This window comes from Lepidochelys kempii, chromosome 3, assembly GCF_965140265.1.
Source record: "Lepidochelys kempii isolate rLepKem1 chromosome 3, rLepKem1.hap2, whole genome shotgun sequence".
In the NCBI taxonomy this organism is placed as follows: Eukaryota; Metazoa; Chordata; order Testudines; family Cheloniidae; genus Lepidochelys; species Lepidochelys kempii.
Genome location: NC_133258.1, coordinates 17462586 through 17720231, shown reverse-complemented (window position 1 = coordinate 17720231; position 257646 = coordinate 17462586). Strand labels below are relative to the sequence as shown.

Below are 257646 nucleotides of genomic sequence, written 5' to 3'. Positions count from 1 at the left end.
GGACCTCAGGAGGTCATCTAGTCCAGCCCCCTGCTCAAAGCAGGACCAATCCCCAATTAAATCATCGCAGCCAGGGCTTTGTCAAGCTTGACCTTAAACTTCTAAGGAAGGAGATTCCACCACCGCCCTAGGAAACGCATTCCAGTGTTTCACCACCCTCCTAGTGAAAAAGTTTTTCCTAATATCCAACCTAAACCTCCCCCACTGCAACTTGAGACCATTACTCCTTGTCCTGTCATCTGCTACCACTGAGAACAGTCTTTGGAACCCCCTTTCAGGTAGTTGAAAGCAGCTATCAATCCCACCCCCCCCCGCATTCTTCTCTTCCGCAGACTAAACAATCCCAGTTCCCTCAGCCTCTCCTCATAAGTCATGTGTTCCATGACTAATAATTTTTGTTGCCCTCCACTGGATGCATTCCAATTTTCCCACATCCTTCTTGTAGTGTGGGGCCCAAAACTGGACACAGTACTCCAGATGAGGACTCACCAACGTCGAATAGAGGGGAACGATCACATCCCTCGATCTGCTGGCAATGCCCCTACATATACATCCCAAAATGCCATTGGCCGCCTTGGCAACAAGGGCACACTGCTGACTCATATCCAGCTTCTCGTCCACTGTAACCCCTAGGTCCTTTTCTGCAGAACTGCTGCCGAGCCATTCGGTCCCTAGTCTGTAGCGGTGCATGGGATTCTTCCATCCCAAGTGCAGGACTCTGCACTTGTCCTTGTTGAACCTCATAAGATTTCTTTCAGCCCAATCCTCTAATTTGTCTAAGTCCCTCTGTATCCTATCCCTACCCTCCAGCATATCTACCTCTCCTCCCAGTTTAATGTCATCTGCAAACTTGCTGAGGGTGCAATCCACACCATCCTCCAGATCATTAATGAAGATATTGAACAAAACTGGCCTGAGGACTGACCCTTGGGGCACTCCACTTGATACCGACTGCCAACTAGACATGGAGCCATTGATCACTACCTGTTGAGACCGACGATCTACACAGCTTTCTATCCACCTTGTAGTCCATTCATCTAGCCCATACTTCTTTAACTTGCTGGCAAGAATACTGCGGGAGACAGTGTCAAAAGCTTTGTTAAAGTCAAGGAACAACATGTCCATCGCTTTCCCCTCATCCTCAGAGCCAGTTATCTCGTCATAGAAGGCAATTAGATTAGTCAGGCATGACTTGCCCTTGGTGAATCCATGCTGACTGTTCCTGATCACTTTCCTCTCCTTTAAGTGCTTCAGAATTGATTCCTTGAGGACCTGCTCCATGATTTTTCCAGGGACTCAGGTGAGGCTGACTGGCCTGAAATTCCCAGGATCCTCCTCCTTCCCTTTTTTAAAGATGGGCACTACATGAGCCTTTTTCCAGTTGTTCAGGACCTTCCCCGATTGTCATGAGTTTTCAAAGTTAATGGCCAATGGCTCTGCAATCACATCTGCCAACTCCTTTAGCACTCTCGGATGCAGCGCATCCGGCCCCATGGACTTGTGCTCGTCCAGATTTTCTAAAATAGTCCCGAATCACTTCTTTCTTCAGAGGGCTGGCCATCTCCTCCCCATGCTGTGCTGCCCAGTGCAGTAGTCTGGGAGCTGACCTTGTTCGTGAAGACAGAGGCAAAAAAAGCATTGAGTACATTAGCTTTTTCCACATCCTCTGTCACTAGGTTGCCTCCCTCATTCAGGAAGAGGCCCACACTTTCCTTGACTTTCTTCTTGTTGCTAACATACCTGAAGAAACCCTTCTCGTTACTCTTAACATCTCTTGCTAGCTGCAACTCCAGGTGTGATTTGGCCTTCCTGATTTCACTCCTGCATGCCCGAGCAATATTTTTATACTCTTCCCTGGTCATCTGTCCAATCTTCCACTTCTTGGAAGCTTCTTTTTTGTGTTTAAGATCAGCAAGGATTTCACTGTTAAGCCAAGCTGGTCGCCTACCATATTTACTATTCTTTCTACACATTGGGATGGTTTGTCCCTGTAACTTCAATAAGGATTCTTTAAAATACAGCCAGCTCTCCTGGACTCCTTTCCCCCTCATGTTATTCTCCCAGGGGATCTTGCCCATCAGTTCCCTGAGGAAGTCAGAGTCTGCTTTTCTGAAGTCCAGGGTCCGTATTCTGCTGCACTCCTTTCTTCCCTGTGTCAGGATCCTGAACTCGACCGTCTCATGGTCACTGCCTCCCAGGTTCCCATCCACTTTTGCTTCCCCTACTAATTCTTCCCAGTTTGTGAGCAGCAGGTCAAGAAGAGCTCTGCCCCTAGTTGGTTCCTCCAGCACTTGCACCAGGAAATTGTCCCCTACACTTTCCAAAAACTTCCTAAATTGTCTGTGCACCGCTGTATTGCTCTCCCAGCAGATATCAGGGTGATTGAAGTCTCCCATGAGAACCAGGGCCTGCGATCTAGTAACTTCCGTTAGTTGCCGGAAGAAAGCCTCGTCCATCTCATCCCCCTCGTCCATCTCATCCCCCTGGTCCGATGGTCTACAGCAGACTCCCACCATTGGGGGTGTCTCGAATGTTGGACCATACTGCAGTGGTCAGGACTCGGTGTTGCTGTGGATTTTGTATTGTTAACTGTACTTGTGTTACATTGCATATGGAGATTACCTATAAGTAACGTAGTAAGCCCTCCTCACCCTACAGTGTACTAGACAACCTGGACCCAACCTTCTTGGGCCCACTATAATGGGAAGTCTGGAACACTAATTGGAATAGGTGTGGTATGCCCGTACAAGAGAAGGTGCAGGGCACTGTACTACACAAGGGGCAGTGGGACAAATGGAATATCGACACCTTCCACCTTGATGCCTGGACCTATCAGGAAATGTGTCGCCATATGTCCTATGCTTTTCCGGGGATACCTGGGCAGGAGGATCCCAAAAGAAAAAGAGAAAAAAATGGGGTGGAGTGTTAGGATATAGATATTCAGGCCTGTCTGTAAAGGCCTATACTCTAAGAATTTAGGTGTATTCTTATCACTTAGTTAGTTATAGATGTATAAAAGAAAGAATCAAAATCACGGTCTGCCGGTGTAAGGTCCTTCTCTTACTGTGACAGTCTGAGGCCCTGTGCTTAAGCTAAGATCTTTGGCTAAGCAGCAGAGGCAGCCATAAGCTGGGAAGCGAACAGTTACATCCTCATGTTCCAACCTAGTCACATTGAAATAAGGTGCAATTGGGCTGTTAGAAATACAATCCTGTCCTGATAATGCCTATCGCCTCCAGAGAAAGTGAAGTGCCTAGAAGATGTAAAAGGAAACTTAGTTTGATAGCATCCTGTCTGGCAAGAACTCACTTATCAATAGCTGGGATGTGTAGTCCCCATTTCCCTATTATTTGTCTGTATAATCTCTGTCTGGTTCTGTGATTGTTTCTTTCTGCTGTATAATTAATTTTGCTGGGTGTAAACTAATTAAGGTGGTGGGATATAATTGGTTACATAATCATGTTACAATATGTTAGGATTGGTTAGTTAAATTTCAGGAAAATGATTGGTTAAGGTATAGCTAAGCAGAACTCAAGTTTTACTATATAGTCTGCAGTCAATCGGGGGTGGGGGGTGGAAATGGGAACAGGGGTGGGGAAATTGGAATCATGTTTAGCTAAGGGAAGGAAATGGGAACAGGGACACAGGTAAGGCTCTGGGTGTCAGAGCTGGGAAGAGGGACACTAAGGAAGGAAACTGGAATCATGCTTACTGGAAGTTCACCCCAATAAACATGGAATTGTTTGCACCTTTGGACTTCGGGTATTGTTGTTCTCTGTTCATGCGAGAAGGACCAGGGAAGTAAGTGGGTGAAAGAATAAGCCAGTGAGCCCTTTGGTGGCGCTCACCATGTTTTATATTTCAAGAAACACTACCCTATTCCTATACATTACACTATTATTGGCTTCTTCTAGTTTATTATGTGCAGATTGCATTTAAAATCCAAAGCCTGTCAGCATTATTGAGGAGAAGTCTGAAGTGATGGACAGCATAGATGCCCTCAATGAAAATTTAAAAAACTTTTAGCTGAAATACACAAGTTGGAGGAGCATGGAAAACATTGGAAAAGAGGAGACTAAGCGGGGATATGATAGAGGTATATAAAATCATGAGTGGTGTGGAGAAAGTGAATAAGGAAAAGTTATTTACTTGTTCCCATAATATAAGAACTATGGGCCACCAAATGAAATTAATGGGTAGCAGGTTTAAAACAAATAAAAGGAAGTTATTCTTCACTCAGCGCATAGTCAACCTGTGGAACTCCTTGCCTGAGGAGATTGTGAAGGCTAGGACTATAACAGGATTTAAAAGAGAACTGGATAAATTCATGGAGGTTAAGTCTATTAATGGCTATTAGCCAGGATGGGTAAGGAATGGTGTCCCTAGCCTCTGTTTGTCAGAGGGTGGAGATGGATGGCAGGAGAGAGATCACTTGATCATTACCTGTTAGGTTCACTCCCTCTGGGACATCTTGCATTGTCCACTGTCGGTAGACAGGATACTGGGCTGGATGGTCCTTTGGTCTAACCCAGTATGGCCTTTCTTATGTTCTTGTACTTTGTCTCCAGTTTCTGAATCCTTGCTGATCAAGCTTTGTTTTTGTCTACACCTGCAGTTAAACCATGTTCATCACCAATTCAGTTTCAACTGTTGCTGACCAGGGAACTACCATAATATACCCAAGGTTCAGGGTAAAACACTGCAGTGCCTGAGATTAGGAAGCCTGATTGTGTTGTGTTTCCATCATTCTCCAGGGATGGTTGAATGGACTGTTCAGAGGTTCTGCCAAATATAACGGTAGCTGTTTATCCACAGTGATTGCAGTAAATAAGGACTGAGATTACATTAAAATGTTGTACCATCAACTCCAGAGACTTGCAGAGTCCATGCAGACTTTTGTGTGTGTTTTTAAGTCAATGGCTTGTTAACTGTTTCCCTGCCTTCTGGATTTATTTCACTAACTCCAGTATTGGGATTCTTCAGTATGATTGTCTCAACTAAACTCTGAGTGGCACCTTTGTTATCACAGCAGAGTATATTGCAGCTGGATGGTAGTAGCTTAAAATGGGGGTCTGGCATACAAGCCATTATATAACCTTCCTCTGCCTCAACATGGCTGAACTGTTCATTTTCAGACTAAAGGCTACAACAGTCTCTCTAATGGGAAAAACCTGCAGGAGGAACAATGTTGTACAAGAAACTCTAATAGTCAAAACTTACCGAGTATGCAGCTCATCGTCCCATAAGCCATGTAGGGTTTACAGACAGACAAAACAAGTAAGGAATGTACAGCCTTCCAATCATGCAGATATTGATGAGATCCATGGGAAAATCCAGTGGTTCTTAGGCCATTCATGTGGAAGATCAGGCTCTCTCTGCTACTCTTGGGACTTCCTCATCTCCAATGGCATACGTCTTTCAGAAGCCACACTGCCATTGCCTTCTCAACCATGCCTGTGCCACAGCTTCCTTCCCACCCACCCATACCTCCAAGGGGCTATATGGTACGAGGAAAAATTTGTGGGACTGGCTGCTGACAGGCATCCCCACAGGAGATGGTGCTGTGTAAAATGTCTGCAGCTGGCTATGATGACCCCTCCAGCTGGCTTGTTACAGCTTTAGGGACAACAGACTTACTGTGTTTATTTCTCTCTGGTAAGTTAATCAATGTGTTCAACTATTATAATGACAAACTCAATAAAATTTCACTGGGGTGGTAATGAGGTAGCATAACACAATCAACGGTAATTTAACTATAGAGTGTTTCTAGTTCTTCCATTGTTAAGTCCAATTTTTTTTCAAACCACCTAACTTCACCTTAACCAACAAGTGCACCAGATATTTAATATATTAGATCACACTGAAGGATAGAGTTCTGAAGTAAATTAGAAAAGGCATTTAGTGGCTATGAGGTTAACAAATGTGATCTATTAGTTCATTTCAGGAAAATTCAGTCCAAGACAATATTATCTTTTCTGTTTAGGTCTTTTCAAAGGTTTCTGAGCCAGCTGCTATCAAAGAGAACCCTGATACTAGTAGTAAGAGTAGTAGTTGTTTGTTTATTACCACAGCACCTAGCACCCTTGTCATTGCCAGGAGCGCTTTGTGCTAGGAGCTGTACAACCACAGAATAAAAAAGATGGTCCCTGCCACAAAGAGTTTATAAATCTAAGTATGAGACAAGAGACAACAGATGGGTACAGACAGACTGATGGGGGAGCATAAGGAAACAATGAGCCAGTGTTGGTCAGCATGACAGGCAGTGATCTCAGCATACTGGGAGCAGCCTAACCATTGTCACGTTTTTTGTAGATGTCATGGCAAAGAAGAATTTTAGGAAGGGACTTGAAGGAGAATAATGAGCTAGTTTTGAGATGTTTATGGGAAACTCCTCCTAAGAGTGAGGAACAGCATGGGTGAATGTACAAAGGTTTGAAAATTTAACAAGAGGGCGATGGAGTCTGGCATCTTAGGCTACTCGGAGATAGGAGTCAACCTCTCTATAGTGAATGAGAGATGACAAGTACAGCTCCAATGGAAGGGTGGTATGTGTGGAGGGCCAGTTCTCATGGGGAGGCACAGGACTTGCCCTCCTGTGAATCCCTTGAATTCTACACAGATTACTGGGAGTCCGCCAGGTTTTGGGCAGGCCTTGAGACCTTTCCTATAGGGAATGAGGAAACCCCACCACCAACAGGATAATGTATGAGGATCTTTGCAAAGGGATCCTAATTCAGACTTCCTTCTTCTCATACCCCTCTGTAGCGGGGTGGTTACCCACTCCGTCTCTGACAGGGCTGAGGCCAGCCTGGGGAGAGGGCTGGGGCTGTGGGGAAAAGCCTAGACGAATTAAGGGAGCAGCCGCAGCTATGGCCAGCTCAATCAGGCCCAGCTGGCCCCTATAAGAGGCTGTGAGCCAGGAGCCTAGTCAGTCTCCCTCTGCCTGTAGAGGGAGAAGGGCCTGGCTGCAAGGTGCTGAGCAGAACACCTAGATTGGAGCAGGGCTGGGGAAGGGCCTGAGGATATGGGAGCTCCAGCCTGGAAAGCCTCAGGCTGCAGGCCTGACTACAGGCCAAATAGGTGCAGTGTTGCAGAGGGGCAGACCAAAGGTAGGCAGAGGCAGCAGGTCCAAAACCCCCTTGCTGGTGATGAGTGGCGTATATGCTGCAGTCTGCCCTGATACAAGGGGCTAAGTGGGGACTGGCAGTGGCCCAGACTAAGGTGGAGTGGGGTTAAAGGGTGGGGGTTCCCCTGGGTGGGGAGACCCAGAACCTGAGAGTGTGGGGGTACTTCTGGGGGGCATCACCCCAGAGAAAGGGGCACCAGGTCCTGGGAGGGACATGGGGGGCCGGTGGTAAGGTGGATCACTGGCCTGCAGAGGGCGCTCCACTGGCTGGATGAAGTAATTCCTGACAACTACCAGCAGGAGATGCCGCAGAGGTGAGTCTGAACCTTTACACCCTCCCACAGGCTTTTCTGTGTCCATGCCAATTGTATTTACTCTGCAGCATCTTTGACTGCATGAGGTTTGTGTGAGTTTTCAGGGGTTAAATTAGACATTAGGGAGTGCCTGAACAGCTGTAGGTATACAGTAGAAGACTACTGAAAATGATAAAGGAAAAAAATAATTGAAAAGGCTACAGAATTTAAGCCAAGTGCGTTCTCAAGTTCTACATGCATGCAGTATATGAATTAAAGTCTAACACAATGTACTACAACTCATCATATTTTGCTTCTTCAGCCCAGAGAATAAAAAGTAGATGTAAATAGACAATTTCCCCTCATTCAGACTGTGTATATTTCTATAACCAGAACAAGTATTTAATATTTTTTTCATGTGAATTTGGTGTGCACTGATCTCTACAACACAAAACCTGTCATTGGGAATTGTCATGGCAGCACCATAGATTTCCTTTAAAATCTCCTCCCTTACAGCAGTGATGTTAATAATCTGTCAATAACTTAAGACCACTGCAGTGTGATACAAAAAGTGAGGATAGCTGTCAAGCTCCTGCATAGATAGTGAGCCAGATTCAGATCTCATTAGTAGCATTGTAACTTCTGATTCACGTTGGTGATGAGAACATAGTCCCTTGTGTGGAACATTTTATATTCCACCAAGCTGGCAGTTTTATCTCTTACATAACTGTTCTTATTATAAGCCAGATCCTGTGAAATACAGCGCATCTTATCCATTCAATATGAATTGAAGGTGCTCAGGCCAAGGTCCCCAAAGCAATTTAGATGCCTCCACATGAGATTTAGATGCCTTTGGGCCTGGGCCGCAGAGCCCTGTGGGAAGTTCTCAGCATCTCATAGGATCAGAGTTCATTTTTTTTCTTTACTCATGGTAAAACAGAGAATAAAACAATAAATCTTTCTTGGCCAAATCCTGCTCTAAATTAATTAAATCAATGGTAAAACTTCCGTTGACTTCAACAAGAGCAGGAACCGGCCCCATAATGAATAAAAGCTTAACAGTAACAGTTTCTCCAATATTAATCCAAATGTATAAATTGTCTAATACAATGTGATATTTTTAACTTCCAAAAATACTACTCTTGAAAGTTGCCCACTCCATTTTTAATTATTTTAGTTGAGGTATCATTTAATGTAATAAAGTTAAGAATCTTGAGTAACTTTCTTTAATGCTTGCATTTCTATGCCATTCAGAACGCATCTATTTTTAAAAATAGCCTAGCTGTCACAAGCTAACTGAAATAGAGTATGAAAATGTGCACAATTAATAAAGATACATAATAAGTAACCTGTCAGAGCAGATCTACTGGTGACAATATGTAAATCATCTCCTCCTGAGGGTGATATTTCTCTCTGCCATTATTGCTCTCTGAACTAGACTTCACCCACTCTCCTGCCAGGAAGATTTTGTGTGTGGATAGCAAATTAGAGTGAGACCTATTGTCATTTTTTAAATGTAAGTGTTTCTTTTGGCGAGATAGCTTACTTTCCTTTAAAAAATGTTTATATAAATTTAGGACCCTGGGTTTCCCTCTGCAGATTATACCGGAGTCAAGGAGTGGATACTCCACGTTGAAACTCAGTTTCCTTCTAACTCTTCTCTCAGGTAGGAGAGATGGGGGGTGCTTCTTCCTGGAAGTTGCTAGGAGTAGGCACTTGGCCCCATCTCCCAAACTGTAATTCCCTGAGATCCCAGAGGACCTCAGGGAAGCCGCCAGAGGCAAAGAACATCCACATGGAGGAATTTTCCGTCACACAAGACTCTGGCACAAGCTATGCTGTTAGGGGCTCCCTTGACCTTTGGTGCACTTGGCACTCCCTTTGGGTGTGGTTCTGTGCATGGAGGGAAATACTGCACAAGTTATAGTAGGACAGTCCAGCAAGTGTGTAAGGACCTGTGAGTCCCCCAACACTTCCCGTAACCAGCCTGCAGAGCTAGAACATTATGCAATAGCTGAAGAAGGGTCTCTGCAGGATTGGGGAGAAGGGGACCAACCCATGAAGAGGGTACTTCTCCCCCACACCCAGCAGAAAACCATGGACTCGGGCTCTCTGCAGCTTGCTAGAGTGCTGTACCTCATGACACAGTGCATCAGAAAGTAGGAGGAAGGGCAGATGAAGTAAGTTACCTAAATAATGTCACACAGCTACTTGGTTGTTATGCACATGCCATGTTACAAATATGTTTCCTGATATGTACGGAAATCCTTATCGGCACCAGCCCACTAATATCTCTCCAGGGCATGGTTCCCCCTTTACTAATGCCTTCCCAACCAGGGAATGCCCTATTCTCCCTCCCTATCCAACTACCCTCCCAACTATCTAATCCTCCTTCACTTCCTCCCTCATCATATACCATTCCCCAGACCTCTGTATATGGAAGCCACAACCAAATCATCCTATGAGTACTCCATACTTCCCCTTGACAATCAAACTTCTCCACATCACACTCAGAAAGGAACATTTCCTGAGTGTGAACTGTATTCAGGTGTGGAATAGGCTCTTAAGGAAAATGGTGGGAGCCTATTGCTTAGAACTGTTAAAATTGGACTGGGCAGAAGATTACCAGGAAACATAATTTAGAGAAGAATCCTCTCTTGGCAAGGAGAGGGGATTGAATGATCTAATGCAGGGGTTCTCAAACTGGGGGTCATGAGGTTATTACATGGGGGGTCACGAGCTGTCAGTTTCCACCCCCAAATCACGCTTTGCCTCTAGCATTTATAAGTGTTAAGCATAAAAAAATGTGTTTTTAATTTATAAGGGGAGGTTGCACTCGGAGGTTTGCTGTGTGAAAGTGGTCACCACTGATCTAATGGATGTTCTCCATCTCTAACTCATCATTCACCGGCCAAAATATTCCTGGCTTTAGTGACTGCTTTCAGTCTGTCACTTTGGGTTTTTATTAATAAAAGAACATTTTCTAACTTTTTGTTTGCTTTCAGTGAGAACATAAATTTACTTACTGTGAAGTGATATTGCATTGAATACACCACATTATCAAATAATTTAGAGGCATTTTGCTTTGCTACAATTTGCACGCTCAGTAAGATCATTCTCATTTGAGACTTGTAAAAAAGAGAAGAGGATAATGACATTTCTTGCAGAAGAATTATACCATTTTAATGACAAATAGTTTCTGAAACTTCTAAAATGTCACTTAGATGACCTAGTCTTCACTATAACCCTGTTTACTGTAGGAAAATTATTTACTGTTGGCTGGGGTGCACGCAGGAATTTAAATTTTACCGCTTTTGGAGGGGCACTTTTGCAGCCCCAGGCTGAAGGAGCTGTCAGGTCCCACTGTGGCCCTGGGGCCAGAGGAGCTCTGTGCCCTTACTGATTACAGGGGGACCTGTGCCCTTGCTTGCCCCCCTTATGCACACTCCTGATTGTTGGCGAGGAGTGTCAACTCTGGGAGTTGACCAACCAGATGTTGAAAACAGTTGGCTGATAGTGTAGACAGGACCAAACAGGACAACACCCATTACAGAAATTATGCAAGATGACAAGTTCCATCAGGACTTTAGAAGATGATTCGGCCCTGTCTGTTCTAGCAGTTAAACCATGTTCAATGCTGGTTGAGAAGGGTCCTAGGAATCCATCCAACCATCCATTTTCAACCAGTGATTTTCCTAATGTAGAGAGTGCCTGGAAGAGACAGATGTTTAAAATATGCTATGGTTTCTGTAGTTAGTGAAGACCAAACCTGAGACATTGCCTACAATTTTAGGGAAATCTTCCACCATTGCATTTGTATATTTCCCCTGGTGTTAGCAATGGTGGGAGTATGTGTGTAGTTTGGTTGCCAGTGTTTTTGCCAGCATTTCTTCTAGACTAGCTCCATGTATGATGAATATATGGAAGTAAAAATGCTGGTGGCCAATCTACACTAATGCTTCTACCCCAGTTGTCGTTGACAGAGCTGTGCCACTGGTATGACAATGGTGAAAGATTTTCAGATAAATCTCAGTGTAGATGAATTCTAACTATATTAGATACCCTTTACCAACCCATCTTTGTCTACATTAGAACTTACTTACCAGTTATTACCAACAGTAGACAACTGTCCAATGTAGATGCATGCCTCTATGCTTGGTGGTTTATAAAGTGGTTTCAAACAGGGGCATATTAGAACCATTGTATCACCTTGCTGGTAAGAATCTTGTTTTTAAATAGTTCACCTCTAAGCTCTGTCTGCAGTAGGAAACAGAACCATTGTGAACAATGGTTTTAAGCAACTTGTCCCAATGAACTAGTATTGAAAACAATTTATGTGCAGGTGCAGACAAGACTGTTTTGGTGGAACTGTGTCATAATCATGCTTTGTGAAGTGGTATTGAAAATGGTTTTGTCCTTTCTGAAGTATTTCTCAAATTGTTGCTTAAAACTATTGCCTGCAATGATTCTGTCCCTGCAGTAGACTGTGCTGTAGTTTAGAGGGAACCTTAGAACTGTAGAAAATATAGAGTTTGTATTTGTCATACTGCACAATTTAAAAACTTTGTACCAGAGAGGAACTGCTTACTGGTCTAAACATAGCTTTGCAGTAATTTGACTCCTTGAAACCGTAGGATCAAATACAGTACTAGTAAGGCTGATTCAGTCTTTTAGCCTTCTAAGGTAGTTAAAGGCTGAAGGGCTGAGTCAACCTTGATAAAGAACTGAGTGCCATGAAGATAAGTGTGGGTATCTGTTTTCCAGATGAGACTCGTAAACCTGAGTTTCTTGGTGGACATTAATGATCTCTTAAGAACATAAGAATGGCCACACTGGGTCAGACCAAAGGTCCATCTAGCCCAGTATCGGTAATCATCAAGGGATGCATCCCCTATTGCCCATTCCCAGCTTCTGGCAAACAGAGGCTAGGGACACCATCCCTGCCCATCATGGCTAACAGTCACTGATGGAGCTATCCTCCATGAACTTATCTAGTTCTTTTTTGAACCCTGTTATAGTCTTGGCCTTCACAACATCCTCTAGCAAGGAGTTCCACAGGTTGACTATGCGTTGTGTGAAAAAATACTACTTTTTGTTTGTTTTAAACCTGCTGCTTATTAATTTTGTATGCTGACCCCTAGTTCTTGTGTTATGAGAAGGAGTAAATAGCACTTCTTTATTTACTTTCTCCATACCAGTTATGATTGTATAGACCTCTATCATATCCCCCCCTTAATAGTCTGTTTTCCAAGCTGAAAAGTCCCAGTCTTATTAATCTCTCCTCTTATGGAAGCCGCTCCAGACCCATAATAATTTTTGTTGCCCTTTTCTGAACCTTTTTCAATTCCAGTATATCTTTTTTGAGATGGGGTGACCACATATGCACATAGTATTCAAGGTGTGGGCATGCCATGGATTTATAAAGAGGCAATATGATATTTTCTGTCTTATTATCTATCCTTTTCTTCATGATTCCCAAAATTCTGTTCGCTCTTTTGACTCAATATTTTTCACAAGAGTAAAGGTTTGCCCTCGTGTGTTGGACAAAATTTTCCCTCCTTTATCACTACTATGCACCAGTTTGCTTGTTGCTCTCCATGCTACAGGTAGTTGCATTTCACTGATGTTATATATATTATGACTTCAGGTCATTTGGGTTAAAAGGTGAACGTGTAAAATATATTTAGAAAGAACAAAAATAAATGCCACTTTGTATATATGAATCCATGATCTAGTTCCAGTGATTCATTTATTTGCGGGAGTTAGAATATCAGTTGGTTTATCTTCCATAGTTAGACTTTTCCAGGATAATAAAGACTACAACAGAAGCTTGTAGTTAATATTGGTGGTTTCTTGGGATTTTTTGTTTTTGTTTTCTATTATAGTCTGAACTGCTTCCAGTGTGTCTAGCTGTGACATTTCCCGACCAATATAAATAGCAAAAGTATAAATAAAAGAATTTTGACGCAGAGAGTGTCTAATGTATTGCATTGTCAAATGTAACCTTTTAAAGAATGACCCCATTTTAACCCCCAGTTCTGTATCAAGAAAATGACAAAGCTGAACTAAATATTTTGCTTGTTTATAAGTGTGAGTGATTTCTGTTCATTTTTGCTCTCTTTGCAAAATGGATTTGTTTAAAAATTCCTTTTGTCCATTTTCTGCTTTGAAAGACCACATGGCAGAATAATCCTAATTCTTTCTGGGTTAACCCATTAGTTTGTTATTATTATTTATATGACAGTAGCACTTAGGGACTGTAACTTAGATCAGGGCCCCGTTGTGTTAGGTGCTATATAAGAGGCAGTTTCTGCTCCAAAATTTTTTACTAACTAACTAGACAAGGCAGAATTATTATCCACATACAGAGAGATTAAGTGACTTGCCCCAGTTCATAAAGGAATCTGTGTCACAACTGGAGTATGAATCCAGATCTCCTGAGTTCCAGTGCCTTAACTCTAAGCCATTCTTCTACCTCCACCCCTTTCTTACTGCCCATCTTGTAGAAGGATTATGTTTAACATGTTTTGGCTATGTGCGCATGTGTATATGAGTGAAGAAATAACTGTGTTAATGCTAAATAGGAGAAATGAGTTGTTCATTTACTTATGAAAGTGGTTAGTCATTTTTCTCTCTCATGGAAATGAGTTCCATAGTCTAGATCCAGCACTTGTGGAAGTTCTGTCTCTTTTAGTCATGAGCTTTCACATATTGGTCCACAATTTCATGACTCCAGTAGTTGTTGCTGGAGGTTCTGGTTAAATGGAGATCCTGGCTGTGGATCTCTCAGGTAACCAACCCCAGTCCCTTGAAAGGCTTTCAACATCAGGACAAAGACTATGAACTGAACTCTTTATTCAATTACATCCAGATACTATTGTGATGGAGAGCACCTTGCTAGATAAGGACCCACTGCAAAGGACAGAGTCCCAAGATGATGTGTTCTTGTCAATCTGCACTGCTAAGCAAATGGGCCACTGTGTTTTGTAGTAGCTGAGACATTTTCAGGGTGTACTCTGTATTTTAATACAACCCTCAGTCAGTTTAGGCAGTTCTGGAGGTGATGTGAGTGACAGAGTGTCCTCTTCTGCTCTCATGTGAGTAGTTGTCTTTTGAAGCAAGAGCCATTTGGAGAAGGAGATGCCCCCACATGCAGATCCATCTTGGGGGCTATCAGATTCAACTGGGAGCTGATTACCCTGAGCAGCTGCCACTGACATTATGGCAAGTTCTAAGGCAGGTGCAGAAGAGTCCATGACACTAATATTTATAAGCAATATCGGAACCCTACAGAAATAATAACTATAGCCTTATGACTCACATAAAGAAAAGGAGTACTTGTGGCACCTTAGAGACTAACCAATTTATTTGAGCATGAGCTTCATCGGATCCGATGAAGTGAGCTGTAGCTCACGAAAGCTCATGCTCAAATAAATTGGTTAGTCTCTAAGGTGCCACAAGTACTCCTTTTCTTTTTGCGAATACAGACTAACACGGCTGTTACTCTGAAACATGACTCACATAGACATTCAGGGGACTGTTTTTAAGTTACATAAAAATATAGTGATTAAGAGAAAGTACAAATACGGGTGTAAAATGTCAGACCAGTACAGGCTGATGCAGAAGGACATAATTCTTCCAGTTAAAAAACAAAAATGATCAGACCATTTTCCAGAACCAAAGAAAGAGAATTGTCAGCAAATTATTATTTCCTCAGAGTTGATGGGAATAGTGAGATTCATGTACAAATTCTCATGGGGGGGAAACAGTTTTTCAGACACAGGTATCTGAAATACGTGCATCTCTCACGGTTTTTACAATTTTTAATCCAACATGATGGGAACAATTAACAATTAAATACAGGGTTTAAAAATTATTTAAAATATATTTTAGTGTGTATTTCAGACACCCTGCCCCCCCCCCGCCACCTTGAACAAGTAAACATGCACACACATACATCATGCCAGACATGAGCATGAATGGTAAACATCACTGTCATTTCAATCTGTCCTTGGTGCAGTAAGGATTCCATGCCCTGCCCTCACCCCCTCATCCCATCCCCCTCCACATCTGCATGTTTGGCATTTTCATCCCTGGTGACTATCCTTTCCTCGTTTGATTCCTCATGATGTAACCAGCAATGAAACTTGGACTGCTCCAAAAGACACTGGGAACAGCTTGCACATTACACAAGCAAGCTCCACTGCCGGTTAGAGGGCATAGATGTGAATTAGAAGCAGTGGGCATTGGTGACACACTATGACACACCACAGAATCTCATCTTTAGGAAGAGAATGTGAGCCGAGTGCACCAGACATGAAAACGTGTACTGGGGCCATGTACCACTGGATTGGGAACTACATCTGCCTTGAAGGATGCATTTGGCAGAGGAAGTGCATTCTTCTAGGCAGACAGCACTAGCTTATTCCCCAGCACACAGGGGTGCATCTTCTGCAAGGCTATTTAAGGAGTATATGCTGTGTGAGGAAGGAACAAGTACTTGCTGGAAGGGAATAGTATTAAAGTGCCAAGTCCTTAAATGCTTCATGCAGCAGCAAATCCCAGCCAACTACAGCCTGGGAGGCCTGCCCCTCACTCCCATCTCCCAGCCCCTCTGAGGGACCTGCCTTTCCTGTGCAGCTGAGAAGGGGGATTGGGTGACCAAGTAGGCAGCCCCCACCCACCCCAGCTTTTGCATTGGCTGGAAGCGTGTGACGGACAGCTGTGATGCTCCTTGTCAGTCAGCTAGGAAGGGGAATGCATTCAGCGGAGGGTCCAGGCGTGGGGAAGCCAGGGTAGTGCCCCGCTGAACGCCGAGGGTGACCCAGGCAGCAGCCAGAATTGCTCTGTGTTGCCTCAGACCAGCAGTGCAATAATGGGAGTGGAAATTGAGACAATCTCCCCTGGAGACGGTAGGGTCTCTCTCTCTCTCCTGATTTGCTTTTAGGTGGTACTGGGGTGCCTGTGATCGCAAGAGAGGGAGCCCCCTGGCATTGGGCGTGGGGGCGGGATCCGGGATCAAGGGCCAGTGCAGGGGAAGGGTTTCTGGAGGGGGAGTGGGAATCTCGGTTCGGAGGAAGGGGGAGCCCAAGGGTCTCTTGCATCAGGAGAGTAAGAGAAATCTGAGATCAGAGGGAGCCAGGGATTCTCTGGCATCAGAAGAGGAAGGAGTCCAGGGGTCTCTGGCTTCAGGAGTGGGGGTGGGAGGTGGATAAGAGGAAGGATGGATATGTGGTCAGAGGGGGCAGAAGTACAAGGGTGTCTTGCATTGGGGGTGGGGATATGGAATCAGAGGAAGCTCAGGAGTCTCTGGGATTAGGAGCGGGATCTAGTATTAGAGAAGACAGTGAGTCTAGGGTCTCCAGAATCAGGAAGGGTTATCTGGAATCACTGCAGCCTCAGGAGTTCCGGCATCAAAAGATGATATGAGACCAAATGAAGGGAAACCTAGGAGTGCCCAACATCTGAAGAAGAAATAAAAGACTGCAGGGGAGAAAGGGGTGTGGGTGACATCCCTAGTATCAGGGAGGGTAAAAGCCTGAGGGTTCTGGGATCAGAGGTTTGGGGGGAAGGTCTGTGGGATCAGAGGAACAGAAGGAAAGCCGACTAGGTTCTCTGGGATCAGTAGGCTGCAGTGTCTGCGGCTCCCTTGGTGGCAACAGCAGAGGCAGGGAATAGTCTGGGATATTTAAATGGCATTTGCTGACAGCTGCATAAATCCAAGTGCAGTGAAGTAATTTAGTAACGAGAGCAAATTATAGTCCAGTGCACGCCCACTTTAAAATGTGAGCCTTAGCAGTCAGCAGCGAAAGCAGGTTCACTTTTGAATCGCACTCTCGATCAGGCATTATTGGGGCAGCAGCAGCAAGGGTTAAATTCTGTAGAGGGTGGAAAACAACTTAATAAATGATTGCTGATTAGTGTGTGTGGCTGTGGCGAACATTGGCATTTAACGTGCATGGTAACAAAGTTTCCTAAATTTATTTCCAAACCTTTTCATGTACCATAGGCCATTTATGTCGGGATCACTTCAGATGGCACTCGCATTTTGACCGGACCAGATTAGAGTGTATTAATCTTTGTTTTTATGGGATCACTTTTTCAGAGTGGCTGCTCCACTCTGGTGCTAGAACATCATCCTATAACTCTTGAAGACAAATGTCATTACCAGGGACCCTCATTTTCTGTGATAAAAACCCCAAAGTTCTCTAATAAAAAAACATAAAAATCCATGTTTTTCCATGATTAAAATGAAATGCTGAACTTTAGTTTTCCTAGCCACAATATATGTAGGTATCAGTTGAACACAATGTTTTATAAATATATTTACAGTTTTTAAGCTGGCAGCCAGAGCCCTGCCGCCCAGGCCAGACAGCCGGAGCCGCGCCCATTCTCCTGATTATCTGATCTGACCCCAGTCTCAATTAGATCGGATAACCAGGGTTCTACTATAGATGTTTTTATTTTTTCACAAAATGTAAAAACTAAAGATTCTCTTTAAAAATGCAAATTTTGCATTTTTCCATGGCAAACGGATTTCTACAATCTCTGGTCAGTACTTATATAGAGCCATACGTATCTATATAATGGGCCAAATTCATCCTTGGCTTAACTCTGTTGGCCCAACATCATTTCCCCCCTTGCCTATGTCTTTTAACTGTCTTCTCATCTGCTATGGTTTAGCTCTGTGGGCCAGATTCTGCTCCAATTTATAGTGCTGTAAATTCAGAGTAACTCCATTGATATATGTACTGTTCTTCTATTGTAAGTGTAAGTGAGGGCAGAATTTAGCCTTGCCATTTTATTATTCATCTCTAGAGTGTATTGCGATATGGTTTGTATGAAAGATGCTGTTCAAAATAAAGTTATAAATGTGATTTCTCCTGGTTGCCAACCTTAATCCAATCCAAGTGATTTAAACAGTGTCATTAAAACCAAAACCAGTAAGCACTATTGCCCTCAAATCCACTCAAAAGTCAATTTGCTGTAGTGACTAGTTGATGGTCTTAACATCTTCAGGCCTAATTCAGCCTTGGTATAAGAAGATGCATCTCCATTGATTTTGGTGGTATAGTATTACACCAATTTATGCCAGGGTGGAATATGGGCCACCGATCACTTGTATCACACTCTTTCTGCTCTACTTCCACATTGAATGGGGCATTATTTAACTGGATTGTATTGGCATCGTACCTGGCGGTGTTATTAGTTGTGATATTACAGTAGTACCTACTGAGATCAGGGCCCCGTCTGTGCTAGGCTTTGTACAGACAGAGAATGTTTACACTGCAATGTAAGTCCAGGGTTAGTGGGACTCGAATTCACAGACCCTGGCTTTGAAAGCTCAGGGGTTGAGCATTGACACTCATTGATGACTTTAGGTTAAGAGTTTTTGACCCTGGGCCCCACACCGGGGCTCCAATCATATCCCAGATTACCTATATCCCCAAGTCCAACCAATCACATCCCAGACTACCTAGCACACTCCTGAAATGTGACCACTTTCTAGCCCTTTGTGGTGCACCATGGGAAAACTTGACTGTCTACATTGTTGCAGCCCACCAACACATTCTGCTGAGCTGTCCTTTTGATCTACATGCTCCCAGCAGTCAGAACTAGGAGTCATAATTTGAAGAACTTTTCTTGCTTGGGTTTTTGCTCCTGTTTCAGGAAATGAGCAGAGCTTTCATGAGATGCTGGTGGACATTTTGGTGGCGTTTTCTGACCCACTGAAGGCACCTGCCAGAGCTAATGGTGGAAGAGGAGGATAATGATACAGACATGGAAAACTTGAACTGGCTGATGCTCCTCATGACTTTTGGTATAGCTGCTGATGCCCTCTACATAGACCCGTGTTACTGGAGCAGGGCCACAGGCACAGACTGGTAGGATCACATCGTCATTAGTCTACCTTCATGGACAGGCTGGGACACTCTTCCCACCAAATGGCACTGTCATAAATGGAGTTACTGTCCCCACTGCTATTTTGGGGAAATCCTGCATACCCCCTTTTTGCCCTGGCCTATGGAACCATATACTGATCTCAGAGGACCTGGCAAAAGAAAGTTTAATTACACTCTCCAAAGGTGTAGAATGGTGGTTGAATGTGCGTTTGGCAGGTTGAAATCCTGCTGGCATGGTCTACAGACCCACTTGGATTCCAGTGTCGTCAGTGATGTCTGAATTATTGTGCCTTGCTGGGCACAGTCTTTGAGGTCAAAGGGGGGCCATTTGCCCCTGAATGGACCTGTGACAGTAATGGACTGCTGAACAGGTACACTCAACCAGAAAGTGCACTGATCTCACAGCTGGAACAGGCAACGGAAATCAGGGATGCCCTGTGATCCCACATTATGGACTTGCATGGACCAATGGAAGAGGGAGAATAGTACATTTATGAATGTTTTTGTCCAGCAATGTTTACAGTAAATGAGGTACTGTCACATCATGCAATGAAAGGGGGTGCACTGTCACTTTACACAGTGAACGGGGGAGGTATTGATTGTCATGAATTTTGGATGACATGACTCTTAATGTAATGTGTGGGGGGAGCAGTGCATTTACTATTGATTGCTGTACATAGCTGTATGGAGAAATTGTTTGGTTACAACTTTTGCCTTACCTTGTGTTTATCTTTATTATTCAAAATACACATTATAAGATGTGATGTAGTGAGCACAATAAACTTTCCTAATAAAATACAAGCCTTTATTTGCATAATAAAAATAACAATAATGGAGCATTGCGAGGCAGGCCTGCATACCAAACAGTAATAAACCAACACCACAACCAGTAATAAAACAAAGTGCATATACCAAACACTGAATGGTGCAAACAGGACCATCAAAAAATCCCCTAATTTTGTGAGTCAGCTGGCATGTTCTCCTTTCCTTTTCTTGTGCATGTGGCATGCCCTTTTCACCGGTGCATGGCTGTGGAGGCCTCCAGGGTGTGGCAGACTGCAAGGGAAAGGAGGTCACCACAGGGGTGAAAGTATGCTGGGGGGTAGATTTGCCCTGTCCAGCAGCTGTTAAGTCCCAGTTGCATGGGCCACCCAACCATGGAATTGTCCAAAGTGCTCCCGGTATGCAGCTCATGGTACTGTGGACTGGACTCATGCCATGGTGCGGGCACAGCAGGAGCCTGCAATCTTGTGGCCGTTAGTGAAAGCAGCCATTCAAACAGGTTTTTCTGCTGTGCTCTGACATCTTCTTTCAGCCGATGTTCTTGTTCCTGGAACTGAAATGCAAGTGTCTGCTCCCGGGCTGCAATTCTGTCCTCAGTGTATATGCTGCTGAAGTATGCAAACTTATGGTGACTGAACAGCACATCTATGAGGGGAATGGCTGGTCAGCTACCGAGCTGACCCTGGAAAATACATCCTTCCTCAAAATGTGACTACCTTTCTGGAGTTCCTGCTAAGGGAAAAGTTTGCCGACACTCAGATTGCCCCACACCCTGCCCTAAGCAGGACCCTCTCACCCAACACATAGATCCCCCCACACCAAGCCCCTCCACACTTGGATCCTGCTGGGCTGAGCCTGCTTCCCCACACATGGATGAGAAGAGCAGGGCTGGGCATGCGTGTGAGACTGTCCTTCTTGCTCGCTGTGGAGCTGTATAGATGTGCTAATATGCCCAGTAAGGAATCTATTTGTCAAAAAACATTTCCTGAATCTTTTTTGTTGTCTGTATTGTTAGAGACATACTTGCTTACAGGTATTTTGAAATAAATTACCAAAATAATTGCAAATGGTGTGATTATACTATATTTTGACAAATAAAATATTCAGAACTTTGCAGAATTTTAAAATATTGTGCACATAATTTTTAACTTTTTTGATGTAAAATTTTTAATTTTTTTGGCGCAGGATTCCTCCAGGAGTAATCTTCCAATCTAAATAGACCAGACAATAGGTTGTAAAGAGCACCACAGCTACCATTTTGTATTGTGATTCTCTGTTGAACCTACCTGCCTCAGTGCTTGGCCTATCATAGGCTCTGTCCTCCTGCCATTTGCTGTTCATGGTGTTTGGCTTTGGCACACTACCTTGTTATGCATTATTGGGTATCTCAGCTCATAGCCTATATAATGCACAACACATTAGCACACTACATTCAGGCAGAAGAAGCAATAGAAGGCAGGCAGGATCAGCTTATGCTCCTACCTGAATCCCCAATTTCTGGTTTCCTGACCCTGCTGTTCTCTACTGTGGGGCCTTCTGATGGATTGTGGATCAAAGTTCTGTTGAACATGGGGCCTCTGTCTGCCAGTTCAGATACACAAATCAATGGTGTCTGTTTTAACTTGCCATTATTAGGAGGGTTTTGGGTACGTCCTAAAAAATTGTCCTGTAGCTTTATAGATCTGTCCAAGCCTGTTGGCAGGGGTTATTTTAGCAATATATAGAGTGGGAGAATGGCCGGGGTAACTGTTGTCAGTGACAGCGAAATCATTCAGATCTCTTGCCCTTGGTGTCAACATTTTAACAAGCGGCTACCAAGATCTCTCTTCACCCATCAGTGCTTTACTATCTCATGTGACTGCAGATCTGAAAATGCATTTGCACTGTAGGAGATGGGATTTTTTTTTTAAAACGATTGCCACTTGCTAATTATATGTGTTCTTATTAAAGTAGGCTTAAGTAAAAAGTATTGGAATTATGAATACAAACACATTACTTTACCACATCTTCATAGTGTAATGTTATTCATTTGTGAACAATAGCAAAATATAGGTTAAGTGAAGTTAAAAACGATTATAATTAAGGCTAAGATTTATTCATGATATTTATTTTTTTGGTAAAAGTCATGGATAGGTCACGGGCAATAAATTAAAAATTCACAGGCTGGCCTGTCCATGACTTTTACCAAAAATACCCCTGACTAAATCTCTACTTCTGGGGCCCCGCTGCTCCGGGGGGCCCCTGATGTGAGAAGGCCCTACTCCAGTGCTGGGGGTTGACCGTTTCCTGGCCACTGCTCCTGGGGACCGCTTTCTGGACGGCCTCTGGGACCACTGCTGCTCAGGTGGTCCCCAGGGCACCCCCTTCCCGCCCAAGGACTGCTGCTTGGGCATTCCCTGGAGCCAGCCACACCGGCCGCGGTTCCAGTGGTCCCCAGAGCCAGCTCCTCAGGGCCGCCTGAGTAGTGGCCAGTGTGGCTGGCTCCGGGGCGGCCCCCGGGACCGCTGCTTGGGCGCTCCCCGGAGCTGCCCCCAGGACTGCTCCTTGGGTGGTCCGTGGGACTAGCTGCACCGGCCACTGCTTGGGCGGTCCCCGGAGCCAGCTGCCCAGGGTCTCCTGAGTAGTGGCTGGTGTGGCTGGCCCCAGGGACTACTGGAGCAGCTGGTCACAGGTTGCTCCACGAGTGACCGGTGCAGCTGGCCGTGGGGCCCCCGAGAAGCTGTCCCAGGAGCCGGCTGCTCGGGCGGCCCTGAAGTCAGCTGCACTAGCTGCTACGGAACTCAGAGGTTGCGGAAAGTCATGGAATCCGTGACTTCTCTGACCTCCGTGAAAGAATCGCAGCCTTAATTATAATTCATGATGTCTTTCCAGAGGCCATCCCCCTGCAGTTGTAGGAGGACAAATCAGATCTTAAAGCTAGTAAGAAAAGATACTAGATTTGACAGAAAGGAGAAAACCACATTAATATAAGAAAGCATGTCTTCCTAAACTAAATAGGGGACCTTTTATCCTAAACCATTTCACTCCCATCCTGAATATTGGTGACTAAGATAAAATGACACCCAGACTCAAAGCAGTCCTAGAGTCAAACCCCAGTCTAACCTCTTGAGCTCACCGCTACTAAAAGCGAATCTTTCCCACACAGGATGGTTAATCAAAGACTTATTAAAAATATACTTTTCTATTTTTAACAGGACGGACATTTCCAAAGAAGGGTCAGACGTGCGTGGTACACTACACAGGTGAGGCGTGTTCTGAATGTTCTGTGCAGATGGCTTTGCACTTCGGGAGGCATTTGTCATTTCAGATTTCAGGATCATATTTTTTCCCCTTCCTCTGCTCCTTCTTGGTCATTTAATATTTTTCTGATGGGTCTCCTGAAGGCATCACTCTTGACTGGGCAGCTCCAACTACAATACCTATGTGTGAATGCTATTCTTTGTTAAGTGGAATGTGTAATAGCATATGGTTAATAAATGACACTGTGGGCCTGATTCTCTGCTCCATTACACTAGCCATAGAAGGCAAGTGGAAAACACTCTTTATGCAGTGTTGGATCAGGCCCTCTATCTCCATCATCTCGGACCCTGAGGTCATTAATTGAGATGCAATGATATTCCTTCTTTCTTTTGGCTTTATAGAAGATAAAAGCATGTATCCCAGACATTGGGGTAAATTCACCTCTGTGCAGGGGGGGCAGTACAAAGTCTGTGTATCACTTAAGTCCTACGTTACGGGATTAAATGGGTCTCAGTGTTGCCTGTTGATGCTCTTCCATTGTGTATAAATACTTAAAGAGTCATTGGGACAAAGAAAGTGAGCATGACTCTGTAATCTAGTGGTTAGGGCATCCACCTGAGAGATGGAAGACCTGGTGTTTAGTCCCCCTACTCCAAGGACTGTTGTGTCTTGTGTATTTAGATTATATGCCGTTTGAGGCAGGGACTGTCTCTTACTATGTGTATGTAAGTACCTAGCACATTGCCCTGGTCTCAGGTGAGTTTGCTAGGTCATACTGTAATACTGATAATAATAACAATAAGGGAATAACAGTGGCCTTAGTACTGGTGTATCTCAACATTAGGGAGGTATTTTTCTACCGTTTAGTATAGTTTCTTAAGATTAAATTCAGTGAGTTCTTGGTGTGGGGAATCTTTAGTGTCAACTCTTCAAAGCAGGCTGGCTGGAGGTACGGTTGCCAACCCTCCCAGATTGGCCAGGGGGCTCCCGGAATCGGAACCAATCTCACGGTGGCTACTGAAACCAATCCAGGAGATTTTAATAGGCCGCTAAAAGTCCAGTTGGCAGCACAGTGGACATATGGCAGGCTCCCTACCTGCCCTGGCTCCACGTGACTCCCAGAAGCGACTGGCACGTCCCTCTAGCTCCCAGGCGCAGGGGCGCTCAGGGGGTCTCTGTGCGCTTCCCCTTCCCTCTGCGCCGACTCTGCAGCTCCCATTGGCCGGGAACCCAATTCCCTGCCCCAGCTTGGCGAAAGTGAGTGAGGGTGGGGGAAAGCGAGTGACAGAGGGGTGGATGGAGTGAGTGGGGGGTGGGGCCTCAGAGAAGGGCCAGGGCAGGGGAAAGGACGGGGTAGGGGGTGGGGCAAGGGTGTTTGGGTTTGTGCGATTAGACCAGAGGTGGGCAACTACGGCCCACAGGCCACATCCGGCCCGCAGGACCGTCCTGCCTGGCCTTGAGCTCCTGGCTGGGGAGGCTAGCCCCCGGCCCCTCCCTTGCTGTCCCCCCTCCCCTGCAGCTACGCTGCCGTGCGGGCACCACAGCTGGCTCCGTCCGGGCAGCAGGGCTACGAGCTCCTGCTGCTCTGAGCTGCATGATAAGGAGGGTAGGGGTTTGATAAGGGGCACGGGGTCCCGGGGGCGGGGTGGTCAGGGGACAGGGAGCAGGGCGTGGTTGGATGGGGCGGAGATTCTGGTGGGGAGTGGTCAGGGGATGGGGAGCAGGGGGGGTTGGATAGGTGTGGGAGTCCTGGGGGGCCTGTCAGGGTGCAGGGTGTGGATAGGGTTTAGGGGGTTGGGCAGTCAGGGGATGGGGAACGGGGGGGTTAGATGGGAGCTGCGGGGGCGGCGCTTTTAGGAGTGGACAGCACGCAAAGTCCCCTGCCCCCCCCAGGGGCCGCAGGGACGTGCTGACCCGCTTCTGGGAGTGGTAAAGTCCTGGGGGGCAGTTAAGGGTGGGAGGGCCCAGGAGTGGGCGGTCAGGGGACAAGGAGCGGGGGGTTTGGATGAGTCGGGGGTTTTGAGGGGGTGCAGTCAGGGGGCAGGAAGTGGTAGGGGGCAGGGGCCAGGCTGTTTGGGGAGGCACAGCCTTCCCTACCCGGCCCTCCATACAGTTTTGCACCCTGATGTCGCCCTCGGGCCAAAAAGTTTGCCCACCCCTGGATTAGACAGTTGGTAACCCTAGCTGGAGGTGATGGAAAGTGTGGCTTACCATTAAACAAGATCTCTAAAAGTTCTAGTTTTTGTCACATTTGTTATGACTTTGAACACTTTGTCTGGTAGCTAAAGCATAGGATTGGGAGTCAGGAATTCTGGATCCTGTTCCTGGCAGGCACTGCTGCTGAATTGCTGTGTGACTTCAAGCAACCCTTGAATACTTAGGCCCAAATTCAGCCTTTAATTATAGCGGGGCAGCTCTTATTCACAGTCATTGTAACTGAGGGTAGAATTGAGCCCTTAATCTCTCCGTACCTCTGTTTACCCATCTGTAAAATTGCGATAATACTGCAATTACCCACTTCAGAGAAATATTACAAGCCTCAGTTCATTAATGTTTGTGAAGTGCTGTGAGGGTTTTGTTTGAAGCAGTGCACATTATATTATTATTTATTTATGAAATTAAACATGTTTCAGAGCAGCATTTTGCTGATGGTCACAGAACTAATTAATGTCCACTGGGAAATCAATCAGTTTCTTTTTAAAACACTTAAGATCAGATAGATCTTCAGCTGGAGTAAATCAGTACAGCTCCATTGACTATTGACTTCAATGGAGCTACCCAAATTGGACCTGAATTTTAAAGCAGAATTAATAAATGATGCTCTTGTCGTTTTTTTTGTTTTTTTTTTGGCTTGCATTAGTGATCTGGGGGCACATTGTTGTCATTCCTTTTGCCATATGTTACCAAACATTTTGTATTTATGTATACATTACCAAATGCTTTGTAATTTTTGTTTCTGATGGGTGAAAGCCATGGTTGCAATTGTGAACTTGCACAAGTCTACTGTATAGTGTGCAGATTATCGGTAGTTTATGGAATGTGCTTAATTTATCATGATGAAAAAAGAAAAAAATTCCATTTAATACAACACAGATTTCTGTGGAATTTGATTATATGGCTCTGCCAAAAAGAGAATAATTTTCTGTGTATTTTACGAGCCAAAGTCAATACAGCCTTAAAAAAGTATTCTCATTATAATGGTTGGAGATCTATGGGCATAAGGCCAGATTCCCATCTCAGCAAGACTGATGTAAATCAAGAGTAATGCCAGTGAATGGAATGAAGTTACACCAGTCTTTCTAAATGAGAATCTGGCCAATATAGCTTAATGTTTGTATGGCTTGATATACGTTCTTCCAATCTGGAAGTGCTCTGTGTCAGCATAAATGCAAAAATCTGATACTAGCCCAGTCCTGCTCGGGAATAAACACCCATTGACTTCAGTGGGTGTTGTGCTTGTGTATCTGAGAAAAGAATTGGGCACTAAGCAAGGAATTTAATCAAAATTCTTTGTCTTTAATTAGCTGGGTGGTTTTGGAATAGATAGTGAAAACAGAAATTAGAGCTAGCATTAATAAACCCTGTGGTGTAGCAGACAATATAACTGAGCCTTGAATTACAGCCAACCAAAACTTGTCTAGCTATAAGGAACTTAATTGATTATAAACCTTTCCAAGATATCTTGTACCATAGGATATGATGTCTGTTCATATGGTGTGATGCCTGCCAATTCTTTGTATTTTCTAGTAAAAGTCATATGCCTCTTTAAATTGCTATGGCTTGAAAAGATGGATGCTTTTTACATTGTGAAGATCTTAGTGGCAACTGAGACCCAGTGAAAGTGTATCTCAAGTCTTCTCTGCTTTTCTTCTGTGAATCAGAATTGCAAAAGGTGCTTTGGCTATTCAGTGTGAAACATGCTCCTCTGAGACCCCACAGACACAGTTTGCAAATGTTAAGATTCTCTGATAAAGTCCGTCAGATATTCACTTTTGCTCATTTACCGTTGATCAGTTAATATGTGGGAATATTTTAGTGGAGACGTTGTATAGTAACTAGAGCCTGGGACGAGGAGTTAGTGGGGAAGAGGGTTTTGTTCCTTGCTATGCAACCAATTTGTTGTCTGACCTAGGGTAAGTGACTTGCTTCCTCTGCGCCTCAGTTTTGAAATTTGTAAGAAATGGAGATAGTGCCTCACAGGATTGTCATGAAACCTAAATAATGTTCACAAAATGTTTTGAGATGCTCATGTTAAAAGAGACGATAGAAGTGAAAAAAGATTGAGCTGGTAGAGAGCATACACAGATCGTGTGAGTAAAATATAATAGCTTCAACAATTACAGGAATGAGTTTGAGTTGGAAATCTCAGTTCATTTCCTAGTGGAAAAGGGTCCACATCATAAAACTGACCCTCAGATTGCCCAGTTCTTCCACCCTTACTCACATTGAGCGGTACCTTACTATGCAATAGTCCTATTGGTTGAAGTGAAATCACTTGCAGAGTTAGGTACTACTTTACATGAATAGGGTAACAGAATTAGGCATGCAGACTTCTTTATCATTGTATCCCCTTAAAGATGATGTCTGCAGGTCAGAGTTTTCTCACCTGGTCTGCACGGTGAGAAGAAGCTAGCAGTGCTGCTAGAGCTCGTTGGGATTTTTTGACAAAACAGTATTTTGTCAGAAAATGCCAATTTTTCAAAGCCAACATTTTTCACAGGAAAAGGTTGGCTTCTACCATTTTTTGACAGGAAAAGTTTCTCAGGTCCTCAGTGGAAGTTAGAGAGCAAGAAAGAATCTGAGTCAGGGAGAGCAGGGACTTGAATATAGGTCTTCCACCTTCCTGATGAGTACCCTAACCACTGACCTATTGGCTATTTTGGGGGTGGGTTTCTTGGTTTTCTGGGAGAAATTTGAATGGTCTCAGTATAATGCCAACACAGAACAGCAAAACTAGTGAAATCTCAAAAAAACATTGCAGGATGGTAAGACTGTTTCCCATCCAGCTCTAACTGCTGCCTGTTCTATGGATAAATAGAAGACTTCAGTCTCCGGGACTGCTTTGTAAGCCCAACAACCTTAAAACTCATTTGAGAAAAACAAAGGAGTTTCTTTTATGCAGATTTAAGAAGACAAAAGATATTTTTTCAAGACAACAAAAAAGGGGGCTTTCTGCTCTGTGAGTGTCTTTGTTGTCATTGAAAGACTGCTTCCACGGTTTGGAGCCTACCAGTCTTTCTGTGCTGACGGAGCACCCATTGAACTCCATAGGAGTTCCTTTCATGGAGGATTTGCTGCATCAAGCTGCCTCCCTGTGTGCATTGAAATTAAATTGCTAGAAAATAATTAAGCCCCCTGCTGTCTATTCCATGAAAAAGCTATAATAAGTTGATATTAAGTCAAGAAAAGTTGCAAAGGAGCTTATGTAAGGTAACAAAGAAGTAATGGCCTCTGTTCATCAGGCTTTTTGAGCTCAGCACTAATCTGGGGCAACGCATGCTTGCAGAATAATTGACTGCTCTTTCAAACTGAGGGTTGCTGGCTCCCATTTGCACATGTTTACAGTGACCACAATTACGTTCACTCGGCACATTTCTAGCTCATGTAAATTTAATGGCCAGGATCTGAAAGCTTTGTAATAATAGATGCCAATTAGGATTCCAGATTCTGATCTTCACGAAAATGAAATAGATTTCTAATGGGTTTATATACAAAGAGTTCCATAATTGTTTATATTTCTGAGTCAGTACTGAACCAGTGCCAGCATGGCATTAAGGGGCTTTATATTGAAAGTGCCATCTTTCAAAGAAAATTTAAAACTTAGTCCTAGCTATTTGAGGGTATTATAAATCCTACATTACTGTTTCCTAAGAACGTTGGCCTCAAAGTCCGTGTTCCCTGCACATCACATGGCACAGAGAATCCTTATGACACCACATGCATGGGATTGCTCGGCAGAGCCAGGGGACCTATATAATCAGAGGGCCAGTGGATCCACACAGCGGCCAACACCTGTATCCATCACCCAATGCAGAGACTACAGAAGCCTGGAGACCACAGCAGCTGTGAACTATCTCTGATTCCACACTGTGATCTAGGTGGGAGTATTCTATCTCCCCCGATCTGTGCCTACCTTCTTAGTCCAGCTCTTGCTCCCCCTTCCTGACTTGGCTCATTAGTCTTGTAATATATAGGTTCTTTTACTGTCCTCATCACCATGGTATCTGAGCTCCTTCCAGAAGTGCATTTAGTGATGTGACTAACATCTGTCTCATGTGGGTTGTTCTTTCTCTCATCCTCTTTCCAGGGAGAGAGTTGTGTGTGCAGTGTAATGTGTTAGTTCAGTAGCTTTGTTTTGTTTTTTAATATACAATGGAGAAGGCATGTTAGTTTATCCAGTCCATCTGCTAGTCCAGCATTGTTCTCTGCAGTACATTTGCTAGTGCTTTGTACTGTCTAGTTTTAAATCTCCCAAGTGATAGCTACCTATGCTACTTCCAAACCCTTTAACGTTGGTGCTGATGCAGCATGCTTTGGAAATGAGACAAGGACACACCCACAGGACTTGTGACTGAAAGCAGCGGACACTGACCATAGACTCTGGGAAAAATTCAGTCTGACTCCTCCACTGGCATGAAAACTTGACAATGTATCTTGAAGCTAGGGAAGAGCCAAACCCAAAGCTCTGGATCTGAACACCCCTGAACTTCAGGAAGAACGGCTGGTTGAAAATTTTGTGCCAAAACTGTTTTTCAGTGCAACATTCCGTTTTTGACGAAACAAAACTTTTCATGAAAAATACCTGCTTTCTGTGGAAAACTTTCTTTTGGTTGAAAAACTGAAAAGGTTTTAGTTTTTGGCCAAAACCCAAATAATTTTATTGGGAAATGTTATGGCCATGCCTCACAGGAGTTGTAGGTTGAGTGCCTTATGCCTCCATTCTTGGGTCTGGGCTGGATTTCGTAGCCAGATTACATCTCCCATGATGCACCATGGCCAAGGACTCACATAATGTGCCACAGTAGCTCAGAAAGATGAGAGATTGGAACATGATGGTAGATGTAGTCTGGCCAAGTAACTTGGCCCAAGGAGGAGAATGGAGCGCGAGGTACTCAAACATCAATTCCCATGAGACAGCACAGTAGCATTTCCAATTGAAATATTCAGTTTTCAGCTGAAAGTTTATGACCAGTTTTTTGTTTTGTTCGTTTTTTCACTGAAAATGCAACATTTTCTGCAGAAAAACTTCCATTTTCTGACAAACTCTAGGAGGAGGTCCAGAATCCAGGTCTAAAATTTATTAGCTGGCTGCTCTCTCTGCAATGGTCTGAGTTAAAACCTTGTATCTGAACCCCCCACCCCAACTGTCAATTTTTATTTAGAGATTTGGATCTGCATTTTGCAATTTAGCGTAATCTCAAATTGCAACCCAGATTAATCTTGCATTGTTCCTGCTCCAGTGTCTGTTCATCGTAGGGAGAAATGAATTTTTCTTATTCAGTAATGATCCCATCTGTCCCACCAGTTTAATCCTTTCATGTTTGTATTGCTTAAAAGTTATATGAAACGGTGGCAGCCCCATTAGACATTCATTATTTTATCTCCCCATTCACTCTCCCCCTCTCTCATCCCCCCCACAATCACTACATAGATGTATTTTATATATTATTCATTGTGTCCATTTTATAGGTGAATATGATCATACATCCTCTTCAAATCCTAAAAGAAGGTGTATTCTTCAGACTCCTGGTCTTGTAGCTGCAATAGGGAAATCAAGCTATAATGTTTGCAGTACTTCAATACCCTGAGCATTAGTCATTCATGTTTATATATATATATATATATATATATATATATAATTCTACTTTTATGCTCTGATTAGTCTTTTCTCATTCTAAAAGAATTCTCCTTTTTCTTTGGAAGGGATGTAGTGAGTGGCTGGCAACAGCTCTGGAAAGGCTACAGCTGCTTCCTCCCTTTATCTGCCAGGGGAATTTTTGGAGCGGGTAGACAGTGGCATTGATAGCTTGCACCTTCAGGTTTATGCCCTTCCCTGGTTTTTCAGTGGTGTCACTTGCACCGTGTCTCCAATCAAGTGAGCAGCGAGGCAGGTGCACAATTCCTGCCCTACTCCCAGAGCCAGTCAGCAATGCTTCTGCAGCACACAGCTGAGTGCTATCGTCTGTGTTATCTAAGTGATTCCCTTTTTCAGAGTGTCCTATTCGCTTCTTGGCCTGAACCCAAAGACATGATCCTGTTTCTGAACCTTGATTTCCTGAGTCAGTGCTTCTAGCACCTACCAGGAGAGCCAGTTAAAGGGCCACCATGTCAAAATGAAGAGCGCATGTTAAAAAAGATCCTTAGCTGGGTTTTTAATAATACCTTAGATTGTTTGACGTGAAAGCCTTTAAATATCTAATTTCCTTTTCCACATTTGTGCTTAGGATTCAAATTCCTGGATTCAAACAGAAGTTTTAAACATCAGCAGGTCAAATCCAAACACTGGACCAAATTCTCCACTGATGTAAGTGGGCACATTTCCATTGTGGGCGATACAGCTGCTCTCTCTTATGCCAGCCGTGAATTTGGCCATTGCAATAGCAACCTAAAATTTAGATTTGGATTGCAATCCCCCACCCAAATTTAAGAGTATGCAGATCTGGCATCTTGGTTAGTCCCATTACAATACAGGTATCATTTCACCTATGTAGCTAGGTTCTTTTACCATGCCCAACACTGTAGTATCTGAGAACCTGAGATATGATGCTCTCATCCATATCTAAAGTCTGGATCTCTGATTATGTTTTTTGTTTACATTTCACATTTCTTTCATTTCCTGGGTCTTCTCTAATCATAATAATACTTAGCTCTTACACGGTGCTTTTTATCCGTAGATCTCAAAGCACTTTACAAAGAAGTTCAGTATTATGGCCCCCACTTTACAAATGGAGAAACTGAGGCACAGAGAGAGGCAAAGCAGCTTGCCCAAGCTACCCAGCAGGTTAGTGTCAAAGCTGGGAATAGAACCCATGTGTCCCAATGCTGTATTCTACTCACTAGGCTACATTGCCGCTCTCAAGCAATTCCTTTGTGTCTTTCCAGTCCTGCAGTGAAAGTGTAATGCTTCGGAACACATTATTTAAATTGAAATGGGCTGGCAGGAAAATTACATTTTTATTCTTATTAGCTTTTGTGGGGTTTTTTTTTAAACCTAATCTAATTTGGGGGTCAAATTGAAATGGAAATTATTGTTTTTATAAGAGTTGTAAACAGATGAAGGGCCCGATCCTTTCTTGTTAAAAAGAATAATAAAGTCATTGACAATAATTATTCAAAACACTACAAAAGCATAGCTACAGAATACTGTAGTGTTTTTAATAAAGTCACCATTAATGCACACTCAGAGCTCCTATTGATTTTGTGGAAGTTTGGAATTGGAACAAAATTGGAACCTTAGTGAGCTAGAAAATATATCTGCAGAGCCGGGGATAATGGAGAGATGGAAAATAGTTGAAGACATTGGATCTTACAGAGAGCAGAGAAATTATATTTTCTGAGGGACTTCACACAATAGAGGTGTGAGGAGAAATTTTAGATAACTACAAAACTCCACAGTACAGTAAGGGAGATCTTATTGGACTCCTCCTGACTGGGAAACTTCCCTCTGATTAATTCTGCCACTGTTGGGCCGGCCCATTTGTAGACTACAAAGCCTTTAAATATTGCCTGTTGTTAGTGAGTAATGGACATTGCCAGCCCATTGTGTTTAAAGTGGGAAGTCAGATAAGTATAGCAACAGCTCTTCAACACTTGCCAAATTTATTTTAAATTTCAGGCACTTCTGTACGTTTTGCGGACAAGTAGCTGTGTTGAAAGAACAAGGGTCCAGGGACAACAGCTATCTGAGCCTTTCCTTTTCCCCTGAGAAACCAATGTACAATGCAGCCTACCAGGGTGTCAGCTGATAAAAGCCAAGCAGATATTTCTCGTGAAGTGATCTCTGGATTTGGTGTCATGGAGCTGACTGTGCAAGCGAAGCCAGACATTATCCTGAAGCACAGAGAATGAATGAATATCTCTGATGTGGATTCTTCCATTGCACCATCCAGTCTGTCTCTCTAGGTTCTCAGACTGTGCCCAAGAGCACCCTCCCTCGTCCATCCCCATTCCAGGGCATTTAGGTTACTATAAGCTATTTTGGAGAAGTCTGATTATTGAAGTAGATCTGAACACTTCTAAATTTTGGGGTAGTGTGGTTCTGAATTTGACCTCTGGCTATGGCACCAATCCCTATAATGGAACAAAACTCCCCCTCAAACCTGAACACTCCTACATTTTGGAAAAGTTCTCGTCTAGTTATGAATTTTTGTGGGTTGGGCCCATCTATAACTGACTAGAATAGAACAAATGGAGAGGAAAAATAGAGAGGAAAATGAGAGGCAACATAGTCTAGTCAGGGTAGAGTAGTGTTCTGTGAATAAGGACATTTGAGTTCAATACTGCTCTACTACTGATTCACCATGTGCCCTAACCCAGTGGTCTCCAAATTTTTTGATCGCGGACCCCTATCAGTAAAATTTTTTTGAGCATGCACTCCCAATATATGTCTATTTATTTATGTATAAATTATATACACGTACTTCTGTACTCATATATTGTGTAAATTATAAAACATACACAAAAAATAGAAATTAAAAAACGATGAGATAAAGACGAAATAAACAATATTTTTAAAATTTTATTTTATTCATTAACGGTGCAAAAAAACCGTTTTGCTCTCACTAAATTTTTTTTATTATTAATAATAATATTTTTAGTGAGAGCAATGTGATTGAATATGCTTTATTATTTTTGAAAATCTTGGTTTAACACTTTGTGATACAGCGGGTGCTCAGGGTGGGGTCCGGGGTCCGGGAGGGAGTTAGGGTGCGGGAGGGCACTCAGGGTGGGGGTGCGGGAGGAGGCTCAGGGCTGGGGCAGGCAGGAGGTGCAGAGCACTTACCTGGGGCCGCTCCTGTTTGGTGCAGGGGGTGTGCAGATGGCTCTGCGAAGCGCAGCACCACCCCTATGGCCATGATTCTGGGAGCTGCCCCCCCCCCAACAGGCAGGGCCACCCGGAACGCAGGGGCTTTAGGGGCTTCAGGGCCCTGGGCTAAGGGGGCCCTGGGGCCCTGGCCTGCAGCTCTAAAGCCCCTTTCGGAATGCGGCCCTGCGAGCACGGGCCGGAGGACTCGGGAGGAGCAGGGGCAGCCGCACAGCCAGCGGCTGGAGAGAAGTGGCGCTTTCCCCTTCAAAGCGCCACTTCTCTCCGGCCGGCTTTGAAGGGGAAAGTGCTGCTTCTTTCCGGCGGCTGGCTGCCGGCTGACCCTGCTCCTCCACAGGCCGGAGGACTTAGGGCCGCCCCCCCCCTTTTTTCCCCCTCCGGCAGTGCTCCTCCTGCCGTGCCCCCCAATCTATCATCTTGCGCACCCCACTTTGGAGACCACTGTCCTAACCCAGTCACTTAGCTTATCTATTTAAGTCTTCCCATTTGTAAAATGGGTATAATAATCTTCTGAAGCTTCACAGAAAGTGTTTATAAAGCTTCATTAATGTTTGTAATGCTTTTTGAGTGCCTCTGATGGAAGGCATTAAGTACAAAGAATTGCTACATTGTGATATGGGAAAGGATGTGTACTCCTTTAGGATGGGGAAAGAAAAAGCAAAGAGAAATAACATTCTTTGTAAACTTATTTATTTCAGTGAAAAATCATGGACATAAGAGCTGTGACTGTATATGTAAATATTTACAGACATTTTGAGGTGACTGGAGTCACTCAAAATTTAGCTAAACCACAAAAGAATGACTATTAAATGATCAGATTCTAAATTGTATTGAAAGGATAGATTCAACCAGACAGGAGGGAACACTACATTAGAAACCAAAGAGAATATTATTTATATCTGAAGAAAGACATGATGTGCAGGCTGACAGTTGTAGGAAGGTCTGAGATTTTCTTGTTTAAATTGAGTCTGAAAAAGACTTATAACCCTTCACTAATATCCTCCAGCAGACCTGGGAATTGCTGCTGGATGAGAATACAGTTTGAGGAATGTTTATTAGAATTGTCCAAAACTCATCCATTTTAGCTCCCAGTTTGTCAGAGATTTGACTCATGCTTTCGTACAGAAAGAGTGAAATTTCATCTGTCCTCCCCCTCTGAGTTTCATTTTGTATGGATTCAAAACCTCTCTAAGCAACACTTGAGCAAAAATGATGTGGTTTGCCTGGTTCCAAGTAGATTGATCATTAGCAACTGCGTGGAAGGAGAGAGATGGCTTCAAACTTGCCACAGAATTGATCTCAACGATGGGCAAACATTTTAACAAATGGGCTGAATTTTGGCTTGTTAACTCAGGGTTATAATGAAGAACTCATATAGCTCTAATGTTTATGTTAATGTTTTGGTAAAAGAGCGCCTCTAGGAAAAAGTACCAGGACACTAACTGGACCAGGACACAATCTGTGTAGCTCCTACTACCGTTAGTAGTCCTTGCATGAGTTACATGCCTTGAGAATCTTTTGACTTCGGTGCCGAATTGGCCTACTTGACTTCATAGAAACATAAAAGGAAGAGCAACTCTGTCTGCAGGTGGTATCATGGCTCTGGATTCTTATTTTAAGCACTGATGTTTAGTTAATCCAGCAAGTTCCAAGTTCTATTTTAGACTTGCCGTATTCCTAGAAAATGTATTGGACATAGTACATAGGAGATAAGTTGTTGAGTAATTGGTCCTAATGTTGCCATCAGGTTTGGGATATTTGTGAGGCTGTACTGTGAAGCTGATACATATTTCCGCCAACTGCTCCCCCACCCCCATTCCCTTTCCAAAGGGACAGCCCATACATTTCACACTGTGAAGTATTTTCATATATCTGTGCCAGGCCGAAATTAGGTTCCAAAGGTGCTGACATGTAAATAATTACTCATGAGATTAAGTGCCTAGTGGTGCAGGAAGTTGTCCTTTTTCCTGCGTTATTAGAATCATACAGTATTGAACAGGTGCAGCTGTCACACATGTAATCATTGTGACAGTAGAACAATGGAAAGAGGCAAACTTGCCAAAGGGAATGAGGTGGAATATTTCTGATTTGAGATAAATCTCTCCTTCTCACCTTCCTGGCCTCTGAAATCTCATGGGAATGAGCCACCCTCGGGCTCCTGCCACTACAGGTTCTAATCCGTTTGTTGTGGTAAATAATTTGAGAAAAGTGTTTCCTTTGTTAGCTCCTTTTCAGTATTTTAGATTGTTGTGGCAAGAGTCACCAGCTGGTGCTATTACATATAGGCTCTCACAACTTCTTTTTCTAAGTGTTACTCCTGAGGGAATTCTGCACCAAAACATTAAAAATTCTGTGCACAATATTTTAAAATTCTGCAAATTTTATTTGTCAAATAAATGAGGAGGCTCTAGCATGGCAGTAGGGCCAGGCCACTGGCTGCACGGAGGTGGGAGATCATTCTGTAGCCCCCTGATTTCTTCTTGAGTGAGAAACTAACTACAAAGCCCTGAAATCTACTACCACTCAGCAGGATGGACACAATATTTTCCCTCAACAAAACTGTACATTTCCAATAGTATTAAAGTAGCATATTAATATCTTTTGCCATCTATGAAAAATTGCTATGACTATTTAAGATGTTTACAGATAATGTTCTCTAATTATAAAGAATAAACTGTACATTAAAAATCACATCTAGTGCATGAGTTTATTAACTTCCCAACTTCTCATTCATCTTAACAGCTCTTTGACTGACCTTTGTCATAATAGAAAAGAGGAAGGATTTTTTCGTTTAATTTTTTTTTGCAATTAACATATTGTATACCTATGTATTGTTGACTTTGAGTGAGATTTTCAAAAGCATCTACGCCCAGATCCTCCGGTCTAAAATAGAACTTGGATGAATTAATTGCCATTGAGTAAAATAAGTGTCTGAGTACTGGCGTTTACTATTTTATCATAATTAGCTCAATTTATCTTAGTCTATGCCTCTGGTCCACAATAGAAGTTTTACCACTGCCTTCTGTGGAAGCAGGATTTGGGTTTATGGAAAATAGGTCTTGTCAAATTAACTTGGTATCACATCCTCTTTGAATGGCCTTTTCTTCAAGAAAAGCAATCCTAGGTTTTCCAGCTCTTTCATAGATTAAGAGATCTTAAAGCTAGAAGGACCATTAGGTCATCTAGTCTGACCTCCTGTAAATCACAGGCCATAGAATGTGGCCCAGTTAACCCTGGTGCTTCATTCATATAAGTTCATTCCTGTGGGTTACCTTTCCTGTTGTGCTTCTGTAGATCTTTTCTACATCCTTCCTATATAGGCATGGATGAGAACCAAAACCCTAATTCCAAACACCCATGAGAACTCTCTTCTCTTTAGAACTACTTTCTGTCCCTATAATGGGTCAGATCAAACCTCTGGATCTGCACACCCATGCAAAGCTCTGATGCAAATTTTGCAGGTTAGCTCATCTCTGTACCTCATTATGCTACCAGAAATTGGAAACAGAAACCTGTATGGGTCCAACAATCACCTAGTCCTGTGTGGTGCTGAGTGTCCTCAACCCCAGCGGGAGCTGACTTCAGTGGAATCTGAGGGCCCTCAACATTTTGCAGGACGTGAGCCATATGAGGAAGCCATACAGAGTACTAGAAGTATTTATGTTCACTTGCAGTCTGTTGCCCAGCTTGCATCTGAATTGGTCGCCTCTTCTGGTAAGAAGTAATTAGAGCATAATTAAAAATGCAGCTAACAAAGTACTTCTCAGAACGGCCAACTCCGCAAAGCAATATCACATTTTTCATTGAAGTCATTTTCCTTGCTAAGCCCAGGGGTCATAATTGTGTTTCTTACATTGCTTTGGCTGATGTAATTTTATTGAATGATGCTTTTTTTGCATTGTTACATAAAAATAGCTCCTGTTTTTCTTATTGCTTTTACATTTGCTTTGGTTTCCTGGGATTTCCTTCCCTTCTCCCCTGCCTCACCATTGCTTTAGAGATTTATACACAGAGATGTTGGAATTATTATTATTTATGTATGGTATTACCACAATGCTAATGTAACCGTAAACTCCTTTAGCAAATCCAAAGGCCAAATGATATTTATACAATTGCTCTAAAGATGCCTAAAAAGCCTAAATAATAAGCAATTTACTACATCCAAACAGTAACAAAATTTTTATAGGCATTTGATCAAGATATTTACAAACGGCCTAACTCTCTGGGTGTTTAGACCCATCTTGGTTGGCTCCAGTGTGGTCAGGCAGGTACTAGCAATGAATCCTTTAAGAGTTCACTTTTTTATATCCTTTAACAAACAAGTGATGTCATTGCCAATTATCAACTTCAGCTAAACACCAGAGACTGTGCACCCCTTACTTCCAGTCTTAATCCAGCTAAGATTTACAACCTCCTTTCTCCCCAAGGCCTTTCCTCTCTATCTCGTCCCCTCCTTTCTGGCCATCAGTTTTTCTCTTGCACCTGCGTCCACAAAGGCCCTGATTTTTGAGATAACACTGGTATAGGGGGTGGAAAGGTCCATGTTGGTTCCTTCTAAGACAAATTGTCTTTGTCTTATTTAAAACCATCTGCAGTCATCCTATCAGAGGCCTTCTTTTTAAAAACTTCCCCTTTATTTCATTAGTTGTTCTTTGAACCACACATCCTCTCTACTTCATTCTTTCTGGTCTTATAACTCATTTTCATTATTTTATTTGCTAGTTAGGGCCTTTTTTTATAACAGATATTTCTTTAACCAAACTTAGGCTAACTTTAAAATTCTCTAATTTGATATTTATTCTACAAAGAGCCATCCTGAAGTCCTTATTCGCATTGTGTTTACTTAAGCAAACATCCATTGAATGCACTTGAGTAAGGACTGCAGAATTTAGCCCATTGAGCAAAATCCTGCATTTGGATGTCCAGTGAGTCACGCTTGATATCAGTGGGAATTCTGCATACAGAAGGAATGCAGAAGAGAAAACATCGTCTTGTGGTTAAAGTTCGGGCTCAGAAGTTGGGATACCGGAGTTCTAACCCTGGTTCTGCTTCAGATTAATTGTTACTCCTAGAGGAATACTGCACAGCGCCCATGCACAGAATTTATGTCCCCCGCAGATTTCTTTGCTTCCCTGCAAAAAAAATGACTTTCTGATGGGGAAGCAAAGGGAAGCCACAAGAGTTGGTCATGTGACCCCTCTTCCCCCACCCCAGCAGTATGTTTTGGGTCCCCAGGGCAGCAGGCAGAGAGGTAAATCGCTGTGGGGCAGAGAGGTAAATTTACTGGCCTGTTTCTCTGGAAGACATTTTAAAAAAGAAGTTCAAAGGAATTTTCTGAACTGTTCTGCATCATCCGTTTAGTGCAGGCACAGTGAGTTCTAATGTTACTGTAGCAGTTGCTGTTTTCAGTAGCTAATTTTAGCGGAGGGAAGCAGTGTCGTACCTTCAGCCCCGCTTTCCAGCAGTATTGCTTCATGTCCACGATGGTGGGGTGCTTCCAGATGGAGTGTGCTTGTTCGTATGGGCTGCTTACTGCACACACGTCGGTGCCATATCCTGGTATGGGAAAATCATACACTGGTAAACAGCATTAATAGTTTATTCTGGTTCAAGGATAGTTGTGGATGTGAACAATAAAAAAGCCGCTATGGATAGAACACTCAGAAGTTCACCAGAGAGTTATGAAACTAAATGGTCACAACTGAAAAATGTTACAGCCGCTAAAATTGATGATCATTCAGGATTTATATAGCTGGTAATGCAGGACACTACTTGGGGCCAAATCCTCAGGGCAGCTGAGCACTTGTGTATTGACTTCAGTGGGAAATATAGGTACTGAGTACCTCAGCACCTCTGCAGTTTTAATCCCATATATATGAGAACACGTGGAGGTACAGTGTTATAGCCAGTGTCTGGATATTTATGTCAGGAGTTTCCCACACGCTCATTAATATATAAATTGTAAACCACAGCACTGAAGATCATCCGATTTGTACAGTATACACTTATCAGTAGAACCCATGCATAAAAACACAGCTTTATTGTATTGACTGTATGGAGGATTTGTGTATGTTTGTGTTTTTGTATTTTTTTTCATTGTGTATATATATTCTGTAGAAGGATTAGCCTCTGTGTAAGAAAAACTGTATGTTATACACAGGCTTATGAGACACAAGCACATTCTAGCACCTGGAGAAGTACTGTAGTTTCAAAGACAGAATCAGCCCTCAAAACTGTTAGATTAGTTGTCAAGATACAGCCAAGTCATGTGACCAGGGGAATGGAAGGGAAATTCAGTGAGTAAATGATAACAAGTCAAGGGAGTGAGAAAAGCCCCATGACCTCTGCTTGCACCAGCTGTAATCCTGAAATTCTTCGTTGGTGATAATCCCCACTGGCTCATGTCCTGTCTGGGCTCAGGCTGGTCAACCAAAGGCTGAAAATATTTCACTGGGGAACAAAAACATTAAATACAATGAAAGGAATGAAACGCTCACCTTAGAATTAAAATCTGAGAAGGATTCAGTTTGGCTTATCAAGTGTAATGCCCCCACAGATTGGAGCGCAGTTCACAGACTCATCATTTAATGGGAAACAGATCGGCATATTCGAACATACATTAGACAAGTAAAAATAAACACGCATATCTAGAGTCCACCATACACCTTTCCTGGAGTCCACTGATCAGATCGTAGTTCCTCATGCTTAGCCTGAACTTGGGCAGAACGGAGCCCTGATCAGAAGAGTGCCCCTCATATACTGACCGGGACATGTGAATTAGTGTTCAGCAACTACACAGCCAGGATCCCTCTTCTCCCCTCCAGGCAGCCAGAACCGGGTGTGGGGGGAGACAAGGGAGAGAAGACATGGAGTTATACAGGTAAGAAGACACTTGAGGGAACTTTGCAATGCAATGTGTGAGTCACACAAAGCCAACATTGCAGTGGGTGGTCAAGACATTTGCCTGTGTTTGTTTTGCGACCTTCAGCAGGGCCATCCAGTGATAGGGTGACCAGATTTCCCGATTTTATAGTCACAGTCCTGATATTTGGGTCTTTGTCTTATATAGGTGCCTATTACCCTCCACCTGCTGTCCCGATTTTTCACACTTGCTGTCGGGTCACCCAAAGTTTCTCTCTAGCTCTCCAAGGCTGAATGATACTGCTGTACAAAGTAACTTTAAAAAAAAATCAATAAAATGTTTTAGCAAAAAGAAAAGATGAATATAAAATTATTCACTCGTACATAATGAGCTGGATCAGAGTTCAAGGTAACTTTATTAGAGCTCAGGACAACTTTATAAACTTTATATGAGACATTAAAGATTTTCCTTATTTAGCCTCACAGTAACGGACTTTTTATTTTGTCATGATCTCTTATATAAGTGTTTTGCTGAGTATTCCTATAATGTTCTACTTATCTGATCCTATGCCGATCTGTTTTTGTAGGTGTGTTGTGTTGTTTTAAGTGATTCTAAAGCTTCCAGGAAAAATGTTTTGCCTTTGATTTGATGCCACCGAGGGCAGCTATTTGTTTCAGGGTCCTTATTACTAAAGACATGCTACTGCAGTGATCAGACAATGGCAGTCCATGGACTTCAGATGTAAAGTATCTTAACAAAGCCACTGGCTGTGAAGATCCTCCCCAGCACCTCCCCTTCAATTGTCTTTATCGGAATTGGTCCTATCTGGTTTTGTGTATATGGTAACAAAAGTAATTCCTGGTAAGAGTTTAAGAATTAGCAACTTTTAATCACAATAAAACAAAAATTATAAATGATCATTTGCTTGTTTCCATTTCGTGTAGATTTAAGGCAAAATTCTGCTCTCAGACTCATTTGACAGGTAATCCCTAGGCACTATTTCCACACATTATTCTGCTTTCCATCTATTCATAGCACCCTCATTATCTCGTCTGTAGGGAGAGGAGAATATTACTGTTATATTATCACAACAGTATCCCAGGGCCTCATTGTGTGAAATTCTGAACAAATAGATAATAGGAGAAAGTCCTGGTCTCAGAGAGAGGAGAAGAATGGAGGAGACAAGGTTGCAGTTGAATATATACAAATATTAATATACATTTGCTTTTTATTTTTCAAATTATATTCTCATAACTAAATAACATGAGAGCCAACAAGCTCCATCTGCCTCATAGCCTAGTCATCTATTTCTTATAGGTGTCATGGCTGATTTCTGGTAGGTGTTATGGCTGAGATGGGTCTTGGAGAGGGATTTGAAAGAGAGGGTATTGGCCTCACAGACCAGTTCTGAGAGAGAGAGAGAGTATTCAGTGCACCGCACTTTAGAGTGAAGAACTGCTGTGTGTCTGAGAAAATAGTTTTGTCCCGTGTTTGCTTTGAAAACTTTGCTTTCCGCTGGCAGCCCTGCACATTTCCTTGATGTGGAAATGCTGGTACTACAGTATGTACAGCATGAGCATGCAGCAGTTAATACCTCCCTTGGGAAGAGGAGGACTGGGCAGTACAGTATGTGTGAAAAGACATCTTGTCCTGGTGGTATCGTGACTTTGTGACTGAGTCATTCCATCCTGTCTGATGCCACTGCAGACCCCAGTCACTTCAGTGATGTAAGCCAACACGAGCCAGCGTTATATTAAGCACCTAGGGCAGTCGCCCAGCTTTTCCCCTTTTGTCTCTCCCCACTTTAGGTCTGTAAATATTTGTACTGTCTGCATCTATTGTTGGCACAGAGGCACCAGAAGAAAGTTCTCTTAAGCCTTTCTTTCAATCCTTGGCTGTGTGCCAGGGAAAGTTAAACCCAAACATGTCAGCCTCTCACTGTCCCTGGCGGATTCTTTTTTCAGTAATAAATGATGTCTGTCTTCAAGACAGGAATTTCCTGAGGGCAGGTTGGTGCTTCCTGAGGGCAACTTTCTGTCATACTGGTTTAATAGCATGTGCCAGCACAGTAAGCACCAGAACAGATTTTTCCCCCCCATTTGCACATACATCCTGTTTGCATCTTGGTACTTTTCCTCTGTCAAGTAAGGGCCGGAGGGGTGAGAGGGTGCGGGGGGCATATGTTTCTACAGTTAATCCATTTGCTCTGTGAGTCAGAGTCTCCTCATGTGCTGTTTGCTGTTGGTAGCAGACCTGCCAAATTTCCCAATATGAAGGAGTTAATGTGAATGTCACCTACTGGCCAATTGGCACGTAGTCTCATGAAGCTTCCCTGTTGCTGCCCCCCTCAAAATTCACATCTCTGCAGTTATTTACAAGCAACCAAAAATGAAGCTGTATAACATAGATGTGTCAAGGAGGCAGCCCTGCCTCCGATGCTTTATTGTGGCAGTGTCTCAGGACTGTGTATGAGCATTTCTAGCCGTACAGACTCAAACCTGATTGAGTACTCAGACTTGAGTCAAATGGTTTTGGTGAACTAACACAAACACAACAAACCCACGTAAACTAAATCTCCCTGGGGGTTGCTCTGAATTTGGGGTCTGTATGAACGCATAAAATAATTCATTATCATAATGAAACCAGCGAGGTTCATTGCCCTAACTGCCCTCAAAAGACCTCAGCCTCCCTTCCCACCAAATTAATCTTTATTTGCCTACAATGGCATGTCTAGTGTCCTACAAGCCCACTTCCTCCTGAAGTCTGTGAGAGGGGGCCATCTTGCATCTGGGATATGACTTTAGCAATGTCAACTGATGAAACATCACTATTTTAATGCTTCATGTACGGATCTTGTCTCCTTAACAAAAATTCATCTAGATAGATGTGGTATATTGAATAGTCTGTCTTTAAAGTGTTATATGGAAGAGTCTGGAGATGTGTCATGTCATCTCCCTCCCTTTTCAGAAGCCTACTGATGCCAGGACCAATGAAGGAAGAATTTGGATCCAGCTGAACCGCAGCGCGCTCATGTTGTTTGCTTCTGTTATTAATCCAGAGTTATAGTTTAAAACATACACTACTGTGTCCTTCTTTAGTGATCCTTCCAGAGTTCCTGAGCTCTGGGTTCTGCAGAACACTTGCAGACTGCAGCCCGCAGCTAGTCAGCCACATGAGAGAACATGACATGGTATGAGAGGTGGGCTATGTTAATTTGTATGTTGCAAGAAGAGCAGGTTTTCTTTTCATTTGGCAAGTGCAGAAACAAATGGAAATAGCAAGGAATCAGACAGTAGGTGCAGGGAGCCAGGATCTCATGATCTGGGTTCTAGGCAATCAGGCCTGGTGGTTGGAGCAGTGGATGAGAACAGGTGCCAAGGATGGAAGCCAGACACAGAGTCAGGACTTGGTCAAAGGCATCGCTGAAACCGGAATCTGGGGACAGGCCATAGGTCAGAGTCCATACAAGCCAAATCAGGATCATAGAGTCCAAAAGCAGGCCAAAGGTCGAAGCCAGGTTGGAGTCAGTCTAAGGGTCTGGGGGTCAGGAGGTGGGTGCAGGGCTGGAGTGGGTAAGGAACAGGGCTGGAGAAGAGTTGGAATAGGGCATGGAGAAGGCAGGAGTGAGCTGGAACAAGGCTCAGATGAGGCTGGGGCAAGGACAGGTAACACACTGAGGCAGCAGGAGGCTTCCTAGCCGAGTGGTGCTGTTGCACTGACTAACTTGTGGCTCTGGCGGTGAGAGTGACCTGTGCCTGGGGATCATCTCACCTGGGCTCTGCCCCAGGATAGGTTGCTGCGGAATGCCTGAGAGATGAGTCGCTGCAGGCTTGGCTGCAGATATGAGTCATTGTAGCTGAGGGACCAGCCCTGGCCTGGCTATGGGATCGCCTCACACAAGGAGTCTGTGAACATGTATGAGAAGTGAAAGTGGAATGTCAGAATTAAAGGGGAAAATTAGACTACATCCTAAGATTCACAGCTGAGATAGTCACAATTATATGGATCAGTGCAAGTTTCCCCCAGTATTGGGCCAGATTCTTGGCATAGCTCTATTGACTGCGGTAACGCTACACTAGTTTACCTCAGCTGAGAATCTGGCCTGTTCTTTTCAGATAGTAATGTGGGAGACAACTGGAAGAGATTGGAGCAACACTTCCTAATCTTTATGAAGGCTTCTTGAGTAGATAAAAAAGGAGAGGATTTAAAAGGAGCAGTCCTGCTTCAAAGTGTTTAACACATTAGCAGAGCAAGCAGGGGACAATGAACCAATTCTGAATGAGATCTGAACAATGTTTAGGAATTCTTGTAACCCTAAAAATGCAAACAGCATAGATTCTGGCATCATTCCTACCTCGAAGCACTTGGGATTGATAAGAAAGCAACAGAACTGAGAGGGAGAGCTGAAGACCGGGAATTTGTTAGCATTGTAACTGAAAGACGCAAATGAAGATAACGCAAAACATTGAAATGCTTGTATAGGGCTATTAAACAAAATTAGGGCTCAGGATAATATGCCCAGATGAGAATCTGTACAAGCAAACGGAATATGTCTCAGACTCAAAGCCTATGCCGTGGTTAAAAACGCGCTGTGACGTTGTCGCACTTGGAAACACACCTGACTCTCCTCAGATGTCACAGCAACGGATCTACCTCAGAGAAGGGATGCAAATCTGTGGCTGGAATAGACTGTCAGTCTGCACTCTTTCTAGGGACAGTGTTGAGATAACCAAAGTCCCAGAGCTGATCCAGCAGAAGCTTGATATTTGACTCCGTATGTAAGGAGGTTTCCTATAAAATTCAGACTCGTTACTGGGACTGAGGCTAATATTATCCCAGCATGTATTTCAACACAGATTCTGGGTCCAGTCTGCGTATGACAGCCTAATTTTATACTAGTAACGTGGTGTCTCTAGGACAGAATCTAAAAGATAAATCACCTTCATAGCAGCAACAGCCAAGGACAATTTTTTTACTATTAAAATGTCTAACAACTATTGGGTAAAAAAGCTGGCACTGATCTCAACCTAATTCAAAGAACTGGAACTGTACGCATCTATGCGCACACCATCAAAGAAGAACCAGTGTTGCCAAAGTATAAGAAAAGGCAAGACCCCTTATATATGTCAGAGGAAGGTATATCCATCCAGCACGGGGCTGGCTACACACTCACTGTGCTTAGGGTTTGAGCCCCCATGATCATTTGTCATTACTGTCGTTTCTAGCAGAAAGCTCCATAATGCGATGCCCTTTCTCCTGTCTCCCAGGGTTAGGCATGATTTTCTCAATTGCTTTTTGGTTATGTAAACCCCCACAAGATAAAATGGCACTTCAGGGGATTTTAGGGATGGCTGAATTTCTAGTATAATACATCCCAAGTGAAGCAACTTTGATGGATCCCCTGAGAAAGTTGCTACAGGATGACATAATCTGGCAGTGGGCACCATAACAAGACAAGACACTGCAGCAACTGAAAATGACAGCCTGCAATGCACCACTAGTTGGATTCTGTGATCCTAACAAGCAGCTCACTATTCAAACAGATGCATCTAAAGACTGTTTAGGAGCCTGTTCACTGCAAGAGGAAGTTATTGTGCCTATATTATGTAACAGAGGCCGAAAACATTATACCCAAATTGAAAAAGAACTATTGCATTTCCCACCAAAAAATGCCATTCCGTACCTAACAAGGTGCTTGTGACAAGGTCCTCTTCCCCGGCCTCCAAAGGTCCCACTGCACTACCCACAGTCTCTGTTATACAGTTTAATTGTCCAAACTGAGGTTAAATCAATAAAAACACAGTTCCCTGGGCTCCAGCTCTTAGGAGTTTCCCCTCTTTATTTCTTAGGTCCCATCTACTGCTCCTCCCAGGGGACTCAGGCAGACCTTACTCAACTGGGCTACCTATTCCCAGGGAGCAGGTAGTGAGAGCCCCATGTCTACTCTCACTGCCTCTTCCTGATTCACCCAGGCTCCCCCTCACCTGGTCTCTCTGGCTCTAAGCCCAGGTGCCCTATTTTAAAGCTCAACTGGGATCAGCTGATCACTCACAGAGGCACTAACCTTGTTCCTTCTTAAAGGGCCAGTGTCACCCTGTGACAGTGCTGAAATCCAAGTGCAATCTGATCATAGAATCGTAGGACTGGAAGGGACATTGAGAGATCATCTGTCCAGTCCCCTGCACTCATGGCAGGACTAAGTATTATCTAGACCATCTTTGACAGGTGTTTGTCTAACCTGCTCTTAAATTTGATCTCCAATAATGGAGATTCCACAACCTCCCTAGGCAATTTATTCCAGTGCTTACCCACCCTGACAGTTAGGAACCTAACCTAAACTTCTCTTGCTGCAATTTTAGCCCATTGCTTCTTGTTCTACCCACAGAGGTTAAGAAGAACAATTTTTCTCTCTCCTCCTTGTAACAACCTTTTATGTACTTGAAAACTGTTATCATGTCCCCTCTCAGTCCTCTCTTTTCCAGACTAAACAAACCCATTTTTTTCAATCTTCCCTCATAGGTCATGTTTTCTAGACCTTTAATAATTTTTGTTGTTCTTCTCTGGACTTTCTCCAATTTGTCCATTTCCTGAAATACTCCAGTTGAGGCCTAATCTGCGCGGAGTAGAACAGAAGAATTACTTCTTGTGTCTTGCTTAGAACACTCCTGCTAGTACATCCCAGAGTGATGTTTGCTTTTTTTGCAACAGTGTTACACTGTTGACTCATATTTAGCTTGTGGTCCATATAACCTCCAGATCCCTTTCCTCAGCACTCCTTCCTAGGCAGTCATTTCCCATTTTGTATGTGTGCAACTGATTGTTCCTTCCTAAGTGGAGTACTTTGCATTTGTCCTTATTGAATTTAATTTACTTCAGACCATCATAAATCACTTGAGACCATATTCTTTAAACCCCTTGGGAAACCCCTTGAAATTCCTGCAAGGTAATAGCACATGCTACTTCAACTACAGAGAGATGATCTGAAAGTTATACACACGATTGGTAAAGAAATGCTGATTTCAGAACACACAATCTAAGGCTGTAGCCAGCAATCTACAGAATCAGATTCTGAACTCTTTGAAGAGAAAGCTGTTTATGATACTGATGTCACCTTGATATTAAGTATGGGGATGCTACACAGATCACAAGACACATTAAAAGACACTCATCTGCAAGCCTTGGAAAAACGTGTATACAATGGTTGGCCATGGAAGGAGGAGACGAGTCAGTCCTAAACTAAAGCCATATTGGGCTTTGAAACACATGATTGCCTCACAGTCAGGGCTATTAATAACAGGTGACAGAATAAATATTCCTCAAAAACATGAGGCAATAGTTTTTATATGAAGCACAGCAGGGCCGGGCATGCAAGGAACAGATTCACAAGCCAGTCAGATAATGTACTGCCTGAGAGTGGCCCAACACATAATGGTACTTACCGAAGTATGCAATGTATGTTAAGAACACAGGGCAGCCAATCTGAATCATTATGGCCTCACTAGATTCCTAAGACATCAGTGCACAAAATAGTTGCAGGTATCTTTGCCTTCAGCAAACATTTGTGATGACATTAATGATGTAGCACACGCAGCGGTTGTCATATTTATAACTCCAGGTATTCCAAGGAGTTACTGAATGATCACATTCCGTTTGTAAGCAAAGAAATGGGTCATGTTGCAAGATCTTGCCGACTTGCACTCACATTCCAATCCAAGATCTCTGCATGGCCTGGCAGAGAGAACCATTCGAACAAAGAAATCGGTGTTTAACAGAATGACTGCATCAGGTAAAGTCCCACACTCAGCTCTTTTCAAGTGTGTAATGGAGTGCTCCCAAACACAGCCCTGATGCTGAGAACAAATCTTCCCTCATGTATGTCGCTGGACCCTAACACCACAAAGAAAGCTCTTGCCTTACTGAAGCCATTGCAAAACAGGTGGAAAAAACACACTGAGCAGACAACCATACTCCTACCTGTCTTCCAGCTCAGAGATACAGTCTGCCTGGAAACCTCACTAGGCTGGCTACCAGGAAAAATAGTAGATAAATATATTAAGAGCCCCATTCATGCCATGTCAAGCATGCAAGCAGAAAGCAGAAGGCATCTCTGACCCTGGTCAAGCTACATCAGTAAAGGATACAATGCAGACACCTGCAATGGAGGGATGAACTCAACACACTTTCCTAGTATCAGAGACAGCCTCTAAATTCTCAGACCCCATCACCTCAAGGCACAGCACTCATATCACAAGCTGTGATAGGCAAATTTACTAGGAATGGATGGATTACTAGGAGCCTTAGAGACAGGGACTTGTAGGAGAGCTCTTCACAGCAATTGTGTTTGGATACAGAGAGAGCCTATGATAAGGAGTGAGCTCCATTGGGTCACATGTTAACAACCTCGGTCTAAGGCAGATGAAGATAAAGTTGTAAGCAGTTATCGATGCTGCAACAGATGGTATGTGTCAAGTCTGGTGATAACAATATTGTTTGTTATATAGTGGTGCTTATTGCTTTGGGAGGGAGGGGCTTTAAAGTGAGAGAAACAGACAAGACGTTCTTGGACCATGTTCTCTGAAAGAACATGTATGCTGAAATATTCTCTTCATTTACAGTACATAGTGATTTCATGAGAACCAGGCAGACAAGTGTGTTGATTTTTCTCGCGATTTTGCTTTTCTTTACTTTGGAGAGTAACTTCCACAGAAAATACTTTAATTCAGTCTAATCAGTGAACAACAATCATAATGAATCTCTTAACTTCATTTATTGCTCATAAATAGTACTGGCTTGGAGACTGAAGCCCTCTATTTGTCTATAGAATAGGTATAGCACATGCAGTGGCAATGCAAGCTTTCCTGCACAGCATACCTCCCCCCTGTCCCAGAAGACCTCCAGGGATGAAAGGGTAGATCAGACTCAATCCTTAGCTTCTCTAATGAGATGACCGACAAGAGTGCTGACTGTGTGGTGACCTTTATCATGTGGACGCTTGGGAACTGAGATCACCAACTTGCTTCATACAGGACACCAGACAACCTTCAAATGGTAATCACTTTCAGTCTCTACTAATCTGGGGTGATAAAAACCAGTGACCTATCAGTGAAAGACTCTGTGGTCCATAACCAGTCCTGTGAGTGATGCAGAATTTTCCCATCCCTCCATATTTTCATTTAATGTCACCATCCATAAATTGTTTGTTTAGGAGCCTGAAGTCTTCCTAATGCTGTGTTGTTCCGGTTGTTTGTGCAGTGCCTTCCCGTTGTTCCTGTTGAGGTCACTCGCAACATGTGTTTGTTTCTGTTTTCCCCTCTTATGCCACCAAGATATTTGCTGTGATTTTGTCTTTGTTGTTTGTACCTGCTATTACTTCCATTGATAGTGTCTAAATTGAATTCCCATTCAAATGCCCTTTGTTTCAAATGATGCTAAGGATGATAGTATTTAGTTTTGCTTTGAAAGATCGTACAGATTGTTCACGTTTTATTTCTATTGAAGTCAATGGAGCTTTATCTGGCTAAACAATGCAGGGTCACCTCTATGTTATGTCAATCACAGCTCAACTTTGGATTTAAAGAGCTCCTGAAAATAGGTGTTGGGGTCTCTTGTACACATAACACCTATTACTTCCGATCCAGTGTGGGTCACAATGTTTGTCCTTAAATGTGATCAGAGGGATTTTGTAGACTGAGTCTTTACTAATTCACATTACACCTCTGATAATTAAACATGTCTTGCCTTTGATTTTCATAAAAAAGAAGCTTACAAGAAGTGGAAGGTTGGACATATGACCAGGGAAGAGTATAAAAATATTGCTCGGGCATGTAGGAATGTTATCAGGAGGGCCAAATCGCACCTGGAGCTGCAGCTAGCCAGAGATGTCAAGAGTAACAAGAAGGGTTTCTTCAGGTATGTTGGCAACAAGAAGAAAGCCAAGGAATGTGTGGGCCCCTTACTGAATGAGGGAGGCAACCTAGTGACAGAGGATGTGGAAAAAGCTAATGTACTCAATGCTTTTTTTGCCTCTGTTTTCACTAACAAGGTCAGCTCCCAGACTGCTGCGCTGGGCATCACAAAATGTGGAAGAGATGGCCAGCCCTCTGTGGAGATAGAGGCGGTTAGGGACTATTTAGAAAAGCTGGACGTGCACAAGTCCATGGGGCCGGACGAGTTGCATCCGAGAGTGCTGAAGGAATTGGCGGCTGTGATTGCAGAGCCACTGGCCATTATCTTTGAAAACTCGTGGCGAACCGGGGAAGTCCCGGATGACTGGAAAAAGGCTAATGTAGTGCCAATCTTTAAAAAAGGGAAGAAGGAGGATCCTGGGAACTACAGGCCAGTCAGCCTCACCTCAGTCCCTGGAAAAATCATGGAGCAGGTCCTCAAAGAATCAATCCTGAAGCACTTGCATGAGAGGAAAGTGATCAGGAACAGCCAGCATGGATTCACCAAGGGAAGGTCATGCCTGACTAATCTAATCACCTTTTATGATGAGATTACTGGTTCTGTGGATGAAGGGAAAGCAGTGGATGTATTGTTTCTTGACTTTAGCAAAGCTTTTGACACGGTCTCCCATAGTATTCTTGTCAGCAAGTTAAGGAAGTATGGGCTGGATGAATGCACTATAAGGTGGGTAGAAAGCTGGCTAAATTGTCGGGCTCAACGGGTAGTGATCAATGGCTCCATGTCTAGTTGGCAGCCAGTATCAAGTGGAGTGCCCCAAGGGTCGGTCCTGGGGCCGGTTTTATTCAATATCTTCATAAATGATCTGGAGGATGGTGTGGATTGCACTCTCAGCAAATTTGCGGATGATACTAAACTGGGAGGAGTGGTAGATACGCTGGAGGGGAGGGATAGGATACAGAAGGACCTAGACCAATTGGAAGATTGGGCCAAAAGGAATCTGATGAGGTTCAATAAGGATAAGTGCAGGGTCCTGCACTTAGGACGGAAGAACCCAATGCACAGCTACAGACTAGGGACCGAATGGCTAGGCAGGAGTTCTGCAGAAAAGGACCTAGGGGTGACAGTGGACGAGAAGCTGGATATGAGTCAGCAGTGTGCCCTTGTTGCCAAGAAGGCCAATGGCATTTTGGGATGTATAAGTAGGGGCATAGCGAGCAGATCGAGGGACGTGATCATTCCCCTCTATTCGACATTGGTGAGGCCTCATCTGGAGTACTGTGTCCAGTTTTGGGCCCCACACTTCAAGAAGGATGTAGTAAATTGGAGAGAGTCCAGCGAAGGGCAACAAAAATGATTAGGGGACTGGAACACATGAGTTATGAGGAGAGGCTGAGGGAGCTGGGATTGTTTAGCCTGCAGAAGAGAAGAATGAGGGGGGATTTGATAGCTGCTTTCAACTACCTGAAAGGGGGTTCCAAAGAGGATGGCTCTAGACTGTTCTCAATGGTAGCAGATGACAGAACGAGGAGTAATGGTCTCAAGTTGCAGTGGGGGAGGTTTAGATTGGATATTAGGAAAAACTTTTTCACTAAGAGGGTGGTGAAACACTGGAATGCGTTACCTAGGGAGGTGGTAGAATCTCCTTCCTTAGAGGTTTTTAAGGTCAGGCTTGACAAAGCCCTGGCTGGGATGATTTAACTGGGAATTGGTCCTGCTTTGAGCAGGGGGTTGGACTAGATGACCTTCTGGGGTCCCTTCCAACCCTGATATTCTATGATTCTATGATTTTCAGTAACCTGTAGGAAACACTGAAACATGGTAAAGTTATTTATATTATATATTTTGATTATTCTTTAATTTTTTTAAAGATGGTTTTATAGTAAATTTTGTAATTCTCCTTTTTCTTTTGGATTCAAACACTTCCACATTAAAGGGACATGATCAAGATAAAAAAATCAATTTCAAATAAAATGTTCTCAAGCAAACATTTCTATTCATAGTGAGCCAAAGTTTCAAAAATTGTCTCGGTTTGTACCCGTGCAGTTTTGGCCACACGGTCTCTTGCATGTACTATTTTTGAGCACTCTGACATATGTGCACAGATGATATCATTAGAAATATGAGCCCCATTTGTGTGCACAACCGGAGGGCAAATTTCCTAACTGAGATGTAGTCGTATGTGGAAAAGTCCTCCTAGGAAGTGTTGGAAGCTCTGTTGCTTGGGATCTTTAGGCTAGTCAAAACACTGGCGAATGGACTATAGGGAACAGCCCTGTATTATCTGGGACTGGGTGATCCAACAAGTCTTTTCTATCTCTAGATTTTATGAATCTCCAAAGGGAATTACCGAGGCTGGATGGAAGCCCCTTTACAAATTTGTCCCTCCTTAAATTTGGGACCCAAACTACCCAACACTTTGCCCCTAAAATGTTTATTTTTCATTCTCTTTGCTTGTGATCTCATGGTTAGTCTAGAAGAATCTGTGTGGCTTGTTAAGAACGTGAAAACAGAAACAAGCACTTTGAAATTCCTGTTGTTCTTCAGAGAGCCTCCTGTCTAATGTCCTGCAGAGCTGTGCCGGGGTCCCATGTGTCAAGATAGCAGCTGCCACTTTTCCCCGAGTTAGTCTGATAAGATCATAGAATCAAAAGTTACAGCTGGAGAAGACCTATTTATAACAACAATCAGTGCTGCTACAGCCTCTTTCAACTGAAGTTCTGAAGGCACTTTAGAAGCATTACTCAATTAAGCATCCCTGGACCCCTGAGTTAGGGTAAACCTCATAATTAATACTGTTATTCCTGGTCGTGCCACCAATTCACTGTCTGACGTTGGTCAAGTCAGTAATCCCCGTTTTATAGAAGGGTAAACTGAGGTTTGGTTACTTGATCAAGGTCCCACAGGTAGTTGGTGGCAGAACCACATCATTAAGACTCTCAGTCCCCTGCTTTGATCAGAGTCCCACACAATTCCATCTCCTTGCAGGATCGTTCCCTACAGAATACTCTCTAGGGCTTGGTTCACTTTAATTTTAGATGACTTTAAGCCAGTTCCTTAGCTGGTGTAAATCTGCTGAAGTCAGTGGAGCTGAGCCCGTTTACACCAGCTGAAGATCTGGCCGTTTACCAGCAGCAACAGGGATTGAGTTAAACCTGGTCAAAATGGCATAAGGAGATTGTCTCAGCTGGCAGTATTTCAGCACGTAGTCTGAGAGTTTACTGGCAGAGGGATATTTATAACACTGGTGGTGTTTGTACTGGAGCACACAAAGCACCGTTTACATTGAAAACAAGATTGGGAAACACTAGTCTGTATGAAAGCAGACTTGTTCCTAGCTTCTGGGAAGGATAAATTATACACAGTTTAACAGATTTTCACCTTTGATCCGTATAACCCATATTTTTAAAAAAGAGGATAGATTTTGTAACGATCTGGAAAAATAACAGACTCTGACTTAGTCGCACTTGGGGACGTTGGAGCCAATGACAAAGAGAGGGGATGAGGATGTACTTATGTGCAGTCATCCAGCAGGATGACACCTCTGACCATAAAATGCTGATGATATTGTGTATACTTTGTTAATAAACCCTTGGCAGGGTTCACACAAAGGCTGGAGTTAACATTTATCACGTATTATTTATAGAGTGCTGTCAGTATGCACATTACAGTGCAATAAGTGATGTCTGAACAGGTCCCCAAACAGACAGTCTGAAGGACCTGAGGCAGAATGATCTAGAAGAATAAGTTTGGGATGCAAATCAGGAAGTCCTGAGTTTTAAATCACACTCTGCTTGTGACCCACTGGGTAGGCTTAGGGAGGTAACTTAGGTATGTCTGCGCTGCAATAAAAGACCCGCAACATGGTTGCAGCTGGCCCAGGTCAGCTGATTTGGACTCGCAGGGCTTGGGCTCCAGGACTATAAAATTGCAGTGTAGATGTTCGGGCTCAGGCTGGAGCCCAAGTTCTGAAACCCTGCAAGACAGATGGGGTGGGAGAAGAGGAGGTCTCAGAGACCAGGCTCCAGCTTGAACCAGAATGTCTGCACTGCAATTTTATGGTCCCACAGCCCGAGCCCTGCAAGCCCAAGTCAGCTGACCTGGTCTCTGAGACTCGGTGCTCTCTTTTTTTATTGGAGTATAAACATACCCTGAGGGTATGTCTGCACTGTACACTAACCCCTCTGACTCAGGTCTGAGCCCAAGCCTTCCTTCTGTCCACGCACAAATCAGTCTGACTCAGGTCAGCAAGCACTCATGACCTGGGTCCTAGGAACCTGCTAGCAGACTGGGTCAGAGCCTGAGTCCTGCTGTGACTTGGGTCTAGACCCTGTCATTTTACAGTATGGTTGCAGTTACAGTTGGGTCAAGCTGCAGACCCAAGTCATAAGGTCTGCACAGTGCAGTATGGACGTGTTAGCATGGCTGTGAGACCTGGGTCCAGCAATTGTAAGCCCAGGTTTACAAAGAAATGTGGATGCTCAAGTGTGGGTTTGGAAACACTGAGTCCACAAGCCCAAGTCCCACTGACCCGGATTTACAATGCATTGTAGACATACCCTTAATGTCTCTGTCCACCCTTGACCAGGCTATTAGGGCCTTACGTAAAAGCGGTGATCTATTTCACCCTTCTGCACTGGAAACTGTAGGTATTTGTGCTGAAGTGAGGCTAGGGTTGTCAGTTTTGGTTGGATGTATTCCTGGAGATTTCATCACATGACATAATCTTTAATTAAAGATTAATCTTTAATTCCTGGAGACTCCAGGCCAATCCTGGAGAGTTGGCAACCTTAAGTGAGGCACCATGAAGTCCTGTGTGCTCTAATCTCATTGGTGCCAGTGATATCATGTCTTATTTTCCAACATGAAATCTGTGACTGGAGGAGATGGTGTGTTAGTAACTTTCAGGACAGATGTGGCAATTTCCTGCAATATCTTTGTGGAGATCTTGCTGTATTAAGTTTATGTATCATTGTGGGCCAGGGATTGTATGTAATACCATGGGAGAGGATGACCTCAGCTCCTCCAGGAACTAAGAACAATGGGGCAGGGTTGGGGTGTGATTAGGAAAATTCACTCAGGTTGTAGCACTTCCAGAGAAGTACCATCCAATGGAGAGGTACACATATATTAGTTCAAACTGGATTCTCCAGAGGCCAACAGACAAAGAAAGGGCTTTTGGATAAATAGCCTGAGTTTAAACTGACTCAGGGCCTTCTTTCTTATCCAGCAAACAGACAGGACTTTCTGTCAAAGGGGAGCCCTGTTCCTTCCTGGGAAAGATTGGCAGGGCTTTGGCCTAGTGAGGCTCCATAAGACTGGTGGGTGACCTTTGGTAAGCTGTTAGCATGTGCATAGGAACTTGTATTGTTTTTTATATGTTTGTTTTCTCTGTAAGGTTCACCTTAAGAATAAATGGGCTTGCTTAGAAAGAGCTGTATGGTAATTCATAACTGCTGGTGATGGCATGGCTCATAGCCTTAGAAGAGAGAGCAAAGCGTTGAGGCTTGCCTGTTTGGCAGTCTGACTTGCTGGTGTTATTACAGTGTAGGCAGGGAACTGTGCAGCCTGGAAAAGCTCCCAGTCAGGAGGGACAGGTCTCTCCTCCAGACAGTTGACAGCTGAAGAGCTGGGAGCCTAGAGTGGGTGACCTTGAGGGACCACAAAGTGGGAATACAACTGCAGTTACCCTGAACTTGGGTTACCCTTGGTTACCCTGAACCCTGAACTGTGACAGTAAGTGCCTCACATTCAGGTTTAAATCAGACATCTAACATCAACAAGGTACTTTAATGGACAGGCTGTGTGGTTTAGGACAGAAGTTTTCCAGCTATGGGGCGTGCCATAAAGCAGGAAGTGTGAAGTGTGAGTGTGTGCCAGCAGAGGTATCAATTGCCTGTCTTTTGGTCCAGGTGTAGTGCTGCCATAGTGGTCTGGAGTGTCGTTCGAGCACCTGAAATCCAGGATGGCACTCACGCCTGACTGATACCTGCTGCACTATGGGACCCCTGGCTGCCACTTGGAATGTTGTGCTCTAGCCCCCCAACCTCCTGGACTACTGAGCTGCCACTTGTCTCTGGGCAGCAGCGCTGGGCTAATTGAGTGTACCAGAAAGAGAACCTTTCCACCACCGCTGGTCTCAGCTGCTGGCAGTCCCACCTTGGCTCCAGCTCCCCCAGCCCTGGGGACCACCACAGTGGTGGCCAGTCCTAGCTACTGGCTTTGCACCCACATCCTGCTGCACCGGACCTACATGGAGCTCACAGTGCTGGTGAACTGGTGATTGCCATGCTCTGACTCCCCTGCTTTGCCCCCTGCCCTGGAACTCCACTGACCCCACCTGTGGGGCACCTGCACTAAAGAAGGGCCCCACTCCCTGCCTGTGAGCCCGGCACCCATGAGCCCATCTCCTCATCCCAGGGCCTGTGAGAACTGGGGATGGGGACAAGGTGTCGAATGCTACTACTTTGTGGAAACAAGCTCACTCCCTCCACTGATAAGATAGGAGTGGTGGCTACTGACACAACTGGTAATTGTTTGGTGATATGAATTCCCACAACGTCTGGGCAGTGTTATTTAGCTGTGCTATGTGTGGGCTTTGAACAGAACTGTGACCTAATGCAGGAGGTGCTTTATGGCTTTATTATAACTCTATTGCTCAAAGCCCTTCTACTTTATTACTCGTATTCTGTGGAGTGTGGGATGTTCGGTTCCTTGTGTTGCCTTTGGAAGCTATGGGGAGGTGCAATTGCTTTTGTTTCATAGCTTAGGGAGGCTCGCTATGACAACATTTGAAAACCCCCGCGCTAGGGATGAGGTCATTGGACTGGGTGACAGGAGATCTGGGCTCTTATCTTAGATCTGCCACAGATTCACACTCTGACCTTGGGCAAATGGCTTCCCCACTCTGTGCCTCTGTTTCCTGCCCACTCTTTGTCCTTTTGGCTATTTAGCTTGTAAGCAGGTATGTTTGTACAGTGCACAACTGGGGCCCCCGTCTTGGTTGGGGTTTCTACCTGCTACACAATACAAATCATTACAGTATAGTTCTACAATCAGTTACTTCCTGTTAGAACCTGTGATGCCTCTGCATGAGGTTCTCTTGCCTTATAAACCTTGGATTAGCCTTTTTTTTTAAAGGAAATATATGATTGATCTGACCAAGACATCAGTCATCACTCCATCCCCTCAGCACTTACCTTCAAGCTTATTTGGGACTGAAATCATTTGTGTTGTTTTGGCAGGGATGCTACAGAATGGAAAGAAGTTTGATTCCTCCAGAGACCGAAACAAGCCTTTCAGGTTCAAGATCGGCAGACAAGAAGTCATTAAAGGATTTGAGGAAGGAGCTGCACAGGTACAGAAGGATGATGCTGGCTGAATTTCAAATTAGCTGGAGTGCATGCCGGCATGTTCAGTACAATAATGATGGTTTAACATCGGGGTAGGCAAGTCAAAATCACAGTCTATAAGCCTGGGTGGTTTTTCTGATGGTGGGATGCATACTAATATAATATTTCTTAGTCCTCCATTGATTAGCCTAATTGGGATGGCCAGAACTCGGGGGTTGATCATGATGGCGAGGCTTTGCACATGCTTCTCCAGGTGGGCTGTGGAGGATGGAATCCTCTCCTGTCTGTAGATCACTCAGCATCCACAACCACCTGAGCTCCCCCTCTACAAGGTCAGCGGAGGGTTGGCTTATAGATCCACCTCGTCAGTGCAACCCACCCATCCCCTACAATGATCCAGCATGGTAGTGTGTCATGGAGCAGCGTCCGTGCAGTTGCACAGAAGAAGGCCAGTCCTGCTGCATTTGATGCCTCCCACTGAATTTGACCCTCACTGAATAGGATACTGAACTGCACTGTTAAGTCCCTATGACATTCCACTCATGACTGCACAATTTAAAGTTCAATGATGAATGTTAAACCAAGGGCAAGGAAAAGGAGGCTGCCCTCAAATCATTAAGGCTTCAGTGTCTGTAGACTGCATGGTCGTCCCTCTCTGTCAGTCTCTGAGGGAGGCCACGCCTCCTCGATGTTGCATACCTGTAAAGGTGCTCAAAGGGGGTTAGCTTCACCTAGTGCTCCGTCCTCTGGACGGGCAGAACAGTACAGCAGTCTTTGAGCCCCAGGCCCAGTCAGGGTGGGGCAGCAAAGCAATGAGTGGGCTCTTGCCTGCAATCTGCGCAGTCTATGAGACCCAGTAGGGGTGAGCACTGTAAAGTCTAGATGCTCAGGTAAGGGTGAGCACCCAGAGAGTCTAGGGGCTCACTCAAGGCTGAACATCAATAACAGTCTATGGGGCTCAGACAGGGTTGCCTGAGGAGTGCAGGCCTCCTAGTCTAAGGATGGGGAGTAGTGCCACCCCAGGGGTGCGGTGGCAGGGGGGACGCAGGCCCACCCAACTCTACCACACCCCAGCTCAGGGCCCTAATAGTGGCGCAGTGGTCTGCCACTGGGTCAGTGGGGATCCGCCCACAACACACTGACCTTGTATCAGGCCAGCTCCCAACCAGACTGTTGCCTGGTTTCCCTTGGGTGTATCTGCATCTGTCGTCTTGGAGAGCTCTGGCCAGTCCTCAGGAGGCAGCCCTGGCAGCTCCTCTGCAGGCTCCAGCAGCAGGCAGGACGCATCCGAGCCCACTTCCCCTTCTGTCCCGCCCTTCCACTTGCAGCAGGACGGACATGGCTCTCCTGGTTCAGCCCACCATGGGGGTGTGTTGTGGTCTCTCCCTGTCACTCTCTGAGGGAGGCCATGCCTCCTCGCTACAGTGTCATCCCAATAAAACCCCAAATGCCATCTATTTTAATCTAATGCATATTTCCCATAGGCACTTAGCTGTAGTGCTACTCTATGCAAAGAGAGAAGCTGAGCTGTGTTTGATATACAGAGCTAACAAGGCCAGGGTGCAAAGTCACTGCAACTGCACATTTCTGGGTCCCAAAGCTCAGACTGGATGAAGGTTTTGCTCGGAGCTTGTTACTAATGCATAAAACGAGGTGGGGGAAAAGGGCAAATAAGAAACAATCCAGATGCTAGTACAATCCTACTACTGTGCTGTTTCAGATATGAATGGACAAGAATCCGGTTCCTAACCACATTATGCCCAGCTCTTGAATCATAAATGCTTTGAGGGTACGAGTTCATTCTAGGAATCCCAGAGTATTTTTAAGACTGTTCAGTTCCTCCCCACCATTCAAGTTGCATTCCTTATTAATAGTAGTAAAATGTATTATTTGTATTATGGTAGAACCTAGAGATGAGATCAGGATCCCCCTGTACCAGGCTCTGTACAAACATAGAATAAGCAATGGTCCCTGAAGAACTAACTAGACCAGCGGTTCTCAAACTGTGGTTCACAACCCCATGTTAATGGGGTACCCAGGGCTGGCTTACACTTGCTGGGGCCTGGGGCTGAAGCTGAAGCCCGAGCACCACTGCCTGGAGCTGAAGGCTGAGGGTATTAGTCCTGGGCATCAGGACTTAGATTACAGTCTCCTACCTGGGACTGAAGGCCTTGGGCTTTGGCTTTGCCCCTCCTCCCCACTTGGGGCTCGGGCTTGCTCAGGCTTCAGTCCCCCCTCCTGGGATCATGTAGTAGTTTTTATTGTCGAAAGGGGGTCACGACGCAATGAGGTTTGAGAACCCCTGAACTAGACAAATCAGCAAATGGTTGGAGGGGAGGGATATAACACACAGAGTGAATAACGTGGTGGTTTGCAAATGTTCTGTAAGTGCCATGCTTTTTGTTTAGTGATGTAGATGTTGGCACAGAGAGACGAGATGTGTATATGCTTAGTCCTGGGACTAGTATGAAAAATCATGAGGGGTCTCAAAAATAGCATGAATTTGATAGACCATTTAATGTCAAAAAGGGGAACAGATTTATCCCTGTTAGAAGCCGACTCAGCTAAAGCTCTGGCAGTGATTCCACATAAGTCAATTTATAGCCTCCCAGAACACCCCGATTACCTTCCCTAAATTAATTATGTAGCCTAAATCCTTTCCAATAACCTGCCTAGAAACAAATTACACTCTAGCTCCGCCTAGTGGATTGTCACACTAGGACTTAATAATAATTACTGAACACTTTGACAACACCTTCCATCTCATGATCTCAAAGTGCCTTGGGAACATGAACTCATTAACCCTTGGAACACACTTATGAGGGAGGTTGGTAGCATTATCCCCATTGGATAGATGGAGAAACAGGGAGAGAGAGGTTAATGGGCTGAACATTGAAGACAATGATGTCAATGAAAATGGGAGATGCAAAGCACTCTGGAAATCACATGATGGCTTCAGCAAAGCTCTTCTTCACATGCGTCCCAGTCAATTTGAGCACATGCTTACGTGCCTTACTGAGCTGGGGCCTTTCTGAATCCAGAGCCTCTATCCTGTTAGGTGTTGAGAGCCTCTTGTGACTTGTCAGGTGTCCGTAATTCCCATTGCAGTCAGCAGATTTTGTGAGAGCTCTGCAGCTCACAGGAGGCCTTAATAAAGAAACAATGTGGACCTACACTGGTGCAAAAGGGTATTCCGTTGGGTTACAAAACTGGCACTAGAGGATTATTACATGTTGCCAATGAGAGGCCGTTATCCAGTGGTAAAAGAACAGGACTAGGAGCCAGGAGATCTGAGGCTAAATTGTTGGGACCAGATTTACACAGTTATTTGGGGCCTAAAGATGTAAATAGGCACTTAGCGAGATTTACAAAAGCATCAAGTGAGTTAGGGGTCAAACTCTCACTGACTTTGCAAATCTGCCCCTTAGTGACTGGACTATTGTATTTCTCCTAACACATTCTTTCCCCTTCTCCCTCTCCCTCTCCAACACTCAAACGCTAGATGAGCTTAGGACAAAGAGCAAAGCTGACCTGTACGCCCGATATGGCGTATGGAGCCACAGGCCATCCTGGAGTCATCCCTCCCAATGCTACCCTCATCTTCGACGTGGAGCTGCTCAGGTTAGAGTAAAGCCTTTCATGGGAGCCGGGTGAAGACATCTGCTGATAATCATCCATTCTTTTCCCCTTCCCTACGGTAAGAGGAGGCCGCACTGGAGTCGCAATCTTCCCTGCTTCAGCTGCCATGCCAATAGCGCCTGCCCTTAGGTTGTTTATTCCTTTCCCTCTTCTTTAAAGTTGTTGTGTCCATATTTGTCTTCTATTAGAAGCTTCTTTGCTCTGAGAAAAATTTCCCCCGTTGTAACATTTTTGAGTTGTACATTTCATTTAATTTGCATGTGATTAAAATTCACAATGATCATTAAATATATATATATATATATATGTATATATATATATTCCTTATGGAAAAACCACTGCCTTACTGTACACAAACCGAGACAAACAAAAGGTGCTCAGAAATCAAATGTACACCTCGTACATGAAGGGGCATTAGCCAAACGGAGTTACCTGCGTTGCCACTTTTTTCTCAACTCGTGCGTGCTTGCTCGCTGCTGTTTTAAACAAATGTCTCATTTGAAAATTAAAAAAAATATGGAAACAATAAAATCTTGATACTTTACCATTTCTGCCTTGTTTCTTGTCCTTCACTGTTAACGTAGCTGGGCATTTTTTCTAATATAAAAGTTCTTCTAGGAACTACTGATCTTCCGGTTTGTTACTGATTTCTTGAATAAAATATGCCTAGGGCATGTTACAATACTGTTAAAAATTACAAACTGAAATGGTGTCACTGTGGAGACCTGTGGGCTCAAAAAGAAACAGGTCCAGGTTATAATGAATATAAAGTGGGTTCTTTGAGGCTGCTGGACAGTCTTTCTGCTTGCTCTGGCTCTCCAGCTCCCAGACTAATCAAACAGAATCTGTGCTGCTCAGTACCCCTCAGTCCTGGTCATAGAAGAGACCACTGACCATGGGTTGGATTTTTCAAAAGCACTCAGCCCCAGATTTCAGTGGGAGCCAGGCAACTAAATACCTTTGAGAAGCTAATGTGTCAGCCTAATTCTACTCCTATTGAAGTCTGTGGGAGTTTTACTGCCGATTTCAGTAGGGAGCTGAGTTAGGCCAATGCTGAGTGTTTTTGCATGGAGATGCCTGACCACCAAATCCCCAGGGCCTCAGGATTACTGGAAGAACTTGCTGGAAACCTGCATGTCTTTATGAAGCACTCTGTGGTTTAGCCTTTACCACCAGACTTCTCCCCTTGGACTACCTACAGAAAGCTCCAAAATACCACAAAGTAATCAGACTAGCTGCCCGCTCCAGCTCCTAAGTAGTTAACCTAATCCATGTTCAATCCATTCTTCCTTGAGCCCTCCCCCTTCCCCAGTGACATGTTCACCTCCAAACCAGCTAACAGTGACACATACCCCGACCCCATCCCATCGCACAAGTCACTATCCAACAGCTCCATCTACATGCTACTTTTTGTCCCTTTCCTGCCCATCCCCAAGGTGGCACTCTTCAGAAAGAGGTCTTGCTGTTTGGTTTCATCTTGCTAATAATGTAGAACACTACTAAGGCTGAGAAAAGAAATAATACCTTCATCAAAACTAATCCAACTCAATATGACACAATTCCAGGCAAAGGCGACCAGCTGACATGTCTGCCTAAGCCTTCCATACACTGGGGTCACAGCACTTTACTAACAATAATTATATGTCATAACATCCCTGTGCATTTTGCAAGTGGGTTTGGGTAAACTGAGGCATGGAGCACTTGTCACTTGCCCAAATCAGCAATAGCCTCCCCACGCCCCAGGAATTTTAACCCTGTCTAACTGCCTTCCTCATATAATTATTCTGCCTCATCCAGAACTAATTCCTGGTATGCTGGGCTTGATGGGTAATGTCACTAGCGTCTTATTGTTAGTGGCACAAACAGCCATATTTTTTTATGGAACAGCAAAGGGAATGGGCATTGTTAAGGTGTTGGTGTTTAGTCTTATTTTCAAAACATACTCAAAAAAACCTGTACATATTTTCAACTATACTGCCGGATTTTTAACAGAAGAACTTACTACAATGGATAGTGGTGGGGTTTGGTTTTGTGTGCATGCATGTGTGTGGTTCTTTATAAGAAAATTAAAATTAGAATGGAATTTTGAATGTCAAATAACCCAGACTACAAGACTAGAAAGAAAACAACCATGGGCTGATAACGCCAGGTGAATGAATATAAAACCAGCATGAAATATCAAACTTTGCAATCTGTGCCCCAGCCCCTACAAATCTCTTTCTTTTCCTCAGAAGAATGGCCACACTGGGTCAGACCAAAGGTCCATCTAGCCCAATATTTTGTCTTCCAACAGTGGCCAGTGCCAGGTGCCCCGGAGGGAATGAACAGAACAGGTAACCATCAAAAGTGATCCATTCCCTGTCACCGATTCTCAGCTTCTGGCAATCAGAGGCTAGGGACACCATCCCTGCCCATCCTGGCTAATAGCCATTGGTGGACCTAGCCCATGAATTTATGTCGTTCTTCTTTGAACCCAGTTATGGTCTTGGTCCTCACACCATCCTCTGGCAAGGAGTTCCACAGATTGACTGTGTGTTGTGTGAAAAAACACTTCCTTTTGTTTGTTTTAAACCTGCTGCCTATTAATTTCATTTGGTGATCCCTTAGTTCTTCCTTATTTACTTTCTCCACACCAGTCATGATTTTATAGACCTCTATCATATCCCACCTTAGTCATCTCATTTCCAAGATGAAAAGTCCTAGTCATTAATCTCCCTTCATATGGAAGCTGTTCCATATCCCCAGTCATTTTTGTTGCCCTTTTCCGAACCTTTTCCAATTTCAATATATCTTTCTTGAGATGGGGGCGACCCCATCTGCACGCCATATTCAAGATGTGGGTGTGCCATGGATTTATATAGAGACAATATGATCTTTTCTGTCTTATTATCTATCCCTTTCTTTATGAGTCCCAACATTCTGTTCGCTTTTTTGACTGCCACTGCACATTGAGTGGATGTTTTCAGAGAACAATCCACAATGACTCCAAGATCTCTTTCTTGAGTGCTAACAGCTAATTTAGACCCCATCATTTTGTATGTATAGTTGGGATTATGTTTTCCAATGTGCATTACTTTGCATTTATCAACATTGAATTTCATCTGCCATTTTGTTGCCCAGTCACCCCGTTTTGTGAGATCCCTTTGCAATCTGCTTTGGACTTAATTATCTTGAGTAGTTTGCTATCATCTGCAAATTTTGCCACTTCACTGTTTACTCCTTTTTCCAGACCATTTATTAATATGTTGAATAGGACTGGTCCCAGTACAGACCCTTGGGGGACACCACTATTACCTCTCGCCATTCTGAAATCTGACCATTTATTTCCTACCCTTTGTTTCCTATCTTTTAACCAGTTACTGATCCATGAGAGGACCTTCCCTCTTATCCCATGACAGCTTACTTTGCTTAAGAGCCTTTGGTGAGGGATCTTGTCAAAGGCTTTCTGAAAAATCTAAGTACAATATATCCACTGGCTCCCCCTTGTCCACATGCTTGTGGACCCCCTCAAAGAATTCTAGTAGTTTGGTGAGGCATGATTTTCCTTTACAAAAACCATGTTGACTCTTCCCCAACAAATCATGTTCATCTGTGTGTCTGACAAGTCTGTTCTTTACTATCGTTTCAACCAATTATTTACTATCATTGTCCGAGAGACCTTCCGTGGAGCAGCAGCAGTAACGGTACAGGGTGCACCTGGGGATGTCTCAGGAGCAGAGGGAGGATTTTCTTTCTACTATAGTTTCAACCAATTCTGTTCTTTACTAAAGTTTCAACCAGTTTGCCTGATCCTGAAGTCAGGTTTACCAGCCTGTAATTGCCAGGATCACCTCTGGAGACCTTTTTAAAAATTGGCATCACATTAGCTATCCTCCAGTCATTTGGTACAGAAGCTGATTTAAATGGTAGGTTACATACCACAGTTAGGAGTTGCGTACCGCAGTTAGGAGTTCTGCATCAGTATTTGTTTTAGCCACAATGCTATGTTCTTGTTTAAGATTATTTTTAAAAACCAAAACCCACCTTTCTTCCATCACTTAGTGTCCATTGTTATTCTTTAATGTTTGGTATGAATAAAACATTTCACAGCTGACCACCCTGCCCACAGCCCCAAGCTAACTGTGACAATGTTTAAAGACAGCTGTAGATGGAGAAATTCTACTATGATTGGTAATCATGTAATTACAGTGGTGCCTTAGGGCCACCCAAGAATGGAGCCCCATTGTGCAAACACAGAAGAGTAGCTGGGTGCTGCCCCCAAGCAGTTTATGGTCTATATAGCCAAGCCAGACAGAGGGTATGGGAAGACGTCTAACACACAAGCAGCATGAACAATGTGATGGCGGTAAATGTTGTATCAGTTCCGCTTATTTCATTTATTTATTTTTTAGTGGGTTTAGCTAGGAGGGGCTCAGTAAAGTGGAGGAAGGGGGACAGGGCAGGGGAAAAGAGAGTGAGAGGGGCAGGTGTGGAGTGAAGCTGAGATGAAGCGACTGTGAGGGAGGAGGACGCTGGAGCAAACAGCCAATCAGCACAAAGCAGAGAAAGTCCAGTCAAAACTATAGTAAGTTCTCTGAATGTCCAGAGGTGGGGGGGGGGGGGTAGGGGTGTGTGTGTGCGTGAGTGCGCGCGTACGTACACGGGACAGCAGTTCTAGTATCTTCTAATCTCGTTTCTCCGCTTCTGCAGACAGGCTTCTTTTTGTCTGATTCAAAACAAATTCTTTTGCACTAACAGCACCGCTGCAGCTCGATCGGACGTTTATGGCACTGAGAAACATGCAGACAAATTTTTCAGAAGCGTTCACTAACTCTGAGTGCATCCATTTTGAGTGCGTCCATCTTAGGCTTTGGCCACACTACAGAGTTTTGTTGACACAAGTTAAGCCAACATACAGCCACCGCTTTAATTAAACGACCGTTCCATGGCCACACTATGCGCCTTCTGTCAGCAGAGCGCATCCACTCTAGCAATTCTTGCAGCGACACAGAGAGCAGTGCACCGTGGGTAGCTATCCCACTGTGCAACTGGCTACAGGGTGCTTTGGGAAGGGTTTGCAATGCCTCATGGGGCAGGTACAGCGTCACATGATGCAGGTTTCCCAATCCCATTGTTCCATGGGCATCCTACTAGATTGCCAGCCGCTTTTCAACTGAAGTGTGGCGGAGGAGGCTGTCTGACAGGGAGGGTGGGCGGGGGGAGTGGGGAGAGACACAGACAGATTGTGTGTTGCTGTAGTGTGTGAGAGAGTGCGGGGGGAGTACGTATATGAGAGAGACAGAGCGTGTGTCGGCTAGGGTTGCCAACTTTCTAATCACACAAAACCGAACACCCCTGCCCCGCCCCTACCCTGAGGCCCCACCCCTGCTTGCTCCATCCCTCCTCCCTCTGTCGCTCGCTCTCCTCCACGCTCACGCACTTTCACTGAGCTGGGGCAGAGGGTTGGGGTATGGGGGGAGATGAGGCCTCTGGCTGGGGATGCAGGCTTTGGGATAGGGCCAGGGATGAGGGGTTTGGGTGCGGGATAGGGCTCCAGGGTGGAGCAGAGGTGCGGCCGGGGGCGGGGGGGGGGAAAATGGGCTCTGGGTGCAGGCTCTGGGTGAGGCCAAAAATTAGGGGATCAGGGTGCGGGAGAGGGCTTCGGGCTGGGGCTGAGGGGTTTGGAGTGTGGGAGGGGGTGTGGGCTCCAGATGGGGTATGGCCTCTGGGGTGGGGCCAGGGATGAGGGGTTTGGGGTGAAGAAGGGGGCTCTGGGCTAGGGCAGGGGGGGAGGGTTGTGAGCTCTGAGGTGAGGCCGGGGATGAGGGGTTTGGGGTGCAGTAAGGGGCTCTGGCAGGGTGTGGAGGGTGTGCGGGCTCCGGGAGGAAGTTGGGGTGCAGGAGAGGACTCCAGGCTGGGGTAGGTTGTTGGGGTGTGGGAGGGGATTTGGGGTCCCGGCTGCACTTACCACGGCTCCCAGGAAGTGGCCGCCAAGGCCCTGCAGCCCCAAGGCACATGGGCAGCCAGGGAAGCTCTGTGCACTGCCCTCGCACCTGCAGGCATCGCCCCCGCAGCTCCCATTGGTTGCGGTTCCCAGCCAATGGGAGCTGTGGAGCTTGCACTAGGAATGGGGGCAGCACACAGAGCCTCCTTGGCCACCCATGTGCCTTGGGGCTGCAAGGACCTGGCAGCCGCTTCCGGGAGCCACACGGAGCTAAGGTAGGCAGGGAGCCTGCCTTAGCCCTGCTGCGCCACTGACCAGACTTTTAACAGCCTGGTGGGTGGTGCCGACCAGAGCCGCCAGGGTCCCTTTGCGACAGTCGGAAACCGGACACCTGGCACCATAATGTCAGCATGCTGTCTCTTTAAGTACAGACAGCAGCAGGAAGCAACCAGTCCTGAGGCAGGGAGAGGGAGACACCCCCCACACATCACCCCCCGCTTCCCTTCCTGGCGCGGCACAGCACAGCAGTCCCGCACCTCCCACAGCAGCCTGCCTTTCCGCTGTGTTCCTAGCGCCAGAGAGAGCAGGATTCCACATTAATGATTTGCCCTTTGCTGTCAGAGCGGAGTGGCATGCTCAGCTGTCAGAATTTTCCATAGCTTTGAAAGTGGAGGGGCACATGCCCGTGTAGTTGTATGCAGGCAGCAGAGGTCAAAACACTGAGCAGAGCAGTCACAACAGGCATTGTGGGATACTGGGGGAGGCCCGTTATGGTGACATAATGAATGGCAGTTTCTACGCTGTCGCTTTGTCACTTTAACTTTTCCCAAAAAGCTTTATGGCTCTCGTCTGGGTGGTTTTGTTTTGTCGGCAAAACAGGAGAGTTTTGCCAACAGAAGTAACATTGTAGTGTGTATACATCCACTATTTTGTCGGCAAAAGCTGCTTTTGCCATTAAAACTGGGTAGTGTAGACAAGGGCTAAGACACTTTGTCTCTGATTTTCAGAGGTGAAGAAGACCCGTGTAGCAATGCGTTACCTGATGCCATACTTCTAAGGATAATGGTATATTAGTTTAGCACCTCTAGGCTTGGCACTTCATAGCCCTGGCACCTCTGCGCTGCCGGCCAGCAGCTGCCACTCTCCAGACATCCAACCAGTGCTTCATTTGTGCCAGGGCTTCTGGCACCTCTTCCATTACAAATTTAGCACTGAGTCTAGTGAAAGACAGTTAAGCAGAAAAGTATTCCTGAAACAAAAAGAATAAGAAAAATCCTGGGGAGTAAGATCCACTTGTTCCTGATCTCCAGGAACAGGTGGATCTTCAGCAACAAGTAGTACCCCGCAGACAAGCCTGGACACTGATCAGACTAAACCAGCTGGAAAGAAGCAAAACCAACCTAACTTGACCTCAACAGCCAAGACCAGAGAGGAGGATGAGGGGACAAAGGATCCTATTGACAATATAGGCTCCTTGCAGAAGGTGAGACGGCACTGTATATGTTTGTGACATCACTGAGCACATTGAAAGTGCTCAGAAATCTTGATGACAGCCACCATTGACTTCTAAGCTAGGAGAGAACATAACTCAGTATAAACTTCCTTTGGTGTATGCAATGTTGTCATAGCCATGTCGTCCCAGCATATTAGAGAAGCATGGTGAGTGAGGTAATATCTTCTATTGGACCAGCTTCTACTAGTGAGAGAGAGAGAAGCTTTTGAGCTTACACAGAGCTCTAATTCAGGTCTGGGAAACTTACTCAGCCCTGGTGTACACTACAATTACTTCGGTAGAACTACGTTGCTCAGGACTGTGAATAATCCACAACCCTGCACGATGTTATACTGACTTAAGCACTGGTATAGCCAGCACTATGTCAGTGGGGAGCTTCTCCCGCCAACATAGCAACCGTCTCTCAAGGAGGTAGATTAACTAAGACAATGGGAGAGCTCTTCATTATAGTGCTAGAGTGGCTGATGCAGTGTTTTAAGTGTAGACCTGCCCTCAGTGTGTCACTGCTAAATACAAGGTGGAACAGTAAATACGTATTTCCAGGGACCATGCAAGGTGAAGTAGCCCATTAACACCCCTTCAGTCACAGGGAGGAAAGGAGGGGAATGGGGGGGGGAGGTGGGAAAGGCAGCTGGAGGGGGGTGATATTAGTGTCTCTAAAAATCATGGACTAAATAGCGACCCTGGATTTATGGTTTATTACAACCATCTATGACCCACTAACACTCTCCTCTCTGACTGTAGGAGTGTTAATGAGCCAGTTCATCTTGAAATGTGGTGGTAGTACCTGTTAGCCCTGGTATTAGAGCACTCGCGTGGGGTGTTGGAGACCCCGGTTCAAACCCCGTCCCACGCCTGCTGGGGAGAAAGGATTTGAACTGGGCATCTGCCAGGAGAGTGCTGTAACCACTGAGCTATGGAGTATTCTGATGTGGGGATTCTCTCTCTCTCTCCTGCAGAAGCTGGTCCACTGTGGATAAATACTTACCTAGTCTTTGGGCCAGAGAGCGGATGCGAGAATGTCTATGGCCTGGTGGTTAGAACATTCATGGGGGAGTGCCAGTCTAGTCTAGCCCAGCCCCCTGCTCCAAGGCTGTTTTTGTTTGTTAGGATTACTTTACCTGATGCCATACTTCTAAGGAAGTCTGGATACTGGTATAATAGTTTAGTCAGTGCTTAATTTGTGCCAGGGCTGAGCCATGGCACCTCTATGACTATTTCATTACTTTGGAACAGCTTTGACAGGAGAAAGCGAGGGAGCCTCCTCCCACCCCCTCAGAATACATCATGGCCAGGGGTTAGGGCACCTATCCTAAGAGGTAGAAGACCCCATTCAAATCCCTTTTCCCCATCAGGCAGAGAGGGGAAATAGAATCTGGGTCTCCCAGCTGCTGGACTAAACAGTATAAAAGAGGCTCCTCCTCCTTCTCCCCAGGCATTTGTTGCAAGAGCAGCATAGGCCCACCAGAGTAGAAAACATTTCCAATGCCCCTTCCCCCCCACCCTCCCCCAGCCACCCTACATACATATGGCTGAGCCAAAAAACACTCAACTTAGTGGCACAGCAGTGCCCCCTGGAAGTTGGAGCCCAGGCAACCACCCTGCACGCCCACCACTCAGCCACCTTACTCCAGGAGAGGGTTCCCAACTATCGACCACCAATAGAGGTAGGTGCCTCCCTCTGGCCCAGTTTTAGGTGCTTATCTCCATAAGGGGGCAGGGCTTAGCCCCCCCCAGCATCTCCCATTGCTAGAAAGGAAGCTGCCTAAACTAGCCAATCTACCTCTTGTGGATCCCATTCTTGGATGCGTAGCACTCTCCTGTCATTGTATAGGGAGCAAGGCACCTAACTCAGGCTTTGTGGATCCCATTGTTGTTCCAGTGATTTTCCAGGTGTCACAATACCTAAGCCCTTCTGTGAATCCATGACCTAGCACCTTCCAGCTTTTAACAGATAAAAAAAACTAGCAAAACTGCCTGTCAGGCTTTATGACCTGAATATATTCTCTCAACCTCACAAGGCAGCTCCTCAGACCTGCACTTCCTACTGACATCAATAAGAGCGGAGGCGGTTCAGCACCTTCCACTATCAAGTCTTCAAAGAACTTCCTCAGATTGCTCGTTACAGCTGGTTGAGGAAGCTCTCTCACGCACCACCCTTTCTCCCTTTAGTGGAAGCACACTTCTTTTTCCATAACAAATTTGATTAAAAAAGTATCTGAAGGTAAAACTAGCTATACTTTGGGATACTTAGGGAAATTAAGTCTTTAACAAAATGTAATCCAGCATTCTAATCTTTGCCTGGTGGCTCTTTATTCAACTGCAAAATGTGTTAATTTATTTAATTGTGTCATTTATCAACACAGCACACAATTATTACCACTATATAATGGATTGGAAAGACATACCACAGTTGCCTGTGTAATCAGATATGCTCTTATATTACTTATTTCTAATCACTTTATAGATGGAAAAACAACATTGCAGGCATAATTTCATGTCCTACTTCTTGAAAATTAAGCAGAAAGGAAATACACAGATAAAACAACTGTAGACTGCAAGGCTGGTAACACCTGCCTTGAGTTACCCCCTCTGCTATTCCTATAACTGAACTCATTTCCCTGTCCTTTGATATTACATTTCAAACAAAATCTTGAGCAGACCTCATTAAAATAATCCTCCGGGCATTTGATTTCCATTCCCTCTGTCTTGCAAGTACAAATGATTTCATTTTTACATGTACAGGGACATTGAAAAACCCTGAACAGGCACTAGAAGTAGTATGAAATGGAATATTTAATGAAAGGCAGCAGCAAAGCTTTCATAGAAATCAAAAAGCTGCTGGTCTTAAAGTTCACTGAAAGAATTTTTATTCATCTTATTACCCTACAGAATTGCTGTAAATTTCTTCACCACCACCAAGCTTTCATCAAAATCAGACTCTGCAATGCAAGCAAAAGAATTCTTATTGACAGAGGAAATGTGATATTTGCTTACTATTCAAAATAAGCAAAACTGAAAGATGAAGTGGATCTAAATGCCAATACTTCACTAAATTAGTAAGGGCACAATCCAGCACGGTGCTGGGTGCCTTCAGCACCTTACAGCCAAAAAAGGCTGGGGACACTCGGCACCTTATCTAGGTCCTCATTGTGCAATTTTCCTTGAAGCTTGAGGATAGCTAAAGGTGATACATTTGGCTCTACTATCAACCCAATTTCACCCTAAATTACTCCATCTGAAATTTCACCCAGCAACAGCATAGGATTTCCATGGAAAGTTTAAGGTAAATCAGCCAAGATATTGAGGTTGGGGGAAGAAGAGAAACTCACTTCTGAAACATCTTCTAAAAATCGCAAGAGGAGTTGGCCTAAGAACCCAATTTATTTTAATCTGTTGGGCTTGATGAAGACTGCTGGCCTTTGAGTGGATTTAGGACAGAATTAGTTAACACTGAACACATTAAGTGTGCAGAGCTTTGGTGCATGTGGCTGTGATGGGGAGGAAAGAGCAGGAAGCCACAGGGTAGAAAAGACAAGAGCTGGCCAACGCAACAATAAAAATGTATTTGCATACATTGTCACAGCTAATTAGGCTAGTAGCCACCTGTGACTAGTGTGACCACTGAGATCATGCAAACATACCCATCTTTGCTTTTATTTCGTCTCTAACCTTCCTTCTTTTTTTATTTATTCGGCTGGGGTATCTAGTCATAATCCTAGACTGAATTATCTGGGGCAGGGAATGCATCCATTTATTAATTTGTGTCATATCTAGCACAGGGGACCCTTTATTGGAGCCTAAAGGTACCACAGTCATAAATAAATGGCCTAATTTTGAATGGGGAGAGGGCCAGACAGGTGCGGGGGGTGGGAGGGGGGTCCGACTATAAGGAAGAGATCTTTCTGCCAACACATCTATTAACATGTTCCTCACCCTGCTTTAGCTAGAGACAGAGCCACAAAGAAAGTCTAGTCTGAGGCCCCGGAAGTACGGGCAGAGGAGCTGTGTCAGACTCTCCTATAGATCAAGGAATTAGAAATAGGAGACAGTCTTTCAACTCTACACGGGTGGCTCAAATTCTGGCAAGGTATGACAGAAATTACTATCTGATCACTGCTCCAATGGCCTATGTGCAATTCATCTGGTAGTTAAGTTATCACATCAAAGTATCATAACCGGCACCCTTTGCAGTAATCAAAGCAGAAGCATCAAAGACTGAATGGGCCTGGCAAAAAACCTACTCTATGGACGGCTGTTCTGTGACTCAGCAGGTCAACGTTGGAGACCAGTTCTGTCAATCTAGCTCCTTACCTGAGCACTGAAGTAGGTGTATTTATGTGTGTGTATATACATAACATACACAATTACACAAACATGTCAACATTTAAGGTCGTATGGGAGGTAGGCATACAGATACCATCATGATGGGCGCTATGTAAGATCTTACCCAAATCTTAATCATTAGTCTGATTATGTTTATACTCATCATTTAATCTTTTAATTTAACATTTGAAAGAGAAAAGACGTTATCGGTAAATTAACATGGCATATAGCAAGGCTTGCAAAACTTGTACACAAGCAACTTTTGGGTACACAAATGTTAGTTTTATTCCCTCATCAATCAAGCTAAGAGCAAGTAAGCAAATTCTGAGCACTGGCTAGTAAATTTTAAGTTTAAATACTCATTTATGGGCATTCACCATCTTAAAGGATCTTTGTCTATTTTACATTAACATTCACATTTGGCAAAACATGTCTTTAAGCGTATCAGCATCTATAAGCCAAAACAGTCTCAAGTTGTTTATTAACACTCTTCCCCTCCCCCCGCCCCCGCAGACCAGATTGAGTGTAACATTAATCTAAATAATTACAAGAGAAATGAAAAGCTCTCATTACAAGTACTTATAATTGAAATGGTCAACACTATCTCCTAAATTGATTTGTCTTGGGTCTCAGCTGGTTGCTGAAATAGCTAATGCAAATGAGGAAAATTTTGCCTCTGAACTCATGAGTGCTTCTCCCACTTATTTCAATGCAAGCCACAAAGGTGTAACAGAGGCAGAATTTGACCCTTGGGTCTTCACTCAACTAAGCCTGGAGTAACCCTGCAGTCATTCACTGTCACGGCAAAATTGCTGTTTCAATATAGCACATCAGCTTTCCAACCCCCACCCTCTTTTAGCCAGTCACTGGCATCAAGATGACTTCTTAGAAAACCATCTATTAGACAGTTGGATATATTTAGGGGCAATTCACGTTTATGACCATGTAATCCAGACCTCCATTTACTGCCACCAGTCTCAGGGAAGAGCTACACAGGACAGAGAAATTTTTGTTTAATATAAGAAGCAGCCTTATAACAAACAAGTTCCCTGTAACAAAAAGGATAGGTTGATTCAAACATTCCCATAGGGAGAAAAATAGTAACTTAGATACAATAGCACAAATGTTTGATAAGTGTCAAAACATACTAGACCCTTTTCTATACAAAAATTGTGGTTTTCCCCCATTTATTCATGGTGTCTGATTTTTATACATATATGGGATGAAACGCACTCTTATGTAGAGAGTCCACACAAGGCCACTTACCCTAACTAATGGAAGCTAAGTGGTGCAGTCTAGTGCAAGCCATCTAGGGTGAGGAATTTCACCAGGACTGAATCAAAAACTTGGTCATAATACTGGAAACAGACACTACGGTTATGCAGCAATGACGTGGTCTCCTTGATATCCAGGAGAAAGCGTGTTCACTTCGATGGAATTACTAAAATTTAAGTAATTTAGACCAAATCCAAAAGTGAACTACATTTATTTAGTAAATTGCAAACTTAAAATATCAAAGCTTCAAAATGAATGGTCTATGCATGAGGCATAGCAGTAAAAGGGTCAAATGAAAATAATCAAAACTTGATTAACAGTCCTTATGAGGTTTAGTCTGAAAACAGTGTGGCAAGAGTTAAAATAATCGTTCCAAAAGAGCTCATCTTTATTTCGGTGGATCTGTGTTTATTCCATATTTCTCCTTGAGAAGTTTCAGCTGCTCTTCTTTCTTCTTTGTGTCCATCTTTTGGAATGCCTGTAACAAAATCAACAAACTACATTAGAGAAGAATATTCTTTACAATTTATCATCTCTTACTGAGTTTTTAATAAGGCAGGGGTTCTCAAACTGGGGGTCGGGACCCCTCAGGGGGTGGCGAGGTTATTACATGGGGGGATCGCGAGCTGTCAGCCTCCACCCCAAAACCCGCTTTGCATCCAGCATTTATAATGTGTTAAATCTATAAAAAAGTTTTTAATTTATAAGGGGGAGTCACACTCAGAGGCTTGCTATTTGAAAAGGGGTCACCAGTACAAAAGTTTGAGAACTACTGTAATAAGGCACATTAGTTACACTTATTAGGAGATAATACTACAATTAACACAAGTTAACATGTAATTACCATAGTCTTCAATTAAGATATGGAAAAATATCATGATTTTAGGGTAAGTGAAAGTAATTCTTGTCACTACACTGTACAGCATAATTCAATACAGTGCCCCCAAGAAAATGTGGCCTAGAAATCTATATGCTTGTCACTGGGCAGAGAACCAATGTCAAGAGCTCAGAGATCATTTCTTCTAACCAAGATCTTGTCTCCTTTGGCAGGGACCCCAAAACTAAGCCTGTGGGAAGCAATGCTGCAATCTGCTCTTTACAGCCCACCTTGCTTCCCCCAGTTCAGTCCAATAAGAGTGTTCTTTGCACAAAAAAGAATCAAAGAAGTTAAAGTAAAACCCTGTTAGCTCATATAGACCATCCCTCTCCAAGTTCAGCATTGTTCTCTAGAATATTTAAATCAAAAGCTGCAATAAATCCAAATAATTTTCATTTTAGACTAGAATGAAAAATTGATAACTATTAAATATGTGGTATGCTATTTTAGAAAAACAAGTGTACTTGCCCTGTTTGCATTGTAGTACAAGACAACGAGGTATCTGTTGCACACATTGAATCCTGACAGATGATCACAAGCATTCTTGGCATCAAAGATGTCTTCATAAACGACATATGCTGTTCCTCTAGTCTCTGGAGTGTTTCCACTGCAACATAAGATTGTTTTAATATTAAAACAATATGAATATAAAATAATTCCACTAACAATTAGCAGTGACAGCACAGATTATGGTAACTAATACAACTTTAATAAAAACCAAGACTTCTAATGACTTTTTCTAGACTTTGGTATGGAAAGCCAGGGATGTATCGCAATCTTCATTTATGCTTATTTCTGGCTCTAATTTTGTGAAGTGTGACAGCAGTAACTAGCATATATTCCAAGGTCAATTCATCTCCTCTCTAAAAATGATTATGAAAGTGCTTGCTATGCATTATGGCTGTGTCATTCTTGGGAAGCCTGAAAACTGTTACATCAATAAATTGCTTAAGAGCTCAATCTTGTATGTCAAATAAAATGTTTGAAGCTGAAGTATTGTTTGTTATACCACTTCAAGACACCAAGAACCCAAATGGACTGCTATTTCGGCATATCACACACACAGTATGTCTACGCTGCAATTAAAAACCCACAGCTAGCCCGTGTTAGCTGACTCAGGCTAGGGGACTGTTTAATTGTGGTGTAGACGTTCTAGCCCGATCCCAAACGTCTACACCACAATTAAACAGCCTCTTACCCTGAGCCTGAATTATCTGACACAGGGCAGCCATGGGTTTCTAGTTGCATCATAAACATACCCAAAGAAATCTACATTGGAACAATAGGTTTCAGAGTAGCAGCCGTGTTAGTCTGTATTCGTAAAAAGAAAAGGAGTACTTGTGGCACCTTAGAGACTAACCAATTTATTTGAGCTTAAGCTTTCGTGAGCTACAGCTCGCTTGCTCAAATAAATAGGTTAGTCTCTAAGGTGCCACAAGTACTCCTTTTCTTATTGGAACAATAGTGCTTCAACCACAAAAACTGTGCTGACAGTAGATACCAGAGCTTAATGTTCCCTTTCTGTTATCTTATTTGTATTGAATTTAAACAAAACCAGGTCTCAATACACAATGAATCAATTAGTGCTTTGCAGACATTTCTTTCAAGATGAAATCCTTCACTTATAACTAAGCATAAATAAAGGAAAAACCTTCATGTTTTAATCTCAAAAGAATATTCAGTATCCTAATAACTAGCAGCTAGACCAGTTTATGTTGTGACGTGTTGGACCTGATAAATTAAGCAAGGTCTGGGACACTTAGTATTTAAGTGTTCATTGGAGATCTTACATCCATCAGCACAGGAATTTGTGTTGCTGACCAGACACAGGATACTCTTCCCTGATTGAATGATAATGAAGTTTACTCATAACTATATTCACTCTAGCTTTCCTTTGTTCGATTTAATCTCACAGTTCCTACTTATACCCTTTTCGGTTATCTTAAATAACAATTCTCCTTGTCTACAAGTTAGAAGGGTAGGAAATTTTGCTTGTCTAGCCATGCTACTCATTTAATTTTTCTACTCATTCAACTCAGTCCATTTTTGTTAATCTTTCCTAAATTTCTTTTAATATGTCAAGTTTTCTGGTATTGAGATAGCTAGAACTGTATGCTGTTTTCTAGGTATATCAACTCTATTTTCAGCATGTAGTAGGAGGCCTGCCATTTATGCAATCTGACTGTTGAGAATGTTATGCCTAGCTAATTTGCTGTCCAGTATTCAGTGTATCTGTCTAAGTCCTGTTAACATAAGAATGGCCATAGTGGGTCAGACCAATAATCCATCTAGCTCAGTATCCTGTCTTCCAATTGTGGCTGGTGCCAGATGCTTAAGAGGAAGAGAACAGAACAGGGCAATTTATCAAGTGATACGTCCCTTGTCATCCAGTCCCAGCTTCTAACAGTCAGAGGTTTAGGCACACCCAGAGCATGGGGTTGTATCCCTGACCACCTTGGCTAACAGCCATTGATGGACCTATCCTCCATGAACTTATCTAGTTCTTTTTTGAACCCTGTTATATTTTGGCCTTCATAGCATCCCACGGCAATGATTTCCACAGGTTGACTGTGTGTTATGTGAAGAAGTACTTCCTTATATTTGTTTTAAGCCTGCTGCCTATTAATTTCACTGGGTGGCCCCTGGCTCATGTGTTATGTGAACAGGTAAATTAACACTTCCTTATTCACTTTCTCCACACGATTCATGATTTTATGGACCTCTATCATATCCCCCCTTAGTCATTTCTTTTCTAACCTGAACATTTCCAATCTTTTTAATTTCCCCTCATATAGAAGCTGTTCCATATCCCTAATCATTTTGGTTGGTGTTCTCTGCAGCTTTTCCAATTTAATATATATATATTTTTTTTGAGATGGGGCGACCTGCATGCAGCATTCAAGGTCTAGGTGTAGAATGGATTTATATAGTGGCATTATGATATTTACTGTCTTATTATCTATCCTATTTCTAATGGTTCTTAACATTGTTAGCTTTTTTTTGACTACTGCTGTCACACTGAGTGGATGTTTTCAGAGAACTATTCACGATGACTCCAAGATTTCTTTCTTGAATGGTAACTGCTAATTCAGACCCCATCATTTTGTACATATAGTTGGTATGGTTTTCCAATATGTATTACTTTGCATTTATCAACACTGAATTTCATCTGCCATTTTGTTGCCTGATCACCCTGTTTTATGAGATCCCTTTGTAACTCTTTGCAGTCAGTTTATATTATTTAGTCTCCATTGGAATTATCATTCCCAATTCAGTACAGTTTACACTGCATCAATGCATTTCACATCTATTCTCTTCTTTAAGTGATTAGCCTGTGCTATCTTATGGAGAGAACAGACTACAATATTTATATCTCCTCCAGTTTGACTTCAAAGGCAGCTCTGTGATTCACTTAAAGAGAACCTTAAAGTTCCACAAAGCCAAGGCTGTTAGATCAACAGTATTTACTGTAATATTGTAAATTCCCACTAGGTAGAAGGGTCTGTTTTCTCCAAAATAACTCTTTAAATATTTTAAAGTGAAAACTAGCCATGAACTTTGTTCACATTGACCTCTGTCTTTGATACACTTAAACTATGAACCAAATTTGTTCAAAAGCCACTAGGAAAAATGGCAGATCATATTCAGTGAATGTTTTTATTACATGTTTTTACTGAGTACTAACAAAAATGAAATGCACTATATATGAGTTCTTCACTAGATTGCTGGTTTGTCTGGTAGAGAGAAATAGAGTCATATGGTTTATTTCACCTCCCATTGCACAATCCAATATCGTTTTCCCCTACCTTTCAACTTTTATCTGCTATGAGTACACTTGCCAGAGGGTCTAGTATGCTTACAGCTACAGTCAAAACAGAGGAGTTTGGCATCATATTTCTGCAGAAAATGTCCTGCTGCTCACACTGATGGATATTTAGAACACTTCCTACAATTGTACCCAATACTTACTGCTACGTTTTATAAGTAAAAGACTTACACTCTGATTTGCCGAATAGGTCCATATTTTCCAAAAATATCATACATTTCCTCAGCTGTAATTTTGTATGGTAAGTTTCTGATATATAAAATCCGATTGACTTCAGGAGGCAGCCGAATCTAAAATAGAGACCAGTTACATTTAGAATACTCACTTCCAGAATTAATGCATCAAATGTAAACATCTCCCAGTTACCGTACACCTTCGGTCTCACAGACCCTTTTGTGATCACACAACATCCATTAACAACTGCAGCACTTGCTTGCATGGAAAAACATTAGGAAAGAATGTGAGGTATCTGTAGCTCTACTGTAATGCGATTTAGTGGCTGGAAACCAGGAGAGTAGTACCTGGTGACCAGCCATCTCTTTGTGGACCACAGACTAGTTTGAGACCCTATGGTCTCTAAGTAAATGAATAGAGTCTAAGGTCAGAAGGGACCACTAGGATCATCTAGTCTGACCTCCCGGAAAACACAGGTCACAGAACTTCCCCAAGTAATTCCTGTTTGAACTACAGAATATCTTTTAGGAAAACATCCAGTCTTGATCTGAAAATTGCTAGTGATGGAGAAGCCACCACAATCTTTGGTAAACTGTTCCAGTGTTGGAACCCTCTCTGTTAAAAACGTATGCCTTTTTTCAAGTCTGAGGGCAGGTCTACACTACCACTTATGTTTATATAATTGATGTTGCTTGGGGGTGTGAAAAAGTCACCCTCCCCCTACACCCCCGAGTGACGCAAGTTACATCAACCTAAACACCGGTGTGGACAGCACTTTGTCGGTGGGAAACGCTCTCCTGTGGACATAGCTACTGGCTCTTGCAGAGGTGGAGTAATTATGCAGATGGAAAATCTCTCTACTGTTGACATGCAGCGTGTCTGGTGAAGACGCTCTTTTGGTGCAGCTGTGCCAATGTATCACTTCTAATGTAGACTAGCCCTGAATTTGGCTAGCTTAAGAACCAGTGGTTGGAAAGTTGATTTCCCTTTGCTTGTAACACTGAAGAGCCTATTATCAAATATTTGTTCCTCTTATGGGTGTTTACACTCCGTGGCTCAAGTACCCCTTAACCTTGTCTTTGTTATGCTTAACAGATTGTGCTCCTTGAGTTGATCACTATACAGGATATTTTTCAACCCTTTGATCGCTTGCACTGATCTTCCCATATGTACACAATTTCCAGTCTTGACGCTCTGCCTTGGGGCTTTTGATGAGCCACTTAAAGTCTCTGCCAATGCATCAGGGCAATAACGCCTCTCAGCTAGGTAATTATTTGGCTCTCTCAGTGGAGTGTCCCATGACACAATACGGGGGTAACGGGATGAGATACTACGGTCTGTGACAAGCAGGTCGGACTAGATCACCTAAGGGTCCCCTCTGCCCTCAAACCCCAGCACACGGGTGTGAAGTGCGTTGGCGGCACAGGACCAGAGGCTGCGAAGCGCGACACGGGGGAGCCACAGACCTGGTGCACGCAGCTGCCCCACAACGCGCCTCCGGGAGCTCGGCCGGGGCCTGATCCTGGGGGCCTGCTCGGAGCGCGGAACAAGCCGACCCCCAGCCCGGCTCAGCCGGGACGCCCCGCACCCGACCCCCACCGCCGCGTGAGCCCGTGGTCCCTGGGGCTGGCGGTTTGGGCGCCGGACAAGCCAGCGAGACGCTTCCCCGCGCGGAGGGCGCGCCTCAGCCGGGCGCGGGGAGGGGGGCAGGCGGGGCCGGCCGGAGCCGCCCGGGGCTGGGGGCAGCCGCGTTTCCCGCTCGGCGGCGGCACGACTCACGTTGGCTCGCTTGGCCGCTTGCATCGCCATGGTGCCGGGCGGGTCGGGGGCCTTGGCCTCGCAGAGACACAGCGGGAGCGGCTCCGCCTCACTCCGACAGGCAGGCCCGGTGCTATCCCAGCCTGCACCGCGCGCGGGCGCGCCGGAAGTGACGCATCTCAACCAGATGGGGACGAAAGAAGCCGGTCAGGTTCGCGGTGGGGAGGGGCGGGGGGAAATGACGGCGAGGGTCACGTGACTTGGGCCGCCGGTGTGCCAGGCGCGGTCGTTCATTTGCCTCTTACGGGTGCCGCTCCCCGCAGTCCCTCTCGGCTGGTGGTGCCGTTAGAGCCTCTGGCCCCTCTCCCTGCCCCTCCATCCCCCACGGTTGCCCCTCCCCACTCGACCTCCCCCGGCCTCTACCCGCTCCCCCCCCCGTGCCCCCCCCCACCCTTCCGCCCTCCGGCTCCTCCCCCCACCACACCTGACCCACCTGTGCCCCTCCCCTCTCTCTCCACAGTACCCCGCCCCACTGCTGGTCCTCGCCCCGTCTCCCCACCTCACCCGCCTGCCACCCGCCTCCCTCCTCACTTCCCCTCTGTTCCTGCCTGTTGTGTTTGAATGGAATAAGACACGGTGTAAATAACTGCCCCCGCTGAAGCTTTCTGTAAGTAGGACGATCCATCAGGTCTTACCACAGCACTGTACAGCTCAGCGCAAGGAACCGTACCTCTGAGGCTAGAGAATTGAGGCAGCTTACTTCAGTTCGCTTCTAGCTAGCTGCCCAATATTCACCCCTTTCTATACCGCGTTAGAGGGTTTGTCCTGGCTGGTGTTGTTGACCTCAGGGATGCCAAGCTCTTGTTTTGTACATCACTTCCCCTCTCCAAGGGCTTTCCTCCTTGGTGCTGCTGCTGCCATTACTCCCCACAACTTGAGAGCTGGGCTAAAAATTGCAGCATAGATATTTGGGCTCGGGCCTGGGCTCTAAGACCTACTCCCTTGTGAGGTTTCAGAGCCATGACTCCAGCCCAAACCTGAATGTCTGCACTGCAATTTTTAGCCCTGCAGCCTGAACTCGGTGAGCTGAAAACAGCTGACCTGGGCCAGCCATAGCCATACCATGGGTCTTTTACTGCAGTGTGGATGTAGCCTAGTTGAAACACAACAGCAACTTCATAGGAGAAGAATGCAGACTTTTCCTAAATCATGATCATGAATACCAGTGCAATTGTCGGGTTACCCAAACATTCTCACCATTGGTGAACTCCAGTGAGGGCTGCGGGAAGCGGCATGGGCCCAGGGATGTGCTGGCCGCCGTTTCCCGCAGCCCCCATTGCCCAGGGACGGTGAACTGCGGCCAGTGGGAGCTGCGATCGGCCGAAGCTGCGGACGCTGCAGGTAAACAAACCATCCCGTCCCACCAGCGGCTTTCCTTGGTGGCCCATGTGCCAAAGGTTGCTGATCCCTGTTGTAGGGTGCTCTTTGTGGATGTGCCCCTCATGCCTGCATGGAAGTTCATTGACTTCAAAGAACTCCATGTGAGTGAAGAAATCCACCAGCATGGAGCTGATGGCAGGATCAGGGAACAGTGCTCAAGCTGCCAAGGTACATTGGCCTGTAAAATAATTGACAAAGGCAAAGAGTGAAACATAATTTTAAACATCTCAGTAGAGGGAGCAAGAATAATTTATTTAATCTGTATAAAGTTTTATCTAACCTCAGATTTGTGATTCAGCCCTTTAGCTGCCAATGTAAAGATACAGTAAAACAACAGCAGGTTGATTTGAGACAGAAAATTATTATAGGTTTAAAAAACCTCTTGATTCATTCTCCTTAGCAGGGGGATTCCTCTGTGCCTTACTTGCTCTAGGAATCTCATGATTTCTCCTACTAACTGTTGCAGTCCTGTGGGTGCTAAGTGACTTTCTCTCCTCATATGTGCTGTTTCTTGATTCCTCTGCTTTGGCTGTATCTGTCAAGATGTGAAGCGTGCATAAACTGGTACAGAGTCAGCCTGCCTGGCAGCTTTAAGTCAGAAAAGATTCTCCATTGGTGCAATGGGAAGGGCAACAAGAGACGGGAAATCACAGAGGGGCTCATCTTCTGTATTATCTACTGAATGCTAACCGTGTGCCCAGCACTGTACAGAATATGGAGGAGAATGGATCACTGCCCCCAAGGAGCCTACAATCTTAGGCCCTAATCCTGCAAACTCTTAAGCATCTGTATGACTTTACTCACACAGAGTTGTCCCATTGATTTAAAATACAAATGTTACCAATGAATGTCATTTTAACAGAACTATCCACAGGACTAACGTTATGCAGATACTTAAGTGCTTGCAGGATTAGGGCCAGGGATGAGAAAACAATACATAATTGAGACACACAGAACACCGGGAAATTGATTCACCACATGTCACTGCAGGGGTTAGTTTATGATGATTAAACATTTCTCTAAATGATTAATTCTCAGCTGCATTAATCAGGCACAGAAATTGCAAAGAAAGCCAACCCTGAAATAATGGGAGTCTTACAGAGATCCACCAGACACCTTCCCACAAGACAGTTTGCTCCTGCTTTGTGCATTTTCATCTTTATTGTGCATGTTAAAGTGAATGATGAAAATTAGCAAATCAATGCACATCATCAGTGTGAAATTTAAACAATAAACAAATTAAAATTAAAGATGTTATACTCATTCCTTAATCCCTCTACTTTTATTCATGATTTTTCAAAACACATTTTTACACGTACTTTTTTCTCTTCATTCCCTAGGCAAAATGTTTGATTGTTGACCTGGCTTTTGGACTCTGAATTCTGCAAGATGGGTTTATTTAACAAATTATTTTTAACTGTTGAGCTTGTTGAGAGTATAAGGTAGGAAACTGAATCACAAGTCCACCCAATTTAGGCGTAATCAATTTGCACCTTTATTTATAAATTTTCAGACAGAATTATTGTCACGTATAGTGTCAGAACATATATTTATGCCTGACGATAAATAGATGAGATCAGGGCCATAACTAAGACGGAGCAAATGGGGCAGTCACCCGGGCAAAAAGCCATTGGGGTGGGAAAACGGGCTGGCGGGGAGGGGCATGCAGGGTCACGTGTTCCGCCCCATCTCCGCAATTTCTGCCTTCCATTTAGCACAGGGGTTTACAAACTATGGGGCATGCCCCCCACAATTTAAAAACTGTTGCCTCCTGCCAGGAGCTAGCGTATTGGAAGATGGTGGGAGCCGCCAGGTCTGCTCTTTATGGCTGGGCGGCACAGCCAGTGGTGGATTAGCCACTGGGCCAACGGGGCCTGTTCCCAGAGTCCCTGGCCAATTGGGGAGCCCTGGAAAAATGGGCACCCCTGCGCCCTGATCCACTCCACCTGCACAGCGCTCCTTCCTGGGAGCGGGGTTGGGGCACACGGGCTTGACCCGCTCTGTCCAGCCCCGCGCCCCAACCCTGCTCCCCCCGGCAGGAGCACCAAGCGGGGGGGTGGAGCAAGGTAAGCCCCCGTGTGCCAACCCCACTCCCCTCCCAGCAGGAGCGCTGAGGGGCGGGGCAGGAGGGACTGCAGGTGGAAGTCTTGCTGCTCTTTCCACACTTATTAACTCAGGATCATGGCTGTCTCCAACACCCGAACCTTGAGTTGCTGCACCTCACTGTGTGGAAGCTCCATGGCTGAACCTGATGGAGCTTTCTTGCTCAGATCAGGTTAGACATGCACTTGGTGAACACTCGAAGTGCTGCCGACAGGCCGAACGGGAGGACTGTGAACTGGTAGTGGGTGCTGTTCACCACAAACCTGAGGTACTTTCTGTGGGACGGAGTTATTGCTATGTGAAAGTACATGTACTTCAAGTCAAGGGTGGCATACCAGTCTCCTGGATCCAATGAAGGGATGATGGAGGCCAAAGAGACGGTGAGGAACTTGAGTTTCTTCACGAACTTGTTGAGTTCTCGCAGGTCTAGGATGGGCCTGAGCCCGCCTTTGGCTTTCGCTATTAGGAAATACTGGGAATAGAAGCCCTTGCCGTTCAGCTCCTGAGGAACCTCTTCCATTACTCCTAGCAATAGGAGCGAGTGCACTTCCTGTATGAGGAGTTGCTGGTAAGGGTCCCTGAAGAGGGACGTGGAAAGGGGGATGGAAGGGCAGGAGGGCATAGAATTGGATGGAGTATTCCCTCTCTACCGTGCACAGCACCCAGCGGTCCGAAGTGATACGGAACCATGCACAGTAGAAAGGGGATAATCGAGACAAAAAGGTAAGGCGGGGTGGAACCAGTTCTTGCTCTGGTGCGCCTTCCTCGACCACATCTTCAAAAGGCCTGTTTCGGGCCTGAAGGTGCCTTGGATTGGCCAGAGCCATGGCCTGAGGCAGGTGTGGCCTCTTTCTACCACTTCAGTTTCTCCTCTGGGAACTATCCTGTAGATTCAGTTGTTGATAGAACCATGGAGGAGGTTTCAGCCTGAAATGCTTCCACTGCATGGTGGGAGTGTGGAGGCCCAGCGATTTGAGGGTGGCTCTTGAGTCTTTAGACTATGACGCCGTTTAGGAAAACAGCATCACACCCTCAAAGGGGAGGTCCTGAATGGTCTGTTGGACCTTGTATGGCAGACCAGAAACCTGGAGCCAGGAGCCCCTTCTCATGGCCACCCTTGTAGCCATGACTCTCGTGGCGGCATCAGCACTGTCCAGTGCAGCCTGGAGGGAAGCTCGGGAGATTAGCTTGCCCTCTTCAACCAAGGCCAAAAACTCGACACAGGAGCCTTGGGGGAGCAGCTCTGCAAATTTTTCCATGGCCTGCTGGTTCGAAATTCTGAGCTGCAATCCATCCGTAGAATAGGGCCCCAAGGACTGCCCGAGCAGCAGCCAGTGTGGCTGACCCCAGGGTCCGCCTTAGCAGCAGTCCCAGGGGCAACCAGAGCAGCAGCAGGTCGGCAGCTCCCAGCAGTGGTCCCAGGGGCGACTGGAGCAGCTGCTGCTCGGTGGCCCTGGCAGTTGGTGGCGCTGGCCCTGGGTCCCGCCCCCAAGATTTAGTCGGGGGTATTTATAGTACAAGTCATGGACAGGTCTATGACTTTTACTAAAAATACCCATGACTAAATGGTAGCCTTAAATATCAATAAAGCTCATGTTAGATGGATTAATAACTGACTGACACATCTCAAAAAAGTAGAGAGACTCATCACTGAATGGGAGTTTCTGATGGAGTTCTGCAGGGTTTGGTTCTGGGCCTGTTGCTATTCAACATTTTCATCAACAATCTGGAAATAGATAAAATCACAGCTGATAAAATTTGCAAATGACAGAAAGATTGTCAGAATGGTAAATAAAGATGAGGATGGGGCAGTCATACAGACTAATCTGGGTTGCTTGGTAAACTGTGCTCTGTCAAACAACATGCATTTTAACTCAATCAAATGCAAACATACATCTAGGAACAAGGAATGCAGGCCATACCTACAGAATGGGGGACTGTATTTTGGAAAGAAAGGACTCTGAAAAGGATTTGGGGGTTATAGTAGACAAGCAACTCAACATCTGCTCCCAGTGTAATGCTGTGGCAAAAAGAGCTAATGTAATTCTTATGGTAGTGGTGAGACTTATACTGGAATTCTGCATACAGTTCGGCTATGTATATTTTAAAAAGGATGCTGGAAAACTCTGACGGGGTGCAGAAAAGAGCCACAAAAATAATTTGAAGGCTGGAGAAAATGCTGTACAGTGAGAGACTTAAAGAGATCAATCTGTTTATCTCATCAGAAAGAAGATTGAGAGGCAACTTGATTACAGGTGAATGCTACTTTGTTACGTGAGCTGTAGCTCACGAAAGCTTATGCTCAAATATATGTGTTGGTCTCTAAGGTGCCACAAGTACTCCTTTTCTTTTTGTTACGTGAGTAACTTAACTGGGAGAAAATACGGGTACTAAAAAGGTCTTGAATCTAGGGGAGAAAAGCATAACAAGAACCCGTGGCTGGCTGGAACAGGAAATCAGACAAAATCAAAGTAGAAATTACGCACAATTTTTTAAAAATGAGGATGATTAACCATTGGAACAAACTACCCAGAGCAGTGGGAAGGGGGTTCTCCTTCTCTGGATGACTTCCAATCCAGACAGTAGGCCTTTCTGGAAATTATGCTTTAGGCAAACAAAAGTTATTGGGCTCAATGCAGAGATAATTGTGTGGAATGTAATGGCCTGTGCTACGCAAGAGGTCAGACTAGATGATCTAATGGTCCTTTCTGGCCTTAAACACTATGAATATATCTTTCAATGGCAGTGCAAATAGATGGGTATAAACATGGCATTTTATTCAAGACATTCCAAGGCATCCAATGCAATTTTGAGCTTACATTGAACTACATGTTCATGCAACACATTTCATTAATCTACTCCGTTTTGATGCTGTGTATATGGTGCATGTCCTGTGAGAGATGCCCCACAGCTCAGAGAAATTAGCTGCTTTCTTACTAGGAGATTGGGTAAAACAAAAAAAAAGATAGTGTTAAAATGAAGAAAAACACCTTAACTCAGTCTCTTGAGAGCATCACCCAACTGTACTTTTGATTATATGAAGTTATAGTTTTCGGGCCTGATCCTATGATGTGCTGGGCACCATCAACTCCTACTGGAGACATGGAGAAAGGGCTCAACTTCCAGGGAAGTCACTGTGTGTAGAGGGTACTCAGCACCTTGTAGGAGACGCTCTGCATCTTGCAATATTAGACTCTTGGAACCCATCCAAACTAGAGCCCAAATGCCACCACACATGCATGGATTTATGAGCTGTAATTTTTCTACATGAAGATGGTGGAGCTGACAATTCAGGGGGCTGTTAGGCTGCACTGGTGGGATTCACATGCTGTGGATTATCCTTCTCTTTCAGAGCCTTCACTATGGATTTAGAATATTGAAGAATAATGGATATTGTATTGCTTGCTTGGATGTGCTTCAGTACAAACTTCCATCCATGGTTTTCTAACAAACCAGTCTTCATAAGCTTGATCAAGTTTAAGTTGTTTGAAGATTCAGTTTTCTTTATCTCTGAAATAGTCCGCTAAGGGGAAAAAACAAATAGAAGACATTTTCTTTTTTAATATTTGCCATAATGGAAATGCTCCACTTTAAATCAACACTGGAATGTACTGTAATTGAATGAAAGGGATCATAATCTAACTTGCATCAGTATTTGTTTGTGAACACTTAAAATATATGAATACCTACATTTACTATTAGTAATTCCAAATATATCTTCAGTGTGTCATTTGAAATAAACAGAATATTTCTTATTGTAAGATTGTGAGATTAAGAAATTCTTGTCTAAACACCCCTCCTTCAGATCAGCATGCACTTTACAAACCAATCATATGCAGAAATCTCCCCTTGAACTACCAAAGTTAGAATACATAAAGCTACTTTGTTTTCTCTGGAGGAAAAGATTAAACTGAGTAACAAAAGGCTGTGCCAAAATAAACCTCTCCAAACCTCTGTCTGACCGAGCAAACACAAGCTAAGTTTATACTGCAATCACAGGTGTGACTGCGGGGATACACCTGAGTGCGTGAGCTTTAGCTAGCTCAGGTACTGTAGCAGTGAAGTGGCAGTGCAGGTTTCAGTACAGACTAGCCCTGGGAGTAATTATCCAGGGTTCTGGGTGAGCTTGCACAGCCCAGGCTGAAGCACGCACTGTCTCAGCTTTGTATGTCTACTCCAGCTGCGATCACACCCCATGATTGAAGAATAAACATACCCTGAGGGTTTGTCTACACTTAAAACACTACAGCGGCACAGCTGGGCCACTGTAGCACTTCCGTGTAGACATTACCTACGCCGACGGGAGGGATTCTCCCATTGCATCGGTAATCCATACCCTTGAAAGATGGTAGCTAGACTGATGGAAGAATTCTTCTGTCAACATAGCGCTGTGTACATAGAGACTTAGGATGGCTTAACTATGCCACTCGGGAGTGTGGATTTTTCACAGCCCTTAGTGATATAGTTATGTTGACCTAATTTTAAACTACTTTTGCTCTCCACTCCAAGCACAGGAACAGAGTAGCTCAGAATCAGGCCAATAATATTAACTATAATGTTTTCAAGCGGGTTTTCTTAAATCAAATCCATAGTATCCCTATTAAAAATTAACTATAATTATAGGATTGTGAACAGTAAAAGCTTTTCTTTTTAAAATTTGATACAGATACCGTTATGTGTTTATTCTGTGGAAATTGAAGGAGATTGATAGCATGTTTCTGACTAAACAACATAAGGTCCATTTTAATTTTCCTTTTCATGGGCTTTCAAGATTTTCTGAAGTCCCAAATGTTCCAGGCAGTTTGCTGGAATGAAATGCTGCCCCCCACTAGTAACATCTCTCTACAAGTTACATTCAGACATATATGCACATGAAGTAATTACCCAGTTTCTCTATAGCTTCCACACACACACTGGGATACATGCCCTCAGAGTAAGTAGCAACCAAGATGTATGAATCTGTTTTCACAGCTATCAGACCTCTGTTCTCCTAGATAAAAAAGAAAACTGGTTAAAAGTTGCAGGGTTCTTCTAAATATATATACTGTTTATCAGTGTATGCTAGACAAGGATGTTTTCTATCTTTAAGTTGTGTGTCATTTTGAGGAAGAAAATGTTTTAGGGCCTAAATCAAGACTGATATTGATAGCAGATATAAATTCATTTAAGATGATGGGTTTTATATATATATATTTTAATCAAGCCAAGCAATAGCTGTTCTGGTTTTTTATTATACTGCATGTTCCCACCTTTATTCATAAATAATGTTTTTATAAAGCACTTTGAAGAGATAAAGTGCAATCCAGGTGCTAAGTATAACCCACAAAAATGTTATTAAAATATTAATAAAATAGATGTGTGTGCTCTGTATAATTTGAAAGACTCCAAAAAGGCTTTACAAACTAATCATATCTGAATCTCATTAATTTGAAATAATGAATGGAAGTCCCATTGGGAATTACTGAATTAGGATGCAAATGTGTGGGGTTGCCCAGCATCTTCTGGGAGTTGCTGAGCACACTCAACTCCCATATTTGAATTACATGATGTCAATTACTGAGTTAAGCATCTGAGTCATGGGATGTGAGGATTAGCAAGTGTGTATGCACATGTGCACAGGAATCACTACCCACCACCACTCAGCTACCTTTGGGGTGGAACATGTGTGCAGTTTCACAGCTCAAAAGAACAGTGTACAGCTGCCTGCAGTGACTCAAGAGCATAAGCACCAACCTCAGGGCAGACTGTTAGGAAGCAGGGCACTAACCCCAAATTGGCTGTGAGTTCTACACTTAGATTGCACCAACCAAATATCAAAGATAAACTCCTCAGGAACTATACCAGCTTTCACATGGAGTCATAGTCCCCTTGGGTACTCTGATCTATCTCGCCACCCAGGTGAGCGTACCTTTGTGACAGATGGTCCCTTACACCAAAAATCACATCAATACTCCGGTACTCAGGTTACTCCCAGTCCCAAAGGACCTGTCGCTTACCAGGCCAATTGCATCTTAGAGCTCACACCAAAGACAACGTTTGTAGCAAATCCTACGATAGGCTCTATAAACATTTATTCAGCAGGAAATGGAAAAGAGAATTATTTACAAAGTTAAAGCAGCTAAACATATATACACAGATGAGTGAAGCCTTCTTGCCCCTTTGCTGTAGGGAATTAAGGAACTTGCAGTAGCTGTTTTCAGGGCCCTCTACACTCCCAAAGGTGTGATCAAGGACAAAAGATAGCAGACCTCTTTGAGCCTGAGTCGATTGTAAAACCCCAGTATGAAACTCAAGTTCCAGCAACAGACCCAGCAAAGTTTGACTTTGGAGATTCACCATTGTCTGAGGAGTGGACAGATCGCCCGAGGAAGAAACTTTGTGAAAGATCCAAAGTGTTCACACTGCATGAGTGGGATGTGGGATGTTCAAAAGGAGTAGAGCACGACATCAGACTACATGACTCTCAACCTTTTAGGGAGAGATCTAGGAGGATTGCCCTCTCTGAGGTGGAAGATGTGTGACGTCATCTTCAAGAGCTGACTGCGAATGGCATCATTACAGAGTCCCGCAGCCCATAGGCCTCACCCCTTGTGGTAGTCCAGAAAAAGAACGGGAAAATCCAGATGTGTATTGACTACCGCACCCTAAACAGCCATACTGTGATTGACCAGTACACTATGCCTTGAGTTCAAGATGCCTTAGATTGCTTGCTGGGAAGCCAGTGGTTCTCTGTGTTGGATCTCCGGAGTGGATACTACCAGATCCCCCTGGGAGAAGAAGATAAGGAGAAGACAGCCTTCATTTGCCCATTAGGGTTTTATCAGTTCTAACGCATGCCCCAGGGGATTTCGGGAGTGCCTGCCACATTTCAATGTCTTATGGAGGAAGTCGTGGGAAACATGAATTTACTGCAAATGTTAGTTTATTTGGATGACCTGATTGTGTTTGGAAGAATCTTGGAGGAGCATGAAGAAAGACCTCTTAAAGTGCTTGATAGGTTGGAGGACTATGGTTTGAAGCTCTCAGTAGACAAATGCCAGTTCTCAGTGAAGTATGTGGATCACATCGTGTCCCAAAAGGGCGTGAGTACTGATCCTGATAAAATAGAAGCACTCACTACCTGGCCACATCCAAGTAACTACAGAGAACTCAAGACCTTTCTTGGATTTAGTGGCTACTACTGCAGATTTGTGAAGAACTATACTACGATTGTAAAGCCTCTGAATGATCTTACCAGGGGATAACAGCCCGGAAAAAAACAAATCTAAGACCAAGAACAAGGGGAGGTCCCCAAAACCTCCTGTGCAGAGACACTATGGCCCCTTCGAACCGTTTGGGCCACGGTGGGATGAGAGATGTGAGAGGACATTTCAAGAAATCATTACTTGCCTAACTCATGCTCCAGTCCTAGTCTTTGCTGACCCCAGCGAACTGTTTATCCTGCATACTGATGCCATTTTGGAGGGTCTGGGAGCAGTCCTGTATCAGGAAGTGGAAGACAAACGTAACCTGTAGCCTTTGCCAGCCGAGGATTGTCTGATAGTGAAACTCGCTATCCTACCCACAAGCTGGAGCTCTTGGCCTTGAAATGGGCCATCACTGAGAAATTCTGAGACTACCTGTATGGTGCTCAGTTCCAGGTTTGGACAGACAACAATCCACTGACTTATGTGTTAACAAGTGCTAAGCTGGATGCTACAGGGCAAAGATGAGTGGCTGCTTTGGCTAGCTATGACTTCAGCATTCAATATCGATCAGGGAGATGCAGTGTAGATACGGATGCACTGTCCAGGCGTCCTCAGGCACCAGAAATCTGTGTGATACCCATGGATGGAGTGAGAGCTATTTGCAGTGTGAGTTGTCGAGAGCCGGAGGCCCACTGGAGCCTTCAGGGATGTGTTAAAGAAGCTCTGGGCCTGCCCCCTGAAAGCATGCCTTCTGCCTCGGTGAACTAAATAGCATTGGACCAATCTCCATTGCCCATGCTCAATGCGGCTGATTGGCAAGAAGCCCAGCTGCAAGATGTTGACATTTGTGATACACTGCTTGCCAAAAGGGAGGGGCGAAGCCCAGCTGCGGTTGTCCCACCTAACCCAGAGGGTAAACTACTATTGAGAGAATGGACCAAACTAAAACTGATTCAGGGAGTGCTACACCGAGTGACCATGGACCCGTTACAAAAGCAGCGAGCACAGCTAGTGCTGCCAAAACAGTACAGAGCCCTGGCCATGAGGGCCCTGCATGATGACTTTGGACATCTAGGGATGGAGAGGACCCTGGAACTTATTTGTAGTAGGTTCTGTTGGCCCTGGATGGCTGAAGATGTTCGCAGGAAATGTGAGACCTGCGCTCAATGTGTTCAAAGGAAAACTCTGCCCACGAGAGCTGCATATCTCAAGAACGTCACCAGTAACAAAGCTTTGGAACTGGTATGCATTGTTTTCTTGTCTCTAGAAGTAGACAAGAGGAATGTTGGAAACATGCTCGTAGTGACTGACCATTTTATGCGGTATGCACAGGCATATCCCACACGTGATCAGAGGGCCACCACCGTCGCTCGAATATTGTGGTAGAAATATTTCTCAGTTTATGGATTCCCGGCCTGGATACACTCTGATCAGAGGTGGGATTTTGAGAGTCGCCTTCTGAAGGAGGTGCTGAGGATAGCAGGAATTAAAAAGTCTAGGACAACACCTTATCACCCGGGGTCAGAAGATAGAGAAAGCTATGAAACTCACCAGCAGTATGTGTCTCGACTAACAGAAAAGCTGCGGGGTGCTTATCACTTAGGTATGTCTGCAGCTGGGAAGAACTCAGACCGCAACAAACATCGATATGATGCTAGGGTGCATTCGCAAACACAAGATAGCTGACAGATGGAAGGCAGTACTTTACCTGGTGATGGAAAAGCTGGGAGATCTTCTGGTCTACAAGATCAAACCTGAGGAGGGTCCAGGGCAAATAAAGATGGTGCATAGAAACCTTTTGTTCCCTGTGCGGGAATTGGTAGGCACCCCTTATGAGATGGGCCATGACAGGGCAGCCAGGCAGAACAGAAGTGATGGACCAAAGCCGCCATCCAATACGGACAGCGGGCCCTCTGAAGCTAACCTACCCCTATTCAGCACATTGGAAAGTGAGGCTGAAGAGGAAGAAACGACCATGGTATATCCTGGAATGGAGACAAGATTTTGGTCTCGACCAGCTGAGCCAATAGACAGCTCCCCCTCTTCAGCTCTAAACCCCACGGCGGAGGTATTTAGGCCCATTACTGGCACCCCTGTGCCGCCGATGGGACCCCCTGTGATGATGCACACAGGTTATTGGACAGTGGAGACATCCAGGTGGAGGGGGCCCTAGGCACGCTGGACCTTCCACAGTCAGAACTAGAGATGCAGGGGCCTATGGCAGTAGCCGAGGGATCCTCAAAGGAAACCTCTCCATCCGTCACTCAAGAAGATATCCCTGCTACCTCTGCAACAGAGATTCTCAACAGACGGGACAGGGTAATAAGACCTGTAAAACGGTTAACTTATGATGCACCTGGGGTGACTAGTGAGGCACCAATACACTTAGCACACAGGCTTGTGGAAGCTGTAGTGGGCTTCCTGAGGCCCTTCAGAGGAAACCAATGAGTTGGTATAATAGGAAGTGTGATTTCTTGGGATGCCAAATTCTTGGCTGTGGGGAGGATGTAAGCAGAGTCAGGATGAGCTCTACCCTGACATCTGGTGGTGAGTTGTGGCAGGTTGTGGAAAAGAACTTCAGGGGCTGATCTCATTTGCATAGGCACACCTACCCAGCCTAGATGGTCACTTTGGCTGCTGAGGGATCCCCAATTTCTCTGTTATTGGGGCAAGAAGAATAAAGTGTTGTTATCCTGATGATGTGAATCAAGGACAGTGGAACTGTACTTGGCTTTTTGTTATGATGGAGGGACTCGCAATCAACTAAGTAGCACTCGCTAGGCAAGAGACAGGGTTCCAAAACTCAGTGAATGGAGGGAGGCTGGGGACAGACATTTACACCTTGTGGTATGGGACCTTTCTGAGGGCTCTAAATGCCACCTGCACTTCCTCTTCTCTCCACTGTGTAATAACAGAGCTAATTTTGATTCCATAAGGAGTCTGGTTACAGATTGTAGAGCTGACTTCACGTTGGGCCAATGGTGAACCAGCACTGGGGCTCCCATACTATGAGCTGAAATCATTGAGTACTGTGTTAAGTAGTAGGGAACCTGAAGATATATTGTTGAGCGGCTCACAGGATGGCTACTGGAGAGGAGCAGCTGGCGGAGTGGCTAGCAGGATGGCTACTGGAGAGGAGCAGCTGGTGGTGAAGGCTGCAGCAGAAACCCATGGAGAGGCGGGGCAGTCAGCCACTGAAAAATGTAAGGTGCCTCTTTACTCCCCCCACCCCATTTCCACACAGGCTGGGGGGTTAAAACTCTGCAGATAAACTTTTGAACTCTGGACTCACCAAGGACAGAGACAGAGACTTTTGGGTTGCTGAACTTCAGGATTGCTGGACTTTTGGGTGACTTTTTGGGTTGCTGGACTCAAGAACCAAAGGGAAAAGACACGGCCCAATTTGCTTGGGGTGGGTTTTTGCTCATGGTTTGTGTAATGAATCCTGTTGGTGGTGTTTTCCCAACATAATGCCACATTGTTTCTCTCTGTTATTAAAAGGCTTTGCTACACAGAGACTCTGTGCTTGCAAGAGGGAAAGTATTGCTTCTTAGAGGTGCCCGGGGGTGGTGGTATATATTTGTCCCAGGTCACTGGGTGGGGGCTTGAGCCAGTTTTGCAATGTGTTATTGGAACGGAACCCCTAGATACAGAACCTGGCCCTTGTTGCTGCCAACTCTGACAGGCAGAAGGGTTACACATCTTAAGTTTCAAACAGGTTTCAGAGTAACAGCCGTGTTAGTCTGTATTCGCAAAAAGAAAAGGAGTACTTGTGGCACCTTAGAGACTAACCAATTTATTTGAGCATGAGCTTTCGTGAGCTACAGCTCACTTCATCGGATGCATACCGTGGAAACTGCAGCAGACTTTATATACATACAGAGATCATAAAACAATACCTCCTCCCACCCCACTGTCCTGCTGGTAATAGCTTATCTAAAGTGATCATCAAGTTGGGCCATTTCCAGCACAAATCCAGGTTTTCTCACCCTTCACCCCCGCACACACAAACTCACTCTCCTGCTGGTAATAGCCCATCCAAAGTGACAACTCTCTACACAATGTGCATGATAATCAAGGTGGGCCATTTCCTGCACAAATCCAGGTTCTCTCACTCCCTCACCCCCCTCCAAAAAACATGTGTATGTGTGTGTTTTTGGAGGGGGGTGAGGGAGTGAGAGAACCTGGATTTGTGCAGGAAATGGCCCACCTTGATTATCATGCACATTGTGTAGAGAGTTGTCACTTTGGATGGGCTATTACCAGCAGGAGAGTGAGTTTGTGTGTGGGGGGGTGGAGGGTGAGAAAACCTGGATTTGTGCTGGAAATGGCCCAACTTGATGATCACTTTAGATAAGCTATTATCAGCAGGACAGTGGGGTGGGAGGAGGTATTGTTTTATGATCTCTGTATGTATATAAAGTCTGCTGCAGTTTCCACGGTATGCATCCGATGAAGTGAGCTGTAGCTCACGAAAGCTCATGCTCAAATAAATTGGTTAGTCTCTAAGGTGCCACAAGTACTCCTCTTCAAGTTTCAAACAGTTATAAAGGCTTCTATAATAAGCAAGCTCTATATATCCTTTAAGGCTAACCGAGGCTAAGCCCTAGGGTTCTCTTGCTTATGCCTAATAAACCTTGCCCTCCAGAGTCAAAACAGCATAGAGATAATCAGTTTCTTCTGTCTGGGGTTTTTTATTTCCCTCTGCCATGTGCTCTGAGCTGTGAACTCGGATGATGGGAGGAATCCGCTTGCATGACTCATTTTCATGGGTGGGAAGGGGCGGGAGGGAAGTAGAGCAAAACAGTCTTTTGTCCCCTGTAACATTCCATAATAATCCATCTGCTGTCAATGGATTGTTCCTGTTGGGCAAGACATAACACTTTCTGTTACAGATTGGCACTTTGTACTAGTTAATGAATAATGTTTCTCTCCTGTCTGGTGATTTACAGAGTCACAGAGGCTTATAATACTACCACTCAAATATTACGTTATAACAGGGGTTGGCAACCTTTTGCACCCAGCCCGTCAGGGTAAAGCCGCTGGCGGGCCGGGCCAGTTTGTTTATCTGGAGCATCCGCAGGCACAGAGCCCTGCAGCTCCCACTGGCCGCGGTTCGCCATTCCCAACCAATGAGAGCTGCGGGAAGCGGTGTGGGCCGAGGGACATGCTAGCCACTGCTTCCCACAGCTCCCATTAGCCAGGAATGGCAAACCGCTGCGGGGCTCCATGCCTGTGGACGCACCAGATAAACAAACTGGCCCAGCCTGCCAGCAGCTTTACCCTGATGGGCTGGTTGCCAAAGGTTGCCAACCCCTGCCTTATAATATGGAATACAGAAGTGAGAATGCAGGCAGCAACTCAAAAGCATTCAGTAAAGTCTAAACACTAAACACATTCTTATAATTCTAAAACCTATTTTAACAATACTAACACACAGGTGAGCCAGACTCATTCCAGCTATTTATCAGTGTTCCACTGCAGCCTGGGGACCTTAGCATGAGGTGGCACCTGGTTTACCAGCATCACAAATGCTACATAACATTAAAAAGGAAGAGAAGCATACCACATGTAACTGCAAAGTGGCTAGAAGTTTATGCTGTCATAATGTAGTTAATCAACATGGAACTGGGCCAGATCCCTGGGGTTAGCACTTCTACTTTTGTTTGAAAAAAAAAGAGAGAGAAAGGGTTGAGCTCTTCAGTGACAAGTCAAGATGCTGATACTGATTCTCAGTTGGTGTCATTGGCCAGTGAAGTTACTCAGAAAACCTGGCCACCTCGTTTTACATCTACATTTCCACACAGCTGGAAATGAGACCGCCCATAATGAGAAATCTCAGACCTGGTTTATCCTAAAAGCCAGAAATAGTGATTGTGCCCCAAATAGTTGGAGTAAAATATTTGGGATAACAGTAACTTCACTGACCAGTTTCCCTTCTCAGTGTTAGTAAAGAAATAAAATTGTCGGATACTTTGAGATGGATGGTAGAATATATTTCTGTTTTAATCTATGTTATATGCTTGTCATTTTCCTTGTAGAGATGCTCTGCTGTGCATTTATTTGTTTGCCCCATATATGTAAAGGTGCTGTGGATAGAAAGGAGGCAGCATTTTGTTTAACCTCTAATCGACTCTGGGTGTTAACATAAACAGGAGATGTGGGAAGGAAAGAGGAAAACTATCAAATACTTTTTTCAGTGCTTGGACCTACTTGCCATACATGTTAGCAACTTACATTTTTAAGATAGATGGAGTACGCATCTGCTCGGACACATTTATACTGCTTCTCCTGGAAGTAAAGTCCTTCTCTTCTGACCTGTAATAAGTTCTTGAAGAAAGCAGAGCTGAGGATTAAGGCATTCTGTGGCTGCAGCTAAATTGATAAAATGGGACATTTTGTTATGGACCAAAAGGACACACTTTTGCAATCATTAAAAAACACACTTCTTCTGTTTCAGAGTAACAGCCGTGTTAGTGTGTGTTCGCAAAAAGAAAAGGAGTACTTTTGGCACCTTAGAGACTAACCAATTTATTTGAGCATAAGCTTTCGTGAGCTACAGCTCACTTCATCGGATGCATCCGAAAGCTTATGCTCAAATAAATTGGTTAGTCTCTAAGGTGCCACAAGTACTCCTTTTCTTTTTACTTCTTCTGTTATGTCTGATAATTAACCAAAGATGATTTCATAAATAGATAATGATAACACAAAAAGGGAAAATGTCTGAACAACTTTGAAAGTGGGCTTTTAGTCCATGTAAGAATGAACTGTATTTTCAGTGTCTGATTTAGGATCTGATTCACAAATGCTTGCATTTACCCCTGTGAGTAGTCCCATTGATTACAGTGGGACTAATAGTAAGCAGTATGCCCAGCAGTGTTTACAGGATTGGGCCCTTAGGTTAAAACCTCTCTGGAGCAGAGGACTCTGCCTTGCTCTGTGTTTGCATAGTGCTGAGCACACAGATGGCAGGTTCAAATACTAATATTCTCCATCTTTAATATACAGACATAGCTTTGAGAGACTCCAGCAAGTGAGCTTTTCAGATCAAGATGGAGCATTACATGCTAGAATCTAGGAGCAAATCTTCAGCTGGTGTGAAATGCCATAGATCCATTGAAGTCAGTGGAGCTATGAGAATCTACACCAGCTAAGAATCTGCCCCCAGTCTCCATCAGCCACACTTCTAGAGTGAAGATGAAGTTTTAGCATTTTAGATCCTCGCTGACTGCTACTGTCCTATGGATAACACTTTGGTGCTCAGATACTATGGTGATGAGACCACATAAGTAAATAGAGAGACAGATTTGATCCCCTCTGTTCCAATGTAACATAAATAAGATAAAATAAAATTAGACAGGGGAAACATTAGTTTTGCCATACAATACAGAAGTGCTGCTATTCTGTTGTCTTGTTTGGTACCTTCTTGATAACAGAACAAAATCAACACAATCAAACGCAGTCCAAAGCATGAAAGAAATGGAGTTCTGCTGGAGTTGGAGTTCTTTCCTCCAAAGATCTAACATGAGTGCTTTACAACAAATTCAATCTCACAACACACTTTTTAGTAAGTAGTATCATACCTAGTGCCCTACCAAATTCACGTCCATGAAAAACAAGTCACAGACGGTGAAATCTGGTCTTTTGTGTGCTTTTACCCTATACTATACAGATTTCACAGGGGAGACCAGCCGTTCTTAAATTGGGAGTCCTGACCCAAAAGGGAATTGCAGGGGGTCACAGTATTGCCAACTTTACTTCTGCGCTGCCTTCAGAGCTGGGCGGCCAGAGAGTGGCGGCTGCTGACTGAAGGCCCCGCTCTGAAGGCAGCAGCACAGCAGTAAGGGTGGCAATACCGAATCATGCCATCCTTACTTCTGTGCTACTGCTGGCAGTGGCTCTGCCTTCAGAGCTGGGATCCCGGCCAGCAGCCGCCGCTCTCCAGCTGCCCAGCTCTGAAGACAGTGCCGCTGCCATCAGCAGTGCAGAAGTAAAAGGGTAGAAGTACGGCAGCCCGTCCCCTACAATAACCTTGCAACCCCCCCGACAACCCCCTTTATGGGTCAGGACCCCTACAACTACAACACCATGAAATTTCAAATTTAAATAGCTGAAATCATTACATTTACTATTTTAAAAATCCTACGATTGTGAAATTGATCAAAATGGACCGTGGATTTGGTTGGGCCCTAATTATACCCCATTTGGCTCAGAGGTTATGAGAATTGCTCAATGTCACACAAACAGTGGACGAGTCAGGAATATTTATTAGCATCCAGCAGTGCTGACTGACAGTCCCCTCTCTAATCACTAATTCATGCTCCCTCCCTTAAAAGAGTGTGGTACATTTCTAAATATTCTACCTTCAGTGTCACTTGCTAGGATGCTTTCTATTTTCTTACATTAAAGCCAACGGTTGATTCCCACACAGAATTGTCCTTTAATTTGATGATGGCCGCATGTTCCACATGTTTTGTTCTGATAAGGCAATCATTGAGCAAAGATTGAATTTGGTTCATTTTCCTTCAGTTCTGTGAAAGAAATCAGATATAGGTAGGTGTTCGTTTCCTTCCCATTGAGCTTCAGAGGCCTGATCCTCCTCCCATCCAGAATTTTATTTAGCTCCCTTTAGGAGGATGATCCAGAGTAAAAAAGATGAGAAATACACCATAACTTGCTATAAGCACCAGGTTAGAGTGGGACTCAGCTGGAGTGGGAAGCGTTAGTGCTCTTTTCAAGCTCCTCTCACAACAGCCTAGATGTTTCTGTTCAAATGATCAACAGCGAAATAATTGACAATATTGACATTTAAACTGACATTACTAGACCCCAGAGTTAACATTTGGTGATGACAGTACTGGTGGTATTGCACACGTTTTAGAGTTATTGTTTCAGGCTGTTTATCTGCATACTCAGCCAGATAGATGACACTGGATCAGTCGTATTTGGAAGATTTACTTAGCAATGATAAGGACAAGAAACTAAAAACGGATTGGCCCATCAGAAAATTGTAGGTATTGTGTCTCTAGAGTACTGGTTCATTCCAAACCAAGTGTTAGATGTGGTAAGGATTTCAGATTGACTGTGCTTTACATGACATCTCATCTGGATGATGATGATGAAGTAAAATAAAAATGATAAAGGTGTTCTTATCACTATACAACACAATGATTACATAAATCAGACCACTTTACTTTGAATGGTCCCTTGAAATATATGTTATCTATTTATGAAAAACAATCTGTTCCATCTTGTATTTAGCTGTGACACTGAGTAAGTTTCCCAGAGCTCTGTGTACGATCAAAAGCTTGTCTCTCTCACCAACAGAAGTTGGTCCAATAAAAGGTATCACCTCACCCATCTTGTCTCTCTGATAAATCAGACTATATAGTTTTATGAAGTAAATCACTATTAAATAACCATATAACAAATTGTAATGCAACATTTAATGAACAAAGCTGTTGTTGGATAATTCTGACAGTTATGCAGCGAATTAACCTAAACATTTTATACACAATTATATAGAAGTTATGCCTTAGTCAAACTCAGGTTGGATAGTGCATGCAGATGTGGTCGCCCCATGTCAAAAAAGATATATTGGCATTGGAAAAGGTTCAGAAAAGAGCAACAAAAATGATTAGGGGTATGGAACAACTTCTGTATGAGGAGACATTAATAAAATTGGTACTTTTCAGGTTGGTAAAGAGACAACGAAGGGGGAATATGATAGAGGTCTATAAAATCATGACTGGTGTGAAGAAAATAAATAAGGAAGTGTTATTTACTCCTTCTCTGAACACAAGAACTAGGGGTCAGCAAATGAAATTAATAGGCAGCAGGTTTAAAATAAACAAAACGAAGTATTTCTTTATACAACGCACAGTCAACCTGTGGAAGTCTTTGCCAGAGGATTTTGTGAAGGTCAAGACTATAACATGGTTCAAAAAAGATGAATTCATGGAGGCTATTCCAGCAATGGCTATTAACCAGGCTATGATAAATTCCATCAATGGCTATTAACCAGGATGGGCAGCGCAACCTCTGTTTGCCAGAAGCTGGGAATGGGCAACAGGGGTTGGATCACTTGATTACCTGTTTTGTTGATTCCTTCTGGGGCACCTGGCATTGGCCACTGGTGGAGGACAGGATACTGGGCTAGATGGACCTTTGGTCTGACCCAGTATGGCCGTTGTTATGTTCTTATACTGGGCTCAATACAAGGGTAATTGGGTGAAATTTAATGGACTGTGATACACGGGATGTTGACTAGATGATCTAACTCTATTTACTATTCTATTTTATACAGGTTTTTATACCACACTTATCACTGTAGTATCTGAGCAGTTTCCAGTAGTGCATTAAGCAATGTGACTACCTACACAACTGTCACGTGTTGCTTGTTTTCTTATCCTCTCCCCAGGGATTAATGGTCCTTTCTGGCTTTATGAATTATCCAGTGTAGATTTATTTTCATTTTAAAAGAAACTTTTACTGAAAATGTTCAGCCTAGTCAGCTGTCTAGTGAGTATGTGAAGTCTAAAGGGCTTTGGCCTGCTGAATGCTGACCCCCCCATCATAACGACTGTGCCTCTACGAGGTGCAGCACACAACTCGGAGCCCAGGGAAGAGGGGTTAAACCACCTTTGTGCTCTTCCAACTGGAGCAGCCCAAGGGCCAGAGAGGTCCACTGTGTAATTTAGCTCTGGGAGCCTGTCTTGACAGCACAGTTAGCTCAAGTTATAACTCAAGTGCGACCCCAACTCAACTTCCAGCTACACAGAAAAATCTCTGGCTCAAGTTAAGTGGTGCTTTAAGCTTGAGCTAATTGGCCTGCATGGGTGGCGGGTGGAGCCCCCCTTAGGGGTCTGCTGCTAAGGCGGTCCCTGGGGTCAGTCGCACTGGCTGCTGCTTGGACGGTCCCCGGGGCCCTATTCTATGGGTGGATTGCAGCTCAGAATTTCGAACCAGCAGGCCATTTTCAGCCGGAGCCCTGAGAACCCCTGCACCTCCTTTGCAGATGGGGCCACGAGTCCCCCGTGCCCAGAGGATTCCTGAGCACTCCTGCCCCTTGATCGGAGGAGCCCCACACTGGCTGGAGGCCCGAATGCCAGTCCTCCCTTGGTCAGAGGAGTCCTGGGCCAGTCGAAGCCCCAAGCCTTCCCCTGCCAACCCAGAGGTACCCCGAGCCAGCTGCAGCCATACCGTGCCTCCCCTCCACAGACCCCAAGCAGCTGCAGGGAAAAGCCTCTCAGCAGGCCGCCTTCAAGGGCTACACAGCTCCTCCCACCGCACCTGCCTGGGACCTTTCACTCACTGATGGGCTGCTCAGCACCTGGTGAAAAGAACAGGTTGAGGACTATTTAGAAAAGCTGGATGTGCACAAGTCCATGGGGCTAGATGTAATGCATCCGAGGGTGCTGAGGGAGTTGGCTGATGTGATTGCAGAGCCATTGGCCATTATCTTTGAAAACTCATGGCGATCGTGGGAGATCCCGGATGACTGGAAAAAGGCAAATGTAGTGCCTTTAAAAAGGGAATTACAGACCAGTCAGCCTCACCTCAGTCCCTGGAAAAATCATGGAGCAGGTCCTCAAGGAATCAATTCTGAAGCACTTGGAGGAGAGGAAGGTGATCAGGAACAGTCAACATGGATTCACCAAGGGCAAGTCATTCCTGACCAACATGGTGAGCTCGGCGGGGGGGAGGGGGATGAGGAGGGCCACCCGCGCCACAGCAGGTAACCTGGGGGGGCGCGCAGGGGAACTGCTCCCCACCCCAGCTCACCTCTGCACCCTCGGCCTGAGTGGGAAGCCGCGGCCTGCTTCTCAGTCCTCCCCGGCTTCCCGCCGAACAGCTGATTCGTGGGAAGTGGGGGGTGAGGGGGGCAGAGAAGCAGAACGGGGCGGTGCGTTCAGGGGAGGAGCTGGAGGTGGAGTGGAGGTGAGCTGGGGCCAGGTGCAGGGCAGGGAGCTGCTGGTGGGTGCTCTGCACCCACCAAATTTTCCCCGTGGGTGCTCCAACCCCAGAGCACCTAGGGAGTCGGCGCCTAAGGCGCCACTTTTGATGTGATCAGTGGGGGGAGCGGCCGCTCCCCCTGCTCCTCCCCAGCTATGCTCCCCCACCCCTAGGAGCCAGAGGGACCTGCCGGATGCTTCCTGGGAGCTGCCCCAGGTAAGCATCGCTGGGACTTCCCACCTCGCCCCCCAGCAGGTGCCTCTGGCTCTTAGGGGTGGGATGGGCACCCACTACAGTGGCCCACAAGACCCTCCTGCCCAGTTCTGGGGGCAGTCAGGGGACAGGGGAGGGGAGTGGATGGGGCAGGGGTCTTGGGTGGGGGGCATCAAGGAACGCGGGGGGGGGGGTTGGATGGGGCAGGAGTCCCGGGGGGCGGGGGTGGGCAACGGAGATAACCCGTTGTTAAGATTTTGGCAGCTCATCACTGCTTCCAACCCTGGTATTCTATGATTAAATTGGATATGAGTTAGCAGTGTGCCCTTCTTGCCAAGAACGCTAACGGCATAATGGGCTGCATTAGTAGGAGCATTGCCAGCAGATTGCAGGAAGTGATTATTCCCCTCTATTCAGCACTGATGAGGCCACACCTGGAGTGCTGTGTCCAGTTTTGGGGGCCCCACTACAGAAAGGATGTGGACAAATTGGAGAGAGTCCAACAGAGATCAACAAAAATTATTAGGGTGCTGGGGCACATGATGTATGAGGAGAGGCAGAGGGAACTGGGCTTATTTAGTCTGCAGAAGAGAAGAGTGATGGGGGTTTGATAGCAGCCTTCAACTACCTGAAGGGGGATTCCAAAGGGGATGGAGCAAGGCTGTTCTTAGTGGTGGCAGATGACAGAACAAGGAGCAATGGTCTCAAGTTGCAGTGGGAGAGGTCCAGGTTGGATATTAGGAAACAACTATTTCACTTGGAGGGTGGTGAAGCACTAGAATGGGTTACCTAGGGAGGTGGAGAAATCTCCATCCTTAGAGGTTTTTAAGGCCCAGCTTGACAAAGCCCTGGCTGGGATAATTTAGTTGGTGTTGGTCCTGCTTTGAGCAGTGGGTTGGACTAGATGACCTCCTGAGGTCTCTTCCAACCCTAATATTTTATGATTCCTCTGACAACCATTTCTTTCTACCCTCCACCTTCCACACTTCAGATGCGCCTCAAAGTCATGCCATCACAAACTCAGCCAAGGCCTCTTTGGCTGTCACACTTAAAATTGTAACAAAAGGAAAAAAGACAGGATACAGATTAACTGCTGCCTGTCCGCTTTTCTCTCTTTCTCACCCCTTGACCAGCTGCCAACCCGTTTGGCTGGGCGATTGTCCTCATGCCCTTGGCCAAAGTATTTCCCTTTGCGACTCTGAAATGTGTCCCGACATGCAGGTCTTGAAGCTGTGCCCATTGGCGGAAGGTGATGTAGATGCTTTCGCTTGGGCAAGCAGGCAGGGGTGGCCTTGCCAGCTAATTGTCTCTCTCGAGGTAAAAATCACCACTGCGGGGTCAGGGTGTGAATGGAAGTCACCCAAGAATAGGGGTCTCAAACATGCGCCCCGCGCACCAGGGGCAGGGCTGGCTCCCTGCCTGCCTGCCCTGCCCCCACGCCGCTTTGGGAAGCGGCTGGGACCTGGGGGGGCACAGGGGTCTGTGTGTTGCCCTGTCCGCTCCTCCAGGTACCTCCCCCGAAGCTCCTATTGGCCGGGAATGGGGAACCGCCAGGGCAACACACAGATCCCTGTGTGCCCCCTCCCGCAGGTCCCGGCACGGGGGCAGGGCAGGCAGTCAGGGAAGGGGTTGGAATGGGGGCACGGAAGGGGTGGGGCAGGGGCGGGGCCTCACGGAAGGCGTGGAGTGGGGGCGGGGCCAGAGCAGCAGGTGAGTGGTCAATGGTGCAGCCCTCAGCCAATGTACTAGTCCTCATGTGGCCCTCATGGTCATTTGAGTTTGAGACCCCTGCCCTACAAGGAGGAGGTGAGGAATGTGCTAGTTGGGTAAGGCATTTCTTTCTCCGCAGTCAAAAGGCACCATTCTCCCAGTCAGGGAATTGAACCCCCGTCTCCTGTGTGACAGGCAGGGATACCCACCACTATACTAACGAGGAGGAGGGCCAGCTCTGGCACTGCACAGAACTCCTAGACACAAGTTATGGCCTGCTTACACCACACCATGGGCCCCACCAGGCAACAGTACCCCTTGCTCTTTTCTCCTTCCTAAAGACTTTGGCTGCAGCAACAGCCCTGGGAAAAGCCCTGTCCCTACTTACATGTAGCTGGCTCTCACTCCGCTCCAAAGAAGCTTTTGATATGCCCCACGCAGGGTCCAGGCCCGCTGAGGCAGCAGTATTTGCTCCTCAGCTTCCTGGGCCCATCAGTAATCTCCCTGGAGCCCGGAGAGAGGACTGATGAACCAGGAAGCTGAATAGCACATACCACCTCCTCATCCACCCCACAACCTGCATGGGGCATAATAAAGCAAAAACCTCCCTCCCCCGCCCCCCAAACCCTGCAACTGCGGGTCCGGCCGGGGAGGCCCCTGGCATATTATACCCGCCGCCCATGCTGGCCTGTTAGGTGCGTGGGCAGCGCAGTGGGAGTAATAGCCTGAGTTACCACGCACCAGTGGCGAACGCAATGACTTTACACCGTGCCGCCGCCCGGTCGTGGCGTGGGCGTTTCACCCCGAGGCCACGCTCGCTCCAGCGGCCTGCTGCCGGGGGGCTGGTCGGGCTGGTTGTGAAAGCGCCAGGGGACAGGCGGCGGCTTGCTGGGCGGGGAGTCGCTGCCTGCGCTGACGCTGAGGTGATTTTACCGGCGCTAGCCTTGGCTACACAGCGGTGGCAAAGCACTTGCACGCCACAGCGGGGTACATATAACCCCCACGCTGGGGCCAACCCCTGACCGCTGCCTGTCGGGGCCTGGCCTCGCCCAGACTCCTGGGGGGAGAGCTCTGTGTGCACTGGGGCCAGCCCCTGCCTCGCACTCCCAGAGAGTGGCGGGCGAGGCCGCGCTGAGCTCCCGCCACGGGCAGCCCAGGCCTCAGCGAGCGGCTTGGCGGGACGACGGGTGAGAACCCACAGTGGGCTGAGCGCGCGCCCCCAGAGAAACTACAGCTCCCAGCATGCAAGTGCGCAGGCTCCGGGGCCAGCCTGAAGCAGAGACTACAGTTCCCAGCATGCGATGCTCTCTCGAGATCTGTGACAGGCACGTGGCATGCTGGGAGATGTAGTCCTCCCGGGCCTCACCTTCCTACGAGAGATGAGGGGAGCCCGCACTTTAGTCCTTCCCCGCCCCCGCCCCTCCGCAACCATCGGACCTGATGCGGACGGCGACCCCACTGCTTACCTAGCTAAGCAGCACTGCAGCACCTTTCTCAACTCTAGGGCGGGCCTTTAGTCTCAGTACCCTGATTCGCTGAGGCGGAACGCCTTCTTTTCTGATTGGTGAAATGCCCTGTTCATCATAATGTAGAGGCTAGGGCTGGCGTTGCCATGGGAGCGAGGGACGCGTAACCACCACAAAGGCGGAGGGATACGAGCTTCACAATCTCTGACTCTCGCCGCTCTCAGCTCGGGCCGGGTGAGGCTGTTTCTCCTCATTCAGGGACGGTGGGATCAGGGAATTCGTTCCTGCTCTCCGCCCTGCAGGTGTTTAAAGGGAGGAGATGGGACTATTTTGCCTGGCGAAGGGCTTCAGTGAAGGCTGTGTCGGTGAGGCGTCCTAGCTGTCTCCTGGGGCAGGAGGCGGGCCCACAGCGGGGGTAACACCTTCCCCGCAGGCGGGGCGGGGGGAGGCTTGCCCAGGCGACATGGAGGCCAGCGACAGCATGGCTGCAAAGCAAGGGCGAGGCCCATCTGTGCCCAGGCCATCGCTGGTCCCGCAGGACCCCGCATGTGTAAGTTGGGCTCGTGGTCTTCGGGGCGCAAGGATCCAGCACCCCATTACACAGATGGGAAAACTGAGGCACAGAGAGTGGAAGCGATTTGCACATAGCCAGCCAGTATCAGAGCTGGAAATAGATTCTCGGTGTCCTATGCCCTGCTCTAACCACTTGCTGGCATTGCCTCTCTTGAGCAGGAGGGAGTGGTATTGGTGCCCAAAGACTAGGCAGCTATTCCTTCTTTCCTTCCTTCCTTCCTTCCCCAGTCCCTGGGGCAGTGATGTCCTGCTCTGCCACATAAAGACAGTCCTATAGGCTTTAGTATGAGCAGGTGTTATTTGCAGGTATATGGGTAAGGATACTAGTTTTCTGACACTTACTCATTGCAATTATTAAACCATTTTTCGTCAAACGTTCCAAGAAAATTCACCTTTGGCCAGAGACCATGAATGGATTTGTAGCTGACAAGGATTTTATAGAAGAAAGTTGTGATTTACTGGAGAGAGAAATTTAGCAAATGTAGAAACCCATCCTTAGATATATTGCTGTTGGCAGAGCAGTTTAGGAAACACAAGAACACTATACAACCGTTTAGGACAAGGAGTAAAATAGGAGGCCTACACCAATTGTAATTATAGGAGGGAATTTTAGTTAGGTCAAATTATCTCCAGGCTGATACAGTGACCTGAGAAACATCATGATTGATTGGTTTCAGAGTAGCAGCCGTGTTAATCTGTATCCGCAAAAAGAATAGGAGTACTTGTGGCACCTTAGAGACTAACAAATTTATTTGAGCGTAAGCTTTTGTGGGCTATAGTCCACTTCATCAGATGCATAGAATGGAACATAAAGTAAGAAGATGTGTGTATATATGTATACAGAGAACGTGAAAAGGTGGAAATACCCATACCAACTGTAAGAAGCTAATTAATTAAGATGAGCTATTATCAGCAGGAGAAAAAGCCTTTTGTAGTGATAATCAAGATGGCCCATTTATACAGTTGACAAGAAGGTGTAAGGATACTTAACATGGGGAAATAGATTCAATATGTGTAATGATTCATCATGATTGATTGCAATTCATTTGATTTTGAGGTTACAGGGACAGCAACTAACCGTGAGACTGACATTTGTTTAAATCTCATTCATGTTGACAATAATTATTATTCTTTCAGAATTTAGAAACCCTTTGGTCGTTTCCATCACAGCAAGTCTGATTTGTCCAGTGATTGGAAACTAAACTCTTACTCCCTACACTCTAGTTTCATTTGCTCATGCTTATTTTAATGTTGTCTCCAGCCTGATTTAATAACATCCCTAGAGGCAAGGAGGGGAAGTTTGGATGAAGACTGGCTCTTAAGGGTTTACTGTCCAGGATCCCAAAGCATATATGATGTGCAAACTCCAGAACAGGTGAGCAGTTCAAGAAATTGCTTTCAGCACCCCTAGGGCTTGACAGGTCAGAGCTAAGTGCGGGACAATAAGAGACTGTACAGAATATCTGAAATTACTGGATCAAGACTCCCTCTAGTTTCTGAGCAGTATTTGTTAGGCCTCCCCATGAAAGGAATAAAAAATGCACTGAAGAATTCCCAAACTTATTTCTTGTTTTTTGGTGGCCCAAACCCACTAAAAAAGGCCGCAAAAAAAAAAAAATCCAAAGGAAAAATAGAAAGAGAATGCTTAGCTTTAGTGTAAGGGTATTAACAACTTCTAGCAATATGTCTGTACAAGGTATATGACTGGGAAATTGTCCTCTCTCTGGAACTGTGTTGAACAGTAACAGCAAAATTACCCGCATAACTAGGGAAGTGAGATGAGCAATTGCATTTTCTGTGGAGATAACACAATAGTGCACCCTTCGGAAGTATGTGCTTGGGGCTCTAATGTTGAAAACCATGATTAAATGCCAGTTTACAGCACTTGTTAATGGATAGGCAAGGATGTAGCTTTATCCCAATAGCTGTTTGTCAGTCATTTACAGAAAATCCTCCAAAGCTACTTCTGGAAAAGCCAAGAAGGTAAATAGTTGGTTAGGTCTGGGTTGATTTAAATTGGTGTACACTGATCCATACAAACAAGTGGATTCTGCATAGGAAAGGAGAATCTCTTTTGGTGGGAGAAGAGGTGTGGGAGCCCTGACTTTTAATGTTTAATTAATTTGTTTAATTTGCTTAATGTTTCATGTGCTCCTTCTGTCTCCTGCTTGAGCTGGGTAAGGTTGAAAATCCATCTCCTTTCCCCTCCGATTAGGGTAACACATAGTTAAAATCACTTACAGTTTCCAGAAAACTGTAAGGCCATAGTCAGCCCACTCCATTGTTGTCTGTACTCATCAGGAAGACCAGCCAGCTGGTGTCTCTATCCTGCTTGATCAATGGTCTATATGTGTACTTTGCATGTCTTGTGCTAACCAGAATAGTCTAGACTAGACACTTAGCATTACATTCAGCCTTTATACCGGTACGTGAGCCTCATAGAAGCAGCATTGGCCATTCTCGAGAATGAAACGATTCTCCCTGCCAGGTGAAAATAAATGGATGTTAAATATTTATTTTATTCTTAAAATCAGGAAAGCTATCTCATAGTTTCAAGTAAACACAGGCCTCCAGATCGGTTTCTTTCCAGCCTGCCCTTACAGACCCTCATCTAGCCTCTGTTCAGCATCACATTCTCCAGTCCAGAACCTGCTAAACTCAAAAACCTGTGAGTATATCAGGCAAATAGGCCCATGGCTAATGTCAAACACCAGAAGTTGGCTTCTCATAGCCAGAGTCCAAATGAAAAAGTATAAGAGAGGACTAAGACTTCATCTAAACCTGAGTCTTTAAGGTTTAGAAAAGCTTGTGCAGACAAGCTTATCCCTTTCTCCTGGTCCTTGTAACAGGCAGATACCTACAGTAGGTTGACTTCCTAAAGCCGCATCGTGTGTATCCTCCTTTCTCATGAGGGATCATCCCCAGCTGGACCCTTTTGGTCTCTCCTACAGAAGAACCCAGCCATGCAACAAGGACAGACCTCTCTTCTCTTCCATGCTCAAACATCCTTTCCTTGTCAATTACTGGGTGGAGTCTTACGTGATTGTTATGTCCCTGTTGTAAGCTATTTTGCTTTAGGTAATTATATGGAAGGGAGGCCAGTGTGATTTTTTTGTGTGTGTAAATTTGGACTGTATAATATTCAGGTGTTTTCCTCATTTTAAGCCTGTCCAGGGAATCTCACCATCAGTGTCCGAGAAGATCAGAACAATAAGCACTCTGTGCAAAAGAAAATCTTCAAAAGATTGGCTAATGCAGGAGCCCTCAACTACTTTGCAGGTACATGGGATATATTTTCTCTTTCAGAGGGAATAGTTAAGTTCATCAGCCTGTATGATATCAGGTGTAATGATTCTTCCATCCAGCTGCATGTCCATCAATCTTTGCTTTTTTTTCATTTATATATAATGAGAGTGCTTCATAGTCCTTCTGCGGGCCCTTGATGTTATTTACATACTGTGACAAAGCTCTGTCCTTGCCTCCGTGGGTCCTACATTTCCTGGCGGATTTCGCTAGCCTCAGAGGCTCACTGTGACCGTCCACGTAACCCTTCTTTCTCTAGGGACAAGGGTCACAGTCTGCTGAGCCATTTTCATCATAAGCCAGCAAGGGAGGTGAGGAGAAGTTATCCTTCCTTGCACAGTCTCTGTTGTCTCTCAGTCTCAGTGATTAATCAGGGGGCAAAGGTGCAGGGGGAGGGAGCTCCAGCCTAGGGACCTTAATAGTATCAGCTATGGTAGCTGACCTTTTAGAAACATGACATGTACAATTCCCTGGGCTACTTCCCCCTGACAGCAGCCCTCACTTCCTCAAGCTCCACTTCATCCTTACCTCAGGGCCTCCTTCCTTGTGCCTGATATGGTGTGTACTACTCAGCCTCTCCAACACCACAACTTCCTCCTACAGCTCCTGACATGCACACCCACCTGACTGACTGGGAGACTTTTTAACTAGTTTCAGCCAGCCCCTGATTGGCTTCAGGTGTCCCAATCAACCTAGCATTCTCCCTGCTTTCTGGAAAGTTCTTAATTGGCCCCAGGTGTCTTAATTGACCTGAAGCAGCTTCCATTTCACTTAACCTGGTACCAGGGATTTGTTTAGCCTGGAGCTAATATAGCTATCTCCCACTACTTTTCTATAGCTATCTGGCCTTGCCCCATCACAATACACAATTAGTATGTTGCACAACACCCTCAGTTTCATCTACTTTCCCAGCCAACAATTATCAGACAGAAAATAGACCCTGAAAAACATTCACCACAATATCTATTGCTTTCCAAAATCAGGGAGAATAAATGTGTTTTCATAGACTCAGAGCTGAAGGTCAGAAGAGACCATCCTCCATTCCGGTGGTTCTCACCAGGGGTATGCATATCCTGGGGGGTATGCAGAGGACTTCCAGAGAGTACATCAACTCATCTAGATATTTGCCTAGTTTTACAACAGGCTACATAAAAAGCACTAGCAAAGTCAGTACAAACTAAAATTTCATAGAGACAATGAATTATTTAAACTGCTCTATATATTATACCCTGAAATGTAAATACAATATTTATATGCCAAATGATTTATTTTATAATGATATAGTGAAAATGAGAAAGTAAGCAATTTTTCAGTAATAGTGTGCTGTGACACTTTTTAATTTTTATACCTGATTTCCATAAGCAAGTAGATTTTAAATGCAGTGAAACTTGGGGGTACTCAAGACAAATCAGACTCCTGAAAGGGGTACAGTAATATGAAAAGTTTGAGAGCCACTGCTCCAGTCCAACCCCTTGTAGTGTGCCCTGAAACTCAGCAGACTCAGGCTGTGTTGGACCAAATGGAGAATGTTCCAGAGTTGAGGGGAGAATCCATTGCGAGCAGGCTCTGCACAGCTGACTGCACTACCAACACACCACGTCTCTGTAGAGGCTATGGGGTGGCAGCAGAAAGAAATCTGCTCTGGGGCTAGCACTGTTATGGCAGCCTATTTTACAAGGCTTCATAATCTACCAGTTGCAGATCTCTGCTCTAGTCTATGCATTCTTGATTCTGAACTGTGACTCAGGGGAGGGGATAGTGAAATGTGTTTGTAGGAAGTACCTATCTATCCCTTTCCTAATGGTTCATAACATTCTGTTGACTTTTTTGACTGCTCCTGCATATTGAGCAGATGTTTTCAGAGAACTATCAACGACTCAAGATCTCTTTCTTGAGTGGCAACAGCTAATTTAGAACCCATTATTTTGTATGTAAGTTGGGAATGTGTTTTCCAATGTGCATTACTTTGCACTTATCAACACTGAATTTCATCTGCCATTTTGGTGCTCAGTCACCCAGTTTTGTGAGATCCCTCTGTAATTTTTCACAGTCAGCTTTGGACTTAACTATCTTGAGTAACTTAGTATTGTCTGCAAATTTTGCTACCTCACTGTTTACCCCCTTTTCCAGATCATTTATGAATATGTTGAATAGCACTAGCCCTAGTATAGAACCTTGGGGGACCCAGCTCTTTACGTTGTGAAAACTGACTGTTTATTCCTATGCTGTGTCCCATCTTTTAACCAGTTACTTGATCCATGAGAGGACCTTTCCCCTTATCTCATGACTGCTTATGTTGCTCAAGAGCCTTTGGTATAGGACCTTGTCAAAGGCTTTCTGAAACTTCCGGTACACTATATCAACTGCATCGCTCTTGTCCACTTGCTTGTTGACACCGTCAAAGAATCTTAACAGATTGTTGAGGTATGATTTCCCTTTACAAAAGCCATGTTGATTCTTTCCCAGCGTATTGTTCATCTATGTGTCTGATAATTCTGTTCTTTACAATAGTTTCAAGCAGTTTGCCATGTAGTAAAGTTAGACTTACTGGCCTGTAATTGCCAGGATCGCCTCTGGAACCTTTTTTAAAAATCAGCATTATATTAGGTATCCTCCAGTCATCTGGTATTTAAGGCTGATTTAAGTGATAGGTTACAGACTACAGTTAGTACTTCTGCAATTTCATATTTGAGTTCCTTCAGAACTCTTGGATGAATACCATCTGGTTCTGGTGACTTATTACTTTTTTAATTTATCAATTTGTTCCTGAACCTCCTGTATTGACACCTTAATCTGAGACTGTTCTTCAGATTTGTCACCTAAAAAGGATGGCTCAGGTGTGGGAATCTCCTCAAGTCCTCTGCAGTGCAGACAGGTGCATATAGTTCATTTAGCTTTCCACAACGCCCTTGTCATCCATTGGGGTCCTTTAGCATCTTGGTTGTCCTGTGTGCGCTCTGATTGTTTGTCAGGCTTCCTGCTTCTGTTGTGCTTAAAAACATTTGCTGGTAGGTTTTGTGTCTTTAGCTAGTTGCTGTTCAAATTCTTTTTTGGCCTGCCTAATTGTACTTTTACACTTGACTTGCCAGAATTTCTATTTTCCTCAGTAGGATTTGACTTCCAATTTTTAAATGATGCCTTTTTATCTCTAACTGCCTCTTTTACTATGCTTTTTAGCCATCGTGGCTTTTTTTGGTCTTCTTACTGGGTTTTTTTGGTGGGGGATATACATTATTACACTATACAATATAGTGTATACATACACTATTATGGTATTTTGAACAAGTTTCTATGCAGCTTGCGGACATTCAATTCTTGTGTCTGTTTCTTTCAGTTTCTGTTTCACTACCTTCCTCATTTTTGTGTAGTTCACCACTATAGCATTTAACTTCAAAAAGGAGGACTTCTTTGGTATTTCCCCCCCTACAAGGATGTTAAATTTAATTACATTATGGTCGCTATTACTGAGTGGTTCAGCTATATTCATCTCTTGGACCAGTTCCTTTGCGCCACTTAGGACTGAGGGCTTGTCTGCAAACTACTGCTTAAGTTGATGTGAAAAAGCCACGCCCCTGAGTGACGTAAATTAAATCGACTTAACACAGTGTCTACACAGCGCTATGTCGGTGGGAGAGCTTCCGCCTCTCAATGAGGTGGAGTAATTATGCTGCCAGGAGAGTGTTTTCCTGTTGGCATAGCACGTCTTCACTAGATGTGCTGCAGCAGCGCCGTGCTCATGTAGCACAGTAGTGCAGATTAGCCCTAAATCAGTATTTGCCTCTCCCCTTGTGGTTTCCGGGACTAGCTGCTCCAAGAAGCCATCATTAATGGTGTCTAGAAATTTTATCTCTGCATCCCATTCTGAGGTGACATGTTCCCAGTCAATATGTGGACAGTCGAATCCCCCATTATTATTGGGCTCTCTGTTTTTGTAGCCATTCTAATCTCCCTGTGCATTTCACAGTCATTATTATCCTCCTGGTCAGGTGGTTGATAGTATATTCCTGCTGCTTTTCTCTTATTATTCAAGCATGGAATTTCTACCCATAGAGATTCTATGGTACTGTTTGATTCATTTAAGATTTTTTACTATATTTGACTCTATGCTTTCCTTCACTTATAGTGCCACTCCCCCACCAGCATGACCTACTCTGTCATTCCTAAATATTTTGTACTCTGCTATTACTTTGTTTTTTTGACTATCATCATTTCACCAAGTTTCTGTGATGCTTATTATATCAATACCCTCATTTAATACCAGGCTTTCAAGTTCACCCATCTTAGTATTTAGTCTTCTAGCATTTGTATAGAAGCACTTACAAAATTTGTCAATATTTAGTTGTCCGCCTTCATGTGATGTAATTGAATGGGACTCTTTCCTTTGACTGTTTCTTTTCAGTTCCTGCCTGTACTTTATAAGCTTCTATCCTCTCCTCCTTACTAGAATAAAGAGTATCCCCTTTAATAAATTCTTCCCTGTGGGATGTCTGTCTGAACTGTGTGTTCCTCTGCACCTGTCGGCTTTCCCTCAGCCCTTAGTTAAAAATTCCTCTATGACCTTTTTAATTTTACATGCCAGGAATCTGATTCCATTTTGGTTTAGGAGAAGCCCACTCTTTCTGTGTAGGTTCCTCTTTTCACAAAAGGTTTCCTGGTTCCTAATAAGTCTAAATCCCTCCTCCAAACACCATTGTCTCATCCACTCATTGAGACATTACAGTTCTGCCAGTACTAACTGCTGCTGTGTATTGAATGGAAGCATTTCAGAGAATGCTAACATGGAGGTCCTAGACTTTAATCTCTTACCTAGCAGTCTAAATTTGGCCTCCAAGACCTCTTGCCTACCTTTCCCTGTGTCACTGGTGCCTGCATATACCACAGCCACCGGCTTCTCCTCTGCACTGCAGATAAGTCTATCTAGATGTCTGGAGAGGTCTGCAACCTTTACACCTGATGGACAATTCATGATGCGGTTCTCCCGGTCATCACAAACCGCACTACCTATATTTCTAATAATTGAATTTCCCATTATTATTACATGTCTGTTCCTAACAACTGGGGACTCTCCCCCAGCAGGATATCCTCACTGCAAGAGGATCCAATGACATCATCTGGAAGGAGGGTTCCACATGTGGAATCGTTTCCCTCCACTCCAGCTTCATGTTCTCCTTTCCTAAGGTGTCCATACTCCTCAACAGCACAGAGGAATGAATGAAGGGAGTAAGGTGACCAGGCAAATCGGTTTGAGGAGAATGTTCCAAGCAGAAAGGGCAAAATGGAAGAAGGGATGGAAGCATTTGTGAGAGGAGACAAAAGGGTATCAAGGCAGGTTCCACTGGTGGAGAAGTGATAGCAAGGCGCGTGAAAAGAGACTAAGCTGGAGATTTAGGCTGGGGCTTCATAATGTAGGACTTTGAAAGCAAGGACAAATATTTGAACCTGAAGCATATCAGTGTGCAGCAGCAGTCAAAAAAGCTAACAGAATGTTGGGAATCATTAAGAAAGGGATAGATAATAAAACAGAAAATATCATATCGCCTCTATATAAATCCATGGTATGTCTATATCTTGAATACTGTGTGCAGATGTAGTCAACTCATCTCAAAAAAGGTATATTGGAATTGGAAAAGGTTCAGAAAAGAGTAACAAAAATGATGAGGGGTAAGGAAAAGCTTCCATATTAGGAGAGATTAATAAGACTGGAACTTTTCAGCTTGGAAAAGGGACGACTAAATGGAGATATGATAGAGATCTATAAAATCATGACTGGTATGGAGAAAGTAAATAAGGAAGTGTTATTTACTCCTTCTCATAACACAAGAACTAAGGGTCAGCAAATGAAATAAATAGACAGCAGGTTTAAAACAAACAAAAGGAAGTATTTTTATCACACAACACACAGTCAACCTGTGGAACTACTTGCCAGAGGAAGTTGAAGGCCAAGACTATAATAGGGTTTAAAAAGAACTAGATAAGTTCATGGAGGATAGGTCCATCAATGGCTATTAGCCAGGATGGGCAGGGATGGTGTTCCTAGCCTCTGTTTGCCAGAAGCTGGGAATGGGCGACGGGATGGATCACTTGATGATTACCTGTTCTGCTCATTCTCTCTGGGGGCACCTGAGATTGGGCACTGTAGGAAGACAGGATACTGGGCTAGACGGACCTTTGGTCAGACCCAGAATGGCCATTCTTATGTTTATGTTTATAGTGAAGTCACTCAAAGATTAGGTGATGTAGCTGAAGTCCTGGGCAGGACAACGAGCCCTTTAGAGGAAACTCGTGGCTTCCGCCTTTGTCTTCGAGTCTTCCATCAATTCCCTGCTTCCATGGAAGGCAGACATCTAAGCAAAATGTATGTAGCCTTGTTCCAGTACTCCAGTGGGAGACTCTTTGGAAAGTCCTTCAACCAGCTGGTGGTAGAAGCCTTTGAAAAATGGAAATCTCTTCCCTGGGCTAAAGAAACTGGGGTAAAACTAATGACCAGTACTTCTATAGAAATAGACGTTATTTTGGCACTGCGTTTACCCAGACACCAGAGGATAGTCAGGTTTCAGAAGAGGAACATGGAATAAGGGCAACAGATGAGAAAAAATCAGGGATGCTTTCAGTGGCTCAGCTTCCATTTTCCAGAAAACAATGCATAATATATGGCCTCACCTGTTCAATGAATTTAAGGTGCTAACACAGTACAGAGGGCCCTATAGAGACCTTCTGCACTGTGGTGGACATCCTGTTTCCGTTGTTATGTATAAACCTTAATGTATTACTCTTTCTTAGTAATGTGTGCCATAAAATAGACAAGATACACAATTTGGAATTTCCTGGATTGATCTCACAACTTCAGTGTTGCTTTAATGTTAGTTTTCTGCATTCAGAAATAACTTCACCAAGCACTAAAATGTGGCCATTTCTAAGGTGGAGCACACAGAGGTTTAATAGTGCTCAGGAACATCATACAACTGTAAAAGTAAGGTGGTAGAATTTAATAAATCAAAGATATCTTCAGAGCTGACGTTGTGACAAACATTGTGGCATATACTGAAACAACTTTGTCCGATAATACAAAATTAACATACTCATTTGTTCTGAACGTTACGATAGACAGTATCACAGGGAGCATCTGACTGTAAAACTGACATTTTTCATCTTCTTCAGTTTGATTTGTTGTGATATGCACACGTAGGTAAATGTTCTGGCAGCATTTAGAAACTCTTGGGGAGTTTGGCTGGCTGCACTGTAAGAAAACTACCCTTTCAGTGTGTGCCGTGGCTTTTGACTCGTTTTCAATTGTTTTAATGCTGTTTCCAGCCCTGTTCAGGAGCACCTAACATGCGTGGTTCAGACAACCGCTGGCTACTAAAGCTGAAATGTCCAAGGTCCCAGACAGAGTATGACCTGCAGACTCCAGAACAGGTGGGTGACAATTCATTTCTTCAGCCATAGTTTTCACCCCGCTAAGCCCTAGAATGTGGCATGTGAAACCAATATCTGTAATGGGGTACGCCAGGAGTTTTTACATTTACATGGCTTTTGAAGACTATAAATACTAAGGGTGAGATTCTAACAGGCGCAGACTTGTAGAGGCCAGCACAGAACTTTGTAATCCAGAGGAAGTGGGAGCAATCCTGGTCTGTTCCATGAGCAGAAACTGTCCTTGGCATACCATAGGCAGCTCTGGGGCCTGTTTCAGTTATGCCAGCCACCCTGTAGCTGCCCTATGAGCTGTAGCCCTGCTTGGAATCTCTGCAGTAGCTCTGGCCTGAAGCCCCATCCTTGATATGTCCCTTCTGTCCTTAGTCCTGCCCTGGCACACCTCTCCTATCCCCAGCACATCCCCTACTCTAGGGCTTGTGATGGGATTCTTGGTAGTAGAGTTACAGCTGTCTTCAGCAGTTCCTGTGCTGGGGGATCCTCTCCCAGCAGAACTGGCAGCTTTAGGACTCCCTTGCGCTGTTCTAACCCTTTCACCAGTACAAAAGGGGCAGGGGTAGGGGTGAGGATCTCACCTCCAGGAGAAAGAGGAAATGCTGAGATTTAGGATGGCCCAGTAGAGGGACATAACTCGGAATAAAGGGGTGAACCTGAGTCAAGATAAAATGTAGACTATCAGGACATGTTTCCTAAAAGTGATGTCTTCTGGGCCATCAGTAGTCTCCCAAGAGAAATGGTGGCAGCTCTGCTGCATGAATCTATTAACTTAAACTGGACAAAACAATGGAGACTGTTTGCTACCGTCTGATCTGATCTTGAATGGTACATTGGGAATGGACGCAGTAAACTAACTAACTGGGATTATATGAATCTTGGTCAAGATCTTCGTAAGCCTGTGTTTCAAAACTGCTGAGTACCCTCAGCTCTTATTGTAATGAGTCTTCATTGCAGCCATAGTCGCTAAGATTAAAGTATTTACAGCTTCGGCAGCCAAAGGCTTGTCCATTGTTTTGGTCTTGGAGAGATACTAATGTTTCCCAAGAGCCTGATTTACAAGAGCCTCATGCTTTTTATTTTCTCTCTTAATGAGCTATCCTCCCTATCCATTTCCCCATTGGCTGAGTCCTACTGCATTACCTGCACCGAAGGCAACAAATGTGCTCCTTCTCCTGCCCAGGGAGTAGTTTAAGCAGCTCCCAGATCCTAGCCAGCATGGTAGTACTATCTTCATGCTCATTGCCAATCAACAGAAGGGTTTCTCCAGTTACATCTGCAGCCTTAGCATCTTGTCTTGTGGGATATCTGGGATGCACCTAGTCAATACTTGGATGGGAGAACTCCAAGGAAAACCTAGAGCAGGAATGTATTTGGCCCAGCATGCTGCAGACAGTGGTATTGTTAACTGAGTCTTCCAGATGAACCAGCACCTTGGCTTGGTGTTGGGGACACTGTGCTGTTGGAAGAGATGTAAAACCAAAGACCCAGCCCTGTATGGACATTAAATATGCCGTGGCCATTTCTGCTGGAATAGGGGTGTTAGCCTTGGGGTCCTGCCAGATTTCAGTTTGGGTAATAAAATTCTGCCTAACTCCATTTGCGGCTGTTTCTGCTTGATAAGGTATTCGAAACTTCCTGTCCTAAACCATTGCTGTGCATTGCTAAACTGGTGCTGCAAGACTCTTTGCACAGCTATGGTTAGTGAAGTGTGTAAGGCACGTTGGGATTCTTTGGGGTGAAAGGTGCTATAGTTATGCCCCAGGTTGTAGAGGAATTTGAGTTTGGTACCTAGGTGGAAGGATGAGCGGTGTGATTTTTGTAAACCAAAACTGCTCTGTATGCAGACTTTTTCCTTCTGTTAAATCTTTGCAGAGGGCCACCTCATCCCTGGCTAGGAGCAGATCCCCACGAACTTTTGTCAGAAGTGCTTCTGAGAGGAAAAAAGCTTGCGAAGATTGGTTAACGCAGAAGCGTTTTTCTCAAGTGCAGGTAGGACAGAAGCTGTATTTTTGCAGGGATGAGGAAAAGGTAATTAAGTGCAATGTCCTGTAAAATTTCGGCTGTGTGGACAATACCTAGTGGTTTGCCACCTTTGGGAAGAGTAACAAAAAGTTACCAAGTGAGATGTGTTTTGGGGTGGAAAGGTAACTTACATAGTCAAAGCATCTAGTTTGAAATGGTTCCCTGCAGCCTGAGGCTCAGCAGGATTCACTTGGCCACATCATCATCCTGTGATAGATCCATTCAGTTCCATGTAGTCTCCTGTGTGTGGGTGTTTTGGATAAGACCTTAACAACTGGGGTCTTGTCTGCTTTGATTAGGCATTTTTTTTATATGAGACAGGAGTTTTTGTAAGAGAAGTCTGTCATCCTCGGGCAACATTTTCCATCCCTTTACTGTTGTACAGTGTGAGTGTTAGTTGCTACCCTCCACACCAGAGGTAGCTTCATTTTAATGATGCTATATGGATAGAATTGGTATTTGAATTGAGAAGAGCACTGTAAGATATTATTAAAGGTGGCCTGCAGTTATATAATACAGGTCTATCAGGTTTAGTGTAACATACTGAATGTCCCAAATAACCAAGGTAAATGGGCCATTCAGCTTATTATGAAATACAGAGTTCTCCTTCTTTGGTTGCCTGTACTTTCTGCTCCCTGGCTCTGGCTCCTGCTCCATGCATTGTTCTGCTGATATCACATCAGTAAGAGAACCCTGCTGAAGCATGAAACCAGTCTACAGAGCTGAGGCAGATGTCTTTTTAAACAACATAGTGTGGTTTTTCAAAGTTAAAAATAAAGAAACAGATTTATACACATTGGGATATAAAATAATATAGAACTTTGAAGAATCATGGAAGGTGGGAGGCTCTTTCTTTACTTGCATAGGCCAGCTCCAAACACCTCTGCTGTGTTCCATCAATGATGTGGTACCATCAGCACATGAGATGTAAACCAACATTACCCAGAAAATTCTAAATTAACACTAAAACTTCATTCTTAAATGGTGCATAAGGATTGCAATAGAGTTGGTTTGTGAAATCATCTGCAGTAGCCATGAAAGGCAGCAAGGTGAGTGAAGAATAACATTTCAGCCTCTCTCTGGCTTTGGTCTACACTCAAAGTGTTGTCCTGGTGTAACTACAATGATTTAAAATTGATCAGGTTATACTGGTGCAAACCCTTAATGTACATACACTTAAACTAGTTTAAACCTTGCATATATTAGGTTAATGTAAGCCGTAGGTAGGTTGGTTTAAGCTAAGCCGATGTAAGTGAGATTTCAATCAGTTTGTGTGTATCTACACTAGCAGTTTGCATCAATGAAATTGAATTGATTTTAAGTTGAGTTAATTACACTGAGGCAACTTGTCCAATGTAGGCCAGCCTTTAGCTCTTTACCACCTCTCTGGCTCTTACACACAGTACCCTGTGCAGTTTGGGTCTGAAACTGACAAGTTCACTGAAATGCGAAACATTTATTGTCGATTTTAAAGGTGAAGTTTGAAGTTTGCTGTTAGAATCTTTCCTGTAAAATGTAGAGTTGTTTTCTTTTTTTAAATTAATTCAGTACTGTAAAAGGTGATGGATTGACAGTCCTGGAGACCGGTCCTCTGTCTATCCCATAGCTTCCTCGCCTGTGTGCCTCAACCATGCTCTGAAGGGACCACTTCTATGAGTGAGAGATTTGTTCAGTCTCTGTTGTGCGTTCATTCCTTGGCCTCTGTGCTGAGACTGCTAATAAGGGTACTTGCAGTGATTATGGTACTAGATTAGGAACTCTTCATTTAAAAACTAGATTGAGAACATCAGTTCAATTGAAGGTTAGGAATTTAAACTTTTTTTTTTAAAGTTTATGGTGTGCTGTAATTGACAATGTGGTGATAACAGCTCCTCCCTGTTCTTATTTTCAAGGATGTGGATTGAGTTGAGGGATGGGGGTGTTTAGTTGGGAGGTATGGAGGGAACTTTGTGTAAATAAATATTTGGGGTTTACAATACAGATGGGTTAATAAGCTAGGAAGAGAAAAAGGAAATGCACCGTAAGATTAAATCTTCCTTGGAGGTTTTCTTCTCAGGAGGGAGTTCTCCCATATTTTTTTCTCATACTTGAACTGATGCGATCTTTCCTCTTTTATTTTCTTATCTGCTTTTCCTTCCCATGCTCATCTGAGCATCTAAACACAATGCCTAAGAGTGCCATCAGCCCTTCCATCTTTGCTGATCAGAGAACTTAGTCTGATCATTATTATTTTGAATTCAGAGTTAATTCTAATGATTCTTTTTTATTCAGCATTTTTACTTCCCAGTTTTGCTGGTATTTTGTTAGGCAGTATCTAATGAAGGCCAAGATATTATTGCTGCTACCCAGTCCATCTTGGACAGAGAGAATTATTTTGTAAAGGTAAGGAATATATATTTGTCCTTTTCACTATATCGTGATAACTACACAAGAGAACATGTGGGTGTCAAAATTTCTCTGCCCATCAACAGTTGATGGTAAAATGTCAGTTGTCGGTCATATCATAAGACCAGTTATCTCAAGATATGTGACCTTTGAGCTAAATTCTCTCAAATATTCCAGTGTGAATCAGAGTAAATAGATTTTCATCACTGTAATTTAGACCCCATATCTTTAGTTGAGTCCTTGTGCCTTTCTTTCCTCACTGGAAGAAATGTGTAATTTTACCTACAGCTACCTGAGCTCTGATGTTATGACCCATGTCTTCCTCTGTGCTACTTTCTCCATAGACTGCCAGGTTTTCATTTTTGCTGCTATAGATTTATCTGTCCTCTTGGTCACTCATAGCTCCTGCTGCCTATGGTGCCAATCCCTAGCATTCCACAATCAAGTTAGACTCCCAAATCATAAGATTGGCTTAAAACCTTGAGATGTTTTTCACCTGCCCTCTGATTTTTCCACCTTTGGGGTGTGGGATCATTTCAGATTCAACCTTAAATAAGCATACAAAAATACAGGCCTCCCTGTTCACTGCTCAGAGAGGACTTAGCTCACCCTATTCTAGCTCTTTGGATTTGGGTGCTGACATTTTATCCCCTAGCCCTAACTATCCAGGTTGGGCATTCTTCCATGTCCCTGCCCACAGTTCACCTGTCCCCCACCGCTTCTCTCTGTATTCACTTGCCCCCATATTTTCTGGCTTTTCCCTTCTGTGCTACATCACAGTCTCTTGCACCTCACGTTGCCCTGCAGCCCCATACGCCATGTGGCCTGATGCTCTGGGAAAGAGATTAAAAGTTTATGGTAAATTAGTGCTCTGCTTAATGCTGAATTTGCTATGGATTCACAGCCTATTTAGCACCACCCTTTTCCCCTTTTGCTAGGCCACCACACAGGCCTCTGAAAGGAGGTTGCATTGAAGATGGGACCCTAAAAATGGGCTTACAACCAGTCCCTTGCTTAGAAGATCAACATTTATATTGGGTCTTTCTGTTTGGTCACTTAACTGCCCATTTCCACCTACCCTTCCATTCATCCCACCACATTTGGATTCTGTTTTCTGTATAGACTTCCGATAGCTCTGAAAGATGAGTGCTTACTAGGTTACCTAAATACATTAATATCCTCTGCCTCTCTGTCATGTAGGAGGTGGACAAGTATTTGAAACACAGAGATTTCTTAGAGCTGAGAAAGAAGGAGATCCAGTACAAGAAATGGCTGGAGTGTGTTTCAGAGCCGTTGCTGCAGAAAATTGAGGACAAAGTTGACAGCCAGTCAAGTGAAGAAATAGAGGAAAGGAAACGAAAGCAGCTCTCTCTATATTTAAACTACTGTAATAAGAAGGTATCCATAATGATTTTATCATTGTATGGGTTGCACATTGAGGGTTGCCGGCAAAACCACCCATTGCTGACGCACTGTGGCACACCCTGGGGATCTGCATTAGTCTTGTTTGTAACTGATCTTTTTTTCTTGCTAACAACATAATTGTGGTTTAAACTAATCACTATTGTATTAAGGTAATATGGTAAAAAAAATCTGAATGATTGGATTGTCCAGTGTACCAGATACATATGAAATGATTCCAAACTGGATTTGCTGTAATGAGAAAATGGTGGGTTTTGCTTAGTGGGGTGTGAAATGTTTAGCGTGAAAACCATGTGCTAAACAATCCTCCCCAGAAGAGGTCAAGGACTGAATGGGTCAACAGAGACTGAACTATACTCTCACCCCTCCAGAGTTTTTTCCAGGGTGGTTTTGCAGCATATTGTCAGAGCAGCGTGGGGAAGCACTCACTTCTGTGCTCTATCTGTTCTGCGAAGCAGTAGGACCACAGGCTGAGGCAGTGCCAATGTAATATCTTAATTATAGATAGAGTGACATTACCAATTACTTTAGGGTTGCACAGGGCTTTAAAAACACTCAGTGACTTAGGTGCCTTGTTTCGAATGGCTTAATACTCAAAACTAATTATGCTCAGGGTAGAAAATATAATTCTTTTGTAAATTTGACACTGCTAGTGGGCGCTTTGAACACACAGGATAGCTGCTGTGAGAGTTACACTTTAAGAAAAGGAGTACTTGTGGCACCTTAGAGACTAACCAATTTATTTGAGCATGAGCTTTCGTGAGCTACAGCTCACTTCATCGGATGCATACCGTGGAAACTGCAGCAGACTTTATATACACACAGAGATCATGAAACAATACCTCCTCCCACCCCACTGTCCTGCTGGTAATAGCTTATCTAAAGTGATCATCAAGTTGGGCCATTTCCAGCACAAATCCAGGTTTTCTCACCCTCCACCCCCCCACACACAAACTCACTCTCCTGCTGGTAATAGCCCATCCAAAGTGACAACTCTCTACACAATGTGCATGATAATCAAGGTGGACCATTTCCTGCACAAATCCAGGTTCTCTCACCCCCTCACCCCCTTCCAAAAAACACACACACACAAACTCACTATCCTGCTGGTAATAGCTCATCCAAAGTGACCACTCTCCCTACAGGCAGGAGAGTGAGTTTGTGTGTGGGGGGGTGGAGGGTGAGAAAACACATTGTAGGGAGAGTGGTCACTTTGGATGAGCTATTACCAGCAGGATAGTGAGTTTGTGTGTGAGGGGGCGGAGGGTGAGAGAACCTGGATTTGTGCAGGAAATGGCCCAACTTGATGATCACTTTAGATAAGCTATTACCAGCAGGACAGTGGGGTGGGAGGAGGTATTGTTTCATGATCTCTGTGTGTGTATAAAGTCTGCTGCAGTTTCCACGGTATGCATCCGATGAAGTGAGCTGTAGCTCACGAAAGCTCATGCTCAAATAAATTGGTTAGTCTCTAAGGTGCCACAAGTACTCCTTTTCTTTTTGCGAATACAGACTAACACGGCTGTTACTCAGTTACACTTTAGTGTCTCTTAACAGAAAACTGTTAAATTCATTCTGTGGTTCATGAACTGAATGTAGTAAATGACAGATTTCTTCACCAAACAGTTACTGAACCAACAAGAAGTGATGCTGTTTTAGACTTAATTTTGGTTAAGTACTGAGAACATCATAGAAGAGTTGGCTGTAGAATATAACCTTGGATCAAGTGATCACAAATTAAGTCAGTTTAAATTAAAAGGAAGGATCATCAAAAACAGGTCAGTAACTAAGGTTTCTCAAGAGACTTTAAGAAACATAATTAGTAAAGTCAACTGGACTGAAGAGCTCAGGATTTAAATATGGAGAAGGCTTGGACTTTCTTAAAGTCAAAGGTGCAAAAACTATTTGGAATTTGAGTTCCAAGCAAGGGGAAAAAACATGTAGGGCAGCACTCCAGACCTAACTGGATGAGTAATCACCTCAAAAAGGATATTAAGAGTAAGCAAAGACCCTAAAAAGAATGAAGACAGGATTGATCAAAAAAGAAACTTATGTCTTGCTGATCAAAGTGTAGGGATAAAGTGAGAATAGCCAAAAAGCAAGCTGAGTTAGAGCTTGCTAAAGGAATTAATACAAATAATGAAAGATTCTTCGGACATAGAAATGAAAAGAGAACAAGAGAGGAAGAAATGGGGCCTCTGTGCAGCGAGGATAGGGTGGAGATTAAGGATAATACACATATGGCACCAAATGATAATATAGAGCCATAAGGTAGAATGGCTGATGGGAATAAGTGTATAGAAATGGAAATTAACACATGAGAGATGAAAGCAAAACTCATAAGAGTTTACTGCGCTCATATCAGAGGAATTGGATAATCTCCATCCCAGAATACTTAAAAAAACTGGCACATGAGATTGCTAATCTGATAGCGAGGATTTTTAATAAACCTATCAAATCTGGGATGGTACCATATGACTGGAGAATAGCATATGTAATACTTATATTAAAGAAAGGGCGAAAAGGGAAAATTGTCAACTATAGACCAGTTAGTCTGACCTCAATAAGTATGCAAGGTTTTAGAACAAATTCTGAAGGAAAGAGTAATTAAAGATATGGAGGTAAATGGAATAAAATTCAACATGGTTTTCCCAAAGATAGGATGTGCACACTAACTAGATATCTTTCTTGTGTAAGATAAATTATTTTAAAAGAGCAAGGACATGCAGTAGCTCTAATCTGTCTGGTCTTCAGGAGAGCATTTGATGCATACTACATGGGTAAGGAACTGGCTAAAATGAGGTAACAATGGGTTGGGCTGAAAGGAGACCATCTAGCCCAATATCCTGTCTTCCGACAGTGGCCAATGCCAGGAGCCCCGGAGGGAATGAATAGAACAGGTAATCATCAAGTGATCCATCCTCTGTCACCCATTCCCAGCCTCTGGCAAACAGAGACTAGGGACACCATCCCTGCCCATCGTGGCTAATAGCCATTGATGGACCTATCCTCCATGAACTCATCTAGTTCTTTTTTGAACCCTGTCTTGGCCTTCACAACATCCTCTGGCAACTTCCACAGACTGACTGTGAGTTGTGTGAAAAAATACTTCCTTTTGTTTGTTTTAAACCTGCTGCCTATTTATTTCATTTGGTGACCCCTAGTTCTTGTGTTATGAGAAGGAATAAATAACACTTTCTTTTTTACTTTCTCCACACCAGTCATCGTTTTATAGACCTCTATCATATCTCCCCTTAATAGTCTCTTTTCCGAGATGAAAAGTCCCAGTTTTATTAATCTCTCCTAATAGGGAAGCTGTTCCATACCCCTAATCATTTTTGTTGCCCTTTTCTGAATCTTTTCCAATTCCAATATATATTTTTGAGATGGGTAACCACATCTGCATGCAGTATTCAAGATGTGCACGTGCCATGGAGAACTACTGGGTCGGAGGGAGGTTACTAGTAGAGTTCCTCAAGCATCAGTGGGTCTTGAGACCGATCTTGTTTAATATTTGCTTTAATGACCTTGGCACAAGAAGTAGGAGTGCGCTAATGAAATTTGCTGATGCCACAAAGTTGGGAAGCATTGTCAATACAGAGGAGTATTGCAAAATTGTACAGGAAGAATTGGATGACCTAGATCACCAGAGTAATAGAAATGGGATGAAATTAAAAAGTACAAAGTTCAATGTAATGCATTTAGAGACTATAAGAATTTCTGCTGTAAATTGGGGCCTCATCAGTTAGAAACAACAGAGGCAGAGAAAGACCTGAGTGTATTAGTCAGTCACAGGATGACTACGAGCCACCAACGTAATGTGGCCATAAGAAAGGAAAATGCAATCCAGTAGAGAGAGAGAGCCATATTAATGGCATTGTACAAGGCATTGGTAAACTCTCGTCTGGAATAATGTGTATAGGGCTGGTCACTCATGTTCAAGAAAGATAAGTTTGAATAGGTGCAGAGAAGGAGTCCTAGGATGATCAGGGGAATGGGGAGCATACTTTATGAGAGGAGACTAAAAGAGATTAGCTTATCTAGACTAGCAAAATGAGGGCTCAGAGGGGATATGATTGCTCTCTATAAATACATCAAGTGGGTAAATGCCAGGGAGGTTAAAGACCTATTTAAGATAAAGGAAAGTGTTGACACAAGAACAAACAGATATAAACTGGCCATGAGTAAACTTAGGCTGGAAATTAGAAGAAGGTGTCTAACCATCAGAGGAGGAAGGTTCTGGTGCAGCCTCCCAATAGGGGTAGTGGGGGCAAACAATGAGTATTAAGACACAGCTTGAGAAGTTTATGAACAGGATTAAATGACCGGGTTGCTTGTACAGCAGGATACTGGAATTTATGATCTAGGGGGTTCCTTCCAGTCATCCTTCCTACGTAACTTGGATGCACAAAACAGTTAGAACAGTCACTTCATCTACCACTGGTGAAATAATCATTTACACTTATAAAATGTCTTTTCAGTCAAAGGAAACAAGTTTTTTAGGAGCTCTACCCATACAGCATCATGGTAATGCAGCCAGCTGGGTGTGAGAGCAGTAGGCAATAGGCACACTGTGCTACAGTAGTGAAACTTTGGTCATAGAGTTTGAGATACATATGAAAAGTGACATGGAAGCTTTAAAAGTCCACACAGAGCAAACAGAACCTCCGTTTCTACGGTTTAATCAGAACATCCCACACAGTAAACAGCATGGAACTCCATTTATTTATTTTGGAAGGATGAAGGGCTTGGTCAGACTTTTCACTGAAGGCATGGGATTCAGAACCTCTGGGTTCAGGATATACTGCAGATACGATATTCAGGTCTGCAGCCAGCCAACCTCAGAATGTGATCCAGTAGGATCTCACAAACTGGGCTGGGTCACTACTTGGATGGGACTCCTCCACGGAACACCCAAGTGCTGCAGGAAGTGGTGTTTATTACTTGGTTGGTGGCACTCTTCTTGCTGAGTCCTTATAGCTCCATTGCCATGCTGCTGAATGAGACCCTGGCCACTTGTGATTGTTAAAGATACCATGGCCTTTTTCATAAAAGCTAGTGTGACTTAGCCAGATTCCAAGTGAGGCAATTCCACCCTACAGTTTCAGCTATGTATAGTATTCTCCATGCCTATAAACTGTGCTATAGAGGGGGCTGCCTGGCTGTGGTGGGTGGAGTGAGGCTTATATAACCTGCTTTACCTTGTGGGGGGTGTGAGTCTTGTAAAAACACTGAGATCCTTGGAAGGGAAATACCAAGTGTGGTGGAAAAGCTGAGGCCCCTGAGCCATTGCTCTGGCTAAGATGATGTAAATAACCTGCCAACATATCATGACCCTGCCGGCTGGTTTCACCACTTCCTTTTAGTTCTCAGGGAATCCATGGCACATTTTCCACAGTGAAAAGCCCAGCTCCCCTCTTGTATCATGAATTTGGGGACTTCAGCCCTACTCTACAACCTGTGGCTGTGAACCCTCTAAAATCCCCTATTCTTGGTTACCTGAGTGCATGGCCCTGTATGAGCAGTGGGGCATTAATTTGCATTCACTGTGTCCATTTTTGAATCACTTTGAGGGACTGAGACATTTCTGTGGTGTAGATAAAATCCCTGATGCTGGCTCACCTTAAAGCTTTCTTGTTCTGATGTTTTCTCCCTTTTTGTCCATTTCTTTCTTCCTGCCTTTTTCTCCTTCTCTCCCTGCCATTAGCCTTTCCCTTCTCCTGGCCCCCCTGCTGCCCCACCTCACTGCCCCTCTGTCATCAACCCGATGCCTCTCTCCATCTCCATCAATCTCCCTCCATTCTCCCACTTCTTCCTCCAGGCTCCCCCGCCCTCTCGCACCCCACGCATGCTTCCTCCCTTCCCTTTCACTCTTCTATCACTCTCCTCTTCCCCCCCACCACTTGTCCCTGCCTCTTGCCCGTTCCATCCCTCTGTTCTCCCTCCTTTCTATCAGTCACTCGCTCCCTTCCCCCCTTTCATCCAGCCTCCCCCTCTCTTCCTCCGGTCTCTCCCCTCCCTGACCTTCCAAGTGCCCCCATCTCAGTCTTTCCCTCTCCCCAGATCTCTGCCAGCTCTCTCCCCACAGCTTTGCTCCTCCCTCCCCCCTCTGACTCTGCCAACATTTCCCCCTCTCCCTGTCCCTCCATTGGTTCTCCAATCTCCACCTCTCCTTCCCCCCATCCCATCCCATCCCGCCAGCCAGCCTTCCTCTGACTCCCCACTCTTTCACCTCCCCCCTTCCCGCCAGTCCCACAGCCAAAGCCATGGGTAGCGGATGAATGGCGACATGGCCAGTCATGGCCCGAAGATAGAAGCAGCTCTGCTTCCATCAGGCCACAGTTGGCTGAAGACAAGGGTCTGCTCAGCTGCACCAGGCCGGTATCCATTTTTTCAAACCTCTCAGCTCTTCAGCAGCGGTGGATGTCACTTCCATCTCCGGCTGGACTGCTGAGTTAGGCCTGGGGGGAGGGGAGCTCTGCTGCACTTCACAACAGCGTGGCAGGGACATGGAGGGGCTTGTGCACCAATGCTTTAGAGAGTAGCAGAGACGTCATAAACTATGCCTGTGCTTCCACGTGGGATTAGCCATTAAGACTGTAAACTCTCCAGGGCAGGCACATCACTGGGTACGTGTTTGTACAGCACCTAGCACAATGCTGAGCCTGATCTGAGGCCTCCATGCACTACTATGATATCAATATTAAATACAAAGCAAGGGATGGCATGAAACTGCTGCTGAGGAGTTAGAGCTGCATCAATAACAGACTCCTCCAGCCACAGGACACTGTAAATGTACATGTAACCTGTGCTAGCTAGGCCTCAGCCCTGCTACACTCCAGCCACTGCACCATGACCTGAGCTATGGCTTGCTTCCCACACAGGGCAAGGTGGCTTTGGAAGATTATGATGCTTCAGAGTATGACCCTCTCTTCCTGAATACACATCCCACCTATTTGAAGGTACAGCCGAGTGCTGCTTTTTGGCTTTAGGTACACCCTCTGATCAAGAAAAGTCTAATGGCTAATGAGGCAGCCAGCGCATGCTGTTACTGATTTGTTGCTCTTAGGGTTGGTGATACTCAAGATGGTCATTCAGTTTGGCTCAGGGTGTTTCCACTTGCATTAGTTTACAAAACTGGGTCCCAGTCCTGCTGCCGTTGAAGTCAAGGAGAATTTGACAGTTGATTTTAGTGGAAGCAGGAGAGCAATTCCCTGTTCCTTCCATACTAAACTCAGTAGTCAGCTGGGTGAGTTTAAATAGGTTATTTAAGGTTATTTTTTTATGGTACTCAAATTTACAAAGGTCACCTGGGCTAAAGTCTTTTGATTAAGGCTTGGTGTGTCTCACAGTAGGCTAGGCATGTTTTGTACGTAATACTGAATCTTGTTGGGCTGACTTGCTGGATGAATAATCCTACATTTCATGTGGCTTGTTTCTGGTGGGAATTTAATTTCCTAGAGAAAGCCTGATTGCTCCAGATGTAGTTGACTGTAGCCTACAGATATGGATACTGTTAGTGGGTCCAATAGCAGCACCCCCATTTCTAATGCTTTGGGCAGCCTGTAAAGACTCTGCCATACTTGTGTACAGCACCTGGAACATGGGAGAGGTAATGAGAGGGTGCTTAGCGCAGGAGACTGAGGCTTTGTCTGTCTTCTCAATTTGCCATGGCATTGCTGGGTTGCTTAACACCTCTGAAAAACAGGTTATTAACTGGTTTGTGTCTCAGTTTCCCATCCATAAAGTAGAGCTAATGACACCTCCCTACTCACAGGGTGTTTTGAGATGTAACTTTTGTCTGTGCCACTCCAAACCCCTCAAATTAAAGTGCTTCTCTTGGTGCCAGGGTATGAAATACTGCATTTATTACAGGTGTCAACTCCACCTTTACACGATCCGCTGTTAAAAGAGGTACAAGGAAGATTTCTTGAGGGTGGGCTTATCCAGCAATGTGAGACAGGTACTTAATATCATCCCTATTCTTCAATTCGCGGAAGCGTTTCACACACTGACGAGAGCCATTCTGGCTAGCAGTAGTGCTGCTGTTCACATTCGGTATTGTTCAACTCCCCACAGGAAGAATATACTCAGCCAAAGAAATGAACGACCTATATAAGGCAAAGTTGCCATTGCTTCCTTTAGGCCGGCAAACGATGGATGCCGCTGAGTGGCTGAAAATACCCCCAGGATACATAGAAAGTGAGATTCATCAGAGGAAGAGGTAAAGTCCAACAAATCTGCTGAGTGACAATAAAAGAACCCCCAGCCCTGTCTGGTCATAGAGCAAAGTACTTGGAAGGGCAAATTCAGGTGGTTTTACTGGAGGAGTCTGCTTATTTCTGTATGTTTTGTGTGAATTTAGTGCTGGTGAAAGGGGCTGGATTGCCTCCTGGAGAAGTAAGGGGTGTGTGAATCTACATAACAAGTGTGGCGTGGGAACAGCAGGGTTCTCCATATGGCCCCACCTGGCAGCGCTGAACCAGAGATGGGTTATGCTGAGTCATTTCTTACATTGCTCTGGGCCAGGCCTGGAGGCCAACCCTACAATTTAGCCTCTTCAGGATAGCGGAGGATGCACAGTCAGATGAGGATTTCATCTGGATGTGTCTGAAAGCTCTTAAAAGAACTAGAGTTTTGCTGCTGTGACTAGCGTCAGGCCTCCGTGAGCAAAGCAAAGCGTCTGATTTACAGCTGCTCACTCAGCTTGTTTTACATTTGATCATTATGTTGACAGTTTTGAGGTTTTTGCTTCTGGCACCCCCCATCCCCAACCATGCATTGTCCCTTGTGTCCCCAGTGAGGGTATCCTGCACTAACAGACTACATCACAGAGCCAGGAGGCTTTAAGAATATATCACAGGCACTCTAGGAAAAGCATCAGTTACGCTTAAAATGCCATAAGCGGGGAGATGGTTTAAAGTTCAGCTGATAAGTGTCTTTGTAGTGAAAGATGCAAAACAAAGAGAATTATTACAGTTCAACTATAATCCGTTGAAAACTTTGTAATGGGTGCACGTGCTGGCCAAAGCAAATAATGCTAACCCTGAGCGGGAGGAGGTGTGGAACCTGGGTGTCCTCTAGGATTCTAGCTCAGGCTGCAGAAGGGTGTTGAGATACTAGGAGGTGGATGCCAACTTCATCATGCCACAGTTTAGTGCTCCCAGTCTGTGGGCTGGGAATCAGTACAGAGTCTTCCATGGGCTGGCAGAGCATGGGAGGAGCCTTGTGCTGGAGAAGGGAGTGGATCAGCACAGCTGCTGAGATATGTGGAAAAGGAAGTTTTTAGGAAGGGTTCTGACTCAGTTCTTGAAGCTCCCTCTTGGTGCTGGTTCACCACAGGCCTCTTAAGGAAAGACCTGCCCCTTATGTGCAATGATAGCAAAGCTGAACCAAGTGAGAGGTTTTATTCCTGGTCTCTGTGTGGGTCTGCATGGGCAACCTTTAGGACAATGGCTTCCCCCACCCTCTTTGGGCTGGAGCCCCTCCCTGTGTGACACTCTCATGTAGGCTCAGCCCTTGCTGCATCTCACTTGATTGGTTTCTGCGCTGTTTGCTTTCCACTCCTCACTTTTTCTGCCTTCTCCCCAGTTCTCTGCCACCCATCCCTTCTTCCCTCCTCACTTCCTTTGATTTAGGGATAGTGTCACCTTCCTCTGGCCATAGAGACTTGGGTACTGGGCTGGGCAGCACAGCACTTCTCCCATCAGTTCACGCTCTCGGTCCTATGGGCTGTTACTGTACCTACGCCTTATTCCAGCATCCTGTTTAGAAAGAATGTGTGGGTAGTGGCAGGTTCATTCACTGTATCCAATTTTCCTGTTAAGAGAACATTTACCAGAATGACTCAGTGCAGTAAATAGCTGGAGCAGAAGCACTGTTGATCTGGAGCACAAAGCACTGTTGATTTGGAGCAATCATTTGTATGTGACAAAATGTTAATGGCTGTTACCAATCTGATTTCTGTTAAAGGCGAAGTGTGAAGAGAAACCATAATGCTGGCACCATGGACTTCAAGGCCTGGGCTGACCGCACGTGTCCTCCCACCCTTTGGAAAGAGGAGATGTATATCTACTAGAAAGTTAGATTTGGGATGTGTGCCCAGGAACTTCTGCAAAGGAACTGACCACTTGCCAGTTATCTTGATGAAATGCAATAAAACCGTGTTGCTAACCATTCCTTTCTGAAGTGCCAATTGCATAACAGTACAGAACCCAAAAAAATGCAAAATACTCTGCGCTACGTGGATTTCCAGCCCCAGTAACCATACTGTACAGACGAAAAATCTGAGAAAGGTAAAATGGCAGGAGCTTCATTTTAAAATGTCACTGCATAGAGACAGATGACAATGCTAAAACACTGAAGTTTATTGCAATGCTGTGAAACGTTTGCATTGAAAAGAGAAATAAATCACCAACATTTTCCCTACCTTCCCAGCCATTATATAGCCTGTCTTTTTAACAATCCCAGAGACTGCCTAACTACACAGACAACAAGCAAGACAGGAAAAAACATTTCTAGAATCTGCACATTACTACATAAGGTGGTCTGTTACGACTCCTGGTCTGATTTACTTCAGATATCAAAATGTGCAGTGAAAACGTGTTAGGGAAAGCAGGTCCCTGGGTTGTCCTTTTCATGACCTTGAAGGAGATCAACATTCACTTACTAGTTCCAGATCTTGTTTATTTTTCAGAAGGCCAGAACTCTGAGGATGGGGCACCTTGAGAACCTCAAAAACAAATCCCCTGTCTGAATAACGAGCAACTCAAAGTGCCCCTGGCCAGCCATCCTCAGTTTGATGGGGGACAGGTAACTGTAGCTTCTGTAGTAGTTAAACAACATTCTCAAGGAACTGTTTGAACTGGTATTTACTTCACTGTTAAAACTTTGTAAGTGAAAACAAACATATGCGTCTGAAGTATAAAATAAAGTTTGCTTACTAATATCACGCCACTTTTGAAAGACTTTCTGCTGGACACTTATAAGGTGCACAAACTGAGATGACTTTTAGCAACAAATGGTCCTAGAAAGATTGAGTTATCCACCACCAGGCATGGAAATAGAAGGCACATATTTCTGGAAGACCAGTACTTACAATTCCAGCTGTATTCACTTCTGCCAATATTCTACAAATTGAATAGTTTCAAAACCTTTAAAATATTGGGCCATTACCCCTGTCTCACTAGGGGTAGGCTGCAATTAAATACAAAATGCAAAGGTTTGGCAATCACACCTTATTTTCTCACAACAAAATGCTGTCCCCTTAAGATGTATAAAACAAACATGATTCCCATCAATTAGATAGACACAATCTCTCAAAAGCTGCCAAGATTTTTTTTTTATTATTTAGGACTAGAAAAATTGAACCACAGAAAACTGTTAAAACTTAAGTCTGACTTAAAAACTTAGGTCTGACTTAAGTCCAGCAAAGAAAGGGTATTCAGGCTGGTAATCAGGTTTGAAACTCTGTTAGGCATTATTAGGTATTGTAGCACCTGTGGGATACAAATTCATTCATTGTCTGGAATTGAATGCAATGCTTAAAGGTCCACAAGGCAAATTCAGGATGCAATAACATGGTTACTATTTGTCAAACACTTTGAAAAACAAACCCCCTTTTACCAGTCCTGATTTTCATGTGGGGAGGAAGATTTTGCTTGCAACAAATTTCAGTTCTACAAACCCCTACTGGACTAGCAGTTCCCATGGCAAACAAAATTTACATTTTAATAGTCTTTCCTTGAATTTAGTCCTTGTAAGTTACTTTCCATTATTTCCCATTCACCTGTACAATAAAATATATTTTTTTAAAATCAATATGCATCAGTAAATATATGTAGACAAATTACATTAATAAACTTATATTTTTCACTCTGTATGTACATGTTGGCAATGACAAAGCATTAAGATACACATCCCACGGAGATCTGCAAAACCAAGTAATTTTACACAAATAATTTAGGAAAATTAAAAGTTGAAAAATATTCTTCCACATTATTGTAGGTCACACACAGTATTTAAAATAAATCATTTTTTCTACTTACTCTTTTTAACCACATTGTCTCTGCCAGAAGTGATTAATACAACCGAACCAGAAAGAAAAATCAAGTTGCAATTTCTTATTCAGTGCAGAACTGTTTCAAGTAAAGAACTGCATTTGATTTTTTTTTTTTTTATAGAACATACAGCATTTTAGAGCCTCCGCAAATGCGAAGGCTTCAGCATTTAATCCCTATAATTAACACCCTGAGAAGGGAATATTCCAGTGGATATCACTTTTCAGATTTCAAATGGAATGATTCTAGCCTTCAACTAAACCATTCCTCAGTCTATACTAAGTGGTAACATTATATATACATACATTTTGATGCCAAAATACTATTTAATACTTTTTATGGCCCTGAAAACAGAAACATTGGCATCTGAACACAACAAAAATGTCGATATTAATAATAAAAAAAAGGCACTGAGCTACAGTATCTTATATACAGTAAATTTTGCATTTGCATAGATCACCAGCAATTTAAGACTCAGCAAAGAAATCATATACAACGGATAATTAGGAAGAGTGATGATGCAACAGGAATTCTTGCTCAGTAACTGGCTTGGAGCGATGAATGAGTTGTAAAATGCTTTCAGCTCTGGTGGAGGTGGCCAAGCTGTCAGCTTTGTCTTTTAAAATAAAAATATTTTCTTAAAGGAGTGTTTTCTGCTCAAAGAGCTGCAAATCAAAGCGGACCCAAACCTCCCCGGTTGGAACCTCATGCAGCAGTAAACGTTTAGTTGCAGGTCCCTTGCTCTCCTGTTCTGTTCTGATTTTTGCTACTGGAACTTCAGTACGACCCAAGAAATCTGTTGAACAAATGTAAGTGAACAGCATTAGCTATAAATCTTAGATTAGAAAACCTGAGCAAACAAGGCAAGCACTAACATTAGACAAGCATTTAGAATGGCTTAATAGCTCTATGTAATATAAAGAGAAATGGACACCTATCACAGATGTCAGAGCTGAGAAGGACTTCTTGGATCATCATCTAGTGCTCAAGAGTTTCTCAAAGTGCCTAGTGCACTTTCCTTGGAATCCCCTAGCCATGACTACTTCCCATAGTAGACTAGATTAGTTTAGATTACCTCATGTTCTGGGAGCCCCTAAGCCTAGGACTGCCAGAAGCTGGGACTGGAAAACAGGGTATGGATCACTTGATAATTGCCCTGTTCTGTTCAATCCCTCTGATGTATCTGGCACTGGCCACTGTTGGAGACAGAATATTGAGCTAGATGGACCATTGGTCTGACCCAATATGGCCATTCTTACGTTCTTATGTTAGGCAATTCAGTTGTTCCCATTACTGTTAATGTATTTATCATATAAAGCTTGAATTTTTATGGGTGTAGTAACTCCCAGTCATAGGAAGTAAGAGAACGATACTAAAGAGTAACACCTCAGCAAGCACAAGCCTACTGCTCAGCCAGTATAACCATCCTGCACAACTTAGAAGATGAAAGGGACTTTTTGCTAGATAAGAGTTCTAGAAGCACAGAGCTAAAAAATATTAGAAGTGATACTTTCCACTTATGTCTTTGATCTAAGGATCTCAAAATGCTTCACAAACATCAGTTCATTTCTAATACCATCCCTTTCAAATACAAATATTCTCATTTTACAAATGGAGACAGAAGCTAAGTGACTTACCCTAGTTTTCACAATGAATCAGTTGCCGTGCCAAGAAGAAAACCAAGGGGTTTAACTGCCTTAACTCAGCCACTTTTAATTAGATTTATGTATTTTATTCTCTCCATGAGGAATGATGATTCTGAACAACAGTCCTACAGGTGTGTTTACAAGGATACAGCTTTCATCCTGACAATCTCATGCATACTGCTATAGTACACAGTAGTACCGCATGTATAAAAATAAGGTTCTACCTTGAAATGTCACTGGGAGGTCCCCTGTTTATTGTGAGTTAATGATTTCCATATCAAATGTGCTCAGCTTACAGGTAAAAAAAATGGTTTTTGTAACTGCCAGGTCTGCCAATGTAACCTGGGATCTGAGACTCAAGCTGACTTCTTTCCCATGCATCACAACCAGCAATGAAGGGAACACATTCTGCCTTCAGTGACACTTCTGCAGCCCCATTTTCCTCCAGGGACTTAGACAGGTGTAACAGACTGAAAAGAAACACTTCTGTTGCTGATGGACAAGACCGAATAGAATCCAGCTTGATCACCCAGAGTTGTGTTGACTTTGCAGGGCTAACATACCTACTGAGTAAGAAAGTGTCTTTTTCTCAGAGTGGGACCACATGTTAAGCCCTTGTGGCTATTTGGGAGGAAAACATGCAGCACAATCAAAATGATCAGAGAATTCTCCATGTCCTGAAAATATGTTTATACCTACCATCAGGTGAGAACTGATCCCGGTCAAACATGGTGATACACAGCACATCCTGATAAAGGTCCTTAATAAAGAACTGACAATTGAAGTTCCACTTAGGGTTCAAAGTGTCCTGCAGCGTCCTGGTTGAATAGCTCTGCGATCCCATGCTGATTTCACAATACGGATTGCTTTTCCCTAAGCATAGGACAAATGGTGAAATGCTTTTCCCTAAGCAGATCTAGTACTGAAGAGTCTTTATTAATAGGAACACACAAAAGAGCCAGACCACAGCCAAGGCGCTCTCACGTTTCTCTTGTTCTTCATCTTATTCTTCAAAGTAAAAGTCTTCCTCAGAGGCTGGATTTACACAAATGTACAGCCCAATACAAAAACCTCTCACCTATTGTGACTGCTCTTTGAAGGTGCATTCTGCGCTGCCATCCCAAAAGCTTGGATTAGGCAACAACTTATTCACTAGTACAGCAGAAAGATGTCACCCCATTGCATCCCTGAGAGCCACCCCTGTCACTGAAATCTGCACTTTTGCCTGACTCAATGAACTCTTAACCCGCCTCTCTGAATGTACTAGCCTTCCACCCCTAAATTATTACCATTAGGTTTACAGGCTTTCAGCTCTGTAGCTTCAATCACATGTACCATCAAGCGTCCTATCCCTGAGCTCTTCTGTGAGCGTGCTGGAAAAGAAAATCAGAATTAATAAACAGCTTGACAGTACAAATAAAACTGGCAACAATATTACTTTAATTTGTCCCATTTGGAACAAGTGATGTAGTCAGTTGATATGTAGAGACCCCTTCTATTAATACACGAGTTACACACTCAGCCATGCAATAGCACCTACACTCCCAGTCAAGAGTTAATCATTTGGAAGAGGGACATTAGCTCAACCACCTTGGAAGCTGCTTCCTCAAGAGAAGACTCTGAAATCCTTCCAGGCACACGAGAGCACTGCACCCTTTTAGGCCAGTGCCCACATTTTGTACCTTGATAAGCTTTTTCCCGTTTCTTCTTCTCAGTTTCAATATACTGCTCTGATGCTCCTTTGATCTTCTGGACCCAGGCCGTCCTGTGAAAATTAATCCCTGCAGAGTCACTTTGGAGCCAAGAATCTTGCTTGTTATTCCAGCAACACTTAATAAATCTCACGGTCTTTAATTCAAGTCACATTTTTTTGTTCCCTTCTTTTGAGATGAGCTGATCTGAGGTCTCCTTGACCACAAGGATCCCACCATCATCTATTCATTTGATGTAAAATTATGGCTAACTGTAAATGGATACATCCAGGAACAAAGACTGTAGCCAGTCCTTACAGGACGGGGGCTCTGTCCTGGGAAGCAGCGACTCTGAAAAAGATTTAGGGGTTGTAGCAGATAATCAGCTGAACATGACCTCCCAGTGTGACATGGCCAAAAAAGCTCATGTGATCCTGAGATGCATAAACAGGAATCTCAAGCACAAGTAGAGAGGTTATTTTACCTCTGTATTTGGCACTGGTGCGACTGCTGCTGGAATAGTGGTGCCCACAATTCAAGAAGGATGTTGATAAATTGGAAGGGGTTCAGAGAAGAGCCATGAGAACAATTATGAGACTGGAGAACCTGCTTCATAGTGATATACCAGTTAGATTGAGCTCTTGGAGTCTAACAAAGCGAAGGTTAGACTGTGCTCCCTCCTTTATGGGCTTTGTGAAGGTGCCTCTGTGGCCATCTTTGGAGTAAGGGGACCTAGCAAAGGCTTGGTCCATTGCCCCCAACTACCATGGGAAATCGTCAGAAAAATGGTCTCTTGCCTACCCGACACAGCCCAGAGCAGTGGCATCAGCCCTCTCCTTAGCTGGTATGTGTGCTCTGGTACTGGTATGTGGGGTGTGTAGAGATGAGTGGCGTGAATCTCATGGAGGCTGAGAATTTTGCAATCGGTTTTATGGAGAACAATGTTTTTAGTGTAATTTAAACCTTCTCCAAAGGGTCTCAGTTTTATGCAATATGTTGGTCTAGACAAAGAGAAGCCTGTGCTAATTATGCATCAGGAAAAGGACATGACCTAAAAATTAGACTGGCACATGTGGGTAGCCTATACATGGGATATTACACACAAAACCACTATGTTAAAAAAACGTTATTAAGATTGCAAAGTCAAGCACTCAAGAGTTAGGAAATGCCACAGTTAGGGTTGCTTGTGCACCCTTAGGTCAGTCCCCTTGTTTGTCTACTCTACATTATGATACGGTCTTTAACTTTTTGATCACATACTACTTTTTCCTCAGGACCTCTAACTTTTGAGTGGTTGACATTGCATCCTTAACAATTTTCTTTTAACATTATTTTTGTGTTTAATTTCCTAGGTTTTGAAAAAAGCAAACTGAAAAAAATGAATTCCATTAGCTGGCATCATATTGATACATGGGTCATCAGTAGGGTTGAAACCTTTAGATCCATCACACACGCCTCTTCCACTTCAGCTAATGGCGTTACGGATAGCAGTAATAAGTTGTCATCCTCTGTGTGGAACAGCACTAGAGGGAATTGGACACACACTGCCAGTGGGTTACACAGATATTTGCTGACAGCAGAGATATGGTGAGATTCAGGGATTTTGGGTTCCATTCCAGGCTCTAGAAGGGAGTGTGCTCTTGTGGGCACAGATTCTTCTACCTACTCTGCAAAGCTTGACCCCTTCTGTCCCATCCCCCCTCAAACCTGTCTGTTAGAGGGCAACCCCAGCCTAGATCATGCTCCTGTAGCAGACCACCTCAGTTTCCCTTCTTCAGAGTCCCCACTAACTCCACACCAGGGTCTCTTGCCTCAAGAATACCCCTCCTAGTGGCTAGTTTATTACAAAACATTGATTGCACAAACAATCCAAAACGTAGGTCCCAAAACATAGTTCATGTAGCACCACAGTGCAAGTGGTCTATCAAATACACCTCATCCATTGACCTAACAAATACCATATCCCAGTGTCTTCTGCCACACCCAGACTCTGTCCATCCTCTTCTGTCCCTCAGCCAGGACAGACACCCCAGCCCTTCCAACTGGAGTGCAACCCTCCTCTTCCCAGAGCAAACCCCACAGCCTTTCTGGTGGGAGATCATCCTCACCAGGGAAGCACCCCTTACTCCCCCTGGCTCTCTCACTGTTTCCCCAGCTCCAGCTCTCCAGGTAAGGAGATGCCAGCGGATAAGTGACTTTGCTGCTCCTCTGCCTTCAGCCCTCTCTGGCCCTCAGCTTCGGCTCTCCAGCTTAGACATCAGGAGGCACCTCCCTCTGCTGCTGTGACTTTCAGTCCCTTTCAGCCCTCTGGATCTGGGAAGTCAGCCAGCGAACCCCTCTTGCTGCTCTCCTGCCTTCTCCCAGAAACCAACTACTGGTTCCTTCAGGGTCCTCTCAATAATCCTGGTATTTGTCAACTCTCACCTGCCCCTTTTCCTGGCTGATTCCTGCTGTCTCTGCCTCCAACTTACTAAATCTTCTCCCCATAGAGCAAAGGTGACCTTATTTAAGCCCAGTTAGGAGACAGCTAATACATCACACTTCCTCTTAAATGGTCAGTGTCACTCCGTGACTCTGTCCTTGTCCCAGTCCTGTCTTTTCTCCACCCTTAGATCCTTGTCCCAGTCTCATTCTCCTTCCTTCCTGAGTCCCAGTCTCACTCCTGAGGCTTCTGATCCCTGTCCGAGTCTTCTGACCCAGCCAGTCCTCCTCATCCAACCTCAGTCCTCCTCCCTCCAGCTTCTTGTTCCAGTCTCTTTGCCAAGTGAAAATGCTTCCCCATTATGAACTGCTAGCTCATATTAAATACTCAGTGGGATCATGGAACAAGCCGATTATCCTTTGAGACACCAGCCTTCCAGCAGACAAAAATGTAGCTAAGAAGAGCTGATGGCTTATTACAAAGACCCCCCCTCCTACACCAGCTTGTAACTCCACTGACTTCAAAGCAGTTCATCCTGATTTAGACTAGTATGATGAGGGCAAAACAGGCTCTCTCTGTGTACTTGCAGGTGAGAAAATTATTTACAAGTCCACTGTGTGTTCTGAGTCCAGAAGGAAACCCCCTGAATTGACAGACAAATCTTTACAGACTTGGTAGGGAGCCAGCTCTTGGCTGAACGCTCACCATGGATCTTATCTAACACCCAGTGAGTCAACAGAAAGTTTCCCCATGCCTTCAGCTTGTCCATGTGTGTCTGAAGTGAGTTCTGCACGGTGTAAGCACTCCCACATTAGTGTACAGAGGAGTAATCTGGTAGAAGTTCTGCTGCCCTTAAACTGCAACAAGCCACTGGAGTGTCTGGCTTAAACACATTTTTCTTCCACCCACCGAGGTCCCAAAAGGCTCAGCATGTCTGGTACTCACCTCTCATTAATATTGTCTGTTTTTAGCGTGTAGACTCTGTCAATGTGGGAGATATGGAAAACTGGATCATCACTCGAAGGGTCGGTTGGCAATTTCACTAGGACTTCATTAAGGAAAAGAGGCTGAAAGACATACAGGAAAGTCAAACTTCGCTGTGGCAAACTCACTGTGATGATAAGCAGAAACAAAACTATGATATTTAAATACATCTTCTTTTGCTAAAGAAAGTGAACACCCCTCTCAGGACACCAGAAAAACAGAGAGATCAATATTTAAAGATTTTAGAAACTCTTTCTAGGACTAAGAGATAAACCAGCAAATACAGGGCTAAAACACACTCTTGGCTACCTAAGAAAACTGCTTTATGAAAAGGAAAGAGCTGTATAAGCAGTGAAACAGCATGGATGAATGCAAGACTGGGAAACAGGAGTTCCTGCTTTTTACTCCCAACTTTATCACAGACTTAGTGTGTGGCTTTGAGCAAACCACTTAACCTCTCAGCATCTTAGGTTTCCTCCATCAGAAAATGAGCGTACTTGCCTACCCCCTTCAGGAGCACTGTGAGCACTCATTGGGAAGCATTCAGGGGTTGGACCCAGAGGCCCACATTTTCAAGTACAGGGGACTAAAGTTAGGCTCACAAGTCAACATTTAGGGTTCTAAACAAGTGGCCTAATTTTCAAAACCACTGAGCACCATGCACCTTGTCCTCAAAAATCAGTGAATGAATGAATATTAATGTGGATTTAAGAGCCTCACCTCAGGTTCCTGTTTCTGACCAGATTGGCCAGAGTACTGTGGAGGTACTTGACTATGAAGCAGAGAGAGGATTTTATAAAATTGATGCAAGGAGGGCTCTCTCTTCAGCATACTCACATTTCCTGAATAGGGGTTGTGTGTCCACTGAGAGAAAATCCCCACATAGTCAACGTTCAGTCCCAATGACTGAAAATTACACCCAATACAGTCGAGACTGTGCAATACTCAGTACAACCGTGAATAATCAAGCAGCACTAGATAATGTATCACCACAGAGAGAGAGAGAGAACAGGATTCCTATTAAGAGATCAAGAACTACTAATTTGCTTTTTAATTCACTCACCATTTTATACATTTTGAACTGAGAGTGGGACTTGGGGCTGAACAGTTTATCTGACCCTGAAGAAACAAACTGCTTGACCATGTAGGTAAGGAGCAGGAAGTCATTGAAGAGGAAGCCATATAGTTCCTTATTGCTCTTTGTTTTATAGAGCTTGCCGCTGTGCAGGAGCTTTCGGGGTCCCAGGCAGTTTGTAATGGAGTTGAAAATCGGTTGCTAAGAGAGATATAATCAATATGTGAGTAGCAGCAGCAGCTGGATATTATGTACATCGTTTTCTGATTGTCTTCGGAGTGATTATTGGTTATGACCCTCAAAATCCTACCTTCTTTGTTTAATGCAGGCAGAATTCTTGTGTATTTCCCCCAGTAGTTTATAGTACATGGGAAAGAATCCTAGCAAGTCTTAAGAGAAGTCAACTTCCCTATAATCTGTAGTGGTTTCAGCCCTATTCTCAACGAAAAACATTAGTTTAGGGCTTTAAGACCACAAATTCAGGAGTCTGACTGGGCTGGTGAGCTGAAACTTTTCCCTAGTGGCTGCCATCTTGTGCTCGAGAATTAAGTTTAAAAATAGTTTCTAGGCTCTTACTGTTGTGAAGAAAAACTTCAAAAATGTGGACAAAGAGTAATACCACATAGGAACATCTGCCTCAGTTTGCTGGCAGCTTAAGCAAAATCTGAAGAGTGGGAAATTGCTTCAGTTAATATTAACTGAAGTTTAATGGTACAAGTTTAAAGCGTCAGCAATTTCACTGCTGCTCAAAGCAGGCAAGAAAGGTGAGGGATAATCATATTATGGATATTCACACAATCTAGTGAGTGGCATCTCCCTTTGAGATCACAAGTGGGTAGAGCTCAGGTGATGTTAGCTGACAGAACATGCTACCACCACTTATTTTTTCCTACCTGGTTTCTGTGTAAATTAACTTTAAAAGGCTCTACATTACACCCCTATCTATGCCAGCCACCCAAGCACTAGCTAAGCCAGTTACCTCAGCAAGTCCTTCACACTGTACATGGGACTGTATCCACTCCAGCCTGTCTGAGTTCTCTTTCTCACGCACGCCTTCATTAACTTGAGAACACAGCTCCTCTGCGCGTTCCAAGGCAAGCTTGAGATTACTGTGATCTGGGTGGTTTTCTGGGGTATTCTCCAGAATCTGGTTGGGATCAGAAGGGAGGAAACAGAAACAGACAGAGATAAAACCCAGGTAAGGATAGGCGCCAGATGTGATACACTTATAAGGAAATCCTTATTACATAACAATGCTTTCTCTGTTTTGCAACCGCAGTTATACTGATACCAAAATCAAATTTAAAATGCTACAAGATTCAGAATTTTACAAACCCAGGATACTCACGCTCTTTATGAGCAGAGGGTAGCGTGTAATTCTCTGCATAGGTTTCAGCAGGAAGCTGGAGAGTGGCATTCCTTTACAGCGAGGGTCAGAGGCTAGTTTCTATGGTGTAATCCAGAGACATTGCATTACTGATCAAGAAATAAAAGTAACTATTTGCATCACTGCACTGAACAGTGCCTAATGGAATGAATCTTCCCAGTTACTGCAAGAAATCCTAGAGCCGATCTAGGTGAAAAATCACAGTGCATTTACATTTAGAACCAATGGCAAAGAATGATAGAACTGTCATTCTACTGAGGGTATGTCTACTCTACACTTCAATTAAAAACCTGCGTCTGGCCCATTCCAGCTGACTCGGGGTCCCAGGGCTTGGGCTAAGGGGCTCTTTAATTGAGGTGTAGATGTTCAGGCTCGGGCTGGAGCCCAGGCTCTAGGACCATGCGAGGTGGGAGGGTCCCAGAACTAGGACTGCAGCCTGAGCCTGAACGTTTACACTGCAATTAAACAGCAGCACAGTCCCCGCCCCATGAGCTCCAGTCAGCTGCCACAAGCCTGCCACTGGTGGTTAATTTCAGTGTAGACAAACCTGAGACATTCTGCCAACATAAGCCAGGAAAGTGAAGTTCCTGTAGTCACCAAAACCCTATAATTTAAAGCTGACTTCGTTTTTATTTTACATAAGGATCCAGGAGAGTTTGTTTAAAAAAAAAAAAAACCTAAACTCTGTGTCAAATGTTTTGGTATTTTCCCCTTCGCTGCTGATTGTCCTTCATCAAAGACAACTCATCAGTAGAGCTGCAGGAGCAGTTCCTTACTCTTCGTTATTTTATGTAATGTTATGCTCTCTGTTAGCCTCATGGTGCATGTCTCACTTTTGTGAAGTCCTTGCACCTATAGTAATCACACAGTCCAAAACAGAACAATCCAGCAACAGCTCATTGATTTTGCCAGTTATACGGGGTGTTTAAAAGCCTTGCAGTCCAAATCAATCAACTCCAACCTCTTTTTTAGCATGAATCGTGAAAAAAAGGCAAACACAAGCACTGTAACTTTGAAGGTGCAGCAACTATGCTGGATTAATGTAAAGCAGTGAAATGGAAAATGGAATAAAACACTCGCAAGCGAACAAGAAGAACACGTTCTACAGCAACTGTCACTGAATGTTAACACTATCCGCATATCAGATTCATAGGAAAGCAGAGGATTTTATCTATGCATGAAGGATTCTGAAGTCCTGGATTTTTCTGGTCAAGTCAACCTTTCGTTGGACAGGCTTTTGAACGTGCCCTGCCATCAAGGGAAAGGAAATCAGGATACAATATGAATAGAATACCTTTAAGAATTCTTTGAACTCTGTTTCTTCATCTGTTTTCCGTTGCAGCAATGCAGCTCCATTGAGCTGGCAACTGCAGAATCTGATATAGGCCTGCATGTGAGAGAGCTCGGCAGCCAGGATGTCCCCCATCATCTGCACCGGCATTTTTTCTCCTCCTGTCTTCTTACGCACACGCAGGGCTCTGCAGAGGAGAGAATTTCACAGTTTGACTCTGTAATGCAGAAGTGGCCTAATCCTGGAGTCTCAGAATTTCCATCTGTCAGACAGGTGGATTCCTGATTCCACTCAATATCATCGAGTTCCTACAGAAAAAAAACCTCCCTTCCAGAACTGTTAGGCCTCAGATGTATCACAAATCTGACTGAATGCTGGCACTGCATGCTGTACTGACAGATTTGAATAACAGATGTAGATTGCTGAGGAAGTGATATCTGAAACAATGGGAATACTCCCTCCCCTTCAAGGCGTTTTTGGACAAACAGTGCAACCACTGGCCTCCACAGACTTATAGACTTTAAGGTCAAAGAACGGACCATCATGATCATCCAGTCCAGGGGTTCTCAAAATATTTTTTGCTGGAATCCCCTTTGAAAATATTTCTGGTTGTGATGACCACTCTCCCCCAAAAAGTGGTGACTTCCCCCACCTCCCGCCATAGCATGTGCTGCGGCTTCTGTGCTGCAGCTGTCGGTGGCACTGCCTTCAGAGCTGGACACCCAGCCAGCAGCTGCCACTCTCAAGACCTTTCTACAACAGTCTGACCTTTTAGGTCCGATGTCCAGTTTGACAAATGCTGATCTAGTCGGATTTAATCCCGCACATGCCTACAGCATCATCCCACCTTATAGTAAATAATTAACAGGTTTGTCATTGCAAAAATTCACTCTCAGAAAACTCTGAAAAACATGTTATATATATATTTTCCTCACATATTCTATATTTCTAAGGCCCTCCGTTAAAAGTTCACCTGCTCCCGTTCTTTGTTCCTTTCCCTCTCATAACCCTTTCTTTGTGACATTATACTTAAATGCTCTGAATTGACATCGCAGGATTATCAAGTGGGAAATAATCAGCAGGAGCAAAAAAAAAAAAAGGAGTACTTGTGGCACCTTAGAGACTAACTTTATTTGAGCATAAGCTTTCGTGAGCTACAGCTCACTTCATCGGATGCATACTGTGGAAAGTGTAGAAGATCTTTTTATACACACAAAGCATGAAAAAATACCTCCCCCCACCCCACTCTCCTGCTGGTAATAGCTTATCTAAAGTGATCACTCTCCTTACAGTGTGTATGATAATCAAGGTGGGCCATTTCCAGCACAAATCCAGGGTTTAACAAGAACGGCTGGCAGGGGGAGCGGGGGGGTAGGAAAAAACAAGGGGAAATAGGTTACCTTTCATAATGACTTAGCCACTCCCAGTCTCTATTCAAGCCTAAGTTAATTGTATCCAATTTGCAAATGAATTCCAATTCAACAGTCTCTCACTGGAGTCTGGATTTGAAGTTTTTTTGTTGTAATATCGCAACTTTCATGTCTGTAATCGCGTGACCAGAGAGATTGAAGTGTTCTCTGACTGGTTTATGAATGTTATAATTCTTGACGTCTGATTTGTGTCCATTTATTCTTTTACGTAGAGACTGTCCAGTTTGACCAATGTCCATGGCAGAGGGGCATTGCTGGCACATGATGGCATATATCACATTGATGGATGTGCAGGTGAACGAGCCTCTGAGGCAGGAGCAGAAACACTGAGGGCCTGTCTACACTTAAAATGCTACAGAGGCACAGCTGCGCTGCTGTAGCGCTTCAGTGTAGACACTACCTACGGTGATAGGAGGGATTCTCCTGTCGGCGCAGGTAATTCACCTGCCCGAGAGGCGGTAGTTAGGTCGATGGAGGACTTCTTCCATTGACCTAGCACCATCCACACGAGAACTTGGGTTGGCATAACTATGCCGCTCAGGGTTGTGGATTTTTCACATCCCTGATTGACGTATTATGCCAACCTAATTTTCTAGTGTCGACCACGCCTTACAAGAAAACCAGTTCCTGCCGAGTGGATTGGGAGAATACATTATCATTTTGGGGAAAGCTTAGACATTAGTGGGCTCTCTTTTAGGAGGCACACATGCTAGCTGTACTCACTTAAGTAACTTTGTATTAGACATTATGAGCTCCTTCCAGTTAACAAAGATCAATCCCATTTCTTCTTCTGTGAGACAGCCTGATTCAGCCATTCGTTTCTGGAAAACCTACAGTCAAAGAACAGACATGTGAGCAACTTCAAACACAGAGAAAGCAGAACATGGCCAGCTGTCTTTTCTTAAATTATTAATGGTCTGAAACTTAATGCACTGATGCATTCAGAACTTTGTGGTATCCACCCATTCATTTCTCCTGAGAATCACTGCAGACACGCAAGCTCTTTAATGGAATTTTTTTCCAGGTCACTTCCTACAGATGCTTCCTGTGTGTTCCTATGGTTGCCCCTTCTTCCAAAGCAGTATTGCATTCTGACACCAGCATCACCTCTTTGCTAAGTGGTAGCAGGTGTCAGGGCCCTGCAGATGGGCTTCACCATGGCAAAAAAAATCAGTGAGGCAGAGTCTGGATATACTCAAACATAACTTATTTTATTTACACATATACAGCCAGTCCCGGAACAGTGACAGTCAACTAGCATGCATGTGAAGACCTTCTTTCAAGAAGCTCAGCCCAACACCAATGCCTGGTTTCCAGAGGGAAACTCTGCCTATCTAGATCTCTCTCGTAAGTACTTATATGGCTCCATATGGTCACACCGGAGGTTTATGGCGGAGCTGGGAACTGAGCCCAGCTCTTCCAGGTCCTAGGCTATCGCCCTAACCACAAACCATCCTTGCTTCAAGAATTTAGTTTAATCAGAGCCCAGACAGGAGAGTATACTCTGCTGGTGCTTGCACAGCTCCTGTCCAAGAACCCACCACTTTTACACAGAACTTTGCATAGCCCAAACTGTCATCACCACAGCATGGCTTCCTAAGACTTAACTTTTGCTCACACACTAAGAAAAAATAATTTGGAAGACTACATGCAGCAGCACCTCCTGGTGACACCTGCCATAATGCTATAATTAGAGAGACTGCCGGGGAGCAAACATTGCTTTCTCATTGTGTAACATTCAGAAGAATTAAAGGATCCTAGATGCAGTACAGCGAGAACTGGTAGGGAAGAAGCACACAGAAGATAGATAAGAATTGGAAAGAACCATTACCCAATGAGAATTTATACCATGCAGCAACAGATTAATTCTACAAGAGATGGAGGAGGGAAAGCAAGTGGATTGGAAGAAAGTAGAGGAAGAAAGCAAAAAGCTCTTGATCTATAAAGCTCTTTGTTGGCTTGAGCCCAATGTACCTTAAGATATCATGTCTCTTTGTGTAGTTGAAATCAACATTTGAATTTACAGTCCTGGAGGGGTTTGTCAGAGGACTGGGGCAGGGCACTGTAAGTAGTTGGCCCTAGACTCTGGAACTTGCTAACGCCTTAGAATGTCAGAGCATGAGCTCACTCTTTGGGGCACACACAACGTCCCAGATAACTCCTGAGGGAAAGAATTAGGAGGATTTCAATATTGCTATTGTGCCATCCTGACCACTGTTTGATATGTACCGGTACTTATACAGTGTATTGTACATGCATCTAGAACCCTAAATGGGTGCAATTTGAAAAATCTGAATAGACAAATTAAAGAAAACCACCACAAAAGAATACTCCCCTACTAAGAGCATTGCCATGGTGAAGGGGCTCAAAGAGGCCCTAACTAGTGATGGGTGAACCTCTAGAGATTCAGAAGTTCAGTTAGAATCATAGAATCATAGAATAACAGAGTTGGAAGGGACCTCTGGAGGCCATCTAGTCCAACCCCCTGCCCAGAGCAGGACCAATCCCAACTAAATCATCCCAGCCAGGGCTTTGTCAAGCCTGACCTTAAAAACTTCTAAGGAAGGGGATTCCACCACCTCCCTAGGTAACGCATTCCAGTGTTTTACCACCCTCCTAGTGAAAAAGTTTTTTCCTAATATCCAACCTAAATCTCCCCCACTGCAACTTGAGACCATTACTCCTTGTCCTGTCATCTGCTATCACTGAGAATAGTCTAGATCCATCCTCTTTGGATCCACCTTTCAGGTAGTTAAAAGCAGCTATCAAATCCCCCCTCATTCTCCTCTTCCGTAGACTAAACAGTCCCAGTTCCCTCAGCCTCTCCTCATAAGTCATGTGTTCCAGACCCCTAATCATTTTTGCTGCCCTTCGCTGGACTCTCTCCAATTTCTCCACATCCTTCTTGTAGTGTGGGGCCCAAAACTGAACACAGTACTCCAGATGAGGCCTCACCAATGTCGAATAGAGGGGAACGATCACGTCCCTCGATCTGCTGGCAATGCCCCTACTTATACATCCCAAAATCCCATTGGCCTTCTTGGCAACAAGGGCACACTGTTGACTCATATCCAGCTTCTCGTCCACTGTCACCCCTAGGTCCTTTTCTGCAGAACTGCTGCCTAGCCATTCGGTCCCTAGTCTGTAGCGGTGCATTGGATTCTTCCATCCTAAGTGCAGGAGTCTGCACTTGTCCTTGTTGAAGCTCATCAGATTTCTTTCGGCCCAATCCTCCAATTTGTCTAGGTCCCTCAGTATCCTATCCCTACCCTCCAGCGTATCTACCACTCCTCCCAGTTTAGTGTCATCCGCAAACTTGCTGAGGGTGCAATCCACACCATCCTCCAGATCATTAATGAAGATATTGAACAAAACCGGCCCCAGGACCGATCCTTGGGGCACTCCACTAGATATCGGCTGCCAACTAGACATGGAGCCATTGATCACTACCCGTTGAGCCCGAAAATCTAGCCAACTTTCTACCCACCTTGTAGTGCATCCATCCAGCCCATACTACTTTAACTTGCTGACAAGAATACTGTGGGAGACCGTGTCAAAAGCTTTGCTAAAGCAGAGGAATAACACGTCCACTGCTTTCCCTTCATCCACAGAACTAGTTATCTCATCATAGAAGCCAATTAGATTAGTCAGGCATGACTTTCCCTTGGTGAATCCATGCTGACTGTTCCTGATCACTTTCCTCTCCTCTAAGTGCTTCAGAATTGATTCCTTGAGGACATGCTCCATGATTTTTCTGGGGACTGAGGTGAGGCTGACCGGCCTGTAGTTCCCAGGATCCTCCTTCTTCCTTTTTTTAAAGATTGGCACTACATTAGCCTTTCTCCAGTCTTCCGGGACTTCCCCCGATCGCCATGAGTTTTCAAAGATAATGGCCAATGGCTCTGCAATCACATCCGCCAATTCTTTTAGCACTCTCGGATGCAACGCATCCAGCCCCATGGACTTGTGCACATCCAGTTTTTCTAAATAGTCCCCAACCACTTCTTCCTTCACAGAGGGCTGGCCACCTCCTCCCCATGCTGTGCTGCCCAGTGCAGTAGTCTGGGAGCTGACCTTGTTCGTGAAGAGAGAGGCAAAAAAAGCATTGAATACATTAGCTTTTTCCACATCCTCTGTCACTAGGTTGCCTCCCTCATTCAGTAAGGGGCCCACGCTTTCCTTGGCTTTCTTCTTATTGCCAACATACCTGAAGAAACCCTTCTTGTTACTCTTAACATCCCTCGCTAGCTGCAACTCCAGGTGTGATTTAGCCTTCCTGATTTCATTCCTACATGCCCGAGCAATATTTATATACTCTTCCCTGGTCATTTGTCCAATCTTCCACTTCTTGTAAGCCTCTTTTTTGTGTTTAAGATCAGCAAGGATTTCACTGTTAAGCCAAGCTGGTCGCCTGCCATATTTACTATTCTTTCTACACATCGGGATGGTTTGTCCCTGTAACCTCAATAAGGGTTCTTTAAAATACAGCCAGCTCTCCTGGACTCCTTTCCCCCTCATGTTATTCTCCCAAGGGATCTTGCCCATCAGTTCCCTGAGGGAGTCAAAGTCTGCTTTTCTGAAGTCCAGGGTCCGTATTCTGCTGCTTTCCTTTCTTCCTTGTGTCAGGATCCTGAACTCGACCATCTCATGGTCACTGCCTCCCAGGTTCCCATCCACTTTTGCTTCCCCTACTAATTCTTCCCGGTTTGTGAGCAGCAGGTCAAGAAGAGCTCCACCCCTAGTTGGCTCCTCCAGCACTTGCACCAGGAAATTGTCCCCTACAGTGTCCAAAAACTTCCTGGATTGTCTGTGCACCGCTGTATTGCTTTCCCAGCAGATATCAGGATGATTGAAGTCGCCCATGAGAACCAGGGCCTGCGATCTAGTAGGTTCTGTGAGTTGCTGGAAGAAAGCCTCGTCCACCTCATCCCCCTGGTCCGGTGGTCTATAGCAGACTCCCACCACGACATCACCCTTGTTGCTCACGCTTCTAAACTTAATCCAGAGACTCTCAGGTTTTTCTGCAGTTTCATACTTGAGCTCTGAGCAGTCATACTGCTCCCTTACATACAGTGCAACTCCCCCACCTTTTCTGGCCTCCCTGTCCTTCCTGAACAGTTTATACCCATCCATGACAGTACTCCAGTCATGCGAGTTATCCCACCAAGTCTCTGTTATTCCAATCACATCATAATTCCCTGACTTTGCCAGGACCTCCAGTTCTCCCTGCTTGTTTCCCAGGCTTTGTGCATTTGTATATAGGCACTTGAGATAACCCGCTGATCACCCCTCGTTCTCAGTATGAGGCAGGAGCCCTCCCCTCTCAGACGCTCCTGCTCATGCTTCCTCCCGGTATCCCGCTTCCCCACTTACCTCAGGGCTTTAGTCTCCTTCCCCCAGAGCTTATTTCTAAGCTCTAATTCAGAGCTTAGAAATATCTCAGAAGTTTATCTAAATCTTTACGGTCTGAAATGTAGCTCAAAATCTTACAAATCTGGCTTCTCTGAAATTTCCAGAATCCCTTAGCTTTGACAGAATCAGGACTATTGAAACTCATGATGAGTTAGAGGCAATATTTCAATGTTTCTATTTCTTCTGCTCCCAGTGGATGTGAGAAGCACAGGGGAAAGCAGAATTAAAATAAAAATCCTGGAATTTCTGAGACACATAGTACACATCTTTACCCAGGTGTGGAATGAACACAGGAACCAGCACTCAAAGAAGAACAATCAGGTACAAACAACGTGTAACTCACAGGTCAGTCAGTGCATGTAACGTTTCCCACTCTGAGCTCAATCCACAAAGAATGAGAATCTGTTACGTTCCTCCCGTAACAAGAGTGCCTGGCTCTTTAGCTCAAGTTGCAGAGACTCATGCCTTCAGCTCTGGAAGGCTCTAGTTCAATTTGCAGTGTGTTGGTGGCAGTCACAAAGGCACATCTGATCAGATACACCATGGTAAGTAAAAAGAAAGTAAACATTTCAACTCAAACACAGGTGGGTATGACTGAAGCAGGAATCTTGAGTCCTAATCCAGAGTTGATATTGGTTCCTGGGAAAGTAATGGCAATATCCTGGACAAAGCTTAAGTATCTGAGGAGCTCACTGTATTAAACATGCACATGTTTACGTGTTACTGTGGGACTGTATATAACTATTCTAGGAGAGGTGACTAATGTCAACCTTGGGAAGTGTAACGAGCTTCAAAGGGTTCTTTGAAACGCCATGCTAGACACAAAGTAAGTGCTCCCCCTAGGAAATATTTGGGAGGAGGGGTAGGCAATGTCTCACCTGCGGACCCATCCTTTTGAAGCTGCATCCTGAGGAGAAACCCACTGTCTGCTGTTCACCTGCTATCTGAGGACCAGACCAGAGGCCCAAACTAGATGAAAAAATGACTGACAGATTCAGGCATGTGCTTGTGCTGAGCTAACAGCTGTTATGAACTTGTGACAACAGAAGAACTCCTTGTGGGGTTTATAGGACTGTTCACGGGCTGGAGTCCTTGTTGGCACTGAGGTGATCTCTGGTCTTATTAACAAGCGTGCAGGTTCTTGTATTGTTTTTAATGTGTTTTCTCTGTAATGTTTTTACCCTAACAATAAATATGATTGTTTAGAAAGGGCTCTGTTGTAAATTAACTGTGGGTAATTGTGCTGTTTATATCCTCCTGAGAGAAGGCTTGGTGAGCCAGTCTGTCTTGCTGGGGACTTGCCCCTCAGTGAAGGCAGGGAACGGTGGATCCTGGAAAAACCCTGGTCAGAAGGGAGAGAGACACAGTGGGGAAAAGAAGCCTAAGAGTTGGTGCCCTTGCTTGACCATGGAGGAGGAATACAGGTGCTGTTACCCTGAACTGTGATAGTTTCCCATTCAGCCATGGACATGTTGCTCACCCACTGCCTCTGTTTTCCCACTTATAAAATATAGGCAATACTTACCTATCCCATGCCGATAGTATGTGAGAACTAGTTAACATTTATAAAGCACTTTGACCTCTATAGACGATTCTGTTCTATATAGGTACTTATACCGCGCTCATCACCATAATATTTGAATGCCTCAGACCAACGTTGAAGGTAAAGGGTGATACATAAATACTAAATACCAAGTCAGAAAGTCCTTTAGGAGGAAAGAGTTACTCAAGTGAGAGAAAGTGCAGTACTTGCAAAAATATTTAAATTGCTTTTTTGCTTTAGGAACCACAACTGAGGGTAATGTCAGAGGGAAAGGGGTATTTTTCTAGGGGAAGAAGATAAATACTGAAGCAGCAATGTAGTCCCAGAGCAAGCAATTTAGTAACTGGCTTGAATGAAATTTGGTAAGGCACTGTGGACAGGCTGGCTTCCTTCAAATATTCTGAAGATACCAGCAAAGGAGAACTTGCAGAGTTATGTAAAAGATGACTACAGACAATAGCTGTCTAAGGGCTTGTCTGCGCGACACGGCATGGCTTGCCAGAGAGATGTGTTATGTAAAGTGCTCTAACTGCCCCACAAGACTACATTAATGTAAACTAGGTGCCTTTTACACCACGCCAGCAGGGTCTATATGGGACAGCTGGAACGCAACACGTTAGAAAGCTCTAAAAATCACATGCCACTAGAGCACTTTGCCAGCACAATGTAGACATGCACTGAGTGACAGAATAGCAATCAGTTGCACTGGTCTTACAATGCAAACTTGGCAGCTTTCCTTTAGAAAACATGGCAATTCTCAGTACTTGAAGAGTTGATATAATGAGAAAACATACTCTGCCATGTTGTATGTTATTAAAACATCAAAGCCTTCACATCTCTGGGCTGATCTTCACTATGGGTAGATGGATGCTGCTGCAATCGATGCAGCAAGGATCGATTTAGCGGGTCTAGTGAAGAACCGCTAAATTGATGGCAGAGCGCTCTCCAGTCGACCCCGGTACTCCAGTTCTCCAAGAGTAAGGGAAGTTGATTGGAGAGCATCTCCCGTCAACGCAGCGCAGTGAAGACACCGGGGTAAGTTGACCTAAGCTACGTCGACTCCAGCTACATTATTCACGTAGCTGGAGTAGCATAACTTAGGTCGATTTACTCCTGTAGTGAAGACAAGCCCTAAGATTGCATAGATTTACACCACTCAGCTAGGAATCAAATGTCATAATGATCATCTGATAAGGACGAGACACTGAAGATAAGAGACTTTGCTGTGACAGTTGTTTAAAACACCTTTTGTTTCCAAGTAACTCTCACCTCTAAGACAAGCTGAAGATCGTCCATGTACCTCTCTTCAGTCTGGATCAACTCATGAATGTAGCCCTGTCTTTTCCTTTCCATTGGTTGCATAGTATCAAGAGTTTGGAGATCAGCACACCCTAGAAAAGTAAATATTTCAAGTCATTCAGGTCCTATTAAACTTGTAAGGGCTGATGCTCAGCTTATATAAATGGCTACAGTATTATGTACTTCAGTGAAGATACAATCATTTACCCCAGCTGAGGCTCTAAGCCCATAATACGTTTAAAATGAATGCTGTCAGTAATGCTTACTTTTCTAAACTGAAAAAACTGATAATTCTCACAAAAAAGAGTGGTCTCATGTCTTAGCAAAAAGAAATAGATATATGTAGTACATTCTTGTATTACTCAGTCTTCGTTATTTTTATAACATACACAGTGGTCTCTTATTGTTTGATTTTCAAAAGCGCTGAGCTCCTAGCACTCCAGCTGAAGTCAATGGGAGTTACAAGTGATCAGAACCCCTGAAAATCAAGCCTTAAAATGGCAGCACATTTGCCAAAATAGTTACTGCTCTTTGGTAACTGAAATCTCAGGTTTTCCACTCTGTTTAGAAAATACTGATATTTTAATAGCAAATGATTATATTACAGACCATTTACTAGCATACATGAAGCATTCAATAATTAGAACTCAACTGTACCTATTCATTAATGTTAAATACATTTTATGATGCAGTATCCTTGAATTAAAAACAGACAAACAAACAAGTTTAACCAATTAGGCCCTGCTTCAGCAAAGCCGGTAAGCATGTGATTAAGCACTTCACTCAATAGGGACGGATTTAAACATATGCCTACACAGGAACAGCTACACTGAATCAGAACTGTGGATCTATCTTGTCTCTGGCAAGCATCAGATGCTTCAGAAAAGCAGCAAGAACTCCACAGCAGGCATATGTGGAATAATCTGTGTCCCCAAGAAAGTCTCATCCTAATTATAGACTGGTTTAAACCCTGAAACATGAGATTTTTATCCCCACCAAAACTCTTTTTTTAGCATTAACTATGATAATTCTCTGGATAATCTTCTTATCCATAAAAGCATCCAATCCCTCTCTGAGCCTTACTAAATTCTTTCCCTCAACAACTTCCTGTGACAATGAGTTTCACAATCTAATTAAGACTTGAGTGAAAAAGCTTTCCTTATTAGTTTTGAATCGGCCACACTGAACGTCCCCTTGTTCTTATATTGTGAGACAGCTTCCGATCTCCTGTCTCTCTAACATTCATTATCTTATATACTTTTATCATAGCTCTGCTTAGTTGTCTCCTTTCTAAAGTAAACTATCCCAATCTTTTCAATCTCTATGAAGATAGGTTTCCACGTGCCTAATCATTCTTGTTGTCCTTCTTTGAACCCTAGCTAACTCTGCAATGTTCTTTCTGAGGGCTTGTCCACGTGGGAACATGTCAGAGTGCACTATGGAATTTTTATTGCACACTAGAAGAGTCCGGACGACCAGTGAGTGCACTGCAAGCTAGTGGTCTGCAGATATCCTGGCTTGCCATGCACTAACTTGCCATGTAGACAAACCCTGAGATAGTGTGACCAGAACTGAATACGGTATTCTAGATGACGGTGTATATTTTTCATCTCCCTTCTGTGCCATAAGTGGTTTGCTGAATTAGTTTACAGAAATAATCAATCTACACTGGGGCCTCTGAGTTACCGGTACACTTTTGCAAAGTTCTACTGCATGGTGCTGCAGCCACACGCCTTGGATGTTTATAACTAATTTTTAAACTGAAAGCAAAGAGGAGGGGTATTTGTTTTTACACTGTGACTGTCTGAATGTGGGAGATGTATAAACAGAAACATGAACATTTAACTCAAATTATTAGCCAAAACATTCTGTACGAACAAGAGGCCATCAAACTAACCCTGACCTTTAATTTTTCTTCTCTTTACAAATTTAATATATGCCATACTGACGGTGGCTTTTGAAAACAATCAAATCAAATCAAATCGATTGAGGTCTAATATTTGCATCAAAAACTACAAGACAAAAAAATAAAGCAAACAGCTTTCCAATTAGACTGGAAAATCCACAGGTTGTTTAGATGGACAAAGCAGGTTTGAAAAGACAAATAGTCCAGATAACTTATGACAAACATCCAGATATTCACAAAAAACTTCTCCACGCACAGTGTTTATAACTAAGTTCAGCAGAGATCGGGAGTCAGCGAGAGAGAGAAAACGAATACCATTTGGAATAAGCCAGAAGCCACTAATGTCTACGAGGCTTGACAAAGCCCTGGCTGGGATGATTTAGTTGGGGATTGGTCCTCTAGATGACCTCCTGAGGTCCCTTCCAACCCTGATATTCTATGATTCTGTGATACAAGACCAAGAATATTAGAAGCAAGAGAGGTTTCAGAGTAGCAGCCGTGTTAGTCTGTATCCATAAAAAGAAAAGGAGTACTTGTGGCACCTTAGAGACTAACAAATTTATTGAGAGCATAAGCTTTCGTGAGCTACAGCTCACTTTATCGGATGCGTTCAGTGGAAAATACAGTGGGGAGATTTATATACACAGAGAACATGAAACAATTTCCCCCCCCCCCGCTCTCCTGCTGGTAATAGCTCACCTTACCTGATCACTCTCGTTACAGTGTGTATGGTAACACCCATTGTTTCATGTTCCCTGTGTATATAAATCTCCCCACTGTATTTTCCACTGAATGCATCCGATGAAGTGAACTGTAGCTCACGAAAGCTTATGCTCTAATAAATTTGTTAGTTTCTAAGGTGCCACAAGTACTCCTTTTCTTTTTACAGAAGCAAGAAAGGAGTCCTCATTTTTTGAATTTCCTAGAATCATTTTCAGGTTCTAATTCTTGAGGATGGAATAATTTTGAATCGACAAACCCCAACTTCATCATAGCCAAGCCATAACCAAAGACATTTTAATAATGCTAATACTTATCTTCTGTTCTACCCCGGGCATTGTGACTTCTGAACAGTTACACAGAACTTGTGCTAACATTTGCTCTCCTGCTGTGGTTCCCCACCCAACAAAGTGGGAGAGGCCCTGCAAGTCAAATACTGCTTTCTGGCAATGTAAGCAGCTTATTTCCATGCTCAAGAAATGCTTCACAAGCCCAGTGACAACAGTGAAGGGAAGAAAATAAAAGACTTAAGGGAAAATGGACAAGTCTGATATATATTTTCTACATAAAGAGACAAGAGCATGTTAAAAACCATCATTTTAAAAGGCCTATTTCTATATTTATATTGCAAATATTTTAACTTGGGGAATTTTCAATCTTTTTCATACTGTGGACTCCATCTTTACAGAGAGATTGTCTCACAGACCCACCAGTGTCATGCAACATCCTCATGACAATTAGAGCAATTACTTAGATGAAAAATTAGTACTAGGAAAACAATACATTTTTGGCTGCCTTCAATGCAGTGTAATACATAGGAACAATGAGGAGGGGAACGGGGACAGGAGAGGACTGTATCATGAGCCAGCTCTCTGCTGACCACCAGGAAGTTCTCCATGGACCTGAGTTTGGTAACTGATTAAGGTAGAAATAAGTTAAAAAAATCTAATTTGCTGTTTACCACTGGTGCGCTTTCCTTTACACATTTTTCTCAGCTTGGACAATTAAATTAGAAACGCTATATAAGTGGCATTATTATCATTAGCAGTGTTGCCAAGTTTTGCCATAGTATATTTTTTTTATAGTCCCAGCTTCTGGAATCATGAGAATCTCAATTTTCATAAAAATCTCATAGTCCTTGGGGTTGCAGAAAAAAAGCTACAAAACAAGAACCCTAAAGACTTAACAACTTGAAGGCAAGTAATAAGAATCCAAAAATATTTTTTTCCTAAATAACTCACACTTTTTAAGACAACTTTATGATTTTGGGGGGGCCTGACTTACGATTTTTGAATGCTTCTGGTTGGCAATACTCTATTAGTCTCTGATTTTGCAAACAAGCACATGCTTAATTTTACTTTTCCAATTTACTATGAAATTAATGGGACCTACTCATGGTAGTAAAGTTAAGCACATGCATAAAAGTGTACCAGATTTGGTTTGGCTTGAGCTGTTTGTCAAGGCTACAATCAAGCCAGAATTAAAGAGGAGGAGGAATCAAGCTATTCAACAGATCAAAGTGCGTTTTAAAAGATCTGATGTTTCATAAACTACCAGGGCTTTAAGTGATTGAAGTCTATCAATCTGAGATTTCAGCTCTTTCCTGTGGTTTGTGACGCGAAATTCAGTTCCAGCTCTGATGGGATACGAGATAAAGATCTTAGAGCAGTCAAAGGGTGTTCACACTGGTAGTGCTTTTTTGTCATTTGTCAGGACTTACTAAGGCCTGGTCTACACTACAAAGTTAGGTCAACATAAGCTGTCTTTTGACAAACTCGCTGTGCATGTGTCTACTCTTAAATTGGTCTCCCACCGATATGAGCTCTCCATTACGACGACATAATAACACCACCTCCCCGAGCAGCATTGAGCCATGGTCAATGTACTGCGGTCAACACAGTGTGAATGTAGACACTGTGTTACCTATGTTGACCCTAACGGTCCTCCGGCAGCCGTCCCACAATGCCCAACACTGAGTGCTCTGGTCACAATTGTGAACTCTACTGTCCAGGGCTTGTGGAAACCAGAAGTCTCTCTCCCTTAAAAAACCCTGCAAATTTTTGAAATGCCTTTTCCTGACTGTCCATCTTGGTGAGCACACCTTGCAGTTCTCCACGGTCATGTGCGACTGCCCAGCTGACACTGCCGATTACACGTTCCAGATGTGCTCCTGCCTGGAGTAGACAGGAGATATTGGGTCTCCGGGGCTTGTGGGGAGAAGAGCCTGTGCAAGCACAACTACAGACCAGCCATAGAAATGTGGCCATCTACTAGCAGATTGTATGGGGGATGCAGAAGAAGGGGTACAACAGGGATCAGCAGCAGTGCTGAGTGAAACCAAAGGAACTGCGGCAGGCATATCAGAAGGCCAGGGAAGCCAACAGTTGATCTTTTACGAAGAGCTGCATGCCATACTTGGTGGAGACCCCACCATGGATACCTCCAAGGAGCCCGAGTCACAGGCCCCCTGGCATGAAGAGGATGGGGGACATGTGTCTGGAGGGTCCAGCTTTGTCACGAGCCAGGACCTGTTGGAGACTACACTGCAGTCCACTCAGTCCTGGCAGTCAAACATGGTCAAGCCCAATGCAGGGGAAGGAACTTCAGGTAAGTGTGTAATTGTATTTCCCATTTCAGTGATAGCTGTGTCCTACCAAGTTGGGGATGCCATCAACTTTTCATTAACTCATTCATACGAGAAGAGGTAGCGGTACAACAAAGAGAGGTAGAGTTGTTATCTGCTTTTCATTACTCTGTAGAGTTGGGCAGTGGGGATGCAGAGCAGTTTATGTACACAGGGATCCTTGAATCCTCCTGAGAGATCTCAATGAAACTTTCGCAGAGGTACACTGCAATTCTCTCCAAAGGTTTCTGGGGGTGGCAGCCTTATTTCTTCCTCCACTTTCCCACACCAGTCAGTGATAACTTCGGCAGGCACCATTGCAATAAACAGACTAGCAGCACACGGGTCCAGGTGGGTTTGGGACGCCAGCAGCAAGTATGCTCTCTGCGCCTTTGTTACCCCCAGGAGCGAGATACTAGCTAAAATCACCATGGCTTGTGGAAAATGATGTTAGCAGTCAGTAACAGTGCCTTATACTCAGAGATTTGCACAACTGAACAATTCCCTCCTCATTTCCCTAGCCCCTGGAGAAAACATTTTCACGATGGCTGGTGCTGTGAGTGGTATTGTGCACAAGCACTCCAAAGCAGAAGTGTAAATAAGCATTTCTTGTTTAAAACTTTAGGGGAGGAAGGGATTCTGAATCTTAACTTTGGGACTATAGTGACAATGGTACCTCTGTGTGTTTTATCTGTAGTTGCTGCTGTTGCAGCCTTGAGGGATTCCCCCTCCACACCCTCGGAATGCATGAAACAGATAAGAAGGAGGTTTCAGAGTGGTAGCCGTGTTAGTCTGTATCGGCAAAAAAAACCAAGGAGTACTTGTGGCACCTTAGAGACTAACACATTTATTTGGGCATAAGCTTTCGTGAGCTAAAACCATCGATGAAGTGGGTTTTAGCCCACAAAATCTTATGCCCAAATAAATTTGTTAGTCTCTAAGATAAGGAGGAGAAAGTGCTGCATCAGATGGCGAATGGAGGACCGGGAGGATGAATACTGCAGATTGTATGGAGTAGGAAAGAGTGGGCAACAGGAAGATTCACCAGGGCATAATGGGGCATCTCCAGCAGCAAACAGGCTGCAAACTGTTGTGGAACTACAGGTTCAACAATCATGGACTTGCCTCCCTTTGCAGTCAATGGAGAACTCCTTACATCTCCCTCCTCCCCCATCCCCGACGCCCCAATGTTCAGTGTGGCATCAGGGGCCACATCCCTTTCCCTACCACTCCACACCAGGCAATATTAAGGACAACCACAACTTCAGATATGCTTACCTGTAAGAACCACAGTTGATGTATGTGTAGCTAAAATGGACATGAATGTTCCTTCTCCTTCTTTAAGCTCTGTTCCATAAATTTATTAAGGTTTAATGTATTTGCTCTTAACTTGGACAGAATTTTTTTGGAAGTGTTTTTGTTACTGAATAAAACTCTACTGTTGGGAAATAATTCATCTTTATTAGTTCCCAACAAATGATGCAGAATGCCTGACAGTAGTGAAAGCACCCACTTAGTTGTTATTGTACACTGTGACACAACTTATACAATCAGTGACAACTACCATGTAATAACCATAGATGAACTGCAAGCATCATAAAATTAATAGGTGCACTACCAATGTTATATTCTTAGATGTACACCAAGCACCACACAATTCCTACTGGGGCCCCAAACTGCAGAGACAGGTAGAGCACAGTACATTATAATATATTAAAACAACAAGGAGTCCAGTGGCACCTTAAAGACTAACAAATTTAGTTGGGCATAAGCGTTCGTGGGTAAAAAACCACTTCTTCAGATACATGGAGTGAAAAATTACAGATGCAGGCATTATATAATGACAAATGAAGAGAAGAGACAAGTGGAGCACCAGTGTTCACAGGGCCAATTCGATTGGGGTGGATGATAGATGAGGTGGTGTCCATTCCAGGAAAGGCAAAGCTGCTTTTGTAATGAGCCAGCCACTCCCAGTCCCTATTCAAGCCCAAATTAATGGTATTAATTTAACACCAATAGTGCCACCAGACTTCTTCTTGTTTTTGTGGATACAGACTAACAAGGCAACCCTCTGATACTAGAATACATTACTGTGGCTTGCTGTTAAAGTACTCTTTCAAAACCTCCCTGAGTCATATAGCTCCACATTGAGCTCTTCTGATAGCCTTTCTGACAGCTGTTCAAAGACATCAGACAGACGCTCCACCTCCGCCCTTCACCCCGGCGGCAACTTTTCCACCATTGCTTCAAAGATATTATGCAGGTCACAGCAGGCAGCTATAACCATTGGGATATTTTTATCACTGAGATCCAATCTTGTGAGTAAACAACGCCAGCATCCCTTCAACCTACCAAAAGCACATTTAGCTATCATTCTGAGCTGCTGAGCCTATAGAGGAATCTTTCCTTGGTGCTGCTGAGCTTCATGAACCAGGAGAGAAAGGGGTAGGCTGGATCCCCCAAGATCACTATTGGCATTTCAATATCACAAATGGTAATCCACTGGTTTGGAACAAAGGCCCCTGCCTGTACCTTCCTGAAAAAATCCTGTGTTCTTAAAGTTGTGAGCTTCATGCATCTTCCCTGACCAGCCAACACTGATGCTGGTGAAGCATCTCCTGTGATCCACCAGTGCTTCCATAAACATAAAAAAATAGCCCTTTCTATTGATGTACTCTGCGGCAAGGTGGCCTGCTGGAAAAATAAGGATATGCTTGCTGTCTACCACTCCACGGGAGTTCAGGAACCCCATGGCTGAAAATCCATCATGTCCTGAACATGGCTGAGAGACACAGTCCTGTGTAGGAGACGATTACTGACCCTTCACACTTGCGTGACAACAGCATCCACAGTGGATTTTCCAATTCCAAAATGATTTCCCACTGAGTTGTAGCAATTGAGGGCTGCAAGTTTTCACAGTGCAATCCGCCACTCGCTTCCCCACGGTCAGTGCAGCTCTCTTTTTGGCGTTCCTGCGCTAAAGGGTTGGGGTGAGCTCAGCAGACAGATTCAGGAATGGGGTCCTTGCCCATCTGAAAGTTCTACAGCCACTGCTTGTCATCCCAAGCCTGCATCACACTGTGATCCCACCAGACAGGGCTCATTTCTGGAGTCCAGAAGCCATGCTCCACCATTTGCCACTGCTCCATGAATGCCACCAGCAATTTTGAATTGGTTCTTGTTATGTCCCACAGCAGTCCACTCTCCAGTAAATTGTCATATTCTCCATGGCTCTTCTTGCAGCTCTGCAAATACCAGAGGATCATGTGTCCTGTGCTTGCAGTGCTCATGATAACACTGCAAAGCTGTGCAGGTTCCATGCTTCTGTCAGAGCTGGCAGACAGTGACAAGTTCCATGCTGGTTCATGGGAGGTTCAAAACAGGAGTGAAAATTATGAGATACGGAGGGCATTATGGAGTGGAGAAAGTTGCATGATGGGAACCTGACCCCACAGTTCCAGTCACACCAACACAACTTGTTGCTTCCCCACCGTGCATTGCCAAAACTTCCTGTAAGACAGCGTACTGGACAGTGGCAAGTTACACTCTTGGATACCTACCCAGGAAGCACTGCACATCAAAACAAGAGCTTCTGTTGAGTTGCGCAGTACTGACAAAAGGAGCCAAGTATGTGCACACAAGCAATATACTAACCAGAGGCGACGTGTCAGTGGGTGGGCCGGCAGCGGAAAGGGTGGGGCCGGGGCCAGGGCCAGGGCCAGAATAGAAGGGGCCGGGCCAAAGCCTCTTCTGGCTGCGCTGGGACACTGCCCAGTGCAGCACAGCAGCAGCCTGGGAGAGCACCTGGCTGCAGCAGTGGCGGGCTGCCCCCGCCCAGGTTTGGTTTCCAGGGACAGTGGCCGAGCAAAAGCCACAGCCCCTCCGCCCTCTCGGCATGTTCAGTCCCTGTCCCCAGAAGCCAAGCCCGGGCAGGCAGCAGACTGCCGCTGCTGCCCCTCCCCACACAGGCTCTCTCCCAGGCAGCTGGCTACACTGCACAGAGCAGTGACCAGGAGCAGCTCCGTCCCACTCCCCGCTTGGGTCTTGCTGCCAGGGAGAGCAGCTGAATGTACTGGGGGGGAGCAGGTGCAGTGGGAGGGCGGAGTCCCTCACAGGTAACATGGGGTGGGGGAAGAGGGTGGGGAGAGTGCAGAAGCCCCAGGCAGGGGACAGGGCAAAGACACGTGGGGAGGTCATATGTCCTCCCCTTTAGCTGGTGCCCCCCCCCCTCCGTATGGGGAGGCACCAGTCATCTATGATACTAACTGCGGCGGCTTTATGGCAACATAATTTGCACTGGCAAAAGCTTGTGGTATAGACCTGCCCTAAGTAGCTGATCTTTGAGCAATGTAATTTTCTGTTATATCCCCTCAAAAAGAGAAGCCAATGATTGTATTGTCTTAGCTCATGCTGCTGTTTGCTTGTAACTACAATTGGTAGTAAAGTCCACATACTTGCTATGAAACTCAATGGCCAATGGAAGTGTTACTTACTTACGGTGAGATCAACTTTGGAAGGATAAAAAAAAAGTTAACAGTGAATAAAATGTAGACATAATTTGAAAGATAAACTGGATACTTTCAGATGTAAAACACATTTAGAAAGAGAGTTAATGTAATTGGATATTACCTGCATTTAGACTACATGGTCTTCTGGTCAGGGGGTGTCTACTATTGTGTTTATAGAGTGCTTAGTACAATGTGGCTCTGCTCTTGATTGGTCCTTATGCCCTACTCTAATAAACTTAATTAATAATAGACATGGCAGAAGAATCTTTATAAGCTTTGCTTGAGAGTGCTAGATGGAGCAGGAAGTGACAAATTGTTGAATACAAGATAAAACTTCTAACACATGAATTAAAAATCACATAACTAGTTAGATTTCCATTATTTACCTCAAATTCTGAGGTCTGGGTCAGTTAGCTGCATTAAGACTCAGTGACAATAATTCACCTCTGATGAGCTAATCAGACAGCAGACACTAATTGCTAGACTGACAGATACAAAAGATGACAATCTTGATTGGTTGAGAGGTGAGCAACAGCTTTATTCTGGGCTGTAACTTCATCTCCCCTTTGGAAAGTTAATTCATCCTTTTAAAATTCGTAGCCATAATAGATCAACTTATGAAGGAAACAATAAGTAGATACTGATTTCTGTTAATACGAACACTAAGATTTGTCACTGTTCATACTTTGCCTCAGTAAATATCCACTTCACAAATCAGTGAATCTTGAGTCAAGAGAGATCAAAATCTTATTATACTGGAATTTTCTAATGAAGTTTGTTTTACAATGATCAGACTGTTGGGCAGATATCGCATAGCTAGTGCATCCCATGACAGATTAAACAAAGACAAGGACACCAGAGTAAAACAAATTTGAAAGTTTATAAATAGGTTTTAAAACGATTCCTCGTCCTCCAACTATCTCCCTTCCTCAAATGCACTTCTACAAGAAATACTGTCCTCTGCTAACACCACAACTAATCCTGTCTTTAAGACTACACGGTAAGTTTCCCAGTCAAAAAGTCATCTATTCTGCCATAGATCTGACAATTGAAGGAGTAAAAGTATATTTCAAATAACTGAATTTTTGAAGTTGGCAGCAACAATTTCAAAGGGAAGAACGGCACTTTGTAGAGAATAATCCTGCACTTGAATGGAGATGGACTGGATCATATAAGTCTTGCCCATCTCTAACTTTTGATCTATCTCCATATATTTCACCTCTGAGTTTTAAATATGATTGTATATTAATGTTATTTACTTAATGCCAGATGGTCAAAAATTTGTTGTGCTCCTGATGCATATCTGTTTTGCTTAAACAACATTTTCAAAATTCTGGGCAAGTAATTAGATTCACAAGCCATTTTTGAAGCAATTTCAGAGATGTTCGGGTAGGATTAAATGATTTTTTCATCTCCCCAAATTGGATGAAGAGTGAGTGGAACTCTGAATACAGTCTAGTAAAGAAAATATTAAAAACAAGAGCATGGGCCACTTCCATCTTGGAAAAAGGCAACAAGACTCAAGCATGTGCGTAAGTGCTTTCCTGAAGGCCTGTTTGCATAGAGCACACCAATGCGGATAACTGGTTCACCCCCACAATGAGAGTTACTCAAAGATTAAGATGCTAAATGTGAGTAAAAGGAGCAGAATCCAGTCTTTTATAAATATGCATATACTACACTGATTCCTTATTTCCAGGTCCACCCTGGCAAAGGAGGACTGCAGGATAGTATGAACAGTTACTTGACTTTCCCTCATCTTAAGTTTTTTGATTTGCTGAGATAGTATACCATTACAATTGTAATTTTAAAAGTTAAGTATGAGCTTGATGTTAATGTAGCATATGAGCCAGAGCCACTGCATCAGAAATTTTTTCATTTTTCAATCCGTGCTAGCCTGTACTATGTAAATTTCAAATAAGCTTAATCATCCATTGCCACATGATCTAATCATTTGAGTAATGTGAAGTCTCTTGACTACTTGTAACAAGTAAAGTTTACTCACATGAATAAATGTGGGTTGAGGGGGAGAGGGAATCAGGCCCTTAGCAGAAAACTCTGTGGCAATTTTAAATCCAACCCTCTCTGATCAAAACTTTCAATATACTCCCCTGCACTTTAAACAGAAGCAGGATAGGATTTAGTTTTCCACATGACAAAAAAAAATTGCTAAGCCATGTCAACTAATTAAAAGAATTTTTTTACTAGGCTATTTAAACAAAAAACAACACACACAATCTACATCTTTTATGTGTCCCTTTAATAAAATACATTTGCATAGTTATCTTACAGGTTTTTTTAAAAACAAAGATGAACAATTTTCTCATGCCAAGCATATCCTGCATTTGCATGATCTTAACGTGTATCCCCAACCATTAATACTACAGCTTGAAAAGAACAACAAAAGATATTTCAAGGCAACACACACCATTATGTAACAGTTTAATAGTTCCATTACATTAAAGTGTCATTATGCGATAGCAGCAGTCAGCACCACCATGGGCAAGGGTCTGTCAGCATTCCTATAACAGACGCCTATTTACAAGAGTTTACAACCTCACTGAAAAAGTCACTCTGAGATCCACTTTGGTGAACAAAGCCTTGGGCTCAGGTAATTATTCACCCATTAATAGGGGCAATTTCAATTATTATTAGAATGCAGAACTTTTTACAAATGGAACTTCTACCTTTTTATGCTCCTACAAGTAATAAAAAGCTATTGATACTTAGCATTTATATAGTGCTACGTATGCCTTCAAAGTGCTTCACAAGCATTAACTATTCATACATCTGTGCCTGCAACTGGATCTATCCTGGGCTGTGAGAGTGCAGGGGATTGACCTGTCTAGATCTGACTGCAAGATAAGGAACTTAGCTTTGAAAGTAACATTTGCAAACTAGACTCTTACAGAATTTGAAATATCAGCTACTGTGCAGGTACAATAATATTTCTGTTTCTGCCCCTTCTAATTCACTAGAGGAGTCTCCCCAATTCCCATACCACCCTTGTAGGGCTCCACATCATGCCATCCTCCTTTGTGACAGGAGGGACTGGACCCTTTACAACTAATTTTCTTAAATGGCTGGAACGGTGGCTGAACCTACATATCTCTCCAAGGATGTGCCTGAGAGACTGGGTCAATGTAGTCACCGAGATGCTAACATAGTTGTAAGCATCGAAATTAAACCCACATGAGCAAGGAAATTCACTTTTAAAGCTAAAATCTGTTTAGACTAAGCTGCTCCCATCTATATACCTGTATTGATACAGCAGGGTTCTTTAAAATCTTGCCTTAAAATAAGTATTCTGCACAGCCTCTTCTTATCCGTAATCTAAAATGTGTATTAAAAAAATCCTTCTGTACCATTATGTGACCAGACCACATAGTTATCTGGTGCATCATGTCTAACCTGAAAAATGAAAAGGAGTACTTGTGGCACCTTAGAGACTAACCAATTTATTTGAGCATGAGCTTTCGTGAGCTACAGCTCAAGCTCACGAAAGCTCATGCTCAAATAAATTGGTTAGTCTCTAAGGTGCCACAAGTACTCCTTTTCTTTTTGCAAATACAGACTAACACGGCTGTTACTCTGAAACCTGAAAAATCTGTCTGATGTAGAAGATAAACACTGTGAGGGAGGGACTGTGGCCTTTTCCATTTTTTACAGTGCAGAGCTCATAGATGATGCTCAAATAACACTGCTCTACGCAGTGCAGTTTTAGCTGTGTCAGTCCCAGGATATTAGAGAGACAAGGTGGAAGAGGTAATATTTTATTGGACCAACTTCTTTCTGTTTGTGAGAGAGGTAAGCTTTTGAGCTCTTTCTGGCTGAAAAGATTGTTTCTCTCACCAACAGAAGTTGGTCCAACAAAAGATATTACCTCACCCATCTTGGCTTTCAAATAACACTACAACATTTAATTACAACAGAGAAAGCCCATGGCAGCATGCCTCTGAACTCAGTTCTAGCACCTGTAAATTCAAACTGAATGCAGCTGTTTGTGTTTTAATTGTGAATGCTTATTTCCAGCTATGGATTTACATGGGTCAAACCATACAGATATAGAATGCTATCCCTAATATTCAACTGCAGTTGTGTATACGTGGGTAAAGCATTATTTATTGCTGAAAAATACCATAATATTATTTCCCAGCACATACTAGACAGGGCATGACTTTATTTATTTATTTACTGAGGTCTTTTGGCAATCAAGGCAACAATTTTATTGGCTATTAGAGGGTTATATCTGGCCCAAACTCTCTGGGTTAATAGTGCCTTGAATTTCGAATTTTTAAAAGTGAATGGGTCCCAAAGACACCCAGATATTGGCCTACAATAAGTAACAATTTGATATGACTGTTGTACCATAGCAGCACATTTCTGCCTGTATTAAACAGATCTGCAAAATCAGAAAATTAAGAGAAGGCAATACAGGGCAATTAGCACATTTTAATAGAAACAGCCTTAGCTAAAAATCTAATTTCAACATGAAAAAGACATTAAGTCAGCTAGAACATTGCTATTTGAGCAATTAATTAGCAGATTCTTTGCCTCTAATTAAAGTTAATTTATTCAAGAACAGAATATTAATTGAGATAAAATACAACTGGAATAAAAATCCATTTATAGTTTGATGTAGGCACCTTACTGTAATTTGTATTGCACAAAATATATATCTCTGACCTAAGGGACACATATACATTACTTGATAAAGTATATTAAATACATAATATTTCACCCCTTTTATAGAACTTTTGGAAGAAGGCTTTTAAATCTCTGTAATTGTATTAACACTTTTTCCGGATAGTACCTCACAACATTCATATATATTGTAAACTTACAGTAGTTTGTAAACAATTTCAGATTGCATAATCCACATGTTTGTTATTTCAATCCCAAATTCAGGAAGCAAACTGAATTTAATACTGCATCTACTAGAAATTCTCTTTGCGTTGTATGGATCACAGAACTGTTTTATTAGATGTATGGTCTGCCATCAAATAGACCCCTTCATTTTAAAAGCAACTAAAAGAAATCTACTTACTAGCTTTTTTTCCCTTTTAAAATAATTTAGGGCTGCTAAAAGATGCAAGATTTATAGCCCTGGAGACAGAAGTCCTGATTTTATCCACATAACAGAGACAGCATGGGCAGTACAAGTTTACCTATAACACTCTGCCCCTCAAACCCTGAACTGGAAAAGCTACCTCTGAACCAGGAGAGCGGATGGTTCAGTTTCCAAGCCCATTTAAATCCTTGGCCTTCCTCTTTCAGCTAACAAGTGTGTCTACTAGTGTCTTTTCTGGTGGTGGCATATATTATTGTGGACACTTGTATAGGAGGAACTTGACTGAGACCACCAATTCATTTTGTAATAGGAAGAACAGCAGCTTTCAGATGCCAAAGACTTTCATTCACTATTGACCTGGGCCAGATATGACCTGGTGTCCTCGAGATGAAAGACTCTCTAGCCAATTATCAGTCTTCAGAACCATTCAGTCCTGTACCAGAACTCTTAATTTAAAAAAAAAAAGAAAAGAAAAGAAAATGAGGACAGATTGGTGAGTCTGACAGCACAGAGGCAGCATGGTACCAATTGTAGTAAGATTAGATGATGCTGTTCACCAAAACTGACGACAAGTGTGTTACAATGGTAAAATGTTTGAGGGAAGGTGGTGGCCAAGGGATAGGACACACCCACCCAAAGTAACTTGCAGGCCAGCCCACAAATTATATTAGCCTAGTTTGCCTTTGCCTTGAGAGAAAATGCCCCATAGTGCTACTGTGATGAGATGAGAGAAGAAAATGAAATGAAAGCATCCTCCATTCCACCTCTAAACTCCTCTCCTCACAAAAAGGCCATTTGGAAGGCTGGACTGAATCAGACAAAACAGTTCTATGATCTAAAACCTAAACTACATGGCATACTTGTAGTCACAGTGGCACTCTGTAATGTAGAAAGATAGGCCAGGTTTTATTTTTTGGATGAATCATATATGTTGCCAATTTAAAAAGCTCACTGTGCACAGGATTAAACTAAGTCTATCAGATCAGTAATCAGCAAACATTTCAATTCTGCAAAGTATGCACAGGTTATAACATTACAAGAAGACATCTGCCCATATAAAACAGCTCAGCTAACTTGTGCAAATAGTGGGTCTTTGTGTGTCTGAAATCCCACCATGCAAGGGATACCTTGATATGCATGCTAATGATCTATGATTATCAATAAGAAAAGGAAAAAAACACTAGAGGAAACCAGAGTGGACAGCAGTGAAAGCCACACAAAGACCCACTATCCTTTCTGGTTTTACAAATTAATTGTAACAGTAGATTATAAAACACAAAAAATTAATTCTCGTGTGGATCTAACATTCAAACGAAGCAAATGGATTGTGTCAGATATTTGAGCAGGGCTGTCCACCCTGCCTCCACGCTATAGTCAAACTTGGATAGTGGGTCTCTGAGGTGCTTTCACACTGGAAGACAACATTGGGTCCTAAAAAAAAAAAATGAAGGATAAAATGAACACAAACACAAATCTGAAGAGTGAAACATGAGTACTAAGGACAAAAGAAGACAGAACAACACTGAAAGGTTAGAAAGGAATGACTAACATTCAACTTTCCTAAAATAAAACGTCATACCTTTCTATTCTTTCAATTCTATATTTTGTAAGCATACACAAGCAATTATTTGTGCCTAAAAATAATTTTATCAACCAACCATCACAGATGCTCACCAATACACCGCAGCTAATTCATTCACAAAAACCCCCAAAAACCCTTTCTCATGAAAGATTTAAAGGTGTATTACTAATTAAGATATGTGAACCTAAAGCAAAATGGGTGAAATCCGGGCTTCAATGAAGTCAATGGCAAAACTCCCACTGACTTCAAGGAAGCCAGGATTTCACTACAAGATTAATAGCAAGAAATTACTGCTCCACTTTCTACATGCTCTGGAAAATACTTGCTCAGATTAAGACATGGTTACAAATAAAATTAACTTGCTGATTCTGGTCAGTGGCCCATGTGAAATGAAACTTGGTTGCCTGCTGAATATATGTTCATGTCACAGAAAGTACCGCTTCAATCTGCACAATTGTTGGAAGTCTCATTTTAGAAGACAAGGACTTCATGGGCATAAACCATGTACTACTCTCACTCCCAGCTGATATGTTAAGATTCCATGGGAAAATTATGAATTATTTATTGTAAGAATAATACACACAAACATGCCATTAAATATTATCATAAACAAAGGGTTGTAATACTCCTTTAATCGTATCTATATATACACATATTTTAACTACATACTGAAAATTCTCTTTACTGAAGGAAGATTCACTCTTCACCTAATCTAGGTCAATTTTGTGCAAATATTAGGATGAGGGCTATTAAAATGTCGTCACAACACAAGGAACTCCTCTACCACCACCACAATTGCTCTCAACTTGGCTCTTAAACATTTAATTCTGCAGGTCACTAAAAATTGATCTGGTTAGTGATGGTGGCCCATGGACCACAGTCTGAAAATGAGGGAGATAATATACTAGGATCTTCACCTGCTGCTGTAAAATGTCCTTTGTGTGTGTCAGATTTGTTTTCCCACTTTCAAATATCATCACTTTCCACTGACTATAACAGACACCAGGAGAAAAATGAAAGGAAACATGCAGGTTACAATACTTCAGCTGGCAATTCAATTCCTAAATTTGTCTTTAACAAATATACTAGACTTCTCAAGCTGTGTTCACTTCTTTGAGGTTTTAATTTCCAAACAGGTCCTGGGCACAATGCATCAAACAAATTCTGTGGGAAGACTCTCCCACTGATTTCTACAGCACACTTATGCTAATTTCTGCAGCCAATTTAAATAAGTACAAGAAGCTTATTTTAAAGAAAACCAATTATGCAGTTGGTAAATTATATATATTTTAAAGTGTTGTTGTGATTTTCTTAATTTTTAATTCTCCCTCAGTGTTCTTCTTCCAATCACACACTACAGGCATCAGGGGGTTGATGTAAATTTCCCCTTCTTTGTACAGCTCTATGCAATTTTTATATAATTGAAATATAACACTAACATGAAAAAAAATAGCTGGATTTTCAAAATGAGGTTTCCACATATGCCTCCTTGTGTGTGTGCACTTAAGTTACACAAGCAATACCTGATGTACGCAGGCATATTTGGTAGGTGCACACAGAGCAAGTTAGATGCTGAGCTGACCATGTGTAAACACATGATTTGCAGTCACATCAGGAATGTGTATGCTTAAGTTTAGACATATGATTCTTGACACCAGGGACTGAAATCTGGGTCTTTGCAGACAACCACTCAACATAGAAAAAAATAAAAGAGGGCATCCTAAGCAGGAATTTAGAAGAAGTTTTACGTCTCCTCAAGCCTTACTTCCTGTTTCCCTTTCCCTTCCCACTTCACTTGGTTCTTTTTCAGACATTAGCACAATGTCGGGTCTATTTCCTTATGCTATCCAAGCAGGGAGTGTTCTTGTGACTATTGCCCTGCCTGGACATTTTGCACCATCAAATAGGGGAAGAATTCTGAGATTGAAAGTAAACTCCCTAGTCATGGAGCATATGGATTTATGGATAAGGCTACGTTTTAGTCACAGGTATTTTTAGTAATAGGTCACAGGCAGTAAACAAAAATTCACAGCCCATGATGTGTCTATGACTTCTACTATACACCCCTGACTAAATCTTCGGGGGGCGCCAGCCCAGGGGTGCCGCAGATGCTTGGAGGGGTGGTACCTCTGCTGGTATTGGGGGGGAGGGTTGGCAAGTCCAACAGGCTTCCTACCTGGCTCTGCACCTCCCCGGAAGTGGCAAGATCCCCCTCACTCAGGTGCAGACATGGCCAGGCAGCTCTGTGCACTGCCTCCACCCAGAGTGCTGGCTTCACAGCTCCCATTGGTCGGGAACTGTGGCCAACGGGAGCTGCGGGGGTGGTGCCTGCAGGCAGAGGCAATGTGCAGTGCTGTCTGGCCACGCCTATGCCTAGGAGCTGAGCGAGGGGGATTTCATCACTTCTGGGGAGCCCTCCAGGTAAGCGCCGCCCAGAGCCCACCTCACCCCATCCCGTGCCCCAACTCCCTGCCCCTTTCCACACCCAAACTCCTGCTGCTGCTGCTAGGGAAGTGGGGCACAGTGGCCTGAGACTGCCCGAGCAGCAGCTGGTGCGACTGGCACAGGGGCTGCCTGAGCTGCCACCAGGCCAGATGCACTGGCCACTAAAAGAAGTCACGGAAAGTTACGGAATCCGTGACCTCCGTGACAAACTCGCAGCCTTAATTATGGATGATGTAGTACAACTACACTTATGTCCACAAAAGTGAGAGCTTATAGCAAATATGATGCTATAACATTAATATTTGTTAAATTTGCCCCTTCATGCTTCCTACTAAAAATCCCTTTGAAGTTCCACTTCCTTCACATATTCCACTGAAAAATTTCATGCATTTTCCCCTCCTACAAAGTTGGCTATGTTGTGTGGTATATAAGGTCCAGCAAGTGGCTGGTACCCAACTCAGCTGAAACACATGAAATCACTTTAGCAGCAAAAGACTTTGGCTGTAATTTCTGAACATGTACTTCATTCACTTACAGGATTAAGTTCCTGAACCTCAAAACATCAACAGGATTGCTTCTTAAATCAGAGACTTCTTGACAGAGACAACTGGAATAACCAAGCACTAGTGAAAGTGTACGTTGCTGACTGCTATTGGTAGGCCCTCTCTCATTCACACACTTGCAAAAGAAAATTTTGTCCACAACTGGCAATTGTTTCTGTGGGGAATGCTGGTACTCAAGATCCACATTTGGGAGGAAGCCAACTTAGCGACATGGCAATGAGTAAATAAGAACAGCTTATGTGTCTAATTATGACCCAATTTCAGGACTACTTTTGTTGGAATGAATAACATGCATAAAGATCTTGCACCTACTTCTCATGCTTCATCTACATGAATCCCAGTACTTTAAATACACCTCTCCCTCCTAAACCCATACACCCCACTATCCCACCACTGCAGGACAGCCTCCATTCGAATGAAATACAGGAACTGTTGAATAGTACATATCAACACAAAAACACACTGCAGAGAATGGGAAGTAAAGATCAGTTCATAGCTGAAAGGGACATGGAATTCAGGTAAGTCAAAAGCATTTATCTAAACTGAAACATAATCGGGACACTTGGGCTAACATTTCTATCCTTTTGGGATATTCCTCAGAATTTTTAATGGTCACAAGTGGTCAGGACTCTGGTTTTACAAATGCCCCAAAGTAATTTAGCAATTAGGTGGGATTCTGTCTGTATCCAAACAAAAAACTCTCAAAGCACCAGGTTAATGCCGAACCTGTATCTATTTAAATCAATTTATACTATGTGCTATTAAGATATAGATCCATTCTGAATTCTGAATGCTTTTTCTATGCTGGGACAACTACAAATGGTAGTGCTTGCAACACCAGAAGGGAAAGGTGAGGTATTTCCAGTAGAGATAAGGAGGTGTTAGTACTGTTATACAAGGCACTGGTGAGACCTCATCTGGAATACTGTGTGCAGTTCTGGTCTCCCATGATTAAGAAGGATGAATTCAAACTGGAACAGCTACAGAGAAGGGCTACTAGGATGATCCGAGGAATGGAAAACCTGTCTTATGAAAGGAGACTCAAGGGGCTTGGCTTGTTTAGCCTAACCAAAAGATGGCTGAGCGGAGATATGATTGCTCTCTATAAATATATCAGAGGGATAAATACCAGAGAGGGAGAGGAATTATTTAAACTCAGTACCAATGTGACACAAGAACAAATGGATATAAACTGGCCATCAGGAAGTTTAGACTTGAAATTAGACAAAGGAGGAACCAAAAGGAGGAACCATCAGAGGAGTGAAATTCTGGAACAGCCTTCTCAGGGAAGCAGTGGGGGCAAAAGACCTATCTGGCTTCAAGATTAAACTTGATAAGTTTATGGAAGAGATAGGTATGACGGGATAACATGATTTTTGGCAATTAATTTATCTTTAACTATTCATGGTAAATAGGCCCAATGGCCTGTGATGGGATGTTAGATGGGGTGGGATCTGAGTTACTACAGAGAATTCTGTCCTGGGTATCTGGCTGGTGAATCTTGTCCACATGCTCAGGGTTCAGCTGATCGCCATATTTGCTGTTGGGAAGGAATTCTCCTCCAGAGCAGATTGGAAGAGGCCCTGGGGGTTTTTCGCCTTCCTCTGTAGCATGGGGCACAGGTCACTTGCTGGAGGATTCTCTGCACCTTGACGTCTTTAAACCATGATTTGAGGACTTCAATAGCTCAGACATAGGTGAGAGGTTTATTGCAAGAGTGGGTGGGTGAGATTCTGTGGCCTGCATTGTGCAGAAGGTCAGACTAGATGATCATAATGGTCCCTTCTGACCTTAATATCTATGAGTCTATGAGAAAGTTTACTTTACTTTTGCCATTTTACAGCAACACCTGCTGCCTGATCAAGAGAAGAATGGAATTAACTGAAGAGCTAGGGCCTGGTATGTAAAAGAGAAATTAAAAGCTGTGACACAGGACCTCCTGGTGCCAACTAGCAGGTGGCCTGGGGGGCTGCACAGAGTTTTACAGAGATCCTCTTGGTCAGATATCTGCATAATAGATCTCCAAAGGGTGGCACGCAAAGTCACTACCAAGAGCCAGTAGCCCACTGGTCATCATAATCATTCCAAAATGTATATACAGATAATATTTGAGTTAGGTATCTGTATGGGAAATTATGTTCTTAAGGTCCTGGAATTAAGGCAGATCACCAAGAGGTGGCATACTTCAGAAATGTTCCTTTCAGGCAGGAGGCAGCAGATACCTGTCCCACTGTCTTGTCATTTGTGTATTGTATGCCTCACGCTGTAAGCCTATTTGCATACTGCACAAAAGGAAAAAGAAGAGATTGCAAAATCTACAAGCGAGGAAATTCACAGCATGAAACAAACAGCTTGGGGTGTCTTGTTTATGACTAACGACAAGGGATTGTAAGGATATATCTGGGGGCACAAGGAAACAAACAAGGTCCTTTGCCTAGGAGGCAAGCTGACAGTGTCTGTCTCATGGAAGGTTTCAGAGTAGCAGCCGTGTTAGTCTGTATTTGCAAAAAGAAAAGGAGTACTTGTGGCACCTTAGAGACTAACACATTTATCTGAGCATAAGCTTTCGTGAGCCACAGCTCACTTCATCGGATGCATTCAGTGGAAAATACAGTGGGGAGATTTATACACACAGAGAACATGAAACAATGGGTGTTATCATACACACTGTAAGGAGAGTGATCACTTAAGATGAGCTAATACCAGGCGGGGGTGGGGGAGAGGGACGGACACGGACGACCCACAGCCCATTCTGGCTGTAAATGCAGCAAGGATTTTGGGTGAGCAATACTCTACAAGACATGATAGTACCTTGTTAATTAAGTCTAGGCTCTAAATGCACATTATGATTTTGTTTTACATATAACCGTTTATTTTCAATACTTCTAGTTGCTATTACTTGAATCTTTATGCTTTGTTAAATACACTTAGATATGTTTATAGTGAAATCAAGTATAAGTGCTATGTGTTCAGTGGAGCAGTAATCTGAGGGGGAACTGGTGAGCTGGGGTTTGCAGTTTCCTCGGAAGCAATGAGTTTGTGAACACTGAGTGTCCAGTAGACCAGGACCTGCCCATTCCTGGGAGATACTTGGAAGGCTTGACAGTTGGGAGTATAACAATGGCTAACTGGCAGAGAAACAGCAGAGCCTGCAAGATGTAGAGGGAGTGCTTATGTTGCCCATGGCTAGTCGAGCTGGTGAGCTGACCCCCCAACAGACACAGGCAAGACTTCCTCACGCTAAGGGCAGTGATAGTAAGGTACCCTGGGAAGCGTCACAAAGCCATTAAGGTTTGTCCCAAGCCATTAATGCCTTGGGTTCAGATGACAAAACTGATTTTATCATGCTGTCCCTGACCCAAGATGAAAGGCTGAGGGAGTGAAAACTGTAGTGACCTAGCACTGGAATGAGAGGCCAAAGACAGAACTTTCACAGTGCTTGTATGTTAGAAAGAGAATGTAACATGTATCCTTCACATTAACAACACAAATTTGAACTAGAATTCAGTATCCAGCTTGCCCCCAGATAACCCACATTTGTTGATCTTGAGGACGTGCTGCAAAGCCCATCTCTTTCTCAGGATTTTGAAGAAGCAAGGATGATTTGAGGGTTGGGATAGATATATTGTAAGCTGGGATTCACTGGTTAGGGTGGGGATCTTTTTCTTTCCTTTTTATAGTTTGGGGAAGCTGCTGTGCTTCTTTTTTTAAGTTGGTATGTACTTTTAATGTATTCTAAAGCTGCCTAAAGTCTTATAAGTGTTTTTCGTATTTTGTAGAAATCCAAAGAAAGAAAAATAATAAAATACAGTAGAACAAGTACATCTGCACTGACTGAGAGACTCATTGCTAATTAAAAAATACTGTGAACAATTTAAAAGCAAGGTTAATACATCACAGGTGTAATGTTTATTTAGGGGCCTCACAGCAGCACTGCTGCTACTAAACCTTGGCTGAAAAAATGGAGTGACAATATTTTAGTGTAGATTTGTCAAGTGGAAGAGTGAAGTTCTGATGTACTTACACACCCATTAGAAGTCCTATGGCTCCTAGTTCTAAGCACAAAATAGTTCTAAACACAATAATTGAATGTTAAATCTTAGAAATGCAATGCAAAATTCTTTCAAAAATTATTTCTTACACTGTTGGCTTGGATCAGAGTCTGTGGTCATCTTCACATAGTTTGAAGGAAAGAGACCTGTCACACCACTGATTTCTCCTTGCCACCAATCTGCATCATCTTTGCTCAGTACATTAATGATCTGCCCCTTGGAGAAAGTGAGCTCATCTTCATTGTTTGCCGCATAATCATACATTGCTATTACTTGACATACTAGGAAGAAAAAGAATATTCACAACAAGGGTTAGCACAACTTCTAGTATAAGGTAAGTCAGAGTTAAGACTGCATAAAGCCCACAGAAAATACCTATGAGACAAACCATTTTCAAGGACAAACCAAAAAAATCAACCCCAGAATATTTTATCTTGACGTGGGAGTACAGTTTGACAGCCCTGTCTTCCCCTTTTATTAATAATGTGGTCAGCGATAGATTAAATTAACTTTGGTCAGTTTTTCTCTCTAGTTCCCAACTTTACAATTCTATCTACTTGGGTAGTTAGATGGTTCCCATAACTATAGCATCTGTTCACCTTCCAAATATTCAAACATAAAAATAAGTGAAACATCTTTCTCCCCACCCTGTCAGAGAAACAGATTAATTATTTTATAGTGGATATTTGTGTGAGAGAAAAAGGTCTGTGTGTACAAAGAATGTATAAAAAACTAAGCCTCAGAGAGAGGTTTCAATCATGGATGCCTGTGGAACTCTTGTACAAACACAGCAGAAGGTAGGGTATTTGCAGACTTTGAGGAAGTGGAACCAGGGAAAGCTGTTCTCATCAAGACCTACATAGCCAGTCAAAAATCCATGTGGAGTTAAGGCTGCATCTGCCCACCCTTAGAAGCAGCATAGCACACAGTTGTAGGGGTATTATCAATAACAGCAAAGTTCCCAGAAGTCTTGCTGCCATGTGTAAGCAGGATGTGCTTGGACACAGTCTGTAGGACAGAAACAAAGGGTGTATTCTCAGTGCAATAAGCCATAACAGAAGATGGCGCATTCCAGGACAGGAGCCACAGACAGCACTGTTTTTTGATGAAAAAGTTGTTTGACAGACTGTATGTTCCTTGGGACAGAGACTGTCCTCTCCTGTGTTTGTTCAGAGCCTGGTACAATGGTCCCCAATACTGACTGCATCACAAGGGTAATAGGTGGCAATTAATCAGACTATTACACTATACACTGACTGTTATTTAGTGTAAAGTAAAGAATTACATACAATTATTCCAAGTTTAATATAAATGAGATTATTTTCCTACCTGAGAGAGCAGCAGGAGTAGTTCTCTCACTGCTTGGACCTAACAATTTAACATGATTGGCAGGAAACCATCCTTTCTGCCTCTTTTTCCCTCTTGCCTATAAAAAAATATGTTTTAGAATTAAATAGACAACTGACCAGTGGATTGTAATGAGCACCCCACCCACACAGCTTCTCGTCACAAAAAACCTGTCTACAAAGTTATTACGCACTGAATGGATCTACAAGACAAAATTTGGTTTACATTTATTACTAAAAGCATATTTGAGTATGGCTGCACTGTAATTTGCTCAACTGACTGAGTGGAAAGTTCACAGTCAAGATTTTCAAAAGTGATTAGTAATTTTGGATGCTCCACTTGAGACAGCTTACAGGGGCCTAATTTTCAAAAAGTGCTGACCACTTACCTCTGAAAGTTGAGCCCCTATAAAGTGTCTCAGACTGGGCACTCAAAAATGGAGTCATCCGATGTCACTAGCCACTTTTGAAAATCTTGGCCTATGAATTTAGCACCACTTTCTATCAGATAAGACAGAGTGATTGTTATCTAAAAAGAAAGCTTGTATAGTGGATTCTTGACTTTTTTTTTACCTTCACTTTTTCTGTAAAAAACAGAAAGATTATAGTATGAGCAGAAAATCTCAAAGAGGTAATATTCCTACATCTTGACAGCTTTTCTCACAACATGTCGTAAGTGTGTACAAGCAATGCTATTGTAATACAAAATATGGAAAAATACTCAGTTACTGCAATAAAATATGAAATTCAACCAAGCAAGGCCTGACAACTAGACATCTCAGTTTTCATCTCCTTTCCTCCTCCCTCTGGGGTTCCATCCTGAAACACAGCCAAAACTCCTTTTCTAATAAAATGCAAACTACTACTAATTTCCTATATATTTCCTTGCACAGATTATATATTAACTTTTCCATTGCCAATAGCTCCCAAGACCTGTAAAAATGATGTTAAAATGATACTTTGCTTTTTGAAATGCTACTGTAGGTAGTTTATGAAGTTTGCTTTCAGAGCTTTCTGAGTGAAAAATGCTCTGTGAATGCAAGGAATTAGAATATCCTATACTAATTTCCCTCCTGCTTTTAAGAGGTCCTACTATTTCATCAGAGGATTGTTACCATTTAATATTTTAACAAAGTTAGCACTGTTTTATTAGTTAAGTGGTTCTTCTGACACTAATTATTACTTTTTATTAATTGCCAATACTGGACCCCTACATTCTGCCAGGGTTACAAACACTGATTTTCTGTGACAGAAACAGGCCCAGCAATATAGGTTTTATGTGATGTTCAAGTACAGTTTATATATGGCAAAAAGAACTTAAGAGCTTCTCACTTTTTAAATTAAATCACAAAAATTGCTCTCATTATTCATTCTGTGAAGATTATTTTTTCCTTTAATTACCTGTAACTCTCCTTGCCACCATCCACTAGGGTTTTTCTTCAGAATAAGTATCAGCTGTCCTGGAGCCAGACTAAGCTGTTCTGTCCCTGATGCAGCATACGCTGTAGTCACCTGGGCAATCTCTGAAATAAAAAAAAGACTGGTGAATAATGAACAAATACAATAAGCTAAAGGTTTGTAAGTTACATCAGACTCACCAGGTTTCTTATTTAGTGTCCCAGTTCTGCCAGCAGTACCAGAACCCTACAATCAAAAGATACAAGATTTTAATTTGCAGTGCTAACAGCAGAATTTACCGCAACTTTCTTTTTTTAATATTCTTCTTTTGCCACAAATAACATTTTTTCTGAATTTTTTCCCTTTACCAAACATAATGGTTTGAAAAAAGGCAAATCACTTTCTTGACCTAAGCATTTATGCCAGATACACCACCAGAGAGCTACAATTTAATGCCCAAATTTTAGAATGTGAACATACTACCTATATACAAGACATACAGTGTAACTTGTTGGTTGTTTTAAAGTCAGAATTCTAGCAAAATACAGTAAACTTATACAGACAAAAATAAAATCTTCTTGCTTTAAGTAACAAAACCCAAGACAAAAACTCACATCTTGATCCTTAGGTTTGACATAGTTTGATGGAAAGATGCCAGTTCTGTCAGCAATGCTTCCTGTCCACCATTCTCCATCTTTCTGAGTGACTAGTATTTCTTCTCCTTCAGCAAAAGTCAAATCACCAGGTTCAGAGCTCGTATAGGAATAGAGTGCAACATACTCTGTTCAACCATAGAGAGAGAGAGAGAGAAACTGCATTAGTTACAGTGAAAAAGTGTTTGGCCTCTCTTGATTATAGCTGAAACTAAATTGAATTTTATCAAAACCCTAATACAGTAAATACAAGAGGCATGCTAGTCACATTTTAAAAATCTCTCATATAAGGGTTGCTCAAGCAACTTCATAGTATGGACCAACCTTCCCTCTCACTTAAATTGCATCCATCATCTCACCTCCCATTTGCAATTGTGCAGACTCTCTCTCGGATGTGCATGCACATAACATTTCTGTGACAAATGTAGCAACCACAGGTAACTGCTTACAAGGAAAAGTAATATATTTGTAGTGTCTGAATGTGTGATTTAGCAGATGGAAATGAGGAGAGTTAGTACCATGTGAACAGTGACCGCTCTATGGATGATCAGTGGTCCACAGACCACAGTTTAAGAATTGTTATATGTGAGAGATTTCAGCTTGGACCCACACTTCAGCACAAACATTTAAATTCAGAAAAGCCATAAGAAGAAATACTCCATACGGATGGTGAACTGCATAATATCTGATTATCATGGTAGAGATCAAAAGCCCAAGTGACTTTTCTAAGCAGAGTCTACACGCATTCTATATAGTCTGAAAGGGTGGGAAAATGGGTAAATGCAGATCAAATTAAAAAGTTCAGAGATTGTTTCTCACAAATTATTTTTCCCATTTGAACTTATACTTTCTCCACTTAAATACATAAAAGTAAAAAAACCGATACACTTAGGAATCTAAAAAGCAGTTGTGACTATATTAGACCTCTATAACAGTCACAGACCTGATCAAGATATAATTCTACGCATATCCATTATTAATTTACATGCTATTAAACAGAAATTAGTTTTATAATTTCATAACTGACATTGTAATTGCATGCTTACCCTCTCCAATTGTATAAGATGGTGTACTAGGCTTCTTGTTTACAGCTGCATAAATAGTTTCGGGTCTGCAGACATAAAAATCCAAGTGATTTAGTCTGGCTGGTTTAACAAAACATTCTTCAATTAGTGATAAAGATTTAGTACAGTGTAATTTTCCTATTCTTTGAGTGACAAAAAAATTGCAGCCAAGCATTATTTCATTCTCAATTGGTATATATTACTAATGCTGTTGTCCCCATTACATTTTTTAATTAAGTTGTTGCAAGTGGTCACTCACATTACTGCAATATCTCCTAAATATTATATAGGTCATGACTAAGGAATATCAGAAATTCTGCAATAAGATTAATTATTAGCAAAAGCTAAACAATTAAAAATTTATTGGGGATCAAGAAAGGTTTACCCTAAGAGCAAAAAATATGACTTCAATCAATCATATGGAAGAGTCCTAATTTAAGCTACAGGGTTTGGAAAACACAGTCATAAATTGCGGTGATCAAGACATACAAAATCTTTATTTTAGGTGTAACAACTTGACATTTATTTAAAATTTGCCTTATTCTAGAAAAATCAAAAAAACTTTAAGTCATGTATGTGCAAAGATCACTTCAACCACCAACCTGTAATCATCCCTAGGTTGGAATGAAGCAGCCATTCCGTGGCAGAAGCACTACTCAGACTTTCAGTAATTAACTGAACCGTTAGCTTGAATACTAGGATAGTCTGGCACTACTTTTGACAGCTAGGAAAAACACCACTATTTCTACAAGATGTGCCACGGGAGTGTATAATGATTAATGGCAAAGACATCTCAATTTTGTACGTCATCTAAAAGGTAACACCTCCAGCAGTGCAGTGCCAGCACCATGCTGAGATACTGAATCAAGAGGAAGCAGCATGTCACCTGTTGAATAACCACACACCCCTTTTTTCTAGCACCCAGCTTGAAAGATCTAACATGTTTACTGAACAGGCCCAACATTACTTAGCTTGTGAAAGCTGATTAAATTACAGCCCATGATGGCATGGTGCAGGTCATACATGCTATTTAGTTCCCATAATTTAAAGTATCCCCATGTTTTTCACTCTATTTTCAGCTGTTGAATACAAAAATACCAACAGTCTCACTTACTCCTCTCGTTTGTTTTCATTTCCAGGCAAGATCTTGACATAGGATTTAGGAAACCATCCCCTTCCTCCATGCACCTCTCCAAACCACCAGTTTTCCTGCTTCTCCAGCACAGTAATTATATCATTTTTTGAAAAGTTCAAGTGGTTATCCTTTTTTGCAGTCCAGGAGCAAAGTGCCTGTGCTTTTAAATTCTCCACAGCTTGTCCCTGTTCAAGTAAAAATACAGATGTTAATCAGCTTTAGTACCTATTACTTATGCAAGTTTCAAAAATTGCCTCTTGTACTCTAGGTGCGTTCACTCCTAAATGCCAGTTGAATGACTTGTTGTCTTGACCACACCATTTTGCACTGCCATATGTGGTATGTGGACTCCAGAGTGGTCTCTGGACTCTGCTCCCTACTTGCCAATTAAGTTAGAAATATCTTAGACATGTATCTGGTTCTACAAAACAACGCTGGCAGAGTGGTCACTTTGGATAAGCTATTACCAGCAGGAAAGTGAGATTGTGTGTGTGTGTTTGGGAGGGGGGGGGGGAGAAAACCTGGATTTGTGCTGGAAATGGCCCAACCTGATTATCATACACATTGTAAAGAGAGTGGTCACTTTGGATGGGCTATTACCAGCAGGAGAGTGAGTTTGTGTGTGTGGTTTTTGGAGGGGGGGTGGGGGGTGAGAAAACCTGGATTTGTGCTGGAAATGGCCCACCTTGATTATCATACACATTGTAAAGACAGTGGTCACTTTGGATGGGCTATTACCAGCAGGAGAGTGAGGTTGGGGGGGGGGGGGTGAGAAAACCTGGATTTGTGCTGGAAGTGGCCCAACTTGATTATCATACACATTGTAAGGAGAGTGATCACTTTAGATAAGCTGTTACCAGCAGGAGAGTGGGATGGGAGGAAGTATTGTTTCATGGTCTCTGTGTATATAATGTCTTCTGCAGTTTCCATAGTATGCATCCGATGAAATGAGCTGTAGCTCACGAAAGCTTATGCTCAAATAAATTGGTTAGTCTCTAAGGTGCCACAAGTACTCCTTTGCTTTTAAGAGTAACTCTGGAAGGGCCCACACATTGGTAGTCTTCTGCCTGGAGGTAAAATATACCTTTTGGTAGAAAAAGAAAGGAAACAGTAGTCCCCAAATGGCTAGGTAGGGAAATCTGAAAGATCATCTTGAGGCCCAAACTGATGAGATAAACACATGCTTACCTGTTAGGTTCCTCCACACTGCAGCTGCTATCCTTACAAAATCCCAAAGTTGAAAGAAATTAACCCAGAGTAACACAATATAGTGAAAGAAAAAAAATGGTTACTTACCTTCTCATAACTGTTGTTCTTCGAGATGTGTTGTTCATTCCATTCCAACCAGGTGTGTGCACGCGTGCATGGGAGCCGGAAGATTTTTCCCCTAGCAGCATCCCTGGAGTTGTGCCTTCATGTCACTCAATATAGAGCCTGCCGACCCGCCACCCCCTCATGGAATCATAGAATATCAGGGTTGGAAAGGACCTCAGGAGGTCATCTAGTCCAACCCCCTATTCAAAGCATGACCTAATCCCCAACTAAATCATCCCAGCCAGGGCTTTGTCAAGCCTGACCTTAAAAACCTCTAAGGAAGGAGATTCCACCACCTCCCTAGGTAACCCATTCCAATGGTGAGCACTGAGACATCATAGCCTACTTTCCCCTTGGGATGGGAAAGTGCCGGCGATTTATCCCCCCTGGAAGGGGAAAATGGCACCATATGGCACAACAAGTCCTGGGCTGCTGCGAATGCCTCTGCAGTCAATGGGAGCTGCAGCTGTTGGCTCCTGGGGCCGGCAAGTGGGGAGGATCTGGACTCAACTGCACCGCCACCGGGACAGGCGTCGACGTGACCCTAGCCGGCCAAGGGGGCCGAGGTGGTGTGGCCCCACTGGGGTCTCACAGTGGCCGAGTCCTTCGACTTGGCCGGGGCAGAGCAGCCCCTCTCCAGCCAGCTTTTCTTTTGTGGCACTGGTGGTTGCGACCGGTGCCTGTCCAAAGCCTGTCCACGGGAGTAGCTGTGACAGTGCTGAGAGTCTCAATATGAGTTCTTTCTCAACACTGGTTCCCCTGTACATTGTGCTGGGGCACTCAGCACCAAGGAGGTGGTGCTAGACGCGGGATCCCCTGATCCAGGGTCTGACTGGGGCCGGAGTGCAGCCTCCATAAAAAGGACTTTAAGATGTTGGTCTCGGTCTTTCGAAGTCCTAGGGCAAAACTCGCGATAGATCTTGCACTGGTCTTCCTGGTGGCTCTCCCCTCACAAAGCGTGCGGGGTCACTTTTAGGCATGCACTTGCCACGGGCCTCACAAGTTTTAAAGCTTGGGGACCGCGTCACACCACGACACCGGGAGCGTTGGGGGAAGGGGAACCCCAAAGAAAACCTAACACTAACTATATCTACACTACAAGTACTAATAACTAACACTAACGGTATTAAGAACTATAATACAACGGACACTGTGAACGGCGCTTGCCAAGGCAAGAGCTAAAGTACGTTCCAGCTTACCGTCACTGGTGGTAAGAAGGAACTGATGGGCTGGCGGGGTCGCAGGGCTCTATACTGAGTGCCATGAAGGTGCGACTCCAGGGGGCGCCCAGGCCGACCTGACGAGGGAAAAAATCTTCCGGCTGTTATGCATGCGCGCCTGCACACACCTGATTGGAAAGGACATGAACAAGCACTCGAAGAAGAAGAAAGAGTTTAAGGACCAGATCCTCAGATAGTGTAAATTAACATAGCTCCACAGACTGCAATAGAGGTATGCCCACTCACACCAACTGGGAATTTGGCTTTGTGTTTAGATCAGGGGTGGGCAAACTTTTTGGCCGGAGGGCCACATCGGGGAATAGAAATTGTATGGCAGGCCATGAATGCTCATAAAATTGGGTTTCAGGTGCAGGAGGGGGTGAGGGCTCTGGTTGGGGGGTACAGGCTCTGGGGTGGGGCTGGGGATGAGGTGTTTGGGGTGTAGGAGGGTGATCCGTGCTGGGATCGAGGGATTTGGAGAGCGGGAGGGGGATCAGGGCTGGGGCAGGGGGAGAAGCTCAGGGGTGCAGGCTCCGAGTGGCACTTACCTCAAGAGGCTCCTGGAAGCAGCGGCATGTCCCTTCTCCGGCTCCTTGGCGTGGAGCGGCCCCCGACCCTCGGAGCAGGGCCATGGTGCAGCTTCCGGGAGCTGCACGGTGTGGCCCCCTACCTGGCACCCCGATTGGAGCGCCAGAGCAAGGCTGAACTGCGTGGTGCGGCCCCGATTCAGCTCCCCAGTAGGAGCTCACGGGCCGGCTTAAAATGGCTCACAGGCGGAGCCGTAGTTTCCCCACCCTTGGTCTAGATCACTGCAGTGAACTGTTAGAAAAAGTAAAGGAGTACTTGTGGCACCTTAGAGACTAACCAATTTATTAGAGCATAAGCTTTCGTGAGCTACAGCTCACTTCCTCACGAAAGCTTATGCTCTAATAAATTGGTTAGTCTCTAAGGTGCCACAAGTACTCCTTTTCTTTTTGCGAATACAGACTAACACGGCTGTCACTCTGAAACCTGTTAGAAAAAGTGTAACTCATCTATACAAAAGTATATCAGTATTGTTAACATGAACCTAAAATACATAAAATTCTCACCAACATACCTGTCCATGAACAGGAGAAACAGATCCTGGGGACACAGTACGAGTAAAAGCGGATTTTTTCTGCCATGTTGTGTTAACAGTTAGGCTTGAGAAAGGTACGTTTTGGTAATCAGTGTCTTCTGCTGATCTACCTGGTGAAAGTGGTCTGCAAATTTAGCACAAGCACAATTTTTCTTAGAAAGTACATTAGCAAGACCTACTACTTCTTACATATGCAAAATGCATGTGCTGCCCAGTGCAACTCAGAAGATCAAAGTTTAACTTGCTGTATTATAGCTCTTCCTCCATATAGTCGCTATAATAAATTTTCTGCATTTAATTTACAGTAATCCATAATGCTATTACATAACATTTTATTTTATCCAAAATAGAACTATCAATAAATAAACTTACTCTGGAGGAGCTGAGGTAGTAGACAAAAATACTGTAGGAGGAAGTAAGGCCTTTTTAGGAGATAAAGCTTTTTCACTTTCTGGTATTTTTTCTACATAGCTGCATGGAAACCAGCCAAAATGACCTTGAAAGCTCCCATACAGCCAACCAGGCTCTCCAATGGTTTTCTCATCAACCTGGAAACCAAAAATATTAGATAAAATATTTGCTGTGTTAGCACCTGCTACAATTCTGTGGATTTAACTGGAAAAGTTGTGACCATAAGGATCAGACCCCATCATCTGCACTGTCATCCCATTTAAAATTTAGTCTTTTTAAGAAAACTAAGAATCCCATTGCCTAATAACATACTGTCCCAAGCTGTATAACAAGGCTATTTGCTCTTATAAAGCGGACAATTACTTTTTAAATGGGGAAAAGGATAAACTGCTGGTTTTGTATTATAATGCACCCTTAGAGAGATATTTACAGTTGTTTTATTTAAAGGCTAAAGAGGACATAACATACCTCTGAAGTTAATGGAGCTTGTCGGAAAGTTACTATGATTACTATCATGATTATTTGTGTTTTAGTAAGACCTCAGACCCAAACAACATCAGGATTCCATTGTGCTACGCATGGTAGAAACACAGAGTAAAAGAAAGGGGCTTCAAACAATTTTTATATAGATTAAGTTTCTTCTGGCTAAGATACATAAACAAATGTTTCCATCTACTGATCACATCTTAAATTAGACACTATGAAGTTTTTTAATCAAAATATTTTATGAGTATCTGAAATTATCCAATATATAGAGTTGCATATTTCTAAACGGGGGTATCAAAAGTAAAAGAATGCTCAGCTAATTATATCTTGAAACTAACAGATGCCTTTCTTACTTCCCTCTCTCATGCAAATATGTAACTTAACACCATAAAACCAAAGTCTAATATTTAGAGATTTCAGAATACTGGATTAAATTGCTTTGTTAAGTAGAACTTGTTGGACAACCTCCAAGCACTGCTGGGAGCCGATTGCAAGATGGAGGGTTTGGCCGTGGTTCTGATTGAGCAGGTCAAGATGGACAGGAAACTATATGGGAGGTTGAATTGACAGAGCAAGGATATCTGAGAACCAACACTCCTTCATCCATGCTGGAGCAACAAGAATGAGCTTGGCCTCATCTGCTTTGAGCTTGAGGATGAGCCGAGGAATGACTGAAATAGGTGGAAAGGCATACAGAAGAGTTGACCGCTAGCTGCAGTGGAAGGCGTCTGAGAGGACTGAGGCCCTCGAGAGCAGAACAGCTGACACTTTATGTTTTCCCTCATCACAAACAGGTTCATCGCAGGGACATCCCATGTTGCAAAGATGACTTAACGAACACTCTCCTTCAGGGACCATTCATGACTCAAGGAGAAAACCCTGCTGAGGTAGTCCGCGAGATTATTTTGAACCCCTGGAAAATGGACTGCTACCAGGGTGATGTCTCCCTCAATGCAAAAGTGCCACAGATTGATCGTCTCTAGGCAGAGTAATCTGGAATGTACCGCACCCGCTCCCCTTTGCTTCTTCAAATAGTACATCACAGTAGCATTGTTGGTTAGTATGTGATGTGATCTCGGAAGGCACAACATGAATTGTGGATGGCCTGAAGTTCCAAAACATTGATATGGAGTGAGGCTTCCTGTTCCAACCACACGCCCCACAACCTTAATGAGTCCAGATGCACTTCCTTCCCACCCACCCAGAAGGGAAGTGTCAGTAACCACTGACTTAGTTGGAGAGGGCCAAACAGAGGGCCAATGGCACGCATTGCATGGGAATTCCCACCAGTGGAAGGAATCCAGAACTGCTGGAAGAAGGCGAACTGACCTGTCCAGAGAATGCAGGGCAGGGTGGTAAACTGTCCTGAGCTGCATCTGATGAGGGTGAGGGTACAACCTAGAGAACTAGAACACCTGCATGCAAACAGACATTAGGCACAACAGACTCAGACACACATGCACTGTCATGGAAGGCTGGGATTGCAGACTGAGGCAAAACTGTTGAATTGCCTGGAAGCGGTCGGTCGGTAAGAACACCTTCAACCTCATGGAATCTAACAGGGTCCCAAGGAACTCGATTTTTTGAGTGGGAGCCAAGGTTGACTTTGCATTGTTTACAATGAGTGCTGACAGTCAAGCAAACTCAACATGATGTCAATGTGGGCAAGAACCTCCTCTCTAGAGCTCCGCTTCGGCAACCAGTCATGGAGGTACAGGAATATGTGGAGTCCCTTCTTCCTGAGATAGGCGATAACCACTGTCATGCATTTGGTGACGACATGGGGGGCAGAATAGGGGAGATCCGTACACTGAAAGTGGCATTCTCCTACCACGAAACACAGAAACTTCTTGTGGATCAGCAGAATCACCACAAGAAAGTAAGTATCCTGCAGGTCCAGAGCAATGAACCAGTCATTCTGACACAACACAGGAAGGATAGCAAATAGAGTGACCATGCGGGATCTCACATACTTGATGAATTTGTAGAGGCCACAAAGGTTGAGAATGGTTCTCATCCTGCCCTTATATTTCAGTATCAAGAAGCTCTGGGAGAAAAACCATGGCCCTGGTGTTCCAGTGCTACCAACTAAAAATACAGCTCAATGAGCCATGTCTTGTGAGAGGAATCTCTGTAGAGGAATGTGCAAGTGGACCTGGAGAGGAAATGGATTGTGTAGCCAGATCTGACAGTGTCTAGAACCTAGCTGTCAGAGGTAATTGAGATCCAAGCATTGTAAAAGCGGGTCAACCTGCCCCTAAAGTGATGGGGGGGGGACAGAAGGGATGTAGTAATGACTGGACCACTGCTCTGAACAAAGGAGACAAAATGAGCGCTTAGCCTGTGCCAAGGGAGATCATGTGGACTGTCTGAAGCCCAAGCCCCACTGCTTCCTATTGTGGGAGCCATCCCTTTTTCTAAGATAGTCCCACTGTTTCAGGGGAAAGGTTGGACAAAGGAATTCTGCAGGTGATATTGTTGCTCCTGCTGTGCCTTTGCATGGACAGAACGTATACTTCCAAGGATTGCACTCCTTCAAGGATTCCAGGGCTAAGTGCCATTAGTCTTGTCTGAGAAGAAGACTTAGTCATCAAAGGGCAAGTCCTCAATGGCTTGCTGGACGTCCAGAGTGATCCCAGAGTTTTGCAACCAGGAGGCCCTCTTCATAGTTACTGCCAAGGCCATGACCCTGGCCACAGTGTCTGCAATGTCAACGACAGCCTGCAGGAACATTATGACCACCAAGCAGCCTTCCACAGTGAATGCTCAGAACTCCTCACACAAGACCTTAGGCAACTGGTCCTCAAATTTAGCCATGGCTGACCAACTGAGAAAATCATACTTGGCCACTAAACCTTGTTGATTTGTGATCTTAAACCGGAAGGATGATGAGGTATAGATCTTCCTGCTCAGAAGATGTAACTGCTTGGAGTCTCTGTCCTTGGGGGTAGACTTGAACCAACCCTGCTGGGCCGTTGTTTACCACTGTTACATCCAGTGAATTCGGGGCCAGGTGAGAAGAGAACCCCTCAAATCCCTCCATGGGAACAAAGAAGCGCTTTTCCATTCACTTAGACCCTGGCGGTACTGAGGCTGATGTACTCCACAGGGATCTCACCGACTCAAGGATCACATCACTGACCACGATGGCCACTCTCCCAGGGACGGCGGGGTGTAAAATATCCACCAGTTTTTGTGTGTTCTCTTGGAGGAACTCTGCCTGGATACCCAATAATGCGGATATGTGGCATAAGAGGTCCTGGTACACCTTAAAGTTGTCCGGAATAGAAGGTGAGGATAAACCATTCAGCATGGCATTGTCCAGCAACAAGGCCTCAGCTGAGCCAAAACTGGCTTTCACTCCTGGAAAGATGTACCCAGGAGAGAGCAGACTGCTGATGCTTGGGCTTGCAGTTAATCTGAAGCCACCTACGACCATGCAGGTTACTTTGACTTCAAATGTGATGAAAAGCGGTATCTCTGCTAATAAGGAACATCCCACTGAGTCCAAGGCCACTGTTACAGATAGAGCACTGGTGGCCAGCAGAGCCCAGGCCAGGGACCTCCTTCTCAGTCATGGGGCACACGCCAACCTTAGGAGCCATATTGTTCCACTGGCAGTCCCTGAGGTTCATTGGGTAGGGTATGACGACTCTGACTCGGAATGAGAGCCCCGAAATCTTGGCAGTACGGGTGGAATGATGCCCAAAGGAGTCAACAGGCAGTCTGATTCATTTGTCTCCCAGAACAAAGTTGGAACTGGTATTCCCATTTAATATGGTTCCATCCGTACTGAGCATGCGGGTGCCACAGGCAGCATTGGTCCTGGCACTAACAGTGGTCCAAGAGTGCACAAATGTATCAATGTCAACGGTTGCAGCATCAAATGCAGTGGGGCCAGAAAGGGTCTGGGTGCCAAGGTCCCCTGCACCATTTCCAGTACTGGCTCCATCCCCATCACGGTGAGGAGAGTGTCTGGACACAGTGTCAACAGACACCAAGGTTCAGTGGCTCACTCCATCAGAAGCGCCAGAGTTGGCGCAGCCCTGGACCAACGGTGAGGTTGGGACCGAAAGGCAGAGGAGGTCTGTGGTTTCCTGGTAGACTGACGACATGGACGCAGGCAGTACTGGCATGCACCTTGTCAGTACCGTACTCAATGGACACCCGAAGGCTAGAACCAGAATCAATGGTACAGGATTTCTGTCCTTCCCACTCAGTATTGGGAAAGGTCAGATGTATCCATGCTATTGCACATGCTGGAACTGGTCCTGTGCTAGTCTGTGCTGTTCCTGGGGGAAACAGAGGAGTCACTCTGTGACCTGGAGCAGTCTCAATTGGTCTTATGAGACCTCTTCCTCGGTGCTGACAATGGAGAACGGCTCCTCTGCCTCTTCAGCAAGGCGCCTACCCCAAAACAAGGGGTGGCAGCATTCTCCAAGCCTGAGGGCAATCTTTGACCTGAGGAGGGCCTTGGTATCAGATCAGGCCGCATGGCCTGTTCAAGCAGGTGCTACGTGAGACAAAGATCCTGCACCAACCGAGTCCTCTTTTTAAATGATACACACTCTTTAAGGTGGGCCTTGCCGAGGCAAAGCAAGCACTGCATGTGGGGGTCGCTGTTGGGGATCGCCCCTCCACAGGAAGGACAGTGTTTAAACTAGACTAAAACTAAATGCGAGGTTGTGACACTACAAACACACAAACCTCCGACTCCAGCCACAGGCAGTGAGAAGGAACTGAGAGGGCCGGAGCAGTGCTGCCTCATATAGTCAAGGGAGGGGCCACAGCCACGAGGTGCGAGAGCCACCCCTCTACAGGGACTGCTAGGCAAAAGTCTCTGACTCCGGTGCGCTGGGCACGCACACATCACATCTGCATCTACTCGAAGAACCTCCATGCAGATAATGTAACAGAGAACACTATTCAGACCTTTAATTATTTGGGAGAAACCCTCAAACCTATTCAAACCAGGCAGGTCAGGTATTTAATAATTCTAGCACCACGAATAATCTTGTTTTATACACTTTTATCTATGACAATGTTTGCCTATAGCAATGCAAACATAGTAATCTTCTTTGCAGCCTTATATGCATACCTGCAAAATGTTGCACTAGAGATGGGAGAGCAAGGATTATTTAGCTTATTCTTGTTATTTGTTTCAGAAAGTTTATAACAGCAATAATGATTTCCAAGCTAGGCATTTCATAGTAGTCAGTGCCAGTCCTTGGCCCTCGACTCCTCCATAACATGTCAGTCCTAGAGGAGCATATTGCTTAAATCGATCCCACTACCCCCTCCTAAAAAGAAGCAATTACTGTAAATTTGAACCAATCTAAAATGTGTGTGTGTAAAAAAAAAAAAAAAGCATTAATTTTGATGAAGATATATGTCAATGATTTTTGTGGTTAGGTTAGCATGAACTACCGGTCTTACCTGAACTACATCCCCAGAATTAAAACTCATCTCGTCATGATTCCTTGCTTCGAATGAATATAAAGCTCTGTAATTCACCAAGGCAGCTGAATTCCTAGATTCTGAGGCACTAACTACGTTACCTGAAAGAAGAAAAAGTATTACTGGTATTTATTATTTTGGTACTTCAGTAGTGCTAAGAGACGACAAGCTTGTTCAGGGCCCCACTGATATAATGAAAGGATGGTCCCTGCCCTAAAGACCTTACAGTCTAAGTGTATGGTGAGAGATAACTGGGTACAACAAACAGATGGAAGGAGCAGAACATCACACAGACTATTGATTAACGTAATAAACAGGAGTAGCAGTGAACACAGATGTGCTTAGTCAAAATAGGAAGTCTTTGTCTTCCTACCCATCTCTTCTTGTTAAATATCTTCACCAGGATCAGTGTTTTAATATTTTCTTTCATTTATGTGTAGAAGTTTTACATTTCCTTCAAATTGACTAGAAAAGGCTACCCCAACACTGAGTGGCCTGCAACCCTGGTGACATTCTTGTAGTGGCCTGCAACCCAGGTGACATTCTTGTCAAGGAGAAACTTAAAAGCCCAGAACAGCAAAATATTACATATTTGTATTTGATATAGTCTCAGTCTCTAAATTTCTCTAAGTCGATAAGTAATACTACTAAACCAGCCACACTACAGCCATAACAATGGTTAACAATGAGCAAAAAAAAAAAAAAAAAAAAAGCATTCTGTAATTCTGCTTCCACTAAGTCAATAGTAAAACTACCATCAAGTTCAATGGGAGCAGAATTAGGCTAACACTAAGCATTTTTCAATATCCTACCCATAACGCCATGCTGACCTCAGTTTTGACCACCATCTAGTAACCGAGGTTATGATACCTATAATTTCTCTATCAGTGTTAATCAATGAATCAATGTTACTTTAAGGCTGTACGCATTCTCACTACTTGATTCTTATCTGTTCACTGACTATCAAAAATTGTTTTAAAAGAAATTATGAACATCTCATGCCACAACATGTGGTGAGTATTCTGTTGCATAGACAAAGTGCAGGAAAGCCAAAATGTTACTGCTCCGAGTGTCCAGGATTCTTAACTGAAAGCACTGAAAGATCTGTGGTCAGATCCTCTGTTGGTGTAAACTGTTATAGCTCAACTGACATCAACAGCTTTACTCCAACTGTGGATATGGTCCATGGTCTCCAACATCAATTTTTAAACACAAGACCTATAATATTGTCATTATTCTACAATAAAATGTCTAAATATGAAGTAACAATATTCATTCAAGACAAGGAACATTTTAAACAAAAAATAAATCAATAGATGAAGTTTACCTTCACTTCTCCACGTAGGCTTAAGATTTCTACCCTCAGTCTGTTTCAACAAGTCTGCAAATTTCTCATTTAAGTTTAATTTTGAAGTGTGTTTCTCTGACTCTTGCAGGTTGGCTGTATCTTTTCTTCTCTTCTCTTCTTCATGCTGTTTACGCCTCTCCTCAGCTTCTTTTGCAATCTGTTCTTGCTTCCTTTTGTCTTCTTCCAGTTGTCTCTGCCTTTGTTTTTCCGTTTCTCTCTGAATCTCAGCTAGCTTGTTCCTCTCCTCCGCATGTTTCTCCTCAGCCAGTTTTTGCAACTGGAACTCCCTCTCTCTCACCTGGGCAGCTGCCTCCTCAGCTTTTTGTTTTTCTTCATGAATTTTTTCCTGCATTCGCTCTTCCTGTAATCGCTTTTTTTTCTCCTCCTCTTCCTTTCGGACATTTTCCTGCCATAAGTTCTCCTTCTCCTGTTTTGCTTTCCTTAACGAAAAGGGAAAAATAAATACATAAATAAATAAGTGAGAAAGTGTTTATAGGATTAACCACAGTTAGCGACCTGGGAGTCACTGCAGTCACATGCAAGGCTCGGGTGGCAGAGCCAGGGCTAGAATTTACACAGGCGGCCCTAAATGTAAAGTACTGCCCCCTCCACACTCTTCTAGAGTACAGTGAAGAAATGCTGGTTGACTAACCATAACAACAATATGTCGATGAATACAAGATCCCCACTTCGAAAGGAGAGAGAGCGCAGATCCCTGCTTGGTCCCCAAACCTAGAGTGCAGAGAAGAACTGACACTTGACATAGCAATCTCCTTCTGTTCAACAGCCACATGTCACGTGTGTCTAAAAACAAATGCCAAAAATCCTTCAAAGTGCCTGTACCTTTAGCACTTCAGAGACAATGGTTTGGGATGGTGCTGGGGTATTCGTTTGCTGTCATTAGCATGTGACAAAAAATTTATTTAATCAGCCTCAGCACTATCCTCTTCTTTCTCCTCTTCTAGCATTCTCTTTTGCTCTCTGTTCCCCAATCTCCCTATGCCACCTGCCGTCATCCACAGCAGGATCTCTCCATCCTGTTTGTTTCCTCTTCCGTTTCTGTTACCCCCTTACTGCAGACCAAAAACTCTTGGGATAGGTACCACGTCTTCTCACTCGCGCACACAATCCAGCACATCTTAGGCACTAATAAAATACAAATAAGACAGACTTATGGTCTGAAAACATTGTTCCTTGGCCTTTCACGCCTGAGAGCTTCTTCGGCAGTGCCTCCATGATCAATGCTATTCAACTTGATGTGCCAGGGCAGAGCAGAAAATGGAGCATTAATCTATCTATGGTATTTCTCGGGTGCCCATCATTTCAATATCCAAATCCCACATATGAAAAATGAAAAGTTGTTCAGAGATGGCCATAAAAGACTTTGGTCTTTACCAATATCTGGTTTGGCGAATTTTACTTATTACTTTTTTTTGTTGTAATTCCTGGTCTTCAGTTATTGTGGGAATTTATTGCAGCATTTATATTCTCCTCACTCCACAGTCTTCAGTGTAGTATCTGAGAATCTGGCAGTATTCTCTGAAAATGGCCAGGTTTGGCTCAGTCATATCTCCATTTAAATCAGGGACTATTATCTCGAAGTGTCTCAGCCAATAACTTAGCTCCAATGATACTCTCCCCCCCTACACTTTTTTTTTTTGGGGGGGGGAGGAGTGAGGGGAAATGAAGGGTATCAGCAATCTGTCAGTCAATCAGTAACTAAACTACACAGGGCTGCACTAATACAGGGTTAGATTATCAAAAGTGCTTAGCACTCACAATTGAGGCCAGATTTTCAGAAGATCTCAGGTCCCATTTAGGTAGCTAAATGAGAGTGTGAAATTTTTACATGCACTCAGTGCCTCAGCTCTTTTGAAAATCTGGTGCCAAAGCCCAAACCTTAAATTGTAGTAAACAGGAAGCCAATGCAGTTCCTGGGAAACAGTCGTAACTGGACACATTCTAGTCTCATTTACACGAGTATAAACTCCCAATAACTTCACTGACAACTGTTATACCAGCATAACCCCAGTGTAAATGAGAAGAGTATTTGGTATGAATATGCTCCCCCTACATCAAAGCCTCTGAACAGATGGGCAGACACATTTTGCACCAGCTGTAGCCTCACATAGAGCTCATTATCGTAATGCAGTGTGAACATCATAAAGGCATAACGTGACCGTAGCAAGATGCAGATCAGAGTGACGTGAGTGCAGCCAGCTAACCAGATAACTGAAAAAACTTTTTGGCCAGCAATGCCACTTGAGAGCCCTGGACCGATCAGGCAGGTGGTAGGGGAAAGTTGACAACAGAATCTGGAAAGAGCTGATACAAAATAACGTAGGAGCATAATAACGTAAGATCATTTACGGACAAAAGGAAGGATCCCTTTCCATATAGGTAAACGTGAACGTTTTCTAGCTCATCAGGCAAGAAACCAATATAAGATCAGGGATTGAAATGCAAAGAGGAAACTAAGGATTAATTTAGTCTCTTACCCTTAAAACTAGTAACTTGCGGACATTCAACTGGTTTTCAAGATCATCATATCGAAATTAGGCAGTCACAATGTTCGTCCAATTTCCATAAATATTCAGGGACTAAGAATATCACACTGTCAGAGTATGAATGACTGGCAACTAAACTACATTTGTTCATTTAGTAGGAAGCGCTTTTTAAGTGGAGGGAGAAGATGTACAATGACAGCAAAACAAGGTAGAAAATGTGAATAAGTAATCTTAAATGCATGGAAGCTGTGTATTGGAGAAGAGATTAAAAAGCCTAATTACAAAAATGGATTCTCAGGTTGACACATCAATCTTTGAGAACAACACTTTCATCAAATAGATTTGTCGTATCAAAAAGGGTAACAGACTCGTTCCTACATACTAAGGGGAAGGAAATTCAGAACTTCAGAAATCCTTGTATTCCATGTAAAAATTCAGAAGGCTTAGTTCATGTAGTGTTGCTCTCTTAGTAGGATGTATATTTTAATCAGTTAGATTTTATGTCTACTGGTATCAACATCTGAAGCTCACCAATGCAATATCCTGTTTTAAAAACTACAGTATCAGTGTTTTATGATTTTCAACCATGTTACCTTGCAGCCTCATCCTCCAGTCGCTTTTTTTGTGCAAGCTCAGCTCTTTTTCTTTCTACAGCTCTTATTTTCTCTTGTTTGATCCTGTGAAGTTGCTCAAGGGCTAAGTGCTGTGTGTTGTAGCTTTCTCTCAGTTCCTAATGAGGAAACACAATGAAGTATATCAAAGGACTGACAAGCAAATCCATTTTTCTAGGAAAGTAACTAGGCATTTTAATGCTTTGTGATCCAACACAAATGGATAGGACAATCTTAAAGTTAATAATGGATGTTGACTCTCATTCGAAAGAAAGAGTTAAACAGGAGCATATAAAAATATCTGGCAGATCTTTTGCAAACTCTTGTGCAGTTTATACTTGCAAAGTGCATCGTTTAGTCATTCCTCTGCTGGAGACTGCAAATACGATGGAGGGAAAAAGAGTGGGAATTTTAAATTAAGTACTTAAACACTGGGTCATCTAAGGACTAGAAGTACACAAATGATCTCTAAACAGTTGCCTGGTGGAGATAGCCTTTAAACTACAAGTAACACAAAACAGTACTGGAAATTTTGGGTATACATCCTTTAAGATGGAGGCTTCCCTTCACTATGTTTTAGTATTTCCTTTATTAGCCACTGCTTAATCTAACAGAAGGTTGCTACAAAAAGAAGAAAAATACATATAAAAATTTGTTAATTATGGGTGAAATATATAATCTTTTCTATAATTATGATTCAAAGAAATTTTTTAAATAACAACAAATCAATCCAATAACTAAGACATAGTCATGTGCAAAGTAAAGTTCAGACCACAGCATTTCCTCTAACTACGCTCAAACCAAAGGCTGAAATAATTGGTATGAAGCTTTGGATAACAGGCCTGCCCTGGCTCCACGCAGCTCCCAGAAGCGGCTGGCATGTCCCTGTGGCCCCTAGGCATAGGGGCAATCAGGGAGACTCTGCACGCTGCCCCTACCCTGAGCGCTGACTCTGCAGCTCCCATTGGCTGGGAACCACAGCCAATGGGAGCTGCAGGAGTGGTGCCTGCAGGCGTGGGCAGTGTGCAGAGCCCCCTGGCCTCTCTGCCTAGGAGGTGGACATGCTGGTCGCTTCTGGGAGCCACCTGAGGTAAGCACCATCCAGCAGGAGCCTGCACCCCAAGTCCCTTCCCACGCTCCAACCCCCTGCCCCAGCCCTGAGACCCCTTCCACACCTAAACTCCCTCCCAGAGCCCACAACCGCTCCCATACCCCAACCTCCTGCCCCAGCCCAGAGCCCTCTCCTGCACCCCAAACACCCCATTCCCAGTCCCAGCCCAGAGCCTGCACCCCCATCTGAAGCCCTCACCCTCTCCTGCACCCCAATCCCCTGCCTGTGCTCTGAACCCCCCACCTTGCATCCAAACTCCCTCCCAGAGCCTGCACTCCAACTCCCTGGCCCAGCCGTGAGCCCCCTCCTGCACTCCATACTCCTCGGCCCCAGCCCAGAGCCGCCTCTTGCACCCCAAACCCCTCATTCCTGGTCCCACACCAGATCCCTCATCCCCAGCCGGAGCCCTCGTCCGCCCTGCACTCCAACCCCCAGCCCCAGCCCTGAGACCCCTCCCACACCCCAACTCTCTCATCCCCAACCCCACCCCAGGGCCTGCACCACCAGCCAGAGTCCTCCCCCTCCCCACCCTAGCCTGGTGAAAATGGATGAGGGTGGGGAAGAGTGAGCAAGGCAGGGAAGAGGGGATGGAGTGAGCGGGGCGGGACCTCAGAGAAGGGGCGGGGCAGGGTAGGAGTGTTCGTTTTTCTGCAATCAGAAAGTTGGCTACCCTAGTTAACCCGGGCACTGATGCAATTTCAGGACTCTTCTGAACCCAGACCAAATAAATCACGGAATTGACTCATAGCTGACAGGTGTGTGTGTGTGTGTGTGTAGGTGAGTGAGTGTGTGTGGGGGAGGAGGGCAGGTGTGTGTGTGTGTGAGAGTGAGTGAGTGTGGGGGGGGCAAATGAACACAAAGAAACTGTGTTTCTATCAAAATGGGAAGATAATTTTTTGGTGGATATTGCCTTACCTGAAAAGAAAAAGCGGTACCTAGGTAATAAAGCTAATTGAATCTGTTAATGTATCAGGTTTCAGAGTAACAGCCGTGTTAGTCTGTATTCGCAAAAAGAAAAGGAGTACTTGTGGCACCTTAGAGACTAACCAATTTATTTGAGCATGAGCTTTCGTGAGCTACAGCTCACTTCATCGGATGCATACTGTGGAAACTGCACAAGACATTATATACACAGATACCATGAAACAATACCTCCTCCCACCCCACTGTCCTGCTGGTAATAGCTTATCTAAAGTGATCATCAAGTTGAGCCATTTCCAGCACAAATCCAGGTTTTCTCACCCTCCACCCCCCCACACACAAACTCACTCTCCTGCTGGTAATAGCCCATCTAAAGTGACCACTCTCTTTACAATGTGTATGATAATCAAGGTGGGCCATTTCCAGCACAAATCCAGGTTTTCTCACCCCCCCACCCCCCTCCAAAAACCACACACACAAACTCACTCTCCTGCTGGTAATAGCTTATCCAAAGTGACCACTCTCCTCACAATGTGTATGAAAATCAAAGTGGGCCATTTCCAGCACAAATACAGGTTTTCTCACTCCCCCCACCCCCTTTTTTTAAAAAAAAACACACACACAGAAAAACTCACTCTCCTGCTGGTAATAGCTTATCCAAAGCGACCACTCTCCCTACAATGTGCATGATAATCAAGGTGGGCCATTTCCAGCACAAAGCCAGGTTTTCTCACCCTCCCACCCCCATACACACACAAACTCACTCTCCTGCTGGTAACAGCTCATCCAAAGTGACCACTCTCCTTACAATGTGCATGATAATCAAGGTGGGCCATTTCCAGCATAAATCCAAGTTTAACCAGAACGTCGGAGGGGGGGGAAGGGGGGGAGAAAAAAACAAGGGGAAATAGGCTACCTTGCATAATGACTTAGCCACTCCCAGTCTCTATTTAAGCCTCAATTAATAGTATCCAATTTGCAAATGAATTCCAATTCAGCAGTTTCTCGCTGGAGTCTGGATTTGAAGTTTTTTTGTTGTAAGATAGCGACCTTCATGTCTGTGATTGCATGACCAGAGAGATTGAAGTGTTCTCCGACTGGTTTATGAATGTTATAATTCTTGACATCTGATTTGTGTCCATTTATTCTTTTACGTAGAGATTGTCCAGTTTGATCAATGTACATGGCAGAGGGGCATTGCTGGCACATAATGGCATATATCACATTGGTGGATGTGCAGGTGAACGAGCCTCTGATAGTGTGGCTGATGTTATTAGGCCCTTTGATGGTGTCCCCTGAATAAATATGTGGGCACAGTTGGCAACGGGCTTTGTTGCAAGGATAGGTTCCTGGGTTAGTGGTTCTGTTGTGTGGTATGTGGTTGATGGGCTATTACCAGCAGGAGAGAGAGTTTGTGTGTGGGGGGTGGGGGCGGAGGGTGAGAAAACCTGGATTTGTGCTGGAAATGGCTCAACTTGATGATCACTTTAGGTAAGCTATTACCAGCAGGAGAGTGGGGTGGGAGGAGGTATTGTTTCATGGTCTCTGTGTATATAATGTCTTCCGCAGTTTCCACAGTATGCATCCGATGAAGTGAGCTGTAGCTCACGAAAGCTCATGCTCAAATAAATTGGTTAGTCTCTAAGGTGCCACAAGTACTCCTTTTCTTTTTGTTAATGTATCAGTCCATTAACAAACAAGATACACATCAGTATTTTCTGGCTTTGCTTTATAAGCAAGTAAGTTTAAGCTGTTAGGATAGCAGAAGGATTTAAAAGCAAGCAGAAAAGAAAAGAATATTCATTCTGTTTTTGAAAAGTTTTATTTTTAAACAAAGGTTTTCAGTTGAGTACTAAAGAGATAATATATCCAAAAAGAAAGGGAAAACAGAGAAAAACCATGAAATAATTAAAAGCAAAAGAGCCAAAGATTAGAAAATAACCTTAAGTAAGAGGAAGAGGTTGTTGAGACAGCTTAGCAGAGACAAAAGGCACTGAAGAACAGAATCATCCATATTCTCACACTGCAAGATAAGGCAGATAAAAAGCCAATTAAACTTTGTAACGATTTAAAAAAATATATTGTAGGGAAGACTACATTGTTGATGCAGTCACTGAACATAACTGAATTGCTCTCACTAACCAGCAAGCCATGCAGCACACATGTGATTCCAAATGCAAGCACCAATATTGTGGGTGATGTTTTCTTTATAAAAAAAAAATGTTCTGAGAGTTTTTTCCCTTAAGCTCTCTTCAACAGATGCAATGTGGTCCTTCCTTTAGCCAGAAGGGAAATCATATAATTTATTCCTTTAGCCAGAAGAGAAATCATACAATTTATTCTAAAATTCACATCAATGCCACTATGAATAAGCCAGCAAACAGAGCACAGCGACAACACCCTTGTCAGAAAGTTGCATGCATCTGTCTGATAAACTGACAATATATAAACCACACAGCCTCCTTCAATTATCCTCTGCACATTCTGTCTCCTAGTTAAAGGAATACAAGCATCCATGTCTATTGCCAAAAGTGAATATCCCATGTGCTGTGCTGGCAGATTAGTATTTTCTTCCAATACAAATTAAACAATTAGGATACTCCATTTACAATCTGCGAAATGGTAGCCATACAACCTTACTGCCATAGCGACAGAACCTGCAGGCGCTCAGCAACCTCAACCCAAGTTCCCTCTAAGTTCCCCAGAGTTCCACTCAGGGCTCTGGCGGGGAGAGGCACACCTCCCCCGGCCCCAACCCATCCAGGCCAGTACTGGGTTTATTATGGCGGCTGGCCCACCCTCAGCAGGGACCCCACCGGCCCAGCCCGGTGCTCCACTTCATTTGTGCTGCAGCCCAGCAGCAGCAGCGCTGGCTCTTCTCCTCTCCAGCCCCTTCCCCGTGCTCCTCTAGGCCCGCCAGCCCAGGGCTTCTCCTCGCCCCCTCCCCACCCCCCAATCCCTCCTGCCTACTCGCTCCTCTCAGCCATCTGGTAGAGGGCTCTTCTCTCTGCCCCTGCCCTCCATCACCCACAGGCAGCAGCCATCGGCTGCCTGCCAGTGATGGGGAAGGTGGGGGGGAGGGGGGATGGGATGAGTGGAAAGGAGCCCACAGCTGCTGCTGTTCTTCCGGGCCACCAGTGACGGACAGTCTGCCGCTTCGAGCCAGAAGCTGTGGACCACTAGCAGCCTAGACTGCGGACAGACCTGCCATGGCTGGGGGAGGGGCACCCCTCCCTCGGACCCAACCAAGCCCGTCTTGGACCTGCCGTGGCTGGGAGAGAGGTGCCCCACAGTTGGCCCCAACCCAGCCCAGCCCTGGAGCTGCCGCACGCAGCAGGGAGAGGCGCCTCTCCCACCCAGCCCACGTGCTGCTATGGAGAGCGCGAGCTGGGGGGAGTTCTCTCTCCCCGCCATAGCCCCGGAGCATCCTGCACCCCAAACCCTTCATCCCCAGCCCCACCCCAGAGCCCACATCCCCAGCCAGAGTCCTCCCCCCCCGCACCCCAACACTCTGCCCCAGCCCTGAGCCCCTCCCTAGAGCCCACACCCCCAGCCAGTCACACATCACCTCCATACTTGTGCCAAAACAAAATTAATTACGCAATGCGTGGGAAAAATTAGAAGGAACACTGCCCACAACTCTCATTTACTTTTATGTATTTTAGGGCCTGTGTTGAGTAAGAGTGAACTATGAGAGTGCCTTTGAAAGGCATTGTAACATGATGAACGCAGAGGAGGGGTAAGCAAGGGAGAGGGGGTGTTAATATCTAATTATACATTTGACAGTTTTGAATTAGTTTCTAATTGCACATTTGCTAGAAGATGTTTGGCAATGCTTATTTTGATATTATAAAATAGGCACAGACTTTCAGAAAAGACATGGCATAGGGGGACAGCAAATAAAAGTTTGGTGACTGGATGAGGAGGAAAACATGGCTTATTACTAAAGACAATATATTTGCAGAATGCATGTACCTTGAGCTGATTGTTAAATGTATCCATTTCAGAGAGTTTGGAAGCAGTTTCCTTTTCTAGGGCATTTAATTGCTCCCGAAGTCTTTGGCATAATTCTTCCTTTTCTAGGAATTTCTTGTTCACTGAACTGATTCCTGTATCTGCATAGGAAAGATCATGTACTTTTACAATGATTTCTATTTGTATTACCATACTTTTCAATAACCACTTTTTTTAATTTACATTCACTCCCACTTCAGAAATGAATTGCTTATACCACTTCTTGTGGTACATTCTCATACAGCTTCTAGCACAATTGGGCCTTGATCCTTGATTGAGGATCAGGTACGGGCACTACCATAACTCATATAATAAAGTTCGTATGACATCTCCTCTTCATATTGTATTAGTCTGATTAGATGCAACTCCTGAGGGCAGACACTTTGGCCCTCATTTGCCACTCACTTAACAGTAGTGTAAAACTTCCATAAATTCCTTTGATTTAAATGGAGTTACTCCTGATTTTACATGACTGTAAGCAAAAGGAAAATCTGGGCAGCAAAGACCATAATTCCTCCCTGTACTATAGTCTGTATTGTCTATGTTTAAAGTTGTAGACTTCTTTTCTTATCAAAACATATTTCTCCCCACATTTGTTAGATATAGGAAATGGTAGAAAGTAGGGACAACAAACAGTTCTGAATATTTGTTGGGACTTGCTAAATCTATGGTAACTATGAAGGAATGGTTAATAACGACAGACAGTAGCTTTCCCAGTGAGTAAAGAAAAGCTACTATACAGAGCAAAGAGTTTATTTGAAGACACTTACTAGGAGTGTTGTCCAGCTGCATGTGTTTTATTCTCTCATTTAATAACTGCTTTTCAGGAATTAAATGGACTAGTTTATTCTGATATTCCTATAGATATATAAGAAAGAGGTGCAATGTATTTTTAAGAAAGGTTAATATCTGTTTATATGGCACCAACCACAAACAAACAATTTTTTAATACAACATAAAGTAAGTAAACTGTATGATAATGCATTGGTACAATTTTTTCCCATAATAGGGAAAAAACTTACGATTCTATGATCACCATATATATATAAAAACTAAGTATTCTTCAACACATAAATTTAAAAGAGTTTAAATAACAAATGTAAAGCATATTAGCATAACATTTGTGTATTATGGTACAATGTGCATTTCCAAAGAAATCCAAGCATTCTTTGAAACTAGCCATCAACTAATAGGTTTCAGTTTCTGATAAATAAAACAAAAACAAGTTATTATGCCATGTGCTTTACTTTAGCATATGAAATTTCTAATACTTGAAATCATTCATCAATTTTAACACCTTGCAAGGGATTTGCCCCAATAGTCAATTGCTAGAAATCAGTGTAGCTGCACCAGTGCTAACCCCATGTGTAGACAAGAGAAGGATCAATACACAACGAAGAAATATCAATTATTACTAACTGCAACTGTGTGGTTTTGGAACAGGTGAGCTTAAATCTTTTTTTAAAAAGTGAGATGAAATAATGCAAAAGCAGTTTTACAATTTTTCACATTAATAGTCAAACCCTATGATTTTAAAATTAACATCCCCCCTCACCGCCAAATTTTTATGAATCAATGAAAAAGAGAGTTGATTTTTGAATTCCATCAATTAATTGTTGGAATGACTTGATGAACATCAGCTCTTGCATCTTCCATACATGTTCCATCATGTTGCTTAATTTAGTGATCTGAAAACATCTGAGATATTGTAGACAGAGCGCTGCACAGGTCTAGTACCTTCACTGGAAAGGTGAGAGCAAGAAAACACCTGTGGGAGTTTTACTTCTTTTTAGAAATATCAAATGTAGATGAAGAGGTAGAAACCAGGTAGGAATCTTATTGAACCCCACAAAATATCTTCCTATATAATCACTGGTAAACTAGCACATGCTACTGAAATTATGGTCAAAACCTCACTTCTAGCCTTGTAAAATTAATATCAATGATCATGAATGTACGTATTGGTTTCCCTAATGCTATAAATAATTTTAGTAGGCATTGTGGAACCACATTCACTGGCCATTTCTACTTAGTCTTCTTTTCTGCATCCTAACCATTCAATCCCTTGATGCTATTGCACAAATCTTTCCTATAAGGACACACTACTGATGCCACCACAACTGTTAAAGGGAAGTGAAAGAGATCGGTAGGTTTAACAGGAAATCACATACCTGAAGTTGCTGTTGTAGCTGTTTGATTTCTACAATTCCCAAATCACATTTTTTATCTAGAGCTTCCAGCTCACTTTTCTGAATTTGTTTTCTGCTTTGAACATCTTGCAGTCTGCCTGTGATCTGCTGATGTTTGCCACTCTACAGAAACCACATGTTGTAAAAAAAAACAAAACAACAAAAAAAGTTTCTCTATCAAACTTCTCTGAAAAGATCATTTCTGCCTAAAGGTACCTTAAGAACAATTCTTAGAAAAAATCCTGCTTTGATTGCTGAGCCAATACTAAGTTAATTTCCTGATCAAGAAAAAGTTGTACTTAGCACTTTAATGTGCATTTTAAGATTCTTGTACAATTTTAAAATTCTGTATATCACTCAAATATATTTAATATCACGTGTGCCTCACCAGGGCTTCTAATTCAAGATTAAGGCTCTTCTTTTTAGAGGTTAACTTGACAATTTCTTCTTGCTCCCTGTTTCTCTGATTAAGAAGATCTTGGCGTCGAATTCTCTCCCATTCCAGCCGTCGCTGGCGCTCGAGTTCCTGCTTTGCTGCCTGCAGATAACAAGTTATATTACTGTAAGCTTACGATACCCTTTAGAAACTCTAAAGCAAACTAGAAGTTTTACAGTGTTGATATCTACACATACATTCTGTAGCTAAATTAAGCTAAAATTAAATATTTCCAGTTTAACAAAACTGGAGTGTTTAATGTACAGACAAATGAAAGCTATATATGTATTTTCATACTTAGCAATATCTATATAGTTTGCCTTTTAATGAACAAAATCCACATAAAAACACCTTGAATCCTAAATGATATCATTAAAGGGGACACTACAAAGGCTGGCAGTTCTTAAATTAGACCTAGACCTTGCACGTTCAGGTTTGCTTACACTCTTGTGCAAAGTAATCTGCCATTCTGTTCTACTTGTGAGTAGCACAGCAATAAAACATATAAGAATTCTGCTCTTAAAGCACAATCTTATATATTTCAAATATCATATATGATCACAAGAATGGAAGATCTTATCCTACATGGTTCTGAACATCTCAACTCCCACTGGAAGGGAAACTGCCAGAAAAATCAACTGTGGAGAAAGATAATTGGGTATAGCGTAATGTATAATTCAGATACGAATTTGGTTTCACTCTAATAGTCTTGCCTCTAACTAAGAACAGTGTCGGGAACTAATAATGACTCAGAAGGCCCTTAGCATGATTGGTCACAGAGTGGATGCAATTTTAAATGTGATCGTGGACAAACCAAGTAAACCCAGATTTGTTATAGGATCGAAAGTAAAATAATGTCAGTTTCAAGCTTCAGTCGAGCCTAGTTTTGGGTTACAGTTGGGGTTTTTTTTGTTTAAAAAGAGAACTGTAAAAGAAAACGTGGCCCAGAATACGAAAGAGTCTTGAGAACCTGAGTTTTATCCACTTTAGGGGTTATTTGTAACAATAGTAGGCACAACATTTCAGACAAAAATGATAGTGTCCCTCCAAAATGACTTGCAATAGTCACACAAGGAGTGCATGCCCAAGCCAAGTTTCAATGAATGCCTGGCTCCCAGTCCTATGCTCAAACTACTAGACCAAGACTGCTTGTCTAGAGGTAACGCAAGTTCAAAGGCACATAAAAATTACAAGTTCCCAAATGGGCAAGGGAATAACTTTACCAACTGTGTTCACTGAGTGTGGGTGCGTACTACTTTAAGGATTAAAATAAATAAAATTAAGGAAACAACCTCCCGCCGTTCTATTTCTTTTCTCCTCTCTTCCTCCCTTTGTCTTTCCAGCTCTCGTTGTTTCTCCAACTGCCTTTCCAGTTCAAGCTGCTTTTTCCGCTCCTGCTCCTGCAGCTCCCTCTCTCTTCGCTCTTGTTCTTCTCTTTCTTTCTGAGCCTTACGTTCCGCCTCTCTCTGCTGCTGCTCCAGTAGGACTTGACGCCTTTTCTCCAGTTCCACGTTTCCTTTCTCATAGTTTGCTTTTCTCTTGTCCTCAAATGTAACTAAAATAAGGCACAGCTGTTTTACACAGAACAATGGTTCAAAGCAGTTCCTCTCTTACACTGCTAATGCCTACCATGTTTTCTTATTGGCTAGCTCAAAACATTGCACCATGGATAATTTAAGCACCTTAAATCAAGAAGTTTTAAGTATCTATCCTCTTTTCACAAAGACTGACATTCTTATCATTTTCACAGCTTGGCACAACAGCAAAATTTCATTACTTCTGACATCAAAAAGAAATGTTCTGTGGTAAAACTTTTTGACCTCCCACAAAAAACAGTGGCTAGGTAGGATTGGTGGTTTAAAGCAGAATACAATTTAACATTAATAGACATAAAATGATTCTATCTGTCCAGGACAAAAACAAATTTTTACAAGCTAATGGAGGGTTGTTTTCTTGGACACTGACACTGGATAGGAAAATGGAAGAGTTACACAGCTCATCTTTTTAAACCGTTCTTCACTGTACAGCACATATGTCAGCACAAATAAGGGGTTTTTCAAAAGGCGGGTTACCTTTAATTTTTCTTAGACCCAAACTGTTAAAACAGCAGCAAACCAACCATCATCAGGGTCAATAACTGCAACATGGAATTTTTTTAAAAAAAAAGCGTGGGGGGAATAGTTTAGGGGCCTCTGGGATTACCTTCCCAAAATGAAATAAGCCTTGCCCATACTCGGCCACTAAGAGGGAGCCTCTATTACTCCATTCTAGCAGCAGCAGTCAGACAACAGAGTCTGATACTATGGGCCACGGTAAGCTACAAGTTGCTTGCAGATACTGTGACAAGATCAAGCTACCTCAGGTTCAAAATCCTGCACTACTATGGAGACAACGCAAGCACCAGTAACTTTCAATTACATGGAATTTCATAGTGGTGTTCCAACGTTTCAACCATGAAGCTTTCCAAGACATTCATTAATAATAATGTCACTGATACGTCCTACACCTGAAAAACAGCCCTTCACCCTTACATTCATGATGTTTTCTTAACTGCCCTTAAATGACAGCATCAAGACAACCTTCCCTCTGTCCAAGGTAACAGGAGTACAGCTCCTGAAATAGTAATGCTGTACTTCCTTACCCCCTTTTTAGTTTCTAAAAGATGCAATATTCTTCAATAAAAAGTGTAATACACTAACACAAAACTCAAAATCTCATTCTTACCTGGCTGTTTTTTCTGGGGCTCCTCTTCTTGCATTCGCTGGCAAGATGGCAGAGTTCCATTAACATTTTCAGCATATTTTCCACTTCTAGGAGAGAAGTTATTTTGGGGGGAGTTAAATTCAGGCTATTCAGTATTCTTTATATTACCTCTGGATTTAGGTCAGGTCTCCCTGTCCTGAGCACTTTACCTGAAAGGAGGAGGTACCAATTCAGGAGGCAGGGTCAATGGCAGAGGCTGCCCAGCTTTGGCCATATCAGTTAGATGCATGGCTAACACAAACTCATCAGCTTTCAGCTGTCCATCTCCATCAACGTCAGATAGTGACCTACATAAAATGGGAGAATGTCGTTGTCAGTGCAACTGAAAATCACTTGGAAGGGATAACTGAAATGAGTTATTATAGAACAATTTCTTAAGGCGTAAACCTTGTAGGGTGAACTGGTAAACAATCCCTCATCTTAGTAGAAACAACAGTGGATGAAAGAAAAGTTTATTTTATTTTACAGTTTAAATAAGAATTGGCTTTTATACAGCATATATTGTCAAATGATTGCAAAGGCACTTCGCAAACATTAATTAGGTCAACATCACTATGCAGTATGTAATTAAGTGGGGAAAACGAGGATGAGAAAGGCTAAAGTGCCTTGCCCAAGGTAACATGAGAAGTGAACAGCAGAACTGGAAACAAAACCCTGTTCCATGCTCAAGCCACTTTCAAGATCACAACACCCATTTTACTCTGCCTCAGTTCTTTTCTCAGGATATACAGCATTATCTAAATGTATGCCCTGATACTACAAAAGGGATCTTCATACAGGGCTCCTTCCTCCCTTGTGACCCCTAGCCTAGGATTCTCTCTCAACACCAGACAGTTCAGCTGATAATGCTGTGGGGCAAAGGTGAGCTGCTTCAGAGCTCCCTGCTGCTGGCAGGTGCAGAATCAAATACTCTCAATCCCCATCATCCTGCTTTAATGGGTAGGCAGCATATACACTAGTATCACTGCCATACTCCTACATGAAACATTGCTGAAGAGTGAAGGAAAGGAACATGTGGTTGTCCACAGAGATGCAGGCAACGAGACTTCCTTAAAGAAGAGTGTGATGGGGCAGGCAGAAACAGTCCTGCAGAGCTGGCCACAAAGCGTTAATGGGGGGGAATCCAACAAAAATCAGAAACAAAGTTGATAAAAAGGTGATTTTTCTTCTGTTTACTGACCAGCTCCACCTATGGGCGATGTTAAAAATGACTCTCTCTTTAATACTAAAATAAAAGATTGATAATTACTGACTTTGGGATATATTGTGACATGGACTGCGTACCTGCGAATAGGACCTACTTGGATGCTACATGGCTACAGCTGCTCTGAATTCTCCACACCAAAGAGGAGGCTAATAGCACTTTCACTGCACCCCCATAATGCACCACACAACTGTGAGGCATACTACAATTTGCTGCTGATGCAGACCAGAGGCAAATGACTACCTCCTGGACGAAAGAAAAGCAGAGAGGGACGCTTCAGTGGATTGTCTAATGCTAATCTAATCCGCAAAGCTTCTGTGGACTCCTGCGAGAAGGTGAAGTTTATATATCACCCCTTACTCACAGCTGTGTTGAAAGGCAAGATCCAACCCAAAACATACAGGAGTTCAAAGTCTTCAGAAGATTGTAATTGTTTTCACCACCATAACAACAAGCTTTAATCAACTGCAATGTACAACTATATGTGTACAACTGTCACAAACCACTAATGGACTGAAGGAACACTTATGGTTCTTTTTTTTAATGTAAATTTAGGTTCAAATTTAAATTGACACGTTTTGAAAAAAATCTCTGGGGTTTGTTTGTTTTGACATTCTAATGAGAACTTATTTTTACCTGAAACTGTTGTTTCTCAACAAATAAACCCTCCTCTTCAGTGTTTACAATCCAAACAATGAAGCATTGAACCAGAAAGCAAAACTGACTTTGCTGATTTACATAGTTCAGTATAAATAATAAATGGCAAACTGGACATTTAAAACAGTGCAGTTTTAATAAATTATGAGCAAAATGGGTAAATAAAGTTTACTGGGTTTTATAGTGTATGATTTTTAAATGGACCTTGTCCTTTAACACTTCTTGATGGCAGAGAGCAGATTACATTCCATACCACAATTGTGTAAGCCTCTCATCAATCAGTGAGTAAACTTACCAAATGGTAGCCAGCTGAGTCTGAGAAAGGTTTGACTGCAGAAGGGCATTCCTTGCTTGAAATCCTTAGTGAAATACAAATTAAACTATTAAGAATTTTCATATATAAATCTATTTAGAACAAAAGACAGATATTATGTGATGTGTTGTAAACTGGGGCAACCCACATTTATTCTTAATTTTACTTCATCAGTTTATGCTGATGGTTTATTAATGCTGGTAGTCCGTATACTGTATTATTTCTGTATACTGTTAAAAACACAAACCACAGACACAATGATCACAAGTAGAGTAAAGAAATATCATTAGTGTCCTTGACCAACTTTTCTCATTCAGAAAATCCCACCACAGATGAACGTAACAGTTTATGGTGATCTTCACAGCTATATGTAGAATGTAGCTGACTATTTGCAAAGAGTTAGCACTGTTAATGTGGGGGCTACATTCCTTCCCCTGCTAACAAACTATACAGATTGCTAGGCAGAAACCTTCAGTCTATAGGAAAAATTATAGTAACCACTTAGCACTTTTCATGCTTAGATCCAAGTCCCTTACAAAAAGTGGAGAGGAGTTGTTCCCATTTTATAGACAGAGAAACTGAGACACAGTCAGATGAAGTGACTTGCTCAAGGTGACACAGCAAGTCAGTGGCAATGCCAAAAACTGAATCCCAGGTTTACGGACTTTTTGTCCACTTCTGTATCCACTGGACCACAATAATCCTTTGGTGATCTACTAAATAGATATACTATAGAACTCCATTCTTTTAGTAACTTTGAGTGGAACTTTTCAATAGCATCAAAGTGATTCTGGAGCACAACTTCCATTGAAAGTAAATGGGAGTTGTGCTCCTAAGTCATGTAGGCACATATGACAAACTCATCCCTTAACATCTGTGGGAGTGAGGCACACTGCTTGTATTGTTTACAAACAAAACAAAGAAAATAAAAAGCATGCATTTGAGCAATTTCTCCTGTGTGTACACAGTACAGTACATGGCACAAAAAGCATTTTGCACGTGTCCTTTATTTCACAAAGTCATTTTTAAAATATATTCAGCCTCGGATGGGGTGCCTGCAGAGCCTTTGCTGTTGTTGAGAGTGTTAAAATGAATGAATCAAGAATCATACAATAATTTACTGCATGTTTTCACTGCCTGCTCCCTTCTTTTCTCCCCGCTTCTAGCCCTCCCTTTCCCATAAGTGTATCCAGAATGCAACACTTAAGTCAAATTTTCAAACCCAGTGTATATGTGATTATAAATTTAAACAAGTTACTGCCTCTATTGCTAGGCTAGATTTTTAGGAAGGTAAGGTGGGGAGAGATTTATTTATTCCACAATACATATCATATGCGACCCATTAGCTAGTGTTTTTTTTTTTTTTAATATAATCACCCTTAGGGCACACTATTTTAAATTACGGTGGGGAAAAAGTGAAAAGACATGCTAGTCTGTAGAACCCAAGCAGCTTGAGAGATTTGTAAAACCTCAAACTCCGTAAGATCTGTTCCCCATTATTATTTTTCCAATAAGGACGGCAGGCTAAATGATATATAAATACTGGGATTATCCCTTAACGATTTTTTAAGTCCTTCAACACTGACTACCCTCCAGGTATTCACAAGTGTGGCTGTATTTAATAATAAATAGCATACTTTTGTTATTCAGTTACTTCTGCCTTTTGGTCCTTCAAAACACTAAAGTGAACACTATCCATGGCTGCAAATTTAGGTCATAAACAATGTTCCCTCTAATTTTTTATATCCATTTGTGGAGTGAACTTTATTATGTGCATCAATATGGAGGTGATGAGTGGCGGGGGTGGGGCCGAGGGGTTTGGTGTGTGGGAGGAGACTCAGGGCTGGGGCAGAGGGTTGGGGTGTGTGTGTGGGGTGAGGGCTCTGACTGGGGGTGTTGGCTCTGGGGTGGGCAGGCATGAGAGATTTGGAGTACAGGAGGGGGCTCAAGGCTGGGGCAGAGGGTTGGGGTGCAGAGTGAGGGCTCTGGGGTGGGCCGGGATGAGGGGTTTGGGGTGTGGGATGGGAGGTGAAGGGCTGGGGCACTATGGAAATAAGAACTGCTTGTTTCTCCATAATCCAGTGTGAAGACTAAGGCCTTGTCAACACTACACAAAAGGCAGCTTTTGCTGACAAAACAATGGAGGTGTACACACTACAAAGCTACTTTTGGTGACAAAATAAAACCACCTTGATGAGAGGCATAAAACTTAAGGCAAAGTTAAAGTGTCAAGGCAGCAATGTAGACGCTACCGTTCGTTATGTTGACATAACTGGCCTCCCTGAGTATCCCACAATGCCCACCATAACTGCTCTGCTCACTGTTTTGAACTCAGCTGCCCTGTAGGCATGCGCCCCCTCCCCTTTTAAAGCTCTGGAAAGCTTTGACATTCCTCAGAGTGGAGAGCTCACAACACTGCTGAGGAGGCTGTGGGAGAACTTGGAGGGAATCACGGAACCATTAATGTGGAATCGGCAGGCAGGCAGAGCGGGCAGCTGCTGTGGGGGAGAGACTGCTGTGCTGTGCAGAGCCAGGGGCTGATGCAGGGTGCGGGTTCCTCTCCCCCAGGATTGGTTGCTCAGGGTGCTGTCTGACCTTAAAGAGACTGCATATCTGAATTTAAAGAGACACACTTCCTTAACACACACAGTGTTTCTGTCTCTCCTCCACCCCCTCCCTACATACTCCCTGTCACACTCTCTCCCTTTTCTTCCCCCCACATACACCTCAGTTGAAAAGCAGCTGGCAATCTAGTAGGATGCCCATGGAACAATGGGATTGAGAAACCTGCATCATGTGACACTGTACCTGCCTCATGAGGCATTGCAAACCCTTCCCAAAGGACCCTGAAGCCAGTTGCACAGTGGGATAGCTACCCACGGTGCACTGCTCTCTGTGTCAATGCAAGAGGTGCTAGAGTGAATGTGCTCTGCTGACACAAGGGGCTAGTGTGGACATGCAACAGCGGTTTAATTAAAGCGACGTAACTTTTGTCGACAAAACTCTGTAGTGTAGACAAGTCCTAATGCAAAGATGCATTTTAGTTTCTCTGCAATCTCATCCTCTGTTCTTGCCCTTGACATCCTAGAGGTCTGTTAAACACACCCACAGGTTTCTTGCTTCATGTGTCTTTTCTTATTCTAAATCAGTATTTTTTTTTTAATTAATGTCCTCATTTGGGAATTTTTTGCCTTCAAATTTCTTCTTAGCCCTCATTCTCTAACTTATATTTGCCCTCCAAAGTTTGTATTGCATACTTTATTAGCATCAATTGGGTTTCAGGTGCATTATGGGATTTTTTTAAAGATTTTTTTTTTGCCTCAAATACATTCTTATACCTAGCTGTTTAGTCATATTCTGCCCCCAACCTGACCCTTCTCAGCTTTTTTGTTTCCTTATGAATACTTCTGTGACTCCAATATACTTTTTTACTGAATGCTCTTCACCAAGATTCTATGAATTCTAAAATATCTTTTGCTTTCATATCCAATATAAATTTATACTAGCATTCATCTATACACCCTTTCCTTTTATTATGACAGAATGAATCAGCAAAAGGTAGCGTTGTAGATATGCTGGCACAGGATACAAGAGAGACAAGGTGCGTAAGGTAATATCCTTTATTGGAACAACTTCTGTTGGTGATCTGTGAAGCTCAAAAGCTTGTCTCTTTCACCCAAAGAAGTTGATCCAATAGAAGAGATTATCTCACCCACCTTGTCTCTCAGTAAAAGGTATACAGGCTGAGCTCTACTCAATGCAATGGAGCAAGGTAATCAGTACATTGTTGCCAACAGTTTCAGCCCATTTTCTTCTTTGTTAGGCATATTCTTCCTTATAACGAAGATTGCAGTATAGCTTTAATTCTTGAGTAACGGAAGCACAGATGCAAGGTGAAGCAAAAACTGAATCGGACTGAAAACTGCTACACAGAAGAGCTTTTGGTTAAATGACAGGTCTCATCTTTTCTGTACCATTAAAGGAGTTTAAAGGGTTTAGAAGCCATCTAAACCAGTGCTACTCAAAGTGGTGGTCTGCGGACCGGCCATCGGCTGCTGGTCTGCGCGCTCACTGGAAAAAAAAATTGCTGGTCCCCCACATCAAATAGCTTGAGAAGCACTGATCTAAACCACAAAAGAGTGCTTAATATATAGGCTGTAGCATGTCTGATAGACTTTTAGGGAGGACTGCTAAAAGTCTAAAAGAAAAGTATTACTTATTCATCCCCCAACAGATACACTTACCCACCAACCCCCCAAAAAACAACAACAAAAAGCCTTTCACGTCAAAGAGATGTTAACACAATTCTGCCCTTTAAACATTTGCTCTTGGCTCATTGTATGAACTTGTATTCAAGAACAAGATTAGGTTTGCATTACTACATTTGATGGTCTTGGTGTCATCTGAAATGTTGTTAAACAAAGTTTTAGTTGACTGGGGGAGTTTTGAAAAATATCCCCCAAAACAAGAGAGCAGAGTAAAGATAAGGCCACCTGGGTAGGAGACTCTGAAGCACAAACTTTGAAACCAGCAAAGTTCAAATTTAGTGCAGACCTGCAGGACATACCCAAACTTTCGTTTACAGATTAGTAAAGTGAGATTGTCTTGTGTAGCATAATATAGGAATTATTTAAATTTAACACACACATAAAAGCTGAACAACAAGTTATCCCATATAGTGACACTTTTATAAGCCAGTTTTGTGTCTCGGTAAGACTCAGACCTAAAGATTAGAAAAACGTACGGTTACTTAGGATAAAATCCAGGCTCCATTGAAGTCAGTTGTAAAATTCAGATTAACTTCAAAGGATTTCATCATTAATCTTTTCAGTTCTAATAATTAGAAAACTCTGTTTTTTTCAGTCCAAATGCTGTACTCACCTGATAGGTATCCACTCATGCCTTTATCAAGACTATTAAATTTCTGCCTGTATTTTAATCTGGAGGCCTGAGGAACTGCCCAGTCTGAGGATCCAGTCTTAGGTGAATTCCCAGTTAGTGAAGTGGTGGAGGAAGAATTTGAACTGCAATATAAATGTTAAAAAGACAAAAATACATTATTCTAAATTCCATTGTTTAATAAACAAGCTTTAGATAGTATGCTCCCTAGAACAGGGGCTGTCTCCCCCTATTGGTTTGTGCAGCACTTAGCACAATGAGGCCCCAATCCTCTCTCTGCTCTCTATCATAACAGAAACATTATAGAATTTTAAAACCCTGTTTTTCATCTCTACTATCCAACTAAAAAAGAGGAATTACACGCTTATTACATGCAGCACAGAGTGGTTATTTAGAGCACTGAAATGAAAAATTTAACATACTGAAACACAGTCTTTGCATTCAAGTAATATGTCTACAAAACATGTTGAAGAACTTGTATGGAGTAGTATTTAAGAAAAATATGGGGAAAAACATCAAGCCATATTAATAAAAATCCAGTAGTTATGGAAGGCAGGGGGAACACATCCCAAGACCTGTAAAAGCCTACAGCAGGACACTGAGGGCTAAGGACAATGACCGAGTAGCAAATTTAAGTGAAGACATGAATTAAATCAAAAAATGAAACCATAAATGTATGAAAAATTCAACCAGTGAACTGACTCACCCACAAAACAAAACATCTGCAGCTTCTAAAGTCACTCCTTGCTGCCAATACCCTAAACCAAAAAGCCTCACCTGAACGATACCTTTTCCCCCTAAAATTTTGCACTGCTGCTACCACTGGTTCAGAGTCATTGGAGGTAGCAAGAGTGAGAGTGCTGATTTGTACTAAACCTTTCAAACACTACATTGCATAAACCTGCTCTGAATGTTAACCAACATCATGATCATAACATCATTAGATGCCTGAAGCCCTGTCTACAGCAGTACTACAGTGGAGCTATCTGTCTGTAGCAATAGTGAGGAACTCTAGCGGAGAAAAGATAATATAGACACAGCCAAAGAGACCAAACTTTTACTTTAAACACTTTTGGCACAAATAAGGAAGGTGATCACAAAGATTTATGATCTCCATTACTTGCAAAATGACCTCAGAGATAAATGTTTGCAATAGATAATCTTTTAGACAACTTTTGTATACATAACTTCCTCAGAAAAGAACATGTTGCAATATTAACATAGCTTCCATAACACCTAATCCTTGGACTGTATGTTTTGCCTCTGTTTATTTAACACCGCTTCATTCCATTCTTTCTGAACCTCCCTCCCACTTTGAGTATGTTTGTTACATTTACTGACAATGTTATTCAACTGCTCATATCCAAACACAAATTAATCTCTTGTTGCAGTTATCGCCTAGATCTGTATCAATGTTCAGAAATATCATGTATATGCTGTTCACACATCTCCTTATTTTTCTGCTTGTAAATATGAACTGTTATATTGCAATTTTTTAAAAAGGCATTTGTTACTAAAGTCTAAGACATGACATTTTAAGTCTTAAGTGTCATACCTACTAGATCCTAAATCGATCAGAGACTGTGCCTTCTGTATATTAGTACCACCAAACCCTCCTGCCATGGGACTGAAAGAACCAGGATGAGGCAATGCTGAAAAGAAAAATAAATGGATACAAGTTAATAATCTACACTAAGAATTAGATTAGTGTATCCAGAATTGTGTGTCTTACTGGGTTGTACTTACTTGAAGAGAAAGACATAGGTAAAGGCTGAAGGAGACTGGATGTTCCATTTGGCAATGATGATGTACTGATAGAAGGCATCAGAGGCGTAGAGATAATCAAGGGAGGAATCGAAGTCACTGCGGTCAATGATGACATGGGAGCTAAAGGTGCGATTGTAGGCACAGATGTTGGCATGGACAGATTTGGCATACTACCCATTCCTAAAGGAGAAATGAAATAACTATTATTAAACATTTAATGCTGCAGCATCATCCAAAGGCCTCAACTAAGAATGGATCCATTGTGCCTGGTAAATGCAATACACACTCAACGCAGGAGACCGTCAACGTGCAGAGGTGCCCATACTCTAAAATGTACGTTTACATTCAATTATAAGATCTATTTTTCTCCACACTTTGAACAGCTCTCATTCAAGCTTTCCAGCCACAGAGTATGCTGCATGCAGAAGAAAGCACAAATGAAGAAACAAACAACATGTGCTCAAAGTATATTTAGCTAATGTTTCCAATACCCACCCTATAATGACTTCTGTAAAAGCCTCGTACTTCTAGCCCCTCGGGGACATAAAGTAATGGACTTTAATGTTGTGACAATTTATGTACAGAAAAGCTGTCGCTGTTGCAGGACTGAATCCTGCTTGTCCTGAGCCTCTGTCCGCAGTATTCTTGGAGGAGAAATTCCATATTTGGTGAAAACAAGGAAATGTCTCTAGCTAATGGATTTTTTTTTTCCCCCCAAATGAAGCTGTTGGAAGTTACTCAGGGCACTGGCATCATTTATTTAATGAATACTGGGGAAAATGGATCGACGGGCAGAATGCTGGGTGAGGTGGTAAACAATGCGTGATTTTTTTGCATGGCTCTGCAATTCATCACATGGCTATCAACGCTACATATTTACAAGTGTCTATACTTGTGAAAATATACATACACACACACTTTAGAGCTAGTCAAATAATTAAGAACAGTTGTGGAATAGATACATGTATACACATACTTTTATAATCTGTACACATACCTGGATGCATAGAATATATTTGTAGTCTGGCAGACATTATTTGGTTTATAAATGCTTCACAATATACAACATCATGCATACACAGAATCCCAGAATACACTAAGAGAGATTAAATCATAAGCTAAAGAGAAAATAAATATTGAAGTAGAGCTGATTGAGTACTATTAATTGAATCATTTGATGAACTTCAAAAATGTTTCAAATAAAACTATTCCTTGAGAGATTTTAAATATTTGCCTAGCTTTAGTTTTAAAGCATAATTCTAAAAGAGCAGAAGTTAGCATCTTTGAGAGAGAAGGAAAGAGTTCTAGGTCAAGGGGACAGCCTGTAGGTCACACGTAAGAACAGTTTTCATGCATTTTACAAGCCAAAAGTGTAATGATTTAGTCAGGTACTCCTGTGTGAATTACATTGTAGGCAGCTAATAAGCAACAAACAGCCAAAATTAAAGGATAATTCTTTAACAGCTTCAGAGAAATTTTTTTGCAAAGCTCTTTAGATCAGGGTATCCCTTTTGCAATCATTGTTTCTTTAGTCAAATGATCTCATCTGTTAGATATAAATATGAATGTACCCTCAATACTTTTTTTTGTTTTTTGGTGACTCTCTCAACACCAGTAAATGTATTAAATATTCATAAGTACCAAAGCGAGCAGAAATTAATGGAGAGAATACAGGAGGTTGCTTCATGATAGGTGGGAGGACCACAGGCAAGTGTTGACCTTGTAATTTTAGTTTGATGAGTTTCATAGCTATGGAGAATTCCTGTTGATCCATCTTCCCGTCTTTGTTCAGGTCTGCAAGAGCCCTTAAAAAAACAGGGGGTAAGGAAACATTAATTTTCTCACTCAAAACTGAGTGCTTATATAATTTCATTTATTGCCTTATTATTCTATTTCCTGTTACCTTTTGTAGTTTAACCTGATATTGATTTTACAGAAAGTTATGAATGACCCTCCACAATGTGAAAACCCTTAGAACAGAGGTGGCCAATCTGTGGCTCCAGAGCCACATGCGGCTCTTCAGAAGTTAATAGGCGGCTCCTTGTATAGTCACAGACTCTGAGGCTGGAGCTACAGGTGCCAACTTTCCAATGTGCCAGGGGGTGCTCACTGCTCAAACCCCTGGCTCTGCCCCAGGCCCTGCCCCCACTCCACCCCTTCCCAGGCCCTCCCCTGAGCCTGCCATGCCCTCGCTCCTTCCCCTACTTTCCCCCCCACCCCCCCGCCAGCTTCCTGCATGCCACAAAACAGCTGATTGGGAGGGAGGGAGAGGCGCTGATTGGCGGGGCTGCTGGTGGGTGGGAAGCGCTGGGAGCCGGGGGGAGCTGATGGGGAGCTGCTCAGGTTGGCCACCCCTGCCTTAGAAAATTGTAGATCTTGACTTTTTTGCGCAGAGTTGTTTTTGTTTATATATGCTAATACAGACCATCTGGCATCTTCTTATGTGACTCAATTTCTAAAAGTATCATACATTAAACACTCAGTGCCCAGGAAACTAGCAGACTGTTTGGCACAGTAGTACCTTCATGCCCTGTGTGCAACATTTATTGCATCAATTATGGCTCAGCACTAGACAAATAGATCACATTAAATGAAGATTAAATGAAGAGATTAATTCAAAAGACTAAAACATGGCACTTATTAAAAATCCTTAATATAGTTACATAGTATACCTACATACTTATGGATCACTATGTAGAATTCAATTAGTATGTGAATTTTATTTTTCAATTTTAAACACACTCCACATCTCTCGTGGCACCTTCCCAAACTGAATATTATAAACAGTGAATAAATACAATGGACAGCTCATGCACTGTGAGAATATTCCCAAAAACTTCCACTTTCCTTGGAAGACTACTTCATAGAATCTAATAAATTTTACTGTCAGAAACTTTTCCGGATACTTAACAAATTTCCCTTTTCTTAATTTCATTCCATTGCTCCTAGTTCCCATATATCCCAACATATCATGAAAAAGAATTCCTATACTTTTTTTGTATTTACACCCTTTACATATTTGTAAATGTATCTTATTCACTTACATATCTCATTCATCATCTGCCAAGATAGATAGATATTATATACATACACACACATATATATACCCTAATGTTTCCTCATGAGTCAGTTCCACTACACCCTTAATTACTTTACAGGTCTCTTTTCTAAACTTCCTTTAGTGTGTCTGCATATTTCCAACAATGAAATGCCCAGGACAAAACGCAATATTCTGGTGTGCACTCAGAAATCACAAAGAGGGATTATTACCTCCCTATTTCATGAGCTGATGTCTCTTCCTATGTGGACTAAAACTCCAGTGGCTTTTTTCAGTTGCTATCTTACATTATAGTAACTCTGCCATAGCCAATCCCAGGCCTGGTTGAAAAAGGAGAAGGGCTGGCGTCAGGTTCGAAGCTGGTCGTAAAAATTTACCATAAACTAACACTGTAAGTCCTCAAATGAATGAAAATGAGGGACTGCAGGTTCAGATGATTTGGTCATGCCAAGCACAGTCCTGACAACTATGTAGATAAGAGAGTCCAACAGATCAAGATTAAACGAAACAGAGATGCCAACTCAAGAAGAAGTGGTGGGATGTTATAAAGAAAGACACGTTAGCACCTGGTATAATATACAGCACTGAACAGAGCACTTTGGAGGAGAGGACTTGGAGAGCAGACCCTATTTGATGGAATTAATGCAAGGAAGATGATGATGTTACATAATAATATTAAATGCAATTTACTACCTATAACCCAAGCATACAACTTTAGGATTTATGTCTTCCCAGGTTTCTCCCTGTGTTTGGGCTATTTTCCACTCCCAATTTATTAGCAAGCATTTTTCCCCCAAGCTCAGTCTCATTTTATTATTTCTTGTCCATATTTCAAACCTCCCTAGTGACTCTACTGGTGTTTCAAATACTATACAGTTTAGTATCAACCAGGAAATTCATTAACCTATTGTTTCTCTCTTTTTCCATGTTATTTAAAATGTTATGTAAGGCCTAACAATGAACTTTGCAGCACTCCACCAGATGTCTCCCCTAATTTGATATCCTGCTGTTTATCATTACCCTTTGTTTGCAATACTAAAGCCAGTTTTTAATCCTTGTGACAGTGCTCATGGTCGACCAATTTGAATTTTGTGAGTAGGATCAAATGCTTGAATAGAAAAGCAAGTGTGGCCACTATCCTATAATCAGATCTGCTCAGACAGACCTATTCACCCAAGCAGAGCCACAATGAGTCTTAATTGCAGGATCAGGGCCTAAAGTGTGCATGTACTGTAGTCCCTTAAACCACTAATTATGTAAGAAATGCAATCAAGGCTGTCTGTCATTATTTGTTTTTTATACCTCCACATTCCTTTTTACTCAAGTTCCATTACAGTTTAATTTCTTCCACTATAATAACAGAGATTGAAGCTTAAATATAATGACAAGTATATATTGAAATAAGTGAGTCCAGGCACCGTTCTTGTTTGACTCTTTTATATAATGTAGTTGGAAAGTGGTCTTTCAATTGGCAACATAAAACAAACCAAAATCTATACAAGTGAGCCAAGAATCTCCAATCATATATTAATTAATTATATTATATTATATTAAATTTGTTTTTAAAAGCCTTACCATATTTCAGCTAGGACTGATGATGGTAGACCTGACTGTAAGAAAAAGGTACGTGCTTGATCACCTGTGATAAAAGAAGAAAAAAACAAGTCTTGTATTAATACTTTACAATAACGTCGGAGATATTTATTAAAGCCAGAACTTTCAAAAGAGCTCAGCATGTTGGGTGCTGAGCTCTTTTGAAAATTTAGAATTATGTAACAAGCTCGTGGTGATGGCAGTTTGCATGTACTAATGGACTTTGTAATCTTGGCTCCAAGAAGTGGGTAAAATGAGTTGTAAATAGCTGTTTTATAAGTCACAAATCAACAGCAGCCAAGAGCTTACAATGATACAATGTAAACGATGGAATATTCAGTCTCAGCCACGTTGACTGCTTTTTTGTTGGTGGTGGCAGTGAGGGGGAGAACAGTATATATTTTTTATTTCAGTCTAATTTGGTCCTCTACTATCTCTTCCATCTCTGGATAAAACTTTAAAAATAAACCCCATTCTGTACATAACACACAATTCTAGACAGACTTTTATTACTCAATATTTCCAGGAAGGGATATGATTTTTTATGCAAATCCACACCAAGTTTCACACTCAGTATGGATCACACTGTTAAATACATGCACAGTAAAACAAAAAAAATTTGTGTATGCACATTAGTCAGTTTTCAAGATTTAGCATTCGTGTTTATGTAGGAAAAAATAATCTTACATTCACAATGCGCCTTTTATCTCAAAGTATGTTACAAACACGTAAGTGATCCTTCACCACTGAATTCCAGCCTCTCTGGGATGGAACACAGCAGATTTTTAACAATGAACAGCACCACTACCCAACATTTTAGGAGAAGAAAATGTTCAATGCAACTGAAAATGCCAGAAGAACACAGGTAGATAGAATGCAACTACCCAAATTGGAATTGGGGAAGGCACAGACGTTAATACTCAGCTACTTGTGATAAACTCCATAGGCTCTTTAATGAACACAAGTTGTCAGGACCTTAATTTTACATCTCATATGAAAGCATTAAAACTCCAGCAACACAGTGTCCCTCAACACCATTCAGAGGGAAGACTGCTACTTCCTCAATCACCAATGTCATTTGCTGCAGCAACTTCAAAAAATTTTCCTTGGCAGCCTACCATCCAAGCTCTGACCTGGCCTAACTCTACTTAGCTTATGGAACTGGAAGGGATGACATCAAAAGGTGGTTGGCTGCATTAGTGCAGAGGTTAATAAGAAGGATATCCCCTTTTGCAGAGACATTCTATGCCAGATTTCAGATGAAACAAAGTTTATAAGCCTGTGACTGAAAGAGTTCATAATAAAAACTTATGCTTTATGGTCAAACAGCATGGCTATCAGTCATACAGCAAAAGAACAGCTGAACAAGGACGAAGGTTTTCAAACTGTTTTACACAGGTACTTTAATGCACACAGAAGTTAACATATAACATAAATTAACCTGTAATATATCCTCCTATGGGTTTAAGGCTCTCAAACTGCTTGTCATGCTTTGCTCGCTCTTCAGAGGTGATAGCCCACATGTTTGGTCCTCCTAAAAAATAATACAATGAAAATATTTAAAAATAAACAAGTCTGTCAATTGGGAAATTAAACCTTTGTTTTTAAGAGAAAATTAGATCACGAGCTTCAGTGACGCACCCTGAGCTCTTTGGCAAGAATACTTCTGAAACACAAACTTTCTTCCCAGATGTGTAAGTCTTAGCTGAATCAGTTCACCATCTAGCTTGTCTTATACCCTGCTTTGAAACAAGCTACGCTGGTTTTTGAAAGCCGGGGCACAGCAGCTTCCTTCCACTGCTGATTGTTCACAGCTTATGCAGGAAGCATGTTGCTCATGCTGCTTTGTGTGAACCAAGTATTTCCTTGGTTCACTGGTAAATAAATAATGTTGTTTAAAGGCTCTCAGAAGGCTAATGCATTGCAGCTGCCAACTGCAGGACTTTTGCTACTTCTCCCCAACAGCGCAAAATCAAAATTGTTACTTTAAAACAAAAACTACTTTTGTTCTAAGAAGTGATGAAATTGTGTTATCTTTTAAACTTGATAGCATATAATTTCACTTAACCTTGAAAAAAAATTATATATAAAACAACGCCATCCCAAACTGACAATTTACCTCTTCGGTTAGTCTACACATTTGTCATAATTATAACACCTGTTCTTTGTGTTGTGTTATATAGATTATAACAAGAGGGTGGATTTTCACAGCACCTAATTCCACCCTAGAAGGAATGGGATATGCATACGGGACGGATAAGCAATGGTTAGAAGTTACTAAGCAGAACGCAGATATTAAAATTTATTTTTAAAAACATGGCCAAGTGTGGGATAATCTTTTATTTGGGGGAACTTTTCATTCAATCTCAATTTTCATTCACCCAATCTGAAACCTGGCCAAAATTCTCAAGGAAAACAACAAAACCATCACCAAAGGTAATAAAAAATCCTAAAAATTAGCTCATAATTCACTATCAAGTTTCCATAAAACTATTCTATTGTCCCTCAAATAATTCCTCCTGCCCACTGAAAAACAAGTTTGAAAAAATAATTCCTTTAGTAAGACACTCAGCAAGTTGCTTTGGAAGTCTATACAATACTTCCAGTGCTTTGAAATTTTGTAAGTACTGCTCCAATTTCAAAATTGGGAACGTACTTAACTCTTTGCATGGATCCCTCTGTGACAGGTTGCTCCCCCTCCCCCCACTCCAGGGTGCCACCTGATATACTGGGGTCCCACTGAGCCCACCCTTTCCACCAGCCTGGACTCCCACACCCTGTCCTGCTGTGCCAGGCCCTCAAGCCTTCTCCAGCACACACACACAGAGGCAGGGACACACCCAGCTGCAGAAAGATACACAGACACTGAGAGGAGCTGTGTGTGGGAAGACTCAGCTCGGGGATTGCCCAGCACTCAAGTACATACCTCCTTTGGGATGCAAACCCAAAACTATATTTTGTCTTGCACTGCATAGAAATCTATACAGCTTAAGCTCATGAAATCTGCCCCCTCCCTCAATGTGGAGGAAGATATGCTCAGTTTTTTGCCTCCCCCCCGCACCCTCCAGTTATGAATGACACAAACTGGTTTTAGAACAAACAAAAACAAGTTTATTAACTACAAAAGGTAGATTTTAAGTGATTATAATGGATAGCACACAGTTCAAAGCAGATTTCTGAGCAAATGAAACAAAACACACAACCTAAACTTAATACACTAAATTAACTGGTTAATAGTAGCAAATCATCACCCTAAATGTTGTTTTATGCAGGTCGCAGAGTTTCTTGAAGGTAAACTGTACTGCTTGTAGCTTAAATCTCCAGGTATTCCTTTCACAGGCTAGACCTTTCTTGCCTGGACTCAGCCCTTGGCTGCCCCAGCTTAGTTCCTTTGTTTCTTCAGGTGTTTTCAGCAGTTTTCCTTCTTGGGCAGGGAGCCAATGGAGAAGAACCAAGATTAGCTCACTTCCCAGCCTTAAACAGGATATGCATGATGGGAATCCTTTGTTTCCCAGTTTGACCCCAACCCCCTCTTAATGGAAAAACACTAGAAGTCCAAGATGTTGTCCAGTACCAGGTGACATGATCACCTGACCCTGCAGCGCCAAAGCAGCATCCCAGGAAACTTCTCAGGAAGGAGGGAGATGAGCATCTTCAAAGACCTATTGTTCCCCCAATGACCCATTCAGGCTGTTTACATACTGTCTGGTGGTTGTTCCCCAGGTGAAAACACAGTTGTAATTGTTATAGTCAATATTCCTAAACTTCAGATACAGAAATGATACACGCATACAAATAGGATAATCATATTCAGTGAATCATAACCTTTCCAATGATACCTCACATGACCCATCTTGCATAAAACATATCTTAGTTATGCGATATTCATATCTTAAGCACATCTCTACGAAGAATACAGGGCAGAGGATCTCAACCTCCATCATTTTTGTTTTCCAAAAAGCCCTCCCAGTTTCCAGGTCTCACACCAAAATCAATAAGCATGAGGTTAACCTACACTTCAATATACGCTACCTCCTAACAGTGCTATTCACCTGTTGTCCCAGGAAACCGTACTCTGCTTGTGTGTATAAAGAAAGAGAGCTGGTCCTTTTTGACAACATCTTGTTAGGAACACAACTGCCCTGGTCTATTCTTTACTTCTGCTGCTTAATATGGAGAGAGTAATGGATAACCAATAGAAAGATAAGGAGATACGAGAGAGAAAGTATACAAACCACAACAATTCCTGCTGACAACAGCAAAAATTATAGAAGCAAGCATTACAGGTTCTAAATATATACGAGTGTGAAACATACACAAATAGTACGTAGTGTGTTTTGTGCTTACAGCAGTTTATTAGCCTGGCCAATATAGATCTGTGTTCCTAAAGGCTCTGGCAATAAAGCACCATAAAAACTGCATGGCAGAGTGGTTAGAGGTACAGAAAATGATTGTAAAAAGCAACATCCCAAACCTTTCATCAGGTGGAACAACTGGTTCTACTGGGTTAGAGGCAGGCTGTGCTTGCTCTTGCAGTTGTGACAGGGGTGTCTGGAGTCAGTGGCAGGGTCGTCAGCTGGTGGTACTGAGCTGGTCTCATGCCTAGCTGCAATGGTATAACGAGTGTGGTCCCGAGTATAAGGAGCCCATGGAGCCCAATATTGCCACTGTGGTGGGAAGGGCATGGGTGGTGCCATCCAGGGGTTCATGCACCATGGGGCAGAACCCTCGGAGTAAGACAAGGCAGCTTTTCTATGACCTCTCGATTGGGGTCTGTGGACAGGAGATCTGATAAGGTGAAAATTCTCCCTGCAGCCCCGATTCCTCATCACTGGAGAAAAGCTATGCGGACCTTGCCTGTGTGTCCAGAGAGAAGTAGGTGTTAAGCAGGGGTGACTGCAAGTTAGGTGACACCAGGAGGTCCCTTAAGTGTGTGAATTGCAGTGCTGCAGTGCCCCTGTGAGGGGAGGGCTGAGCGAGAGGAATCTGTTGTGAGGAGGGATTCCTCTGCACCGGTGTCCCGAGTGTCCTGTCACTGCCGGCTAGCTCGAAGGCTGATGGTGCCGGGAGAGCGAGAAGAGCCTGTGGCGGGTCAGGCAGGCTAGTATACATTGGCACTGCTTCCACTGGGGTGCCAAACGGTGCAGTGTGAGAGGCAGGCAACTGAAAGCCTGAAGCCTCAGCACCAGGGGTTAGTGTGACCGCCGCAGCCGCAGGGAAGTTTCGAGCGGCACCAGAGGAGCCTGGCGCATCAAAGGTACTCAGCCGGGGGAGCACGGGGAGGGAAGTAGTACCTGGAGAAGGCTTGTCCCTGCGAATACCCTTTGCGAGTGAGAGAGACCGATGCTTTTTTAAAGTTTTCTTTTGTCTCTTTGAAGCAGGGGGGCTGCCACGGATAGTAGAGTCTGAGCCCGGGTCTGAGGCTGGTCCAAGAGATTTTTGCAGCAGGAGCAGTTTTAACCGCAGCTCCCTGTCTTTGCGTGCCCTGGATTTCACCTTGCTACAGTGGGCACATTTTGGGGGACGTGGGACTCCGCCAAACATTTAATACATTTAGAGTAGCCATTTGAAAGAGGGATGGCATCATTACAGTTAGAGCACCGCTTGACGCCAGGAGAGCCAGGCATGTTGGAAGCAGCTGCGCTGACAGGAACAAAAAAGGGTTTTTTTGTTTTTGTTTAAAAAAAAAAAAAAAAAAGAGGAGAAGAGAAGAGAAGAGAAGAGAAAAAAGGTACCTATCTATTACTGGTAAGCTAAACTAAAAGGGAAAAAAGTTGAACAAGGGAGAGAAGAAATTCTCTAACAAGTCTGCTGAGCTCCGACTCAGGCCGGGAACGGTAGAGAAGGACTGAGGAGACCAGTCGCGCACGCATACTATTAAGGTACGCTCTGCGCGTGTGCAACTGGTACCAATAGTTTTGAAATCATGATACGAGGACTTCAGTAACTCAGCCAGAGGTTATGAGCAGGTGGGTGTGGTTCTGTGGCTTCCAATGTACACAAGGTCAGATTAGATGATTACAATGGTACCTTCTGGCTTTAAAGTCTATGGATCTATGATCACACTTGTAATGATCGTTCCCTTGACCCGTTTAAGTGAAGGGAAATCAGACAAAGATCAAGCAAGAAATAATTTATTTGTTTTAAAGAACAGGAAATAATTTCAGTCCTTGTCAAATATTGCCCGAGGCAGACGGGTTGAAATTCCCTCTATGAGGACTTAATAGGCAGCAGTGGAACTCCTTGCCAGAGGACGTTGTGAAGGCCAAGACTATAACAGGATTCAAAAAATAACTACATAAATTCATGGAGGATAGGTCCTTCAATGGCTATTACCTAGAATATGCAGGGATGGTGTTCCTAATCTCTGTTTGCCAGAAGCTGGAAATGGGTGACAGGGGATGGATCACTTGATAATTACCTGTTCAGTTCATTCCCTCTGGGGCACCTGGCATTGGCCACTGTCAGAAGACAGGATACTGGGCTAGATGGACCTTTGGTCTGACCCAGTATGGCCGTTCTTATGTTCTTAGTCCAGGACCAGTGCTTCAAACATTTATTAATTCGTAAAGTATAAGTTCTAGTCTATTGAAGCATTTCTAACTCTGGCAGGTTATAACAGATCAGACCTTGAAAAGTCACACCATTCTGATTAGTACCTTGCCTCCCTGCAAAGTCTCTTCGGTTCAGACATGATTTTAACTGCTTACCTCTCATGAGCTATCAACATTCATTGTTAATGTTTTGGAAATCCAAGCTGTTTCAAGAGGTATAAAGCACTGTTTTTTAGTTCTGATAGTTTGAAAGTCTGTTCTAATTCTTTAAAATACTGTGCATGAAAAATGGCACACTAGCCTATCTGAAATTGATACTTTGCAATTCTACATAGTCCTTCCTATTCTAGGGCCTCAAAGTGTTTTACAAAACTCTAAAAGAATTAATCCTCACATTACCCTTGTAATGAATCAAATGTTATCTTCATTTTACAAATGAGGAAACTGAGGGCAGATAGGTTAAGTGATTTCCCAAAGATCACAAAAAGTCTGTGGCAAAATCTGGAACCCAGTCCTGTGCTTTAACCAATAAAACATAATTGAACCCCAGTTAACATATGTGGAATTACAGCCACATTTACCTTCTTTAAATAAGCTTTCTTTCATGACCTTTAATAAATATTGTTGAGGTAGAATTATTTCTTCTAACCCTATTTGTCAGGCTACTCCTATAACATAAGGATGAATATCCTTCTGAGAAATAACATTTCACTTCTTAATTTTTTCCTCCTAATTTTTTCCTTCAGTTAAGTTATGCATTTTAAATTTATGAAGACTACCCCTAGAATAGTCTTCTGGGGGAAAAAAAACAAGAACCAATATTGATACCGACTTAAAAACATCAAGCCCCTTACATCCTTCTCTGAGTTGTGAAGGATATGTACTAAGGTTATAACAACCAATCAGAATGCACTTTTATGTGGAAAACCATGATTAAATTGAGTCTTCCTGACTAGTGATTTAAATCATGATTTAAATCAAATCCACCCTATAGAATAATCATGACTGCAGAAGAAATTGGGAGCCTAGCAGCAAAGAGTCTTGAAAATGTAAAATGCCTCTTACTGGTAGCCAGCTACTTCCCTGGAGGACGGGTAGCTACACAGCAGCCTGTACTGGTGGCAACAGGGTCACAGCATTTGCCTTTCCATTTAAGAGAAGTCTTCATATTTCTCAGACTTTCAGAAGAGTGATTTCTTTGTTGATGGTAAGATGTTATTTTTTGCCACTTAGCTCTATTTATAATTAAAACTATACTTGAGTAAGCTATGAATTTAATTAATTCCCCAGACATCATAATTCTAAATTGGAGATGAGTTCCTGGTCCACGTGAGTCATGATAATCAGTAATTATATAATGCTTTTTAACTTCAAAAAGTATAACATTAAGCCTCACAATACCCCTATGAAGTTAGTTAATTAAATATTATCCCCATTTTACAGATGGAGAAACTTCAGTACAGAGAGACTCAGTGTCTTGTCTGAAGCCACACAATGGGTATGTCTACATTCCACAGTTAGCTCGGACAATTGGCATCCCGGACTGAATATTTGTGTTAGTCTAGCCTTAGTATGAGCATTCCCACAGCAAAGCCCTACCTGCGTCCTCACTATTTCCGCACTCGCCCACGTGTGTCAGGGCATAATCCACGGTTCTTTGTTCTGAGACATTCTAGGATTTTTTCCCAAGCAACTGTGTTAACTGTGGAAGAACTTGTCTGTCTCTCAAAAGGAACTGTGGGAAGGGCATTGGAGGACTATCAGCACTCAAATGATCTTGCCTGCTTCCTCACTGCAAAGTGGATGGGTTCTAGCCTGAGCAAAAGCACAGTCCAAGCTTTAACCGACCTTCCCCCCTTAGCCAAGTAAACAAGCACAGGTTCAAGGCACAAATATGCACGTGCCTTGAGGGCTGTGTGTGCATACTAGGGGGCTTTTGTTTGGTAAAAACACATGTAAGAGAATGGGCTGAGGCATGGTCTACACTTAAAACTTAAGTTGACATAGCTACTGTGGTCACGGGTGTGAAAAAAATCCACCCCCCTGAAAGCCATAGTTATGTTGACCTAAGCCCCGGCACAGATGCAGCTAAGGCAACAGAAGAATGCTCAGGGAGGTCGAGTTCCTATAGTGGCAGAAAAACCCCTTCAGTCGCTGTAGTCTGTGTCTACATCACAGGGTTACAGCAGCATAGGTACGGCACCATAACTATGCAGCTGTACTGTAAACAGTCTATAGTATAGTGACTATATATATGTATATATAGTATATGACTATAGTATAGACATGCCCAATGAATGAGATCCTAACTTCCAGTCCCCTGCTTCAATTACCTGTCCACGCTGCCTTGTCCTGTCTATTGACTCCAGAGAGTATTACTTATATTACCACAGCACCTAGGAGCCCTTTGTGGTAGGTGTTGTACAAACAGAGAACAAAAAGATGGTCCCTCAAAGAGCTTACAATCTGAGTAATTTATTATACCACAGAGAATGACTAGCTAGGTCCTTCCCATCTACGGCTCCATGAGCTATTGGGACAAATCTATTAGTTCCAAACTTTCCCTCATCTGTGTTTGTAACTTCTCTTACCACAGAATTCTCTAATACAAATTTAGTGCTGTCTCATTAAAACATGCCTATAACTGGAATGTAGAAGTTGTAGATCTCTTTCCTGTCTTGGGCAAAAGAACTAAATGTCTTGATAGCAACGGTTCTGTTCCACCTTGTGTTTAGCTGTGACACTCTGAGTTAGTTTCCCAGATTTGAAGGAGAAGCTTGAAAGCTTGTAAAGCTGTGTAAGCTTGAAAGCTTGTCTTTCACCAACAGAAGTTGATCCACCTTGGCACTCACCTTGTCTCTTTGACAGCAACAGAACATTTACTGTTATTCTGAGGAATATGCACTTTTCAATAGCCTTTTGTCATTTTCAACATGCAACTCTCCCCCCTCTTTCTTTTCCCCATTCTTAAAACTGATTACATAATGGTGTACTCACTCAATGGCAAGCACTTATTTAATTAAAGAACCACAGAATTAGAGAAATGAAGGACTGGAAGGCACCCGGAGAGGCCACCTAGTCCAGCCCCCTGTGCTGAGGCAGGACCAAGTAAGCCTAGACCATCCTTGACAGATGTTCGTGTAACCCTGTTATTAAAAAACCTCCAATAACTGGGATTTCACAACCTTCCTTGGTAACCTATTCCAGTATTTAACCATCCTTATAGTAAGAAAGATTTTCCTAATATCTAACCTAAATCTCCTTTGCTGTAGAGTAAGCCAATTACTTCTTGTCCTATCTTCAGTGGACATGGAGAACAATTGATCACCGTCCTGTTTATAACAGTCCTTAACATATTTGAAGAATGGTATGAAGTCCCCCTTCCCTCATCTTTTCTCAAGATTAAATATGCCCATTTTTTGAAACCTTTCCTCATAGGTGAGGTTTTTCTAAACCTTTTATGATTTTTGTTGCTCTCCTCTGCACTCTCCCCAATTTATCCACATCTTTTCTATAGTGTGGTCCCGAAAACTGGACACGGTACACCAGCTGAGACCTCATCAGTGCCAACTATAGTGGAACAATTACCTCCTATGTCTTACATACAACACCCCTGTTAATACACACCAAATTAGCCTTTTTCACAACTGCATCACATAGTTGACTCATATTGAATTTGTGATCCACTCTAACTCTCTGGTCCTTTTCTCCAGTACTATTGCCTCCTACTGTGAATGCTGTTTTGAATCCTAATCCTCTCCTCCAAAGTGCTTGCAACCCATTCCAGCTTGGTGTCATCTGCAAATTTTATAAGCAAACTCTTTACTCCACTATCTAAGTCATTAATGAAAATATTGAATAGTACCAGATAAAGGACAGTCTTCTGAGGGATGCCACCAGGTATGTTCCCCTCAGTTTAACAGCAAAATATTGACAATATTGACAATTACTCTGAGTATAGTTTTTTAACCAATTGTGCACCCAGATTACATAATTTCATCTATTCTAAACCACATTTCCCTAGTTTGTTTATGGGAATGTTATGTTGGATTGCATCAAAAGCCTCACTAAAATCAAGATATACCACATCTACTGCATCCCCCCTATTCACAAGGCGGGTACCGAAGTTCCCGTTATGACTGCGCAGCCGCCTCTTAAGCCCCGCAGAGGGGCTCAGTGCTGGGATGGGGAGAGATGCCTCCCTCCCAGCACAGCCCTGCCGCAGCGCCTCTCCCCACCAGCCCCAGCACCAACCTACCACAGCACCTGCCCCGGACTTGTGGCGGCTGGGGGAGACGCGCCTCTCCCGCCCCAGCCCAGGTGCTGCTGTGAGGAAAGCGAGCTGGGGGGGGGGGGAGAAGTCCTCTCTCCCCGCCACAGCTCCTGGGCAGCCTGCACCTCAAACCCCTCATCCCTGCCCCCCACAGAGCCCACACCCCCAACCAGAGCCCTCACCCCTCATGCACCCCAACTCCCTGCCCCAGCCCAGAGCCCCCTCCTGCACCCAAAACCCCTCCATCCCTGGCCCCACCCCAGAGACCGCACCCCCAGCCAGAATCCTTACCCCCCACCCCAACACCAACCCTTTGCCCCAGCCCTGAGCCCCCCCCACTCCGAATCCCTCGCCCCCTCCTCATGAATTTTGTTATGTGCATCAATATGGAGGTGATGCGTCACACATCACCTCCATATTGGTGCACGTAACAAAATTTATTCCGCACATGTGTGGGAAAAATTAGAGGGAACACTGGCCAGTACCCTGTCAAAGAAGGAAACTGGTATGACGTGACACAATTTGGTCTTGACAAATCCAAGTTAGTTCTTATTTATCACTAACTTATTTTTATCTACAGGGCAGAACACAATTTCTATTGTGGTGGCACCCTGCAGCTAGGGTCCCATTGTGGCACTGTATAAACACAGAGCAAAAATATGATCCCCTTCCCAAAGGGTTTACAATCCAACTAATTTTTTTTTGCTTTTTATGTAACTGCATTCACCTTTTTATTTCATTAGTGTTTTGTTTTTTCATTCTCTTGTAGCAACAAGAACATCTATAAAACTATCACCATTAGAACCTTCTTCATTTTCTTCCATTTCTCGCATACTTTGGTAATAAATAACTTGAAAACTCATTCCACACTGTTTTATGAAAGCCCATTCTGAACCAAGAAACAGTATTTCTCCTTGGAAAGCTGTAGTTATTATTCTAGTCAACAACGCTTGCAGACCAAGACTACTCTGAAATCAAATTTAACTTTTTCTGTTCCTTGTCTCTTGCCTCAATATATTGGTATACATACCAGGTCGAACCTAACATCTTTCCATCTCTGGACTTCAAGCACTACCACACATAAGAAAATCAGGTGGATCTTCAGACAAACTTTATCTCAGCTTTAGAAAGCAACTGCTATTATCCACTACTGAGAGAGAATAATTCTCATTTAGGGCAAATGCAGCAGATGATTCTAATCACACTGACATGCCTCAGCTAGTCTCCAGGACACCCAAGTAAGGCTAACATTATTAGACTGAACTCTGTTTTCAATTAGTAAAATCCAAGTCAAGTCATGGGCTTGGATAAGTGTGGAAAATGAGTAAGTTATGTGTATTTTATGAATATCAGATGCATCTCAGTTAACCTGTGTGATATTATCCTCCCTGACTGTAAGGTGTTAAACCAAAGGAGGCTGTTGGAGGAAAACAAACAGGAAAGGAAGCAACAGTAATATAAGGCTGTGGTTCTCAATCCCTGGTCCAGGGATCCTTAGGGGTCTGCCAGTATAATCAAGAGGGTCTGTGAACTGACTGGTCCCTCCCAGAGGTGACGCATGGGGGGCCAAAGGGGGGAGAACCATGCGGGGTCACATCCCGTCCCCCACCCCCAAGTTTTCTGCCTTCCGAGGAGACTAGGGTTGCCAACTTTCCAATCGCACAAAACAGAACACTCTTGCCCTGCCCCCTTCCCCAGAGGCCCAGCCCCTTCTCTGAGGCCCCACTCCCCATTCACTCCATTCCCCTTCCCTCTGCACTCGCTCTCCCCCACCCTCACTCACTTTCACCAGGCTGGGGCAGGTGTTTGGGGTGCAGGACGGGGCTCCGGGCTGGGGAAGGGGGTTGGGGTGCGGGCTGCTGTCTCAGGGAGGCAGTTTGGATGCAGGAGGGGCTGTGGGCCGGGGGGGTTCAGAGTGCAGGAGGGGCTCAGGGCTGGGGCAGGGGTGCAGGATGAGATGTGGGGTGCGGTCTCCAGGAGAGTTAGGGTGCAGGAGGAGGCTCAGGGCTGGGGGTTGAGACTCGGGAGGGGGTTTGGGATGCAAGCTCCGGCCAGGTTGCACTTACCTCAGGTGGGCTCCTGGAAGCGGCTGACATGTCCCTCTGACTCTTAGGTGCAGAGGTGGCCGGGGGCTCTGTGCGCTTGCAGAATCATTGGCCGGAAACCTCTGAGAGGTTCCCAGCCAATGGGAGATGCGGAGCCAACGCACGGAGTGAGGGCAGTGCACAGAGTCCCCCTGGCTGCCCCTGCACCTAAGGACTGTAGGGACATGCCGGACGCTTCTGGGAGCCATGTGGAGCCAGGGCAGACAGGGAGCCTGCCTTAATCCTGCTGTACTGCCAACTGGACTTTCAGTGGCCCTGTCAGCGGTGCTGACCAGAGCCGCCAGGGTCCCTTTTCAACCAGATATTCCTATCGAAAACCAGACACCTGGCAACTCTAGAGGAGACCCATTCAGTGGGGCTTTCACAAACTCTGCCCCCCCCAGAGCAATGGGAATGGGCAAAGCCTCTGGACACCAAGCAGCGAGGAGGCAGCAGCTCCCCCTAGTGACTGCACTCACCACATGTCTGTGCATTGCGGGGAGGAAGGAAGCAGCAGGATGGCTGGCTGTGGGCTGAGGTCCCCACCCCTGCTACATGGAGCTAGTTCTCCTTCCCTGCTGCTGCAGTCCCAGCACTTCCCATGCCGGCTTTGCAGAACGCCCACTGAAGTGAGTCAGGGGTTGGAAGAGGCACTTCCTCCCCGAGTCCTGCCATGCAAGGCTGGCCTAGCCCCCATATCTGGAACATTTCTCTCCAGTTGCCTCTGGTCCCTCCCCTGCAACCATAGCTGCTGGATCCTGCCCACCCAGGCCCGTCAGCTAAGTGGAGATGGCGAGCTCCTCTTGCGGGGCCTCAGAGCCTGGCTGGGCCAGGGGAGGGGGAGAAGATTGCAGGGAGGCACTGATGGGCTGGCACTGTGTCCCAAACCTGGGCTAGCCGCACTGCCACCATGACAGGGAGTGCAACACTGCCTCCCACCTCGAGTGAGAGGCTGCAGGTACCCCCTCCAGCACCCCCAAATACCCCTCCCAGTACACCCACCCTTCCAGCACTCCCTAATACCACTCCCAGTACATCACCCCAGCATTCCCCCAAATATCCCCTCGCAGTACACGCGCTCCTCCAGTCCTTTCCCAAATACCCTCTGCTAGTAAACATACATCCCTCCAATACTCCCATATATCACCTAGCAATGCTGTAATTTATCATTAATATCAGGTAAACTGTCAATATTTTAATTTGATGTGTTTTTTGTTGATCTGCTAAAATAATAATAATTTCTCTATAGTAATATTTGTGATAACTACTAAAATAACATGAAAGAAACAAATAATGAGAAACAAAATAATGAGGGGGTTTGGGGGATCTGCAGGTTTGTCTGTTTAAGTTTAGGCGTTCCTCGTTAAAAAAAGGCTGAGAACCACTGAGGTAAGGTACAGTCCAAGAGAATACCAAGTGTCCCTGAGGAAACAATGGAGAAGCTATTAATTGGGCAATACCCCTTGCCTGGCTCCAGCTAGGCTGGGAAGGTTTATTCTTCCTAGATCAAAACCCAGGATGGCTGTGTCTACACTGCCACTTCAAGCACTAAAACTTCAGTCGTGCAGGGGTGTGAAAAAACACACTGAAAAGCACCAGTATAGAAAGCGCTTTATCACCAGAAGCCGCACTCCCAGTGATAAAACTACCACCACTCGTTCGAGGTGGGGTTTTTTAATTGCCAGGAGAACTCTCCCCTGGCAATAAAGTATATCTATGCTGGCTACATCACAGCACTGCCACAGCTGCGCTCTAACGTGGGCAGTGTAGACATACCTTCCCTACCCGGCCCTCCATACGGTTCTGCAAGCCCGAGGTGGCTCTTGCCCACCCCTGAACTAAAGGTGCAGATTTCACATAGTAGACTGCAAACTCTCTGAGGTGAATCTCCTTAAGTTTACGTAGCATTGTTCCTCCCTTGAGTGCAGGGGAGAGGGAGCAAAGTTTGCTGTGGTACAGATTGAGAATCCGTTCAGCTCCCCAAATCAGCAAATTTTTGAGATCCGGAGGCTCTGTACCTCAGTGCTGCTTCTCTGCCCCCTACAGCCTTTTCCCAGTGCCCAAGTGGACTGAAGGGGTGGGGGGGCAGTGTGTGAAGACAAAGCACAAGACTGTATTAACTTTAAGCACCGATTCACCACAGGGACAGCGAGGGGACAATAACTAGAGATAAACTAGCCCTGAATCACAAGAACGGTTTCCATGGAATTTGGGGTGGGGAATACTGCCAAAGAATCAGCACTTTAAAAATAAAAAACAAAACGAAAAAAGCCCAACAGGAAAAATAAAACAGGACTCCACTAAGTTTCTATCTAAGTCCCATCTGTCCAGTGAAGTGGAAAAGACAATGTGGTACTCATCTTGTTTTGCCCAAGAATTCATGTATGCAATACATGGATTTATTTTGTTCTTACTTCTACTACTATACTAATTTTTAAAGCAATACTGAAACATTACTTCTGGATGCAGCTATAGTTGCCATTTACAGTATAACAGTGTGTTGGTCAATAGCACACTAATGGTTTTACACTTTTCATTGAAAACATCCATAACATGGCTGTATAACTAAATTTTTGTCCTATAGTTAAGACTCAAAATATTTATATTTTGCATATAAAACACCTTATCCTAATTACCCTAATTTACCTTAATAGTTGTGAATTTCTAAATTAGCTACTAGAAACTCTTAGTTTTTCTTAAATTTATCACCTCAAACAACAAACCAGACAAATTGCACATTTTTTACCCAGCTGTCAGATCTTCCCCCACTTGGCAGATAGAGCGTGCTTTGCCTCTAACCATCCCTTTTCATTTTTGGGTAGCTTTAATTATAGCAATGAAGTCACCAGATAACATAGCATAAAAGCTTCCAGTTTCTCAGCAGATTTAGCAATATGTTTCTTTAAGGCAGACTATTTTCTTTAGAAACAAAGTGATCCAACTCACTAACACATAGTCAGAAGTTGCATAGCATCTTTTAAAGTTTTATCTGGAGTATGTCTTTGAAAAGAAACTGAAAGAAACATGAGCTTCTGCATTATTTGGCATGACAACAAAACAAAATCAAGAGGGAAAATATTTAAGATTTATCTGCATATTTTGAGCACATTCTGCATTGATTATGAACAATCAATTAATTGAAATATTTTAGTTTAAACTAAATAATATTTACCATATCTAAATTAAAACATATCAAAATCCCATGCCATATTATACAACTTCAAATACCTATTCTGTTAATTAATGGTTACTTAGTTTATTCCTCATCTGAAGTCATTCAGTATTCAAAATACAGTCACGTATCGGCATGTAATAACCCCTTAAATGATCTAAAATTACTAGATGCTCCAGGCATATGTGCACTCTTAATTATACTGCAGTACAAACTTGTGCTGAATTCCTAGAGTATAGACTATACATCAGAAGTTATAAGCAACAGTATATATGCTACAGCAAGTTGACCAAAACATTGAGGCATATGTTGCAATCAGTTAATTACTAATAATGTTGATATTAAATATAAAGACAAAGAAGAACTCTCCGAACCACATAAATGAACCCAGATCAAGCTACTTACCATTCATGGCTGTGGGAAACTGAGCCATCATGGTCCTGAATGTGCCTTGCTAGCTCTTAGCCATCTGCAACATAAAAACATTGTCCCATTAATAATGGAACAAGGGCAGAACACAGCTTAGTGCTCCTGCTGAGCAGAGGGAATGTCTGTCCTCTTCGGCTCACACTTCCGGAAGCAAACAATGCAGGGCTTCAAGCTGCTACTGAACATACTGAATTTGCATTTGGAAATAGGTGGGAGATTTCTGTAGGTGGGAGATTTTTATTTGGTATGCAGTGCAGTCTTGAACCTAGGAGCACATTCTTAAAGGAAAACGGCATTCACTGTACAGTGTGTACTGCATAAAATATACACACGCACACTGGAACATATACTGTACAGACCAATCCTTCACTGGAAGGAGGATGGACTAGACAACCTAACAGATTTTTTTTTAGCTTGAACTTCCATGATTTACATTAATATTTATCAAAATTAAAATTATAGTTGTCATACTTGGAAATAATACTTCTGTTAATAAAATATTGGATAAATAACTTTCTACAGAACTTACAAAAGCATGATTAGTGGAAATGACCCTGCATACTTCATTCTGTAAAATAACTAGCTCTAATCAAATCATGCAGCATTCTATTTTCCAGCATATAAAACAATATTGTTATAAAGTCAATTATTTTTATTATATTATCAAAAACAAAAAAGTATCATCATCAGAGGGATTCTTAATACAACATACTTTCAGAATAAGAAATGTTAAAATGCTGCCTGTCACATTTTGTTCTGCTAGTCTGGTCACATTTTCAGAGCATTTAACATTTTATTTATTAGTTCTTTATATTTACAAAACATTAACTAACTCTCATAGACATTAAGGTCAGAAGGGACCATTATGATCGTCTTGTCTGACCTCCTGCACAATGCAGGCCATAGAATCTCACCCACCCACACCTGCAATAAACCTCTCACCTATGTCTGAGCTATTGAAGTCCTCAAATCATGGTTTAAAGACTTCAATTCTCAAAACATTCCTCAAACTTAGGCACTGTCCCCGTTTTACAGATGGGGAACACCCATAAAGAATTAAGACAACATACACCAGGGCATTGCTTCATAGAAAATCATTTCATTTTGATACGGAAAATTACACAAATCATCACCCTCCACTATGTAACTGTAAAGGCAGAAACTACTGTTCACTAAGGAGCCACAAAAGCTTTAAACCTGGAAACATCTTTGTAGTAATGGTACGTGGTGTGACATTCTCAATAACAAAGTGGCAATTTTATTCGGTTAAAATATTAAAAAATACAATCCAAAATTTGAGAATAGGGGGCAGCGAAGAATCTACTCATGAAACAGCACTAGCCAACAATAGCAGAATCCTGCAGTGCAGTTACTCATCCCAGTGTTCAGATACTTCTAATATTCTAATTTCTGTATCACATTTCAGATAACTATTATGCCCACCCCCCCTTCAGTGATTTCAAAAATATCTGTTCAAATACATTTTCAAAAATATTAAAAGGTACAGAAACTTTTTTTTTCTGAATGGTGTTGCTTATTCTGGCATATCCGATTGTTTTATTGATTGCAAAAAATCATGCAGTTGCTTCCAGAAGCATTCAAAAAATTTCCTTGCAGTGTATAGAGCATTTACTACACACTTATGCACTAAATGGAAAATGTGAGGAATCGCTCTGTACCAGTACTCTACATGTATATTCTGTACACAATATTTATAATGTTGGCTATACAATGGGCTAATTTTACATAAAGAATTTGCCTTCATTGGTTGGTTTGTGCATTGCATAGCCACATGTTGGCTGTGATACATCATCCATCCCCAAAAGAGTGAAAACCAATGCTTTAATCTAAACTTAACCCAGTATATACTGCTTATATAGCTACCTAGTGAGGAAAGAATTACACAGTACAACTGGTTTTTATGTAACTCTCTTCACAGTAGTATCATGACACTTTACATTCTTTTTTTAATATGAAAATGGAATGGATGGTGAATCCATTGATCAATCAAGTGTGATACCAAGGATCAATTGAAGAAAGAATAGAGGGAGGCAAAAGAAAGGCTGAAAACTTTTCCAAGAGAATGAGAAAATTAAAATGAATTTGTTTATTTTTAGGTTGCCTCCAACGTCTCTTCCTATGTCCTAAAAATGAAACAACAAAGGACAATTCCTCCCTATTTATAACTTCCAGCTGAACATAAAGTTCTACAAAACAAGCTGCACTTTTGAGAACTGCTAGAAAAGAACTCTAAGCTGAGATACTGCAATAGGATGAGTGTGTGAAGAACCCACCTGAAATCGACGGGGTAAAAGTAAATAGGGCGGTGCACGGACACCAGGGTCGATCTGTCTGGGTCTTATTGCAGGATTGGGGTATAAAATTTTAACTGATTAAACCCACACTCTTGAACTATTCATTTTGTTCTCTCCTTTGCAGATCACTTTTTATTTTTAAAATAGGGAGCGGGGGAAATGCCTGACATTCCACCTACCCAATACTACCAAAAAATCTTTTTGGCTTGTTTTTTAACCTTAGGGTTACGAAGAACATCAAACTATAAAATAAATCCCTCCAACAACCCTGGAGAAAAAAGCCTAAACAAACAGCTAGGCCTTGGAAACACTGCGTAAGTCCAACAACCTCAGGCTTTCTGGAGAGGACGTGTGCCTGGGGAAAGCAAAAGTAATTTCCAAACTAGAGGGCCCTCTTGGGGAATGCTCTAGCTCCAGCTTCCATATACCAAAGTCAAGCTATTGTCAACTCAAGCACCCCACCTGATCTCAACTGCCAGGTTAAAAACCATGAGGAGAGAGGCAATCTCTAAGATCCCATTTAACTGCAGAAAGCTAGTGTGTTTTGTGTCCCCATTACAACATGGTACTGCCAAACAAGGTTATAGCTGTGTGCATTACAAGACCATACCGTGTTTCAGCCAGGCCTCATGCTATTGTATTGTAGCTAGATCCTATCACACAGCAGCTTTCTGAAATGTAAGACCTAAGATGCACCAAATCTAAACACTTAAGTGATAACCCAGGTAGGGAAGTGCCCCATGCCTGAAAGTCCTGAGAGTGTGGGAGAAATTGCATCTCACACAGAAGCAACCAGACTTCAGAATGCAGAAATGTAAAGGGATCCAGATAGAGTTCCTATGTCTCTGCATCAACTCTGGGGCCCTATGCCACCTCTTGTGTAGCACAGTTCCTTTAGAGCCAGGCTGCCAGAGTCATACCAGCCATAAAGGTTTCTGAACCCAAAAGCATTGGGTTGGGTCTCCCACAATATGAAAGGACAAGCTAGCAAACACAAATTCAGCATTGGTCTGTATTAACTTCTGTTCTTCATTTATTTATTTGCCTGTATTATTGCAGTGCCTAGAGGTGCCCAGTCCCCCTCATGAATTTGGGTGGGGAAAGGGGTAATTCAGTGCAACCCAAATAGTTCTACTACCCCTACATTTCCAACCAGGCCACTCACCGACCCAAATTCCTCAGATACAAACCCCCACAAAACTGTTTCCATGTGTCTGTGGGTAAGGAACAGGAACATGCTTGCCACTAAGAAAGAACTCCAGTTCTATGCAGTCACAGTGTCCCTAAGGTTTGGATATTACTCAGAAATCGAAGTGCGTATTAGTTTATTTTCACAAATTCCAAGTCTGGTAATCCCTTAGTCACCATATAACTACATCCTAGCATCCTTCATAATAAAGCAGTTCCTCTGACTCTCAGTTGATGGTGCAATTTCAGTGAAAGAGAATGCATCCGATGAAGTGAGCTGTAGCTCACGAAAGCTTATGCTCAAATAAATTTGTTAGTCTCTGAGGTGCCACAAGTCCTCCTTCTCTTTTTGCGAATACAGACTAACACGGCTGCTACTCTAAAACCTAGATCTACACTGGAGTTTCTAGATTAGAAATGACTCTAGATAACTTTTAAATTACAACAAAACTTGGAAATTTCCAAAGAACATTTTACATAACACCACAGATGGACACACTGCTGTGTAATAAAGTATGCCAAACAAAGAAAAGAATCCCTAATCAGAAAAGATTATAATCAAGTAACAAGCAGGTTACAACAAACACAGAATAGAAAATTACCTTTACAACTGGAATATTCCACAAAGTTGGATTTGCTTGAAGTGTTTTGGAAGAAGGAATTTTGTTTGGCAAACATTAACTGTTAAGGTGTTCTAAGCATAGGGCATAAAATATGGAGCTGGTAAAGGAGATATCTTAACAAAAAAGTCATCAACTATCTCACACCAGTAAAGGGTACAGGCTGGCATAAAACCAAAGCCTGAAGTTAACAACAAGTGTAGTCCAACTCAGGAACCTTTTGATTAGAAGTTTAATGTCTGGAGCATAAGGCATCACACATGATGAACACAGGAAAAGTTGGATGTCAGTAGGTTCAAATAACAGAACTGACACGTTCTTGTAAACAGATCACCTGACCAATCAATGTTTACAGCAGCAATTCTGCTCTCCCAGCCTGACCTAATCAACCGTAGTTTCTCCATCCTTTCCCAACACTTACTATAGTTTTGAAGTGAGGAAATGAAGAAGAGACTGAAGGAGAGAAGAGGTAAGAAAAAAGCTAGAAATAGAATATAAGAAAAAACTAATTTCTTCACTCAAAATATGTTTACTTGTTCTCATTCTAAGTGAAACTTATATAGCATACGCTTTTCTAATATTTAATTTCTATCTGAAGCAATCACATACAAATATTTCCAAAAAAAAACCTAGCAAAAAACTGCTATAAGGCAGGAATGGTTAATTAGTTCAATTGTTAGGTCAAACCAGTTCATTTACAAGCAAGTTGATAAATATTCTGGAAGCCATGGTTCAGACACCCCACTCCTAAAAGAGCAACATAACTGAAAGGGGAAACGGTGGAGAAAAAGTAAATGGACAGCGAAAAATCAATCAGCAAGAACACAAACTCCAGAGGTTGCTGTCTAACTGATTTACAAAGGAAATGTAATACGTATTGGCAACATATTAACCTGGAATAACGAACACTCTGGACTAAAAGAACTAATGTCCTAAACAGGATGTCTACACTATTGCTGAGGAGGCCAATTTTATTTTAATTTTTATTGGTAGTCCATTAAGTGTGCTATAGGTTGTAAATGTTGATATGAACTACTGTATTAAGTACCTGAGTCTAGAATGGATGCTAAAATAATAATTAAAAAATGATGGAGTATCTCAACAGTCATAACTTTTTTGTGGCAGAGGGATTTCCCTGAAGCAGGTAATAGTTTTAAGTGGAAAATACTAGCTTTATGAAATATTGGTCAGTCTGCTAAGTTGCACAATTATCAGAACTACAGTAAGAAAGCACAAATATTCTCCTAAACACATAGTTATTGGGGGTGCAGGTGGGGTTTATTTAACAGTATCACTTTTAAACCAGCTACTCAGTTTCCTGCTATTATGTTGACTTACAGAGTTGTAATGATTTTAACTGGTGCACAATGACAACAGGAAACTTACCTAAATTAAAAGTTAATTTATTGAATGAAGGCCTTGATATCTCTCTTCATTTTCTTAAATATTTGGAGTGATCCAACTGGGGCAGTGTGGGTCGACAAAACAAAAGGTGAAGAAGAATAAACTACTCAGAATTACTGGCTCTCTCAAGAACAGATTGAAAAGTGGTTCTCCTTACTTTAAGGAAATATCCGTTTTATACTTGTCACAGGTGAGGCCTGGAGAAACTAGGAATTGTTAAGAAAGCAAAAAACAAGTTAATGGTGTGGATTAAATGAGAGCCAAAACACAAGCCAAGCAACAGGAACCAATTATATATACACAATGAAAGTATATGAAATGATAAGGTTAGTTTCCCTGTCAGTAGGTACAGTGATGGGATTTTTCACTACCTTAACTATCGTTGGCTTATCCGTACAAGCAGACAGAGCTAGCTCAAAGAAAAACATTTAGGCTTAGTCTACACTACAAAATTGTATTTACATAGCTATGTCAGTTAGTAGTGTGAAAAAAAAAAAACAAACCACACCTCTAGTCAAACACTGCTACGCCAGCAAAATCCCCAGCATATATGCAATTATACTACCAGAAAAGTGCTTCTATTGGCATAGCTAATGCCATTCAGAGAACTGGTTTAGCTATGCTGGTAGAAAAACCTCCTTTTGTTGATATATGCCATGTCTATGCTAGAGGGCTATGTTGGCATAGCTACACTAGTATGGCTGTACCAGCAATGTAGCAGACAAGCCCTTATTTGAAATCTCGGATTTTGTTGATTTTCCCTATTCTACGGCCAGTATCTTTAATCTGATTCTGAATCTTCTATTCTGGACATATCTTTTGGAAGCCTAACCATATAGAAAAATCTCCTCCTATTTTTTCTCACAAGCAGAAATTAACACTGGAAAGCCCACCGTAAAGCAAGAGAGATATCTGTCTTCCTGATAATGCAGCAATACCATGGAGTACACCACAGCACTATTTTCTCTTTAGGATGCAACAGATCTGCTCTTTGACTTTTTGTTCCAACATTTGTCCCAGAAAAACAGTTCAAAGTATACAGTCTGTGGATCAAAGGAGCTTACTGCAGTTAAGCAGAAAAAGATATAAGACACATGAGAAATATAGGAGTCTTCTACACCCAACATCTCAAAAGGATAATCTTAATATGCTGTTTATAAAATTTTTGAAGCATTTTTGGGGGGTAGGGGGGAATTATTTAAATCTGGATTCACATTTAAAGTTAGAAGAACTGATGCTATATTTTTAACAACAATATAAAATACACCATGTCCACATCAGCAGTTAGCTATAACTGTTACTGGCAGAGTTAGTATGGTTTACCTGACCAGCACAGGCAGGTAGTTTTGTCTAAAAAGGAAGATGTACATCACCCAGGAAGCAAGACTGTGTAGCACTTTGCTTTTTAAAAGAACAACATATTTCTAACAGTCTTCAGTTAAGAATCTCAATCCATAGTGTGACAGAGGACTGTTACCAAAAACCGTTTTTAAATACAACTGTAAATTAGCATGATTAGAGTCTTAGTGTGACTAGGGAGCACATTTGCACGTGTACATGCCTGAAGATATTAGGGTGCCTTAAGAGAAATAACTAAAAATAATCTTATATGGGAAAAGTAAAATACCCATAAAATACCTGACCTGCAGTAGTATAAAATTATCTGCTTCTTAACAATTTTATTTTAATTTTCAGAGTCCTCTGGGTTATTCAGATGCGGAAGGGTGATGGAAACCATAGACAACACATTACTAGGGCACAATGGAGCAAACAGATGGGGCATTCAACTGGAATTTCTCCTTTCAACTTTAAACACCAAGTACCAGGGTCTACAATATACTAACACTTAAACGATTAGAAACAACAGCAAATGTATTTAAGGCTTTGTAATGGATTAGGTGCCACTTTATCTTGTACTGCAGGTTAAGCACACTAAATGATACCTAACTTGTCCTTGGACCAAGAGCACACATCCAGTAGAATGGTAATCGTATAACCTTAATTCATAATAATTGCCTAAACTAAATTATTTTTTGTGTGTACCTGTTTTAAGTGAGGGGTAGTTTGTAATATCTTTATATAAATTATTTAAAACTATCAAAATTCTTGGCTTCCAAAATATTGGGCTAAAGGCAGTGTATTAAAAAAATCAGAGGGGGGTTGTAATGTCATAATATGCTGATAGCCATAATGGGAAATGTTTAGACCTGATGGGGATGTTTCAGAAGAGAATGACACACATCTCCTGTTGTCCGCCACTATTACTTCACTTTGTAAGTTTACAATGTTGTTGAATCACTTAACTACATATTGATAACATGAGTCATGATTAATGCCAAACACCTCATAAACTTAATTTGCAGGTAAGTGGGTGGCAAGTGCAACATCAATAGAATTACCAACTAACATATTTTAGCTACTATTTCTAATAGCTGAAATATTACTAAGATCCATACCAAAACACTACTAGCCAAGTTCACCGCTCTTGTATGTATGCCATTGTTTCATTTGCACGCACATACAGCAGCAATGTTTTTGACCCTAACTATTTAAAGTTGCAAAAAAATGAAAGGCTAATTTTCCAGTAAATGTTCTTTTTAATTTTGCAATTACATAATTCCAATGTGTTGTGCTGCTACTGTCACCATCTTGCTTCATTTGAATTCCATATGGTATTCTGAAAAGCATGTACAAAGCTGTTCTCAGCTATACATTAACAAACAAGTCTAATCCAAAAAGAAAAGGAGTACTTGTGCACCTTAGAGACTAACCAATTTATTTGAGCATAAGCTTTTGTTAGCTACAGCTCACTTCGTCGGATGCATACTGTGGGTATCTACCATCCTGATTTTACAGAGGTGATTTCTTTACTTCTATTTACTTCTATTTCTATTAAAAGTCTTCTTGTAAGAAAACTGAACGCTTTTTCAATGTTCTCAGATCCAAGGGTTTGGGTCTGTGGTCACCTATGCAAATTGGTGAGGCTTTTTATCCAACATTTCCCAGGAAAGGGGGGGTGCAAGTGTTGTTTCTTCATTCATCTACAGGAGACAAACAATTAACTTATACATTCTAAATTGTATTACTGCTGGGGATGCTTTTAGATATTTCTAAGTGATAAAAATATGAACTGTGTATATTTTTACAATATGTGAACCGGATACTATATTTCTGATATATCTTTTAGTGCACTCTCAGTCTGAACAATGCAGAGCTATTTATTGGTGATCTCCTCACAGGCCTTTTAATCTTGTACAAACTGCTCACCCCACTGCAGTAACAGGAAGATGTTACCTTTCTAAATAACTATGAAATGTGAACTACAGCAAAACATGTATTTTTATAGAAAGAATCAAATATTCATAAAGAAAGAAAAACAACAATTTTGTTTGTGTTTGAACACAAATAGTACACAGAGATAAAGCAACACAGTTGAGGACATTGCATAAAAACATCCTGACTAACTTTTAATCCTCAAACCTGAAGCATTAATAAAAATTAACATCCATACAGCACTTTTAATCTCCAAAGCACTTTAACAAACATTGACAAACTGAGCCTCAAGACACTTCTCTATCCTAATTTTCTAGCTAAAGAAAATGAAAGAGGTTAAGTAACTTGCTCAGTGTTACAGCTGGAATTAAAACTCAGGAACTCCCAGCCTCTTATTCTTGAGCTCAGACAACATCTCTAAACTTTTAAAGAAAAATACACCATAATGCACTATTTTACTCACTAAAAATGTTTCTGAATTTACTTTTTAACAGTGCACTTTATTATTTAGCAGTGAAACATTTGTTTTCAGAAAGATTATAAGTCACGTCTCTCTTTCCAGTGCTACCTAATCAATAGAAGCCTTTCCACTGACTTCCATGAGCATTACGTTCAGTCCCATATCTCCATGACACTGTTTACCTTTTAACATACATCACCTGAAAAATGAGCAGCTACAGAAAAACAGAAGCATCAAATAACATAGTGCTGTTGTTATTATTAATTATTTGTAATACTGAAGCACCTAGGGCCCTAGACATAGACATGCAGGGTGTTGTTGAAACACAGAACAAAAAGATGGGTCCTGCTCCAGGAGGGTTCCAATCTAGATCGGGGTATGGAACCTATGGCCTGCGGGCCAGATCCAGCCTATTGCTTAATTTCATCCGGCCCCCAGCAAGTCTTGGTGCCCCCACCGCGGGGCTGGAGCCGCACGTGCTGGCTCATGCCGCCATGGGTGGGAAGCCCCAAGCCTCTGCACTGTCCCCTCTCCCACCGGTGAGTGAGTTGAACATTTTATATTTCTCCCTAAAAAAACCCACCCTAAATTAAGTTGCTTTTTACTTGTGTGTGGCCCGCAATTGATTATTTCTGCGGGTCAATGACCCGTGATAGAAAAAACGTTCTGCACCCCTGAGCTAGATGAATAAATGAAAGACATACTTAGATAACAAGATGTTAGTCAATAAGATACTGAACATTTTTTAAAAGTAAACTTGGACTGGCCTGGCATTCAAGCAGTATTATATAGGAGACTGGGATTTATGACTTGAGATAAGTCCTTAAGTTCCATGCTTAGGGGGACTCAGGATAAGATTTTCAAAGGTACTGAGGCACTCAAAGATGTCTAGTAAGATTTTCAAAACACCGGGGCACGTTAGGTGCCTAATTCCCATTGAGAAATCAATCTGGCTTTCAAAGCACAGCAAAAGCCGCATGCTCAACCAAGGTGGAATAGGTCTGTTGCATCAGCTGTCACAAGGCTGGGCACAGGGAAAACGTGGTCTCCAAGAGCTTTCAAAAATACACTGGATGAGGCTAATATTGAACGAAGTTAATAATATATGTTTACAGTTTAAAAATATAGGTAACCTCACTTTCATTTTATACCCAGAGGTTATCACAATACTTAGTCCAAACAATACTGTTTTATTGACAAATACACATACAACCTGAGAGGATCTTTGCATACTATATAAAATAAACTACAGTCATAAATAAAAAGGGACAACTAATCAGTCATCTTCTTAGCAAGGTACTGGCGGCATTAAACCCCCAGCACCACTCAGCCACATAAATCAAGAGCTCCAGTGTAAAACATTAAAAAGGAGGAACAGGTCCTTCACATACTCAGTGGCTCAACATCATTAGAATTTTTCCAAAACAGAATATGCTCATCACCACTTATTTCTTCTGAAACAGAATGGAGAGAAATGGCAAGGGCCATAATCTAGATTCTAGAAGCTATAGAGAGAGATGGAGTATTCTGAAGCTGAAAAGTGGTTTTCAAGAATTAAAAGAAAATCTGAAAACAGAAAACAATTAAAAATAGAAAATGCTGATGCTAAATAGAAACAAAAATAGAAAAAGTAAGATTTAAACAAATAATATCAGAAAAAAGTATTAAATGTTTCATAGAAGTAAAATAAACAAATGGTTAAAATCAAACTAAAAAAATGGAAATAGGAAGGAGTAAAAATACCTTACAAGGGAAATAAGATAGGAATAACACTTTTTAAAAAATCAAGACACTTAGGTATGGAGTGAAATGAAAAGTGGGGACTAGTCAGGAGTCAGCTTATGTTTTTAAAAGTCTAATATTGTGCCCTTTCCCCATCTCATTTGCCCCTCTCCTGCAAAGTGATCTAAATGAGAACATCCTTCAGCAAGATCAGGGCTCTTGTAAATTGTCAATTAAAGCATGATCTCTCCAAGGCAGAGCCCATGCCCAAGATTTGCAAGAGCAAATAATAATTCTAAATAAGTCAATTTTGGGGTGTTCAACTTCAGTCTCCTTACTTAAAGGGGGCCTACTTTTAAGAGGCTGGGTGCTCATTTCTAGTGTCACAAGTTGAACAACCAAAAGACACTAGAAAATTTTGACATCTCGGCCCTTATTTTTTTCCATTTGCCTGAACGGCACCTAGTATACTTTTGAGTGCTCAGTGAATGAATACATAAATAACAATGCAAGATAAACAGCTGCGTAAAAAATTATGATAGCAAACAGGACTAAAACTTCATATTCAGTAGTTTATATCTTACTACGAAAATGAACTTAATTCACATAATAGTAATATGACAGCAATATAAATATATAATGTTTGAAAACTAATCTAGGTATTTGCATGGGCCCCGTTAGGGTAATATCCAAAACTCACAAAAGCCTTCTTATTAACAATGTTCAAAATCAGTAACAGCCCTCTTCTACTTTGGTTTATTTGATCTTGCCCACATTAAGGAGGGAAAAAAATCAGTTCCCATAATTCATCACTGGTGCACTCCTCTGGGGGTAGATTAGATTACATGGTGATAAATATGCATAAACCCTATCTATAGTACAGCTTCCACTTTTGCTATCACTAGAACCTATTATTTATTTGTACTACACTAGCACCTAGGAACCCTAATAAAGCATCAAAGACGACCCCTTTGTCCTGGATTCAGTACAGTCAGAAAACAAAGAACACACTCACTTTCCCAGAGAGGTTACAACCTAAGTGTCAGTCAGGATACAACAGGTAGACTAACCAGACAAACAGGGTGGAGTACTATCGAAACAAAATGGTCAGTTTAGGAGAAAAATGGAAGTCTCAGCTTCCCACTTGCCTAACCAATGCCAGCTGGCAGTGTATATAAGCATTACGGCAGCACCAGTGAAGAACTAAGGGTCCAAATATTGCATGTGTAGATGCAATCTTGGAGTCTGACTTGCATTTTAGGGCAGTTGTCACTCAAAAGGCTCTAGGGAGACAAGCATGATCTAGTCTTCTGAACACAGAAAAAAGAGACAAGAACTCCCGAGTTTCAATCCCAGGTCTGTCACTGACTCCCTGCATAGATTTAGCTAAATTATTCTTTGTGCCTCAGTTTCTGTGACGAAGTGGGACTGTTCTTAATGTTTCCTCTGAATATTGTGCCGGTGCCTCAGTTTCCCCTATGCAGTTCTTAAGTATCTAGATGGTGGGATAAGGGTGTATGATCATTGCAGAGCCCTAGAGGGCAGGTGTGTGCAGGGGTCTGGTCACAAAGAATGGCCAACACCCTGTTTCCTGGCGACTGATGGGCTGGCCCTTCCTCCCTGCAAGGTGAGAGCTAAAGGGTTGGAGAACAAAGGGATCAGGTGACCTCCTGGCCCGGGAAAGGGACAAAGCCGAGAGGAGGAGGGGCTGGAGACAGTTTCAGTCTGGGTCTGGCTGGGGAAGAGGAGTGAAGTGCAAACGTGGTTGTCTGGCTCACTGCCTCCCAAAATGGACCCAGCTGAGGGGTCCTGTTCTCTGCACCTACAAGCTCTGTTTTAGACCATGTTCCTGTCGTCTAATAAACTTCTGTTTTACTGGCTGGCTGAGAGTCACGTCTGACTGCGAAGTTGCTGTGGGAAGAGCACGGAGGAGCAGAGGATGCTGAATGCTCCAAGGTCAGACCCAGGAAGGTGGAAGTTGTGTGAGCTGTGTGTCCTGAAGACAGTCTGCTCACAGAAAGGAGACTTTCCCAGAGTCCTGACTGGCTTCATAGGGAGCAGTTCCAGAGCATCGCCCGGGGACTCCCTGACAGTTTCCTCTTCTATAAAATGAGAGTGACACTTAATGGCTTAACATAGGTTTTATGAAGACTGATTAGTTGATGTTTATAAAAGCACTTTTTAGATGAAGTGCTAAGTATTATTAAAACTAAAATCTACTTCAAAATTTTGCAAAGTGTGACTCGCGTCACACTCTATTTGCAAATTATATACTTTTAAATTATTATCCAAATTATAGTAGTGCCTAAAGAACACAACCAGGTCCCCTAGATGGTGGCCACATTTTATTTTCTATAAAACATTACAGTGCCAAAAAAAAAAAATGGACAGGAAAAAAAAAGATACCATTTCCTAAGGCATTAACCATGGAAGTTAGTTTTCATCCGCTCTTAATTTCTTCAAACTACTGGTTTTCACAATAGCCTAAGAAGCAAACCAATAATTATAATAATCTTCATTATTCCATTCTCTGACATTCCCAGTGTGTTATCTTCTTATAGATTGTAAGCTCTCCAGGCACAGATGTTCTGTATGTTGTCTCTTGTGGAGGCCTGAACCTGTTGTTTGTGCTTAATACCATTAATCATTGGTACCATTTTCATTTCTTTACAGACTACCACACATACACACACATAATAGGGTTTACCAGCCACACTTTATTACTGAAATTATGAAACCAGTTCCTAGGAACAGAAAATTAGTTCCCATAGAAACATGCAGAAGTGCTTTAGCATCAATAATTTTACTCCTCCGTCTTCCAAATCAGAGAGAACATGAGTGGGGGAGATTTGTAAACAATCCTCACTCATTTCTGAAAGCTTTTAAAATTTAAAGGTAAAACTGACAGAAGTTGAATCCAGTACTCATCAGCTGTGTTCAAGAGGACATAGCGGTAAAATGCTGCATTGCCCCAAGAGCTTTGAAGGTTACAAAAAAAATCACTTTTCATAAAAGAGAAAAGTGCACATAAAACTTTACTATTTTAAAAAAGGAAAAACTTATAATGCAAAAGAAACGTCTGCTCGGCCTAATAAAAGCCACAAACCTGAAACATTTCCTCATCCACTGCCTATTTTGTTGCCAAAGTTCTATTTCAGTTATTGTGGTTTTAAACTTTTGTACTGCATGCATCCAGCTGCACACTGTGATGTGAGCTAAATAAAATGAACAAAAGTGGAGATTTTCTCCTCTGCTATACTGTGCAAGAGGTGCTTACACTAGAAAAGATCGAATCCTAGTCCCATTCCCCAGAGAAAACTTCAAAGAAGCGGGGGGGGGGGGGGAGAATCTCTCTCCCTCCTAGTCCTTTTAGGGTTCCAAGGTAACAAATGAACTAGAGAAACAAGATTAGAGGTGGGATTGATGGGCTGGATCATACGGGGGCTCCCCATCCTCAAGCAGCCTCCTGCCCCTTAAATCCTTCACAAGCCCCCTCCAGCCCTTCCTCGCTAAACACCTCAAATCCCAGGCATGTGTTCCCCAGGCCATTCCCCACTTCCCAAAGATTACTGCTCACAACAGCCCTCAAACCACACCCTCGAGTCCCTCTCCAGCCCCGCCCCCAACCAAGGCTACCCCTATCTGCTCCCTCCCCAGCCCCCTCAACTAAGGACCCCCCAACTGCTCCCTCACTGGACTCTCCCCCCCTCCCCCAAATCAAGGTCACTCCCTACCTGCTCCCTCCCCAGATCCCCCCCAACCAAGGGCACCTCCTCCCTGCTCCCTCCCTGGGCCCCCAACACAGCCATGGCCCTGTTCCCCGGATCTTTCCTCCCCAGGCCCCCCACAGGAACGCTCCCCTAGCCCAGGGACCCCCCACGCTCCTCGCCGCCGCCGCCACCACCAGCCTGCCCCGCCACGGGGCTCCTCCCGCGGGGGCCAGGGCTCTGCTCACCCAGCCGGCAGGCAGACGGCTCTGTCCCCTCGGACCCCCACGGCTCCAACCCCTCAGGCCGGGGCCGGGCAGCGCGGAAGCCGCCCCCGGGCCTGCGGACGGTACCTGTTGCTCTGCTCGGGGCTGGCCCCTTCCCTCCGCCTCCTCCTCCTCCTCCTGCTGCGGCGCGGCGGCGGCGGCGTCAGCCCGAGAACATGGCGGCGGCCTCGCTCGCAGGAACAAGGCGAGCTGCGGCAGGAGGGGGAGGGAGCAGGAGCTGCCCGCAAGACACGGGCCAATGTGGGTGCGGGGCCAGGTCCGAGATACGAGCCCGCCGGAGATAAGCCTCTGGGACCAAAGTGTTTAGCATCCCGGGTACCGGGCCAGGCCTGAAACGCAGGCCAACAGCACCTCTGAGTGTGGGACCAAAGCATATGGCCTAGCAGCACCCTAGGGTGCAGGTCCCAGGCTCAAGACATGGGCTAAC

General features: G+C 43.3%; 5 protein-coding genes across 23 annotated transcripts; 2 read left to right on the top strand and 3 right to left on the bottom strand.

Moving 5' to 3' along the window:
* Window positions 1-16207: 16207 nt before the first annotated feature.
* FKBP1B (FKBP prolyl isomerase 1B) lies at window positions 16208-62694 on the top strand. Its single transcript, XM_073335094.1, has 4 exons — window positions 16208-16331; window positions 23300-23347; window positions 58399-58511; window positions 62009-62694. Exons 1-4 carry the CDS (start codon window positions 16295-16297, stop codon window positions 62135-62137), a joined length of 327 nt encoding a protein of 108 aa, XP_073191195.1. The 5' UTR covers window positions 16208-16294; the 3' UTR covers window positions 62138-62694.
* A 9175-nt stretch (window positions 62695-71869) lies between these two features.
* SF3B6 (splicing factor 3b subunit 6) lies at window positions 71870-81993 on the bottom strand. Its single transcript, XM_073335839.1, has 4 exons — window positions 81839-81993; window positions 80057-80175; window positions 76528-76666; window positions 71870-75660 (listed from the first exon to the last, which is right to left on the bottom strand). Exons 1-4 carry the CDS (start codon window positions 81866-81868, stop codon window positions 75571-75573), a joined length of 378 nt encoding a protein of 125 aa, XP_073191940.1. The 5' UTR covers window positions 81869-81993; the 3' UTR covers window positions 71870-75570.
* Window positions 81994-88123: 6130 nt separating this feature from the next.
* Window positions 88124-107930, bottom strand: PFN4 (profilin family member 4). 3 transcript variants are annotated; one of them, XM_073335837.1, is made up of 5 exons: window positions 107892-107930; window positions 100950-101078; window positions 98785-98922; window positions 90245-90350; window positions 88124-88883 (listed from the first exon to the last, which is right to left on the bottom strand). In XM_073335837.1, the coding sequence occupies exons 2-5, from the start codon at window positions 101064-101066 to the stop codon at window positions 88855-88857; spliced, it is 390 nt and encodes a 129-aa protein (XP_073191938.1). In that variant the 5' UTR covers window positions 101067-101078; window positions 107892-107930; the 3' UTR covers window positions 88124-88854. The 3 variants fall into 3 exon arrangements, with proteins under 3 accessions (XP_073191938.1, XP_073191937.1, XP_073191939.1); XM_073335836.1 differs by lacking the exon at window positions 107892-107930 and adding an exon at window positions 107167-107263; XM_073335838.1 differs by lacking the exons at window positions 100950-101078; window positions 107892-107930 and adding an exon at window positions 105838-106017.
* A 336-nt stretch (window positions 107931-108266) lies between these two features.
* Window positions 108267-136847, top strand: FAM228B (family with sequence similarity 228 member B). 7 transcript variants are annotated; one of them, XM_073335834.1, is made up of 11 exons: window positions 108281-108441; window positions 109726-109839; window positions 111630-111743; window positions 119079-119183; window positions 121071-121187; window positions 123528-123602; window positions 124806-125003; window positions 131912-131989; window positions 132903-132990; window positions 133107-133251; window positions 135000-136847. In XM_073335834.1, exons 1-11 carry the CDS (start codon window positions 108355-108357, stop codon window positions 135103-135105), a joined length of 1227 nt encoding a protein of 408 aa, XP_073191935.1. In that variant the 5' UTR covers window positions 108281-108354; the 3' UTR covers window positions 135106-136847. The 7 variants fall into 7 exon arrangements, 2 of the variants coding, with proteins under 2 accessions (XP_073191935.1, XP_073191936.1); XM_073335835.1 differs by lacking the exon at window positions 131912-131989; XR_012157901.1 differs by lacking the exons at window positions 132903-132990; window positions 133107-133251; window positions 135000-136847 and adding an exon at window positions 130735-131404 and having other exon boundaries at window positions 108268-108441; window positions 131912-131982.
* On the bottom strand, window positions 135371-257424 carry ITSN2 (intersectin 2). Of its 11 annotated transcripts, none has more exons than XM_073335823.1 (40): window positions 257286-257424; window positions 247753-247976; window positions 242220-242283; window positions 227173-227265; window positions 225714-225777; window positions 222722-222885; window positions 221060-221260; window positions 220869-220965; window positions 219296-219438; window positions 214397-214460; window positions 212390-212527; window positions 212202-212287; window positions 210770-211032; window positions 209430-209579; window positions 209024-209164; window positions 207623-207710; window positions 206814-206953; window positions 204781-204861; window positions 200789-200925; window positions 197668-198128; window positions 196320-196441; window positions 190359-190534; window positions 189966-190110; window positions 186312-186517; window positions 185180-185244; window positions 184095-184261; window positions 183484-183726; window positions 182066-182162; window positions 180826-181017; window positions 157237-157358; window positions 149736-149842; window positions 147586-147769; window positions 146253-146351; window positions 145884-146051; window positions 144893-145105; window positions 143791-143912; window positions 140415-140497; window positions 140022-140105; window positions 139432-139605; window positions 135371-137882 (listed from the first exon to the last, which is right to left on the bottom strand). In XM_073335823.1, exons 3-40 carry the CDS (start codon window positions 242248-242250, stop codon window positions 137725-137727), a joined length of 5469 nt encoding a protein of 1822 aa, XP_073191924.1. In that variant the 5' UTR covers window positions 242251-242283; window positions 247753-247976; window positions 257286-257424; the 3' UTR covers window positions 135371-137724. The 11 variants fall into 11 exon arrangements, with proteins under 11 accessions (XP_073191924.1, XP_073191928.1, XP_073191927.1 ...); XM_073335827.1 differs by lacking the exon at window positions 247753-247976 and having other exon boundaries at window positions 183484-183605; window positions 183681-183726; window positions 257286-257423; XM_073335826.1 differs by lacking the exon at window positions 257286-257424 and adding an exon at window positions 257181-257274.
* Between the last annotated feature and the right edge of the window lie 222 nt (window positions 257425-257646).

Coding starts and splice junctions, on each gene's coding strand:
- SF3B6 (XM_073335839.1), bottom strand. CDS start 81,868: ATGGCGATGCAAGCGGCCAAGCGAGCCAAC. Junction 80,176..81,838: donor AAGCGGCCAAGCGAGCCAAC/GTGAGTCGTGCC, acceptor TCTCTATTTTAG/ATTCGGCTGCCTCCTGAAGT. Junction 76,667..80,056: donor CCTATTCGGCAAATCAGAGT/GTAAGTCTTTTA, acceptor CTTATGTTGCAG/TGGAAACACTCCAGAGACTA.
- ITSN2 (XM_073335823.1), bottom strand. CDS start 242,250: ATGATGGCTCAGTTTCCCACAGCCATGAATG. Junction 146,052..146,252: donor ACCCTCTGCTCATAAAGAGC/GTGAGTATCCTG, acceptor GATCCCAACCAG/ATTCTGGAGAATACCCCAGA. Junction 140,498..143,790: donor ACAGACAATATTAATGAGAG/GTGAGTACCAGA, acceptor TAATTTTCACAG/GACGGCCTGGGTCCAGAAGA.
- FAM228B (XM_073335834.1), top strand. CDS start 108,355: ATGGAGGCCAGCGACAGCATGGCTGCAAAGCAAGGGCGAGGCCCATCT. Junction 123,603..124,805: donor GAGAGAATTATTTTGTAAAG/GTAAGGAATATA, acceptor TCTGTCATGTAG/GAGGTGGACAAGTATTTGAA. Junction 132,991..133,106: donor TATCCAGCAATGTGAGACAG/GTACTTAATATC, acceptor AACTCCCCACAG/GAAGAATATACTCAGCCAAA.
- PFN4 (XM_073335837.1), bottom strand. CDS start 101,066: ATGAACCAAATTCAATCTTTGCTCAATGATTGCCTTATCAGAACAAAA. Junction 98,923..100,949: donor AATCAACCGTTGGCTTTAAT/GTAAGAAAATAG, acceptor TTATCAATTTAG/CTGCAGCCACAGAATGCCTT. Junction 90,351..98,784: donor ACTCCATCTATCTTAAAAAT/GTAAGTTGCTAA, acceptor TTTTTTATCTAG/GAGAACAGAGGTCTGATAGC.
- FKBP1B (XM_073335094.1), top strand. CDS start 16,295: ATGGGAGTGGAAATTGAGACAATCTCCCCTGGAGACG. Junction 23,348..58,398: donor GTGCGTGGTACACTACACAG/GTGAGGCGTGTT, acceptor TTGTTTTGGCAG/GGATGCTACAGAATGGAAAG. Junction 58,512..62,008: donor TTGAGGAAGGAGCTGCACAG/GTACAGAAGGAT, acceptor CTCAAACGCTAG/ATGAGCTTAGGACAAAGAGC.